Genomic DNA, 230,690 nt, shown 5'->3' with positions numbered 1-230,690 from the left:
TCCTAACAAGTTCCTAGATGATACTAATGCTCCTGGCTTATAGGCCACACTTTTAAGAACCACTGGCATAAGTCAATTTCCAGTGCCTAAAGACATTGAAAGAAAGTAGGCTGCTAATGAGAGAATCTTCATTAAGGTAATCTAAATTCCTATTTTTGATGTGGCGATTAAGGGCAATGAACATAATTCAAGAGAAAAACAACAACAACAAGTGCTTAAAGATCAGGTGAGTAAGGGCCTCATTCCATTGCAAGGGCAAGAAGTCCTTATTCCAATCCAAAACTATTTTATATTCTATGGACTGAGGACCACAGCACTATTTCCCATCCTCCCATCATCCAAATGATTTTTTTTATTCCAATAATCATGTTCTATCTTCCCCATTGTATGTTGGGATAGTTAAAATTTAGTTACATTTTTCTATGAATCACAGGCAAGTTGATCCAAAAGTTCATATAGAAAAATAAACACACAAGAATGGCCAGGAAAACATTGAAAAGGGAGATATTAAGACAGAACTAGTCCCATCAAGTATTTAAACATTATACCATGAAACTTCCATAAGCAAAATACTGCAGCACTGGAGCATTGGAGAGTCAAATCAATGGGACAGAATAGAAAGTCCAGAGAAAAGACCTAACTACATAAAAATTGTAGTGTATGATAAAAGTAGTATATCTCAAATTACTTTGACAAAGTTAGTGTTTTCATAACTGGTGTTGGGAAAACTAGATTGCCATTTGGGATGGATAAAAATTAGATACATTCTTAATACTACACACAAAGATAAAATTGAAAAGGATCTCAGAAATAAATGAAAAATATAAAAGTATACAAGTACTTGGGCGCCTGGGTGGCTCAGTTGGTTAAGCGACTGCCTTCAGCTCAGGTCGTGATCCTGGAGTCCCGGGATCGAGTCTTACATCGGACTCCCTGCTCAGCAGGGAGTCTGCTTCTCCCTCTGACCCTCTTCCCTCTCGTGCTCACTTTCTCTCATTTTCTCTCTCTTAAATAAATAAATAAAATCTTAAAAAAATGTATACAAGTACTGAAAGAAAACACGTGTTACACTATATCTTGGGTGTTGGGAAAGCCTTCCTAACTATGATTAAAAGCATTGCTATAATGAAAGACAAATATGATAATTTCGATTTAAAACATTTTTAGCATTTTTTCATGGAAAAAATATGATGAGCAACGTAAAAAACAAGTGACAAGCAGGAAGAAAATATTTGCAATATATATCAGATAATAAAGGGCTAAAAGCCTTAAATTGTATAAAGGACTTTTAAAAGTTGAAAAATAGAGAAACCAAAATGTTATAGATACAAACATATGTAAATATATTAAACTTCACTCAAAATAAGAGAAATGCAAACTAAAAGTATACTGAGATGTTATTTCTTACTCCTCAGCTTGACAAAAATACCAATGCCTGTTAATACACTCTATTGGTGAGGCTATGGAAAAACAAGTCCTCTCATGCATTGCTGGGTAGAATGCAAAAGAGCATAACTCCTTGTCAATTTTTGCCATTCTAACTGGTGTAAGGTAGTATCTCAGTGTGGTTTTGATTTGAATTTCCCTGACGGCTAATGAGATTGACAAGACAAGAAACAACAAATGTTGGACAGGTTGTGGAGAAAAGGGAACCCTCTTACACTGTTGGTGGGAATGCAAGTTGGTACAGCCACTTTGGAAAACAGTGTGGAGGTGCCTCAAAAAGTTAAAAATAGAGCTACCCTATGACCTAGCAATTGCACTCCTGGGTATTTACCCCAAAGACACAGATGTAGTGAAAAGAAGTGCCATATGCACCCTAAAGTTCATAGCAGCCATGTCCACAATAGGTAAACTGTGGAAGGAGCCAAGATGCCCTTCAACAGATGAATGGATAAAGAAGATGTGGTCCATATATACAATGGAATATGACTCAGCCATCAGAAAGGATGAATACCCAACATTTGCATCAACATGGATGGGACTGGAGGAGATTATGCTAAGTGAAATAAGTCAAACAGAGAAAGTCAATTATCATATGGTTTCACTTATTTGTGGAACATAAGGAATAGCATGGAAGACATTAGGAGAAGGAAGGGAAAAATTAAGGGGGGGAATCAGAGGGACAGATGAACCATGACACTATGGACTCTGAGAAACAAACTGAGGGTTTTAGAGGGGAGGGGGGTAGGGGGATGTTTGAGCCTGGTGATGGGTATTAAGGAGGGCATGTATTGCATGGAGCACTGGGTGTTATATGCAAACAATGAATCATGGAACCCTACAACAAAAACTAATGATGTACTGTATGGTGACTAACATAACACAATAAAAAAAATTATATAAAAAATAGCATAACTCCCATGGAGTAGATTTTGGCAATAGCTAATAAAACTACGTATGTACTTACCCTTCAATTAAGCAATTTCATTTTATAAATATACCTTGACCATACCACTTCAAAAATATGAAGATGTATATGCATAAGGTTATTTATGGCAGCATTGCTTATTATTGTAAAATACTGGAAACTATGTAAATGCCAAAGAATAAGAGTTTGGTTGAATAAACTATAGCACAGATACACATGTAGCTCTAAAAAGGAATATGGAAGATAGCTATGAACTTATATGGATTTCCAAAATACATTAAGTGAAAAAGCAACGTGCAAGAGAACACATAGAGTATGCTGTCTTTTATGAAAGAAGAATATATATATATATATATATAAGAAACATAGAAAGAATGAACTAGAAAACAATGAATTTGGTTACCTATAAGGGGTGTAGGAGATTAGGATAGGGAGGATACTGATAGAGGTGACAGTTCTTGGAGTATAACTTTTTGTATAGTTTTGACTTTTGGAAACATGTTGAAGTTCTACATATTCAAACAATAAATTTTTTAATTGGTAAAATATGTTCAAAAGGTACAAACTTTCAGCTCTAAGATAAATAAGTCACAGGAATGAAATGTGCAGTATGGTGACTATAGTTAACAATATTGTACTGCATATTCAAAAGTTAAGAGAGTAGATCTTTAAAGTTCTCATCACAATAAATAAACATTTGTATCTATATGTGATGATAGATGGTGAATAAACTTATTCTGATAATCATTTTGCTACATATATGTGTATATATATATATTTGCTATAATATGCCATATATATGTATAGATATTTGCTACATATATATGCCATATGTTTGTCTTTTACTTTGCCCATGATATTTTTCCATGAAAAAATGTTTAAGATGTTTAAAAAAATCTCTTGCAGAATTCTCATGCTTCTTGTCACATATTTATTATGTAGCCGACTGAGTTTCTCTTCTTCTTATCTTTCCTGTCATGAAGCTCAGAACTAAATTCAATGTTTAATTAAATTAACCATTAGCCCTGGCTGGTGGCATGTTTTTCATTTGCATGGGTTTGCATTTCAACTTTAATAGCCTTATTGCATACATGTGTGTTACTATAAATGAACTTGAATCTCTTTTAGAAGAAAATAAAATTAAATTAGTAATAGTGTCTGGCACAGAAACACAATATATAACTGTTAAGTAAAAAAAAAAAAGCATCTATTAACAAAGAAAATGTGTTTTTTCAGAATCTGAATAATTGGAGGTCAAATACAGTGGCTTACTTTAAAATAATGAAAAAAGAGAAAACTCTAAAATACCTATGTTCAGAAAATATAGCAAATGAGAGAAATGTGAGTCTTGAAGCAGCAAGAGAGAAAGGCATGGCCTGGGTTCTAACCTGTACTTAGGCAGGGAAGTGGGGCACAGGGATAAAGGAAGGAAAGATATAGAAAGAGAGGCCTCTATAGGCTTAAGTAGAGCAGGTTCTAATCCTAGAACAAGCTAAAGTAAAAGGACATAAATTCTACCTTCAAAAATAGGTCCCCAATATTTTCAGTCTATCTCTCCAAGTAAATAGGACACTGGGGAATCATGGGAGAAACAAATTGTGGTCTGCTTCTTCTACTACTTACCGTACCCTCCAGGGCAACTTAAGAAGATTAAATCAGCTTTAACCTGGTAGGCCTGAATTATTTCAGGGCCCCACAGGCCAAAAAACATATTCCTTCCTTATCTTGGTAGCTAATGCTTAAAAGGAAAATGCAAAAAGAAGTAATACTTCAGTGAGAATAAGCTGCTTAAAGTATAATGATGTATACATGGTTATCAGATATTTTACTAAGGGGTTGGAGGGATGGAAGGCATGAAAGAGGCAAAAGCAGAAGAAAGATGCAAAAGAGGTGGCCAGTGGGAAAGCAGTTATTGCAGACTTCCCAAAGTTGCCCTAGGGTCTAACCTGTTTACCTTTAAGAAATTTAGAAAAATAGAAGAGGTACAGAGATTTTGATTGCCAGCTCCAAATGCATTTCTGAACCTCTTACAAAATTGTTTCTATATGTGTATGCATAGCTGCTACAACCTAACACTACAAATGCATGACTTTTGTTGGGGGGGGGGGACAGAATTCATGTTATTCTACTTGATACCAAGCTTAAAATATTTTTTCCAATACCCAGAGACTAAGGTTTTAATTTGTTGTACTGTAGAAAAGGTTGTTATCTCAACTAACTTGCAGACAAATGTATTCTCCTGGTAAGTCCTAAAAGTATTTTAAGTTTTCATCTTCATTTTCTTAAATTACCTTGCCTTATAGGAACATGAGAAGAATAATACTAAAGTGGGTAATATTACAGTTCAGGAAATATCAAGGCAAATGCATAAACAAATATCTTGAAGCACTTTTTTTTCCAACTGGCTCCTAAACAATATTTAACAGCTTTTAATAAAATCTGCAAATAGTTGTATGTGTTTATAAAAGCAGACAGTTTTACATCTATAAATGATCAAGCAAGATCAACTGTAAAATGTTAGAAAGTTGCAGCCTTTTTATTTAGTACCCAGAGAATGCCAGCAATTTAACATGATATCGTGATAAATGTTGCTCACAGAGTTTTAACAAGAACAAAAATAATTTCTATGTCATCTTTGGCATGTTGTAAATTCAAAATGATAGCCATTTCTTTAGCAGCACTGTGAGGGAAAGAAACAATGTAAAATGCACTACTGGATTTGATCTTATATGAAAAAAGTACAATGAAAACCATAATGTCAAAAGAAATAGTGCTTTAAAGAAAACATTTATAAAATAAATGATAGTATAAATTCCATAATGTAGTCAGAGAAAGAAATACAGTTATCTGAACAATTGGGACCTTTTTTTTTTTAATTGCAACTTTTGAGTTTTAAAGTACACACAATTTCTATTTAACACCACTTCTGCCTTGAGAGGTGTAATAAAATGCAAGTAAATATATTTTCTATATCAGGAAATAAGTTTAGGAATCCCAAAGTATATAGGAAGTGTTGGCAAGGCATTTTTAATTGTAACTATAGCCCCAAACTTTGTTCTCTCTGCATAAATCTTATGTAACTCACAACTACCAACAGTACTGTTTTTTTTTTTTAAATCAAATACAGAAAAACCATATTCTCTCCTTTTTTTTGTACTGTGGATTTTAATGCAAGATAAATTCTCATTTCCAAACCATGCTGGCATTTGGATATTTAACTAAGGTTTCTTCTATAACTTTTAAATGGATGGGTTTTTTTGCTAGAATGCCTTTGTGATGTTAAAAAAAAATTTATTATATTAAAAAACAAACTTACATTTTTTGCTATTAGTGGTATCTATTTTCTGAGTGAATTTGAAAAGAGAACTCAAATGTGATCCGAGTAATATTAGTTTGATAGGAAAGAAAAAAGCAAATAAATCCAATTGGTCACATTATGACAATTTATTAATAAACTAATGCACTTAGTACGTTCTCTAGAACTGTTCTACATAAAATTAGATGTTTAATAAATACCCTTTGAAGAGTAAATTAGTTCACATAATTAGACAAATAGTACAAAAGCTAAACAGTCATCCAAGGAAGCTCTATTGTCCAAGGTTTAGAAATGTGAATATAGAACAAATCCTAACTTGCCAATCACATATATATTTATTTCTAAGCATTTAGCTAAGATTTCTTGCTGGTCAATAAAAAAGGTACATAATTTGTGGAATATATATAAACAAACTTGAATTTATATATTCTAAAAATACTTTCCCTTTGTATTTTTCTTCATATTTCAAAGAAACTTATCCTTACAATTTAGGACAACTTAGGACTACCTTCAAGAGTTAGCAACCAAACTGAATTTTAGGTGATCAAGCATTATCATTTTATTCAAATGATATGACGGACTTCACTATATTGTAAGGATAAAACCAGGAACAGTGCATCCATGAGTATAATTTATTTGTGAGTAATCACTATCAATACCACTGCACTCTTGCATAGGAAGGCAGATAGCACACTACTGAATTGTTCTGTTAATTTCAGCAATCGTTTATATTGAGATACACATCAAAAATACCTAAATAAGCTTTGAAATGTAAGAAAATGTTCTAAAGGATTTTAATTGCAGTTGACTTAATATGGCTTGCATTCTTGTTGAGAAGATCAAGGATCTCTGTGTCCTGAAATGTAGACAAAGGATCTGCAGACTTGGACTCCACTGATAGTTTATACTCAACATTTCTATGCTCTTATTTATCAATACAATAGGAATAGAGGCTGGGGGAGCTGGAGACTCCTTATGTTATAGGCTATGAACTATGAGAAACAAGAATACAGATAGATATGTACTTAACAACTGTCTCTCCCTCTACACCATTCTATCATATAAGTTCATTGTGATTAAAAAGCTTGGAAGTTTCTTGGAAGAGAAAAAGTATAATGAGAAGTAGAAAGGATGAAGCAGGGCACAAAAGAAACAGTTTATGAGATAATCTGATCCTGGGGCATACCGTGTAAATTCCTTGCCCAGAAATATCTTCCCTGATAATAACTGATAAACAATTTATTCTCATCCGGTTAGATTGCCTAAAAATCCAGCAACTAGAAATTCATTAGATTAATGGCCATCTTCCTTGAAAAATGCCAATTATTTATTAGCCACTGACAAAAAAAGAGAATTAATTTATAAATGAGATCACTCTCCTTTCACCCTTTTAGCTGAATATAGCTGCTCTGTGAGAATGGAAGTTCTGATTTGGGGAAGGGAAAGGGTGTGAGGTGCTTTTGGGGCAGAGAATCCTTCTGGAGTAAGCTTTAATCATGATGGAGTCCTCTGTGAGGTACGCAAGTAGGATAGCATGTGGGGACTGGAAAGCCAGGGAAGGAGAATATACAGAATGCCACAGACATACTTTGCCTAGTTTAAATCCTAAGCTTTCTAGTTGATCTTAAGGCCAAGTTAAGCAGTTCTTTTCCTTTTTCATATATGAAGGGCCTCATGCTGTCAGGAAAATACTATTCAATCAGTATGAGTAACTTTCTATGGACAGTACTATCTTAACATGATGTTTCAATGAGGAGACATTGTAAACACCGAGCATCTGTTCTTAAGTTTGTGGGTTGCTTATACATAAGAAATCCCTTTGGGTTAACCAGAGGTTCTATCAAAATGTTTTACTATATGTAATTATCAATGACAATAAATTAAAAAAATAAAGTTTAGGCATTTCTGGGTCTAACAAAATAGGCTCAAATTTGATTTTCATGAAATAACTGAAACCATTCTCCCCCACAAAATCACCACCACTAAATCTTAATTATCTTACCAATGGTTTCCTGAGTTTATTCATGATAATATGTGCTTTAGGATAATAAATTGTTAGTCTATCTGGGCAAACCTGGTGTTTTCCCTTTGAGGAAAAAAATATAATATCCTCTTCCTTCCAGAACAATAAAAACTCAAATTGTGCTATCATTAAATACTAGCAAGAACCATCAACTAGAAAGAAAAACAATGCAAATTAATTGTTCATGAATCCATTAAAAACAACAATATCCTAAAATTTTATAGAAAGGATTTGTTTCAGTGGTTAAGCATTTTAGAAGCCCCACCAAAAAAGCTCCCATTCACATCTGCCTTTTTTGCTCTAGCAAAAAAGCTAGCTCTAGACATCACTACCTGGATTCCTTCTACAAAATGAGGGTATATAGTTTGAAGACTTCCCTTACAGTAGGGTTGTCCCAATTACTGTTTTTAACCTACTTTGTTTGAACTTTCCAGCAGAAATGTTTTACACAATTATTGGGAAAATCCACTAGCATATCTGTGTCCTTTATAATTTGTCAGTCCTCATTGAGCAATGAAGAATCATGTTGTTCATTGCTTAATTCTGTGTTCCTTTCATGAAAGGACTGTATGATAGTACCCTTCTGAGTAACCTCACTGAAAAATTAAGATCAGCTACTTTTAAAAACTATTGATTATGGAAAGATTGAAAGTTATTTTGTGATAATTTTTCACTTTCCAATTTCACTTACCCTAATGCTATTACTAGAAAGCATACATGGAAATATTATCTCTGTTCTGAGAAGTTCAACACCAAAATCATACCTCTTAGTTTGTTATATTAATTCCAATAAGAAGAAGGCATGACAGCACAAACAAGATGACAAGAGGAAAGTAAGTCAAAATATATGGACACAAATTGTTACATGCAAGTACTTCCAGTAATAAAGCAAAATGAGGAAAGAAAAGGCCAAATTGGGAAATAAAAATCCACAAGATAGGATACCAGTCTATTTCTAAGTAATGTTTTCCATGTGGCATTAGATGTTTTTTTAATGTCTTTCAATTATTGCAAAAAGACATCTCAAATTAAGGGTATATACTTTTATACATCGCACCCAATAAACAGATTTTTGTACATGGAATATATATCACTTACATTATAAAGAGAATATGTATAGTTTCCTTTATTGAATACCGAAGTTACAAGTCTTCTAGCCTAAACTGTATACTTCAGTGCTCAGTAATCAACTTTCTCTCTGAATTAAACAAAATAAAATACACAGCAAACAGTACATTTAGCACTTACAAGTAGTTCATTTATATTCACTAAACAAAACTGTAATATCCTCCAGTTTACATTCATGAGTTTCTTTCTGTCAGTAGTAGTAGTAATAATAGTAATAGTAGTAGTAGTAGCAGTAATGGTATTTTCTTTTTTTTTTTTAAAGATTTTATTTATTTATTTGAGAGAGAGAGTGAGAGAGAGAAAGAGCACAAGAGGGGGGAGCGGGAGAGGGAGAAGCAGACTCCCCGCCGAGCCGGGAGCCCGAAGCGGGACTCGATCCTGGGACTCCAGGATCATGACCTGAGCCAAAGGCAGTCGCTTAACCAACTGAGCCACCCAGGCGCCCAGTAATGGTATTTTCTTCAACAACATGAAAAGATTCTTTAAAATTCCATCATTTAGAGAAAACAATATATATTACCCAGTGGTTCTGAATCATAATTTTAATAAGACCAAATTTGTCAGACTTTTTTTATAAATACGATTAAAAATGTGTTCAGATTTTGTGTAAACCATTAATATTGCTTCCTTTTCAAAATGTCAGGTTATCTCTTTGTAGCATTATCTAAAGGTTTACTGAAATGCATTATACTGTATCATGTGTGCTAAGTCCACTACAATAAAATTTAAACTATATTACCATAGGATTCAAGGTAAATTAATATGTTACACTGTAATCCAATTTTGGAAGCCCAAAAAACAACAGTGTAGTTCATTATAAAAGGGACAGCTAATGATTAAATCCAATTGATTAACTTGAAACTCAGCTTACATATCATGAAGGTAGTAGCAACACATGTACTTTATTTTCAAAGGCTTAACTATAACCTATTTAGTAGATTACAACACCAGTATAAAGCCTTTGGCTAAAAAATTTCTCAATTGTACTACAATTCCATTAGATGTAAAATTTACAGAGGACTTATTGAAACCTTTAATTCTTTTTTTTTTTATTTCTAGATGAGGACATTTATGGGTAGTATACAGGTCTGTCTGCACACATAATTTGTGATATAATTCTTCTGTAAAAACTTTGGCACCAGCTATATCAGGAGTTCACATATTAGCACAAATGAATGTAGTCCTTTGGTTGTACACAATAACAAGCTTCTATGATACAGTTTTTTGTTTTTCTTTTTAAAAAAGCCTATTCTTCAGGATCTGATGTTAAAAAGTAATTTACATTGCTTGGCAGTATACTATTATATTTGTATCCTGATGATTGGTAATGATTCCCCAAATCATTATTTTATGAGACCAGAAAAACTATTAAAGTAAATTTTTTGAAAGGAATTTTACAAGTGAGTGTGCAGAAAAATTGTTAGGACCTTGTAGACACCAATTATATACTTGAACACTTGGACACTACTGCAAAACAACATTGTATGAGTACTGTGGACCTGTGTTTTTTAAATCTCATCTCCCTAAAAAAAGGCGTTTAAATAGAATATTCAAGTAATGTAGCAGAAGATGATGCCTTTGATATAAGATTAGGCAAAAAGCCACACATTTAATTTTTTCTTCATCCAGTATGGCTGAGGTGAACACTAGAAATCTTACAGGCCAGTTGATGTTCGTTTTTTCATGCTGCGTCGCTGAGCTAAGTTTGAAGCAGCAACAGGCTCAAGGACTGGTTGAAAGGTCTTGTGAGTCAGGGCAGAATATGTGGTGACCACTGCTCCCTAAAATAATGAGAAATAAGACAAATTGAATAACAATCTTTGGAGGTAAAAAAATTCCATATTATATCATGAGAGATTTAACTAGAATACAACCTTATTTCTGAGGCAAGTAACTGCATACACTTGATCTATGCACTGATGTTCCCTTCATGAATTAATACCTGCTTATTTGTATATTTTTTTTTATTTCAATGACTATGCTTCTTCACATTTTAAAACATTAAAATGTATTCTTTTTATCAGCCTTTCATCACTCATGTAATTTGTTTTAAACATTTTAAGAATTTTATTTTTAATAGAAGTTGTATACATTTAAGACATGGAATATATTGTGATGTACATATATACAGTACAGTGATTACTATAGTCAAGCTAATATATCTTCTCTCACATAGTTATCATTTTTTGTGATGAAAGCATGTGAAATCTACTCTTATCAAATTTCCAATATTTAATACAGTATTATCAACTATAGTCATCATGCTGCACATTAGATACCTAGACTTATTCATCCTACATAACTACAACTTTGTACTTTGACCAATATATCCCCATTTTCCTCTCTTCCCTGCCCCTGGTAACCACCTTTCTACTCTCTGCTTTTAAATATTTGAGTTTTTAAAAATTCCACATATAAAAGAAATCATGTATTTTTTTCTTTATGTGTCTGGCTTATTTCATTTAGCATGTCTTCCAGGTTCATTCATGGTGTTGAAATGGCAGGATCTCCTTTTTTAAAGCTGAATAATATTCCATTGTATATATGTATACCACTATTCATTTATCCTCAAAGAGATCTCTGTGCTCCTGTGTTCAGCGCAGCATTATTCATAATAGCCAAGACAATGAAACAACCTAAGTATGCATCAACAGATAAATGCATAAAATGCTAAAATCTTAAATCTAGGTTCAGTGTCTATAAATATGGGAATTTGCACCAATGGTTATTAATTTAGGAACTAATATCAACTTTTTCTTTCCATATGAAACTTGTATTTAGTACACTTCTAGTCCTGGTGTCTCAAGAGCAAGTCAAATACAATCAAAGAATTCTTATTTATCATCCGAATGGCAACAGGTAGAGAAGATTAACAAGAATCCATGGTTGTTATTTAAAAAACAAAAACAAAAACAAAAAAATCTATAAATACACTTTAAAAAATAAAGGTATTTAAGGTAATTATATGTGTTGTCAGTGAATGGCATGCAGGCTTTATTAAGCATTTAGGAGATGCATAAAAGTATGTTTGTTTTACCTTAATGACATGTGATGTATCATTTCTATTTGGCTGATCATTCAGCAACTGGTCTCTGTGGGTTATCCATGAGTGTTTTAATACTTGTTCTGTAGTGTATCGCTGATGTGGGTCCATATGTAGCATATGGGAGAGCAAATCCTAAAGTAAAATGAAAAAAATATATGTATACACTTATATGAAACTATTTAGCAGCAAAGGTTTTAATAAAATATATTATTTCACATTTTCTCAAAATATAAAAGCATCAGTAGCTTTGTGATCTGTTTTGTTTGACGTATACGCAGGGAAAACCATACCTATACTCTGCAGAGTTAACTGTCAGAATCTTCAAACAGATTTTTTGATATATGGTAAACCCTTATTTGTCATTTCTAAATCAGAGGATACCAAATCTGTGGAACTGGACTGTTAGTGAGGGAGGAAGAAAATGTAAAGTAGCAGGGGCTATCTTGGAATGTGCTAAATAGTCAAGGAGAAAAGAGGTATTGATCTTTGCTGGTAAGCTGGGCCCTAAAGTATAAGGGTATGTGTAAAATCATACAACATAGAAGGGAAGGTCCCATGTTGTTAATACACTCAATAGGTGATGGTTTAAGTATAAAATACTAAAGAAAGCAAGACATAAATCCAAGATTGGCAGCTGACTGCCAGCATTCTAGTGGTCAGAGTATCATAAGTTTCTCACAGACTAACTGTGAATATGCTTACTTTATCTCTATTACAATAACAAGTTGTAAATATAACATAACCTGATTATAAAACACAATTTTAAATATAAACTATCTCTACCAAGCATCTTTTAGAAGAAGGAAAAGTAAACTCTCCTTAACAAGCATCATCTATAAAAAGTCATCATTTGTGAACATTTCATCAATAGTATAAGTAGTGAAACTAAAGATTCTAAGTAGTAACATCAGAATTTGAAAAATAATGAAAGTATGTAGGAGAATAAAACAATAAAAAATCTATTGGAGAAAGGACAAATATGCAAAAATGAATGGGGAAGTAATTTAGAAAATAACATTGAATTACTTCAATAAAACAGACCTAACTGATATTCATAAAAAAATGATAAAAGTTCAATAGTCCAAGGACTTCTGCCTCTAGCCAAAATAGAATACCAGAGGCTGGATTCACCCACCTGTTTGAAACAACACTCCCCACCACACATACATACACACACACACACACACCAACCATAAAATACAGGAAACAACAGTTTTTCAGAGATAAGATATTAGGCAATAAAGGCAAGTGATCGCTAAGAGATGGGAAACAAATCAAGCAAGACCTATGATTGCCCAAACTTACCACCTTGAGTGTTTTCAGGCTGTTGTGTAGGTAAGGGAAACCCAGGCAGTGCCTGGCAGGTTCCTTGAGTGGATGAGACAGAACTGAGAGTCAGGGAAGACCAAGGCAGACAGAGTTAGCAGGACTGACTACTAGAGTGGTGAGAGGAGCAGAGAAAATACTACAGAGACCTGTAGAGGGTCTTCCTCAATTATTCAGCAGATTACTGATAAACCAATATCTGTGGGAAAAACTATTTGAAAGGGTTAGAGGGAAATCAGAACTCATGGGGGTAGACAATATTGCTTGTTCTCACAAGTCAGACTGGAAAATCTCATAATTCATGGAGTATTTGGTAGAGTACTTGGGAGTAACTTGCCTGAGTAGTGTGTAGCCCTAAACACTGCTCTGGTCTTGCCTAAGAAATATTAAAAGGGAGACCCCAAATTATTAAATTGTTTCACATAACTTAATTGTGCCCCAGAATAAAGCTCAAGAATATGTGTAAGAATACAAAAGTGTCCAGCATACACTAAGGAAAAATTTACTATATCTGGCTTCTTATCAAAAATTGTCAAGCATACAAAAGAGAAGAAAAATAACATATGAGAAGAAACCAATCAATCAAAATTGGCCCGTAATTGATACATATGTTAGAATTAGCAGACAAGGACATTAAAACAGTTATTATAACTCCATTCTATATATTAAAAATAGAGACACAGAAGATATAAGAAGTCACAAATCAAATTTCTAGAGATAAAAACTAAAATGTGAGACAAAAAATTTAAAATGAATGAAAATTTGATATGGCAGGTAAAAAGATTGGTAAAGACACAGCAATAGATTCTATCAAAAAGGAACACAGCATAAAAAAAAGAACAGAGCATCAGTGACCTGTGAGACAACTTCAAGCAGCATAATACACAAATGCAATTGGTGTCCCAAAAGGAAAGAAAGGAAGAAGAAATATATGAGAGAATAATGTTTCCAAAATTTCCAAATTTTACAGAAACCATAAACCTACAGATCTAAAAAGCTCAATGAAGTCCAAGTGCAAGAAAAATAAAGAAAATTATATCAAGGACATCGAACCAAATTTCTCAAAATCCAAGGCGGAGAAAACTTTAAAAGCAAATAGAGATTTAAAAAAAAAAAAAAAAAAGACATGTTACATATAGTGAAAAAAATATCAGAATGATAGAAGATTTCTTGTGAGAAAAAAAAATCAAATAACAAGACAATAGAACTCCTGAACAACCAACGGGTCAAAGAAAAAAACAAATGGTAAGTTAAAATAAACCAAAACAGAAATAAAACCTGCCAAAACTTATGGGATGGAGCAAAAACAGGTTTAAGAAGGAAAGTTTATAGCAATGAATGCCTACATTAAGAAAAAAAGAAAGATCTCAAAAAAGAAATAGGGAAACAAGAAAACTCTCAAATAACTCAACCTTATACTTCAAGGAACTAGAAAAAAAGAAAAAGCTCTAGAACAAGAGGAGGGACATAATAAAGATCAAAGCAGAAATAAATGAAATAAAGAGCAAAAAAACAATACAAAAGAGAGAACTCAGAGCTGGCTTTTTGAAAAGATAAATAAAATTGACAAACCTTTAGGCAGACTAAGAAAAAAAAGAAGACTCAAATTAAATGCAAAATGAAAGAGGAGATATTACAAATGATGCCACAGAAATAAAAAGGACCATGAGACTACTATGAAAATTTATATCAACAAACTGGATGACCTAAAAGAAATACATAAATTCCTAGATATACATATCCTACCAAAAGTGAATCATGAAGAAAATCTGAATAGACCAATAGTATGTTAGGAGACTAAAGCAGTAATCAAGAATCTCCCAACACAGAAAATCCCAAACAGATGGTTTCACTGGTGAGTATACCAAACATTAAAGAAAATAAATGCCTACCCTTCTAAAACTCTTCTAAAAATTGAAGAGGAGGAAACATTCCCAAACTCATTTTATGAGGCCAGCATTACCCAATATTAAACCCATATAAAGATACTACAAGAAAATACAGGCTATCATTGATGACTATACATGCCAAAATTCTCAACAAAATAGTAGCTAACCAAATTCAACAGCACATTAAAAAGAACACACAGCATGATCAAGTGGGATTTATCCCTGTTTTGTAAGGGTAGTTCAATATTCTCAAATCAATCAACATGATACACCACATTAATAAAGAAAGGTTAAGAACCACACGATCACTTCAATAGATGCAGAAAAAGCATTTGACAAAGTGCAACATCCATTCATGATAAAAGCCCTCAACAAAGTAGGGTTAGACAGACCATACCAAACCCAATAAAGGTCATATATGAAAAATGCACAGCTAATATCATCCTCAATGGGGAAAAACTGAAAGTTGTTACACTACAGTCAGGACAAGACAGGGATGTCCACTCTCACCACTGTTATTTAACATGTGACTGAAGTCCTAGCCACAGGAATCAGAAAAAAAAAAAAAAGAAAGGAAAGAAAGAAAGAAAGAAAAGAAAGAAAGAAAGAAAGAAAGAAAGAAAGAAAGAAAGAAAGAAAGAAAGAAAGAAATACAAAGCATCCAAATCTGCAGAGAAGTCAAACTTTCATTAATTGCTGATGAAATGATACTGTATATAGAAAACCTAAAAGACTCCACCAAAAAATTGCTAGAACTGATACATCAACTCAGTAAAGTCACAGGATACAAATTCAATATGCAGAAATCTGTTGCATTTCTATACACAAGTAATGAAGCAACAGAAGTAGAAATCAAGGAATCAATCCCATTTACAATTGTACCAAAAGCCATAAGATACCTAGGAATAAACCTAACCAAAGAAGTGAAAGACCTGTACTCTAAAAACTATGAAACATTGATGAAAGGAATTGAAGATGACACAAAGAAATGGAAAACATTCCTTGCTTGTGGATTGGAACAACAAATATTGTTAAAAAGTCCATACTACCTAAAGTAATCTACACGTCCAATACAATCCCTATCAAAATACCACCAGCATTTTTCACAGAGCTAGAACACACAATCAATCCTAAAATTTGTGTGTAACCACAAAAGACATTGAATAGCCAACACAACATTGAAAAAGTCAAGCAAAGCTGGAGGCATAACAATTGTAGACTTGAAGCTCTATTACAAAGCTGCAGTGATCAAGACAGTATGGTACTAGCACAAAAACAGACACATAGATCAATGGAACAGAGTAGAAAACCCAGAAATGAACCCACAACTATGTGGAAAAAAAGACGTTCTCTTCAACAAATGGTGTTGGGAAAACTGGACAGCAACATGCAAAAGAAGGAAACTGGAACACTTTCTTATACCATACACAAAAATAAATTCAAAATGGATGAAAGACCTAAATGTGAGGCAGGAAACCATCAAAATCCTAGAGGGGAGCACAGGCAGTAACCTCTTTGACATCAGCCATTGCAACTTCTTACTAGATATGTCTCCTGAGGCAAGGGAAACAAAAACAAAAATAAATTATTGGGACTTCATCAAAATAAAAAGCTTCTGCACAGTGAAGTAAATGATCAACAAAACTAAAAGGCATCCCATGGGGTGGAAGAAGATATTTGCAAATGACATGTCTGGTAAAGGGTAGTATCCAAAATATAAAAAGCACTTATAAAACTCAACGGCCAAGAAACAATCCAATTAAAACAATGGGAAAAAGATGCCAATAGACATTTTTTTCCAAAGAAGACATCCAGATGACAACACACATGAAAAGATGCTCAACATCACTGACTATCAGGGAAATGCAAATAAAAACTACAATGAGATATCACCTCACACCAGTCAGAATGGCTAAAATCACAACACAAGAAACAACAGATATTAGTGAGGATGTGGAGAAAGGGTAGTTCTCTTACACTATTGAGAATGTAATATAATATTAAGTCTGGAATTGTGGTGCCTAGAGTCTTGCTTTTTTTTTCTTTATCAAGTTTGCTTTGGCTATTCAGGGTCTTTTGTGGTTCCACACAAATTTTAGGATTGTGTGTTCTAGCTCTGTGAAAAATGCTGTTGGTATTTTGATAGGGAATATGTTCAATGTGTAGATTGCTTTGAGTAGTATGGACATTTTAATAATATTTGTTCTTTTAATCCACAAGCAAGGAATGTTTTCCATTTCTTTGTGTCATCTTCAATTTCTTTCATCAGTGTTTCATAGTTTTCAGAGTACAGGTCTTTCACTTCTTTGGTTAGGTTTATTCCCAGGTATCTTACAGCTTTTGGTGCAGTTGTAAATGGAATCAATTCCTTGATTTCTACTTCTGTTGCTTCATTATTCATATATAGAAATGCAACAGCTTCCTGTCTATTGATTTTTGTACCCTGTGACTATACTGAATTTGTCAGTTCTAGCAATTTTTTGGTGGAGTCTTTTGGGTTTTCTATATAGAGTACCATGTCATCTGCAGGTAGTGAAAATCTGATTTTTTCCTAGCTAATTTGGATGCTTTTTCTTTCTTTGTGTTGTCTGCTTGCTGTGGCTAGGAGTTCCAGCAGTATATTAAATAAAAGTGGTGAGAGTGGCATCCCTGTCTTGTTCATAACCACAGAGGAAAAGCACTCAGTCTTTCCCCATTGAGGATGATATTATCTGTGGGGCTTTTTTTACATACGGCCTTTATGATGTTGAGGTATGTTCCCGCTAACTCTTCTTTGTTGAGGGTTTTAATCATGAATGGATGTTCTACTTTGTCAAATGTTTTTTCTGCATCTGCTGAAAGGATCATATGTCTCTTATCCTTTCTTTTATTAATGTGGTATCTCATGTTGATTGATTTGTGAATATTGAACCATCCTTGCAACCCAGGAAAAAAATCCCATTTGATCATGAGGAGTACTATTGGATTTGATTTGTTAGTATTTTGTTTAGAATTTTTGCATACATTTTCATCAGGAATATTGGCCTATGGTTCTCTTTTTTGGTGGAGTGTTTATTTGGTTTTGGTATGAGGGTAATTCTGGCCTCATAGAATGCATTTGTAAGTTTTCAGTCCATTTCTAATTTTTTGAATAGTTTGAGAAGAAAAGGTATTATCTCTTCTTTAAATTTTTGGTAGAATTCACGTGTGAATTCCCCTTGTCCTGAACTTTTGTTGGGAGATTTTTGATTACTGACTGAATTTCTTTGCTGGTTATCAGTCTCTTTAAGGTTTCTATTTCTTCCTGTTTCAATTTTGGCAGTTTATATGTTTCCAGGAATTTATCCATTTCTTCCAGGTTGTCCAATTTTTCGGCATACAATTTTTCATACTATTCTCTTAAATTGTTTGTATTTCTGTGGTGTTGGTTGTTATTACTCCTCTCTTATTTGTGATTTTATTCATTTGGGTCCTTTCTCTTCTTTTTGATAAGTCTGGCTAGGGTTTTTTTTTCAATTTCATTAATTTTTTCAAACAACCAGCTCCTGGTTTCATTAATCTGTTCTACTTTTTTTTTTTTTTTTTTTAGTTTCTATGTGATTTATTTCTGCTCTAATTTTTATTATTTCCCATCTTCTTCTGGCTTAAGACGTTTTTGTTGTTCTTTTTCTAACTCCTTTAGGTGTAAGGTTAGGATGTTTATTTTGGATTTTTCTTACTTTTTGATATAGGCCTGTATTGCTCTATACTTCCTGCTTATGACCACTGTTGCTACATCCCACAGGCTTTCAACTGTTGTGTTTTCATTTTCATTTGTTTCTATTTATTTTTTATTTCTTCTTTGATTTCCTGGTTCACCCATTCATTGATTAGTAGCATGTTATTTAACCTCCATGTGTTTGTGGTCTTTCCATATTTTTTTCTTGTGGTTGACTCCAAGTTTATCATTGTAGTCTGAAAATATGCATGGTATGATCTAAAACTTTTTGTATTTTTTTGAGGCCTGACTTGTGACCCAATATGTAATATATTCTGGAAAATGTCCCATGCAGAGTTGAAGAGAATGTGTACTCTGCTGCTTTAAGATGAAATGTTTTCAATATACCTGTTAAGTCCATTAGGTCCAGTGTGTCATTCAAAGCCATTGTTTCAATGTTGATTTTCTGCTTAGATGATATATCCATTACTTTAAGTGGAGTGTTAAAGTCCCCTACTATTATTGTATTATTATCAATATGTTCCTTTATTTTTGTTACCAAGTGTTTTATATATATGAATGTTCCCAAGTTGGGGGCAAAAACATTTACACTTGTTAGATCTTCTTATTAGACAGTCACTTTTATATTGATATAGTGCCTTTCTTCATCTCTTGTTAGGGTCTTTGGTTTAAATTCTGGTTGGTCTGATATAAGTATTGCTACTCCAGCTTTCTTTTGATGTCCATTTGCAATGATAAATGTTTCTCTATCCCCCCACTTTCAATCTGCAGGTGTCTTTCAGTCTAAAATGAGTCTTGTAGGCAACATGTCGATTGGTCTTTTTTTTTTTTTTTTAATCCATTCTTATACCCCATGTCTTTTGGTTGGAGCATTTAATCCACTTACACTCAGAGTAATTATTGATAGATATGTATGTAGTGCCATTTTATCACTTGTTTTGTCATTGTTTCTGGAGATTTTCTCTGTTCCTGTCTAGTCTTTTTCACTTTTGGTCTTTCCCTTCCACTCAGAGTCCCCTTTAGTATCTCTTGCAGGGCTGGCTTAGTAGTCATGAACTCCTTTCATTTGTTTGTCTGAGAAACTTTATCTCTCCTTCTACTCTGAATGATAGTCTTGCTGAATAGAGTATTCTTGCCTTCAAATTTCTACCATTTAGCATGTTGAATATATCTTGCTTGCCAAATTTATGTTGAGAGAGCTGCACCTAACCTGCAGTGTCTTCCTTTGTAAGTTAGGGACTTCTGTCTTCTGCCTGTAGGATTTTTTCTTTGTTGCTATATTTTGCAAATTTAACCATGATATGTCTTGGTGTTGGCCTGCTTTTGTTGATTTTGATAGGATTTCTCTGTGTCTCCTATATTTAGATATCTATTTCTTTCCCCAGATTAGGGAAGTTTTTGGTTATTATTAATTAAATAAATTTTCTGTCCCCTTTTCTCTCTCTTCTTCTTCTGGGACTCCTATGAGTGTTATTATGTTTGATGGAGTCACTGTGTTCCCTAAATCTATTCTCATGTTCCACAATTCTTTGTTCTCTCTTTTGTTCAGCTTCATTATTTTCTATTACTTTATCTTCTGTATCACTTTTTTTCCCTCTGCCTCTTCCTTCCTTGTGTTCATTGCATCCGGTCTGTTTCAGATATTTATTGCATTTTCCATTTCTGTTTTTTTATCTCTTTTATCTCTGTGGTAAGTGTCTCCCTGAAGTCTTACATTCTTTTCTCAAACCCAGCAAGTATCCCTATGATTGTGGCTTTAAATTCTCCATTAGGCATATTGCTTATATCTGTTTCACTTAGATATCTGGCTGTGACCTTATCTTGTTTCATTTGAGATGAATTCCTCTGTCTCGGCATTTTGTCTAAGTCTCTGTCTTCTCTGTGTTAGAAGAGCCTGTTTTGTGTCCTGCTCCTGAGTAGCTTTATACAGAAGAGGTCATATAGTGTCCAGGGTCTGGTGCTTCAGGGAATGTCTCTTTTATGCATTGCAGGCACTCGGCTGCTGTGTTCTGGGTGCTTTATCCTTCAGGCCAGTCATCTGAAGAGTCTCTCCTTGTGTGCAGTGGGCAGTGTTTGGTCCTTGGGCAGAGTTGAACTTTACTTAATACAAACATATATAGAAGAAATTTTATTCTAATATCTTCTTTTACTGCATCCCACAGGTTTTGGAATATTGTTTCTTTTTCTTTTGTTTGCAGAAATATTATATTTCATGTTTTATTTCTTAATTGGTCCACTGCTTGTACAATAGTGTGTTGTTTAATATTTACATACTAAATATTTAATAATTACATTGTAGATTTTCTAGCTTGGTTTTATTGTTGATTTTCAGTCTTGTACCATTGTGGTTGGAATATACTTGGTATGATTTCAGTCATCTTAAATTTGTAATATTTGTTATGTCTCTTTTTATGTGATTTAACCAGGGTATTTTTCTGTACTTGAAGAAAATGAATATTCTACTTTTCTTGGATGGAATGTTTTATATGTATCTTTTAGAACCATGTATTGTTAACTATGTGTCAAGTAAAAAATGTTCCTGTTGAAAAAAAAAATAACTGAGGGTACTCGTTTAAAACAAAGTATATCAAAGTGGAAATGGGTTGGGGGATGGGTGAAATAGGTGAAGGGGATTAAAAGTACACTTATCATGATGAGCACTGAGTAATGAGGTATAGCACTGTTGAGAGTTTTCCCCCAAGGTCAGGAACACAGCAGGGATGTCCACTATCACCACTGCTATTAAACATAGTGTTAGAAGTCCTAGCCACAGCAATCAGACAACAAAAAGAAATTAAAGGCATCCAAATCGGCAAAGAAGAAGTCAAACTCTCACTCTTAGCAGATGATATGATATTTTTTGTGGAAAACCCAAAAGAATTCACCCCAAAACTGCTAGAACTCATACAGGAATTCAGTAAAGTGGCAGGATATAAAATCAATGCACAGAAATCAGTGGCATTCCTATACTCCAACAACAAGACAGAAGAAAGAGAAATTAAGGAGTCAATCCCATTTACAATTGCACCCAAAATCATAAGATCCCTAGGAATAAATTTAACCAAAGAGGCACAGAATCTGTACTCAGAAAACTATAAAATACTCATGAAAGAAATTGAGGAAGACACAAAGAAATGGAAAAACGTTCCATGCTCATGGATTGGAAGAACAAATATTGTGAAGATGTCAATGCTACCTAGAGCAATCTACAAACTTAATGCAATCCCTATCAAAATACCATCCACTTTTTTCACAGAAATGGAACAAATAATCCTAAAATTTGTATGGAACCAGAAAAGACCCCAAATAGCCAGAGGAATGTTGAAAAAGAAAAGGAAAGCTGGTGGCATCACAATTTCGGACTTCCAGCTCTATTACAAAGCTGTCATCATCAAGACAGTATGGTACTGGCACAAAAACAGACACATAGATCAATGGAACAGAATAGAGAGCCCCAGAAATGGACCCTCAACTCTATGGCCAACTAATCTTCGACAAAGCAGGAAAGAATGCCCAGTGGAAAAAACACAGTCTCTTCAACAAATGGTGCTGGGAAAATTCGAAAGCCACATGCAGAAGAATGAAACTGGACAATTTCCTGACACCACAAACAAAAATAGATTCAAAATGGATGAAAGACCTAAATGTGAGACAGGAGTCCATCAAAATCCTTGAGGAGAACACAGGCAGTAACCTCTTCGACCTCAACTGCAGCAACTTCTTCCTAGAAACATCACCAAAGGCAAGGGAAGCAAGGGCAAAAATGAACTACTGGGACTTCATCAAGATAAAAAGTTTTTGCACAGCAAAAGAAACAGTCAACAAAACCAAAAGACAATCGACAGAATGGGAGAAGATATTTGCAAATGGCATATCAGATAAAGGGCTAGTATCCAAAATCTATAAAAACTTATCAAACTCAACACCCAAAGAACAAAGAATCCAATCAAGAAATGGGCAGAAGACATGAACAGACATTTTTTTTTTACAAAGAAGACATCCAAATGGCCAACAGACACATGAAAAAGTGCTCAACATCACTCGGCATCAGGGAAATCCAAATCAAAACCTCAGTGAGATACCACCTCACACCAGTCAGAATGGCTAAAATTAACAAGTCAGGAAATGACAGATGTTGGTGAGGATGCAGAGAAAGGGGAACCCTCCTACACTGTTGGTGGGAATGCAAGCTGGTGCAGCCACTCTGGAAAACAGTATGGAGCTCCCTCAAAAAGTTGAAAATAGAGCTACTATACGACCCAGCAATTGCACTACTGGTTATTTACCCCAAAGATTCAAATGCAGTGATCCGAAGGGGTACATGCACCCTGATGTTTATAGCAGCAATGTCCACAATAGCCAAACTATGGAAAGAGCCAAGATGTCCATCGACAGATGAATGGATAAAGAAGATGTGATATATATGTATATATATATATATATATACATATATATAATGGAATATTATGCAGCCATCCAAAGGAATGAAATCTTGCCATTTGCAATGACGTGGATGGAACTGGAGGGTATTATGCTGAGCGAAATAAGTCAATCAGAGAAAGATATGTATCATATGATCTCACTGATATGAGGAATTCTTAATCTCAGTAAACAAACTGAGGGTTGCTGGAGTGGTGGGGGGTGGGAGGCATGGGGTAGCTGGGTGATAGACATTGGGGAGGGTATGTGCTATGGTGAGCGCTGTGAATTGTGTAAGACTGTTGAATCACAGACCTGTACCTCTGAAACAAATAATACATTATATGTTAAAAAAAAGAAGATAGTAGGAAGGGAAAATTGAAGGGGGGGAAGGCAGAGGGGGAGACGAACCATGAGAGACTATGGACTCTGAGAAACAAACTGAGGGTTCTAGAGGGGAGGGGGGTGGGGGGATGGGTTAGCATGGTGATGGGTATTAAAGAGGGCACGTACTGAATGGAGCACTGGGTGTTATATGCAAACAATGAATCATGGAACACTACATCAAAAACTAATGATGTAATGTATGGTGATTAACATAACATAATAAAAAAAATAAAGAAACATGCTTGGCAAAAAAATAAATAAATAAAATAAAATAAAAGCTATGGTACTAGAAGTTCTAAAAGGATTTCATTATAATATTTTAAGTATTAAACTGTTCTGTAGTATAGATTATGTAAATATTAAGTTTCAGTATACTTAATTTTCATATTATATAAAAGAACTGGGTGAACAAGAACACCTTTGCTGTTATGATTAAAGGTTTAGAGACCTCTCTCTTTCATTCTACTCACATAAGGCAAACTAATAAAGCCTTTTTTCTCCAGAAAGTTTTCTCTATCTTATAGTAGAATGAAAAGAATACTGGACTGAAAATCAACTCCAGCTGTGCCATTTATTGGTGTATGACCATGGACAAGATAAATTTTACACACCTTGGTTTATCTAACTACACAATGATGGACCAGGTCCCTTCCAGCTCCAGAAATCTATGACTTCGAAATACGTAAACAAAGACTCTTCTATTAAAAGAATGTTCAAGCCAAAATGAAAAATAAATATTTATGTAAAACCTGGCCACTTATTGCAAATTTAGTCATTCACAATAGGACAGTATCTATCTTTATATATGGACAGAAAAATCTTAGTGTGCAAATTAACAATGGAAGGTATATCTGAAGAAAAGATTAGTTTATGAAAAAGTATTCAATTAAGTATTATGCTAAGTGTGTTAGAAAATGTAAAAATGAGTATGACATTTAAACACTGAGGAGGAAGAATAAAAATGCACACAAATACATGACAAAGGAGAATGTGTTAAGTGCTCTAATAAAGTACATACAACATAGTAATGGGAACACAGTAGAGGACATGTAGAATTTGCTTTTTTTACAGGAGATGAGGGAAGAGGTCATAAATAATTGTCCCATAAGAACTTCTACTAGTCAACTCTTTGTTGGTTAAAGGTCTATGTACTTGAAAAAAGTAACACTTTGTTTACTTAAAATATTATAAAATTTAGATAGAACAGTCTAATTAATCAGGTATTATTGTGTTTACATGGAGTGACACCATGAGATTTTCATTACTCTTGCCTCTTCTACTTTTGCTTAGTTTACAAGATACTTTTTGTCTTCCCTGTTTTCCAAAAGGGAAGCAGTAAAATGCCAATGTTCTTGAAGCCTGCAGTTTGGAGGTGAGGAGTTAGCTGAAACTGTTGTAGCAATAAAACACATAAAACTATCACCTCTCACACCTACCACACTTTAACTGAATGAACAAAGTTTATGAACTCTGCATGAACAGGAGGCAAACAATCATCTTCTATATGCTTCTGGTGTTGGCATTCACCAATAGCAAGAAGAACATTTAAAAATTGTAATGAACTGCAATTAAGTAAAGCAACTGTCAAGAGATGATTGTAAGCCAAACCATGAGAGACTCTTGACTCTAGGAAAACAAAACAAAACAAAACAAAACTGAGTGTTGTGGAAAGGTAGGTGGGTGGAGGGTTGGGGTAACTGGGTGATGGACATTAAGGAGGGCACATGATGTGATGAGCACTGGGTGTTATATGCAACTAATGGATCATTGAACAGTACGCCAAAAACTAGTGATGTACTATATGTTGGCTAATTAAATTTAAATAAAAAAAAAAGAAAAGAGATGATAGCAAATGCCACAATTCTCACAACTAAGGGGTGCTAGTTTAAGGAGTTATGGGCAACTGAAGAATAGTTTACCTTTATTACTAATTTAAAACAATCAAAAAAATCAAACTGTTAAAATGTACAGGAGATAGGTTTTTTTTTTTTTTTAGAAGGTTCATGTAAGTTCCTTTGCTCAGCATTTGCCACCGTTTTCAGAAAAATTTCAAAGATAGAACTAAAGTCACTTGATCCATAAAAAGGGAATACATGAAAGACCTTGTGAAATATTTCAACAATATCCCCCAATATCTTTTCCTATGTTAATTACTCCAGAATATCACACTAAAAGAGGAGGTGAGAATAAAACTAAACTTTAATATGTATTATTATTTCTTTATTTTTTAGCAGGGGGAGCAGCAGAGGGAGAAGCAGGCTCAATCCCAGGACCCTGGAAGCATGACCTGAGCCAAAGGCAGACGCTTAACCAACTGAGCCACCCAGGTGTCCTGTATTATTATTTCTTAAGCACTAGACAGACTCAAACATAAAACACATGGAACATGGAAAACTGAAATCTAAGCATAATTGTCATATGAATCTCTATTTCAGCATTACATTCACTGTTGCTAGTTATTTTTTTAAAAAGAAATGCAAGAGGATCATATGTATAGCTTTAAACACTGGACTTACTCCTTGGGAAAATGCATTTTCTGACAAACAAACTGGCTGACTAGAACATACATGTATTTATTGAATAATACTAGTAGTTTCAATCACTTTACATGGAGAAATACAACAAATTATAAATAAAACAAACTGCAAAGAAATGGAATTTTGGAGAATTTAGTCCCCAAATTTTATAGATGAGAAAACTGAGGCAGCTAGTTAGTAGTTCACAAACTAATAGTCAGTACTCCTGGCTTCCAATCGGGTGTTTTTTTACTATACCACACAGTACATTTGTCTCATAGCCAAGATCCAAACATAATTCCTTATGTGTTTTTCTAATGTTTAAAAGGTAGTTACAATCAAATCCCTGATTTATTTACTCTATAATAATTAGGATATGAGACTTACTCCACAATATACTCTACAGATAAGCTAGTATTCTTGAGACAGTTATGTTTTATAATTAGCAGCTATTAAGTATAAGCAATTCCTTTTGTCTTAAATTGTTTTCTACTTCAAATTGCAGCTTAAAAGCTTCAGGACCCTATAAACCACATGCTGACAGCCTTTGGATTTTTGTTTTAAAACTCAAAATTTTTAAATTATATATGTTAAAAGAGTTCATAGTCAAGGTTTGATCAATTTTTTTCCCCTAAATTAAATCAGGCTGGTTACACTGAAACTGTACAGCCTACTATGGCAGCCACTAGCCATATGTGGCTATTAAGCCTTTTAAAATGTGGGTAGTCCAACTTGTGTTGAGCATAGTATAGTGTATAAACTAATTGAATCACTATGCTGTATACCTGAAACTAATGTAACATTGTGTGTCAACTATACACAAATAAAAAATTAATGAAAAAGAAAAATAATTTTTGAAAAATGTGGGTAGTCCAAATTTATATGGGCTCTAAGTATAAACTACACAGCAGGTTCTGAAGACTTAGTATAAAAAAAAGAATGTAAAATATCTTATTAATTTTTATACCGTTTAGATATTGAAATGCTATATTGTGGATATACCAGGTTAAATAAAAGATATTCTTAAAATTAATTTCACCTGTTTCTTTTTTGTTTTTTAATGTGGCCACTAGAAATTTTTAAATTACATATGTGGCTTACATTATATTTCTATTGGACAGCTCTAAGTTTTCAATAATAAATATCTAGGTGGTACTGATAAAAAGTTTGTATATTCTCAAAGAATAAGTTAGCATAAAACTGCATAATCACTAGTCAATGTCTGTGCTAAAGAAGAAATGATGTGTAAAAATACACTAAATACAGAAATCAGCTCTAGTTGGCTTTAAATTTGTGTTTTCCCCCAGTAGATTTACATTTTTAGTTTTGGTTAATACTGAAAATAGTTTATATTCCTTGAACACATATGAACTGATATGAGAGAAATATCGCCTAGAAGCACGGTAGAAAAAAAAGTCAGGCTTCATCTTCTTCAAACCACATATAAATGTGAGTTGACTTAAAAACAAATACTGACATATAACACCATCAGATACTCTGCAAATACAGACTAGGCTACAACTTAAAGGTTTTAGCAATTTAAAGTGAATGCAACAAAAGATATTTATAATTTATACCTTTGCTCCATCTGAAATATTGTCCCAGTTTCCACCACTCAATGAGAACTTGCCATTGCCTATACGTAGCAGTATCTCTTCAGGAGTATCATTGGGGCCATTAGCAAATGGAGTGTAGCTATTAATAAAATAGATTTTAATAGACATTAGGGCCTAACATACAAATTAAATCTAATTAAAAGTGAAGAGGATAAGACAACATGCAAATATTTACTACAGCAAATTAAGAGTATCATCTAATATTTTCCTTCATTCTTCATATCAAATTTTATATTTCAATGAACTTAATTCTAATGAATTAATTGAGAGGCTTGCCTACATCGATATTTTTTTCCTTTGATCAGTTAATCAATGTAAAATAAAATAAAGGTGGCATTTTATGTAAAGCTATAGGCTTAAAATTGGACCAGAATAAAACATGCAAATTTTGTATTCTCCCAGGCATAAGTTAGCAAACCAAATATACCTACTATGAAGAAATCGTCAATTTTATATATTTAGAATGTATTTATTGATTAGTTCAAATTTATTCATTAGCATTTTATCAGTATTATCCACGGGAACAGGTTAACAATATTTTAATTAATGTCTATAAACAATGGTTTAAATATCAAAAAACCTCTATAGTTGAAGACAAATAGATTGTACAAAGTTAAAGTAGTTTAAAAATTAATTATGGAATAACAAAAGTGATCAGTTTTGTAACATTCTAACAGGTGGAACTGAAAATGGTATTCAAATTTGGGAATAGAAAGGCTTATGGTTAAGAAGTATGAGGAAGATATCTTAATATGCTAATGCTTAATTCTCTTACGTAACAATTAAGTAGAGATAACTACTCTTCGCTTTAGTACTTCCTGTGGTCTATAACTAAATATTTTGTATAAGTACATAGCATATCTATAAATATTTGGAATACACTGATATATGTAATTACCACCAAGTCAATAAATAATTCAGTCACAATATTCATAACATATTTACAACACTCCTGTTATGTCAAGAATATTTAAATTATACTAAATGCCTTCTTTAAAAAGTCACACCTAAGTATATTATATAATTACATTATAATTCTTCAAATTCCATTCTATGCCTTTTTCTACAGCCATATTTATTCTTAAATAACATTATTATTAAGAGTAAAACAGCACTTATATTATTTGTAAATTACCAATAGTAAAATAATCCAATTATTCCTTTTTTTTAGTATTTATCTTTTTCAGAGAAGGCTGCTGTGTATGTTTCTGTAGTTTAGTATTCTGTTGCTATTTATATTTTTCATAAAGCTCAGTCTTACTTAATCTCTACCACCAGGAAAGCCAGAATTCAAGTATTTTAAAAATTTAAATCAGTATCAACAAGCTCAATGGGCAAACACCCATTGAAAGAAGTAATTATTTTATGTTCAAGTAAACATTTTCAAACCTTAATGGACTGAAAGTAAAATACCAAAATAAAAATATGTGCTTTATTTTTAAAAGTTTTAGTTCTAGTTGAAAATTCTTTTAATTTATATATCTGAATAATGCCTCATCAAATACCTTACTTCATGTTTTCACATTTTATAAATAAACAATAGATGATATTTTAAAATGTTCATATCATTTTACTTAAGGCTATTTTCATCTATCCATTTCTTTACAGATAGAGATATATAGATGAAATTCAAATTATGATGTGTATTATTATTTCTTACCCAGCCAGCATCGTGTAAAAAAGGACACCCAGGCTCCAAATATCACAAGCAGCATCATAGCCCTGTTGCATAAGAACCTGAGAAAGAAATACATATTATCTGGTATTACTCAGTATAAATTTGGTTTTATTATCCAAAAGACAGTTGTATTTCCAATAATCTCACAAATGTTCACAATGTAAAAGCTTAGATCATTTAAATCTTTTCAATAATAGATTCATGTAATGTCAAAGGCAAAGTCTTTTGCAATTAGCAAGCATTAAGTAAATGGCTATTAATAAGGTGATTGAGTAACATTGGTCATTAAAAAAAAAAACTTTGAAGATATGATCCCTGACCCTAATGAGTTTTCACTCCTCCTCTTAGAAAAACCAGACACAGACAACAAAATTTAAGATTAATATTGTATAGAGAGCCTAATATGAACTATACACAATACTGTCTTTTCATCCTGACACTGACTCTATGAGGTAGATATTACTCTTTCTATTTTGAAGATGAGAACACTAAGGCAAATATACTATAAATTGCCCAACATCACAAAACTAGTAAGTAGTACAGTTGGTATTCTTACTCTAGAGATTGTGCTTTTAATATCTATGATAATTGCCTCCTTTCCATGCAAAAGATGGTAAGATAATATATGCTCTCATGAAAGCAAGATGGATTTATATTTTACATCAAAGCCTTATATGTTTTGGGAAGAGAGGTATATTTCTGGATCACAAAAACACATTTGATACATTCCGAATGGTTTCATTAATTTTTCATGCAATAGTTCAGCTAGTTGTTCTGTGTCTTAGAGCTAGTGATTATATCAAATAATATGTTTATTATATATTCATGTGAGTTTTCTCTATGAAATTAATAAATTTTGTTGAAAAATAGAGATGACATGGATTGCAAGAACAAATACTATAAAAATCTCTATAGTACCCAAAGCAATCTACACACTTAATGCAATCACTTAATGCAATCAAAACACCACCAGCATTTTTCAGAGTTAGAACAAACAATCCTAAAATTTGTATGGAACCACAAAAGACCCCAAACAGCCAAAGCAATCTTGAAAAAGAAAAGCAAAGCTGGAGGCATCACAATTCCAGACTTCAACTTATATTACAAAACTGGAATGATCAAGACAACATGGTAGTGGCACAAAAATAGACACATAGTTCAGTAGAACAGAATAGAAAACCCAGAAATGAACCCACAAATCTATGGTCAATTAATCGTTGACAAAGCAGGAAAGAATATCCAATGAAAAAAAGAGTCTTTAACAAATGGTGTTGGGACAACAGGACAGCAACATGCAAGAGAATGAAACTGGACCACTTTCTAACACCATACAAAAAAATACACAAAATGGATTACAGACCAAAAAATGGATTAAAGACCTAAATTAAGACAGGAAACCATAAATATCCTAAAAGACAACTGAGGCAGTAAACTCTTTGACACTGGCCATAAGAATATCTCTCTAGATGAGATCAGGCACGTTCAGGGTGGTATGACCTAACCTTACACCTAAAGGGGAAGGAGAAAGAACAGCAAATAAAGACTAAATCCGGCAGAAGAAGAGAAATAATGAGGAGCAGAAATCAATGAAATAGAAAACAAAAGAAGAGTAAAAAAAAAATTAAAAAAAGTTTTTCTTACTTTACAATTTTGAGATGTAGTTTCTTCTAACAAACTGACCAAAATACACTCAGGATACAGTGTATTGCTCTGTTCTGTTCACCTGCCTGTTTATATTCCTTATTTTTTCTCTCTTTTTTGTATTTAAATTTTCATTTTACAGTTACATTCCATCCTTTCATTGTATTTAATTTATTTTTGTACATATGTAAGTTTTTCTTTCTGTACATTTTGGGATCTACTTTTCCAGCAAAAGGACCCAAATACACACAGGATCCAGTGTATTGCTCTAGTCTGTTCATCTGTCTGATTATATCCTCTTTAAAAAAAATATATTTTTTTCAGTTTCAGGTCTCTTCTGACTTGTTTAGTATATATTTCTCTGGGGTTGTTATTGCCATTTTAGCACTTTGTTCTCTTGTCCATCTATTCTTCTCCAGATAGAATCACAAGAAGGAAAAACTCACCTCAAAAAAGAGAACAAAAGGCAGGCAGTACTGACTGTCAGGGACCTAATCAGTACAGACATAAGTAAGATGTCAGAACTAGAGTTTGGAATACTGATTATAAAGATACAAGCTGAGCTTGAAAAAAGCATAGAAGACACTAGAGAATCATTTTCTGGAGAAATAAAAGAACTAAAATCTAATCAAGTCAAAATAAAACAGGCTATTAATGAGATGCCATAAAAAATGGAGGCTCTGGGGCGCCTGGGTGGCTCAGTCATTAAGCAACTGCCTTCAGCTCAGGTCATGATCCCAAGGTCCTGGGGTCAAGCCCCGCATCGGGTTTCCTGCTCTGCGGGAAGCCTGCTTCTCCCTCTCCCACTCACCCTGTTTGTGTTCCCTCTCTCGCTGTGTCTCTCTCTGTAAAATAAATAAATAAAATCTTTTAAAAATGGAGGCTCTAACTGCTACGATAAATGAGGCAGAAGAGAGAATTAGTGATATAGAAGACAAAATGATACAGAATAAAGAAGATGAGAAAAAAAAAGATAACTACTGGATCATGAGGGGAGAATCTGAGACATAACTGACACCAGAAAGTGAAACAATATTAGAATAATTGGGATCCCAGAAGAAGGGGAAATAGAGAGGGGCAAGAGGTATATTGGAGCAAACTATAGCAGAGAAATTCCTTAATCTGGGGAAGGAAATAGGCATCCAAATCCAGGAGGCACAGAAAACCCCCCTCAAAGTCACCCCAACTTACAATAGTGAAACATGCATATCTCAGAGACAAAGAGAAAATCCTGAAAGCAGCTCGGGACAAGAGGTCCATAACCTAAGAAATATTAGACAGGCAGCAGACCTATCCACAGAGACCTAGCAGTCCAGAAAAGGCTGGCATGACATATTCAGTGTACTAAATCAGAAGAACATGCAGCCAAGAATACTTTATCTAGCAAGGTTATCATTCAGAATGGAAGGAGAGATGCAGAGCTTCCAGGATAGAGAGAAACTAAAAGAATATGTGATCACTAAACCAGCCATGCAAGAAATATTAAGGGGGATCCTGTAAGTGAAGAGAGAGCCCAAGAATAACATAGACCAGAAAGGAACAGAGACAGTCTATAGAAACAGGGGCTTTACAGGCAATACAGTGGCAATAAATTCATATCTTTCAATAATTACTCTGAATGTAAATGGACTAAATGCTCCAATCAGAAGATATAGGATATCAAAATGGATGAAAAAATGAGACCCATCAATATTCTGCTTCAAAAAGACTCATTTTACACTGAAAGACAGCTCCAGATTGAAAGTGAGGGGGTGGAGAACTATTTATCATGCTAATGGACATCAAAAGAAAGCTGGAGTGGCCATCCTTCTATCAGACAAACTAGATTTTAAACAAAAGACTGTAACAAGACATGAAGAAGGACACTATATCATAACAAAGGGTCTATTAAACAAGAAGACTGAACCATTGTAAATATTTATGCCCCTAAATTGGGAGAAGCCAAATATATAAACCAATTAATAAGAAAATCATTGATAATAATACAATAATAGAGGGGACTTTAACACCCCACTCACAGTAATGGACAGCTCATCTAAGCAGAAGATCAACAAGAAAACAAGGGCTTTGAATGACACAGAGGACCAGATGGACTTAACAGATATATACAGAGCATTCCATCCTAAAGTAAAAGACTACACATTCTTCTCAAGTGCACATGGAACATTCTCCAGAAGAGATCACATAGTGGGTCACAAATAAGGTTTCCATGGATACCAAAAGTTTGGGATTATTCCCTGCATATTTTAGGACAATGCTTTGAACCTGGAACCCAATCACAAGAGGAAAGATGGAAAGAACTCAAATACATGGAGGCTAAAGAGCATCCTACTAAAGAATGAATGGGTCAACCAGGAAATTAAGGAAGAATTTAAAAAATTCATGGAAACAAATGAAAATGAAAACACAACTGCTCAAAATCTTTGGGATGCAGCAAAGGCAGTCCTAAGTGGAAAGTATATAGCAATACAAGCCTTTCTCAAGAAACAAGAAAGGTCTCAAATACACAACCTAACCTTACACCTAAAGGGGAAGGAGAAAGAACAGCAAATAAAGACTAAATCCAGCAGAAGAAGAGAAATAATAAGGAGGAGCAGAAATCAATGAAATAGAAAACAAAAGAAGAGTAGAACAGATCAACAAAACTAGGAGCTGGTTGTTTGAAACAATTAATAAGATTGATAAACCCCTGGCTAGACTTATCAGGAAGAAAAGAGAAAGGATCCAAGTAAATAAAATCATGAATGAAAGAGGAAGATCACAAACAACACCAAAGAAATACAAGCAATTATAAGAACATATTATGAGCAACTATATGCCAACAAATTAGACAATCTGGAAGAAATGTATGCATTCCTAGAAACAGATAAACTACTAGAGACATAAACTACCAAAACTGAAACAGGAAGAAATAGAAAACCCAAACGGACCAACAACCAGGAAAGAAATTGAAGAAGTCATCAAAAATTTCCTGACAAACAAGAGTCCAAGGCCAGATGGCTTCCCAGGGGAATCCTACCAAACATTTGAAGAATTCATACGTATTCTTCTGAAGCTGTTTCAAAAAATAGAAATGGAACGAAACTTCCAAACTCTTTCTATGAGGCCAGCATTACATTGATCCCCAAACCAAAGACTCCACCAAAAAGATTTACAGACCAATATCCATGATGAACATGGATGCCAAAATTCTCATCAAAATACTAGCCAATAGGATCCAACAGAACATTAAAAGGATTATTCACCACGCCTACATGGGATTTATTTCTGGGTTCCAAGGGTGATTCAACATCCACAAATCAAGTAATTTGATACATCATATTAACAAAAGAAAGGACAAGAAACATATGATCCTCTCAATAGATGCAGAGAAAGCATTTGACAAAATACAGCATTCCTGGGGCGCCTGGGTGGCTCAGTTGGTTAAGCGACTGCCTTCGGCTCAGGTCATGATCCTGGAGTCCCGGGATCGAGTCCCGCATTGGGCTCCCTGCTCAGCAGGGAGTCTGCTTCTCCCTCTGACCCTCATGATCTCTCTATCTCATTCTCTCTCTCAAATAAATAAATAAAATCTTTAAAAAAAAAATACAGCATTCTTTCTTGATTAAAACTCTCCACAGTGTAGGGATAGAGGGAACATACCTCAGTGTCATAAAAGCCATCTACGAAAAGCCCACAGCGAATATCATTCTCAATGGGGAAAAACTGCGAGCTTTTCCCCTAAGGAGGAACACAACAGGGATGTCCTCTATCACCACTGTTGTTCAACGTAGTACTAGAAGTCCTAGCCTCAGCAATCAGAGAACAAAAAGAAAGAAAAGACATCCTAATCAGCAAATAAGAAGTCAAACTCACACGTTGCAGATGACATGAAACTCTATGTGAAAAACCCAAATGACTCTACTGCAAAATTGCTAGAACTCATACAGGAATTCAGCAATGTGGCAGGATATAAAATCAATGCACAGAAATCAGTTGCATTATATCTACTAACAATGACACAGAAGAAAGAGAAATTAAGGAGTCAATCCCATTTACAATTGCACCAAAGGCCATATACTTAGGAATAAACCTAACAAATGAGGCAAAGGATCTGTACTCAGAAAATTATAGAATGCTCATGAAAACATTGAGGAAGACACAAAGAAATAGAAAAAATGTCCCATGCTCATGGACTGGAAGAACAAATATTGTTAAATTGTCCATGCTACCTAAAACAATCCATTCAATGCAATCCCTATCAAAACACCATCAACTTTTTTCACAGAGCTGGAACAAACATTCCTAAAATTTGTATGGAACCAGAAAACACTGTGAATAGCCAAAGGAATGTTGAAAAAGAAAACCAGAACTGATGGCATCACAATCCTGGACTTAAAGCTATATTACAAAGTTGTAATCATCAAGAAAGTATGGTATTGGCACAAAAACAGACACATAGATCAATGGAACAGAAGGAGAACCGAGAAATGGATCCTCAATTCTATGGTAAACTAATCTTTGACATAGCCGGAAAGAATATCCAGTGGAAAAAATACAGTCTCTTCAACAAAGGGCATTGGGAAAATTAAAGAGCCACATGCAGAAGAAGGAAACTGGACAAATTCCTTATACCATACACAAAAATAGACTCAAAATGGATGAAAGACCTAAATGTGAGTCAGGAATCCATTAAAATCCTAGAGGATAACACAGGCAGCAACCTCTGTGACCTTGGCCGCAGCAACTTCCTTCAAGACACATATGCAAAGACAGAAATGAACTACTGGGACTTCATCAAGATAAAAAGCTTTTGCACAGCAAAGGAAACATTTGAGAAAACCAAAAGACAACAAACAATGGGAGAATATATTTGTAAATGACATATCAGATAATGGGCTACTATCCAAAATCTTTAAATAACTTATCAAACTCAACACCCAAATAACAAATAATGGAATCAAGAATTAGGCAGAAAACTTGAACAGACATTTCTCCCAAGAAAACATACAAATGCCAATAGACACATGAAAAAATGCTCCCCATCACTCGGCATTAGGAAATACAAATCAAAACCACAAGCAATACCACATCACACAAGTCACAATGGCTAAAATTAACAAGTCAGGAAATGATAGATGTTGGCGAGGATGCAGAGAAAGGGGAAGCCTCTTACACTGTTGTTGGGAATGCAAACTGGTACAGCCACTCTGGAAAACAGTATGGAGGTTTTTCAAAAAGTTGAAAATAGAGCTACCCTACAACCTAGCAATTATATTACTGGGTATTTACCCCAAAGATAAAAATGTAGTGATCTGAAGGGGCACCTGTACCCCAATGTTTATAGCAGCAATGTTCACAATAGTCAAACAATGGAAAGAGCCCAGATGTCTATCGACAGATGAATGGATAAAGAAGATGTAGGATTTTTGGGGCAAAGACGGCAGAAAAGTAGGAGATCCTATCTCAATCAGTCCCCTGAATTCAGCTGGATATCTACCAGACCAATCTGAACACCCACAAAATCAGACTGAGATGTAAGAAGATATATCTGGATCTCTACAAACAGAATATCATTGGTGGATGGTTTCAAGGTATGAAGTGGGGAGCCGTGATTCTGGAGGCAAATATCGGAAGATAAATGGAATGGGGAGGGAGGCTCCGAGATCCTGTGCCACTGGAGTGCAAAAGCCTCCCATGCTGGAGACCGGGCAAAGACTTGCAGACTGGTAGTGGTGGGGAAAGGACTTTAGGGCAGTCCCCCGGATTGAAACCTGGGCTCCGAGGGCACAGGTGTGAACTGGGGCAGCTGGTGGTTTTAGAAACACAAAGAGCAGAGACAAGCCTGGACCTGGAGGTGAGGGCTGGGAGTGCTGCTGTGGAGCACACAACCCAGGTCACCGCAGTTTTAGCAGCACAGACAGAAATGAAGACTGTGGCCTGGACAGCTCACTGAAGAACAGCCTGTGATCTCTCTGTTCTGAGGCAGAGGTTTGGAAACGATCAGTTCTGCTCTAAGTGTTGGAAGAGACATGGAAATCTGCCAGGGAAAGCAACCAGAGAACAAAAGCCCCCCCAAAACCGGTTTTCACTGAGCCCATACCCCCCACGCACAAACAGGGAGCAGGGCAACTCGGCCCAAACACAGTTGCCTGAGTAACAGCGCAGCAGGCTCCTCCCCCAGAAGACAGGCCAGAAGAACAAGAGGCGGGCAACCCTAAGGTACCAATAAAACAGGTGCATCTTGCTTGGGTTCTGGTCAATAATTTGGAATCTGTACATCCCCTCAACCACCCCTCAACAGAATGACGAAGAGGAGGAACCCCCAAAATAGGAAAGACTCAGAGATCGTGACCTCTGATGCAGAACTGATGGATATGGATATAAGCTAGATGTCGGAAATGGACTTCAGGGTCACAGTTATGAAGACAATAGCTAGGATGGAGAAAACGATTAATGGTAACATAGATTCTCTAAGGGCAGAAAAGAGAGCTGATCTGGCAGAACTTAAAAATACCATCAGTGAGATCCTATCTAATCTAGATACTCTAACAGCTAGGGTAAACAAGGGAGAAGAATGAATTAGTGATCTAGAAGACAAAGAGAGAAAAGAAGGAACAGGAGGAGGCCTGGAACAAACAGCTTAATATCCATGAAAACAGAATTAGAGAAATAAGTGACCGCTATGGAACATTCCAATGTCAGAATCAATGGGATCCCTGAGGGGATGGAGAGAGAGAGAGGACGTGAAGATATATTTGAGCAAATCATAGCTGAGAACTTCCCTAATCTGGGGAATGAAACGAGCATTCTTGTCCTAGAGGCAGAGAGGACCCCTCGCAAGATCAAGGAGAATAGACCAGTGCCCCAGCAAGTAATAGTAAAACTCACAAAACTTAGAACCAATGAAACCATCGTAAGGGAACTTGGGGGAAGAGATTCCTTATGTACAGAGGGAGGAACATCAGAATAACATCAGACCTGTCCACAGAGACCTGGCAAGCCAGAAAGGCCTGGCAAGACATATTCAGGGTACTAAATGAGAAGAACATGCAGCCAAGAATACTTTATCTGGCAAGGCTGTCATTTTGAATGGATGGAGAGATACAGAGCTTCCAGGACTGGCAGAAACTGAAAGAATATGTGACCACTAAGTCAGCCCCGCAAGAAATATTAAGGGAGGTTCTATAACAGGAGAAAGACCCCAAGAGTGATATAGAACAGAAATTTACAATCTATAGAAACAAGGATCTCACAGGCAACATGATGACAATAAAATCATATCTTTCAATAATCACTCTCAACATGAATGGCCTAAATGCTCCCATGAAATGGCACAGTGTTGCAGACTGGATAAAAAGACAGGACCCATCCATATGCTGTCTACAAGAGACTCATTTGGAACGTAAAGATACATCCAGACTGAAACTGAACGGATGGAGATCCATCTTTCATGGCAACGGACCTCAAAAGAAACCCGGGGTAGCAATTCTCATATCAGACAAATTAGATTTTAAGCTAAAGACTGTAGTTAAAGACACAGAAGGACACTATATCATTCTTAAAGGGTCTATCCCACAAGAAGATCTAACAATTTTAAATATCTATGCCCCCAACATGGGAGCAGCCATTTACATAAGCCAACTGTTAACCAAAATAAAGAGACATATTGATAATAATATGTTAATTGTAGGAGACCTAAACACTCCACTCTCAGCAACAGACAGATCATCTAAGCAGAAAATCAACAAAGAAACAAGAGCTTTGAATGACACACTGGACCAGATAGACCTCAAATATATATACAGAACATTCCACCCTAAAAAAACAGAATACTCATTCTTCTTGAGCGCACATGGAACTTTCTCCAGAATACACCACATACTGGGTCACAAATCAGGTCTCCACCGATACCAAAAGATTGAGATTATTCCCTGCATATTCTCAGACCATAATGCTTTAAACTGGAACTCAATCATAAGAAAAAATTTGGAAGAAATTCAAACACTTGAAAAGTAAAGACCACTCTGCTTAAGAATGTTTGGGTCAACCAGGAAATCAAAGAAGAACTTAAACAATTCGTGGAAAACAATAAGAACAAAAACACATAGGTCCAAAACCTATGGGCTACTGCAAAGGCTGTCCTAAGGGGGAAATACACAGCCATCCAAGCCTCACTCAAAAAAGTAGAAAATCCCAAATTCACCAACTAACTCTACACCTTAAAGAACTGGAGACGAAACAACAAATGATGGCAAAGCCATGCATTAGAAGAGAAATAATTAAGATTAGAGCAGAGATCAATGAATTAGAATCCAGAAATAGAGGAGAGCAGATCAGTGAAACTAGAAGCTGGTTCTTTGAAAGAATTAATAAGATTGATAAACCACTGGCCAGACTTATCCAAAAGAAAATAGAAAGGACCCAAATTAATAAAATTATGAACGAAAGGGGAGCGATCACAACTAACACCAAGGAAATAGAAACAACTATTAGAAATTATTACCAACAACTATATGATAATAAAGTAAGCAACTTGGAAGAAATGGATGTCTTCTGGGGAAACCTATAAACTACCAAGACTGAAACAGGAAGAAATTGACAACCTGAATAGACCAATAACCAGTAACGAGATTGAAGCAGTGATCAAAAACCTTCCAAAAAACAAGAGTCCAGGGCCTGATGGATTCCCTGGGGAATTCTACCAAACATTCAAAGAAGAAATAATACCTATTCTCCTGAAACTGTTTCAAAAAATAGAAACAGAAGGAAAGCTTCCAGACTCATTCTATTAGGCCAGCATTACCTTGATCCCCAAACCAGGCAAAGACCCCATCAAAAAGGAGAATTTCAGACTGATATCCCTGATGAATATGGATTCCAAAATCCTCAACAAAATCCTAGCTAACAGGATCCAACAATACATTTTTTTAAAAGATTTTTTATTTATTTATTTGACAGAGAGAGACAAAGCGAGAGACGGAACACAAGCAGGGGGAGTGGGAGAGGGAGAAGCAGGCTTCCTGCGGAGCAGGGAGCCTGATGCGAGGCTCGATCCCAGGACCCTGGGATCATGACCTGAGCCGAATGCAGATGCTTAAGGATACAAAATCAATGCACAGAAATCAGTTGCTTTCTTACACACTAACAATGCAAGTATACAAAGAGAAATTAGAGAATCGATTCCATTTATAATAGTACCACAATCCATAAGATACCTCGGAATAAACCTAACCAAAGAGGTAAAGGATCTATACTCTAGGAACTATAGAACACTCATGAAAGAAATTGAAGAAGACACAAAAAGATGGAAAAGCATTCCATGCTCATGGATCAGAAAATAAACATTGTTAAAATGTCTATGCTGCCCAGAGCAATCTATACCTTCAATGCCATACTGATCAAAATTCCAATGACATTTTTCAAAGGGCTGGAACAAAGAATCCTAAAATTTGTATGGAATCAGAAGAGACCCTGAATTGCCAAGGAAATGTTGAAAAAGAAAAACAAAGCTGGGGACATCACGTTGCCCAATGTCAAGCTATATTACAAAGCTGTGATCACCAAGACAGCATGGTACTGGCACAAAAACAGACATATAGACCAAAGGAACAGAATAGAGAACCCAGATATGGACCCTCAACTCTATGGTTAAATAATCTTCGACAACACAGGAAAAAATATGCAATGGAAAAAAGTCTTGTCAATAAATGGTGCTGGGAAAATTGGACAGCCACATACAGAAGAATGAAACTCGACCATTCTCTTACACTATACACAAAGATAAACTCAAAATGGATGAAACACCTCAATGTGAGACAGGAATCCATCAAAATCCTAGAGGAAAACATAGGCAGTAACCTCTTCAACATCGGCCACAGGAACTTCTTTCAAGAGACATCTCCAAAGGCAAGGGAATCAAAAGTGAAAATGAAGTTTTGGGATTTCATCAAGATAAAATCTTCTGCACAGCAAAGGAAACAGTCAACAAAACAAAGAGGCAGCCCACGGAATGGGAGAAGATATTTGCAAATGACACTACAGACAAAGGGCTGATATCCAATATCTATAAAGCACTTCTCCAACTCAACACCCAAAAAACAATCAAGTCAAAAAATGGGCAGAAGACATGAACAGACACTACTCCAGAGAAGACATACAAATGGCTACCAGACAAATGAAAAAATGTTCATCATCATTCGGCATTAATGCGGTAAATTCAAATCAAAACTACATTGAGATACCACCTTACACCAGTTAGAGTGGCAAAAATTGACAAGGCAGGAAACAACAAATTTTGGCAAGGATGTGGAGAAAGAGGAACCCTTTTACATGGTTGGTGGGAATGCAAGTTGGTACAGCCACTTTGGAAAACAGTGTGGAGGTGCCTCAAAAAGTTAAAAATAGAGCTACCCTATGACCCAGCAATTGCACTATTGGGTATTTACCCCAACGATACAGATGTAGTGAAAAGAAGGGCAATATGCATCCCAATGTTCATAGCAGCCATGTCCACAATAGCCATACTGGAAGGAGCTGAGATGCCCTTCAACAGAGGAACGGATAAAGAAGATGTGGTTCATATATACAATGGAATATTACTCAGTCATCGCAAAGATGAATACCCAACTTTTCATCAGCATGGATGAGACTGGAGGAGATTATGCTACGTGAAATAAGTCAAACAGAGAAAGTCAATTATCATATGGTTTCACTTATTTGTGGAACATAAGGAATAGCATGGAGGACATTAGGAGAAGGAAGGGTAAAATGAAGGGGGGGTAATTGGAGGGGGAGACGAACCATGGCAGACTATGGACTCCAAGAAACAAACTGAGGGTTTTAGAGGGGAGGGCTGTGGGGGGATGGGTTGGCCCGGTGATGGTATTAAGGAGGGCACATATTGTATGGAGTACTGTGTGTTCTACAGAAACAATGAATCCTGGAACACTACATCAAAAACTAATGAAGTACTGTATGGTGACCAACATAACATAATAATTTAAAAAAATTAAAAATAAAAATAAATAAAAATTAAAAACAATGACTAAAGTAAAAAAAAAATAATAAAGTAACTCAGGGAAGTAGAAAGTGGAATGTTGATGTAATAAGATTGGCCATGCTTAAGGAAAAAAAAAAAGAAGTAGCATATATATATACAATGGATTACTACTCAACCATCAAAAAATGCACTGATGTGGATAGAACTAGAGACTATTATGCTAATCAAAATACATCAGTCAGAGAAAGATGAATATTATGTGATTTCACACATATGTGAAATTTAAGAAGCAAAAGGTGCAAAGGAGAAAAAAGGAGACAGAGAGGCAAAGCAAGCAATAGCCCCTTAAGTATAGAGAATAAACTGATGGTTACCAGAGGGAAGGTGGGTGGCAGGATGGGTTAAATAGGTGATGGGGATTAAGGAGTGCACTTGTGATGAGCATTGGGTGGTATATGGAAGTGTTGAATCACTATATTGTACACCTGAAATTAATATTACACTGTATGTTAACTAACTGGAATTTAAATAAAAACTTAAAAATATAAAAAAAATAAATAAACCCACTGCTAAAGCTTTTAGACCTAAAAACAAAATATAAATATTATTAGTGCATTAACACTGTGAATTGCATAACCAGCAGCATGGACATTTATAAAAGGCTAAAAATATTAATGTTTGGCTTTGACAATTACCAGACATAAATAACGAGTATCTATCTCACATAAAATTCAAGATATAAATTTTTCCTAGTCAAAGAGTACTTATAAGAACAATCAAGTGCACGTATTGAATGGAGCAGTGGGTGTTATATGCAAACAATGAATCATGGAACACTACACCAAAAGCTAATGATGTGGGGTGCCTGGGTGGCTCAGTCGTTAAGTGTCTGCCTTCAGCTCAGGTCATGATCCCAGGGTCCTGGGATCGATCCCTGCATCGGGCTCCCTGCTCCTCGGGAAGCCTGCTTCTCGCGCTCCCCCTGCTTGTGTTCCCTCTCTTGCTGTGTCTTTCTCTGTCAAATAAATAAATAAAATCTTGAAAAAAAAATACTAATGTAATGTATGGTGATTAAAATAACATAATAAAATAAAATTTAAAAAAAAAGAACAATCAAGTGCAAACTTGAAAAGCTAATATCAAAATACCTATATAACTAGCTTATGTAAGTAATAGTAGGGACCACAAAGGCTCTAATGAATAACGAGTTATTGCTAAACAACTCACATCAGACAACTTCCATCCAATTTATTGTAGGTTCCTTTAAGTCAGGCTCATTTTTAGACTTCAGTACACATTAAACATTAGTAGAAAAATATCATGTGTTTACTTCTATAAAGAATAAGATATTTCTGGAGATATATTAATTTTTGCAACACAGTTATAGTAGAAAAGGACATCAATGAAGTAAAGCTTAGAAGGTTGATTGATACATATCAAAAAATGAACAAATATTTCTTCCTTATTAATAAGCCAAAATTGTACTAATTAGAATATCTCTTAGCAAATAAGGAGTCTATTTACTATGATGAGATAGTGAATTTATACTCCCATAAATGCTATTATTTATTCAAATATTTGCATGGATACTTGAATCTTTCTGATTCTAGTTTAAAAGATAATGTATTTCATATACTTTATTCCTAATTTTTGAAAAGGTCTGAAATTTAGAAACAAATCTTACCTAAAATCTCTGTATTTCATTCATAAAAATTATAAATATTAATTTATTGCTAGCAGAGGCTTCAGCACTTGATCATAAAACCTTTCAAAGTATTTTGAAAATACAAATACTACCCAAAGATAGCTGAAGTACTAATTACGGAGAAGTGGTCTCCAGGTGCCCACTTGAAAACCTTCACTACTACAGGGGAAGGGGTTAAGATGGTGGAGTATGAAGGGGACCCTATGCTTGCCTCATCTCTCGAAAACAGATAGATAAATATCAAATCATTCTGAACACCCAGGAAATCAATGGGAGGACAGACAGAACAAACTGCACAACTACAGGGAGAAAAGAGGCCACATCAAGGAAGGTAGGAGGTGCAGAGACATGATGTGGGGGAAAAAAAAATCACAGGTGTTGCAGAATGGAGGGAGCTCTGTTGACAGCAAGGGGAGAGAGAGAAAGATTGAGGAGTGCACAGGGGATTGCACAAGAAAATCATTTCCCCCAAACCACTGACTGGGAAAACAAGAGGGACTAGGGAAAACAAGAGGGGTCTTAGGTTGCATGAGGAGAAACAGTTCCCACTCTTGGGAGTGCATTTAGGAGAGGGGGGCACTGCCTCTCAGAGGACAAGAGTTGGCAGGTGCCATTGCACTGCCTCACTCATTAGCATAAGAGAAGAGACACCTGATGAGGGAAGTTAACCTGGACACCAGCTTCTTGCTGTTCTTTACTATAAACTCCAATCCTCTGTACACTCATGCGACTGCCCTTCAGGGACAATCCAGCACCAGCCACAGTGTGATGAGACCCTTCCCCAGAGGATCAGTTGGGTCCAGGCCATGCTGGTTTCCTAAAATTTGGAGTTTTGAAACCTAGCTGGCATGCCTGAGATAAAACACAGGATCACTGCGCCACCAGGTGGGCAAACAGCTCAGATACAGACAGAGTGAAGGCAAAAGTCTGAGGGATGCCTAGGACACACAAGGAGAGACTGTTCATTCTTCTGTGAGGGTGAACTGAACAGCTATGGGTGCGAACGTCCCTCTCTGGGGACAAGAGAGCAGACCAACGTCATTTCTCCCCTTGCCCATCAGCACAGATGGAATTCAGTGAGCAGCATAGCAACCACAGTGAAGACTTGAGCTGCTTACACCAAGCCCTGTCCCCCTGTGCTCTGCAGGTGCTTTTTCACTAGGGTAAGAGTGCCTGAGAGTCACATCAGCAGTGGGCTCCTCCCCCAAAAGACCAGTACAACCCCCTCTCCCCTGCACACACCAAATCAACTGACCATAAAATACTGCAAACCTTCAGCTCTAGTGGAAATAGGACTTGGCCTCTTTTAACATGCAGACAACTACTTAAAACTCAACACACACTGGACAAGGTCCAAACACTCTCCACTGCATGCAAGAAAAACTGTGCAAGGGACTGACCTGAGGAAAAGAGCAGCCAAAACACAACAGCAGAGTGCACACAGCATACACCAGAAACAATTCCCGAAGAACCAGATCCTGGACAGTATACGAATTCATCCCAAAAGAAAGAACAAGAAGTCAAGGATAGGGATCTCATCAAAACAGATATAAGTAATATGCCTGAACCAGAATTTAAAACAACAATCAGAAGGATACTAGCTTGGCTAGAGAAAAACACCAGGAGTCCCTCACCACAGAGATAAAAGACCTAAAACCTAGTCTAGCCAAATTAAAAAATGGTATAATGGAGATGTGAAACTGACTGGATGTAATGCCCACAAGTAGGGAACAAGCAGAAGAACAAATAAGTGATAAAGAAGATAAAATTGTGGAAAATAATGAAGCTGAAAAGAAGAGGGAAAGAAAAATACTGGATCATTAATGTACACTTAGGGAACTCAGCAACTATATGAAGCATAATAACATTCATATCATAGGGGGCCCAGAAGAAGAGAGTGAAAAATGAGCAGAAGGTTTATTTGAGGAAATTAGAGCTGAAAACTTCCCTAATCTTGGGAAGGAAACAGATATCCCAATCCAGAAGGCACAGAGAACTGCTATCAAAATCAATAAAACAAACTAACACTAAGATATATTATAGTTAAGGGGCGCCTGGGTGGCTCAGTTGGTTGGGCGACTGCTTTCGGCTCAGGTCATGATCCTGGAGTCCCTGGATCGAGTCTCGCATCGGGCTCCCTGCTCAGCAGGGAGCCTGCTTCTCTCTCTGACCCTCCCCCCTCTCATGTGCTCTCTCTCTCTCATTCTCTCTGTCTCAAATAAATAAATAAAATCTTAAAAAAAAAAAGATATAGTTAAATTTGCAAAACACAGTGATAAAGGTAAAATCCTAAAAGGAACAAGACAAAAAAGAAGTCCCTAACTTATAAGGGAAGACAAATAAGGTTAGCAGTAGATCTCTCCACAGAAACATGACAGGCCAGGAGGGAGTAGCATGATAGATTCAACATGTTGAATGGGAAAAAATATACATGCAGCCAAGAATACTTTATCCAGCAAGGCTGCCATTCAGAATAGAAGGAAATATAAGTTTCCCAGATAAAAACTAAAGGAGTTCATGACACTAAACCAGCCCTGCAGGAAATATTAAAGGGGACTCTTTGAGTGGGAAAGTAAGACCAAAAGCACCAAGGACTAGAAAGGAACACAGAAAATCTCCAGAAACACTGACTTTACAGGTAATACAATGGCACTAAATTCCTATCAATAATCACTCTCGATGTAAATGAACTAAATTCTCCAATCACAAGTTATAGGGTATCAGATTGGATAAAAAAACAAGACCCATCTATAAGCTGCCTAAAAGAGACTCATTTTAGACCTAAGGACACCTGCAGATTGAAAGTGAGGGGATGGAGAACCATTTATCATGGTAACAGATGTCAAAAGAAAGTGAAAATAGCCATACTTCTATCAGACAAACTAGATTTTAAACCAAAGCCTGCTACAAGAGATGAAGAAGGGCACTATATCATAATAAAGGGGTCTATCCAACAAGAAGATCTAACAATTGTAAATATTTATGCCCCCAAATTCAGAGGACTGAAATACATAAATCAAATAATAACAAACAAAAAGGAACTCATTGATAATAACACAATAATAGTAGGGGACTTCAACACCTCACTTATATCAATGGACAGATCATCTAAGCAGAAAATCAACAGGGAAACAATGACTTTGAATGACATGCTAGACCAGATGGACATATAACGAATATATTTAGAACATTTCATCCTAAAGCAGCAGAACACACATTCTTTTTGGGTGCATAGGAAACAGTCTCCAGAAAAGATCACATATTGGGTCACGAATCAAGCCTCAACAAACAGAAAAAGATTAAGATCTAACCATGCATATTTTCTGACCACAACACAATGGAACTAGAAGTCAACACAGGAAAAAATTTGGAAAGACCACAAGTACTTGGAGGTTAAGGAACATCTTACTGGAGAATGAATAGGTTAACCAGCAAATTAATGAATATGTAAAAAAAATACATGGAAGCAAATGAAAATAGGACAGTCCAACACATTTGGGATGCAGCAAAAGCAGTCAAAACAGGGAAATGTACAGTAATACAAACCTACCTCAAGTAGCAAGAAAAATCTCAAATATACAACCTAGCCTTACACCTAAAGGAGGTAGAAAAGGAACAGAAAGTGAAACCTAAAGTCAGTAGAAGAAGGGAAATAATAAAGATTAGAGCAGAAATAAACGATAGAGAAACAAACAAAAAACAGAACATATCAATGAGGCTAGGAACTGTTTTTTTGATAGAATTAATCAAATTGATGAATCCCTAGCCAGTCTTATCAAAAAGAAAAGAGAAAGTACCCAAATAAAATCACAAATGAGAGAGGAGAGATCACAACCAACACCACAAAAATACAAACAATTTTAAGAGACTATTATAAAACTGGGCAATCTGGAAAAAATGGATAAATTCCTAGAAACATACAAACCACCAAAACTGAAACAGGGAGAAATACAAAATTTGAACAGGCCAATAACCAGGAAAGAAATTGAATCACTAATCAAAAATCTATCAAAAAACAAAAGTTCAGGGCCAGATGGCTTCCCAGGGGAATTCTACCAGTTAGTTATTTAAAGAAGAGTTAATACCTATTCTTCTGAAACTGTTCCAAATATAGAAATAGAAGGAAAGTTTCCAAATTCATTCAATGAGGCCAGCATTACCTTGATTTCAAAACCAGACAAAGACACTACCAAAAAGGAGCAGGATAATATCCCTGATGAACACGGTTGCAAAAATTCTCAACAAAATACAAATCAAATTCAACAGTACATTAAAAGAATCATTCAACACCATCAAGTGGGAATTATTCCTGGGCGGGAAGGGTGGTTCCATATTTGCAAATCAATCAAAATGATACACCACATTAACAAAAGAAAGGATAAGAAACATATAATCCACTCAGTAGATGCAGAAAAAACATTTGACAAAGTACAGCATACATTCTTGATAAAAACCTCAATGATGTAGTGATAGAGGGAACATATATCAACATAATAAAGGCCATATATGAAAAACCCACAAGTAATATCATCCTCAATGGAGAAAAACAGAGAGCTTTTCCTCTATGGTCAGGAACAAGACAGGGATGTTCACGCTTACTTTATTACTTAACACAGGACTAGAAGTACTACCTTCAGGAATCAGGCAAAAAAAGAAATAAAATGTACCCAATTTGTCAAGGAAGAAGTCAAATTTTCACTACTTGCAGATGACATGATACTCTCTGTAAAAAACCTGAAAGACTTGGGCGCCTGGGTGGCTCAGTTGGTTAAGCGACTGCCTTCGGCTCAGGTCATGATCCTGGAGTCCCGGGATCGAGTCCCGCATCAGGCTCCCTGCTCTGCAGGGAGTCTGCTCCTCCCTCTGACCCTCCCCCATCTCATGTGCTCTCTGTCTCTCTCATTCTCTCTGTCTCAAATAAATAAATAAAATCTTTAAAAAAAAAACAAACAAACCTGAAAGACTCTACCAAAAAAATACTAAAACTGATATAAGAATTCTGTAGAGTTGCAGGACACAAAATCAATGAACAGAAATCTGTTGCATTTCTATACACAAGTAATGAAGCAGGAGAAAGAGAAATCAAGGAATCTATCCCATTTAAAACTGCACCAAAAACCATAAGATACCTAGGAATAAACCTAATCAAGGAGGTAAAAGATCTGTACTCTGAAAACTATAGAACACTTATGAAAGAAACTGAAGTGGACACAAAGAAATGGAAACACATTCTATGCTCATGGATTGGAAGAACGAATATTGTTAAAATATCTATACTACCAGCAATCTACACATTCAATGCAATCCCTATCAAAATACCACCAGCATTTTTCACAGAGTTAAAACAAACAATTCTAAAATTTGTATGAAACCACAAAAAACACTGAATAGCCAAAGCAATCTTGAAGAAGAAAAGCAGATCTGGAGGCATCACACTTCCATACTTCAAGCAATATTACACTCAAATCAGTATGTGCTAGCACAGAAACATACACATAGATCAGTGGAACAGAACAGAAAACCAAGAAGTGGACCCACCAATATACTGTCAACTAATTTTCAATAAAGCAGGAAAGAACATCCAATGGAAAAAAGTCTCTTCAACAAATGGTGTTGGGATATCTGGACAGCAACATGCAAAAGAAGGAAACTGGACCACTTTCTTACACCATACACAAAAATAAATTCAAAATGGATGAAAGACCTAAATGTGAGGCAGGAAACCATCAAAATCATAGAGGAGAATACAGACAGCAACCTTTTTGATATCAGCTGTAGCAACTTCTTAAAAGGCATGTCACAGGAAGCAAGGAATCAAAAGCAAAAATGAACTATTGAGATTTCATCACCACAAAATGCTTCTGCACAGTAAAGGAAACAATCAAAACTAAAAGGCAGGGAGGAGCAAGATGGCGGAGGAGTAGGAGACCTAAATTTCGTCTAGAAATTCAGCTAGATAGGGATCAAACCATTCTGAACACCTACACCTATGAACTCAACAGGAGATCGAAGAAAAGAATAGCAGCAACTCTCTGAACAGAAAAGTGATCACTTTCTGGAAGGTAGGACGTGCGGAGAAATGAATCCAAGGCAATATTCAGGAAGATAGACGGCGGGGGGAGGGAGCCTCCGTCAGGCAGCTACTGGCAAGTGATAGAGCAGCAGAGCACAAAATTGGAAATTTTAGAAGTCGGCTCTACTGAGGGAAGACACTCCAGTGGCTAAGCCGGGGGTGGAACACTTGCTGGGACAGTGTGGTCTCAGGACCCTCGGGGTCACAGAAAGACCAGGGGTGCCTGAGTGCGGCAGAGCTCCCAGGTATCAGAGCAGGGAAGGTGGCTACAGAGATGGAGCCAAGGAGTGGGCTCTGAGCTCGGGGTTGCCATAAACCGGGATCCGCGGCACAGTCAGGCCACTGCTCTTCCAGCACAGACCCAACAAGTCAGATCAGGGGAGACTCCCCTTCCTCCCCCCAGGAGGAGCAGCAGAGGAGCGCACCGCAGGAATCTGCTGGGTTTGGAGACTCCAAATGGGGTCATGTGCTAGAGATAGAAATGCTCGGTCACAGGCTGGATGAGCTTGGAGTGTGGCCAGAGACCGGGGAGACAGGAGTGATTGACTGCTTTTCTCTGGGGGCTCGCTGAGGAGTGGGGCCCCCAAGTTCTCGGCTCCTCCGGGGTGGAGATTGGGAGGCCGGCTGCCATTTTCACTCTCATGCTCCAAAGCTGTACCGAAAGCTTGCAGAGAACAAAAGCTCCCAAGAGCAAACCAAAGCAGATTACTTAGCCTGGAATGGGCAAGGGCGGGGCAATTCTGCCTCTGGCAAAGACTTTTGAGAACCATTGCAACAGGCCCCTCCCCCAGAAGACCAGAAAGAACAGGCAGCCAAGACCAAGTTTACCTATCAATGAGAACTGCAGAACTCGAGCACTAGGGGAATACTGCACATAGAATTCATGGCTTTTTTCCCATAATTCTTCAGGCTTTCAAAGTTAAATTTTTTAATTTTCTTTTTTTTCTTTTTCTTTCTTTTTTTATTTTTCTTTTTCCCTTTTTCAACGAACATCTTATCAATACCTTTTTTAAAAAATCTTTTTTATTTTTCATTTTAAGAGTCATAATCTATCTCTTCATAGTAGTTAACCTTATTTTTGGTATATATATATAAGTTGTTCTCTCTTTAAAATTTTGGGATACAGTTTTTTTTTTTTTAAAGATTTTATTTATTTATTTGACAGAGAGAGAGACAGCGAGAGAGGGAACACAAGCAGGGGGAGTGGGAGAGAGGGAGAAGCAGGCTCCCCACAGAGCAGGGAGCCTGATGTGGGACTCGATCCCAGGACCCTGGGATCATGACCTGAGCTGAAGGCAGTCGCTCAACCAACTGAGCCACCCAGGTGCCCGGGATACAGTTTCTTCTAACAGACCAAAATATACCCTAAATCGTTAGTGTATGGCTTTGTCCTAATCTCCTGCCTGATCACATTCTCTCCTTTTTTTTTTTTTTAAATCGTCTTCTTTCTTTTTTCAACCAACTTCTTATCAATTCCTTCTATAAAAATTTTATAATTTTCATCTTTACAGTCATATTCCATCCCTTCATCATATTTACCCTTATTTTTGTACATATATAAGCTTTTCTTTCTTTAAAATTTTGGGAGGCACTTTCTTCTAACAGACCAAAATATGCCCAAAATCTAGTGTGTGGCACTGATCTATGCACCAGACTGATCATATTTGATTATATTCTCTTTTTGTCTCTTTGTTTGCTTGTTTTTTATCTTTTTCTCTTTCTTTATTTCCCTTTCTTTTCCCCTGGTTTCAGGTCTCTTCTGATTTGTTTAGCGTATATTTTTCTGGGGTTGTTATCCTGTGAACATTTTGTTCTCTCATTCCTCTGTTCTCCTCTGGACAAAATGACAAGATGGAAAAAATCACCTCAAAAAAAAAAAAAGAACAAGTGGCAGTACCGACTGCCTGGGACCTAATCAATAGAGACATTAGTAAGATGTTGGAACTAGAGTTCAGAATGACGATTATAAAGACACTAGCTGAGCTTGAAAAAAGCATGGAAGATATTAGAGAAACCTTTTCTGCAGAAATAAAAGAACTAAAATCTAACCAAGTCAAAATCAAAAAGGCTATTAATGAGGTGCAATCCAAAATGGAGGCTCTAACTGCTAGGATAAATGAGGCAGAAGAGAGAATTAGTGATATAGAAAACCAAATGATGGAAAATAAAGAAGCTGAGAAAAAGAGAGATAAACAACTACTGGATCACAAGGGCAGAATTCCAGAGATAAGTGATACTATAAGATGAAACAATATTAGAATAATTGGGATCCCAGAGGAAGAAGAAAGAGAGAGAGGCGCAGAAGGTATATTGGAGCAAATTATAGCAGAGAACTTCCCTACTTTGGGGAAGGAAACAGGCATCAAAATCCAGGAGGCACAGAGAACCCCCCTCAAAATCAATAAAAATGGGTCAACACCCCAACACCTAATAGTAAAACTTACGAGTCTCAGAGACAAAGAGAAAATCCTGAAAGCAGCTTGGGAGCAGAGATCTGTAACCTACAATGGTAGAAACATTAGATTGGCAACAGTCCTATCCACAGAGACCTGGCAGGGCAGAAAGGACTGGCAGGATATATTCAGAGCACTAAATGAAAAAGATGTGCAGCCAAGAATACTGTATCCACCTAGGCTGTCATTGAAAATAGGAGAGATATAAAGCTTCCAGGACAAACAAAAACTAAAGGAATTTGCAAACACGAAACCAGCCTTACAAGAAATATTGAAAGGGGTCCTCTAAGCAAAGAGAGAGCCTAAAAGTAACATAGACCAGAAAGGAACACAGACAATATACAATAACATTCACCTTACAGGAAATACAATGGCACTAAATTCATATCTTTCAATAGTTACCCTGAATGTAAATGGGCTAAATGCCCCAATCAAAAGACACAGGCTATCAGATTGGATAAAAAAACAAGACCCATCGATATGCTGTCTGCAAGAGACTCATTTTAGACCCCAAAGCACTCCCAGACTGAAAGTGAGGGGGTGGAAAACCATTTACCATGCTAATGGACACCAAAAGAAAGCTGGGGTGGCAATCCTTGTATCAGACAAATTAGATTTTAAACGAAAGACTATAATAAGAGATGAGGAAGGACACTATATCCTACTTAAAGGGTCTATCCAACAAGAAGATCTAACAATTGTAAATATCTATGCCCCTAACATGGGAGCAGCCAATTATACAAGCCAATTAATAACAAAAGCAAAGAAACACATCGACAACAATACAATAATAGTGGTGGACTTTAATACCCCCCTCACTGAAATGGACAGATCATCTAAGCAAAAGATCAACAAGGAAATAAAGACTTTCAATGACACACTGGGCCAAATGGACTTCACAGGTATATTCAGAACATTCCATCCCAAAACAACAGAATACACATTCTTCTCTAGTGCCCATGGAACATTCTCCAGAAGAGATCACATTCTAGGTCACAAATCAGGTCTCAACTGGTACCAAAAGATTGGGATCATTCCCTGCATATTTTCAGACCACAATGCTTTGAAACTAGAACTCAATCACAAGAGGAAAGTCAGAAAGAACTCAAATACAAGGAAGCTAAAGAGCATCCTACTAAAGAATGAATGGGTCAACCAGGAAATTAAAGAAGAATTTAAAAAGTTCATGGAAACAAATGAAAATGAAAACACAACTGGTCAAAATCTTTGGGATGCAGCAAAGGCAGTCCTAAGAGGAAAGTATATAGCAATACAAACCTTTCTCAAGAAACAAGAAAGGTCTCAAATACACAACCTAACCCTACACCTAAAGGAGCTGGAGAAAGAACAGCAAATAAAGTCTACACCCAGCAGGAGAAGAGAAATCATACAGATCAGAGCACAAATCAATGAAACAGAAACCAAAAGAACAGTAGAACAGATCAATGAAACTAGGAGCTGGTTCTCTGAAAGAATTAACAAGATTGATAAACCCTTGGCCAGACTTATCAAAAAGAAAAGAGAAAGGACCTAAAAAAATAAAATCATGAATGAAAGAGGAGAGATCACAACCAAACCAAAGAAATACAAACAATTATAAGAACATATTATGAGCAACTCTATGCCAGCAAATTAGATAATCTGGAAGAAATGGATGCATTCTTAGAGATGTATAAACTACCAAAACTGAACCAGGAAGAAATAGAAACCTGAACAGATGTATAACCACTAAGGAAATTGAAGCACTAATCAAAAATCTCCCAACAAACAAGAGCCCAGGGCCAGAGGGCTTCCCAGGGAAATTCTACCAAATATTTAAAGAAGAATTAATACCTATTCTTCTGAAACTGTTCCAAAAATATAGAAATGGGAGGAAAACTTCCAAACTCATTTTATGAGGCCACCATTACCTTGATCCCAAAACCAGACAAAGACCCCAACAAAAAGGAGAATTATAGACCAATATCCTTGATGAACATGGATGCAAAAATTCTCACCAAAATACTAGCCAATAGGATTCAACAGTACCTTAAAAGGATTATTCACCATGACCAAGTGGGATTTATCCCTGGGCTGCAAGGTTGGTTCAACATCCGCAAATCAAACAATGTTATACAATACATTAATAAAAGAAAGGACAAGAAACATATGATCCTCTCAATAGATGCAGGAAAAGCATTTGACAAAGTACAGCATCCTTTCTTGATCAAAACTCTTCAGAGTATAGGGATAGAGGGTACATACCTCAATATCATAAAAGCCATCTATGAAAAACCCACAGCAAGTATCATTCTCAATGGGGAAAAACTGAGAGCTTTCCCCCTAAGGTCAGGAATGTGGCAGGGATGTCCACTATCACCACTGCTATTCAACATAGTACTAGAAGTCCTAGCCACAGCAATCAGACAACAAAAAGAAATAAAAGGAATCTGAATCAGCAATGAAGAAGTCAAACTCTCACTCTTTGCAGATGATATGATACTGTATGTGGGAAACCCAAAAGACTTCACCCTAAAACTGCTAGAACTCATACAGGAATTCAGTAAAGTGGCAGGATATAAAATCAATGCACAGAAATCAGTGGCATTCCTATACTCCAACAACAAGACAGAAGAAAGAGAAATTAAGGAGGGGGAAATGAACCTTGAGAGACTATGGATTCTGAGAAACAAACTGAGGGTTCTAGAGGGGAGGGGGGTGGGGGGATGGGTTAGCATGGTGATGGGTATTAAGGATGGCACGTACTGAATGGAGCACTGTGTGTTATACGGAAACAATGAATCATGGAACACTACATCAAAAACTAATGATGTAATGTATGGTGATTAACATAACATAAAAAAATGTGTAACTAAAAAAAAAACACTAAAAGGCAACCTATAGAATGGGACAAGATAGTTGAAAGTGACATATCAGATAAAGGATTCGTATCCAAAATATATAAAGAACTTATAAAAGTGAATATCCAAAAAACTACCCAGTAAGAAATGGGCAGAAAACATGAACAGAGATTTCTCCAAAGAAGCCATAGAAATGGCTAACAGATACATTAAAAATGTTCAATATCACTCATTATCAGGGAAATACAAATCAAAAGTACAATGAGATACTACTTCACACCTATTAGAATGGCTACAATTAACCACACAGGAAACATCAGATATTGGCAAGGATGTGGAGAAAGGGGAACTCTCTTACACTGTTGAGAATGTAAAATGTTTCAGTCCCCTGGAAAACAGTATGTAGGTTCCTCAAAAAGTTAAAAATAAAACTATCTTATGACCCAGGAATTGCAGTACTAGGTATTTATGCAAATACAAAAATACTGATTTGAAGGGACACATGCAGCCTAGTATTTATAACAGCATTACCAACAATAGCCAAATTATGGAAAGAGCCTAAATGTCTACCAACTGATGAGTGGATAAAGAAGATGTTATGTGTACACACACACACACACACACACAGGAATATTACTCAGCCATCAAAAAGAGTGAAATTTTGCCATTTGCATCTATGTGGATAGAAGTCAAGTGTATTATGCTAAGTGAAATAAGTAAGTCAGAGAAAGACAAATATATGATTTCACTCATATGTGGAATTTAAGAATGAAAACCAATGAACATACGGGATAAGAAAAAAAAGGGATGTAAAGTATAAAAGACTCTTAACTATATATAACAATCTGAGGGTTGCTGGTGGGGAGGTAGGCAGGGGGATGGGCTAAATGGGTGATAGGTATTAAGGAGGGCACTTGTTGTGATGCGCACTGGGTGTTACATGTAAGTGATGAATCACTAAATTATATTCCTGAAACTAATATTAAGCTATATGTTAACTAAAATTTAAATGAAAACTTAAAATAAAATAAAATACCTTCACTGTTACAATGATGAGAATGTCTTACTCTAATGGAAGTCTGTTAAGATAAAAAGCATCAATGAGCTGTATTTTACTCTGTGGATCTGCACTCATTTAAAAATATTTACCTAACCATTAACCTAAAAATATTTACCTTATCATTAATCTAAATACAGACATACTGTGTATTTTTCCTTTCAACGTCTGTTTTTGAGATGTTCATTTGGGACACATTTATCCCTAACCTTTTTCCAGTGAGATGTTTCCATCATACCAGGTCTACAAGATCAAGTCAATATTAAGAATTCATCCATTAAAATGGTTATTCTATACTCTTCTATGTGTCTATTGCATAAATATGTTAGAATATTTACAATGACTATATATCCTTTATTTGATGAAAAGCCCAAATCTCAACTATTCTGTCCTCCTATCCTTATAAAACCATTAAAATATTCTAGAAAGGCTAATTTTTTAATGTCTAAGTTATATCTCTTAAAACTAGGGGCAGTGCAATGACCTCTTCTTGGATCATGTATGTGTTCTAATTTTTATTTTGGGAAATATAGTTTCTATATATTGTAATGTGATAAAAATTTGTACATTCATTATTCTATGTATTTAATTAAAATATAGATTAAATTACATTCTCCAGATAGGTACATAATTTTTATACAGCAAACCTCTTATCATAAAAACCCTGTAAAGCAGGTATTATGGTTCTTCAACATTAACATCTTAAAGGAAGGCAAAAAATTTTAATATGGGAATTTTTTTTATTAATACGTTATTTTTCTATTTTGTATATTTCTATTTTCATTATTAGATATACTACTTTTCATACCTGAAACTAATAACACTGCATGCTAATTTTACCTCAATAAAAATATTTTTCTAGGGGCGCCTGGGTGGCTCAGTCGTTAAGCGTCTGCCTTCAGCTCGGGTCATGATCCCAGGGTCCTGGGATCGAGCCCCGTGTTGGGCTCCCTGCTCTGCGGGAAGCCTGCTTCTCCCTCTCCTGCTTCTCCCTCTCCCACTCCCCCTGCTTGTGTTCCCTCTCTCACTGTGTCTCTCTCTGTCAAATAAATAAATTTAAAAAATCTTAAAAAAAAATTTTTTTCTAATATATACTTATTAAAATACAGATTTGTTGATATTTAAATATGAATGTCTCGCTATATCTGATGTGAATTATTATACTGACAGGGATAGTATTTGATATAAAAAAATCAGAAAACATGCACATGAGGTAGGAATTTATCCTCAAATTATTTTACTCTTCTTCTCTGTCTTGGACAATTCAATTTTTCAAACCTGAAGATTTTTATGTATCTTGCTTTGTGCTGAACATATGATAATTCATATGGGTTAGCATTATTCATAAGATATAAGAATAATTTCTAACTTACAAACAAAGAAATTATATGGCCAGTGCAACCCCTGATTCATTTTTTAAAATTTATTTTAGAGAGAGAGAGGAGAGGGAGAGGCAGAGGGAGAGGGAGAGAGTCTTAGGCAGACTCCATGCTGAGCTGGAGCCTGACTCAGGGCTCAATGCCATGACCCTGAAGTTACCACCCCAGCTGAAACCAAGTGTTGGATGCTCAACTGACTGTGCCAACCAGGCGCCCCCCAATTCATTTTTGATCAACCATACTTTCACTGCTGTGGAAGTTGCTACTGTCAAAGCTCCCATCCCCAGTATCAGAACTGACTGTTGGAGTTTGATAAATGTGAAACCTATACCGCTTAACCTCCCCAGACTCACCTTTCCTGACTCTTCCCTCTAAGATCTACATATGAATGTTATTTGCCAAGAAAAGTCCCCCTGCTTATAAAAATCCCTGTGAAGCTGTTTTCTCCAAGAATTAGATCTTAAAGACAATCAGGGGTGGCACTGCCCTTATATGTTATGTATAATGTTAAACAATATAAATTACCTCTTGTTCAGCACAAACTGAAATACCTGAAAATCTATCCTGGCTTTATTACTAAGTGAATGCTGGGTCTTGAAAAACTTATTTAAAGTACTTTGAGCCTCAATTTCTTCACTTAGAATATTTAATATGTTGAAGATGGGGTTATCTCTATTCTCGCTCCTAGCTCCAAAAGTGTATGATTCTGATGGTAGTACATAACCCAACAGAAAAGATTAGTCTGATGATTATACATTCAGGCTGTTTTCAGATGCTAGTTACTAGTCTGACTATTTATGTTAGAGGTTATCAGAATTCACTAATTTAAAGAGCTTTATAGTTGGGAAAGGATAAGATAACTCAGCTTTTACCTATCAACTGCAACATATACATGACATCATATATATTCAACTAAAGGAAAAGAACAAAAGGCCAATACTAAAGTTTTAAAGAATACCTCAGGTGCTACAAAGTTTGCAGTGTAGCATGGAGTCAAGAGAAGTCCATTTTCCCCTCGAAGTTGTTTTGCAAACCCAAAATCACAAATTCTAATGGAGTCTGCATTGGCTGATTCATCCATATATAAAATATTACTAGGCTTAAGATCACGATGAACAACCTTGAACATAAAAGAAAAAAAATTACATTTCTATAGTGAACTAAACATCTATGAAATAAAACACTTTACTATCAACTATTTCCAGGAGAAGGAACTTTCTAAATCATAAAATTTTGAAAATGACACTTTCTCCAACCTTGATAGCCTTGACAGCCTGAAGTATACAGAAGAAATGATCTCTGTCCAATAAATGTTCCAGCTTCTATTCAAGCCATAAGTTTTGTTAATCATTTCCAATCTCAAAATATCAAAATTCAAGTCTCAGTTCCACTTCTGGAAATAATGGACTAAGACCCTACTTAACACTCTCTTCTCCACAGTAAACAGCTCTAAAACTTGAACATAATTAAAATATCAACTACCTGAAGGTACTGGAGAATGAACAGAAGCAGACAGACTCTGAGGGAAGTATACACTTTGTCGAAGGAGGAAATATAGGGAGCTATAAGCAAGGTTCCCATATCTGTGGTTTTTAGCTTAGGGTTAAGTGCAGTTCCTGTCACACAGTGATGGTGAAAACACATGTGGAAAAGCCCACAGACTTTCTGGCTGGGAGGAACAGAAAAGAGATGCTAGGAAACTGAATACTCAGGAGGAATTCTGTAAGGAAAAGAGCCAAAACTGACCCCTGAATCAAAAGTGTGTAAGAGGCTCAATGTAATTCATACAAAGATAAAAGATACAGAGACCAGAGCTGCTGCCCAAAATGCAGAGTTTTCAGTGCCAAGAAAATTATCCACCAAAACAAAACAATAATAATCATTGAATAAAAAACTAACAATACAAAAAATCTACTTAATATTCAAATGTGCAGTATATAATCCAAAATTATCTGATATACAAGGAACCAAGAAAATGGAACACAGTTTCAAGAAAAGAGAAAATCTATCAATTCCAACTCCAAGATGAACCACATTGGACCTAACAGACAAGATTTTAAAGTGGCTATTATTACATGTGACATGATGAAGGTATTAACTAATTCCATGGTGGTAATCACATTGCAGCACATAAATGTATCAAATCAACATGTTGTACAACTTAAATGTACATAATGTTATATGCCAATTATATCTCAATAAAAATGTATTTATTCAAAATTCACAAAACAAAGATAAAAGAAATATTAAAAATAAAGTGGCTATTATAACTATATCAATGAAGTAAAACAAAAACATGTTTTCAATGCATGAAATTCTCAGAAGAAAAACAGAAACAATGAGAACCAAATGAAATGCTAGAAATGGAAAATATTCTGAAATTCTCTATGTGATGATTTTCCTACTAATATTATCCACTTCATTTATTCTAGTCCTATTTTTAATCAGCATTTTACTACACTAAAAGTTTTTCAAAGACAAGGACCAAGTCTTACTCATGCTTGAATCTGCATCACCTTTTACAATGCCTGGCATGTAGAAATGCTCAATATATATCTATTATTGATTTATTTAATTGATGTAAGAATCTGAAGGTTTCTAAAATAATAAAAAATAGTTATTTTACTTTTCTCAAAAACCCTGATCACCCTTTATTTTAGAGAGTGTTGATGAAGACTATCAAGGAATTAAATTATAACAGAATTATTCCTTTAGCACTATACAGTGTATATTTCAAAATATTTAAAATATACTCTCTTAAAACACACACTAAGTACTGGCTTATTTTTCTGAATTATAAGAAGGGTCCCTATAGAACTTTCACTATGTCAATTCTGAATTGTTCATTTTTAAATTTTTTATACTTAAGTGAGTACATATGTACTATTACAATTGATTCAAACTTAAAATTTTAAATTATTTGTGACTTTGTTTACTTGTATAGCTGTATATAATAAAAATTGACCTTTTTCATAACTCAATTCATTTGCTTTCTAATCTTTTTTTTTTTAAAGATTTTATTTATTTATTTGAGAGAGAGAGAATGAGAGAGAGCACATGAGAGGGGGGAGGGCCGGAGGGAGAAGCAGACTCCCTGCCGAGCAGGGAGCCCGATGCGGGACTCAATCCAGGGACTCCAGGATCATGACCTGAGCCGAAGGCAGTCGCTTAACCAACTGAGCCACCCAGGCGCCCTCATTTGCTTTCTTTATGAAGACATAGGAAGCAAAATAACAGACCTGTTCCTCCACCATAAATTTTAATACATTAGTATTTCAAATGCTTAGAATCCAAATTTGTTACTGTATTTGTAGGAAGGGTTGGCAACGGTCAAGATATATAGTCCTCTGGACATTTTTCCAAAGAAGACGTACAGATGGCCAACAGCCACATGTAAAGATGCTCAGTATCACTCATCATCAGGAAAATGCAAATCAGCACAATGAGGTATCACCTTACAACTATCAGAATGGTTAGAATCAAAAAGACAAGAAATAACAAGTATTATCAAGGATGTGGAAAAAAGGAACCCTAGAACACTGTTGATGGGAATGTAAACTGATAATAGCCATTGTGGAAAACAGTATAGAGGTTCCTCAAAAAATTAAAAATAGAAATACCACATTATCTAATAATTTCACTACTGGGTATTTGCCCAAAGAAAACAAAAACACTATTGAAAAAGATATAGGCACCCCTATGTTTATTGCAGCAGTATTTACAATAGCCAAGATATGGAAGTAACCTAAGTGTCCATCCATAGATGAATGGATAAAAAAGATAGGGTGTGTGTGGGTGTGTGTGTGTGTGTGTGTGTGTGTGTGTGTAATGGGATATTAGCACAGCCATAAAAAAATGAGATCTTGCCATTTTCAACATGGATGGACCTAGAGGGTATTATGCTAAGTGAAATAAGTCAGACTGGGAAAGAGAAATACCATATAATTTTACTTTCAAGTGAAATCTGAAAAACAAATGAATAACAAATAAACAAAAAGCAGAATCAGACCTAAAAATACAGAGACAAAATGATGGTTTCCAGAGGAGAGTGGGTGGAGGTATGGGCAAAATGGGTGAAGGGGAGTGGGAGACACAGGCTTCCAGGTATGGAATGAGTAAGTTATGGGAATAAAAAGTATGGCATAGGGAATATAGTCACTGGTAATGTAATAGCATTGTATGGTGACAGATGGTGGCTACATCTGTTGTAGTGAGTACAGCATAATGTATACAATTGTTGAATCACTATGCTGTACACTTGAAACTAATGTAACATTGTGTGTCAACTATACCCCCTGAAAAAGATATACAGTCCTTTTACTGCCAGAACTTTATATGTTAGATACAGCATAATTTGAAAAATACTTACAACATGTCCTTGTCTGACTTTTAAGTTTGATTAGGTTTAATAATTTCAAAGTCAAGGTTAGATATATTTATATAATTCAAACCATTTTAAAACTAATATGCTCTTAAATCAGGGCAACAGGCAGAGTGAAGAGAATTAAAGTATTACCCAATTTCCTAAATCTCTAACTTTCACTACATTATGAATTTTATTAGGATATTCTCTATAGAAATATATGTTACAGGAAAATTCATTTTGAGTGGCATCTCCTAGATATAATTTTATGAAGATATATAAGTCCCAAAATTGAAGGGGAGAATATAACTACAACTTACTCCTTGACAATGAAGATAGTCAACTGTCTTAGTTATTACAATCAGTACATCACTAGCTTCCCGTTCTGAGAAACATTTTTTTTTGAGAATACGGTCAAGTAGTTCTCCTCCTTTCATCAAATCCGTAACAAGGTAAACATATCTACCATCATCATAAACCTAAAAAAAAAAATTTTTTTAATATTATTATTTATAATTATAATTCTGAAATTTTGAAATTATATTTACTTTCCTTTTCTAGTGAACCTCTATTGTTAAAAAAGGACATTAACCCCTTGCTGTTAATATAGTACAGGCTACAGAGAAGATTAAAATGGCTAAACAACCTCCTATACAGTCTTGAGACCATGTTAAACATATAATTGCATTAACTTTTGAAGTTGTACATTATACTTCATCAAATTATATAAATGGAACAATAGAACTCTGTGTCTCTCAAATAGCATCTATCTCATTTTTGGCTATATTATAGCCACTTCTCTTGCCTACTAATAATAAGCTTCCTTCTGGCAGTAAATACATTATTTTTAAATATAGTCCTCACAGTCCATTATCTGATATGGTGTCTTAAATATTTCATTGAATTCAAATACTATATTAAGGAGAATAAATAAGAAAAATATGTGTACCCTTTCAGGGCATGTGAGATGTTTGTATACACAGATGTGCATGTGTGTGTGTGTGTGTGTGTGTGTATGTATGTATGTATATACACACATATATATATAACAAAATACTGCTTAAAGATTACAAATCAAAATGCATAATACTATTTCACTCAAGGAACAATCCATAATGCTATAGCCATTTGCTATATAATCAAAAAAGTAAAATATTTTAGAATTTGGCAGATTCCAAATCTCCTATATCTTCTATATTTATAGTACTACAGGATAATAAATGGTGCTGGTTATAATGTTGATTAGTGACCAGTCAGAATATATTCAAGCCATCAGGACACTGTCATTTACCAACCATCATAGTTCCTTTTTGATGTTGTATAAGGGTAGGAGTACAGAATCACAGGGGAAAAAAAAACTGAAGTGGCAAATTTAAGATTTTTGAGATTTTGTGGCTTAAAAGTAGAATATACCATAAACATGAAAAGTTTCAAAAAGAAAATAAAGTGTCAAGTCATAACTTCATTAGCTTAGCTGATACACAGATTTTGAATACCTACATCCTTTAAAGTAATAACGTTGGGGTGTTGTCCATAGCGCATCAAAATTTCAATTTCTTCTGAGGGGTCTCTCTTACTTTTGTCAATGATCTAAGAAATAAGTCAAGAAAAATTTCAGAGAAAACTAAATTATTTTCTTTGTCTAAAAATGAATGAAATATTTTCCATTTGGTTATATTTTAAGCAAACACTTAAGAGTGATGCTTGTTTCACATTATTTTAACATTTAAAAATTTCCTATAACTGAAACTTAACAATAAAAAAAACAGAACACTTTTCTTTAACATTATATTCCACTTAACTGAAACTATATCAACTGATAATGTGATCCAAATGTAACAGTAATTGTCACAATTGCACAATCTTACCATACTATATTAAAATAAAACTATTTAAAACAAGACATTCATGAAATATACCATTCCTCCAAAATAAAGTCTTAGAAAGAAATTCAAATGAAAATATTTTCTTAAGACTTTTCGCCCATCTATGATGAGTACTGGGTATTATATGTAAGTGATGAATCACTAAATTCTACACCTGAAACTAATTTTACCATGTATGTTAACTAACTATAATTTAAAAACTTGAAAAAAAAACTTCCCTTATCATCTTATCTTTGCTATCTCCACTTGCTCCACTGAAAAATGTCTGTAAGTTACCCTGTAATTTAACTTACATATATATATACATATACATATATATATATAAATATACATATATATATATATATATAAATAAATAAAACAAACAAGTTAGGCTCAGAGATAATACCTTCACTGCAAATTCCATGTTGGTAGCTGTATGAATGCATCGCTTGCAAACAGAATAGGAGCCAACACCAATATCCTCTTTTAATTCATATACTTCAGCAAATTGTGTAGCATTTCCATTTATCTGTTTTTTTAAAGTAAAATATTAAAGAGAATGAAATATTTTCACAAATTTTATCTTTTCTTCTAAATATTCATTAATATGAAATCTTTTTAAAAATTCATTATAGAGAAGTTTTATCAGTATTTATAAATGGTTTAAGGAGATTCTTTGTTAATCCTAAATTTTAGGTTTCCTAGATCCCCAAAGCCAATACAATAAACCAACTAGTTTATACACTGCCATTACATTTTTCTTGTCAGAAAAGATTACATAAATATAATTAAAGGTTACTACTATCTGTATTTTTCCAAAACATATGGAGACATCTTTAAGTCATATTATACACAGAGATAAATTAAGAAGTTAAAAATCACTTAAAATGTTTAATGTCTTGAGGAACCCTTACACTGTTTTCCAGAGTGGCTGTACCAGCTTGCATTCCCACCAACAGTGTTAAGAGGGTTCCCCTTTCTCCACAACCTGCCAACACTTGTTGCTTCCTGTCTTGTTAATTTTGGCCATTCTAACTGGTGTAAGATGGTATCTCATTGTGGTTTCGATTTGTACTTCCCTGATGGTTAGTGATTTTGGACATTTTTTTGGGATGAGCACTGGGTGTTATACGCAACTAATGAATCGTTGAACACTACAACAAAAACTTAAGATGTACTATATGCTGGCTAACTGAACATAATAAAAATAAATAAATCACTTAAAATTATTGTAAATCCATTAGCAAAAACTGAAAGAAATAGTTACCCCTACACTGAATAATCTGATTAAGTGGAATTTACCTGAACAATTGGTAACACGTTTGCACTTGTAACAGGAGTGATTTTATATTCTTCTGCAATAGAAGTTGCAACAAAGCTGAATCCTTTGAAGAGTTGATGAGCATTAGCACTAGCTGGCAAACCAGGAGAATCTAATGTCCAAATAATTATATTTAATTAGAACTACACAGAATTCTATGATATGAAATGTTAGCATTTCTTTAAATATAAAAGAAACCATTAAATGTTTCCATCAGACACTGTATGTTTTTGATTTACTGCATATTATCTGTCTCCCCATTTAGCTACTATGCAAGCCCCATGGATTGTAATTTTTGCCTGTTCTGTTCACTGCTGCATCTTCAGTGCTTAATACCTTCAATATTTGTTGGTATTCAATATTTGTTGAATGAATGTATGAAACAGATGCTACTCTATGTAGACCTCATTAAATTATAAACTTTAAGAGTCAGTGATATATCTTGTCTTACCTCCTACTCCTTACCCTATAATTCATTAGCATGTCAAAGGACTTTTAAAACAAGAATGAAAAAATTTTACCCTTTGCTTTAACCCTTGCTTCCCTGATAAATATTTCCTATTTAAATCCTCTGTCTGAAAGATGCCCATGCAATGTCGTATATAAGATCCACACTTTCATATAAGCCAAACAAACCCTCTGCAAACTTAAAATTCATTTAGTTTTTATCTAAGAAGCTAGTTTATTTTTAACAATCTAATCGAATGAAAGCCCTGATATTACATATAAACATGCATTACCTTTAGGTGTTTTTGCAGTAAATTCAGGATCAAAACAAAAAGTATCATCCGGTTTTCCAGAAGCAGGTTTGAAAGGAGGTTGAACTTCTCTTCTATATAATTTCTAGAAGAAAAAACAGGATAACACAAAATCATATTAACACTTTAAAATTACTATATTTTCTAAGGGAAAGCAGAATATAATATTAATAGTCCTTAATAGAAGACTCACGATTTAATAAATAAAATTTTAACAGGCTTCGTATACCTGTTAACCAAATTCTAAAAATTTGAGAGATAATCACAGTCAAATGAGACCAGGAAACACAACAGTGATGCCAAAAGTTGCATACACAAAGAATGATGTTCAATTTTGGATATCAAAAACTGACTTTAATTCTCACTTGTAAAATAACCATGTAGAATATATCACAATGTGACCATACAGAAGTAACCAATAACATTCAAGAATTTCAAAACTAATAGATTATCTTCAAGAAGTATATATTTCACCTAAAATATTTTGTTGTTACATAAAAATATGTCTTAAATACACTGTTTAGAGCTATTATTATTTTTTTTTAAAGATTTTATTTATTCATGAGAGATAGAGAAAGAGAGGCAGAGGCAGAGGGAGAAGCAGGCTCCCCGCGGAGCAGGGAGCCCGATGCGGGACTCGATCCCAGGACCCTGGGATCATGACCTGAGCTGAAGGCAGACGCTTAACCGACTGAGCCACCCAGGCGTCCCTGTTTAGAGCTATTATTAAATAATTTAAAAATATAATCTTGTCTAACAATTTAACTTCCTAAAATTTTGTTTTTGAAAGACCTTTAAAACATCTTAAAATATATGAAAATTACCCTCTTTTAAAAATCTGCTTTTTTAGGGTGCCTGGGTGGCTCAGTCGTTAAGCGTCTGCCTTCGGCTCAGGTCATGATCCCAGGGTCCTGGGATCGAGTCCCACATCGGGCTCCCTGCTCGGCAGGAGGCCTGCTTCTCCCTCTCCCACTCCCCCTGCTTGTGTTCCTGCTCTCGCTCTCTCTCTCTCTGTCAAATAAATAAATAAAATCTTAAAAAAAAAAAAAAATCTGCTTTTTTAAAAGGTCACAGTCCTATAGTGGAGGAAAATTAATAATTACTTTGATTTTCATTTATTTAAATATGTAAACAATATATTCTTTTATTTAAATTAATAGCAATGAACATAAACTGTTTAGATATAAGAATGATGTAAAAAAGGAATTGTGGTTGTCTAGTTAAGAAGAAAGGAAGAGTAGACAAGCATTAGGAAAAAAAATGACAAGGGGATATAAGGACACCAAGAAAGGGATGCACACACATACGACACAGGACAGACTCCCATGTAGCATGCCGAGTGGCCTTTCAGGGTATTAATACTAATGGCTTATGTTGTGCAGTTGTACAATTATAAAAAATCATTTTTTCCAACTTTTAATTTAAACTCCAGCTAGATAACATACAATGCAATATTGGTTTTAGGTGTAGAATTTAGTGATTCAAAACTTACATATGACACCTGATCTTCATCATAACAAGTGCTCTCCTTAATCCCATCACCTGTTTAACCCATTCCCCACCTACCCACCTCCCCTCCAGCAATCTTCAGTTTGTTCTCTAAAGTTAAGTGTCTGTTTCTTGGTTTGCTTCTCTTTTTTTCCCCATGTTCATTTGTGTTGTTTCTTAAATTCCACATATGAGTGATATCATATGATAATTGTCTTTCTCTGACTTTTTTCACTTAGCATAATACACTCTAGTTCCATCGATGTCATTGCAAATGCCAGGATTTCATTCTTTTTGATGGCTGAGTAATATTCTATTATACACACACACACACACACACACACACACACACACCATTCATCAGTCGATGGACATTTGGGCTGTTTCTATAATGGCTATTGTTGATAATGCTGCTTATAAACATTGGGGTGCATGTATACCTTTGAATTAGTATTTTTGTATCCTTTGGGTAAATACCTAACAGGGCAATTGCTGGGTCATTCGGTAGTTCTATTTTTAACTTTTTGATGAACCTCCATCCTGTTTTCAGGGTAGCTACACCAGTTTGCATTCCTACCAACCGTGTAAGATGATTCCTTTTTCTCTGCATCCTTGCCAACACCTGTTGTCTCCTGTGTTGTTAATTTTAGCCATTCTACCTGATGTAAAGTGATATCTCATTGTAGTTTTGATTTGTATTTCCCTGATGATGAGTGATGTTGAGCATCTTTTCCTGTATCTGCTGGTCATCTGTATATCTTTGGAAAAATGTCTATTCATGTCTTCTGCCCAGTTTTTAATTGGATTATTCATTTTTTGGGTGTTGAATTTTATAAGTTCTTTATATATTTTGGATACTAACCCTTTATCAGATATGTCATCTGCAAATATCTTCTCCCATTCCTTAGGTTGCCTTTTAGTTTTGCTGATTGTTTCCTTTGCTGTACTGAAGCTTTCTACCTGTTAAGTGTGGTTATTCTCTCCTATTCTCAGTTGGGGAATGTGAAGGAGGGAGAAAAATGTACATAGATCCACAGATCTTAATTTGCCTTATCATTCACCCCCTTATCCATTTCCCTCCCTCCTGCACATTCCCCAACTGAGAATAGGGGAGAATAGTAACTACACTTAATAGGTAAAACATATGAGTAACAAAAATTTACTAAATATCATCCACACATCTACTGGTTCAAGGTAATTGTCATGACATCTATATCTCTAAATAAAAATCTCATACCAAAAAAAAAAAAACTAAGTTTTATCAACAAAGTCCAAATATAACAATTTTATTCTTCAGTGTTAGTTCATATTAAAGTCACTCAGTAACAAAGTTTCTACTGAACTTACATTCCAGTCAACATTTGCAAAAAAAAGATGTCTTTTGATTTCCTCAACTCCTTCTGAACCTATAAAAAAAGAAATAATTTTTTACTGGTATAATTTTTTTAAGCTTTCTACCTGGCTTCTCTGCTATTATCTGTACAAGAGTATATACATTTCATAGATTCCTTGCAGTGAAAATTTTATGATTTATCTGATATTTTACTGTGTTTTTTGAATTAATATGATAAAATATATCTGATGTTCACATTGAAGCACATAAAGTATCATGAAATACTGAAATGCCTTCCAAGTTAAATCAAAATAGTATTTAACATATAATTAAAATTGAAGCATATTTTCTTTCCTTCACAATAAAACTTATGACCGTGTATCTCAATGCCAAATTAAAAAGTGCAACAGAATAAAGTGACATTGAAATTTTAACACAAGTCCACAAATAAAATGATAGGATCACATCTGGATCCAGGGAAAGGTTACCAGTACGTGGACAAATAATGAGAGACTATGGATATATTTACCTTGAAGATTTCTGGAAGGGACAGAATAATTACCTTCAAATATCTAAAAGGATTACCTATATAAGGGATAATTCTGTGAATTATTTTAGAAGAGGTACTCCACACGATATACATAATGATATGTATTAAACAGAAGTTCTGAATAACTAGACCACTCCATTCTTAAATTATGGACACAACAGAGTTTACTGGATCTATGTACATACAAAATGCAAACTTCTAGGTATAAATATATAGCAACAGTAAATGAACTAAGCCAGAAAACAAAGTTACAATTATCCTCCCAAAGCATGCACTGTATTGTTATAAAAGCTAAGACAACAAAGAATACCCAATCTATTTGCTGGATTCCTTTTGAATAACATCCTTAGGAGACTTTGTGCCTCAGCACTAAGAAACTGAGGCATCCCAAGTTTTGCTCTGAAAAATAAGATTTTAGAAAATTTCACTTAAATCTAGCCATACTTTAAGTTGACAAATCTTAAAAAGAATTTAAAAGAATGCTTTAACAATGACAAATAATGTCCCTTTTATGGTAGGAGAAGAAAACAAGACAGTGTGAAAAAAATGTTCTTTTGTGTCAGTTGAAAACAAGATTCTCAAAACTGAAAGCAAGGAATTTTTCCCAAAAGAAAAAAAATAATGTTCACACTTACTTTAATATCATATTCATGGTCTCATTTCTGTCTTTACCTTGAAATGGCAGAGTACCAGTAAGCATTTCAAACTAAAACAAAAAGTAATACATTAATTTAGCAGAACTTAGAATATACAATAAAATTCTTTAGGAAAAATATTGAGACAAGTAATACATGACCATCAAATCACATAGAATCTACATGATAGGTCAAAATAGGACCAGAAAACTAAGTCAATTAAGGAACTATACTTCTGGTACCCCACTACATATAGCCCAACTGATAGGTGACCGTAGGAAATGAAACAACCAATTTTTTTCAGTATTGTCTAATCTGCTTACTTTCCCAAACCAAAGCAATTTGAAAATAGACACACAGCATTTTCTTTTAAAACAAAAATACGCTTTTAAAGCAAACATTGAACAATGAATGGAAAATAAAAATAAGCACTGAACCATTTCAAATTCATACATGCTTTGTACAACTAACTGGAATTTAAATAAAACTTAAAAAAAGAATTTCTACAAAAGGCTGATAAGCTCATGAAAAGATGTTCAACATTACTAGTCATTAGTGAAATAAAAAGAAAAAAAGATTTAACTATTCTTATTCTCCTCACTGCCCCCCCCAAAAGCAATCAAAACAGAACAAGAAGCTACACACATACAACAATATCTTAAAAAAGATTTTTTGAGACAGTTGTACATGGCATAAAAAACAGTTTCCCTAAGAGATTTAACTGTAATGTAGATAATTAGAACATTAAATAATGGTATAAAAAAGACTAGATCTAAAAATTAACATCATTATAGTTCACTGAAGAGAAAACTTTGTATCTCTAATATTTAAATCTTTTTTCATTATTTTTTATTATTATGTTCAGTAAGTTAACATATATCTCTAATATTTAAATCTTGAACTTGGATTCAATAATGGCTTTCGCTTCAGTCCTCTGCTCATTTATTTGAATTCACAACCTTAGCTTATCCATTCCATTCTTTCCTATACACTGATGACTTTCAAATCTGTTCAAGCCTCAATCTCTCTCAAGTCCCAGTTCTCCCTCCCAAATCTATAGTAATGTTTCTCAACTGGAAACTGAATAAGTAGGGGTAGGAGCCACAGAAAGGGAAATAAGAAAAAAGAAAGTATAGTATATAGGGATCATTGTTCTCAAGTTCCAGTCCCCTGACTCCAAACCTAAAGTTATGGTTCTCCACTGGGGACTGGAGGAGTAGAGATGGTAATGGGAATGACAAAAAGAAGGGGGATATTATATTGGAATCACACCTCCCCCCTAAATTAAACTGTATACTGGCTGACTGAGCATTGTTTTTTTTCAAAGTCTCCAGATGATTCTGACCTTCTCTCCACTTCCTTCTCCTATTTTATTACCACCAAGGGGTTAACCACAAACCCACAGTAACCTATGCAACATGTTATAAATAAATTATTTCTCCATTCCAAAACCAGCTCCCCTTCCCAACTATCTCTTTTCTACTGAACTTCCATTCTTTCAATTCCCTAAAGTTCATAAATTTTAAAGTTATCTTTATCTTTGACCCTTTCCTTCTCCTTCATATGTGACGTTAAATCAGGTATTAAGATCAGCCACTTCTTCCTTCCTTCCTAATATACATTTTTTTCTCTAAGTACCATTTTGTTAAAGAATCTACAAAAGTTTCCTACTACTCAGAGAACTGCATGCATACATTTATATGCTTATAGCCTCATTTCCTCCACCTTCACCCTCATTCTCCACTACTATTCTAATATTCTAATTGGTTCTCCAGTTCTTTGCTAATATGATCACAATACTATCCTTCCTGAGACTTGGAACTATTTAAATTTTATCCATGCTTCAGGATTTAAGTTCTACCTTCTCCACTTTTCCTAAATCAACTTATATGATTTCTTGCCTGAATTTCTAAGGTATACTGTCAGGCCGTTTATTTAGCTGTTCCAATTGTTTCCCCAACCAGATTGTATGCCTTCTTAGGTGATGAAAAATGTCAAATATCGTACTTCAAGTTTACTCCTACCCCATTACCCTCCCCAAATGCCAGGTTTATAATAGGCACTAATACATTAATGTGTCATATAGTATGTCATTCAGTAGTAAATAGGCAAAATGGATTATCAGCAAGATGGATTATACAAGCAAATTGATTCAATAGCTATTCATTTATCACTCTACTTAATACTGCAAATTCTATTCTTAATTTATACCAGATTAGTCAGTTTGTATGCCCACTATGCTAGGTACCATGGGAGATGAAAAGTAGTATGAAACATGATTGCTCTTCTCAAGAAGTTTACAGTCTTTCTAGGGACATGCATGAAACAATTTGACAATAAGACAGTTTATGGTGAAGTGCTAAAGTCTGGGATACCTAATTAATAAAACATATGACAGTTAAACATAGTATTCTGAAATCTAAAATCTGGAAAGTCTTTTTCTAAGTTTTAAATTTGAATAGCTTATAAAAGAACGCTGCCATTTACCTTTTCATCTAGGAACTTTAAAAGAAATCAGAATACCAAAACCTTAATTCTTACTGTGTAACAGCTAGCCAGTCACAAGTTTTTTAGTAATCATGAATTATCAAAACTCTGTTCTCACCTGATACATTCCAAAATTTAAATTAAAATTCTAAATAATATTAATTTTATATTGGTATAATTAAAAAATTAACACTACTTACCATAAGTACACCATATGACCACCAATCAGCACTCTGGGAATGGCCTCTCCTATTTACTACTTCAGGAGCCATATACTCCACTGTACCACAAAATGAGTAAGCCTTCTTTTCTTGATCTACTGATTCCTTGCTGAGTCCAAAATCTATAATAACAATATGTTACAAAAATATATCTGAAGATATTCAGAAAATAGAAAATACCAAAAGAAATAAAATTATGTGTTAGACCTTAAAACAATTCATGGATGGCCTAAAATTACTCTTAAGAAACCTCTCCTACGAGACAATGGACTTCAACCTGTATTTCATAATGATACTCTTTAAGAGCATTTAAAGATTGCTCAGTAAATTTAATCATCAAAATACACGTTTTCATGTCTATACTAGAATATCATTCAGCAACTTTGAGAGGTCAACAATTAAATCAAAGCTGTCATAGAGATCTAAGTTTTAAAACAGACTAAGACAAAAAGGAGGGAGTAACTTACACTTTTTAAAACACTAAAAAAGCAGAGTGTGCTTTGGTTTTGGTGAACTTCCATTTTTGTTTAAGGCTTTCAAGAGCTGAAGGTACTAATATATAAAAATCAATCTTATTCCTATGTACTAGCAATGAAAAATTGGAAGCTGAAATTTAAAAAGTACCATTTATAATACCACCAAAAAAACCGCAAATGAAATCCACAGGTAAAAATATACAAAGTGTATGAAAGACCTGTATGCTGAGAACTAAAAACACTGATGAAAGAAATCAAAGTAGATCTAAATAAATGGAGAGACACATTGTATGCATGGTTTGGAAGATTCAGTGTTGTTAAAGATATCAATTCTCCTAAAAACTGATCTACAGAGTCAGTGAAACTTCAATAATAATCCCAGCAAGATTTCTTTTGTAAAAATCAAAAAGCTAAAGTTAAAATTTATATAAAAAGACTATACAAAATACAATAGCCTAAATAATTTTGAAGAAATAAAAACTTTGAAGGACTTACATTACCTCACTTTAATACTTACCATAAAGCTACAGTAATCAAGAAAGTGTGGCATTGGAGAAAGGCTAGACATATATATGTCATATATAGGACAATATATATTGATATACATATTGATATATATCAATGCAAAAGGACAGTGTCCAAGAATAGACTAACACATATAGTTCTACTATAATGCTTGTTTTGAAAATGCAAATTCGTTCCACTGTGATTGATACATCAGGAAACAATTTGATCACAACACAAATTTCAAATGGGGTTGGCTTATGTGTGGTTTATGTGTAATTTTGTCTATAAGAAAACACTAGATGAGACACTATAAAACTGTACCTAGCTGAAGCAAGCCAGGTAGAAATAGATACATGCACATACCCCAAACATCTGCCAGCTATTTCAGCTCACCATGTGTATTATGAGCCACTCCTGTCCACCTGTAGTGTTACTCCCAATTCCAGATAATCTATTTTCTACTACTTCACAATAACTAACAAACTGTAACCTTTCTGACAACAATTCTACAAGCAAATTTCAGTATTTTTTTCAAACTAAGGTTCCTACTTATTGTAGTATTTATACATTCTTAAACATTTAGAATGTGTAAAACAATGCTGTCATTTTTATCAACTTCCTATCTTTCTTTTGTGTGTCTGGTTATGTATTTGAGTGTTAAGTCCCTAACCCCATGTTCCCCATTAAGCCCTGTGCTTTTTATTATGTAATTATTCATAGTGGAGTGATTTTTTTTTTAAGATCATATGTGCTGCATTAGAACTGGCTATATATTGTTAATTGATTTCTGATAAAGGTGTAAAAGCAATTCCACGAAGAAAGTTAAGTTCTTTTCAACAAATGGTGCCAGAACAATGGGATATTAATATACAAAAACATCCTCATAACATAAAGAAACATTAACTAAAAATGAACCTTAGAACTAAATGTAAAACCTAGAACTGTAAAATTGTCAAAAGAATAAAAGGAGAAAATCTTTTTGATCTTGAATTAGGCAAGGATTTCTGAGATACAACATCAAAAGTAAAATTCATAAAAGAAAAAAGTTGATAACTGGACTTTGTCAAAATCAAAACTCTTCAAAAGATACTGTTCAGAGAAGAAAAAAAAGAAGCTACAGACTGGAGAAAATATTTGCAGACTGCATATCTGATAAAGCTCTTGTATTCAGAATATATTTTAAAAACTCAAAATAACCCCTTGAAATTCAATAATAAAACAAACAATCCACATTTTTTAAATGGCTAAAAGATGTGAACAGATACTTCTCCAAAGAAATAAATACACGAAAAGATGCTCACTGCCAGTTATTAGGGGAATTCAAATTAAAATCCTAATGAATACTACTACATGCCTATTAGTAGAGCTAAAATAAAAATACTGACAATACCAAGTAATGACAAGGATGCAGAGCAACTAGAGCTCTCATATGTTGCTGATGGGTATGCAAAATGGTGCAACCACTTGGATAACAGTTTGGAGGTTTCTCACTGAGTTAAAAATACACTTACCATAAGACCAAGCAATCCCTCTCCTTCAGTATTTACTCAAGTGAAATAAAAATTTATGTTCACATAAAACCTGCACATGAATATTTACAGTGGCTTTATTCATCACTGCCAAAAACTGGAAACAAGCCAAATACCCCTTAATTGGGGATTAGACAAACCATGGCATCATCATAAAATGGAATACTATTCAGCAATAAAAAAATAAATTGATACACACAATATAGATTAATCTCAAATGCACTGTATTAAGTAAATAAAGCCAGACTCAAAAGGCTATTTGCTGTATGCCTCTGTTTTACATTAAATCATGGAAAAGACAAAACCTTAGGGACAGAAATTAGATTGATACTTGTCAAGGGTAAAAAGGAGGATTAACTTACGGGGAAATTGTGGAGGGTGATAGAATTGTTTTATATATTTATGTTGGTGGTGGGAATAAAACTAAACGTATTTGTCAAAGTTTGTAGAACTATAGATGAAAAAGTGATTTTTAAAAATTAAACCTTATATTTTGAGACAACTGCAAATTCACATGCAGTTATGTGAAATACTACAAGAGATCCTATTTGCCCTTTACCCAGTTTCCCCCATGGTAACATCTTACAAAACTATATTACAATATCACAACCACAATATTGACAAGGATATTGTCAAGATAAAGAATAATTCCATCACCACAAAGATCCGAAGAATGAGTTTTACTCTAATGTAAATTATACCTTAATTCTATAAATGAAAATAAAGCTCTAAGTCCTATATTGCTCTCTTAAAATAAAATACCAATATTAATAATTAATTTTAGGGTGTCTCAAAATTAATTTTCTTTTTTTTTTTAAAAGATTTATTTATTTATTTATTTGACAGCGAGAGACACAGCGAGAGAGGGAATGCAAGCAGGGGGAGTGGGAGAGGGAGAAGCAGGCTTCCTGCAGAGCAAGGAGCCCGATGCGGGCCTCGATCCCAGGACCCTGGGATCATGACCTGAGCCGAAGGCAGATGCTTAACAACTGAGCCACCAAGGCGCCCCTCAAAATTAATTTTCTAACCATGCTCAATATTTTCATTTAAAAATCACTTACCCTTGTATAATAACTCAAATGCATTATGATTTTTACCATAATTTTAAAATATCTTTTCAATGGACTACTACTTTATTTCTCTACATTTTGAGACTTTTAAACTCCTCCACATTCCATTTCAAAGATTAAATGTAATAAAAGCTAGTCTTCGAGGTCAGTTCAGCCAAATAAAAGAACATACCTTGTAGAGAAGAACACTGGCTTCTTTGGCCATTCCAGAGAGGAGGAGAAAGGGAAGAGAATTTTCTTATCCTCCATTACCTTTCAGAGATTTATACCACTCCATAGAGGTCCTCTGCTGTACTTTCTCTGACAAAACTGACATTTAACACTAGAATTTGCTCAGCAATCAATTGACAAAATATTTTACAATAAGAATTAGCTACAAGATTAAATAAGATATAAGTTAATCAGTGATTTTTCCAAGCCACTAATTTGAAAACAAAATACAGAAATCAGCTATATAAAGGCTTTTTTGGGGGGGGGAGAGGGGAAGTATATCTTTGTAACCTTAAATGACTCTAAGACTTCAAATTTTAAAAGCATGCCTAGAAAACAATGATTTCATGACTACTATGAGTAAAAGTAATCCCAGTGACTAATTTGCAGATAGCCATAAAAATTATTAAAATTATTTTTATGTATACATTCTCTCTTAAATATCCAGCTCAAGTACTGTGTGATATAAATTTCTGACACTGTATATTTTTTCTCCCTTCTCTTTATAGAAATTACCCTGTATTATGTCCCTCCAAAAACATAATATAGCAACCACAGATAGTTGAAATTGTGTTCAACTTATAGTTTTTAATGGGATATTATGAGTAAACATTATTTTCTGAACCAGGCAAGTCATATTACATATTTAGATTTTATATAGACTATGAGGTGGGGTGTTACAGAAAAAAAAATAAGACACAAAAACAATATAAATAATATATTGGCATTTATGCAGATATTTTGGGGTATTCATTCTCATTCTGTTGATCTTCTGCTATACAATCATACTCTCAGTATGAGGTCAATTAGGCTAAAACCATAGTCATACCAAGGAACATTTATATAGTCCACTGTCATTCTAGAGTAACCTGTTAAACATTAGGTCTATTCTTTTTATCTAGAGGATTTTTATTTTTTTTTTATTTTTTTTTTAAAGATTTTATTTATTTATTTGAGAGAGAATGATATAGAGAGCATGAGAGGGGGAAGGGTCAGAGGGAGAAGCAGACTCCCTGCTGAGCAGGGGCCCGATGCGGGACTCGATCCCGGGACTCCAGGATCATGACCTGAGCCGAAGGCAGTCGCTTAACCAACTGAGCCACCCAGGCGCCCATATCTAGAGGATTTTTAAAGTGGACAGATAAAAAGAAAGATATTGCCCCTCTCTTATGATTAAGGAAAACCTCCTAATTCTTCCCTAAGCCTAAGAAGAAGTAATCTTGGGAAAGACCCTGCCTAGATGAGACATTCCTAAATCACTATAGCCCACTGGTTTCAATGACAAACAGCTATCAATCTGGTACTTTTGACTGTAGTATTCAAAATGGAAGGAAGAAGATAGGAAGGACAAGAGGAAAAGAGGGAGAGGAGAAGGGAGGAAAAGACACACAAAAGGAAGAAAAAGAAAAGAAAGAAAAAGAAAGTAAGAAAGGATAAAAAGAAAATAAGTTAAAGGAAATAATGAAAAAAATAAAAGTAAAGTATAAGAATATTTGGTGTGAATGGTCACACTTTAACCAACCTTATTGGAATAGTGTTAGGTTAAATCCATATGTTTATTACTCATTACACAACTTTGAATTGGGCTATAATTATAAAACAGTGTAAATTATCTAATATTTATTATTGTATAATTTTTAAAAGAAATATTAACACCATTTTAAGGAAAATAGATTGAATTGTTAAACATATTTATATCACCTTTTCTTCCTGTTATAAGCCTCTGTCCTTTGCTTATAAGTTTACGTTTTTTCTAACTAATCCTTCCTCCTCAGCCAGTTTAAGTCCAAAAGCTATAAAAGCAGAATTTACATTACAAGACTAAATATAAAACAATTTGACATCATTATTCACCCAAATAACCTTAATGTAGAAAAGCGATATAGGTCAAATTTATTCTATTTTTTTCCCACCTCCCTTCCTCAACTCCTGACAAAACAGGTATAGTTTATTTTTAAAAATGAAAAGAATTAAATTCTAATTAGCTTTGCAACTAAAACTTGATTGATATAAAATAAAAATTATATAATGCATAAAATCTTAAAACGCTACTGTTCTCTCTTCCTATTATTTTTCTTTCCTTTTCCTTTTTCAATCCCTTTAAATCTACGTTGCTTCTTTTATATATGAAAAAGAGAATCAGGCTATGAAACAAAAAGATTTACTAAACTTTATTTGAACTTTGTCACATCTGCCTGAGCCTTCAAGTTAACAGTTTTATACTTTATTTTTACATTGAAGCGGTATACTTAGGAATTTAAAGCAACTTACCTTTAAAGTGTACTGGTCCAAAATTCTCTGTAAAGACCACATCTTCATTTTAACATTCTGATAATTAAATAAAGATTTTACTATCTATTTATAATATAAGTAACCTTTTGAGATTGGCTCACTCAGCATAATGCCCTTGAGTCCATCCAAGCTGTTGCATATATCAAGAGTTCTTTCCTTTTTACTGCTGGGTAGTATTCCATTGTATGGTTGTATCAGTTTGTTTATCCATTCATTCTTTGAAGGACATTTGGGACATTTCCAGTCTTGGGCTATTATAAATAGAGCTGTTATGAAAATTCATGTATAGGTTTTTATGTGGACATAAGTTTTTGTTTCTCTAGGACAAATGCCCAGGATGAGTACTGTATGGTTCTATTTATATCATATTCTCAATATAACAAAACTAGAGATGTAGAATAGATTAGTTGCCAGGAGTTAGGGGAGGGATGTGGAGGGCATGATTGTAAATAGGCAGCACAAGAGAGTTCTTTTGTAGTTGTAAAACAGTTTTGCATATTAATTGTGGTGGTGGTATTCAAATCTATACATGTGATAAAAAGTCACAGAATTACACACAAACAAAGAAATAAATGCACGCAAAAACTAGTGAAATCCAAATAAAGTATATGGTCCAATGAGTTGTACTATACAAATCAATTTCTGGGGTTTGATAACACACTGCAGTTTTATAAGATGTCACCATTGGCGGAAGCTGGGTGATGGTTAGACAGGACCTCTCAGTACTATTTTTGCAACTTATTGTGAGTCTATAATTATTTAAAAATAAAAGCTTTTAAAATTGGTATAATAACGACATTTTACACTTAAGAATCCTGTGAGGATTAGCACCCTGTGTTATAGTAAACCCTCAATATTCAAAATAAAGACAAATAAAACATTTTCACAAATAAAGAAAAAAATGAATCTCTGATTCTGAAACACTTGGTTTAAAAGTTTATAATTCATTATATTTCAAATATGATAACTACTTATGATAAATCTTTCAGTCTAGACTAAATCTAAGATGATGTGTTTTTATCTAGAAAGCTAAATGTCATTTGTTAATTAGGACAGTAACTCCATTGTATAATTTTTTGGTATTACAATTAGAACATATTGAGAGCTATCTTATCTACCTTTTAAATAAATTTTAGTTCACTAAAGAGATGAATAAAACACAAGTCAAGGAAAAAAGAAAACAGGCTTAGACAAATATATATTAAAATATAGAAAAATATAAAATGGGTTTAGGATAAAATAAGAAAATTTGCATACCTGTTAACTTGATATGTCCTATTTCATCAAGCAGAATGCTGTAAATCAAAATTCACACTCAACAAGATGGAATAAAATATTTTTATACAAAACATTTACATAAAAATCATCATAAACTTTAAAATAATATTTGATATACTGGAAAATATTTAAATGATTGATTTCAAATCAATGGGGAAATAAAATCAATGGGTATCTTATAAAGATTACTTTTTTTAACTAAGTTTCATATAATTACATAATTCATATATAATTTCATGTAATTTTTAAATAAAATAAATAAAAGACTTAATGGAGAAAAAAGTAGTTATAGAAATACTGATAACAGGGATTCATAAGAAGAATATAGCTTTACTTTTCTGGCTTCAGGTCTCTATAGACAATTCCTAATTGGTGCAGATGATCCAAAGCAAGGGCCAGTTCTGCAAGGTAGAATTTCACATCTTCCTCTGTAAACAGAACCTAGAATACAATAATTTACCATTTGATCCTTTTTCCAATATTGAATTTTTAAAATTTACTTCATTAAAAACCAATAAACAGACAAATCTAGATAAGTAAAAAAAATAAAAAATAAAAGAAGTAGATAAACTACTTTTTAAGAATCCTTCTCTTCAATATTAACTGTTTTAATGTAAATCTTCCTAAAGCATATTATAGAATTTACATATCTTCTACACTGAAGAGTCAAATTAGCTTATGTGGAAAAAAGCTTTGTAAATTATGAAATGCTATGTGTGTAACCATGAGGTATAATTATGATAGGTTTAGGTCTATATTCATTCATAAGTGAGTGTTAAATTTACACACAAAATTAGGCACTACTCAACCATTAGATGTATTTTTTTCATTGGATGTAATTTTTAAGATTTATCAAAGGCTTTTGATTGGCAAAACAAATAATTTGTCTAGAAATTGGTTATTTTCACTACAGAAATCTCTGAATTATTAGGAAAGTTCAAAATTTGAATGAAACATCATTAAATCTTATTAGTGACTTGTGCATTTAGAATTATGGCCATTGAATTACATAATACAGACTCTGGTTACTAGTAAAACTGCTGAGAATGAGCAGTTAAAGATAAATTTTGAAACTCTACCTACTTTTTATTAAAATGATCTATAGAAAAACAAAGATTGTGCATTATCTAACTTTCAGGGAGTTCATTTGAATATTATAATGGTAAAGTTATAAAAACATAATTTTCACTTGATACTTTTTTATTAAGAATAAACATATTTGATATTTTATTAAGAATAAAAATATTTGTTACTTATTTAACTTCTCAGGAAGGCTAATCAAAATTTTAATTTAAACCTAACACATAAGGAAATCCTAAACAAAAATCTTTCTAACTTTAAAGAAGCTTTGTCCAGGTTACAGTTTTATGGCAAGCATATTATTTTGTCATGAAGCTGCCTCTGAAAAGCCTCATGATAGACACAAATAAGAAACTTACTAAGTAGCAATTATGTGCCAGTAACTTTACATTCATCATGTTATTACAACCTTTCAAACAACACTATGAGGTATATATTATCACCACCTTACATCTGGAGAAAGAGACTCAGAATCAGAATAGCTAGAATAACATAGCTAATAAGTAGGCCCACAATTTGAACTCAGGAATACTTATCTCTAAGAACTACCTCTTCCCAGAAGCCACTTCCACCATATGTTATGTTTCAACTAATGCTTTCCTATTTACTAATCATCCTATCACCAATGAACCCATGAAAGAAAATCATCTAAACCCTAGCACCTTGAGTTAAGCACTGCTAGTCTTTTGTTGTCGGCTCTTCAAATCATTTGTGCATGTGTGTTTTAACATATTTAAGATCACAGTATATATACTATTTAGTGGCTTCCTTTTTACCCATTTAATATTATAACATAAGCAGTCTCCCACATTTTTAAAATTTATAGTTTTCAATAGTTGCATAATATCAACATACTAATTTACCATAATTTACCTAAATGTTCATTTGGATTATTTCCAGTTTTTCATTATTTAAATAACTCTGTAATATGCATATATATTTTTTTATTTATTTCCCCAAAAAGAATTCCTAAGAAATAAAACAGGAAATACTGGGTCTGTGAAAATAAATAGTCCATGATTTTGACATATAGAATAAAATTATTTTCCAAAAAGTTTACAATAATTTCTACTCCCATCAGCAATTTATGAAAGCATTTGTCTTACCACATCCACAATAGCACTGAATATTACTCTTCAAAAATATTTTTTAATTTGATACACAAAAATGCCACCAATTGTTTTAATTTAAATTTTGATTCCTAGGCTAAACATTTTTCCATGTCCTTTAGGCCTTTCTATTTTGTAAGTAAATTATTGGTAATGTTTTTGCCTATTTTCCATTATTTACTTACTGTTTTTTTCAATCGGTATAAGCCCTTTAAATATTAAAAATGTCAGCTCTCCATCACATTACTTGTAAATATTTTCACCATTCTGTGCTTGTTTTTGACATTCAGGAATTCTTAATTTTATGTAGTCAAATTTATCTATCATTTCTGTATGATTTTCCTTCATTATTTTAATGATTAAGGAGAAACCTCCACTAAGTGGTCAACTGCAAATTTGGCTGCCATTTTCTTTTAGGACAATTGTTTTTCCAGATTTAACTCTTAAGTGAAATTTATCTTTGTATGGTAGAGATGAAAATTTAAAATGATATTCTTCTGAAATATCTAACTGATTTATCATATACTATTTATTGAACAATCAGTCTCTTTGCCATTAACTTGTGATTCTCCTTTATCATAATAACATATGGTAAATCATATACACCTGAGTATTTGGGGGCTTTATAGTATGTGTTTAATCTTGTGTTGATATTCTGATGTTCTGCTTATAGCAGCAGTTTTACAAAGTTTTAAACAAGAGGAAGGGCAAGAAAAGTGTGTTTTCAAAATGTCTTAGTTTTTTTTTTTTTTCATTTGTTTACTTTTCTAGATAAGCTGGTAAAATTATTCTGTCACTTTCAAACAGACAGAAATTCCTATTGGGACTTTGCTTGAAAAAATTTTTAAACCTATAAATTAATTCTGGAAAAACTGGCAGCTTTATAATTATCACCATTCATCCAAATATATTTTCTTAATATTAGCAAAGTAAAACATGGCTTAAGAGTTTTGTGTGTTTGTGTGTTGGGGGGGAGGTGTTTGGGGGAGAGAAATTTGGGGAGGTACTGTTCCCTTTGAAATATATATGACATATAATATTCTTTAACACATACAAAAATATACGTTTTAAAGTCTTTTACTAAGGCATGAAGAACATGACCTCATTTTGGATGACATAACAGGTTTTTTGTATGTATATACAAGTGAAATATAACCAAAAACAACTTCTTATTAATAAGTTGTCTATAGAAGTAACAAATCATTTGCTAAAAGCCTGTTCAATGAATATACTAATTTATTGTCTTTGGCAAATGCATTTAAAATGCTTGCTCTTACCTAATATTCCAGACTTAGGAATCAAAACTTACTGACTGCATCTCTGTGCTAGTATGGGTTTAGATAGTCCCACATCGAGAATGAAGGTCTGAAGAGTTTAAAAGAAAATTAGAAATGACTACGAGTAAAAATTTCTCAAACACATTCTTGAAAATTCTACACTGTAACACAAGAAATCATGAATTCTGGGGCCCTGTTTCACTGCTGCCATTCTGTGTCTTGACACAAGCTTTTAACAAGGTCCTTTACAACCCTCCTTGGAAGTGGGTCCTAGACAGACCCTACCATAAACTGAATTCTGTTCTATAATAAATAATATACCAAGATCACAGTCTATGTTCATGCATGGCATGTTCTACACTGGACATAGACAGATACAAGCCAGAGACCTTAGCCACTTAAGCACTGGCTAGCATACAGTTCCTTTTTCACAGCAAGTTCCAGAGCTCTGGCAATCAATAATAGCTCTCCCACACTCAACATCTTAATTCTGGAAGTGAGATGTTGAAACACTATCACCCAATTAAAATGCTATTCCCAGACTGCCACTTTAAGACAAAATGAAGTAGACAAGGACAGGATATATTTCCTGCCTGAAACAACTAAAACACAGTACAAAATCTATGAAATGACACTTTTCAAAACATTAGCCATCAGTCAACAAAGGACAATGAATACTGAAAAATGGGAAACAAACAAGGTAAGCCCTACAGCTGTCCTACCTTACTATCTAGAAAGAGTTTCCAAGCAGCTGTGTAAGGAGAGTCAAGTCAGGCAGAGCCTGTAAGACTCCCTGAGTTAATGAGAGGCCGGGGAGACAAGAAGGATAGAATTCACAAGATAGCATATAGAAAGGAGAACTTCAGAGAGAGATAGAGAGAGACAGAGAGAGCGCTATAGAGTTATGTAGAGGTCTCCCTCAAGCATTTACCAGAAAAATGCTTAGGACACAGGAGTAAGGAAATTATCCTGAGCTAGAAAACAATCAATGAAAGGATTAGAAGACTGTTCAATGGAACTTACACAGGGCCAGGAATACTTCCTGTTACCTCCAACCACAGCAGAAAACCTCATATTTCACAGGGTATTGGACAGAGTAATCCAAAGTGTTTTGCTTCAGAGTGGTGCAAAATTAGTCCCTGATTAAATGCTGTTCTGGTCCAGTTTAACAACCTGAAAAAATCAAACTAGTTTTATATTCCAAAACAAATCTCAATATTTTTAAGAATATAAAAATATGATCACCTAACAAGATAAATTTCAGAAAGTCTGCCATCCAATAAAAAATTACCAATCATGGATCTGAGGAAACTACTTGAGCCCAGGTAAGCCTAAGGGATTAAAAACAAGAATTCACAGAATTCACAAAGTAACAGGATAGGTCCTATTCTCAAAAGTGAGAGTGAAAAACTTCATAATTAACAGGATACTGGTTTAGAGTACTAAGAAGGGTGATGTTTCAGTATTGGGAAAAATTAATTCTAGACTAAATTCTGCTCTGGTCCCACATAACAAAACTTAAAAGCAAGACTCAAAAGGTTAACTGTAGGGGTGCCTGGGTGGCTCAGTCCGTTAAGTGTCTGCCTTCAGCTCAGGTCATGATCCCAGGACCCTGGGGTCAAGCCCCACATCGGGCTCCCTGCTCAGTGGGGAGCCTGCTTCTCCCTCTCCCTCTGCCTGCCACTCCCCCTTCCTTGTGCTCTCTCACTCTCTCTCTATCAAATAAATAAATAAAATCTTAAAAAAAAAACCAATAGTATCCAGAATACAAGAAAAATAAATTCATAAGGCCTATCATCCAATAAAAAATTACCATGCAATTTTACTGCCATTGAAGCATGAAAGCAGACATAGACAATACTTAAACCAAAGGATGTTGCTGTGTTCCAATAAAACTGTATTTACAGAAATAAGCAACTGGCCATATTTGGCCTGAGACCACAGATTCCGATTCCTGAGTTACAAATTTATACTATAAACACTAAAATAACTATTAAAGTAACACAAAAAAGTGTTATAGATAAAAAACAGTTAAATTAAAAATAAGGCAATAAAGGTGGGGGGTCCAAATAGTGCCACAGGAAGATCCTGAACTCACCTCCTCCCATGGACACACATAATCTATGGCTACATATGGAAAAGTTCCCTCTGAAAGAGACCTGAAGGGTGCCTGGGTGGCTCAGTCAGTTAAGCATCTGCTTTCAGTGTCCTGGGATCGAGCCCCACGTTGGGCTCCCTGCTCCCTGCTCAACAGGGGGTCTTCTTCTCCCTCTGCCCCTCCCCCTGCTCATGTTCTCCCTCTCACTCTGTGTACTCTCTCTCAACTAAATAAATAAAATCTTAAAAAAAAATAAAGAGACCTGAAAACTAGCTAAACAGATTCTTCACAAGAAATGGTAAAAGGCCCACACATTTAGAGGCTACAGAGGTGGACTGAGGAACATAGGCCAGGGGACACACCTTTGTGCCCTCCATCAGCCTTGCTACAGCTCATTGGTACCTCACAGAAAGGAACTTGTATGCTCATATGAAGCTCTAATTTTTGCAACTATAGCCCAAGGGACCCCCTCTAGATTGCCTGGTCTGGAGTCTAGTAGGGTTTACAACTGCAGTCCAAAGGGATGTATATATTGGCATGCTTTAAAACTCCTGCCAGAGGACCTGGCTTTCAATCAGCCTGAAACTAGGTGCTGACTGAGATCTTTCCATTTGGAACACTGACAGGTCTTGGCACATCATCAAAACTGGGACCTATAAAGAATAAATCAGGCTGCTTTGACAATAATGGTTTTGTTTTAAAGGTTTTATTTATTTATTTTGAGAAAGATAAAGACAAAGAGAGAGAGAAGGAGACAGAAAGAAAGAGAGAGAGAGAGGTGAGAGGCAGAGAGAGAGGGAGAGAATCTCAAGCAGACTCCATGCTGAGTGCAGAGCTGGACATGGGGCTTGACCTCACAACTGTAAGATCATGACCTGAGCCAAACTCAAGAGTTGGACACCTTACTGACTGAGCCACCCAGGTGCCCTGACAATCATGAAGGTTTAAGAGACAACCATGAGCTCAGGTATGGATGAAAGATAAGATTCATCTCTTACACAAGACCACTCTTTCAAGACTGGGAGAAGTATATGTTTCACCTAATGTATATAAAAACACAGAAAGTCAAGCAAAATGAGGAAATAGAGGAATATGTTCCAAATGAAATAACAAGATAAAACCTCAGGAAAAAAACCCTCAATTTAACATAGATAAGTAATTTACCCAATAAAGAGTTCAAAGTAATAGTTATAAAGATGCTCAACAAACTACAAAGAAAAATGGAAACACAGTGAAAACTTCAACAAAGAGATAGAAAATAGACAAAAGTACCAAACAAAGATCATAGAGCTGAAGAATAAAATAACTAAATTGAAAAATATACTAGAGGGTTTCAACAGCAGACTAGATGGAGCATAAGAAAGACTCAGTCATTTAGAAGACAGGGCAGTTGAATTCACCCAAAAAGAGCAGAAAAAGAAAAAATAATTTAAAAAAGTGAAGACAGCTTTTGTGTCCTATGGACAACATAAAGCAGAATAACATTCACATTATAGGGGTCCTAGGAGAGAGAGAGAGGAGAGAGAGAAAATGGCAGAAAACTTATTTGAAGAAACAATAGCTGAAAACTTCTCTAACCTGGAGAAGGAAACAACATCTAGATAAAGGAAGCCCACAGAGTTCCAAATAAGAAAAACCCAAAAAGATCCACACAAAGACACATAAGTAAAATTTCAGAAGTTAAAAATAAAGAGGTAATCTTAAAAGTATCAAGAGAAAAACAACTTATTACACACAAGGGAACCCCATAGGACTATCAACATTATTTTTCAACAGAAACTTTGCAGGCCAGAAGAGAGTGGCACAATATATTCAAAGGGCTGAAAGGGGGGAAAAAAAAAAAAAAGAACTGTACAAGAGTACTCTACCAGGTAAGATTAGCATTCAGAATTGAAAGAAAAATAAAGAGTATTCCAGATTAGAAAAAGCAAAAGAGTTCATCACCACTAAACTGGCCTTATAAGAAATGTTAAGGGACTTCTTAAGTAGAAAAAAAGGGTGTTAATTATTAACAAGAAAACATGTGGAAGTATAAATCTCACTAGTCAAGGTAAATACAGGAGTCCTCCCCATTATTGGCAAGAGATATGTTCCAACACACTCCTGAAACTGAAGATAGTACCAAACCTTATACATACTATGTTTATTCAGAACATACATATCTATAATAAAGTTTAACTTAATTTTAGCATAGTAAGAGATTAGCAACAATAACTTATAATGAAAAAGAACAATTATAACATTATACTGTAATAAAAGTTACATGAATGCAGTCTCTGTCTCTCTCAAAATAATTACTATACTGTGCTCACCCTTCTTCTTGTGATGATTTGAGATGATAAAATGCCTAAGTGATGAGATGAAGTAAAGGAAATAACATAGGCATTATGCCATAGCACTAGCCTACTGATCTTCTGAGGATATGTCTTAAGTAGGATAATCTGCCTCTGGACCATGGGTTCCCATTGGTAAATGAAACCAAACAAAGAAAAACTGTGGACAATGAGGGACTATTGTATATAATAAAGGTGGGTTAATTGTTTACAACAGTAGTGTGAAGAATAAAAGACACAAGTAGTAAAAATAAAGATAAATACAATAATCGGTTAAGGGATACACAAAATAAAAAGATATAAAATGTTACATCAAAAACAAAATGTGGCAGAGGGAGTAAAAAAATGCATAAAATATATATGTATAGAGAGAGGGAGAAAAAGAGGGGGAGAGAGAGGAAGAAAGAGAAAGAGAGGGAGAAAGAGGAGAGAAGGAAAATGAGGGAGAGAGAGGGAGAAAAAGGGAGAGACAGAGGCTGTTATATGTGAGCCCCATGGTAACCAAAAAGCAAAAACCTATAGTAGATAAAAAAGATAGTAATAAAGGAATCTAAGTGTTACACTAAAGAAAGTCATCAAACCACAAAGGAAGAGTGCAGAAGAAAGAAAAAGAAACTATAAAACAGCTAGAGAATGATTAGCAAAATGGCAGAAGTACCATACCTATCAATAATTATTTAAATATAAATGGACTTATTTTTTAAATCAAAGGACACAGGTGGCTGAATAAATATAAAACAAGACCCATCTATATGCTGTCTACAAAAGACTCACTTTAAACATAAGGACACACAGACTAAAAGTGAAGGCATGGACAAGTAACAAAATGGTAATAAATGCATAGCTACCAATAATTACTTTGAATGTAAATGAACTAAATGCTCAAATTAAAAGGCATAGGATGACAGGGGGAATAAAAAAACAACAGCTATCTAAATACTCCCTACAAGAGACTCATTTCAAATTTAAAGACACCAACAGATTGAAAATGAGAGGATAGAGAAACACTTACCATGCAAATGGATGTCAAAAGAAAGCTGGGATAGCAAGATATATATTAAACAAAAAAGACTTTAAAACAGAATATAACAACAAAGACACTATATAATAATAAAGGGGACAATCCACCAAGAAGATGTAACAGTTTTAAATATTTATGCACCGAAATGGGAGCACCCAAATACATAAAACAGTTAAAAACAAATTAAAAGTAATACAACAACAGCAGGGGACTTTAACACCCCACTGACATTGATTGACAAATCATCCAAACAAAACCAACCAGGAAACTGGCTTTGAATGACACACTGATTCAGATGGATATAACAAATATATTCAAAACATTCCAAACTAAAACAGCAGATTACACATTCTTTTCAAGTACACATGGAATATTCTCCAGAATAGATCACATATTAGGCCACAAAACAAGTCTCAACAAATTCAAAAAGGTCGAAGTCATACCATACATCATTTCTGACTACAACACTATGAAACTAGAAATCAACCACAAGAAAAAATCTGGAAAGAGCATGAAAACATGGAGGTTAAATAATATGCAACTAAATAATGAATGGAACAACCAAGACATTCAAGAAGATTCAAAAATTACATGGAAACAAATGAAAATGAAAACAATGATCCAAAATCTTTGGGATGCAGCAAAAGCAGGTATAGGAGGGAATGTAATAGCAATACAGGCCTACTGGAAAAAGCATAAACAGAACCACCTTGGGTGACAAAGCTGCAAAACAGGCTGCCTAACCTGCTTAAACAAAGAACCACAATCCTGAGCTATGCTGGTCCTACCCCTCACAGTCAAGTTAGCCACAGTCCCAGGGATGAGGGCTCCTTCCCCAGAAGACCAGCAGAAACACCTGTCCACACCACGTCTCCCAACCAGAGAGTTCTGCAAGGCTTCAGTTCTAGTGGAAGTACCAACAGGACTCATTTATCAAGCTGACCAAAGCACACCTAGTTAAAATTCACCACACTCTGCCCAAGGACGAAACACTGCCCACTGCAGACAAGGAGAGGCTCTCCAAACGACTGGCCTGAAGGACAGAGTGCTAGAACACAGCAACAGAGTACATGTAGCACACACCAGAGACACTCCCTGAAGCACCAGGCCCTGGACACTATATGACCTCTGCTGCAAAAAGCCATTACTCTTAGAAGCAGGACAAATAACAGCTTTTTCTAACACAGAACACAGAGATGTAGAAAAAATTCCAAGATGGAAGAATTCACCCCAATGAAACAACAAGAAAAGGTCAAAGTCAGAGATCTCAGTGAAGCAATTATAAGTAACATGCCTGATGGGGAATTTAAAGCAACAATTCTAAGGATACTCGCTGGATTTGAGAAAAGAATGTAAGACATCAGGGAGGTCCTTGCTGCAGAGATAAAAGAGTAAAAAAACAGTCAGAAATGAAAAATGCAATAACTGAAATTTGAAACAGACTGGATATGCAATGAAAACAAGCATGAAAGAAGCAGAGGAACATTTTAGTGATACGGAAGATAAAATAATGGAAAACTAACAAACTGAACAAAAGAGAGAAAGAAGAATTATGGAACATGAGTAGAGACTTAGGGAACTCACTGACTCCATCAAATGTAATTACTTTATATCATAGGGGTCCCAAGAGAAGAAAAGAAAAAGAAAAGGGGACAGAAAATTTATTTCATAAAATAATAGCTGAAAACATCATTAATCTGTGGAAAGAAACAGATATCCAGATACAGGAGGCACAAAATCAACAAAAGCAGGCCAATATCAAGACATATTGTAATTATATTTCCAAAATATAGTGATAAAAAAAATCATAAGAGCAGCAAGACAAAAACAGTCCTCAACTCACAAGGAAAGACCCCTAAGGCTAACTGCAGATCTCTCAACAGAAACATAGCAAGCCAGAAGGGAGAGACATGATTATATTCAAAGTTGTGAGTAGGGGAAAAACCTGAAGCCAAGAAAACTCTATCCATTCAGGCTATCACTAAGAATAGAGGGAGAGATAAAGAGTGTCCTACACAAAAACTAAAGGACACTGTGACCACTAAATCAGCCCTGTAAGAAGTATTAAAGGGGGCTCTTTGAATAGAAAGGAAAGAAAAGGTGACAAAGACTCTTCGGAACAGAGAAAATCTCCAGAAACAATGAGAAAACAAGTGATAAAATGGCACTAAATACATATCTATTGGTAATTACTATGAATGTAAATGGATTAACACTCTAATCAAAAAGCATAGGGTGTCAGGGAAGGAGGAAAAGATGGCGGAGGAGTAGGGGACCCTATTCCAACCAGTCCCCTGAATTGAGCTGGATATCTACCGGACCACTCTGAACAATGATGACATCAGCCTGAGATGTAAGAAGATATATCAGGATCTCTACAAACAATATCGAAGGTGGTTGGTTTCGAGGTATGAAGCTGGGAGCCATGATTCCGCAGGCAGGTATCAGAAGATAAACGGAAGGGGGAGGAACCTTGGAATCCAGCACCATTGGTACACGAAAGCCTCCTGTGCTGGGGACGGGGCACAGACTCACAGACCGGTAGCGGTGGGGAAAGGATTTTAGGGCAGTCCCCCAGACTGAAACCTGGCACAGCAGGGCCGTGCATGCGAACTGGGGGCAGATGCTGGTTTTAAAAGCACATAGGGTGGAGCCACGCCTGGATCTGGAAGCTAGGATTGGGAGTGCTGCTGAGGGGTGCACAACACAGGAGATACTGCAGTTTTTAGCAGCACAGACAGAAACGGAGATAGTATGGTCTAGAGAACTCAAAGAAGAACAGACTGTGATCTCTCTCCTCTGAAGCAGAGGGTTTGAAACGATCTCTTCTGCTCTGACTCTTGGAAGACATGCAGAAAGCCACCAGGGAAAGCCTCCAGAGAACAAAAGTTCCCCAAAAACCGTTTTTCACTGAGCACATCCCCCCCAACACGGGGCAGGGCAACTCTGCCCAAACAGAGTTGCCTGGGTAACAGCACAGCAGGTCCCACCCCCAGAAGACAGGCTGGGAGAACAAGAGGCCAACAACACTAAGGTCCCTAAAAAACATGTGCATCTTGTTTGGGTTCTGGTCAATAATTTGGACTCTGTACATTCCCTCACCCATCCCTCAACAGAATGACTAAGAGGAAGAACCCCAGAAATAGGAAAGACTCAAAGACAGTGACATCTGCCACAGATTTACATATGGATACAGATATAAGCAAGATGTTGGAAATGGACTTCAGGGTAAGAGTTATGAAGATGATAGCTAGAATGGAGAAATCGATTAATGGCAACAGAGTATCTAAGGGCAGAAATGAGAGCTGAACTGGAAGAAATTAAAAATGCTATCAATGATCCAATCTAATCTAGATACTCTAACAGCTAGGGTAAATGAGGCAGAAGAAAAAATTACCGATCTAGAAGACAAATTAATAGAAGGGAAGGAAAAAGAGGAGGCCTGAGAGAAACAGCTTAAAATCCATGAAAACAGAATTAGAGAAATAAGTGAGGCCATGAAACATTCCAATGTCATAATTGTCTGGTTCCCTGAGGGGGTGGAGAGAGAGAGAGGACTAGAAGATATATTTGAGCAAATCGAAGCTGAGAACTTCCCTAATCTGGGGAATGAAACAAACATTCACGTCCTAGAGGCAGAGAGGACCCCTCCCATCATGGAAAACAGCCCAACACCCTGGCATGTAATAGGAAAACTCTCAAATCTTAGAACCAAGAAAACAGTCTTAAAGGCAGTTAGGGGGAAGAGATTCCTTACGTACAGAGGGAGGAACATCAGAATAACGTCAGATGTATCCACAGAGACCTGGAAAGCAAGAAAGGGCTGGCAAGAATATTCAGGGTAATAAATCAGAAGAACATGCAGCCAAGAATACTTTATCTAGCAAGGCTGTCATTTAGAATGGATGGAGAGATGCAATGCTTCCAGTCTGGCAGAAACTGAAAGAATATGTGACCACTAAGCCGGCCCTGCAAGAAATATTAAGGGGGGTTCTATAAAAGGAGAAAGACCCCAAGAGTGATATAGAACAGAAATTTACAGGGACAATCTATAAAAACAAGAATCTCACAGGCAACATGATGACAATAAATTCATATCTTTCAATAATCACTCACAATGTGAACTGCCAAAAGGTTCCCATGAAATGGCACAGTGTTGCAGATTGGGTAAAAAGTAAGGACCCATTCATATGCTGTCTAGAAGAGACTCATTTTGAACCTAAAGATACATCCAGACTGAAAGTACAGGGATGGAGATCCATCTTCCATGCCAACGGACCTCAAAACAAAGTTGGGGTAGCAATTCTCATATCAGACAAATTAGATTTTAAGATAAAGACTGCAGTTAGAGACAGAGAAGGACACTATATCATTCTTAAAAGGTCTATCCAACAAGAAGATCTAACAATTTTAAGTATCTATGCCCCCAACATGGGAGCAGCCAACTATATAAGCCAACTGTTAACCAAAATAAAGAGACATATTGATAATATGTCAATATTATCAATATATTGATAATAGTATTTTAATAGTATTTTAATAGTATTTTAATTGTAGGAGACCCCAATACTCCACTCTCAGCATTAGACAGATCATCTAAGCAGAAAATCAATAAAGAAACAAGAGCTTTGAATGATACACTGGACCAGATGGAACTCATAGATATATACACAACATTCCACCCTAAAATAAAAGAATACTCATTCTTCTCCAGTGCACGTGGAACTTACTCCAGAATAGACCACACACTGGGTCACAAATCAGGTCTCAACTGATACCAAAAGTCTGAAATTATTTCCTGCATCTTCTCAGACCATAATGCTTTAAAACTGCAACTCAATCACAAGAAAAAATTTGGAAGAAATTCAAACACTTGTAAGCTAAAGACCACTCTGCTCAAGAATGTTTGGGTCAACCAGGAAATCAAAGAAGAACTTAAACAATTCATGGAAACCAATGAAAATGAAAACATATCGGTCCAAAACCTATGGCATACTGCAAAGTCAGTCCTAATGTAGAAATATATAGCCATCCAAGTTTCACTCAAAAGAATTGAAAAATCCCGAATTCACCAACTAACTTTACACCTTAAAGAACTGGAGAAAAAACAACAAATGATGCCTAAGGCATGTATTAGGAGAGAAATAATTAAGATTAGAGCAGAGATCAATGAATTAGAAACCAGAAACACAGTAGATCACATCAACAAAACCAGAAGCTGGTTCTCTGAAACAATTAACAAGATCAATAAACCACTGGCCAGACTTATCCAACAGAAAACAGAAAGGACCCAAATTAATAAAATTATGAATGAAATGGGAGAGTTCACCACTAACACCAAGGAAATAGAAATAATTACTAGAAATTATTATCAACAACTATATGCCAATAAATTAAGCAATGTGGAAGAAATGGATACCTACCTGGAAACCTATAAACTCCCAAGACGGAAACAGGAAGAAACTGACAACTTGAATAGGCCAATAACCAGTAACGAGATTGAAGCAAAAATCTCCCATAAAAAAAGAGTCCAGGGCCTGATGGATTCCCAGGGGACTTCTACCAAACATTCAAAGAAGAATAATAACTAGTGTCCTGAAGCTGTTTCAAAAAATAGAAACAGAAGGAAAGCTTCCAGACTCATTCTATGAGGCGAGCATTACCTTATTCCCCAAACCAGGGAAAGACCCCATCAAAAAGGAGAACTTTAGACTGATATCCCTGATGAATATGGATTCCAAAATCCTCAACAAAATCCTAGCTAATAGGATCCAACAATACATTAAAATGATCATCACCACGACCAAATGGGATTTATCCCCGGGATGCAAGGGTGGTTCAACACTCGCAAGTCAATCAATATGAGAGAGCACATTAATAAGAGGAGAGAGAAGAACCATACGGTCCTCTCAATTGATGCAGAAAAAGCATTTGACAAACTACAGCATCCTTTCCTGATTAAAACTCTTCAGAGTATAGGGATAGAGGGAACATTCCTCCAGCTCATAAAATCCATCTATGAAAAACCCACAGCAAATATCATCCTCAATGGGGAAAAGCTGAGAGCCTTTCCCTTAAGATCACGTCCAAGATGCCCACTCTCACCACTGTTGTTCAACATCGTACTAGAAGTCCTAGCAATAGTAATCAGACAACAAAAAGAAATAAAATGTATTCAAAATGGCAAAGAAGAAGTTAAACTCTCTCTCTTCGCAGATGATGTGATAATTTATGTGGAAAACCCAAAAGACTCCAACCCCCAAATTACTAGAACTCATACAGAAATTCAGTAATGTGGCAAGATAAAAATCAATGCACAGATATCAGTTGCTTTCTTACACACTAACAATGCAACTGTAGAAGGAGAAATTAGGGATATGATTCCATTTACAATACCACCAAAACTATAAGATACCTCAGAATAAACCTAACCAAAGACGTAAAGGATGTATACTCTAGGAACTACAGAACACTCATGAAAGAAATTGAAGAAGACACAAAAAGATGGAAAAACATTCCATGCTAATAGATTGGAAGAATAAACATTGTCAAAATGTCTATGCTGCCCAAAGCAATCTATACCTTCAATGACATCCCAATCAAAATTCCAATGACATTTTTCAAAGTGTTGGAACAAAGAATCCTAAAATTTGTATGGAATCAGTAAAGACCCTGAATCACCAAGGAAATGTTGAAAAAGAAAAACAAACCTGGGGCATCATGTTGCCTGAATTTTAGCTATATTACAAAGCCGTGACCACCAACACAGCAAGGCACTGGCACAAGAGCAGACACATACATCAATGGAACAGAATAGAGAGCCCAGATATGGACCCTCAACTCTATGGTCAAATTTTCGACAACACAGGAAAAAATATGCAATGGAAAAAAGACAATCTCTTCAATAAATGGTGCTGGGAAAACTGGATAGCTATATACAGAAGAATGAAACTTGACGATTCTCTTACACCATACACAAAGATAAACTCAAAATGGATGAAAGACCTCAATGTGAGACAGGAATCCATCAAAATCCTAGAGGAGAATATAGGCAGTAACCTCTTTGACATAGCCCACAGCAACTTCTTTCAAGATACATTTCCAGGGGCTAGTGAAAAAAACAAAAATGAACTTTTGGGACTTCATCAAGATAAAAAGCTTCTGCACAGCAAGGGAAACAGTCAACAAAACAAAGAGGCAACCCACAGAATGGGAGAAGATATTTGCAAGTGACACTACAGACAAAGCACTGATTTCCAAGATCTATAAAGAACTTCTGAAACTCAACACCCAAAAAACAAAAAATCAAGTAAAAAACTGGGCAGAAGACATGAACAGACACTTCTCAAAAGAAGACATACAAATAGCTACCAGACACATGAAAAAATGTTCATCATCATTAGCCATCAGGGAAATTCAAATCAAAACCACATTGAGATACCACCTTACACCAGTTAGAATGGCAAAAATTGACAAGCCAAAAGACAACAAATATTGGAGAGGTTGTGGAAAAAGGGGAACCCTCTTACACTGTTGGTGGGAATGCAAGTTGGTACAGCCACTTTGGAAAACAGTGTGGAGGTGCCTCAAAAAATTAAAAATAGAGTTACCCTATGACCCAGCAATTGCACTACTGGGTATTTACCCCAAAGACACAGATGTAGTGAAAAGAAGGGCTATATACACCCCAATGTTCCTAGCAGCAATGTCCAAAATAGCCAAACTGTGGCATGAGCCGAGATGCCCTTCAACAGAAGAATGGATAAAGATGTGGTCCACATATACAATGGAGTATGACTCAGCCATCAGAAAGGATGAATACCCAACTTTTTACATCAACATGGATGGGACTGGAGGAGATTATGCTAAGTGAAATAAGTCAAGCAGAGAAAGTCAATTATCATATGGTTTCACTTATTTGTGGAACATAGGGAATAGCACGGAGGACATTAGGAGAAGGAAGGGAAAAATGAAGGGGGGGAAATCGGAGGGGGAGACGAACCATGAGAGACTATGGATTCCAAGAAAGAAACTGAGGGTTTTAGAGGGGAGGGGGGGTGGGTGGATGGGTTAGCCCAGTGATGGGTATTAAGGAGGGCATGTACTGCATGGAGCACAGTGTTATATGAAAACAGTGAATCCTGGATCACTACATCAAAAACTAATGATGTAATGTATGGGGATTAACATAAGAATAAAAAAAAAGAAAGAAAGAAATAACAACAACAACAAAAAACTAATGATGTTTTGTATGGTGACTAACATAACATAATAAAACTAAATTAAATTAGAAATATACTCATTCAAAGGAATACATACATCCTGATGTTTATAGAAGGATTATCTACAATAACCCAGTCATGGAGATAGTCCAAGTGTCCATTGACTGATAAATACATAAAGACGATGTGGTATGTGTATATATATATATATATATATATGAAGGAAATACCTCAGCCATAAAACAAAATGAAATTTTGCTATTTCTAATGAGGTGGATAGAGGTAGAGAGTATTATGCTAAGCAAAATAAGTCAGAGAAAGGCAAATACCATGTGATTTCATACATGTATGGATATAAAAAACAAAACCAACAAAGGGAAAAAAAAAGAGAGAGGCAATCCAAGAAACAAACTCTTTTTTTTTTTTTTAAGATTTTATTTATTTGACAGAGACATAGTGAGAGAGGGAACACAAGCAGGGGGTGTGGGAGAGGGAGAAGCAGGTTTCCTGCAGAGCAGGGAGCCTGATGGGGGGCTCGATCCCAGGACCCTGGGACCATGACCTGAGCCGAAGGCAGATGCTTAATGACTGAGCCACCCAGGTGCCCACAAGAAACAAACTCTTAACTCTAGAGAACAAACTGATGGTTACCAGAGAGGAGGTAGCTGGGGGGGATGGGTTAAATAGTTGATGGGAATTAAGGAGGGCACTTAGCTTGAGGAGTTTGGGGTGTTATATGCAAATTTTGAATCACTATATTGTACACCTTAATCTAATATTACATTGTATATTAACTAACTGGAATTTCAAAAACAGCTTATCAAAAAGAATTGATACAACTCAACCCAACAAATAATCCAATTAAAAATAGGCAGAATACATGAACAGACATTTCTCCAGAAAAGACATACAGATGGCCAATAGACAGATAGACACATGAAAATGTGTTCAAAATCACTCATCAGGGAAATGCAAATCAAAACAATGAGATATCAGATCACTCCTGTCAGATTGGCTAAAATCAAAAACAAGAAACAAGTGTTGTTTAAGATGTGGATTAAAAGGAACCCTCATGTACTATTGGTAGGAATGTGAATTGGTGGATCCACTTTGAAAACAGTATGGAGGCTCCTCAAAAAGTTAAAAATAGATATATCCTATGATCCAGTAATCGCAACACTGGTTATTTACACAAAAAACAAAAACAAACAAAATAAAAACCACTAATTCATAGGGATACTGCACCCCTATGTAGCATTATTTACAATAGTCAAATTATTGAAGCAGCCCTAGTGTCCATCAGTAGATGAGTGGATAAAGAAGATATGGTATATATTTGTACAATGGAATATTATTCAGTCATAAGAAAGAATGAAATCCTGCTATTTGCAATGACAGGATAAACCATATTGACACACTTTTATTTTTTTTAAAGATTTTATTTATTTATTTGACAGAGAGAGGAAGAGAGAAAGAGAGAGAGAGAGAGCACAGTAGCAGGGGGAGCAGGAGAGGGAGAAGCAGGCTCCCCACTGAGGAGGGAGCCTGATGCAGAGCTCGATCCCAGGAGACCTGGGATCATGACCTGAGCCAAAGCCAGTTGCTTCAATGACTGAGCCACCCAGGTGCCCCAAATTGACACCCTTTAGCTTGACTCACCAGGAAATAAAGAAAAATGGCTCAAATAAGTAAAATCAGAAATGAAGGAGTGAGGGGAGTTCCAAAATGGCGGAGTAGTATTAGTAGGGGAATGCTGAACTTGCCTCATCCTTTGAATACAACTAGATCAACCTTCAACTATTTTGAACAATTAAGAAGAGGATCTGAGGAGTACAGAAACAATCTGCACAGCTAGAGTGAGAAAATTTGGCAGAGATGAGGTTCGGAGACCTGAATTGGGGGATTGGGAAGCTGTGTGGCTGGGAAGGGGAGGAAGTGCAGTTCCTGGAGCAAAGTCAGGAGCAGGGAGAAAGTTGCAAAGATTGCAGTGGTTTGTAACCACACAAAAAGCTGTGGTGAGTGGATCCCTGGGTTGCTCAGGGAGAGATTGCTCCCCTTCCAGAAGGGCATTTGGAGGAGCATATTTGTCCACTCCAGAGAAAAAGGGACAGCTGTGGAGCTCTTGAGTGGAGATCAGTAGCGGGTTTAGAAGGGTGTGCAGAGGGCAGAAAGCCTCTTAATTTTACGTTGTGAGCACACAGACTCAAAACTCTGTGTGCACGCCAAACAGCTGCTTTTCTGGGACTAACTGATGAGAGCACAGAGACTTGAGCAGAATGTAGATAACCTTGCAGCTTTTTGCTGTTTGCCACAATAGATTCAAGCCTCTGCAATGGCTTCTATGTGACAAAGAGGAGTAGGGGACTGAGTCAAGTGCAGACGGCTGATAACCTGGCTCAAGTTTATCACTGAGCATTACAATAAACTCAAGCCTCTGCGCATGCAGAGACAGCCAGTGCAAAGGCTTTTCAGGGACAGGATAGTGCTGGGCACGCCCTGAGCCTCCCAGCCAGGGGACGGGATTGGGCACTCATATCACCAGGCCATTAAAAACGGAGTTTTGAATCCCAGCCACCGGCCAGAGATAAAATATAGGAGCTCTATGGCTCTGGGTGTGCCAACACACACAGGTTAGGGCAGGGAACTGAGGAGGTACCAGCTCACAGGAGATTGTTGGCTTTTCTAAGAGGGCCTCCTGAGCAGCAGCTGCCAGGAGTTCCACTCCCCAGGGACAAGAGGGAGAGGTGATGCCATATTCTACCTCCTATACCATCCTTTTCTCCTCTCACCCACCAGCAGAGTCAGACTCCTCAGAGAAACACAGACACTCTAGTGGAGGCTGGAGTCCCCTACAATAAACCCCACCCCCCTGACCTGTCAGGAGCATCATTAGGAGGGCAAGTCAGCTTGTGTGCCAGCATAGCAGGCCTCTCCCTCAGAAGACCAACACAAACCCCTACATCTACCAAGTCTACTGATTAAAGAAAGCTCCAAAACATCAGCTTCTGGCATAATTTCACAAACAATTCAAAGCATACCTACTTAAAGGACCAAACACTCCCTACTACAAGCAAGGAGGAACTCTGTAGAGGAAAGACCAGTGGGGAAGAGCAGCCAAAACACAACAGTAGAGTGTACACAGCATACACCAGAATCACTTCCTGAAGATATTCTTATTGTTCTTTATATTATTATTTCTGTCACTGCTGCTTTTCTTTTTCTTTTCTGTTTCCTTTTTTCCCTTCTCTTTCTTTCCTATCTTTTGTGTACAAAATGACTAGGAGGAGAAGTGCAAAGCGAAAGAAAGAACCAGAGGTAATACTCTCTGCCAAAGATTTAATCAATATGGATGTAAGTAAGATGTCAGAAATAGAAATCAAAACAATTATTATAAAGATACTAGCTGGGCTTGGAAAAAGCATAAAAGACACTAGAGAATCCCTTATTGTAGAAATAAAAGAACTAAAATCTAATCAGGCTGAAATTAAAAATGCTATTCTGAGATGCAGTCAAAAATGGAGGTTCTAACTGATAGGGTAAATGAAGCAAAAGAGAGAGTCAGTGATATAGAAGACAAAATGAAGAAAGTAAGTAAAAAGAGAAAAACAATGACTTAATTATGAGAGGCAACTTTGAGAAATCAGTGATACCATAAAGCACAATAATATCTGAAAAATAGGGGTCCCAGAAAATGAGGAAAGACAGAAAAGCACAGAAGGTTTACTTGAACAAATTACAGCTGAGAACTTCCCTAATCTGGGGAAGGAAACAAGCATTCAAGATCAGGGGGCACAGAAAACCCCCATCAAAATCAATAAAAATAGGGAAACATATAATCCCTGACATATAATAGTGAAGCTTTCAAATTCAGAGATAAAGAGAAAATCCTGAATGAAGCCAGAGACAGGAGGTCCTTAACCTAAAAGCGTAGACACATAAGGCTGGAAGCAGACCTGTCCACAGAGACCTGGCAGGCCAGAAAGACTGGCATGATATATTCAAGGTGCTAAGTGAGAAAAATATGCAGGCAAGATACTTTATCCAGGAAGGCTGTCATTCAGAATGGATGGAGAGATAAGGAGTTTCCAGGACAAACAAAAACTAAAAGAATTTGTGATCACTAAACAAGCACTTCAAAAAATATTAAAGGGGATCCTGTAAGTGAAGAGAGAACCCAAAAGTAACAAAGACTAGAAAGGAACAGAGACAATCTACAGAAACAGTGACTTTACAGGTAATACAATGGCACTAAATTCACATCTTTCAATAATTACTCTGAATATAAATGGGATAAATGCTCCAATCAAAAGACACAAGGTATTAGATTGGATAAAAAAGGAAGACCCATTGATATGCTGTCTACAAGAGACTCATTTTAGACCGAAAAACACCTCCAGATCGAAAGTGAGGGGGTGGACAACCATTTCTCATACTGATGGACATCAAAAGAAAGCTGGGGTAGCAATCCTTCTATCAGACAAATTAGATTTTAAACCAAAGACTGTAATGAGAGATGAAGAGGGATACTATATAATAATTAAAGGTTTAATCCAACAAGAAGCTCTAACAATTCTAAATATTTATGCCCCTAACTTATGAACAGCCAATTAAATAAACCAATTAATAACAAAATTGAAGAAACACATTGATAATAGTACAATAATAGTAGGGGACTTTAACACCCCACTCACAACAACACAGATCATCTAAGCAGAAGACCAATAAGGAAACAAGGGCTTTAAATAACACACTGGACCAGATGGACGTCACAAATATATTCAGAGCATTTTGTCCTAAAGAAACAGAATACATATTCTTCTCAAGTGCACATGGAACATTCTCCAGAATAGATCACATACTTGGTCACAAATCAGTACTCAACCAGTACCAAAAGTTTGGGATTATTCCCTGCATATTTTCAGACCACAATGCTTTAAAACTTGAACTCAATCACAAGAGAAAATTTGGAAGGAACACAAATACATGGAGGTTAAAAGCATCAACTTAACAATGAATGAGTCAACAGGAAATTAAAGAAGAATTTTAAAAATTCATGGGAGTAAATGAAAATGAAAACACAAGAGTTCAGGACCTTTGGGATGCAGAGAAGGTGGTCCTAAGAGGGAAGTATAGAGCAATACAGGCCTTTCTCAAGAAACGAGAAAGATCTCAAATACACAAGCTACTGTCATATATAAAGGAAATGGAAAAAGCACAGCAAACAAAGCCTAAACCAAGCCAGAGAAGATAAATAAGAAAGATTAGGGCAGAAATCAATGAGATTTGGTTGATCATTTGATTCATCAACGAGAAAAGTAGAACAGATCAATGAAACTAGGAGCTAGTTATTTGAAATAATTAATAAGATTGATAAACTCCTAGCCAGATTTATCAAAAATAAAGTTTGGGTTTATTTATTCACATTCACATTCAACATTCACAAGTCAATCAATGTGATACATCACATTAATAAAAGAAAGGACAGGAGCTATATAATCCTCTCAATTGATGCAGAAATAGCATTTGATGAAATACAGCATCCTTTTTTGATTAAAACTCTCCACAATGTAGGAATAGAGGGAACATACCTCAATATCATAAAAGCCATCTACAAAAAGCCCACAATAAATATCATTCTCAACAGGGAAAAACTGATACCTTTCCCCTAAGGGCAGGAACATGACAATGATGTCCACTCTCACCACTGTTGTTCAGTGTAGTACTAGAAGTCCTATCCTCAGCAATCAGACAAAAAAAAGAAATAAAATCATCCACAGTGGCAAAGAGGAAGTCAAAACGTCACTCTTCGCAGATGACATGATACTCTATGTGGAACACTCAAGAGTCAACATAAAAATTGCTAGATCTCATACACGAATTCAGAAAAGTGGTAGGACATAAAATCAATGCACAGAAATTAGTTGCATTTCTATACACTAACAATAAATAGAAATTAAGGAATCGATCCTATTTACAATCGCACCAAACACCATAAGATACCTAGGAATAAAGCTAACCAAAGAAGTAAAGAATCCATACTCTGAAATTATAGAACACTTGTGAAAGAAATTTAGGAAAACACAAAGAAATGGAAAAATATTCCATGCTCATGGGTTGGAAGAATAAATATTTTTAAAATGTCTATGCTACCCAGAGCAATCTACACATTCAATGCAATCCGTATCAAAATACCATTGACAAACTGGGTGATAGGCATTAAAGAGGGCATGTGATGTGATAAGCACTGGGTGTTAAATGCAACTGATGAATTATTCAACATTACATCTGAAAATAATGATGTACTGTATGTTGGCTAATTGAATTTAAATAAAAATATACCAACTACATTTTTCACAGAGCTGGAAAAACAATGCTAAAATCTGTATGGAACCACAAAACACCCCAAATAGCCAAAGGAATGTTGAAAAAGAAAACCAAAGCTGGTGGCATCACAGTGCCAGACATCAAGCTATATATTACAAAGCTGTAATCATCAAGACAGTATGGCACTGGCACAAAAACAGACACATAGATCAATGGAACAGAATAGAGAGCCCAGAAATGGACCCTCAACTCTATGGATAACTAAACTTTGAAAAAGCAGGAAAGAATATGCAATGGAAAAAAAACAGTCTCTTCAACAAATGGTGTTGGGAAAATTGGACAGCCACATGCAGAAGAATGAAACTGGACCATTATCTTACACCATACACAAAAATAAACTCAAAATGGATGAAAGACCTAAATTTGAGACAGGAATCCATCAAGATTCTAGAGGAGAACATAGGCAGCAACCTCTTCGACCTCGGCCACAGCAACTTCTTGCTAGACACATCTCCAAAGGCAAGGGAAACAAAAAGCAAAAATGAAATATTGGGACTTCATCAAGATAAAAAGCTTCTGCGCAGCAAAGGAAACAGCCAACAAAACTAAAAGGTAATCCACGGAATGGAAGAAGATATTTGAAATATCTCACCAGGTAATGGGCTAGTATCTGACATGTAAAAGAGCTTATCAAACTCAACACCCCCAAAAAAAAGAATCCTGTCAAGAAACGGGCAGAAGACTTGGACATTTCTCCAAAGAAGACATACAAATGGCCAACAGACACATGAAAAAAAGCTCCACATCAATTGGCTTCAGGGGAATACAAATCAAAACCACAATGAGACACCACCTCACACTGGTCAGAATGTCTAAAATTAACAAGTCAGGAAATGACAGATGTTGGCGAGGATGTGGAGAAAGGGGAAACCCCTTACACTGTTGGTGGGAATGCAGCTAGTACCGCCACTCTGGTAAACAGTATGGAGGCTCCTCAAATAGTTAAAAATAGAGCTAGCATATAACCCAGCAAATGCACTACTAGGTACTTACCCAAAGGATACAAATGTAGTGATCCGAAGGGGCACATGCACCCCAATGTTTACAGCAGCAATGTCCACAATAGCCAACTATGGAAAGAGCCCAGATGTCTCTCAACAGATGAATGGATAAAGAAGATGTATATATATACACACACACACACACACACACACACACACCTATATATATTCCATTATATATATATATCATTAAAAATGAATTCAAGCCATCAAAAAATGAATTCTCGCCATTTGCAACATGGATGGAAGTAGAGGGTATCATGCTAAGCAAAATAAATCAATCAGAGAAACACAATTTTCATATGATTTCACTCATATGTGGAATTTATGAAATAAAACAGAGGATCATACTGGAAGGGAGGGAAAAGTAAAATAAGATGAAATCAGAGAGGGAGATAAAGCATTAAGAGACTCAACTCTAGGAAACAAACTGAGGGTTGCTAGAGGGCATGTGGGTGGGGGGACAGGGTAACTGAGTGATGGGCATTAAGGAGGGCATGTGATATAATGAGCACTGGGTGTTACAGGCAACTGATGAATTACTGAACTCTACCTCTGAAACTAATGATACACTACATGTTAATTAATTGAATTTAAATATAATAAAATTTTAAAAATGCAAGAACAGAAACAAAACAAAACAAAAACAAAAAAAGGAAATGAAGGAGGTATTACAACTGTTAACAAAGAAATATGGAACATTATAAGAGGCTGCTATGAATAATTATAAGCCAGAAGATTGGACTACCTAGAAGGAATTGTAAATTCCTGGAATCCTATCATAATCCAAGCCTGGATCAAGAAGAAAGAGAAAATCTGAACTAACCAATTGGTAGAAATAAAATTGTATCTTTTATAAAAAAAAAAAAAAATTTCGACAAACAAAAGCCAGACACCTTCACAGGTGAATTCTACCAACCTTTTATTTTTTTATTTTTTTATTTTATTTATTTATTTTTTAAGATTTTTATTTATTTGCGAGAGAGAGAATGAGAGACAGAGAGCATGAGAGGGAGGAGGGTCAGCGGGAGAAGCAGACTCCCTGCTGAGCAGGGAGCCTGATGTGGGACTCAATCCCGGGACTCCAGGATCATGACCTGAGCCGAAGGCAGTCGCTTAACCAACTGAGCCACCCAGGCGCCCTCTACCAACCTTTTAAAGAAGAGATAATATGTATCCTAGAACTATTTCAAAAAATTAAAGTGGAGGCAAAGTTTCCAAAATCATTTCATGATGTCAGCATTATCCTGGTAACAAAACCATACAAGGACACTAAAAAAAATCAAAGGAAGAAAAATAAAAACATAGATATTCCTGATAAACACAGATACAAAAATTCTCAACAAAATATTAGCAAACAAATTCAAAAATACATTAAAATTATTGTGTATCATGATCAAGTGGGATTTATTACAGGAATATAACAATGATTCCACTTCCACAAATCAAACAACATGATACACCACATTAACAGCATAAAAGATAAAAATTATATGGTCATGTCACTAGATGCACAAAATGCATCTGACAAAATTCAACATCCATTTAGGTAAAACCTCTCAAAAACACTGGTGTAGGGGCGCCTTGGTGGCTCAGTCATTAAGCGTCTGCCTTCAGCTCAGGTCATGATCCCAGGGTCCTGGGATCCAGCCCCGCATCGGGCTCCCTGCTTGGCAGGAAGCCTGCTTCTCCCTCTCCTACTCCCCCTGCTTGTGTTCCCTCTCTCGCTGTGTCTCTCTCTGTCAAATAAATAAATAAAATCTTAATAAAAAAAGTTGGTGTATAGGGAACATACCTCAACATAATAAGTCCACAGCTAACATCATACTCAACAGTGAAAAGCTTTCTAAGATCAGGAACAAGATAAGGATGTCCACTATCTCCACTTTTATTCCACGTATGTATTAGAAATCCTAGCCAGAGCAATTAGGCTTGAAAAGGAAATAAAACAGCATCCAAATTGGAAAGAAGTAAAACTGTCATTACTTGCATACACTATCATTTTGTATATAGAAAACACAGAAGACTCCATTAAAAAAAAGTGTTAGAACTAATCAACAAAGTCAGTAACCTTGCAAGGTATAAAATCAAAATGGAAAAATCTGCTGCATTTTTATAAACTAATAATGAACTATCAGAAAAATAAATTAAGAAAACTATCCATTTACATTATATACACAACTAATGAATCGTTGAACACTACATCAAAAACTAATGATGTATTATATGTTGGCTAACTGAACATAATAAAAACTTTAGAATAAAAAAAGAATAAAATATCTAGATATAAACTTAACCAAAGAAGTGAAAAATCTGTACATTCAAAACTATAAAACACTGATGAAAAAAACTGAAGAAGACATAAATAAATGGAAAGATATTCCAAACTTATGGATTGGAAGAATTAATATTGTTAAAATGTCCATATTACCAAAAAATGTACAAATTCAATGTAATCCCTACCAAAATTCCAATGGCATTATTAAAAAAAATAGAATGAACAATTCAAAAATCTGTTTGGAATCATAAAAGACTGCAAATAGCCAAAGCAGTCTTGAAAAGGAAAAAATAAAAGTTGTAGTTATCAAGCTCCCTGATTTGAAACTATATTTCAAAGCTATAGTAATCAAAACAGTACAGTATTGGCATAAAAACAGACATACACCTCCAGAGAACAGAATAAAGAGCCCAGAAATTAACCCACGCATATATGGTCAATTATTTTATGACAAAGCAGATAAGTAAATACAAGGGGGGAAAGATAGTCTCTTTAATAAATGAAGTTGGGAAAACTGGACAGCCACATGAAAAGAATCACACTAGACTATTATCCTATACCATACACAAAAATTAACTCAAAATGGATTAAAGAGTTAAATATAGGACCTGAGACCATAAAACTCCTGGAAGAAAACTTAGGAAGTAAACTCCTTGACATCAATCTTGATTTTTTTTTTTCTTAACTGACTCCAAAAGCAAAGGTAACAATAACAAAAATAAACAAGTGGGACTACATCAAACTAAAAAGTCTCGGGGCACCTGGGTGGCTCAGTCATTAAGTGTCTGCCTTCAGCTCAGGTCATGGTCCCAGGGTCCTTGGACCGAGCCCTGCATCGGACTCCTGCTCAGCTGGAAGCCTGCTTCTCCCTCTCCCACTCCCCCCGCTTATGTTCCCTCTCTCACTGTGTGTCTCTCTCTGTCAAATAAATACATAAAATCTTAAAAAAAAAAGTCTCTGCACAGCAAAGAAAAACATCAATGCAATGAAAAGGCAATGTATGAAATGGAAGGAAACATTTGCAAGTCACAGATGTGATAAGGTGTTACTATCCAAAATATATAAAGAACTCCTGCAACTCATCACCAAAAACAACCAAACAATTCAATTTAAAAAACAAATAAAAAAAAAAGAGCAGAGGATCTGAATAGACATATTTTCAAAGGAGATATCACTAATCATCAGGGAAATACAAATCAAACCCATGAAGAGTTATCACCTCATACCTGTTAGAAAGGCTATCATCAAAAAGACAAGAAACAATAAGTGTTGAGGAGGATGTGGAGAAAATGGAACACCTGTGCACTGTTGTTAGCGATGTAAATTGGTACAGCTAGTATGCAAAACAGTATATGAAGTTTCCTCAAAAAATTAAAAATAGAACTACCATATGATTTAGCAATTCCAGGACTAAATATTTATCCAAGGGAAACAAAAACACTAATTTGAAAAGATATGTCTACCCCTATGTTCACTGCAGCATTATTTACAATAGCCATATATGGAAATAATGTAAGTGTCCACTGATGTATGAATGGATAAAGAAAATATAGCATATATATACAATGGAATATTATTTAGCCATATAAAAGAAGGAAATCTTGCCATTTGTAACAAAATGAGTGGCCCCTGAATGTGTTATGCCAAGTGAAATAAGTCAGAGAATGACAAACACCATATTATCTCACTTATATGTGTAATCTAAAAAATAAAACAAATAAATAAAATAAAAGTCATGGATATAGAGAACAGAGTGGTGGCTGCCTGTGGGAGGATGGTTGATAGGTGGGGGAAATAAAAAATAAAAAAAGAGAAGATACAAAATACCAACATCAGGAATGATACAAATATCACTAATGATTCTACTGCTATAAAAAGATAGTAAAGGACTATTATGAACAATTTCATGTCAATGAATTTGATAAATTTACTAAAATGGCTAAATTCCTTAAAAGACACAAAATACCAAAGCTCACTCAAAAAATAAAAAAGATAAACTGAATACCTCTAAGTCTCTTAAATAAATTGAATTTGTAGTTAAAATGCCTTTCTATTAAAAAAAACTTCAGGCCCAGATAGCTTCACTGGTGAATTCTACCAACCATTTAATGACAATTTTACAATGAATTCTTTTAGAAAATTGAACAGGAGAAAACACTACCCAACTCATTCTATAAAACCAGAATTGCTATGGCATTAAAACTAGACATAAAAAATACAAGAAATCTATAATCAAATATCTCTCATAAAAATAAATGTAAAAATTCTGAAAAAACATTTAGGAAATATCATCCACCAATATGCAAAAAACATAATACACCATGTCTACATGGGGGATTCATCCATAGGCAAGACTGCTTCAACATTTGACAATCAATCAATTTAATTTACCTATTAAAAGATTAAAGAAGAAAAAACATAGTATCTCAATAATTGCACTGAAAGAATATTACAAAATCTAATGTACAGACCTGATAAAAATTCAACAAACTAGTAACAGAAGAGAACTTTCACAACCAGATAAAGAACATGTAAAAAGACCTATACTGAACTTTGTAATTCATGCTAAAATGATGTTTTTCCCCTGTGATAAGGCAAGAATGTCTGCTCTTACCAATTCTATAGAACACTGAAATGGAGGGTCAAGCCAGTGCAACAAAGACAAATAAAAGAAATAAGTGATGTCTATAAAGGAAAAAAAAGTAAAAACTCCTTGTTTGTAGGTTATAAATAGAAAATTCTATGGAATCTACCAAAAAAAATAAAAAAGCCATTAGGTGTAATAAGTAAGTTCAGTTAAATTCTGGGATACAAGTTCAATACGCAAAAAAAAAAAAACTGTATTTCCATCCAACCTGAAAATGAAATTAATAAGAAAGCAATTCCATTTACATCATTTTAAAAAAGGAAATACTCAGAGATAAATCCGATAAAAAATGTGGAAGACTGATACACTGAAAATGACAAGACATTGCTGAGAGAAATTAAAGGAGACTCAAAAACTGGAGAAAAAATCATATTCATGAAATGAAGATTCAATATTGTGAAAATGTCGATTATCTGCAAATTGACCTATAGATTCAATGAAATCCCAATCAAAATCCCAGCAAGCTTTTTTGTAGAAAGTGAAAGGCTGCTTTAAAAATTGATATGGAAATACAAAGGACCCAGAAGAGGCAAAAGAACTTTGAAAAAGAAGAGCAAAGGGGCGCCTGGGTGGTTCAGTCGTTAAGTCTCTGCCTTCAGCTCAGGTCATGATACCAGGGTCCTGGGATGGAGCCCCGCATTGGGCTCCCTGCTCAGCGGGAAGCAGCCTTCTCGCTCTCCCACTCCCCCTGCTTGTGTTCCCTCTCTCTGTCAAATAAATAAATAAATAAAATATTTAAAAAAAAAAAGAAAAAGAAGAGCAAAGCTCAAGGATTTGTACTACCTTACTTTAAGACATATAGTATAGTAATTAAGGGTATAGTAATTAAGAAATCAAGTAGTGAAATAAAGATAAACAGATCATTGAACAAAATAAAATGTCCAAAAATAGACCTTCACATATATGGTCAATAGATTTCCAACAAAAATGCAAGGTGATTCAGTGAAGAAAGCATAGACTTTTTTAATCACAATGCTAGAACACTGGGATATGTATATGCAAAAAAAAAAGGAAAAAAGAAAAGAAAAGGACTTTAACACATACCTCTCACCATACACTAAAATAAACTCAAAATGGATTATATACTTAAATGTAAAACCTAAAATTACAAAATGTCTAGAAAATATAGAATATCTATGTGACCTGAGATTAGGCAAATATTCTTTAAATAGGACACCAAATTCATAAAAGAAAAAATTATAAGTTGGAATTCATCAAAATTAAGAACTTCTGCTTTTGAAAGACACTATTAAAGAGAATGAAAAGGCAAACCACAGACCAGGAGAAAGTATCTGCAAACAACATATATGATAAAGGACTTACCATCCAAAATATATACTCTCAAAACTCAGAAAACATACAATTTAATAAAAAATGAGCCAAAAATTTAAACAGACATTTTATCAAAGAAGATAAATAGATGCCAAATAAGTACATGAGGAGATGCTCAACATCATTAGTCATTAGGATTATGCAATTCAAAACCACAATAAGGTGCTACTACACACTTAGGTCCAAAATCAAAACAAGACTACTGACCATATTAAGGGCTGGAAAGGATGTGGAGCAACTGAAACTCTCATACACTGCTGGTGGGAATATAAAAATTATAATCCTACCTTAGAAAACAATTTGATAGGGTCTTTAAAATAAGTTAAAACATATACCTATCAAATAGTCCAGTCATTATACTCCTAAGTATTTAATGATGAAAAATGAAAACATAACCATGAAAATGAAAACATATGTCCATACAGTTATTTGTGCATGAATGTTTGTAGCAACTTTATTAGTAATATCCAAAAACTGCAAATAACCCAAATATCCATCAGTAAGTTAATGCATAAACAAATGGTGGTGTATCCATACAGTGGAATACTATTCAGCAATAAAAGTGAATGAACCACTGATACAAACAACACCATGGCTAAGTCTCAAAATAATTATTCTGAGTTAAATAAGCCAGACAAAAAAGAATAGATACTATAAGATTCCATTTATATAAAGTCCTAGAAAATGTAAACCAAACAATGACAGAAAGCAGATTCAGTAGGGGCAGGGTGGAGGGGAGGCACAAGGGGCACAAGAAAATGGTTGGGGATGACACATAAGCTTATTATCTTGATTGTGATGATGGTTTCACAGGTATATACAAATGTCAAATTTTATCAAAGTATGTACTCTAATATGTGTAATCCGTTGTATGTCAGTTATACCTTCATAAAGTTGTTGTAGAATAAATTAAACCCTACTCCCAGAGGCATTTTGGTAGCTTGAGTAGCCAAAATCCTAGGCTTGCCCCTATCTACTTCATCCAGTTATTTATATTGATCTTGTGCCTAAAGGAATAATGAGTAGCACACTGAGGAGATCTAAATGACAGGCAGACAGAAAATGCCATTAACTGGCACATCAACTAAATACTATGCAATGAAATAAACAGAAGAATTATTTAAAATTTCTATAGAAAAAAATTAATCAGCAGAACACAAATGATTTTTCTTAGTTTTGTTTCAATAAAATATAGTAAAAATTTACAGATACCTACCTCTTTGGATAATCTTGTGAAGACATCTCCTCCCCTGAGAAAATCCAGTATTAAATAGAGCTTCCCTTCAGTCTGAAAGGCTAATTATAAATTAAAATGTTGTAACAGAACATTAACAGAATCTTAAAGGCTTAACGACCTTAGTATAATTTTTAATTAATATATATGTTTAGTTTTATCATTAAACACTATAAAGGAATTAAGCATTTATTCACATGGTCCAATGGATAACATTATCTCAAAATTGAACTTAGTGCTGAAATAGCTATAAATCCCTTCCTAGAACATAATCAACTTTACATGTGGTTTTACACAGAAACTTCTACTGCCATCGTTGTCCTGATTTATGGTGCATCATGCTCTACTCCAAACTGCTTGAACTCCACCTCCCTACCTACTGAAAATCTACTAATTCTTTCAAGCTCAACAAAAATGCCACCTCCTCCATCAAGCTTTCCTCTATTAAGGATTTCTCTCTTTTCACATTTCATAGCATCCTTACCCTCTTCTCCAAAAGAATTACTTGCTACTACTTTTGAGATCTCATTGTTCCTTATTTATGTCTCTCTTATGGCACTTACTCCATTTTTATTTGTACAATTAATTTGTTTACATGTCTGCGTTCCAATAGATTAGAAGCTTTTTGAGTCAGAGATTGTTTCACCTCTAAAGCCTACTTCATTCAATAGAGCGTTTTGCACACAATTGGTATTTACTGATTAATGTAATGTACTCCTGGTGATTCAAGGAAGTGGGACTTTAGATATTACTATTTTCCATTTAGGATAACAAGGAGTGAAAGAATAATGGGTGTGAATTTTTTGAGGATTTTTTAAAATAATTTAGTATATACTTTAATGCATTATTTTTCAAAATTTCCTAAGAATAAAATCAATATCTGCTACTTTTTTAAATCTTGAAAACTTAGTGATATCATAGAATATATCAGTGATTTAATGATGTATATATCTTTGAATTCTCCAGGAAAGCCAAACTGCACAATCTCATGTATCCATAAATTATCAACGGAGCCATGATTCAAACTCAGCACTGTGTGACTCCAAACTCATGTTCTTTCCATTATATTTACTGCTTCTTACTGGTATTCCTCTTCCCCCAAATAAAAGAAAGAATAACTCAAATGGACTAATATAACTACATGGTCCTCTTCAATAGAGCTAGGAAATAAATTAATAAGCTCATTATGAACATGTAAGAGGAACACATCCAAACATCAGATGTTTTGAATAAATTATCACAGTTTATAGCCTCAGATCATTAAAGGTACAGCCTAGCGGAGTAAAGAAATACTACCAGACAAGTAATCAGAAGACACTATCTTATTACCTTAGACAAATTAACCAACAGATAAAGAAAATACAATTCAAAATTGGATATTGATTCTTATTCTTATTTCGGATAAATATATTTTACATAGTTGAATGTATTAAATAATTTTGAAGTATTTATTTCCCGTTATGTTATTGTTTGAAGGGAAATCTTAATTCTCTAATTCCATAAATTAAAACAAACAAACATGACATACCATAGTGTAATTTGACAATAAATGGATGATTTACTTCCACCAATATATCCCTTTCCATCTTTGTCCGAACTCTGTCTCGAACTAAAAATTATAGAAAGGTAGAATATATTACTCTTCCATATAAAATTTCAGTAGAGATCCATCAATAATTCACCAAACAAAAATATGAAAATATAAGTGTATAAGTGCTTAAATTTGCAATCTATATATTTCTAGACAGTAATTACCATATTCTCAGAAAGCCAACAAATTCAGTTTAGATCTAGATGGATTAAAGTGACATTAAGTAGGTATTTGGATAATATGTATTTATTATGTATTGGTCTCCAATTTTCAAATGAGTTCAATGATTAAAACTGAGCACAGTGTTACTGCTATCAAAGCCTAGAAGATGGTGTAAGTATATCCAGGTGGTTGTGCTTTTTCAATATGCAAAATCAACAAAGATGAAACAGAAAAAAAAATAAGAATCTTAAAAGAATATAGCTTACTAAAATAAGTTCACTTTATATTAAATAAAATGTGTCACTTTTTATACAATTAAATTTTTACCAGGGTACAGTCTAACTAAATTAGAGCATATGCCAATATCAAACCTAGAAATATCACTTACAGGCTAGAAAACTTACTAATGTTTAAAGGAAACTGAGTCTACTCAACTTATACAAGCAATACACAGCATATTTCTTAAAACAAGCTTTATCAAATTCTATCTTAATAAGCTTTGTAATTTTCTACCTTTTAAAGAAGCCTTTTTTAACACCTTCATTGCATAGAGCTGCCCGGCATCAGGACCAGTCTTCTTTCGAACAAGAAAAACCTAACAGAGGATTTTTTTTTAAGTGAAATTCATATTTCAAGACATTCTTGCTATACACATTAGCACACATATATGCCCATGCATTTCCTCTAATTTTATAAAGATATACTTTTCTCTATAAATTATACTCTTAGTTAACTTTTCCTCATTTTCATTCATTTAGTAAATCACACTATCATACATACTACTGTAGGAAAGAAAAATTTTAAAATAGATGACATGGTCATGACTTCAAGAAGTTTGTGATGTATGAAATAAGCAACATAATGAAAGGCAATTTGATCTAAGGGAACTACTTTTAAGAACCACGCACCTTTTTCTTGCCTTACTAAAGACCAAAGAATTGTGATGACTGCTAATTTGATACCTTCATTTCTACTTCCTTATTTGTCCATTTTAGAAGGTACCAGGCATTTTATTTTCTAGTAAGAAATCAGAGGCAATTATACCTGTCTGCCAGGTTGAACAGTCAAGATGATAAAGTATCACAGTAAACAAATTAAACTCTTTAAGATTACTGAGAAAACTTGAGTAATACTACCTCATATTTTCAAACTAAGATTATGACTCATTAAAAGTGGTTTTTAAAAAGCTTCAGTTATGAAAATAAATATGAATAGATTAAACTTTTATAGGAGTTATTTATTAGTAAAGGGCTGTTTCATTTTTAAAAATTAGTAAAATTTGCTCACTGCTGTGAAATAAATGCTACAGAAACTAAAACAACAACAACAACAACACAGTAGAACAGATCAATGAAACCAGGAGCTGCTTCCTTGAAAAATTAATAAAATTGATAAACCTCTAGCCAGACTTATCTAAAAGAGAAGAGAAAGGACCCAAGTAAAAAAAAAAAAATCACAAATGACAGAGGAGAAATAACAACCAACACCACAGAAATATAAACAATTATAACAGAATATTATGAAAAACTTTGCCAACAAATTGGACAATCTGGAAGAAATGGATAAGTTCCTAGAAACATATAAGTTACAAAAACTAAAACAAGAAGTAGAAAACTTGAACAGAGCAATTACCAACAATGAAATGGAATCAGTAATTAAAAAACTCCCAACAATCCAAAGTCCAGAACCAGATGGCTTCACAGGTGAATTCTAATAAATATTTAAAGAAGAGTTAATACGTATGCTTCTCAAACTATTCCAAAAAATACAAAAGGAAGGAAAACTTCCAAATTCATTCTGTAAGGCCAGCATTACCCTGATCCCAAAACCAGATAAAGACACCACAAAAAGAGAACTACAGGCCAATATCACAGAAACACAGATGCAAAAATTCTCACTAGAATACTAGCAAACGGAATCCACAACAGACTAAAAAAAAAAAAAAAATCAGGAGCGCTTGGCTTGCTCAGTTGGTAGACCATGTGACCCTTGATTTCGGGGTTGTAAGTTTAAGCCCCACATTGGGTGCAGAGATTACTTAAAAACGAAATCTTAAAAAAATTTTTTTCACCAGAACCAAGTGGGATTTATTCCTGGGTGGCAAGGGTGGTTCAATATTCATAAATGAATCAATATGATATATAACATTAATAAAAGAAAGGTTAAAAACAATATGATCATTTCAAGATGCAGAAAAAGCATTTGACAAAGAACAGTATCCATTCATAATAAAAACCCCCAACAAGGTAGGATTAAAAGGAACATACCTCAAAATCATAAAGGTCATATATGAAAAACCCACAGCTATTACCATCCTCAATGGGGAAAAACTGAGAGCTTTCATCTACTGCCAGGAACAAGACAGGAATCCACTCTCACCACTGTTATTTAATTTAGGACTGGGAGTCCTGGCCACAACAATCAAACAACACAAAGAAATAAAAAGGCATCCAAATCAGCAAAAAATTCAAACTTTCATTATTTTCAGATGACATGAGCCCAAAAGCTCCACCAAAAAACTGCTAGAAAAACAAGTTCAGTAGAGTCGTAGGATACAAAATCAAAATATAGAAAACTGTTGCATATCTACACACCAATAATGAAGAGGCAGAAAGAGAAATCAAGGAATCAATCCCATTTACAATTGCACTAAAAACCATAAGATACCTAGGAATAAACCTAACCAAAGAGGTAAAGATCTCTTACTCTGAAAACTATGAAACATTGATGAAAGAAATTAAAGAGGACACAATGAAATGGAAAAACATTTTATTCTCATGGATTGGAAGAACAAATATTGTTAAAATGTCTATATTACCCAAAGCAATCTACACATTTAATGCAGTCTTTATCAAAATACCACCAGCATTTTTCACAAAGTTAGAACAAATAGTCCTAAAATTTGTATGGAACTACAATAGACCCTGAATAGCCAAAGGAATCTTGAAAAAGGAAACCAAAGCTGGAGGCATCACAATTCTGGACTTTGTCAAGTTACATTAGAAAGCTGTAGCGATCAAGACTGTATGGTACTGGGATAAAAACAGACACATAGATCAATGGAACAGAATAGAAAATCCAGAAATGAACCAACAACTCTATGATCAATTAAGCTTCCACAAATCAGGAAGGAATATCCAATGGAAAAAAAAGACAATCTCTTCAACAAATGGTATTGGGAAAATTGGACAGTAGCATGCATAAGAATGAAACTGGACTACTTTCTCACACCATACACAAAAATAAATTCAAAATGGATGAAAGACCTAAATATGAGACAGGAAACCATCAAAATCCTAGAGGAGAACATGGGCAGTAACCTCTTTGACATTATCCATAGCAACTTCTTACTAGATATGTCTCATGAGGCAAGGGAAACAAAAGCAAAAATAAACTGTTGAGACTTCATCAAAATAAAAAGTTTCTGCATAGTGAAGGAAACAACAAAACTAAAAGGCAACCAATAAAATGGAGAAGATATTTGTAAGGGATAGTATCCAAAGTATATAACCAACTTATAAAAATCAACACCCAAAAAAGAAATAATCCAGTTAAGAAACGGGCAGAAGACATGAATAAACATTTTTCCAAAAAACACATCTAGATGGCCAACAGATACATGAAAAAATGCTCAACATCACTCATCATCAGGGAAAGACAAATCAATACTACAATGAGACATCCCCTCACACCAGTCAGATTGGCTAAAATTAACAACACAGGAAACAGATGTTGTCAAGGATTTGGAGAAAGAGGAACCCTCTTACACTGTTGGTGGGAATGCAAACTGGAGCAGCCAATCTGAAAAAGAGTATGGATGTTCATCAAAAAGTTAAAAATAGAACCTCCAGTTAAAAGTTAAAAATAGAATGATCCAGCAATTGCACTACTAGGTATTTACCTAAAGGATAAAAAAGTACTGATTTGAAGTGATACATGTGCCCCAATATTTACAGCAGCACTATCAACAATAGCCAAATTAAGGAAAGAGCCCAAATGTCCATCAATTGATGAATGGATAAAGAAGAGGTGGTATGTACATACAGTGGATTATTACTCAGCCATAAAACCAAATGAAATCTGGCCATTTGCAACGACGTGGATGGAGCTAGGGAGTATTATGCTAAGCGAAATAAGTTAGTCAGAGTAAGAAAAAAAACATATGACTTCACTCATAAGTGGAATTTAAGACATAAAACAAATGGAAATAGAGGGGAAAAAAGAAAGAAAAACCAAGAAACAGACTCTTAAACAATAGAGACCAAAGTGCTGATTACCAGAGGGGAGGTGGACAGGGGAATAGGTTAAATAGGTGACAGGGATTAAGGAGGGCGTTTGTTGTGCTGAGCACTGGGTGTTGTATATAAGTTTGAATCAGTAAATTCTACACCTGAAACTGATATCACACTGTATGTTAACTAACAGGAATTTAAATAAAAACTTGAGGTAAAAAGACCCAAAAGGAACAAAAAACAGAATGACCAATTAAATTTCCACTAAAAAAGTATCTAGAACACCAAGTCCCCTCTTTACCTCACTCCATGGATGGCACCCTTGTTTATTCGTTATTCTCACCCCTAAAGAAGTTTGAGGTTCTTCTCTGGAGAGGTCTCTGAAATACAGGATGCCAAAACAAACCCTAACCCTAACCTTAGCCCTGTGCCTATACCTAACTCTATCCCTTACCAATAACTACTAAACTCTACCTCTAAACTAGTTCTAACCTTAAACCTAACCTCTGGAGAGGTATCTGAACTGCAGGAAAGGAGGGACATAGCCTCATTCTAACCATAACCCTAGCTCTAAATCTAATCCTAACTGAAACCCTAACCCCTAACTGCTAACCACTAAACCCCAACCCTAACTCTAATCCTAAACAGATCACTCTGGAGAGGTCTCTGAACTGCAGGATAATAGGCACATTCCCTCACCCTAGGCCTAACTCTAACCCTAGCCCTTACATTAGTCTTAAACTGAACCATAATCCTTGATCTGAGGAAAAAGAAAATTTGGTTCATAGATACAATGGAATATTACTCAGCCATAAAAAAATGAAATCTTGCAATTTGCAAAGACGTGGATCAAGGTAGAGAGTATTATTCTAAGTGAAAACCTAACACAGGCGCCTGGGTGGCTCAGTTGGTTAAGCGACTGCCTTCGGCTCAGGTCATGATCCTGGAGTCCCGGGATCGAGTCCCGCATCGGGCTCCCTGCTCAGCAGGGAGTCTGCTTCTCCCTCTGACTCTCCTCCCTCTCATGCTCTCTGTCTCTCATTCTCTCTGTCTCAAATAAATAAATAAAATCTTTAAAAAAAAAAAGAAAGAAAACCTAACACTAACCCAAACACTAACCCTAACCCCTAACCCCAACCATGCCCTAACCTTAACCCTAAAGTTACCTCTCTGGAGAGGTCATTGAACTGCAGGATAATAGGTGCAGAACTTCACCCTGGCCCTAATCCTAACCCTCATTCTGGCCCTAAACCAAACCCTAATCCTAGATGTGAAAAAAAAGATTTGACACACACACACACACACACACACACACACACACACATGCACCATGGAATATTATGCAGCCATTAAAAAGAATGAAGTCTTGCCATTTGCAAGGACATGGAAGAAGCTAGAGAGTAGTATTCTTAGTAAAATTAGTCTGTCAGAGAAAGACAAATAGCATATGACTTCACTCAGAGATGGAACTTAAGAAACAACATAAACAAGCAAATGGAAAAAAAAGAGAGGCAAACCAAGAAACAGACTCTTAAATATAGAGAACAAACTGATGGTTACCAGAGGGGAGGTGGGTGGGGGGATGGGTAAAATAGGTGATGGGGATTAAGGAGTGCACTTGTAATGAGCACCAGGTATTGTAAGGGAGTGTTGAATTACTACATTGTACACCAGAATCTAATATTACACTATATTTTAACTAACTGGAACCAAAATAAAAACTTTAAAAAAAGAAAAAAATCAGATTAATTGAATTGCCACAACACACACACACACACACACACACACACAAAGCTTCAGCTAAACAAATGGCATTAACCCTAAGCACCAGACTCATAAGTTTCAGATACCCAGTTTCCTTTTTCCTAATCAATATCATGTGACCAATATAACAACAATAAAAGGAGTGAAGTCATTTCATGAATGATGACTCCACCACAAGGAGGAGAACTATTTTTATCAGACTCATAAAGGAAAGCAGTTCTCAATCCTTTTGGTCTCAGGAATTTTTTACAATCTTAAAAATTAGTGAATACTCCAGAGAGTTTTTGGAGTTTTTTGTGGGTAATATCTATTGATATTTACCATATTAGAAATTAAAACAGAGAGGGGCCTGGGTGGCTCAGTTGGTTAAGCATCTGCCTTTGGCTCAGGTCATGATCCCGGGTTCCTGGGATGGAGCCCCACATCAGGCTCCCTGCTCAGCAGGGAGTCTGCTTCTCCCTCTCCCTCTGCCTCTCTCCCCAGCTTGTACTTTCTCTCTCAATAAATAAATAAAATCTTTTAAAAAGAAGAAATTAAAACAGAGAAAAACATCTATGTATTGATTCATTAAAAATAATAAACTTGCTACATGCGAACATAAATATTTTTCTAAAGATAACTATATTTTCCAAAGCAAAAAAAAAAATGTGAAAAGTGACATTAATAAACATTTTTGCAAATCTCTAATACCTGACTTAACAGAAAAGAGTTGGATTCTTGTATCTGCTTCTACATTCAATCTGTTGCAATTAAGTTGTTTCGCTTGAAGTAGAGAAAGAAAATCAGGCCTCACACAGATATGTATACAGAAAAGGGAGGACTATTTTAATAGCTTTTTCATATAATTGTGCTTATTCTTCTTTGATATGACAGAAGAACTTAAAAAGTGGCAGTTTCTTAAAGGTTGGTTACAATAGAGAATCTGAAACCATATAAATTAACTGTCCATATTCTGTTACATAATAATCCATTGGTCTACCTTACACTTTGAATGGATTTTGTACTATCTGATTTGATATCATGTGTTGGTAATCTCAAAAATATTGCTTCACTGAGTTATGCAAATCTTCCAAATGTTGAACAGCAGTGATCTCATCGGAAAAGTTTTTTGAGTATTAAGATGTCAAGCTCACAGTGTCAAATAAAAATTTTCCAAAGCTAATTTTTTGCTTCAAAGCTCAAATTTTATCACTGACAAAAATATTGTCAGTTGTTTCCCATGAAATAACAGGATCCCTTCCATTCATTTTTGAGGAAACATCTACCAAATACCCAAGTTTAAGTAACCATAGTTTGTCAGTCATTCTTTTTTTTAAAGATTTTACTTATTTGAGAGAGAGAGAGAGGAAGAGCATAAAGGGAGAGTGAGAGAGAGAGAAGCAGTATCCCCACTGAGCAGAGAGCCTATCGTGGGACTCAGTCCCAGGACCCTGAGATCATGACCTGAGCCGAAGGCAGACTCTTAACCAACTGAGCCACCCAGGCTCCCTGTCAATCATTCTTTCAAGTAAAATGGTGTTCTATGGAAAAAGTGGCTAGTTCAGCTTACAATTCAAAAAATCACACAAGTGCTTTGTTTTGATGGTATGCAGCTTCTGGTATACAGCTAAAGTTCTTTATATGTACTTCTCATTTCATCACACAACATTAAAAAGAAGTGTACTCAAGGGTTGGGATTTGAGAAATTTAATAATTGTTAACACCTCATCAAGGACAATTTGAAGTAAAACTTGCATTTTTTTAAACTGCCAAGTATGTAGCAATGAGTACAATGACTACTGACATAATTTGTAGTCACTGCTTTGGTTGTGCCAAGGTGTCAGAAGTTTTACAAATAGTATCTTAGTATTATTCTAAAATAGTTTTGACCTTGAGGACCCCATGAAAGTGTCTTATGGATGCCCAAGAGTAGAGAGACCACACATTGAGAACTACTGTTCTAAAACATAGCCCTTAGTAGGGATGAAAAGAATGGAATATAGAGGGCAAAAAGAAGCAAAGAAGAGAGAAAAAAAATGGTCCAGACTTTCAGGAAGACACTTGCACAAAGCAATCACTTTTTCCCTAGCTCTTCTAATACTCACTAGTATCCTAATATGGCATCTAATAGAAGCCATCATTTATAGTCTAGAGAAATAATTGTTTGTTCATCACCTGATTTGTTCTTTTCAGATCTTAGATGGACTGAACTAGCATAAGAAAATATCCTCTCTGCTCTCTTCCCATGATCAACTACAGAAGAAGTTGCATGGCTTCAAACTACTGTATCTAAAAACATATCTATCCTGTTCAAAGAGGTTTCTTTTCAGTCACACTAATCCAATTCTTGGAAACAGTTCAGAAAAGAAATGAGTGAGTGAGTTACTCCAATATACCTCTTTTGGTCGCATGGACTTCTATATTTTCCATTAATAAGTACTCCATAAGTATTTGTTCACGTGAACTTAAAGATCACACAGCTTTAACATTGATTGAAGAGAAAAAACTGTAAGAAATTTTAAGATGTAAACATTTATAAAACTATCTCTTGAAAATGACTCAAGAGGACAAGGGTTTAGTATTTTCAAAAATTCATTTTTAGGGGCAGCTGGGTGGCTCATTCAGTTGAGCATCTGACTCTTGGGTTTCAGCTCAGGTCATGATCTCATGGGTGGTGAGATCGAGCTCTGGGTCTGGCTCTGCAGTCAGCAGGGAGTCTGCTTGAAATTCTCTCCCTCTTCCCCTCCCTCCACTTGTGTGCATGCACGTGCATGTGCTCTCTCTCTCTCAAATAAATAAATCTTTTAAAAATTTCATTTTTAAGTCCTATACTGTATTATCACATAAGTAAAAAAATTATAATCCATGAATGTTAAAAGGTATGTGTTGGGGCGCCTGGGTGGCTCAGTTGGTTAAGCGACTGCCTTCGGCTCAGGTCATGATCCTGGAGTCCCGGGATCGAGGCCCGCATCAGTCTCCCTGCTCGGCAGGGGGTCTGCTTCTCCCTCTGACCCTCCCCCCTCTCATGTGCTCTCTCTCTCATTCTCTCTGTCTCAAATAAATAAATAAAATTAAAAAAAAAGATTTAAAAAAAAAAAAAAAAAGGTATGTGTTGTATAAATATTACTTGGCATGTGAAATACAAGGAAAGCTAGTCTGACAATTTCAGACATATTTTCATGTGTTTTATTTGATGTGTTTTAAAATAATTAATGTAAGCTGTTTGGTATACTACATTTCAATCCATACATTAATGATCATTAATAGCATTATACTTGGTGTGTTCAGTACAGAATTTTATATGCTTATTTCATGAGATAATGCAAGCTTCTTTGAAATACAACTTTAAAATGATTTTAATAGTGTTTTCCCCTATTAAATATGCTATAAAATATCTAATTGCAAGGCTTTATATAGGCCATAATTCTATTTATTTCATTTTAACAATGGAACTTTTGCAGACAACTAAATAAGGCCGCAGCCCAAAGTTTCTTGGAATTTCTCCTACACTTTGATTTGCAGCTTTGGCCAAATTCCTGCATAGGTTCAGCATATAACAAGTCACATCTACCCAATGTCCATGCAAATGTTGTAGTACTGACAAGCATGTAGGTTCACATCCTAGGAAAAAAAAAAAAAAGCCACCTCCTTAATATTTCTTTGGTTGATGAATTGCATGAAGATCATTACTTTGTATTTTAGTATTACAAATTTTAAAAAGTCTTCTTTGATATCCTTGTTAAACTGAAGTTCCTGCACAAAGCTGAGTATTTCCTGAATTTAAGGACTACATTGACAACTTGTCCACATGTTGCTATATTTAATGTGAAGATGTTATTGAAGACATTACATTATGTTATATTGTATTCTATGAATCCCCATGAGAAAAAAAAAATTTTCTGGTCTGTTAGATCTGTTTACAACCTTAAAGATACTGTCATAATTATGCAATTAAAAGTATCAACTTTTTTATAATGGCTGCCAGAAATTTTAAGTCTTCATTTTGTTCCCACTTCTAGGAGACTCATAGGCTTTTATGTCATTTGTAAACAACAAGATTATATCACTGGCTTCATCTAATCTTTCCTGCTGTAATCATCTCAACTTATTTTTAACTTTATTTTATTTCGTATTCATCTATGAAAACCTTAAATCATTTCTGGAGCAAAGCTGGATATAAATAAATATACATATGAATAGATATATACATCAAATGAAAAAGCAATGATTTTAATGGCTTGAAATGTTTGCCTGGTGAAATTTTAAAGTTGATATTTAAGCATTTATACATTTGGGATATAAAAGAACTGCATCTCTTCCTCTAAAATTAACATCATAAAAATACAGTGTAAAATAATTAAGAGAATAATGTACTTTAAGAAATTTAAAAAAAACATATAGGTATGCAGAATGCACATGCCTACTCTACAGGTCAGTTCTATAAGCACACCCCACACACACAATCTTTTAAAGTTTTATTCTCCCCAGTACAAGTATTCAGGTCCTATCTCCTTGTCTTCATATACCTCTGTACTAATTTACTATCAAACCATAATCTACCACAGTTTGTCTTTGTTGTGACCTGAAAACATTTCTCTGTATTTAATATGTTACATTCTATACCACACAGATATCAGATTACTTTAAGACAATGTCAATTTTATATTCACTAATACTGCTTTTATAAATGTGCACATACTGGGTGTTAAATAAATATCTTTCTTTTAAAATGATTCAGATCATAATAATCACCATTCAGTTACCCCACTTTTCCCTTTTGAAACTAAATATCAGACACCCTCAAATTAGTAGCTTCACTTTATCTTTCTCCCCTTACATTGTTGTTGTTGTTGTTGTTGTTGTTTTCTTAAGGGCTGTTAATTACTGTGTGTGTACAGTAACTTTCATGTCTTGGATGTTATTAGCTGTACAAACGTCAAGAACCAGACCTACACACTTCTGAGAATCTTATGGCAGTAAGCACTTAATAAACAGTTTCAGTGATTTCAGAGTTAATCTTTCTCAATTTTGCTCTCTCCCTTGAAATACATTCTGACATTTGTGATAGAGCTAAGGAATATAGATAAAATCACTAGGAAAGAGCAAGCTGTGATCATGCCAGCATATGAATAGAGAAAAAAGGAAGACTTTAAAAAAAAATCAAACTACTTTGATTTAGGCAGTTAATAAATAGCATGCTATATTTTGTCCTAAAACATGAGTGAGCCCATGGTACTGGAAAACACTGATTATTATACATAAGTATAAAGAAATGGGACTAAAAGTACAACAGAAATAAAAAGAGTAAAATTAGAGAGTTACCTTTGTGTGTATCCTTTGACAAATTTAGAAATGGCATATTTTCCAAATTTCTATCTATATGTATATTATTTTGGCTAAATGTTCAGAAGAGAAAAAAATGTGGAATAAAGCATTTATTACCTTTCCAAAGGATCCCTGACCAAGAACCTTGAGCAACTCAAACTGTGCAGGATCGGCCTTCTCATATCCTTCCTTAACATGATGAGTAATAGGGATTTCTTTAACAACATCTTCATCCTGTAAAAAGAAATCCAAACAACACTCAAATCCAGTTGCAACATCTAATGATTAGCTCAATTTAGAACCAGAAATCACACCAGAAATTAACTGACTATCGAACTCTTTCACCTTAACACAGGGTTTTATGGGCTACTAGTATATTCACTTCCCTATTTTCTAACACATAGAGATACACCACCACCCCTGTTATATAATTGCATGTAAATATAAGCACATAAAATCTATGCTTCAGGATTCCCTTCCAACTAGGTAGTGACAAAAGAAAAACATCAACAACTAACAGTTTTAAGGCCCTCATTGGAGGGGTGCCTGACCGGCTCAGTCTGTTGAGCATGCAATTCTTAATGTTTGTAGAGCATGTGATTTGATCTCAGGGTCATGAGTTCAAGGCCCACATTGGGTGTAGAGCCTACTTAAAAAAACAAAACAAAAGACCCTCCCTGGAGTATGAATTATGAGGTGGCTGCAGAGAAAGTCAAGAGACAGATAAAACCTTGTAAATTATAGGGCATGGCAAAATATGTGAGCTTCAAAAGTTCTCTGAAATGGAATTTCAGTAGCCTTTTAAGTAGTGATATATAAATGTTTAAATGTCCAACTAGCTACATCATTGAAAAGAAAAACTGGCTATAGGAAAACAAAATCTGCAAAGCCCAAACACATGTTTCCAGGCCATGACCCTATTTTTATTGAAACTTTGCATATAAATTATATGCCAGATTTCCTACAACCTGGGTCAGGCAGAAAAGAAGCCACCCAGGGAGTGTTCCTGCTTTTTGATGTAGGACTCTATTCAGCTGTGAAGATTATACTCAAGTGAGGTGTAATTCTAGTCCCTAGAGAAGCACAGTAGCTAGGATGAAAAAAATCTCAAATGTATTACATATCACAAAATAACAAGAGCTGGGATATAGTATCTAACATTCTAACTATAGAGGAAATAACTGAGGCCCACAGAGTTTAAGTTCACATGACCAGTTAATCACAATGTCTAGAAGTCTTGGTAGCTTTCCAGAACACCATATTAAATTCTGGTCTGGATGGCAAAAAATATTCTCAATCAATTCATGCATTAATTGATTGATTAATAAATAGTGACTATGGCCCAAGTGGGCGTGAGCAGAATCCCAAGTAAACTAGACTTCATGGCAGCTAAAATAACTTCCATGTTACACAAATAGTCAAACATTCACTCTCTCATGAGGGTAGGCAAAGGAATTTTAGCTTTAGGTATCTGTAATCACTAATCAGCCAGAAATGACGAATCAGCTCTAAAAGTATGTCCATGGATGTTTGTTTTACATTAAAATAGTATTTCAGCAGACTCCTAAGTAGATATGAGAGTGACTTTCCCAAAAAAAGTCAAAAACTTTTTTTAATGGAAATACATATGCTTTGTAGCTACCATTCTGCGATTAAAGTACAGCATATCTGTATGCACCTTTGCAATAGAATATGTGTATAACAAAAGCAATATCACTGTATACTCTTAATATTATGGTTAACTGAGTTTTCACCACATACTATGAATATACTACTGGTCTTCAGAGCATATAATAAAAACACGTATTGGAATTTTTCTCCACCTGAAAGAACACTAGTAGAAGAGTCAGTAGACTAAGTTTTGCTCCTAGCTCTGCCATACATAAGATAAGCAACCTTGGCTAAATCACAAACTATTCTTCTTCACTGTTCTCACATGACAAACAGGTTATATCAGATGGGTCTTTAAGGTTCTCCACAAGTCTGTGATTCTATGTTGAACACAGTACAGCATTTTTACGTTTAAGTACTTTAGTTTCTGCCATTTAAGATCATCATTATAAACATGGGTCATGATGACATTAGGTTTTTAAAAATGTTCAGAGCTAGGAAACAACTGTACTCTATTCTAGCTACTATCACCAAGGAAACAACTATACTCTAGTTAGTTTCACCAAACCTAAGAATGTCTTCCAAATGAAAGTGTCTGCCCAATGCCTCTTCTCTTAATTAAAATCCACAGATGCCCATCTTTCAAAAATATAACATACCTTTCAATTTTTGGCAGCATTACCATAAAAAGTTTCCAACATGAAAATACTACTAGATTAGAAAAGACCACTTTTCCCAGTGGATTGCCCCCATAAAATATTGTTACACTGTGTCCTAATAACTCATTAACTTGTCTTTCTCTCCCACTAGACTGTGAGCTTCCTGAATGCAGGTATTATCACATTCATTTCTGCATTCCTAAGGCTTACCACAATACTTGTTTGATTTTATGGGAGCAGACAGCCATAGAAATTGACGCAATTTCATAAAAAGGGAATGAAGGAAAACTTGTTTTAATTTATATATATATATATATACATATATATATGTATATATATATATATATACATATAAATTATGGGTTACTGGTATATTCACTATATATATGTGTATATATATATACACATATATATAGTATATATTATGGTATAATAATACCATACAATACCATACAATAATATTTGTTTTTATTTATTTGGTATTTATTATGGTATAATAATAATTTGGTATTCATTATGGTATAATAATACCATATAATACCATACAATACTTGTTTTAATTTATGTATATATAAATTATTAAATATATATAAATATGTATATATAAATTATGGGCTACTGGTATATTCACTATAATATATAGTATTTATTATTTTTTAGTATAGTTGACATACAATTTACATTACTTTCAGGTGTACAAGGTAGTGATTCAACCATCCTATATGATATCCTATGCTCATCACAAGTGTAGCTACTATCTGTCACCATACAACGCTATTACGATACCAGTGACTATATTCCCTAATGCTGTAGCTCTTATTCCCATGACTTATTCATTCTGTAACTGGAAGCCTGTATCTACCAATTCACTTCATCCATTTTGCCCATCTTCCAGTTTCCCTTCCCTCTGGCAACCATCAGCTTATTCTCAATTGTAAAAAGAAAGATTTTAAAGATAAATTAACTAGTAAAAAAAAAAAACCCTCAAAATTATTTTTAAATGCCTTGAAAAAAAGGAGAAAAATACTTATCCAGAATGATTTTTTTCTAATATATAAAGGAAATAGGGAAACAGGAATTCATTCTGGATAATGGAATTGTGTCAGTTTTGAACAGAACTGACTTTATTTCCAAATTTAATGAAATAAGCATTTTTTTTTTCCTTAGAGTGTGAGGAATATAAACATTTTTCCAGATTATTCATGGTCAGTATTTTTATTACACTGTGTTGTATTCAACATAAATGAAGGACATAATGACTCCAGAATCTGTACTTTTAAAAAATGCTGATATTAACTTACTGATTGGTCATCTGTCTTCTCTATTAAAAACATATGGTCCTAAGCAAACAACTACTATGCATTACATTACTAAATTATGGCCAGTTTGCCTTTAAGTAAACAGTAGTTTACAATGCCCTAGCTGCAAATAAAAATCACTAGTAAAATAAATATTTATTTAATATATATGTTTGAGTCCCACCCTCAAAGATTATGGTTCAGTAGAACTAGGGTGAGACCTAGCATTTTTTAAAACCTCCCCAGATGATTCTGATACATGCTCAGGATTGAACAGTACTATTTAGGTGCTTCTAAGATACAGTTATATAGGTATATAAATATAGATATCTACACAAATACACACACACACATACACACAGCTACTTATTACAGAAATGTTTTATAATTTGCATGTGCTCTTTTTTTTTTTTACTGCCAAATTATCTGATACTCTCTGTGTCATCATTTCCAATATTGGTCTTTCTTATTTCATCTTCTCCCCAGCCCATTCTTGTCTATTGCCTAACATTTCTCAGCTTCTCCAAGGCTATACTTATTGATGTTTACTATTAAAACATTTTTTTTTGTCAACTGCAGCCCTCCTTCCTTCCTCTACTTCACTTTCTTCTGGTTCTGCAACATTCCAAAGCTTTAGACTGGCAGCATTCTAGCCTGAAATAAGATAGTAATGTACCTATCAGCAATCCATTTGTTTTCTCCTAAGAGTGAATCATCTTCAAAAAATTTTCTCTATCCTGGTATAATAAAGTTGTGATATATTACATAATCTTCCCATATATACTGCCTTTTATCTTTAATTATTCACTCATTCAGAAAAATCAACAGCATTCATGGAGCACATGCTATGTATTAGGCACTGTGCTACCCACTGGGGACACAGAGATAAAATTTGGACTTGAGGATAACAAATTTTGTCAGATATATCACTTCCCTTAATGAAACAAAAAGGTACACAATATGTTAATGGGCTGAACTGTTTCCCCTCAAAATTCATGTGCAACCCCCAGTACCTCAGAATGTAACTATTCGGAAACAGGGCCTTAAAAAAGGTAATTCAGGTAAAATAAGGTCATTAGGATGGACCCTTATCAAATATGACTGCTGTTCTTACAAGAAGAGGAGATTAAGACATAGATACACACAGAAGAAAAAGCATGTGAAAGCACAGGGAGAAGACAACCATCTACAAGCCAAGGAAAGAGGCCTCAGAAGAAACCAACTTTGCCAACATCTTGATCTTGAAATGCTAGCCTCCAGAATTGTGAGAAAATAAATTTGTTGTTTAAGTTACTTAGTCTGTGGTACCTAGCTATGGCAGCCCTAGCAAACTTATACATAGTACCTGATCATAGTTGATCTCTGTAAAGAAAGTTGCTACTGTGAAATTAAAATCTAATAACTTTGAAATAGGAACCACTGTTCTTTTCAACACCATATGACAAATCTGAGACAAGGATGATTGTGAGTTAGTGGGTTTTTTTGGAATATCATCGTAATTGTTGATAAATATAAAAATTATGAAGGCTCAATCACAACTAAAATAGTATGCTCTGACCTCTACACTCTGTGATCATCTTTTTAATTCAGGGGCCCAACAAGGCTATAACACAGGGAAAATATACTGATAGAGTTCAAAACAAACTGCCAAATACACTAATGCTTCAATCTTTTGATTAACTGATTTGAAATCACCTGTTAATGAGAAAGAGAAGCTGAAGACAATCCATTAGGAAATCATACTATATAATGCTATTATGACTACTTCCTAGGACTATGGTACTGAACATAGATACCTCCAGAAAACAGGTCAAAACAAAATAAGAGGGATGGACCTAGAGAGTATAATGCTAAGTGAAGTAAGTCAGAGGAAGACAAATATCATATGATTTCGCTGATATGTAGAATTTAAGAAACAAAAGAAATGAGCAAAGGAGAAAAAAGAGAGAGAGAGAGAGAGAGAGATGGAAGGAGGGGAGAGAGAGAAGCCAAGAAACAGACTCTTAATTATTCAGAATAAACTGGTTATAGGAGGGAAGGTGGTGGGGCATAAGTGAAATAGATAACAGGGATAAAAGAGTACACTTGTCATGATGAGCACTGGGTGATGTATGGAATTGTTGAATCACTATATTATATACTTGAAACTAATATAACACTGTATGTTAACTATACTGGAATTAAAATAAAAATGAAAATAAAGAAGAGAAATTTTAAAGCATAATTGTTTCAGTTTTATGTAATAATGCAATATCCATCTGTTCAAACATTTGCTATATTTCTGGGCAGATAGGCCAGTTTGATAACCCAGAAATTCCAAGAGGATTTAGTTGTGGATTTGTTAAAATATACATGAAAAGATCTGGGAAACAGCTTGATGTACTCTTCTCATGCAGTGAATAATCTAGGGTCATTGAAAATCAAGCTAAGTATCAGTCTACTTTGAAAGAGTGTTAATAGTAATAATAATGTAGATGTCAAGACACAACTAGGGTGAACAAAACACCTCAAATAATGTACATATTGGAAAGTAATTACAGAATATTTAGGTTAGGAAAATAGTATCAATTTGTCCTGACTGAAAACCAAACAAGGGTGGCAAGCTAGTTCCCACGTGGCTTGGATTATTCTATTTACTAGGATCAGCTCTTTAGTTCCCTCATCTATAAAATGGCAATAAAGGGCGCCTGGGTGGCTCAGTTGGTTAAGCGACCGCCTTCGGCTCAGGTCATGATCCTGGAGTCCCAGGATCGAGTCCCGCATCGGGCTCTCTGCTTGGCGGGGAGTCTGCTTCTCCCTCTGACCACCCGCCCCCCCCGTCATGTGCTCTCGCTCTCTCATTCTCTCTGTCTCAAATAAATAAATAAAATCTTTAAAAAAAAATAAAAAAATAAAATAAATAAAATGGCAATAAAACCGACCCTATCTATTTCAGATCTGGGTGACAGAGTCAACTGAGAATTTTGAAAACCACAAAATGTCTATAAAAATTGAAGTTATTGAATTATTTATACTATTTATCTTTGCATCCCTTGTGGTATAGCATAACTACACCTTCTATTGGTTAGGCATCAATATTTAGACGAACAATAACTGTTTATCAAAGAGTTTTGCATATCTATAGGACAAGGGTTTGAATTTTTTCTTTTGCAGAAATTTTCCCTTTATCACATTATCACTATTTTTATACTGCATTATATTTTTTCAAGTTTTTCTTTAAATTCTAGTTAGTTAGCATATATTGTAATATTGGTTTCAGGATTAGAATTTAATGATTCTTCACTTACATATAATACCCAGTGCTCATCACAAGTGCCCTCCTCAATACCCATCACCCATTTAGCCCATTGCCCTGCCCACCTCCCTCCATCAACCTTCAGTTTGTTCTCTATAGTTAAGAGTCTCTTATGATTTGCCTCCATTTTTTTCTTCCACTTCTATATTCACCTGTTTTGTTTCTTAAATTCCACAGATGAGTGAAATCATATGGTATTTATCTTTCTGTTTTCACTTAGCATAATACACTCTACCACCATCAATGTCATTGCAAATGTCAAGCTTCATTCATTTTATAGCTGAGTAATCTTCATTGTATATATATACAACATCTTTATTCATTAATCAGTTGATGGGCACACAGGTTCTTTCCACAATTTGCCTATTGTTGATAATGCTGCTGTAAACATCGGGGTACATGTGCCCTGCAGAATCAGCATTTTCGTATCTTTTGCATAAATACCTAATAGTGTGATTGCTGGGTCATAGGACAGTTATATTTTTAAATTTTTGAGGAACCTTGTACTGTTTTCCAGAGTGGCTGCACCAGGTTGCATTCCCACCAACAGTATAAGAGGGTTGCGCTTTCTCCACATTCTCATCAACATTTGTTTTTTTCCTGTGTTGTTAATTTTAGCCATTCTGACAGGTGTGAGGTGGTATCTCATTGTAGTTTTGATTTGTCTTTCCCTGATGATGAGTGATGTTGAGCAACTTTTCATCTGTCTATTAGACATCTGTATGTCTTTGGAAAAAAGTCTATTCATGTATGTCTTCTGCCCATTTCTTAACTGCATTATTTGCTTTTTGGATGTTGAGTGTGATAATTTCTTTTTTTTTTTAAGATTTTATTTATTTATTTGACAGAGAGAGAGAGAGACAGAGAGAGAGGGAACACAAGGAGGGGGAGTGGGAGAGGGAGAAGCAGGCTTCCTGCCGAGCAGGGAGCCCGATGCGGGGCTCAATCCCAGGACCCCGGGATCATGACCTGAGCCGAAGGCAGTTGCTCAACCAACTGAGCCACCCAGGTGCCCCAGAGTGTGATAATTTCTTTATAGATTTTGGATAATAACCCTTTATCAGATATGTCATTTGCAAATATCTTCCCCCATTCTGTAGGCTGCCTTTTAGTTTCCTTCACTGTGCAGAAGTTTTATCTTGATGAAGTCCCAATAGTTCATTTTTACTTTTCTTTCCCTTTCCTCAAGAGAAATGTCCAGTAAGAAGCTGATATAGCTAATGTCAAAGAGGTTACTGCCTGTGTTCTTCTTCAGGATTTTTGTGGTATCCTGTCTCACATTAAGGTCTTTCATCTTTCATAAATTTTGAATTTATTTTTTGTATGGTGTAAGAAAGTGGTATAGTTTCATTCTTCTGAATGTGGCTGTCCAATTTTCCCAACACAATTTGTTGAAGAGACTGTCTTTTTCCCATTGGATATTCTTTCCTGCTTTGTTGAAGATTAATTGACCATATAGTTGTGGGTGCATTTCTGGGTTTTCTGTTCTGTTCCATTGATCTATGTGTCTTTATTTGTCCCAGTACCAGACAGTCTTGATGATGACAGCTTTGTAATATAGCTTGAAGTCAGGCATTGTGATGCCCCAGCTTTGGTTTTCTTTTTCAACATTCCTCTGGCTATTCAGGGGCTTTTCCTGTTCCATACAAATTTCAAGATTGTTTGTTTCAGCTCTGTGAAAAATCCTGGTGGTATTTTGATAGGGATTGTATTAAATGTGTAGATTGCTTTGGGTAGTATAGACATTTTAACAATGTTTGTTCTTCCAATGAATGAGCATGGAATGTCTTTCCATTTCTTTGTGTCATCTTCAATTTTTTTCATTAGAGTTTTATGGTTTTCAGAGTACCTTTCTTTTACCTCTTTGGTTAGGTTTATTCTTTGGTATCTTATGGTTTTTGGTGCAATTGTAAATGAGATCAATTCCTTGATTTCTCTTTCTGCTTCTTCATTATTGGTGTATAGAAATGCAAATGTACTTGATTTTCTATCCTGTGACTTTGATGAATTCATATATCAGTTCTAACAATTTTTTGATGGAGTCTTGGGGGTTTTCTACATAAAGTATTGTCATCTGCAAAGAGTGGCAGTTTGACTTTTCCTTGCTGATTTGAATGCCTTTTATTCCTTTTTGTTGTCTGATTGCTGAGGCTAGGACTTCCAGTACTATGTTAAATAACAATGGTGAGAGTGGACATCCTAGTGTTGTTCCTGACCGTAGTGGAAATGCTCTCAGTTTTTCACCACTGACAATGATATTACCTGTGTGTCTTTAATATATGACCTTTAGGACGTTGAGGTATATTACCTATTCCCCTAATTCATTGAAGTTTTTTATCAAGAATGAATGCTATATTTTATCAAATGTTTTTTTCTGTATCTATTGAGAGGATCATATGGTTCTTGTCCTTTCTTTTATTAATGTGGTGTATCACATTGATTGATTTGTGAATACTGAACCACCTTGCAGCCAGATATAGATACCACTTGATTGCAGCAAATAATTCTTTTAATGTACTGTTAGATTCAATTTGTGAGTATCTTGTTCAGAATTTTTTTTTTAAGATTTTTTATTTATTTATTTGAGAGAGAGAGAATGAGGGAGAGAGCACATGTGAGGGGGGAGGGTCAGAGGGAGAAGCAGACTCCCTGCCGAGCAGGGAGCCCGATGCGGGACTCGATCCAGGGACTCCGGGATCATGACCTGAGCCGAAGGCAGTCGCTTAACCAACTGAGCCACCCAGGCGCCCTCTTGTTCAGAATTTTTGCATCCATGTACATCAGGGATATTGTCCTATAAATCCCTTTAGTGGGATCTTTGCCTAGTTTTGGAATCAAGGTAATGCTGGCCTCAAAGAAAGAGTTTGGGAGTTTCCTGCAGGGCTGGTTTAGTGGTCATGAACTCCTTTAGTTTTTTATCTGGGAAACTGTTTATATTTCCTTCTTTTCTGAATGGCAGCCTTGCTGGATAAAGTATTGTCGGCTGCATATGTATTTTTTTCCCATTCAGCATGTTGAATCTATCATGCTACTCTCTCCTGGCCTGTCATGTTTCTGTGGAGAGATCTGCTGCTAACCTTATTTGTCTTCCCTTGTACGTTAGGGACGTCTTTTTTGTCTAGTTCCTTTTAGGATTTTACCTTTATCGCTGTATTTTGCAAATTTAACTATGATATATCTTAGTGTTAGTTTGTTTTGTTGATTTTGATGGGAGTTCTCTGTGCCTCTGGATTGGGATATCTGTTTCCTTCCCAAGAACGGAAGTTTTCAGCTCTAATTTCCTCAAATAAACCTTCCGCCCATTTTTCACTCTTCTTCTTCTGGGCCTCCTATGATATGAATGTTATTATGCTTCATATAGTTGCTGAGTTCCCTAAGTGTACATTAGTGATCCAATATTTTTCTTTCCCTCTTCTTTTCAGCTTCATTATTTTCCACAATTTTATCTTCATCACTTATTTGTTCTTCTGCTTGTTCCCTACTTGTGGGCATTACATCCAGTCAGTTTCACATCTCCATTATACCATTTTTTGTTTGTTTGTTTGTTTTTTGGCTAGACTAGGTTTTAGGTCTTTTATCTCTGTGGTGAGGGACTCCTGGTGTTTTTCTCTAGCCAAGCTAGTATCCTTCTGACTGTTGTTTTAAATTCTGGTTCAGGCATATTACTTATATCTGTTTTGATGAGATCCCTATCCTTGACTTCTTGTTCTTTCTTTTTGGATGAATTCCTCCATTTTGACATTTTGTGTAGCTCTCTGTCTTCTCTGTGTTAGGAAAGTCTGTTATGTTTCCTGCTCCTGAGAGTAATGGCTATATTAAGAAGAGGTCGTATACTGTCCAGGACCTGGTTCTTCCGGAATTGTTTCTGGTGTATGCTGTGTGCACTCTGCTGTTGTGTTTTGGCTGCTCTTTTCCTCAGGTCATTCCCCTGCAGAGTTTCTCCTTGTCTGCAGTGGGGAGTGCTTGGACCTTGTCCACTGTGTAGCAAGTTTAAAATAGGTGTGTTTTAGTCTACTTGTTAAAAGAGGCTAGATCCTATTTCTCCTAGAGCTACAGCTTTGCAGCTCTCTGTGGTCAGTAGACTTGGTGCAATGGGGCAGTGTGTGCTGGTCATCTGGGGGAGGGGCCTGCTGATGCTGAGTCACAGGGACACTTGCCCCACTGTAACCAAAAAAAAAAAAAAAAGCACCTGGTGTAAGTGGGCAAGGTTCCACCCTGGGCATTGTGCTGCTCACTAAAGTCCATCCTTGCTGATGGGCAGGGGTAAAAATTTTATCAGCCGACTCTCATCCCTGAAGAGGGGATTTCATGCCCACAGCTATTCAGGAAGCCCTCTCAGAAGAGCAAACAATCTCCCCTAGTTTGTCCCAGGCATCCTTCAGATCCCTATCTTTACCATCTGTGTCTGAGCCTTCTGCACACCAGGTGGCACAAAGCTCCTGTGTTTTATCTCAGGCATGCCAGCTGGGTTTCAAAACTTCAAATTTTAGGGACATGGCACTGCATGGACCCATGCTGATTCTCTGGAGGATCGTCTCACTGAACTGTGGCTGGTGTGGGTTTTTTCCAGAAGGTCAGTCACAGGAACATGTAGGGGCTTAGAGTTTATGGTGAAGCACAGAAAAAAGCCAGCATCCAGGTTAGCTGCCCTCAGTAGGTGTCTCTGTTCCTATACTAATGAACAGACCAGCTCAATGGTGCCCATGGACTCCTCTGTCCCTGGAGAGGCAGTGACACCTCTCCTAAATGCATTCAAAGAATGGGAACTGTCCCTCCTAGTGTGACTTAGAGAATCCTCAGACCACACTGTCCACTACTGGGCCTCTCCTCTCCTTCTCCACAGGAGCACCTCTATGCCCACCAGGCTCCACACTGGTGATGGCATAGACTTATAAAACTTCAGACTTAGAGCTCCACTGCTTGTAAAAATTTGCAATAATCAGCCCCTCTTGTTTTCCCCATCAATTGTTTCAGGTGAGTGTTTTCTTAAGCAACGCCCTGCATTTGTGTTCTTTCTCTCTCTCTCTCTCTCTCTCTCTCTCTCTCTCTCTCTCTCTCTCTTTCCCCTCTCCCTGATCAGGGCCCCTTCCTTCTGTAGCACCATGATTCTTTTCTCCCCCAAATCACATCTCCACATTTCATACCCTCCACAATGTGGCCTCTTTTCTCTTTCTAGTTGTGCAGATTATCTTCTCAGTCCTCAGATCGATTTCCTGGATGCTCAGAATGATTTGATATTTATCTAGCTGTGTTCAGGGATGAGGCAAGCATAGGGCTCCCCTACTACTCTGCCACCTTAACTTCCAAGGGTTCAAATTTTTTTAAAAATGCTAAATGAATAAAAAGCAGAAGTAAGGACCAACTTTGCAAGGGAAGAAAAATATTGAAGCACAGCAAGGATAAATGTCCAGAATGGAAAGAGAAGTAAAGGAAGGAAAAATCCACCCTATGAGAAGCAGGCACCCCAACTTAAGGGACTTCCTACATATAGCTACACATGAGTTTAAGTAAAACGCACTTGTAATAGAATATTTCTTAAAGGATTATTAAGACAGACATATGTCAAGAGTGGTTTCTAGGGCTCCTGGGTGGCTCAGTTGGTTAAGTAACTGCCTTCGGCTCAGGTCATGATCCTGGAGTCCCGGGATCAAGTCCCGCATCGGGCTCCCTGCTCGGCAGGGAGTCTGCTTCTCCCTCTGACCCTCCTCCCTCTCATGCTCTCTGTCTCTCATTCTCTCTGTCTCAAATAAATAAATAAAATCTTAAAAAAAAAAAGAGTGGTTTCTAAAATTAGATATGGAGGGCTTCAAAATATCAGTAAATCAGTTTTTTACGTACATTTTCAGTTAAATGTAACCTTTATATTTCTGGGTAATAAAAACATATATCAGTTTAGAGACTAAACATGCTACTGATGTTGTACTAATGTAGTGAACAAAAATCTAATAGTTCAATGATTCTTCTTTTGAAATTCCTAAAACATCGGTAGCATTAAAAATATGCATTTTATTTGAGGTAGTAATAGCCATTCCATACAAACTTTAAAAGTAAATATGAATGGATTATAAATACCAATATAAGACACCTCTACTTATTTTGACAACATAAAATAATCAATTCATGTCAGTAATCTACTAAAGAAGAATCATAACATCTTTTTTTTCTAATCTGGACATTGTTGGGAGAAATAGGGGACTAGGTGGTGAAATATGATATCATATATCTCTTATCACTGACCTGTTACTTAATGATTACCAAATATGAACACTGTCTTGAGAAATGGAAAAAATCATTATTACTAATCTGGATATATTAAAATTATACTAACTATAATTTAGCTTTGTTAATCATAAGCTAGATGTATCTATCTACTTATATCTATATCTATATCAAGAGTGTGGGAAACAGTTTACTTCATTTTGCCTGTTTTAACTGAAGAAAAGTGATCAGATGACCATGAAATTTCAAAGCTACGATAAGTGATATGAAATGGATTAGCTGTCTAAATCAGTCAATAACAAAACAGCATCAGGCAAAATAGGCAATTCCTAAGTTCAAATTTAAAGAATACTGCTTAAAGAATCTATGCATCACAGAGCAATCTCTACAACTCTCCACTATCTAAAATAAATAAATAAATAAAAACAGCCGACCACAAAAAAACACAGCTCCCAGCATCACACTGGAATAGGCAAACACAGCCCCCAAAACCCTATATATGAAAACATTAAAGAAAGAGATAAATTTATACAGTTAGTGTTTATCATCACTCATATAATTTAACTGACACCAATGAGTACCTAAACCATCACACAGCAAATGTACTTTAAGTTCAGATAACTCAGGCTATAAACTAAATCAAATTCTGGGGCACCTGGGTGGCTTAGTTGGTTAAGCGTCTGCCTTTGGCTCAGGTCATGATCCCAGGGTCCTGGGATCCAGCCCCTCATTGGGCTCCCTGCTCAGCAGGGAGCCTGCTTTTCCCTCTCCCTCTACCTGCTGTTCCCTGTGCTTGTGTGCACTCTCTCTCTCACTCTCGCTGTCTCAAATAAATAAAAATCTTTAAAAAAAACCTAAATCAAATCCTTACAAGTGATTCTAGGTCCCTTATTCTCCAAAACTTCAGATTTCCCTTTCTACCCACTGAAGGTGACTGACCAATTTAGATGACATTAGCATCAATCATTATATATTTTTACTGTCTTTCCATAAAAAGTATATTTCCTGATTCTTTTTTTTAAAATTGGGAAGGTAAATATTTGACAATAACCCTATATATATACATCTATGTGTTTATGTTGGCTACACATGTACATATGTGCACATGCACACACATACATTTTTTTCTGCCTCCTATGGTGTGGGGCATAGTATTTCCCTGTTAATTTATTAATTCTCAAATATACCCTTCCCCACTGCCTTTTGTATTTTCCTACACTTCATCTTTTATAAACTAGTAACATAAATACTATGCCTCTTAGTACATGTGATCTGTAGAGAAAGCTTTAGATGATTTTATTGTTTTTTAATTTTTTTTTAAAGATTTTATTTATTCATTTGACAGAGAGAGACACAGTGAGAGAGGGAACACAAGTAGGGGGAGTGGGAGAAGGAGAAGCAGGCTTCCCGCTGAGCAGAGAGCCCGATGTGGGGCTCGATCCCAGGACCCTGGGATCATGGCCTGAGCTGAAGGCAGACGCTTAACAACTGAGCCACTCAGGCGCCCCGAGAAAGCTTTAGATGATTTTAATAGAAGCTTACACTTAATTATACTCAAAATTAACATGGTATTTATATTAAGTAAATTACAAAAGAAATAATGATAACATTTTATCTGCTAATCAGAACTAAGATTATTGTGACATCATCACAACCTGCAGAGATAGTGAATTTTTACATATATTTCAAAGAAGAATCTTGGACAAACCCAATTTAAATATCTCTGCTGGCTCTATCTGAAAAAGTCCTCTTATAACACAGTTTCAAGGGGAAAAAGATATCAAGGTTGATTTTATCTGTAACTAAATAAGAGAAGGATGATGCCTTTCTAATTTTCCACTTCTTTGAGTCTACACAATACACAGATGACTTAACATGAGGAGCACTATGTCATAAGTCTCACTTTTGCTACTCGTTACTTTGATGATCTAGTATAAATCAGAACATCTGCAGGTCTCAACAGACTTAACTAAACAATGGGATTATTACAAAATATTGTCTCTAATACTCTTTCTAGCTTTAACAATCCATAATCCCACCCCCAAAAAACTATTGAAATGATAATCATAAAATAACAAAATAAATGTGGGTGAACATCTTAGGCAGACCCTTCTTAAAATCTTAAGAACACTCTTCTGTAAAACAAGATCTTGTACAACAAGGATCAAGTACATAGTCCTGACACAGAATGGCCCAATAGGTAAATGGTCTTTTTTTTTTATTTTATTGTGTTATGTTAGTCACCATACAATACATCATTAGTTTTTGATGTAGTGATCCACGATTCATTGTTTTCCTATAACACCCAATGCTCCAAGCAGTACGTGCCCTCCTTAATACCCATCACTGGGCGAACACATCCCCCCACCCCCCTCCCCTCTAAAATCCTCAGTTTGTTTCTCAGAGTCCAGTCTCTCATGGTTCATCTCTCCCTCCAATTTCCCCCCCTTCATTTTTCCCTTCCTTCTAATGTCCTCCATGCTATTCCTTATCTTACACAGATAAGTGAAACCATATGATGATTGACTTTCTCTGCCTGACTTATTTCACCTTAGCATAATCTCCTCCAGTCCCATCCATGTTGATGTAAAAGTTGGGTATTCATCCTTTCTGATGGCTGAGTAATATTCCATTCTATATATGGACCACATCTTCTTTATCTATTCAACTCTTGAAGGACATCTCGGCTCTTTCCACAGTTTGGCTATAACAGATACTGCTGCTATGAACATTGGGGTGCATATGGCCCTTCTTTTCACTACATCTGTGTCTTTGGGGTAAATACCCAGGAGTGCAATTGCTGGGTCATAGAGTAACTCTATTTTTAATTTTTTGAGACACCTCCAAACAGTTTTCCAAAGTGGCTGCAACAACCTGCATTCCCACCAAAAGTGTAAGAGGGTTCCCGTATCTCCACAACCTCTCCAACATTTGTTGTTTCTTGCCTTGTAAATTTTTGCCATTCAAACTGGTGTACGGCAATATCTCAATGTGGTTTTGATGTGAACTTCCCTGTTGGCTAATGATGATGAACATTTTTTCATGTATCTGTTAGCCATTTGTATGTCTTTTTCAGGAAAGTGTCTTTTCTTCTGCCCATTTTATGACTGGGTTATTTGTTTTTTGAGTGTTGAGTTTGAGTAGTTCTTTATAGACCTTGGATATCAGCCCTTTATCTGTAGTGTCATTTGCAAATATCTTCTCCCATTCTGTGGGTTGCCTCTTTGTTTTGTTGACTGTTTCCTTTGCTGTGCGGAAGCTTTTTATCTTGATGAAGTCCCAAAAGTCCATTTTGGCTTTTGTTTCACTAGCCTTTGGAGATGTATCTTCAAAAAAGTTGCTGTGGGCTATGTCAGAGAGGTTACTGCCTATGTTCTCCTCTAGGATTTTGATGGATTCCTGTCTCACATTGAGGTCTTTCATCCATTTTGAGTTTATCTTTGTGTATGGTGTTAGAGAATGGTTGCGTTTCATTCTCCTGTATATAGCTGTCCAATTTTCCCAGCATCATTTATTGAAGAGACTTTTTTCCATTGCATATTTTTTCCTGCTTTGTCAAAAGATTATTTGACCATAGAGTTGAGGGTCCATATCTGGGTTCTCTATTCTGTTCCATTGGTCTATATGTCTGTTTTTGTGCTGGTACCATGCTGTCATGGTGATCACTGCTTTGTAATATAGCTTGAAATTGGGCAACGTGATGCCCCCAGCACGTTTTTCTTTTTCAACATTTCCTTGGCGATACAGGGTCTTCTCTGATTCCATACAAATTTTAGGATTGCTTGTTCCAGCACTTTGAAAAATGTCATTGGAATTTTGATCAGTATGGCATTGAAGGTATAGAATGCTCTGGGCAGCATAGACATTTTAACAATGTTTATTTTCTGATCCATTAGCATGGAATGTTTTTCCATCTTTTTGTGTCCCCTTCAATTTCTTTCATGAGTGTACAGATCCTTTACTTCTTTGGTTAGGTTTATTCTGAGGTATCTTATTTGCTGATATTGTAAATGGAATCATTTCTCTAATTTCTCTTTTTACTGTTGTGTTGTTAGTGTATAAGAAAGCAACTGATTTCTGTGCATTGATTTTGTGTCCTGCCACATTACTGAATTGCTGTATGAGTTCTAGTAATTTGAGGATGGAGTCTTTTGGGTTTTCCAAATAAAGTATCATGTCATCTGCAAAAAGAGAGTTTGATTTCTTCTTTGCTAATTTGAATACTTTTTATTTCTTTTTGTTGTCTGATTGTTGTTGCTAGGACTTCTTGTACTATGTTGAACAATAGTGGCAAGAGTGGGCATCCTTGACATACTCCTGATCTTAAGGGAAAGTCTCTCAGCTTTTCCCCATTGAGGATGATATTCGCTGTGGGTTTTTCATAGATGGATTTTATGAACTTGAGGAATGTTCCCTCTATCCCTATACTCTGAAGAGTTTTAATCAGGAAAAGATGCTGTATTTTGTCAAATGTTATTTCTGCATCAATTGAGAGGACCATATGGTTCTTCTCTCTCCTCTTATTAATGTGTTCTATCACATTGATTGATTTATGAATGTTGAACCACCCTTGCATCCCAGAGATAAATCCCACATGGTCGTGGTGGATGATCCTTTTAATGTATTGTTGGATCCTATTAGCTAGGATTTTGTTGAGGATTTTGGAATCCATATTCATCAGGGATATTGGTCTGAAATTCTCCTTTTTGATGGGGTCTTTGCCTGGTTTAGGGATTAAGGTAATGCTGGCCTCACAGAATGAGTATGGAAGCTTTCCTTCCGTTTCTATTTTTTGAAACAGCTTCAGGAGAATAGGTATTATTTCTTCTTTGAATGTTTGGCAGAATTCCCCAGGGAATCCATCAGGCACTGGAATCTTGTTTTTTGGGAAGTTTTTGATCACTACTTCAATCTCATTACTGATTATTGGCCTGTTCAGGTTGTCAATTTCTTCCTGTTTCAGTCCTGGGAGTTTATATGTTTCCTGGAAGGCATCCATTTCATCCAGATTGCTCAGATTATTGCCATGTAGTTGTTGATAATAATTTCTAGTAATTGTTTCTATTTCCTTGGTGTTAGTCATGATCTCTTCCCTTTCATTCATAAAATTATTAATTTGGGTCCTTTCACTTTTCTTTTGGATCAGTCTGGCCAGTAGTTTATCGTTCTTATTAATTCTTTGAAAGAACCAGCTTCTAGTTTCATTTGATCTGATCTACTGTTTCCGGTTTCTAATTCGTTGATCTCTGCTCTAATCTTAATTATTTCTCTTCTAATGAATGACTTAGGCAACGTTTGTTGCTTTTTCTCTAGTTCTCTAAGGTGTAGAGTTAGATGGTGAATTCAGGATTTTTCTAATATTTGAGTGAGGCTTGCATGGCTATGTATTTCCCCATTAGGCCCGACTTTGCAGTATCCCATAGGTTTTGGACCAATGTGTTTTTGTTCTCATTGGTTTCCATGAATTGTTTAAGTTCTTTGATTTCCTGCTTGACCCAAACATTCTTGAGCAGAGTGGTCTTTAGCTTCCAAGTGTGTGAATTTCTTCCAAATTGTTTCTTCTAATTGAGTTCCAGTTTTAAGGCATTATGGTCTGAGAATATGCAGGGAATAATCTCAATCTTTTGGTATTGGTGGAGACCTGATTTGTGACCCAGTATTTGGTCTATTCTGGAGAAAGTTCTGTGTGCACTCAAGAAGAATGAGTATTCTGTTGTTTTAGGGTGGAATGTTCTGTATATATCTATGAGTTCCATCTGGTCCAGTGTGTCATTCAATACTCTTGTTTCTTTGTTGATTTTCTGCTTAGATAATCCATCTTTTGCTGAGAGTGGAGTATTGAGGTCTCCTACAATTAACGTATTGTTATCAACATGACTATTTTGGTTAACAGTTGGCTTATGTAGTTGGCTATTCCCATGTTTGGGGCATAGATATTTACAATTGTTATATCTTCTTGTTGGATAGACCCTTTAAGAATGATATAGTGTCCTTCTGTGTCTCTAACTACAGTCTCTACCTTAAAATCTAATTTGTCTGATATGAGAATTGCTACTCTAGCTTTCTTTTGAGGTACATTGGCATGGAAGATGGATCTCCATCCCCTCACTTTCAGTCTGGATGTATCTTTAAGTTCAAAGTGAGTCTCTTGTAGACAGCATATGGATGGGTCCTGTCTTTTTATCCAATCTGCAACCCTGTGCCATTTAATGGGAGCATTTAGGCCATTCACGTTGGAAGTGATTATTGAAAGATATGAATTAATTTTCATCATGTTGCCTGTGAAGACCTTGTTTTTATAGATTGTCCCTGTAAATTTCTTTTCTATATCACTCTTGGGGTCTTTCTCCTGTTATAGAACCCCCCTTAATATTTCTTGCAGGGCCAGCTTTGTGGTCACATATTCTTTCAGTTTCTGCCAGTCTTGGAAGCTCTGCATCTCTTCATCCATTCTAAATGACAGCCTTGCCGGATAAAGTATTTTTGGCTGCATGTTCTTCTCGTTTAGTACCCTGAATATGTCTTGCCAGCCCTTTCTGGCTTTCCAGGTCTCTGTGGATAGGTCTGACATTATTCTGATGTTCCTCCCTCTGTATGTAAGGAATCTCTTCCCCCTAACTGCCCTTAAGATGGTTTCCTTGGTTCTAAGATTTGCGAGTTTTACTATCACATGCCAGGGTGTTGGCCTGTTTTCCTTGATCTTGGGAGGGGTCCTCTCTGCCTCTAGGACACAAATGTTTGTTTCATTCCCCAGATTAGGGAAGTTCTCAACTATGATTTGCTCAAATATATCTTCTAGTCCTCTCTCTCTCCACCCCCTGAGGCATTCCAATAATTCTGACATTGGAACATTTCATGGTGTCACTTATTTCTCTGATTCTATTTTCATGGATTCTGTGTTTTTCCCTGGCCTCCTCTTTTCCCTTTTTGTCTATTATTTGGTCTTCTAGATTACTAATCCATTCTTCCACCTCGTTTACCCTAGGTGTAAGATTATCTAGATTAGATTGGATCTCATTGATAGCATTTTTAAGTTCTGCCAATTCAGCTTTCATTTCTGCCCTTAGAGACTCTATTTTGCCATTAATTGATTTCTCCATTCTAGCTACTGTCTTCACAACTGCTAGCCTGAATTCCATCTCTGACATCTTGATTATATCTGAATTAATTTGTGAATCTGTGGCATAAGTCATAGTTTCTGAGTCATTCCTATTTTGGGGGTTCCTCCTCCTAGTCATACTGTTGAGGGGTGGTTGAGGGAATGTATAGAGTCCAAATTATTGACCACAACCCAAGCAAGATACACCTGTTTTCTAGGGACCTTAGGGTTGTCGGCCTCTTGTTTTCCTAGCCGGTCTTCTGGGGGAGGGTCCTGCTGAGCTGTTACTCAGGCAACCCTGTATGGTCAGAGTTGCCCTGCCCCCTTTGGTGGGGGATGGGCTCAGTGAAAACCTGTTTTGGGGGGCTTTTGTTCTCTGTCAGCCTTCCCTGGCGGCTTCCACATCTCTTCCGAGAGTCAGAGCAGAAGAGATCATTTCCAACCCTCTGCCTCAGAGCAGAGAGATCGCAGTCTGTTCTTCAGTGAGCTCTCCAGGCCACACTATCTCCATTTCTGTGTGTGCTGCTATAAACTGCAGCGTCCTGGGTTGTGCACCCCTCAGCAGCATTCCCAGTCCTCGCCTCCAGGTCAGGGCATGTCTCTGCCCTTTGTGCTTCTAAAACCGCCAGCTCCCCCCAGTTCGCATGTGGGGTCCTGCTACTCCAGGTTTCCACCTGGCGGGCTGCCCTAAAGTCCTTTCCCCATTGCTACCGGTCTGCGAGCCTGTGCCCTGTCCCCAGTGCAGGTGGCTATTGCTCACGGGCGGTGTAGGATCCCAATGGCTCGGCTCCGTCCCCCTGGATTTATCCTCTGATATATGCCTGCAGAATCATGGCTCCCTGCTTCGTACCTGGAATCCAGCCGCCTACAATATTCTGTTTGTAGAGATCCAGATCTATCTTCTTACATCTCAGGCTGATTTCCTGGGTGTTCAGAGTGGTCTGGTAGATATCCAGCTCAATTCCTGGGACCGGTTGGAATAGAGTCCCCTACTCTTCCACCATCTTTTCCTCTCCATCGCTAAATGGTCTTTAAAACTAATTAGAAGGACACCTGGGTGGCTCAGTTGTTTAGGCATCTGCCTTCAGCTCAGGTCATGATCCCAGAGTCCTGGGATTGAGTCCTGCATCGGGCTCCCTACTCAGTGGGGAGCCTGCTTCTCCTCTCCCTAGGCTGCTACCCCTGCTTGTGTGTGTGTTCTCTCTCTCTCTGTCAAATAAATAAATAAATAATCTTAAAAAATAAAACTAGTTAGAAAATTCTGATATAATTTAGATGTAGTACTTTTTCAAAGCCAGGAAATGTATTTTAAATGACCTCAGGTTAAATATTTCTACATTAGATCTCTTTTCTACCCCAAAGTTGAAGGTAATTTTATTTAGTTTAATTCAGAGGATTCTGTATTTAAGTAACCCAGTTACTCATATAGTAGCAAGTAAAAATTTCATTCATTATTACACTTAAGATGGGTGAATTTCATGGCATATAAATTATACCTCAATAAAGTTGTTTAAAAAAATTTCCATGTAAAAATTTCTGACAAAAACTGTCCTGTATTTTAAATTATTGTTTTAATAATTGAATTTGCTTATAATCAACTTACCTGAATAAATTTCTTTAACAGATGATTTTTCTCCTTTCCCATTATTCTCTTTCATTTTAAAAATGTAGCATAATGGGTTAATGAAATTACTTACTTGGCAAGAATCTGCTTCTCCCTCTTCCATTGGCTCATCAACCATTTGAAGACCATTTACCTGAAAAATATTGTTCAAAAACTGAAGTTTAGGATTACTGGAACAAGAGTAAGAACTAAGAATAATATAACCCCGGCATTTCCCATCATGATCTAACAAGATCCACACTTACTGAAACACAAATTGTCAAAGGACATATAGAAGGTACTTAGAAAAGGAACATTCTTAATATGGTTTTCAGATTGTTCTCAAGAATCCTTAACTTTCAGAGCTGAATGTTTCATCTCAAATTATTTAGAGCTTTGCTATGATTTATTAACATACATTAAACATATGACCTTTGTGCTTTCAGTAATATTGTCCCCAGCCAAACACCAAAGGAAAAAGAAAGCATTCAATTAAAAATGGGCAGAACTATATGAGGACTCTGAAAATTAAATAATAGCAAGCAGATAAGGGCGGGAGAACAAAATTCAAAGAATAACCAGCATTATGGTGAGTTTCCTGGGTTTATTTCAAACCTTTATCTCTTGACTTTGACCCAAGAAGATACTGAGTCATGGAATTCCACAGTGGGTATGAATAATATTTGCAAAAAAAACCTCACTTTCTGGAGAAAGGAACAGGAAAATATGCACTTTTGAGCTAGTGAACATAAGAATTACAAGCTTTTTTCCCACTTTTTTTTTTCTTTTTTGATTCCCAGTCCTGCTCCAAGGCAAGCCCCAATCAAGAGAAACCTATCTGATCAGAGAGACCAGGAAAAGAGGCTCATATGATTAAAAAATAAAAGTGTGTGTAAGGGGAGGTATTTCCTGTTATTTTTTTTCATGCTCTCCTTCACTTCATCCCAAGGGCAGCCCTAATAGTACAAACCTGTGTGACATCATGAAAAACTAAAATTTTGAGAGAAACTAAGTCTGGTCAGAGGAATCAGGATAAAGGGCCCATGGGAATTGGAGAATCCATAGAAGATATCGTGGAAAAGATAGAATGGGAAAAGGAAGTCCCCTAATTCTGTGTACAAACAGACACAATTCCTGGTCTCAACAACAAACTGCATGTGTGTGGAATAGAATCTAAGAAGCCTAACAACGGGCTTGAAAACAGCAACACCAACCACTGATATGGTCTAAAACTAACTACTGAGTTAGTACATGCAGAGTTCTGACCCAAACAATCTGAAGACATAATTAATGTTGGAACCGTCACACAGAGAGGGTGAGATAGAACTTGAACCTAATCAGGCGGATTGTATGCTGAAACAGTCAAAATTAATAGGTGTCAATTCCAGGATAACTCTGATGTTGAAACATCCGACAAGGATTATGCAGCTATTATAACTATGTGCTTTGGTTAAAAATAAACACACTTGAAAAAAAAATAAACACACTTGAATGGAATGATAAAAAGTTATCAGCAGAAAATATAAACTATAAAAAATGTAAATAATTTTGGACAAAAATAATAATATATGATTTAAAAAAATACTGGGTTAGCTAAGAAAATGGAGATGGTGGAGGAAATAGTAAACTTGAAGATACAGCAACAGAAATTAACCAGTATGAAGAAGAAAATGAAAAATGGTTAAAAGCAAATGAACAGAGCCTCAGAGACATATGGAATGTGAGAAAATCTAAATTCCATATAATTAACATCCCAGAAAAAAAGAGATACAGAAAGAATTATTTAAATAAATAATGGCAAATCCATCCATATAAATTTGGAAAAGAGAAAAATCTATTGAGACAGAAAATGAACTAGTTGTTGCTTAGGGGTATGGGATAAGGAAATGGGGGTAACAGATAAAGGGTAAAATGTTTATGATGTGATAAAGTTCTAAAACTGTGGTGATAGCTGTGCATATCTGTAAATATTCTAATATTCTGTGTGTAGAAGCATTTTAGTTTTTTGAGATAACTGACATACAATATTACATTATTTTCAGGTGTACAACACAATGAATTCACATTTGCATACACTGCAAGATGGCCACCAAAATAAGTCTAGTTACCATCTACCACCTTACATATTTAATACAATGTTATTGACTATATACATCATATACACATGACTTATTCGTTTTATAACTGGAAGTTGGCACTTCTTAATTTCCTACAACAATGACACCTCCCCAGTGTCCTACCCTTCTGGCAACCACCAATCTGTTCTCTGTATTATGAATCTGGGTTTTGTTTTCTTTTTATTGCACATGTACATAAGATCATGCTGTATTTGTCTTTCTATGTCTGACTTATTTCATTTAGCATAATACCTTGAAGGTAAATCCATGTAGTTGCAAATGATAGGATTTCATTCATTTTTTATGGATGAGTAATATTCTCGTGTGTGTGTGTGTACATACATAAATACATGACTTCTTGTTTATTCATTCATCATCAATTGACACTTAGGTTGTTTCCATCTCTTGGCTATTTAAATAATGCTGCAGTAAACAAAGAAGTGGAAATATCTCTTTGAATTAATGTTTTCATTTTTTTCAATGTTACCCAGTAGTGCAATTGCTGGATCCTACCTACAGTAGCTCTATTTTTAATTTTTTGAGAAACCTCAATACTATTTTCCATAGATGCTGCACCCACATATATTGCCACCAAAAACCATATGAACATCCATTTTCAGTTGCATCAAAATGAATAAAACAAAGTTTTATTTTTTGTTTTTTCCACATTCTCCCCAGCACTGGGTATCTTTTTGATAATAGCCATTTCCACAGGTGTTAGGTAATATCTCTATAGTTTTGTTTTGCATTTTCCTGATAAATTAGTGACATTGAGAATATTTTCATATACCTTTTGGCCATTAGTATGTCTTCTTTGTTAAAATGTCTATTGAGATCCTCGACCCATTGTTTTAAATTTTTTAAGATTTTATTTTTTAAGTAATCTTCTAAACCCAACATGGGGCTTGAACTTAAAACCCTAAAATTAGGAGTCGCATGCTCTATTGACCAAGCAGCCAGGCATGCCTCTCTGCCAATTTTTTTTAAACTTTTGCTTTGGTTTGCTTTGGTTTGGTTTTTTTGTAATTGAGTTGTAGGAGTTCTTTCTATATTCTGGATATTAACCCCTTACCAGTTATATGATTTGCAAATATGTTTTCCTTTCAGTAGGTTTTTTTTTTTTTCATTTTTTGTTGGTTTTCCTTTGCTGTGCAGAAGCTTTGTAGTTTGAAGTAGTCCCATCTGTTTATTTTTGCTTTTGCTTCCCTTGCCTTTGGAGTCACATCCAAAAAACATATTGCTAAAACTGACTGATCAAAGATCACCATCTAAGTTTTCTTCTAGGATTTTTATGTGTCTGGTCTTATAGCTAAATTTCTATTACATTTTGAGTTAATTCTGTATATAGTGTAGGAGAGTGTTCCACTTTCATTCTTAGGATGTAGCTGTTAAGTTTTTCCAACACTATTTATTAAAGAGACTGCATTTTCCCCATTGTATATTATTGCCACCTTTGTCATAAATAAATTGACTACTGGTGTTTTCACTTCTGGACTCATTATTCTATTCCATTGATCAATGTGTTTGTTTTTATGCCAATACCATACTGTTTTGATTAGTTTTGCAATACAGTTTAAAATGAGGGTGCATGGGGGCACTTGACTGGCTCAGTTGGTTAAGCATCTGCCTTCTGCTCAGGTCATGATCTCCAGGTCCTGGGATCAAGCCCTGCATTGGACTTTCTGCTCAGCAGTGAGTCTGCTTCTTTCTCTCTCTCCCTCTGCCCCTCCCCACCACTCATTCTCTCTCTCTCATTTTTAAAAATTAAATAAACAAATAATAAATAAATAAATAAAATCAGGGTGCAGGATACCTCCAGCTTCGTTCTTTCTCAAGACTGTTTTGGCTATTCAGGGTTTTGTGGTTCTATACAAATCCTAGAATTATTTAAAATGTTCTAGTTCTCTAAAAAATTTCAGTGTAATTTTAATAGGGACTACATTGAATCTGTAGTTTATTTGAGGTAGTTTGGACAGTTTAATAACACTAATTCTTCCAATCCATGAGCACAGAATATCTTTCCATTTATTTGTTTCTTCTTCAATTTATTTCATCAATACTTGCTATTTTTCAGTGTACAGATCTTCACCTCCTTGGTTATATTTATTCCTGTTTTATTCATTTTGATGCAACTGAAAATGAATTTGTTTCCTTGATTTCTTTCTTATTAGCTCCGATAGTTTTGTGGTGGGGTCTTTAGGGTTTTCTATATATAGCATCATGTCATCTGCAAATAGTGTTTCACTTCTTTCTTACCACTATGAATGCTTTTATTTCTTTTATGCACCTACTTGCTGTGGTTAGAATTTCCAATACTATGTTGAATAAAAGTTAATATAATAGGCATCTTTGTCTTATTCCTGATCTTAAGGGAAAAGCTTTCAACTCTTCACTGTTAAATATTAGCTGTGAATTGGTCATATATGGCCTTTATCATATAGAGGTACATTCCCTCTATACCCACGTTGTTCAGAATTATCATAGATGAATGTTTAATTTTGTCAAATCCTTTTCTGCATCTACTGAGAGGATATGATTTTTATCTTTCATTATGTTAATGCAGATTATCATGTTGATTTATTTGTAGATGTTGAATCATCCATGCATCCTTGGAATCAATTCCACATGGTCATGATGGATAATCCTTTATTTAAAAGATTTTATTTATTTGAGAGAGAAAGAGAGCATGAGCAAAGGGAGGGGCAGAGGGACCAGCAGACTCCCCAAGTGGGGAGTCCAACATGGTGTTTGACCCCAACCAACTGAGCCACCCAGGCGTCTCAAAAATTATTTATTTAATTTATTTATTTATTTATTTATTTTAAAGAGAGAGAGAGGCAGATGAAGAGAGAGTCTTGCAGACTCTGCACTGAGCATGGAGCTGGACGCAGGGCTCAGTCATGACCTGAGCAGAAACCAGGCATCAGACGCTCAATTGACTGTGCCACCCAGGCACCCCATATAATCCTTTTAATGTATTGTTGAATTCATTTTCTAATATTTGGCTGAGGTTTTTCGCATCTCATTTCATTAGGGATATTGGCCTATAATTTTTTTTTTTTTAAGTCTATGTGTCTGGTGTTGGTTTCAGGTTAAAGCTGGTCTTATTATAATTCTTCATAATAATCTCTTATGACCCTTTGTATTTCTATGTTATCACTTGTAGCTTTTCTTTCATTTCTGATTTTACTTATTTGAGCCCTCTTGGTTTTTTGTTGGCAAGTCTAAAGTTTTAATTTATTTTATCCCTTCAAAGAATCAGCTCTTAATTTAATTGATCTTCACTACTGTCTTTTTAGTCTCTATTTCACTTATTTCCTCTATTATTTCCTTCCTTCTACTAACTTTGGGATTTTTTTCCAGTTTAGGTGTAAAGTTAAATTGTTTACTTGAGATTTCTCTTGTTTCTTGGGGTAGGCCTTTATTGCTATGACCTTCCTTCTTAGTACTTTGCTGCATCTGACAAGTTTTGGTATGTAGTATTTCTGTTTTCACTTATCTCTAGATCTATTTTTTTTAATTTCTCCTTTGATTTTTTCTATGACCCTGTAGTTGTCCAGTAACATGTTGTTTACTCACCCTGCATTTGTAGTTTTTCCAGTTTTCTTCTTGTAATTAATTTTTAGATTCATATCACTGTGGTCAGAAAGATGCTTCATATTATTCTTCTTGAATTTATTGAGACTTGTTTTGTAGCCTAATATGAAATCTATCTGGGAGAATGTTCTATGTGCACTTCAGAAGAATGTGTATTCTGCTGCTTTTGGATGGAATGTTCTGTATATATCTATTAAGTCCATCTAGTCTAATGATCATTGAAGATGAATGTTTTCTTTCTGAAACAAGGTTCATATATGTCTGGATATAATCTATCCATTGATGTAACTGGTATGTTAAAATCCCTATTATTGTATTGCTGTCAATTTCTTCATTTAATAATTTCTCCCTGTTAATATTTGCTTTTACATATTTTGGTGCTCCTACCTTGGGTGAAATATATAAGTATTAGATCTTCTTGACCCCTTTATCATCATATAGAGTCTCTCTTTGTTGTTCACTATAGTCTTTGTTTCAAAGTCTCTTTTGTCTGATATGAGTATAGCTATACCACCTTTCTTTTCATTTCCATGAAAAAATATTTTCCTATCTTTTCACTTTGTCTGTGTGTCCTTACTTCTGAAGTAAATCTCTCATGGGAAGTATATAGACATGTCTTTCTGATTTGTTTTGGTTTTGTTTTTTTAACACATTCAGCCACTCTATTTCTTTTGATTGGAGGAGTTAGTCCATTTACATTTAAAGTAATTATTGATAGGTACGTACTTATTGCCATTTCATTCTGTTCCAAGATTTGTTTGTTTTTGTAGTTCCCCTATGTTCCTTTCTTCTTTTTCTCTTTATTTCCTTGTGGTTTGATGACTTTCTTTAGTGTTAATATGTAGATTCCTTTTCCACTTTCTTTAGTGTATTTATTATAAAATTTTGCATTGCAGTTATCAGGAGGTTCACATATATGAGTCTATGTAAAAAAAAGTCTATTTTAAGTTGATAGCAACTTATATTTGAACACATTCCATAACTCTACATTTTTACTCCCCACCCTACATTTTGTTTTTTATTTACACAAAATGAGCAACCCTTTTAGAATTTCTAAAAAAAACAGTTTTATTCAAGCTCAAGTTAGGACAATCTTCTTCACAAAGAAGAGAGTGCTTCAGTAGGGGAACATTTAGTGTAGGGTATATGCATTTTTTTACATAAACAAATTATTACACAAAGAACATTGCAGAAAGTTGTAGACCTTAAGCTTCTAGTATATGCTGGGCTGTATGACTTTAATCTTATGGGAACCAGGGAAGTTTCTTACTTTCTCTTTTGTGTTCAGAATGTTCCTTTTCGGTTATTTTCTTTAATGCAGGAGATGTATGATGTGTGATTGGGCCAGAAATAGAACCCATGCTTTGAGGTTTTGCCAAATCATTTTGACCTTGGTAAATATTGAAGTATAGCTTCCCTGGGAGCCTAGGACCAGGCTTCACAAACATTAAAAGGTGAAAACTTCCTTTATCAGATTTTGCATTGTGATTATCATGAGGTTCACACATATGATCCTATGTATATAACAGTCTATTAAGTTGATGGCAACTTACATTTGAACACATTCCATAACTACATTTTTACTCCCCACATTTTATGGTTTTGATGTCACATTTTACATCTTTTTATTTTATAAATCCCATAACTAATGATTGTAGTTTTAGTTAATTTTACTACTTTATTTCCTTTTAATCTTAATAGAAGTTTATAAGTGACTTAACCATTTCCTTAACTCTATATTTATCTTTTCCAATGAGATTTTTACTTTTGTATGTTTTCTTGTTATTAACTACTGGATTTCTTTTCAGAGTAAAGAAGCCCCTTTGATATTTCTTGTAAGGCTGATTTAGTAGTGAGGAACTCCTTTAGCTTTTGCTTGTCTGGAACACTCTTTATCTTCCCTTCAAAGCTGCAATGATAATCTTCCTGGGTAGAGTATTCTTACCTGGATTTTTTTTTTTTCCTTTCAGCACTTTGAATATGTCACTTTGAAACTCCCTTCTGCTTTCAAGGAAGTTGAGCTGAGAAATCTGCTGATAGCCTTATGAGATTTCCTTTGTATGTAACAAGTTGTTTTTCTTTTGCTCCTTTTAAGATTTCATATCTAGGGGTGCCTGGGTGGCTCAGATGGTTAAGCATCTGCCTTCGGCTCAGGTCATGATCCCAGTGTCCTGGGACCGAGCCTCACATTGGGCTCCTGGCTCAGTGGGGAGTCTGCTTCTCCCTCTCCCTCTGCCTCTCCCACTGCTCATGGGCTCTCTCTCTGTGTCTCGAATAAATAAAATCTTAAAAAAAAAAGATTTCATATCTAACTTTTGACATTTTAATTATAATGTGTCTTGGTGTGGCTCTCTTTGGTTTTTCCTACTTGGAATTTTCTGGGATTCCTGGACCTGGATGTCTGTTTCCTTCCCTACATTAGGGGAATGTTTAGCCATTATTTCTACACATAAGTTTTCTGCCCCTTTTTCTAACTCTCTTCTCCTTCTGGGACCCCTATAATGTGAATGTTATTCTGACTGATGTTCTGGCAGAGGTCTCTTAAGCTATCTTCATATTTATTCTTATTGTGTTTTCTTCTTCCTGATCCATCCAGGTGAGTTCCATTGCTTCACCTTCCAGCTTACTGATCTGTCCTATTTTATCTAGTCTGCTATTGAACCACTCTCATGTATTCTTCAGTGCAGTTAATGTAGTCTTCATCTCTGTGACTTCTGTTTGGTACTTTGTTTTCTATATCTTTGCTGAAGTTCTGTGTTCATCCATTCTTCTCCCAAAACCAGTGAGCATCTTTGTGAACATTAATTTGAATTCTTTATCACAAAGGTTCCTTATCTCCATAATATTAGGTCTTTTTCTGAGGTTTTGTCCCTTACTTTCATTTGGAACATATTTCTCTGTATCCTCATTTTACTTTTCTATGTATTTCTATGTATTAGGTGTAACAGCCACCTCGCTCAGCCTTGAAGAAGTGGCCTTGAGCAGGTGATGATCCTTCTTGTTCAAACTTGCCCTAGCTCTTAGTTGTCTCTTGCACCTTTATGGCCATCTAAACCACCTGATTTATTCTTGATATGCCCCCATTGCTGAGAGTATGTCAAGACCTGTCAATAATCCAAGTGGATGAACTTCAATTAGCTCAAAGCAAGATGCTCAGGCAGCAGTTTTTAATGTATGTAAATATATACAGTTCTGTGGGGCCATAACCATAATCCCTGTTGGCTTCTGGACCAGGAGATTTGGAGGCGTCCCCTGGATGACAGTTGCAAAACTCAGGGCTCCAGATGAGTGTATAAGCTCTTTTCTGGGAAGTCTTGTCAAGTTGTAGCAAAGCCAAAGGGGTGTGCAAGATGGCGCCTTCCTGCTTACATTCCCTGGGGATGCCCCTTAGCCTCTAGATATGTGGGTAACCAGAAACCTTTTCCTTAGGCTGAAGCTCCAGGACAGGTAAATGGGCTTTTATACAGGAAGACTGGGGTTGTGTTTCATTCTGCTCTATGTGTAGTGCCCTGGGGCCTGCCAAGTGCTGTCTTTCCAATTGTTACAATTCCATGGAGCTCTTAAATTCCAGTCCTCTTGGCCACCAGGGCCAAGCAGTCAAGTGGTGATCCCTGTGTGGATTTCATGCTCCTAGTGGCTTTAGCAAGGCAGCTGGAGAGTGTAGTGGGTGGGACACACTTGCAGGCTTCAGAAGGCAAATGTGGGAAACATGTCTGCAGGCACTTATGGGCTTCAACCATTCAGAGAGAGCCTTTGTGCACATACACACAGGCTTCAGGCTGGGAACTGGAGTATGCTGTGATAACTCACACTCACCAGTCCAGGCAGGGTGTGGGTAAATTTCATGACCACCTGTGCTTGCAGATTTTAGCAAGGGAGCAGGAGAACTCCATGATCATTCATACTTGCCCACCCCAGGAAGGAAACTGGGTAGTACTGCAACAATCCATGCTTCCTCCAGTTTCAGCAGGTGTCATAACTGCTCACCCCTGCCTGGCCCAGCAAGGTGGTGGACGGGTGCTGCATTTGAACCAGTCTACCTGTGCTAGCAGGCTATTGGAGAGCACAACAGTGGCATCCACCAGCATCTTTCTCTCTAGGGAACATCTGGACTGTCTCCTTTTCCAGAAGATGCCCCCAAATACACAAATGAATCTCTCTCACATATAATCTAGGCAGTTTTGGAATGGCTCTTTTTTTCTCTGGGTCTTGAGGCAAGCAGGACCAACCACCAGCACTAAAAGAAAGGAATCTCAATGTCCTACAGCACTTTGGTACCCCCAAACATCAGTCCCATTGGTTTTCAAAGCCAGATATTCTGGGCACTCATCCTTCCAGTGCAGATACCAGGGGACAGAGTGCATAATGTAAGGCACCAACCCCTTGCTCCTCAGGGAGAAGCACCGGTCTGGTGAGATTCTTCCCTACTGTGTGTTGCTGTGCTGGGGGTTGAGGTTTTTTGTAAGACCAGGTCTCTGATTCTCCTATCTGTCTTGATCCTTTTATTTTTTGTTGTGGAGGGGATTCCATCAAGTTCTCAAATCTTTTGCAGAGAGAAATGATCCGTACCTATTTGTAAATATGGTGTGTCTGTGAGAGGAGGAGAATTTAGGACCTTCCCACACCACCAACCTGGACCCTGCTCTGTACATATTAAATGGGAGAATTGTATGGTATGTGAATTGTGTTTCACTAAAGCTGTTTTTCTTTTAATGGTTAAGAATTTCCCAAATTGGGTGAATTATATAAATTTACAATTTAAAGAAGCTTAGTTGAACCTCAAAATGGTAAAATTAAAGAAAACCACCCCAAGGCATATATTAATTAATCTACTTTAAAACAAAAGAGAAAAGGGGGGAAGTCTGGAGAACAATGAGAGAAAACAAACATATAAACATCAAATTGAATAACTGCAGATTTCTTATAAGAAATCATGGAAGTCAGAAAACAGGAATATATTACCTGAGATATTTGGAAACTTATGTTAATACAAAAATACAGACATGATTGTATATAGAAGCTTTGCCTGTAATTGTCAAAAACTGGAATCATTCAGATGTCCTCCAATTGGTAAATGGAGAAAGAATACTCATCAATAAAAAGGAAGAGCTACTGATACTTTCAACAACATGGTTAAATCTTAAATGCATTGAATCCAGACCCAAAAAGCTAAATGTTTTACAACTACATGTATATGACACACTGAAAAATGCAAAACCATAGGGAAAGAATTTGTATCACTATTTTCCAGGGGCAAGAAATAGAGGAAGGGGAATACTAATTAGCAATGAAAAGGAATGATCTATTTGATACATTTAACAACATGAATGAATCTCAAATACATTACTGAAAAAAAAAACTGAAAAGGCTACATACTGTATGATTCCATTGATGTAGCATTATAGCAAAGGTAAAATTATAAGGTATGGAGCAGGACTTAGCAGTTGTCAGAGGTTAGGCTACTGGTGGGGTGAATTAAAAAGAGGAAGCAATGGGAATTTTGGAGGGTGATGGACTATTCAATAGCTTGATTTTGGTTGTGGTTACACAGCTCTATGAATCTGTCTAAACTCAGAAACATACATGAAAATGAGTCAAATTTACTGTATATAAATTTTAAAATAAGCTTATTAAGAAGTAAATGACCAAAAAAGAAAAATCCACAAGTCAATGACACCCTACCCCGCAAAAAAGTAAATGACCCAGCATTATTTATTTGATTAGCATCTTTCTTTTTTTTCCCTCTCTTTTTTAACCAGGTAAAACTGGTATATAACATTATATTAGATTCAGGTATACACCAAATATATTTGATACCTGCATACACTACAAAAATGAACACCAAAGTAAGTTTAGCTCCCATCTATCACCACATAATTGACTTTCTTCATACTTTTTGCCTACACCCCAAATCCCCTCCCCTTCGATAATCTACAATCTTTTCTCTGTATCTATGCGTTCTGATTCACTCATTTGTTTTATAGATCCCACTTACAAGTGAAATCATGTGATTTGTCTTTGACTTACTTTACTTAGTATAATACCGTCAATGTCTATCCATGTTGTCACAAATTACAAGATTTCCTTCTTTTTTATGGCTCAGCAGTATTCCACAGTGATATATATAGATAGATACATCTCACATCTTCTTTATCCATTCATCCATAGATGACACTTAGAGATATAATCCATCTTGAGATATATGATTCTGTATCTTGGCCATTACAAATAACACCGCAATGGACATAGGGGATAGGGGTGCATGTATCTTTCTGAATTAGTGTTTTGTTTTCTTTGAATAAATACCCAGAAGTGGAATAGTGGGATAATATGGTAGTTTTATTTTTAATCTGAGGAAACGCCATACTGTTTTCCATAGTGACTATCCCAATTTACATTCCCACCAAGAATATGAGATTATCTTATCAACATCATCTCTCCAACACATATTACATCTTCTCTTTTTGATAATAGTATTCTGACAGGTATGAGATATCTCATTGAGGTTCTGATTTGCATTTCCCTGATGTTTAGTAATGTCAAGCATCTTTTCATGTGCCTCTTGGCCTTCTGTATGCATTCTTTGCTAATTTATTCAGATCCTCTGCCCACTTTTTAATCAAATTGTTTTCTTTTTTGTTATTGAGTTGTATGAATTCTTTTATATATTTTGGATATTAGCCCCTTACTGGATATATGATTTACAAATATTTTCTCCATTCAGAACGTTGCCTTTTTTGTTGATGTTTTCCTTCACTGTGCAGAAGGTTTTTAGTTTGATGTAGTCTCATTTGTTTTTACTTTCATTGTCACTGCCTTTGGAGCCAGACACAAATATCTCCAAGAGCAATGTCATGGAGCTTACCACCTCTTTTCTCCTAGGAGTTTCGTGATTTCTGGTCATACATTGAAGACTTTAATCCATCTTGAGTTAGTTTTTGTGTATGGCGGAAGACAGTCGTCTTCCTTCATTCTTTTACATATAGCTATCCGGTTTTCCCAAAACCATTTATTAAAGAGACTGTCCTTGCACCATTGTATATTCTTGGCTCCTTTATCATAAATTAATTGACCATATACGTGTGGGTCTATTTAATGGCTCTCTATTCTGTTTCCACTGATCTATACATCTGTTTTTATGGTAATACCACACTGATTTGATTACTAGTTTTATAATATAGTTTAAAATGTCACAAATTAATTGACCATATATGTATGGGTCTATTTAATGGCTCTCTATTCTGTTCCATTGATCTGTATGTCTATTTTTATGGTAATACCACACTGATTTAATTACTATAGTTTTATAATACAGTTTAAAGTCAAAGAATGAGATTCCTCCAGGTTTGTTCTTTCTCAAGATTGCTTTGACTATTCAAGGTCTTTTGTGGTTCCATACAAATTTTAATACTATTTGTTCTAGTTCTGTGACACCACCATTGAAATTTTGATAAGGATTGCACTGAATCTATAGGTTTCTTTGGGTAGTATGGACATTTAACAATATTAATTCTTCCAATCCATAAGCTCAAAATACATTCCCATTTTTTTGTGCTTTCAATTTCTTTCATCAATGTCTTATAGTTTGCAATGTACAGGTCTTTCTCCTCCTTGGATAAATTTATTCCTAGGTATTTTATTCTCTTTATTGCCACTGTAAATAGGATTGTTTTCTTAATTTCTCTTTCTGGCAGATTGTTATTCGTGTATAGAAACACAACCAATTTCTGCATATTGTTTTTCTATCCTGCAATTTTACTGAATTTATTAGTTCCAAGTTTTTCTATAGATAGCATCATGCCATCTGCAAATAGTGAGTTTTACTTCTTCATTTCAATTTGTATTCCTTTTATTTTTTTCTTGCCTAACAGCCATGTCCAAATCTCCCAATATTATGTTGAATAAAAGTGACAAGAGTGTGTATCCTTGTCTTGTTCCTGATCTTAGTGGAAAAGATTTCAGGTCTTCATCACTGAGTATGATGCTTGCTGTGGGTTTTGACACCACATACAGCCTTTATTATATTGAGGTACATCCCCTCTATATCCACATTGTTGAGAGTTTTTGTCATACATAAATGTTGAATTTTTTAAAATGTTTTTTTCTGTATCTATTGAGAGAATCATATTATTTTTATCTTTCATTTTGTTAATGTGGTGTATCATGCTGATTGATTTGCAGATGTTCAACCATCCCTGCATCCCTGGAACCAATTCCATTTGATCATGATGTATGATGCTTTCAATGCATTTTTGAATTCAATTTGGTAATATTTTGTTGAGGATTTTTGCATCTATGTTCATCAGGGATATTAACTTGTAATTTTCTTTTTCTTTTCTTTTTTTTTTTTTTTTCCATGTCCTTGTCTGGTTTGGGTATCAGAGTAATGCCTGCCTGGTAAAATGAGTTTGGAAGCTTTCCTTCCTCTTCAATTTTTTGGAAGAGTTTGAGAAGGATAGGTTTTAACATAGGTTTCATTCATAAGTTTTTTTTTTTTTTTAAGATTTTATTTATTTGAGAGAGAGGGAATGAGAGAGAGCAAGCACATGAGAGGGGGTAGGGTCAGAGGGAGAAGCAGACTCCCCGTCGAGCAGGGAGCCCGATGTGGGACTCGATCCCGGGACTCCAGGATCATGACCTGAGCCGAAGGCAGTCGCTTAACCAACTGAGCCACCCAGGAGCCCTCATTCATAAGTTTTATGAAGGTTGCAATCATCTTTGAATGTTTGGTAGCGTTGACAGTGAAGCTCTCTAGTTCTAGACTTGTTTTTTGGGAGGTTTTTGATTATTGATTCAATCTCCTTATTAGTAATAAGTCTGTACAGATTTCCTACTTCTTCATGATCCAGTTTTAGAAGATTGTATGCTTACAAGGACTTGTCCATTTCTTCCCTTTCTAGTATGTTGCTGTATAATTATTCATATTAGTCTCTTATGATCTTTTTTATTTTTGTGGTGTCAGCTGTAACATCTCTTTCATTTCTGATTTTACTTATTTGAGCCTTCTCTTTTTTCTTGGTGAGTCTACCTAGTGGTTTGTCAATTTTGTTTATCCTTTCAAAGAAGCAGGTCTTAGTTTCACTGTTCTTTTCTATTGTTCTTTTGTCTGTATTCATTCCCCTTCTAATCTTTATTATTTAATTCCTTCTATTAACTTCTGGCTTTTTTTGCTCTTTTTCTATTTCCTTTAGATGAAAATTAAATTATTTACTTGAGATTTTTCTTTTACCATAAGGTAGGCCTGTATCACTATGAACTTCTGTTTTAGAAATGCTTTTGCTGTCTCCCATAGATTTTAGTAAGTTGTATTTCCATTTTCATTTGTTCAATTTCCCCCCTTTAATTTCTTCAGGAACCCATTGGTTGTTCAGTAGCATAATGTTTAATGTCCACATATTTGTGATTTTTCCCATTTTCTTGTAATTGAGTTCTAGTTTCATACCACTCTGGTCATAAAAAATGCTTAATATTATTTCAGTCTTCTTAAATATATTGCAACTTGTTTCATGGCCTAAAACATAATCTAGCCTGAAGAACATCCCATATGTACTTGAGAAGAAAGTGTATTCTACTGCTTTTGGATGATATGTTCCATATGTGTCTATTAAATCCATCCAGTTTAATGTCTTTTTTTTTTTTTTAGATTTTATTTATTTATTTGACAGAGAGAGACACAGCAAGAGCAGGAACACAAGCAGGGGGAGTGGGAGAGGGAGAAGCAGGCCCCCCGCCGAGCAGGGAGCCCGATGCGGGGCTCGATCCCAGGACCCTGGGATCATGACCTGAGCCGAAGGCAGACGCTTAACAACTGAGCCACCCAGGCGCCCCCGGTTTAATGTCTTTTAAGGCCATTGTTTCCTTACTGAGTTTTCTGTCTAGATCATCTATCCTTTGTAGTGGGATATTAAAGTCCCCTACTATTACTGTGTGCTGTGATTCTCCCTTTAGGTTTGTCAGTATCTCCTTTTAGGTTTATCAGTATCTACTCAATTTAGGTGCATAAATCTTTACAAATGTTACATCCTCTTGTTGGACTGACCCCTTTATCATTATGTAATGCCCTTCTTTGACTTTTATTACAGTATTTGTCTCATCTTTTTTGTCTGATATGAATATAGTTACACCAGCTTTCTTTTCATTTCTTTTTCCATCCCTTCACTTTAAGACTGTGTATGTCCTTAGAACTTAAATGAATATCCTGTAGGCAATATAGAGATGAATCCTGTATTTTAAGCTACTCATCAATTCTATCCTTTGATTGGATATGTAGTCTGTTTACATTTGAAGAAATTATTGATAGGAATTTACTTATGTCATTTTGTTGTTTTCAGGCTGTTTTTGTAGTTCCTCTGTTTCTTCTCTTGCTCTCTTCCCTTGTGGTTTTGATGAATTTCTTTAGTGTTACACTTAGATTCCTTTATCACTATCTTTTGTGTATCTAATATAAGTGCTTTCTTTGTGGTTACCATGAGGTTCACACGTAATGGTCTTTATATACAGAAGTCAATTTTAAGTTAGTAGCACTTAAATCTGAACACACTGTAAAAACTCTACATTTTTATCTCCATGTTTTATGTTTTCACATCATATTTTATATCTTTATTATGGGTATCCCTTAACTAATTATTGTATAGTTACTTTTACTACTTTTGTCTTTTAACCATCATACTAGCTTTGTAAGTGGTTAATCCACTACCTTACTATATATTTGCCTTTACCAAGGAGATTTTTTAGATTTTTTTTTTAGTTTCCTTTAACATTTCTTGTAAGACCAGTTCATTGGTGATGATCTCCTTGAGCTGTTTTTTTTCTGGAAAACTTTTTATCTCTCATTCAATTCCGAATGATAGCCTTGCCACATAGAGTATTCTTGATTGGAAGTTCTTTCCTTTTAGCGCTTTGAATATATCATGCCACTTCCTTCAGGCCTGTTGAGTTCTGCCCAAAAATCAGCCCACAGTCTTATGGAGGTTCCCTTGCACCTAACTTTTCTCCTGCTGCTTTTAAGATACTTTTTTTTTTTTTAACTTTGACATTTAATTATATTGTATCTCTGCAGATCTCTTTGGGTTCATTTTATTTGAAACTCTCTGGGCTTCCTGGACCTGGATATCCGATTCCTTTCTCAGGCTAGGAAAATTTTCAGCCTCTATTTCTTCAAGTAAATTTTCTGCTGCTTTCTCTCTCTCCTTCTTCTGAAATCCCTATAATGTAAATATTATTCCACTTCTTGTCCCATGAGTCTTTAAACTATCTGGACTTTTTGTTGTTGTTGTTGTTGCTCTATTTGGGTTACTTCTACTGCCCTATCTTCCAAGTCAATGATTTATTCTTCTATTTTTTCCAGTCTGCTATTGAAACCCTCTCATGTATTTTTCAGTGCAGTCATTGTATTCTTCAGTTCTGTGACTTCTGTTTGGTACTTTCTTATGTTTTCTATCTCTTTATTGAATTTCTCACTATGTTCATCCATTCTTCTTTCAAGTTCAGTGAGTATCTTCATGACCATCAATTTGAATACTTCATCAGGAAGATTACTTATTTCCATTTCATTAAGGTCTTTTTCTGAGGTTTTGTGTTGTTCTTTTGTTTGGAACACATTCTGCTTCCTCATTTTGCTTGACTTTGTGTTTATGCATTAAGCAAAACAGCTACTTCTCCCAGTCTTGAAGGAGTCTTTGTGTTCAAGATGAACGGTGTCATTCAATCTTGCCCTAGCTCTTGACTATCTTTAAAACTTTGTGATTATCTAAGTAGCCTGATTTACCTTAATGGGTCCCACTTGTTGAGGGTGTACTAAAACCTGACAGTTTCTGAAAGGGAGTGATCTCATTCAACACCTAGGTTCAGGCTGATTGAAAACCAGTTCCTCAGGCAGCAGCATTTAAAGTATGCAAATATATACAGTCAGATCACACTCATAGACCCTACCTACCCACCTCCAGACTAGGAGATCTGGATTTATCCTTGGGTAAATGTTGCAAGAATTGGGACTTCAGAGAAGTGTATAAGTTCCTTTCTGGGAGGTACCAGTGAGCTGTGGCAAGGCCAAGGGAGGGCACACAGATGCGTGTCCCCTTACCTGCATTCCTTCAAAGTGCCTCTGTATCTTTTAGATTTGTGGATAACCTGAAGCCTGTCCCTCAGGTTGACGTGTCAGGACAATGAAATGGGCCTTTTTCATGTGCAGACTGGAAGTATGTTTCAGTCTGCCCCCTGGGTGTGGTATCCTACCCAGAACCATCTTTCTGATTCTTATCATGCTGCAGAATCCAGGAGTGCAACCTCCTCTGGCCACCAGAGTCAGGGAATCAAGAGTATCCCCTGTGTGGACTACACTTACCCACCAGCTTTAGCAAGGTTACAGGAGAGTGTTGGGATCAGGGTATGCCCATGTCTTTCATGAGGCCAGGAAAGAGTGCTGGGAACAGGGCATGCCCATAGCTTTAGTAATGCTGGAAAAGAGACCCTAGTGGTGGGGCATGTCCATGGTTTTAGGAAGTCCTGAGAGGAGCACTGAGAGGGTAGGAAGACCTGAGAGGAGCACTGGGAGAGTGGAGTAAAGCCATGACTATGGCTTTACTGAAGCCAGGAAAGAGTGTTGGGGGCAGGGCATGCCTACGGTTTTAGTGATGCTGTAAAATACCATGGGGGTGCAGCACCCCATGGATTTAGCAAGGCAAGAAAAGAGAACTAGCAGTGGGGGATGCACACAGTTTAGCAATGCTGGAGAACACTTGTCCTTAGCTTTAGCAAGGTTGTATCCACATACCGCCTATGCTAAGTAATGGAAGAATGCAAAAAATGGTGCTCTCCAGCATTTCTATCCTGGAGGAAAATCCCAACTAATCCCTGCCCCTCCAGCAGACTTTCTAAGATTAGCAACTGAATCACCTTCACATATAATCCACTCATCCCTCAAACTGCTTTGTGCTGGCTCCCAGGATAAATGAGTCCATCAGCAAACCCCTTTAAAGGAGTATCTCAGATCCCCACAGACCCCCCTGGTCTCCTGGGTGTAAGTGCCATTGGTTCCCAAAGCCAGATGTTCTGGGGACTTTGTCTCTCTAGTGCATGTCCCAAGGGTTGGGATGCCCAATGTGAGGCACAAACCCTTCGCTCAAAAGGGAGAGACTCTGGGCTTCTGAGACCCCTCACTATTGTTTGTTGCTGTACCAGGGATGGAGTCTTTGGCCAGACGCCATCTCTACCTCTCCTATTTGTCTCAATGTGGCACTTTTATCTCTCATTGTAGAGGAAGCTGTTCAGCTGGTTTTCAGTTCTTTTTCAGCGGGAATCATGCCATGTGTAATTATAGATTTAGTGTGTCCATGGGAGGAGGTGAGTTCACGATCTTCTTATGTTGCCATCTTAAACTGGACATAGCATCTTTCTTTTTTGAAGGGTTGTATTGTTTTATTCTTAAAGATTTTATTTATTTATTAGAGAAAGAGAGAGAGCACTAGCGGGGGGGGTGGCAGCAGAGAGACAGGAACAAACAGACCCCCTGCTGAGTGGGGAACCTGACATGGGGCTTGATCCCAGGACCCTGAGACCATGACCTGAGCCAAAGTCAGACGCTTAACCGACTGAGCCACCTAGGAGCCCTGGACATAGCATCTTTCTTCTAAAACAACCCATGAGTAACAAATAGTCACCAATGATGTCTATTTTGCTAATAGTCCTCATCTTACTTGATGTTGCAGTTGACAACTCTTTCCTATTTAAGTCTATGGATTCTGTGGTATCACACTTTCATTATTTTTGTTCTTTTTCAGTATCGATGAAACATTGTAGATCCCTAGGAAATGGACTTGGGTCACCTTCTCATCACACTCTACATTCTTTCCCCAGACAGCTAATTTACTGACATGATTCACATTTACTCAGAGACTATTCTCCTGAACTCCTGATCCATATATCCAACTACCTACTTGACATTTCCACTTGCTTATCTCACATCTCTCAAAAATAACGAATACAAAAAAGGAATTGGTGATACCCCCACATAAACACACATAAAAATTGGCATTATTTCAGGGTTCCCAATTTCAATAAATAGTACCACCATCTACTATCTTACCTCAAAGGCACATATAATACAATGGAGGATAAAAAAAAGAAAAAAAAAAACTGTGACTGATTCATCAGTAACATACAGGAAGAGGCACATTAAGCAAAAACAGTTCACAAAACAATATTAAGATAGAGTCCTAAATTAAAAAAAAACAGAGTCCTGATAACTGAAATTTTACTACAAAATGACTCTCAGGATTATCCATAGAAAAGGTAATACTGCTCTCCTCTGTTACCTTAGTTACTAGTTACTTCCTTATCAGACTATCTTATAACAAATTTACGATGAATTTATAGGTCTGAAAGAACTAGAAATAAAATTAATCCAAATGAGTCCAAGAGATCACTGCATACTAAAAATCATTTCAGTCTACAGAAATCTTTAACAACAGAACATTCCATTACTCTCACCTCATCTACCTTCAATAAGGTACCAGGTTTTCAATATAAGAATACTCATTCCTATACAGAACCTCAACATTCACTAATATTTACTAAAATTTAAGTCATTTCAACCTGTATGAAAACAAAAATATTTTCAGAATTCTCTGGGATAATAAACCTTTATTTGAAAAATAAAATTTGTTATTTGAAAAGATAATCAGACATGTTGTTTCCACCAATTAAGGGCCAAATAGGGATGAAACCATTTTCTATAGAAGATTCTGGAAAGCTTAACAAAGTTAGGTAAAAACTTATTCAGATACTCCAAAACTCAAGTAAACAGACTCTCATATCAGAACTTAGTAAACAATTCTTTAAAACTATTTTCATTTTCGGGGCACCTGGGTGGCTCAGTTGGTTAAGCGACTGCCTTCGGCTCAGGTCATGATCCTGGAGTCCCGGGATCGAGTCCCGCATCGGGCTCCCTGCTCGGCAGGGAGTCTGCTTCTCCCTCTGACCCTCCTCCCTCTCATGCTCTCTGTATCTCATTCTCTCTGTCTCAAATAAATAAATAAAATCTTTAAAAAAAAAAAAACTATTTTCATTTTCTCAGAAAATAGTTAAACAGATCACTTTAAAAGATTCTGAAGAAAAAAAGTTTCTGGGAAAATAGTAATACTAAACTGAGCTGCAGTACTCACCTGATCTCAAAAGATCACATAGGTCATCTCAAAACAATCATTTCTTATAACTAACGACACAAACATCTCATCATGGAAAACTGAACTAAGAAAAAAAAAAAAATTTTTCCCTTCAGAACCTTAGAATTGGAGGTGGTGTGGGAAAATGAACATATCAGTACTATAATTTTGTAAAAGAGTTATTATGCAGCCATAGTAATTCTATTAAACATATACCTGTTTCACAGAGTTAAATTCCAGACTAAACAGAGCTCATGGCTTGGTGTTTAAAGATATACTGAAGAAGGAAATGGAGAGATAAACAAGTAAGGAAGAACAAGTTACAAGGTGAAAAGAAATATGGGTGAACAAAAGTTAACAATGCAGCTTTGTTGCTATGAAAGAAGTTATCAAAATAAAAATGCAATGTGCCAAGAACATATCCTAGGATTTGCTTTTTCAAAATAATTCCACCACAGGTGAAAAGGTGGAAAAATTTGAACCTTTGAGCACTGTTGATGGCAATGTAAAATGGTACATCTGCCATGAAAAACAGTATAGCAGTTCCTAAAAAAAATTAAAAATGAAATGACTGTAATATTAAGCAACCCCACTTCCGGGTATATACCCAAAAGAACTGAAAGCAGGATCTCAAAGAGTTATTTCTATACCATGTTCAACACAATATTATTCATAAAAACCAAACGGTGTAAGCAACCCAAGTGTCTACCAAAAGATGAATGAATAAACAACTAGGTACATATATACAATGGAGTGTTATTCACCCTTACAAAGGAAGGGTGAACTCACTTCCTTACAAAGGAAGTAAGTTCTGACACATGCTACAACATGGATGAATCTTAAAAATGTTATGCTAAGTGAAATTAGCCAGTCACAAAAAGACCAATACAGTATGCTTCCATTTATATGAGATATCTAGAGCAGTCAAATTCACAGAGACAGAAATGAGAATGGTGGTTGCTTGGGGCTGGGAAGAGGGTACAAGAGGGAGTAATTATTTAATGATCAAAGAGTTTTCAGTTTTGCAAGATGAGGATTTCTGAAGATCAATGGTACAATATGAATGTACTTAATTCTACTGAACTATACACTTAAAACTGGCTAAGATGGTAAATTTTCTCTTGTGTAACAATTTTTAAATACTATAAAAATAATAATAAAATAGGGGTGACTGGGTGGCTCAGTTGGTTAAGCATCCAAATCTGGATTTCAGCTCAGGTCATGATCTCAGGGTCCTGGGATCGAGCCCCATGTCATGCTCTGTGCTCAGCTGGGAATCTGCTTGAGGATTCTCTCTCTCCCTCTCCCTCTGCCCCACCCCCTGCTCATGTGCATGTGCGTGTGCTTTCTCTAAAATAAATAAATAAGTACTTAGAAAATAATAACAAAATAATAATTCCACAATGACAGATAAATTTCTTGCATATCTATTTAGACTTGAAGCATTTTGAGAGCAGATACCATGCTTTATTCATGAGAGAGGCATAGTAGTAGTATCCAAAAAACAGCAAAGTTTTAATGTCAAGCAAATCTAGATTCCTATTGTAAAACTCTACTTTTACTGCCTTGAGAAAATGTCTTAAACTTTCTAAGTCTCAATTTCTTCATCTGTAAAATAAGCAATTTAGGGTTGTTATAAGGATTAATATAATGTTCTTAAAGCAGCTGGCAGTGTCTGACATGTGCTCAATAAATGCCTGATGTGTGATGTTTTCCTACCAAAAAGAAAATACAAAAAAGTATATGAAACATTTTAATTAATAATTCACCAAAGATGAATGATGCTAACTATAAACAATAAAACATTTCTGAATCAAAACTTACTACTATATCATGATATGCTACTTAGTTTCAACATGTCATACAATTGTGGGAAGATTACTTTTAAAATAATGATGGAATCATTTTTGGTCAACTTGAATCTTCCAAACCATAAAGGTACATACATACTCATGAATATACATCTTGCTTTAAGAATCACAATTGGAGAGAAGTGAAAAGTATCTTTGTATATTTTTACTATAACACACTTTATCAATTCCACTAAGTATTTAGTTGGGCATTTCCAAGAATAAAGATCTTTTTGTTTTCAATTCTACATGAAGGGTTTCATTTACATACTGAGATTTAAACTACAAAATGTTTTCAAAACTGTATTAAAAGTTATGGCATAAAAGAAATTATGGCCATTTCTCCAGTAGACTATCTTTTTAATCTTTTAGACTGAATTTTATACTCAACATACTACTTATGGAAATTTTGATAGCACATACAATATTCATTTAAAATGATTTGCTGGATCTATTCTGGTTTTCTAATTATACAATATTCCTGTCATTTTTATCCCAATAGTTTAGTCCTTTGAAACACCCACCTAACCACTGTCACTGCTTCAGGGCAATTTTAAGAAAGGACAATTTTATTTCAAATCAACCTGAAAGAGTTGTCTGTTAAAGAGTCTCAGGTTGGGCAAGAGTGTACAAACTCCAAGCTATTATCCTTCTAAGTCAGGGATTTAAAAACAATTAGAGGTTCTAGTATAAAAACCATAAGCTGATAAAGCATAAAACAGAGCAAATCTAAATGTGAATGGTATTTGAAGTGTTTCCCACTTTGGGTTACCTGTGCTTTCAAATGTCAACTTATCAAGACTCAATGTTACACCATCCCTTTTTCATTCCACCTTACCAGACACAGACTTCTATCCATAAATACTATCTTCTTATTATCTGTTCCACCCCTCCATCAGACTGTAAACTCCCTGAGGAAATGGACCATGGATTATAACTATTCATAACCTTAGTATATAGCATATTATCTAAAACATAGCAAACCAAAGAAAAAGCTGGGGGCATCACAGTGCCTGACTTCAAGCTATATTACAAAGCTGTGATCACCAAGACAGCATGGTACTGACACAAAAACAGACACACAGATCAATGGAACAGAATAGAAACCCCAGAAATGGGCCCTTAACTCTATGGTCAACCAATCTTTGACAAAGCAGGAAAAAATATCCAATGGAAAAAGTCTCTTCAATAAATGATGCTGGGAAAATTGGACAGCAACATGCAGAAGAATGAAACTGGACCATTCTCTTACACCATACACAAAGATAAACTCTAAATGGAAGAAAGACCTCAATGGGAGACAGGAATCCATCAAAATCCTAGAGGAGAACATAGGCAGTAACCACTTTGACATCAGCCACAGCAATGTCTTTCAAGACATGTCTCTAAATGCAAGGGAAACAAAAGCGAAAATGGACTTTTGGACTTCATCAAGATAAAAAGATTCTTCACAGCAAAGGAAACAGTCAACAAAACTAAGAGGCAACCCATGGAATGGGAGAAAATTTTTGCAAATGACATTTCAGGTAAAGGGCTGGTGCCCAAAATCTATAAAGTACTTCTCAAACTCAACACTCAAAAAAACAAATAACCCAGTCAAAAAATGGGCAGAAGACATGGACACTTCTCCAAAGAAGACTTACGAATGGCTACCAGACACATGAAAAAATGTTCAACATCATTAGTCATTAGGGAAATACAAATCAAAACCACATTGAGATACCACCTTAGACCAGTTAGAATGACAAAAATTAACAAGGCAGGAAATAACAAATGTTTGAGAGGATGTGGAGAAAGGGGAACCCTCTTACACTGCTGGTGGGAATGCAAGTTGGTGCAGCCATTTTGGAAAACAGTATGGAGGTTACTCAAAAAGTAAAAAATAGAGCTACCCTAAGACCCAGCAACTGCACTACTGGGTATTTACCCCAAAGACACAGATGTAGTGAAAAGAAGGGGCACATGCACCCCAATGTTCATAACAGCAATGTCCACAATAGCCAAACTGTGAAAGGAGCCAAGATGCCCTTCAACAGACATGGATAAAGAAGATGTGGTTCATATATACAATGGAATATTACTCAGCCATCAGAAAGGATGAATACCCAACTTTTGCCTCAACATGGATGGCACTGGAGGAGATTATGCTAAGTGAAATAAGTCAAGCAGAGAAACACAATTATCATATGGTTTCACTTATATGTGCAACATAAGGAATAGCATGGGGAACATTAGGAGAAGGAAGGGAGAAATGAAGGGGGACAGGGAAATCAGAGGGGGAAATGAACCATGAGAGACTATGGACTCTGAGAAACAAACTGAGGGTTTCAGAGGGGGAGAGAGGTGGGCGGATGGGTTAGCCAGGTGATGGGTATTAAGAAGGGCACGTATTGCAAGGAGCACTGTGTGTTATAAGCAAACAATGAATTATGGAACACTATATCAAAAACTAATGAAGTACTGTATGGTGACTAACCTAATAAAAAAATAATTAATAAATAAATAAAACATAGTAGATCATGGAAAAATATTTCTGGAATGGAATGACTGAATTTCTATTCTAAATGAACTCAATGTAAAAATAACTTCAATGACAAATAACTGTGATACATTTACCTTAGATTTTATTTTCTTACTTGAGATATTTAAAATAAACTTTAAAATTTAATCATAAAGTATTTTTGGTAAGTCATTTTGCTTATCACTTCTAACTCTTAATTTTAAATTCTAAGAGCCAACAGAAATTCAGCTCTTTCAAAATCATTTTTAAAATAGATAGCTTGGGGGCACCTGGGTGGCTCAGCGAGTTAAACGTCTGCCTTAGGCTCAGATCATGGGCCTATGGTCCTGGGACTGAACCCCCTGTTGAGCTCCTTGCTCATCAGGGAGTCTGCTTCTCCCTCTCCCTCTGCATTTTATGTTCTCTCACTGTCAAATAAGTAAATAAAATGTTTAAAACAAGAATACATAAGTTGGATCATTCACATGATTTTTTAAGTATCTTATAAATTGTTGATATTTCATATCTTGCATGGAAATTATTTCAAAGAGGTTTTTTTTTTCAGTTGGATTTTTTTTTTTAAAGATTTTATTTATTTATTTGAGACAGAGAGAATGAGATACAGAGAGCATGAGAGGGAGGAGGGTCAGAGGGAGAAGCAGACTCCCTGCCGAGCAGGGAGCCCGATGCGGGACTCGATCCCGGGACTCCAGGATCATGACCTGAGCCGAAGGCAGTCGCTTAACCAACTGAGCCACCCAGGCGCCCCTTTCAGCTGGATTCTTAACCGAAAATTTTGTCATCAAGATTAGTAGAAATTTAACTTCACAAACCACATGCTTTTTAAAAAAAAATAATTCCAATAGAGTTAACATACACTGTTGTATTAGTTTCAGGTGTAGTGATTAAACAATTCCATACATCACCCACTGCTCATTGCAACAAATGCATTCCATAATACCCATCACCTCTTTTACCCATTGCCCCACCCACTCCCCTCTGGGAACCATCAGTTTGTTCTCTACCATTAAATCTGTTCCTTCATTTGTCTTCTTTTTCTTTTCTCATTTTTTTGTTTCTTAAATTGCACATGAGTGAAATCATATGTTTGTCTTGCTCTGACTGACTTATTTCACTCACCATTATATTCTCTAGCTCCATCCATGTCCTGGCAAATGGCAAGATTTCATTAATTTCTATGGCTGAATAATATTCCATTGTAAACATATACCAATTTTTCTTCATCCATTCATCTATGGAGGGACACATGAACTGCTTCCATAATTTGGCTATTGTAAATAATGCTCCTGTAAACATAGAGAAGCATGTATCCCTTTGAAATAATGTTTTTGTAATACCTGGGTAAATACCCAAGAGTGAGATTGCTGGATCATAGGGCAGTTCTATTTTTAACTTTCTGAAGAACCTCCATACTGTTTTCCACAGTAGCTGCCCATTTGCATTCCCACCAAGAGTACAAGAAGGTTTCTTTTTCTCCACATCCTTACCGACACTTATTTCTTGTGTTTCTAATTTTAGCCACTCTGACGAGTATGAGGAGTTATCTCATTGTAGTTTTGATTAGCATTTCCCTGATAATGAGTGATGTTAAGCATCTTTTCATGAGTCTGTGGGCCATCTGTATATCTTCTTTGTAAAAATGTCTGTTCATAACTTCTGCCCATTTTTAAGTGGATTATTTGTTTTTTGGGTGTTCAGTTTTATAAGTTCTTTATACATTTCAGAAACTAATGCTTTCACAGATATGTCATTTGCAAATACCTTCTCCCATTCCACTGGTTACCTTTTAGTTTTCTTCATTGTTTCCTTTACTGTGCAGAAGCTTTTCATTTTGATGTAGTCCCAATAGTTTATTTTCACTTTTATTCCCCTTGTCCCAGGGGCATATCTACTAAGAATTTACTATGACCACTGTCAGACACATAACTGCCTGAGTTCCTGAGTTCTCTTCTAGATTTTTATGGTTTCAGGTCTCACACGTCTTTAATCCACTTTGAATTTATTTTTGTGTACAGTGCAAAAGAGTAGTCCACTTTCATTCTTTTGTATGTAGCTGACCAGTTTACCAACACCACTTTTGAAAGGACTGTCCTTTTTCCATTGGATATTCTTTCCTGTCTTGTCGAAGATTAATTGCCCATAGAATCCTGGGTTTGTTTCTGTGTTTTCTATTCTCTTCCATTGATCTATGTGTCTAGTTTTGTGCCAGTACCATACTGCCTTGATCACTACAGCTTTGTAATATAACTCAAAGCCTAGAATTGTGATACATCCTGCTTTGCTTGATTTTATCAAAACAGCTTTGGCTATTTAGGGTCTTTTGTCATTCCATACAAAATTTAGGATTGTTTGTTCTAGCGCTGTGAAAAATGTTGTTGGTATTTTGGGGGTTTTTTTAAAGATTTTATTTAGGAACAGAACATATTAGAGAGGAAGGAAAGATGGTGGAGGAGTAGGGGACTTATTTCAACTGGTCCCCGGAATTGAGCTGGATATCTACCAGACCACTCTGAGCACCCACCAAACCAGCCTGAGATGTAAGAAGATCTGGATCTCTACAAACAGAATAATGGAGATGGTTGGTTTCAAGGTACGAAGCAGGAAGCCGTGAGTCTGCGGGCAGATATCGGAGGATAAATGGCAGCGAGAGGGAGCCTGGCCATGGGGATCCTACACCGCCGGTGAGCGACAGCCTCGCTCGCTGGGGACGGGGCTGAGACTCGCAGAGCACTAGTGGCGGGGAAAGGACTTTACGGCAGCCCCCAGGGCAAAAACCCAAAGCGGCGGGGTCATGCATGTGAACTTGAGAGAGGCTGGCAGTTTTAGAAGCACAAAGGGAAGAGACATGCCCCAACCTGGAGGCAAGACTGAGAGCGCTGCAGAGAGGCGCACAACCCAGGACGCTGCAGTTTATAGCAGCATGGACAGAAATGGAGACAGTGTGGCCTGGAGAGCTCAATGAAGAACAGACTGCGATCTCTCTGCTCTGAGGCAGAAGATTGGAAACAGTCTCTTCTCTCACTCGCAGAAGAGATGCAGAAAGCCGACAGAGAACAAAAGCCCCAAAAACTGATTCCCACTAAACCCATCCCCTGCCACAGGGGGGCAGGACAACTCCACCCAAACAGGGTTGCCTGAGTAACAACGCGGCAAGAACCTCCCCCAGAAGGCAGTCGGGGAAAACAAGAGGCCAGCAACCCTAAGGTCCCTAGAAAACAGGTGCATCTTGCTTGGGTTTTGGTCAATAACTTGGACTTCATACATTCCCTCAACAACCCATCAAGAAAATGACTAGGAGGAGGAACCCCCAAAATAGAAAAGAATCAGAGATTATGCTGTATGCTGCAGATTTACAAATAGATGCAGATAGGGCGCCTGGGTGGCTCAGTTGGTTAAGCGACTGCCTTCAGCTCAGGTCATGATCCTGGAGTCCCTGGATCAAGTCCCACGTCAGGCTCCCTGCTTGGCAGGGAGCCTGCTTCTGCCTCTGACCCTCCCCCCTCTCATGTGCTCTCTCTCTCTCATTCTCTCTGTCTCAAATAAATAAATTTTAAAAATCTTTAAAAAAAAAAAAAAAAAAACAAATAGATGCAGATAAAACCAAGATGTTGGAGATGGAATTCAGCCTAGCAATGGTGAAGACAATAGCCAGAATGGAGAAATCACTTAATGGCAACAAAGAGTCTCTAACGGCATGAATGAAATGAAAGCTGAATTGGCAGAACTTAAAAATACTATGAATGAGATCCAATCCAATCTACATAATCTAACAGCTGGGTAAGTGAGGCAGAAGAACAAATAAGCGATCTGGAAGACAATATAATAGATAAAAAGGGAAAAGAGGAGGCCAGGGAAAAACAACACAGAATCCATGAAAATAGAAGCAGAGAAATAAGTGACACCATGAAGCGTCCCAATGTCAGAATAATTGGAATCCCGGAGGGAGTAGAGAAAGAGAGAGGACTAGAAGATGTATTGGAGCAAATCCTAGCTGAGAACTTCCCTAATCTGGGGAATGAAACAAACATTTGCATCCTGGAGGCAGAGAGGACCCCTCCCAAGATCAAGGAAAACAGGCCAACACCCCGGCAGGTAATAGTAAAACTTGCAAATCTTACAACCAAGGAAACCATCTTAAGGGCAGTTAGGGGGAAGAGATTTCTTACGTACAGAGGGAGGAACATCAGAATAACGTCAGACCTATCCACAGAGCCCTGGAAAGCCAGAAAGGCCTGGCAACACATATTCAGGGTACTAAATGAGAAGAACATGCAGTCAAGAATACTTTATCTGGCAAGGCTGTCACTTAGAATGGATGGAGAGATGCAGAGCTTCCAAGACTGGCAGAAACTGAAAGAATATGTGACCACTAAGCTGGCCCTGCAAGAAATATTAAGGGGGTTTTATAAAAGGAGAAAGACCCCAAGAGTGATATAAAACAGAAATTTACAGGGATAATCTATAAAAACAAGGTCTTCACAGGCAACATGATGACAATAAATTCATATCTTTCAATAATCACTCTCAACGTGAATGGCCTAAACGCTCCCATAAAACGGTACAGGGCTGCAGACTGGATAAAAAGACAGGACCCATCCATATGCTGCCTACAAGAGATTCATTTTGAACCTAAAGATACATCCAGACTGAAAGTGAAAGAATGGAGTTCCACCTTCCATGTCAGCGGACCTCAAAAGAAAGCTGGGGTAGCAATTCCCATATCAGAAAAATTAGATTTTAAACTAAAGTCTGTAATTAGAGACAAAGAAGGACAGTATATCATTCTTAAAGAGTCTATCCAACAAGAAGATCTAAAAATTTTAAATATCTATGCCACCAACATGGGAGCAGCCATCTACATAAGCCAACTGTTAACCAAAATAAAGTGTCATATTGATAACAATACATTAATTGTAGGAGACCTCAATTTCCACTCTCAGCAATAGACAGATCATCTAAGCAGAAAAATCAACAAGAAAACAAGAGCTTTGAATGACACACTAGACCAGATGGACGTCATAGATATATACAAAACATTCCACCCTAAAACAACAGAATACACATTCTTCTCAAGCACACATGGAACTTTCTCCAGAACAGACCACATACTGGGTCACAAATCAGGTCTCAACTGATACCAAAAGATCGAGATTATTCCCTGCATATTCTCAGACCACAATGCTTTAAGGCTGGAACTCAATCCCAAGAAAAAATTTGGCAGAAATTCAAACACTTGGAAGCTAAAGACCACTCTGCTCAAGAATGTTTGGGTCAACCAGGAAATCAAAGAAGAACTTAAACAATTCATGAAAATCAATGAGAATGAAAACCCATTGATCCAAAACCTATGGGATACTGCAAAGGCGGTCCTAAGGGGGAAATACATAGCCAACCAAGCCTCACTCAAAAAAAAATAGAAAAATCCCGAATTCACCAACTAACTCTACACCTTAAAGAACTTGAGAAAAAGCAACAAACGTTACCTAAGCCTTGCACTAGAAGAAAAATAATTAAAATTAGAGCAGAGATCAATGAATTAGAAACCAGAAACACAGTAGATCAGATCAAATGAAACTAGAAGCTGGTTCTTTAAAAGAATTAATAAGATTGATAAACCACTGGCCAGACTGATCCAACAGAAAAGAGAAAGGACCCAAATTAATAAAATTATGAATGAAAGGGGAGAGATCACAACTAACACCAAGGAAATAGAAACAATTATTAGAAATTATTATCAACAACTATATGCCAATAAACTGAGCAATCTGGATGAAATGGAGGCCTTCCTGGAAACCTATAAGCTGCCAAGACTGAAACAGGAAGAAATTGACAACCTGAATAGGCCAATAACCAGTAACGAGAGTGAAGTAGTGATCAAAAACCTCTCAAAGAACAAGAGTCCAGGGCCTGATGGATTCCCTGGGGAATTCTACCAAACATTCAAAGAGGAAATAATACCTATTCTCCTGAAGCTGTTTCAAAAAATAGAAACAGAAGGAAAACTTCCAAACTCATTCTATGAGGCCAGCATTACCTTAATCCCCAATCCAGGCAAAGACCCCATCAAAAAGGAGAATTTCTGACCGATATCCCTGATGAATATGGATTCCAAAATACTCAACAAAATCCTAGCTAATAGGATCCAACAATACATTAAAACGAACACCCAGCACGACCAAGTGGGATTTATCCCCGGGATGCAAGGGTGGTTCAACATTTGCAAATCAATCAATGTGATAGAACACATTAATAAGAGAAGGGAGAAGAATCATATGGTCCTCTCAACTGATGCAGAAAAGGATTTGACAAAATATAACATCCTTTCATGATTAAAACTCTTCAGAGTATAGGAATAGAGGGAACATTCCTCAAGTTCATAAAATCCATCTATGAAAAACCCACAGCGAATATCATCGTCAACGGGGAAAAGCTGAGAGCCTTTCCCTTAAGATCAGGAACACATCAAATGATGTGTTCACTCTCACCACTATTGTTCAACATAGTACTAGAAGTCCTAGCAACAGCAATCAGACAGCAAAAAGAAATAAAATGTATTCAAATTGGCAAAGAAGAAGTCAAACTCTCTCTTTTCGCAGATGACATGATACTTTATGTGGAAAACTCAAAAGACTCCACCCCCAAATTACTAGAACTCATACAGCAATTCAGGAATGTGGCAGGATACAAAATCAATGAACAAAAATCAGTTGCTTTCTTATACACTAACAACACAACTGTAGAAAGAAAAATTAGAGAAACGATTCCATTTACAATAGCACCAAAAACCGTAAGATACCTCAGAATAAACCTAACCAAAGACGTAAAGGATGTATACTCTAGGAACTACAAAACACTCATGAAAGAAATTGAAGGAGACACAAAAAGATGGAAAAACAATCCATGCTCATGGATCAGAAGAATAAACATTGTTAAAATGTCTATGCTACCCAGAGCAATCTATACCTTCAATGCCATCCCGATCAAATTCCAATGACATTTTTCAAAGTGCTGGACCAAACAATCCTAAAATTTGTATGGAATCAGAAAAGACCCCAAATCGCCAAGGAAATGTTGAAAAAGAAAAACAAAACTGGGGGCATCACGTTGCCTGATTTCAAGCTATATTACAAAGCAGTGATCACCAAGACAGCATGGTACTGGCAGAAAAACAGACATATAAACCAAAGGAACAGAATAGAGAACCCAGATATTGACCCTCAAATCTATGGTCAAATAATCTTCGACAAAGCAGGAAAAAATATGCAATGGAAAAAAGACAGTCTCTTCAATAAATGGTGCTGGGAAAATTGGACAGCCACATGCAGAAGAATGAAATTCGACCATTCTCTAACACCATACACAAAGATAAACTCAAAATGGATGAAAGACCCCAATGTGAGACAGGAATCCATCAAAATCCTAGAGGAGAACATAGGCAGTAACCTCTTTGACAGAGCCCACAGCAACTTCTTCCAAGATACATCTCCAAAAGCTAGCGAAACAAAAGCAAAAATGAACTTTTGGGACTTCATCAAGATAAAAAGCTTCTGCACAGCAAGGGAAACAGTCAACAAAACAAAGAGGCAACCCACAGAATGGGAAAAGATATTTGCAAATGACACTACAGATAAAGGGCTGGTATCCAAGATCTATAAAGAACTTCTCAAACTCAACACCCAAAAAACAAATAATCAAGTCAAAAAATGGGCAGAAGATATGAAAAGACACTTCTCTGAAGAAGACATACAAATGGCTAACAGACACATGAAAAAACGTTCATCATCATTAGCCATCAGGGACATTCAAATTAAAACCACATTGAGATACCACCTTACACCAGTTAGAATGGCAAAAATTTACAAGGCAAGAAACAACAAATGATGGAGAGGGTGTGGAGAAAGGGGAACCCTCTTACACTGTTAGAGGGAATGCAAGTTGGTACAGCCACTTTGGAAAACAGTGTGGAGGTTCCTCAAAAAATTAAAAATAGAGCTACCCTATGACACAGCAATTGCACTCCTGGGTATTTACCCCAAAGTCACAGATGTAGTGAAAAGATGGGCCATGTGCCAATGTTCCTAGCAGCAATGTCTGCAATAGCCAAACTGTGGAAAGAGCAAGATGCCCTTTAACAGATGAATGGATAAAGAAGATGTGGTCCGTATATACAATGGAATATGGCTCAGCCATCAGAAAGGATGAATACTCAACTTTTACATCAACATGGATGGGACTGGAGGATATTATGCTAAGTGAAATAAGTCAAGCAGAGAACGTCAATTATCATATGGTTTCCCTTATTTGTGGAACATAAGGAATAGCATGGAGGACATTAGGAGAAGGAAGGGAAAAATGAAGGGGGGCAGAAATCGGAGGGAGAGATGAACCATGAGAGACTATGGACTCTCAGAAACAAACAGGGTTTTGGAGGGGAGGGGGGAGGGGGGATTGCTTAGCCTGGTGATAGCTATTAAGGAGGGCACGTACTGGGCGCCTGGGTGGCTCAGTGGGTTAAGCGACTGCCTTCGGCTCAGGTCATGATCCTGGAGTTCCCGGATTGAGTCCCGCATCGGGCTCCCTGCTCGGCAGGGAGTCTGCTTCTCCCTCTGACCCTCCTCCCTCTCATGCTCTCTGTCTCTCATTCTGTCTCAAATAAATAAATAAAATCTTTAAAAAAAAAAAAAAAAAGGAGGGCACGTACTTCATGGAGCACCGGGTGTTATACAAAAACAATGGATCGTGGATCACCACATCAAAAACTAATGATGCATTGTATGGTGACTAACATAACATAATAAAATTAAAAAGAAGAAGAAGAAAAGAAGTATGGTATGTCTTTAATCTTTTAGAATTTATTGAGGCTCTTCTGTGGCCTAATATGTGGTCTATTTTGGAGAATGTCCTATGTGTACTTGAAATGAATGTGTTTTCTGTTTTAGTTTGGAATGCTCTGAATGTATCTCTTAAATCCATCTGAACCTGTGTATCATTCAAAGCTGCTCTTTCCTTGTTGATTTTGTTTGGATGATCTGTCCATCAACATAAGTGGGGTGTTACATCCCCTACTATTATTGTATTACTGTTAATTGTTCCTTTATTTTGTTATTAACTGTTTTATGCATTTGGGTGCTATTTCAGGTGCATAGATATTTAAATTGTTATATCTTCTTTTGGGATTGTCCCCTTTATTATTATATAGTCTTTGACTCTTTTTACAGACTTTGTTTTAAAGTCTATTGTGTCTGATCTATATATTGGTACTCCAGTTTTCATTTAACATCCATTGCATGGTAGATGTTTCCCCATCCCCTCAATTTCAATCTGCAGGTGTGCTTAGGTCTGAAATGAGTGTCTTATAGGCAGCATCTGGATGGGTCTTGGTTTTTTTTTTTTTTTTTTTTTTTTAATTCACTTTGACACATTATGTCTTTTGATTGGGACATTTGGTACACTTACATTCAAACTAATTACTTTTTTTTCTTTACTGTCAATTTTAGAGTTATTTTTTTTTATGTTGTTAGCCAGCATATAGTACATTATTAGTTTTTGATGACGTTGATGTTCAACGATTCATTAGTTGCATTTAACACTCAGTACTCATCACAACATGTGCCCTCCTTAATACCCATCACCTGGTTACCCCACCCCCCCCACCCCCTCCCTTCTGTAACCATCAGTTTGTTTCCTGGAGTCCAGAGTCTCTCATGGTTTATGTCTCCCTCTCTGATTTCATCCCATTCACTTTTCCCTCCCTTCCCCTGTAGTCCTCCATGCTATTCCGTAGTTCCACATATAAGTGAAACCAATTGTTCTTCTCTGCTTGACTTATTTCACTTAGCATAATCCTCTCCAGTTCCATCCATGTCCATGCAGATGGTGGGTATTCATCCTTCCTGATTCCCGAGTAATATTCCATTGTATATATGAACCACATCTTCTTTATCCATTCATCTGTTAAAGGGCATCTCGTCTCCTTCCACAGTTTGGCTACCGTGGACATCGCTGCTAGGAACATTGGGGTGCATGTGCCCCTTCTTTTCACTACATCTGTGTCTTTGGGGTAAATACCCAGTAGTGCAATTGCTGGGTCATAGGGTAGCTTTATTTTCAACTTTTTGAGGAACCTCCATACTGTTTTCCAGAGTGGCTGCACCAGCATGCATTCCCACCAGCAGTGTAAGAGGGTTCCCCTATCTCCACATCCTCTCCAACATTTGTTGTTTCCTGTCTTGTTAATTGTTGCCATTCTAACTGGTCTAAGGTGGTATCTCAATGTGGTTTTGATTTGTATTTCCCTAATGGCTAATGATGTTGAACATTTTTTCATGTGTCTGGTAGCCATTTGTAGGTCTATTTGGAGAAGTGTCTGTTCATGTCTTCTGCCCATTTCTTGATTAGATTCTTTGTTTTTTGGGTGTTGAGTTTGAGAAGTGCTTTATAGATCTTGGATACCAGCCCTTTTTCTGAAATGTCATTTGCAAAAATATTCTCCCATTGCATGGGTTGCCTCTGTTTTGTTGACTGTTTCCTTTGCTGTGCAAAAGCTTTTTATCTTGATGAAGTCCCAAAAGTTCATTTTTTCTTTTGTTTCCCTTGCATTTAGAGACATGTCTTGAAAGAAGCCACTGTGGCCAATGTCAAAGAGGTTACTGTCTATGTTCTCCTCTAGGATTTTGATGATTCCTGTCTCACATTGAGGTCTTTCATCCATTTTGAGTTTATCTTTGTGTATGGTGTAAGAGAATGGTCCAGTTTCATTCTTCTGCATGTGTTTGTCCAGTTTTCCCAGCACCAATTTATTGAAGAGACTGCCTTTTTTCCATTGGGTGTTCTTTTGTGCTTTGTTAAAGATTAGTTGACCATAGAGTTAAGGGTCCATTTCTGGGGTCTCTATTCTGTTCCATTGATCTATGTGTCTGTTTTTGTGCTAATACCATACTGCCTTGACTACAGCTTTGTAATAGAGCTTGAAGTCAGGCATTGTGATACCCCCAGCTTTGGTTTTCTTTTTCAATATTCCCCTGGTGATTTGGGGTCTTTCAAATTGGCAAAGAAGAAGTCAAACTCTCTCTCTTTGCAGGTGACATTATACTTTATGTGGAAAACCCAAAAGGCTCTACCCAGTAGTTATTAGAATTCATACAGCAATTCAGCAACATGGCAGGATACAAAACCAATGCAGAGAAATCAGTTCCATGTCTATACACTAACAATGTAACTGAAGAAAGAGAAATTAAGGAATCAATTCCATTTACAATAGCTCCAAAAACCGTAAGATACCTAGGAATAAACCTAACCAAAGAGATAAAGGATCTATACTCAAACTAATTATTGATACATATGTATTTATTGCCATTTTGTTACTTGTTGCGTGGTTGTTTTGTAGCCTTTTTTCTGATCCTTTCTTCTTTCATAGTTTGTTGGTTTTCTTTAGTGATATATGTGGGTCCTTCCTCTTTATTTTTGCATATCTGTTACTGTTTTTTTGGTTTGTGGTTACCATTCAGTTTATATATAACATCTTCTACATACAGCAATCTATATTAAGCTGATGGTCAATTAATGTTGAACTCATTCTTTACTCCTCTCTCCCCCTCATTTCAGATATTTGCTATCATATTTTACATCCTTTTATGAATGTCTTGATTGATTTTTACTGAAATACTTGTTTTGACTGTTTTTGTGTTTTTTATTTTCTATACTCTTACTGATGGTATTTCCTTTCCACTCAAAGACTCCCCTTTAATATTTCTTGTAGGGCTGGCTTAGTGGTCATAAATTCCTTTAGTTTTTGTTTGTCTGAGAATCTCTTTATCTCTCCTTGTGTTCTGAATGATACCCTTGCTAGATAAGACTAGTATTCTTGGCTACAGATTCTTACTTTTCATCACTTTGAATATATCATGCCACTCCCTTCTAGCCTGCAAAGTTGCTTCTGAAAAATTTGCTGATAGCCCTATGGTGTTTCTTTTGTATGTAACTGTCTTTTTTCTCTTTCAACCTTTAAAATTCTTTAATTATCTCTATTTTTACCATTTTAGGTCCCATGTGTCTTGGTGTGGACCTCTTGTCACACTGTATTTTTTTTTTAACCTATATATTCAACATACTTTTACTCCAATGTCCCTTGTACTCTTTTTAATTTGAAAAAAGGCCAACAAAATGGATTATTTTTTATGCTGTTTTGAAATCTAGAATTTTATTGGCTGAAACATGAAAAACACGTCCCTGAAGGCAGGAAGAATTATTTTTTAGATGCTGTTAATCTTAAAAAGAACCTAATACGTAAGAATATTTAGCTCACTTTTTGGAACCTGCATAATTCAGCCAAAACCTTTCAATATTTTACTTTTGCCATACTAAGGGCTACAAGGTTTCAAAACAAAGAAAGTCAAATACACTGCTCCTTAAAAAATGTAGAATCTAAGAATGTAAAAACTGAAATGATGATGACACTTTGTTTCTCCCAAATTAAAAAGAGATAGTGACCCTAAAGTTATAAAATTTATTCAATTGGGATGAGTCCCCAAAACAATGGCCTAATTCAAGATCACTCTCTTCAGAGATGCTGTTATTTCTAGAAAAATAGCCATGCCATGGCCCTCTTAATAATCTTTCTGTAACACAGAACCTGGTAGTTTAAATAAAAATGCTGAAGTTAGCCTCACATTATCTAGCCAAACCTATGTTTCACAGGGACTATTAATATGTATCTGTTAAAACTGTCACATATGCTATTATTTATCCTGCTATTCTGAACAATCTCAATGCAAACAGTGAGAAAAGGCCTAATTTTAAGATTTTACTACTATCACTACAATAGCAATTTATGTATTCTGCCATATTTGAGCACACACATCAGCAAGTTGGAGGTGGAATATACAAAATCAAGTATCACTGAACTGAGACCTATTACTAGCAACTTGAAGGGTGACTTGCTAACCGAGAAAACCAACCTCTAGAAACATCATTTCAACACCAGTGCAGCAAGTTCAAAGAACTAAGAAACCCAAATTCAAAGACAATCCATTAGTAAAAGTAAGTTTCCTTTCCCATATAGCGAAAATGATTGTAGAAGAACACTAAATTAAAGTAAGAGGGACATATGCCCAAACATAATCATCCTCTCCAACTGTCACAGTCAAATGCCAGGAGTAAGAGGAGGTACTTAAAACAAGAATAAAACACAAACTAAACTGTCATACATACTGTGACTCCATTCTTGACAGCTGATTTAAATAGAAGGAAATCTATTAATATTTTTTAAACTATCAATATTTTTTTAAGAAGCAAAGAGTGGAAAGGAACTATCAGTTAATCTGCAAGTAATAATACCACAGGAGTATAGAATTAAAACATTAATGTCCAGAAAGATGAAATTTAAGAAAAGCTTTTAATAAGCCTAAATTTATTGGTCTTTTTGACATAATATACTGTCCTTTCAGATATTTCCTTGTGACTATGCAAGAATGGATGCACAGTTAATTGGTTTTCACTTATCAAGGCAGAAGCCTAGAGCATTAACCAAATGATCCGTATCTAGTAACTAACATAACACCTTACACTTAAAAAGGCATTTAAAATAATCTGCTAAATAAACGCATGCAAAATATTTAGAACCAATTAAAGGCAATCTCATTATCATCATGTTTTAAGTTCTGCAAATGATAAATTATTATGAGTTGAACTAAGCATATCAATATTATATACACATTAGAAGGTATTTGTGGAACATTTGAGTTTTTAAAACTTTGGTTCAGTGACAGAGAAACAGCTTCCCTGGTTACTACACAGGCAGGAATTTGTTTACCCTGATTGGTTGAAATCAGAGCTAAATGACATTAATAGTTTCTAATAGCTCCAAAGGATTCCCAATGCCAAGACACTGGCCATCTGGCCAATCACATATGAGCTACACCACAAGCTTTGGAAAGTCTACTTTCAAAGGACACGTACATATATATGTACAGATGAATGCATGCATATACATGACATGTACATAACATGGCATTCTTTGGTAGTAATTCTTCTCATTGTAGTAACCTCTTAGAGATATGAGGTCCATGTAATTTCATTAAAATACTACCTTGGTCAATGTAAAATAAGTTTAAAACGTCCATTGATTTATTTATCAGGACAAAAAAGTACTTTGTTTAGGACACCTAAATTTTAGAGTCATTTTGTTAAAACAACAAAACTTTATTATTCTTCTCAAACATTGTGTACAAAGCACAACTGTTTAGCCTCTCAAAATAATCAGAAATACATTACTTTCCATCTTATATATGAGGAAACTGAAGACCTTTATTTGTTTCTATACTTCTCTCAGATATCAGTTAAGCATATTTGTGTGCATCTATTTCTGGGTTCCCTCTTTTGTTCCATTGATCTATGCATCTATACTTCCATCAATATCACACTGTCTTAATTACTTGCAGTAATATAGTAAACCTTAAAATCCCATATAGAGGGATTCCTTGCATTTAAGTCTTCGTTTTAAAAATTGTTTTAGATATTCTAGGTCCTGTATAATTTTGAGTAGATATGGCTATTAAATCAAATCTGATTTACTGATCTGATATGGTTATCAACAATTTGTCTATATCCTCTCCTTATGTTTAATATTGTCCTTATGGTGGGGAAAGACAACAATGTATAGAGGAAAGAGCACGAAATTATTAAAATGATCTAGATTCAAATTCCAAATATGCCTCCCACTAATCTGTACATCTTTTTCTCATAAAAAGACACACCTTTTTCTTACCAAGTTATGTTGAAGAGTGAATAAAACTGAAGAGATAATACATGCTCAATAAATGTCATATTTTTCTCCCTTAAGTTTAGAAACATTTAAGAAGGAATGGATTCTAATGTCTTTACAGGTAAAAAAAAAAAAAATCGCATTAGGTGTTAGAATTACTATATTCCCTCTTAAAAGTCTGTCTCCAACCACTATATAGGAGAGGCAGATAAATCCTATAGTAAGAATAACTATCCAAGGACTTTGAAATTTTTGTTAGAATATTTGCTAGGGTATTTTATTGAAAATAGAGTCAATATCTCCTTATTTAGCTGATAATAAGGGACACAAATCATTTAACTGCTATGTCAAGGCTAAGCAATATCAAAATCAGCTAGGACACTTATATTTTGTTTTTACTCTATGGGAAAGCATGTTCCTCAAAACTACACAGCAGGAGCCTACAAGACAGCTCAAATACTCCCAATACCCCCGCCATATCTTAAAACAACAACAAAATGAAACATGCAGAAAAACCTTACAATTCACAGAAAATTAATTTTAGAGCTAACTGCTAGCTTTTAACTGATATGTTTATTGTTGTTGTTGTTGGATAATGAGAACTATATGACTATTTCTCTTTTCACTTTGGCCTAGAGCTGTGGTTCTTTATCCTTGGCTGTACACCATAATCATCTGAGGAATGATGCTTAGGCCCCCACCAGATCAGTAAAGTATCAATCTCTCTGAGGCACTAGCATGGACAATGGTTTTAAAACTCAAAATCCATTCCAACATTAGTGGTTAGTTAAGGTGGAAGAAAAATGAAAATGGAAGGTTCACCTCACAAAATATAAAGTATAACATAGCAACAAAATACAAATGTTAAAAGTACGTCATACAAAACACATCAAAAGTTTAAAAAAAAATTAAATTCTCAGGCACAGGTACTGTAAAATGTGGATGGGCACCCCTCCAATGATCTCTCGGAAACACACAGCTGTAGTACTCATGCGGAATGTTTTCTGTATCTTGCAAAACTATTTTCTTACACGTGATGCCCATGGACCCCACCATCGCCATCCCCACCCTGCATCTGCAGCTGCATCTGCGCCTGCATCCTCGTGATCATTTCCTGCATGCAGCGAAGCTCTGTTTCCTTCTCCAACAGGATCTGGTCTTTATTCATGTCCTCGTTTTCCACCTTTCTGCCGCCTCTTTTGAGCCTCTTGGAATGGAAGTTTTCATAGTGAAGGTCCTGGGTCACCTCCTGGAGATACTGCATGTGGGTGAGGAGCATCGTCTGCAGCTTCAGAAAGTCGTGCTATGGGATCTCCACCTCCACAACGCCCCATGCGCAGAGGCGGCCTCTGACCTTCTTGCCCTTGGCTTCAATCAACTGATTGGATCCAACCACAGAGAACGGGATACTGGCCTTGAGAAGTCTAGTCTGCTCTTTAAAGTGCTCATCTTCATCTGATTCTGCATCAGGTAAGTGATAGATTTTGATGCTATGTTCTTCAGTTTCATCCAGTATCAGTCAGTATGTATAATTAACATCGAATTTCTTTGATTTGGCTGGCCTAATTGTTGAGCACTCTTGATTTCATTTCTAGAACATTCGGATGTAGCCAGCATGTGCCTGAGTGCTAGTGATGTGGACCCAGTGATACGGAAAGATGAGCTGGCGTCTGCAGGGCATTTACCTACCAGGTCACCAAGATGGAGATCCTCCCTTGCTTCGCTTTGTTTTGAGCACAACACTTAAAACCAGTTTTGTTTCTATAATTCAATACTGTTAATTCATCTGCACATTTACTTTTTTACCAAGTAAAACAACAGAATTATTATCTAATATGTGTATACTAAAATAGCTCTTTTTAAAAAACAGGCAATTAGCAAATTTTAAGAAGTCTTTGGATTCTGATGCTAGGTCATTTTTTAAGCTGCTCTGCCAAGAACCTGCCACAAGCCACGTTTTGTAGTGTTCCCCTGATACTAGTTACCCTCTACTATGGACAGCGAGCATCCATGAGCTCCAGTTTTCATATTACAGCAGTGATTCTTACCCATGCAGAGAGAGCCAGTAAACGATTTTTACTCAACTAATATGAAAAGTTACTTTTTTAAGGAAAATTAATAAATGATATATTTAGAAACCAGCCTTTTTACATTTTTATATGGCACTCTAATGTGCTTTCTGTAACTACAGGTTTATAAGACCTGCCTGAGCAGTGAGAATCAGGGTCCTTTGGGGGGTAGCCCTCTGAACCCAGACCTGTCCTGGGCCCTGAGGCTAATGGCCCCATGATGCCTGAATGCCGACCAGGTTTTCCTGATTTGGCTTTCCTTTAACTGGTTCTCTAAAATTTTTAATAGTTTTCTGAAAGGAGGCAAATAGCAGCAGTCATTTTTTTATGTGCAGATTGTTACCCATTTTCAGCCACCATCACGTCCTTCGTTATGTGTACTACAAACCTCCCCATATGTCGGGTGAGACTGAAAGACATTTCAAATCTGCACCGTGGTCTGACTGGTAGACCACCAGTCAGATCAGTCTTCTGTGCTCTGTGGCCTTGGCCCTTTCCTTCCTTCCAAGGGGTGCTGAGAGGCTCCAGGGCTTGCTTTTTTCAACATTTCTACTGACATTGGGAAAGTGGTCCCCAGAGAGTGATAGGTGAAAGGACACCTGGAGGGAGCAGGTGTTGGCTCCATGTTTTCATTTTGCTCTAACAAGAGGGGCAGAGATGCAGAAAACACTTCCCCTGAGGATGGGAAGAGTTTTTGCTTGGGCCAGACAAAATAAAGTGACGTGGTCAAAACACATTAGTCACAGAGGCGGGCTACAGACAGTAATCAGGTGTTCTCAAGAACTTTGTCTTCCCACTGTTGCATAATGGTGACTAGTCACAAGCCTTAGTTTCAGGCACAGTTGTACAGAGTTCTTACCAAGAGAAAGTGTTAAGTGACTTTAGCACCTCCGTGCAAGGCCAGCTATCTGGGTTATTTTGGCATTAAGTACACTAGTAAAAGCTGTTTAAAAGGTGGAGCTGGGGGCACATGTACGTGTGGTGGCTGCAGGCCCCCCGTATGTTTGGGTAGAACTACGAGGGCCAGCCGCCACCTGGAAAGGGTTATGCAGGGTGGGTGGACCTACATTGTCTCACTTCTACATCTCCCTCTGTTTGCTGCCCAAATCTAAATAAATACTTTCACTTAGAGATAACTGCTTTTACTAAGAGATGATCTTTACCTATAGAAATGTATTTTGAAAACTTATTTTACACAGCAATTTTGTATCCGTTGAAACTAACCTTTTATCAATAAAGCACTACTGTTTGGCCATTTAAAAATAAAAAATAAATAAATAAATAAAAATAAAAATAAAAATAAAAAAATAAATAAATAAAACTCAAAATCCTAGAGGAGAACCTCTTCAACATCGGCCACAGCAACTTCTTTCATGATACATCTCCAAAGGCAAGAGAAACAAAAGAAAAAAATGAACTTTTGGGACTTCATCAAGATAAAAAGCTTTTGCCAGGCAGAGGAAACAGTAAACAAAACAAAGAGGCAACCCACGGAATGGGAGATTTTTGCAAATGACATTTCAGAAAAAGGGCTGGTATCCAAGATCTATAAAGCACTTCTCAAACTCAACACCCAAAAAACAAAGAATCAAGTGAAAAAATGGGCAGGAGACATGAACAGACATTTCTCCAAAGAAGACCTACAAATGGCTACCAGACACATGAAAAAATGTTCAACATCATTAGCCATTAGGGAAATATAAATCAAAACCACATTGAGATACCGCCTTAGACCAGTTAGAATGGCAACAATTAACAAGACAGGAAACAACAAATGTTGGAGAGGATGTGGAGATAGGGGAACCCTCTTACACTGCTGGTGGGAATGCATGCTGGTGCAGCCACTCTGGAAAACAGTATGGAGGTTCCTCAAAAAGTTGAAAATAGAGCTACCCTATGACCCAGCAATTGCACTACTGGGTATTTACCCCAAAGACACAGATGTAGTGAAAAGAAGGGGCACATGCACCCCAATGTTCCTAGCAGCGATGTCCACGGTAGCCAAACTGTGGAAGGAGACGAGATGCCCTTTAACAGATGAATGGATAGGGGCGCCTGGGTGGCTCAGTCATTGAGCGTCTGCCTTCGGCTCAGGTCATGATCCCAGGGTCCTGGGATCGAGCCCTGCATCGGGCTCCCTGCTTGGCAGGAGGCCTGCTTCTCCCTCTCCCACTCCCCCGCTTGTGTTCCTGCTCTTGCTAACTCTCTCTCTGTCAAATAAGTAAATAAAATCTTAAAAAAAAAAAACAAACAGATGAATGGATAAAGAAGATGTGGTTCATATATACAATGGAATATTACTCAGCCATCAGGAAGGATGAATATGCACCATCTGCATGGACATGGATGGAACTAGAGGGGATTATGCTAAGTGAAATAAGTCAAGCAGAGAAAGACAATTATCATATGGTTTCACTCATATGTGGAAAATAAGCAATAGCATGGAGGACATTAGGGAAGGAAGGGAAAACTGAAGGAGGTGGAAATCAGAGGGGGAGATGAACCATGAGAGACTATGGACTCTGGGAAACAATCTGAGGGTTTTGGTGGGGGGAAAGCCTGGTGATGGGTATTAAGGAGGGCACATGTTGTAAGAGCACTGGGTGTTATCTGCAAATAATGAATCATTGAACGCTACATCAAAAAAAGAAAAGAAAAGGGGTGCCTGTGTGGCTCAGTCGTTAAGCGTCTGCCTTCGGCTCAGGTCATGATCTCAGGGTCCTGGAATCGAGCCCCACATTGGGCCCCCTGCTCGGCGGGAAGCCTGCTTCTCCCTCTCCCTCACCTGTATTCCCTCTCTCGCTGTGTCTCTCTCTGTCAAATAAATAAATAAAATCTTTAAAAAAAAAAAGAAAAGAAAAGAAAAGAAAAATTTCTGTTGTTCAAGAAAAAAAAAACCTCCCTGGTATATACGACAGTCAGAGTTGAGAACCCCAAGGAACTTCAAGGACAAATTTGCAATTCAACTATATTTTAAATGTATAGTAGACCCTTAGAGCCTGCTTACCTGTGTTCTATTTCACTCTCCAACCTTTCTCCATCCTTTCCATACATCTCCTACTTTGTTTTTCCTTATCCTGAATATCAAAATAGTTTTGTTATTGGATTGTATTTCCTATAAACCATCTCAAAGATTTTGTGAAATGAAGCAAGGTATAAGTAAAATTCTCGCTCTCTCACTCATGTACACACACACACACACACACACACAGCAGGACCTACTGCAAATGTATAGATACAGGTTGAAATCTAGGAGCAAAATCAGTTACATAGAATGCCTCCAGGACAATTCAGAAAACATTTCTTTTATCTACAAAAACCCAATTAAGCTTAGCTCTAAGTCTCTCCACCTTCCAACTCCTTTCTTACTTCTCACCTAAAAACAAACCAGAAGAAAACAAAGTACACAAAAAAAGAAAACTACCAGCAAGAATAGTAAATAATCTTTCAAAATAACATATACATGTAAACATTATATAAGAAATTCTGACAAAGTACTAAAAGACTTACCTCAATATTCCAAGTGCTTACCAGATCTTCAGAACTGCTGCTAAAGACAATGACAGCATCCACTAATAAATTTTCAAGAAGGGAAAAAATCTTGTATTTGTTCCTCAACATTAGAGATCAAGGAGACTATAAAGAGGGGTGGTACTGAAACAACAATATGGTCCACAATAGCAACAGCACCAAGTCAGGCCTCATTATGGAATGGTAAGATAATGATTAGCTCTCTTGATGAAATAATCAAGGTAGGGAAATACAAAGATCCTTTCCTGAAGGAACTAACTGGAATATTTCCAGACCAGACTAGTTGAAAAGAAAATAACTTTGGAGGAAACTGGGAAGGCACCTGTGGTAGAGAGAGCAGGACCCTATTGGCCCCTCCCTCTTCCTATTCCAAATAAACCTGGTGAAAGCCCATAAGAAATACAGATGTCCCTATTCTCTTTTCTACATTCCAGAAAGTAGCACTGACCACTATTTTCAGAACGGCCCTCTGCACCCAGGGGCTGCTGACTATTTAAGACGAACATTGATGAAGCAAGAATTTACAGGTCCAAGGATCATTTTAAAAGCATGAAAAGTAAAAAAAAAAAAAAAAAAAAAAGCGTGAAAAGTTTGTTTTTTTTCTTTAGCTAAGTAATACATTTGCCTGTAGTAGTAAAAATTTTAAGCACACTAAGAAATCATCAGAGTGGTTTTCTCTTGTTCAAGACAATATGAGAGAGTAGAAAGTTCATTTAGCTTTCTATCTCCCTATGCTGCAAAGATCTACTTAGCTTGGTATTAGTTCAGTGGCTAACACAAATACTTATATGGGCTGGCATGCATTAAATATCTGTTAAATTAAGTCCTATCAAAACACTCCTCGTATCTGTTTTTCCCTCTTACTTCTTCCCTCTTCTATCAGTTGCCAAATTCTAATTAGTTTATCTCTGTGAGTTCTATCCCATCAGCCCCTTCTTTTCTTCCCGTTTTGCCCTAGTTCAAAAATCTCACTACTACTTCCACTAATACAATAGCCTCTTAGCTGGTACTCCCCACCTTCAGTCTCTCCCCCACTCTAACCCCTCCTACACACGGTCATCAGTTATTTTTCAAAGCATAGATCTGGTCATATTAATCATGGCCTTGACAACCTTTAGTAGCTCCCCTTTACAAATTAACATTGAACCCTTAAACTGGCTTTAAAAGTCCCATACAATTGGGGCCTAGCCTACCTTTAATACATCCCCTACCTCACCTCACACCATGTCTTCACTCTCACATCACAGACTTATATCCTAGCAATATTAGATTCTCCCTTCCTCTAAGACTGCCTCCATGTGTTTGCTTATATTGTCCCCATCCACCAGAAATATGTTCCCTTCATCTCTGTCTGTGAAAATATTATCCAATCTCTATTGCCCTGTGCAAATTCCACATCTTTAACAAGGCATTACCAGATCTACCCCTAAACCACTACCACAACCACCTCATTGTTGATGGTCTTTTGATTCATATAATCAGTTTCCACACATGTCTATCTTGCCTACCTAAATGTAAACCCATGGGAGTGGGCTGAGACTCAGGGTGGTATATCTTTAGACATTTCACATTACAGTACTATGTACTGCACTGCCTTGTACCCTATAAACACTTGATGAACTGAACAAATTCCTACCATTGCAAAAGTTCAGAAAGGGAAAAAAAAAAAGTAAAAAGTAAATATCAATGAAACACCTCAATAGCCAGTTACAGCAAATGGTGCTCCTAACTTCATATTTTATCCCTGAATCATAGTGCTCCTAACTTCATATTTTATCCCTGAATCATCCTATCTGTGATTGCAAATATGATTACTATACTTCAATGAAATGCTCAGATATAGGAAGGAAGTCTTAAGAAAAACTGCACATAATAGGGAAAGCTGGGGGCTATGACCACAGCTATCTAAATCCCAAGATTTTAATATAGGTGACAATAATTCAGAGTTTAAGGGCAGGGAAAGGGGAATAATGATGACTATGGGAAAAGAGAAGGAACTACTGTGTACTAGAGATCTACTATATGCAAAGCACCTCTTATTTATTCTGTTATCTTTAGGATTTTTTTAACAAAAACAGTCATGGTTAAATTTGATGAGGTTACACCCTTTTCAGTTAAATTGTATTCACTATCTATAAAACATCTCCCAGCATTTTGTAATGAAACAGACTATTTTGTCCAAGAAATTAAACTAGACACATTCCTGTTGCTATCCTACACACCCTCTTCTGAACAATAAACCCAAAGCATCAAAAGGCTAATTATTGGGGCACCTGGGTGGCTCAGTCATTAAGTGTCTGCCTTCGGCTCAGGTCATGATCCCAGGGTCCCAGGATTGAGCCCCGCATCGGGCTTCCTGCTCCGCGGGAAGCCTGCTTCTCCCTCTCCCACCCCCCCTGCTTGTGTTCCCTCTCTCGCTGTGTCTCTGTCAGATAAATAAATAAAATCTTTTTAAAAAGGCTAATTATTTATGCATAATACTGCTACAAAAACTAAAAACAAAATTTGCTTGTAGAGCTGAAATAATATTGAATTTATTTTCCCCTTCCATAAAACAATTTCATTGTGAAAGACATATGCCCTCATTTTTGTACTGATAGATACAGTTTCATTTTGTTTTGTTTTCAAAGCACCTTGATAACTGTATTAAGCCCAGTAATGAATGAATTTGTTTACATAACAATGCTTGAGGATTTTTTCCCCCATTTACAGATGAAGAAACTAAGTCTCAGAGAAGTTAGGTAACTTGCATTGGGTCACATATCTAGTATGACTTGGAGGTGAGTTTGGAATCCAGATTAATAAACCTCCAAATCCCATGTTCTTTCCTCTATTACTACAGGGTCTCATTAAATTAAAACTAGCACTTTTTCCCAATCTGCCATATATTTGCCATTCTGGTTAAATATTTCAAGTCTGTGCCTTTAATCCCAAACTGTTTTTTACCAGTGAACTTTATTACTTTCAAAATTAACTTATTTAAACAAAGGCAGTGTTTAAGCTAAAGAAGTAATATAAAAGTACCAATTACAGAAATGAAGATGGCGGCATAGTAGGAGGACCCTTGGTTTGTCTCCTCCCTAGAACACAACTAGATGACTATCAAGTCATTCAAAATACCCAAGAAAAACAACCTGAAGACTGACAGAACTCTACAAGGGAGAGAAGAAGCCACATCAAAGAAGAAGATAGGAAGTGAGAAGACATGGTTTGTGAGAGAAATGGATTGCTGGTGCTGAGGAGGGGAGGGGACCATGGTACCAGAGAAAGATGAGAGAGAGAGAGAGAGGAGCATACAGGGGAACTCATAAGGATAACACTTCCCCGAAGCCACTGGCTGGAAAAATGAGACGAGCTGATTTTCATGAGTTTTTGCCACCAGCAGGGCTTGAAGACTGGAGTTTTAAAGGTCAGCAGGCTAGTCTGGGATAAAGCCCTGAGGATGCTGTGCTCCTCCTGGAGAGAGGCAGGCAAACAACTCCAGGGGCAGACAGAGTAGAAAGAGTGATCTGAGGAACTGCTTGGGTAACACATCGGGAAGATTATTGGCTCTTCTAGGAGCTCCTCCATGAGAAACAGCATTCACAGACATGCCTCTCCATTTTCCTCCCCCAACCCTCAGCATAAACACAGAGCCACCTGCCAAGGGCAGCTCGGCCCCCACACTAGCCACCTAGCATGCTTACTCTGGATCCCACACCCCTGCGCTCTGGCACAAATGACCTTCCAAGTCAAGCCTCCCTCAATCCCAGCACACTGAAACACTCTGAGGACTGACACAGGCCACTGACAACATCTCCCCACCTAGAGCCTAGAGTTCTGAAAGTCCCCATGGTTGGCTGGGATAGAACCTGGAGGGTGCTGCACTGTTCCTGGAGAGAAGGCCGTAAAACAGCCCCAAAACAGACAGCATGCAGATAGCGATCTGGAAGGGTACATGGGACACACAGCAGGGAGACTATTTGCTTCTCCTGGGGTGATTCCCTGAAAGCAGCAAGCACAGAGACCCCACTCCAGGGACAAAGGAGCTGGCTGACACCATTTACCACCCCCACTCCTCAGCATAGAAATAGGACCACCTTCCGCACCACAGAGCCAATACTGGCGGCCTAATTTGTTTACATCAGGTTCCACACCCCTGTACTCTGCTGGTATGGACCTTTTAGGTCAAGTTTGCCTCTGTCTCAGTGCAGTGGGCCTCTTCCCCAGAAGACCAGCACCACCTCTCCCAATCAGAGAGCTCTGCAAGTCTTCAGTTCTAGAGGAAGTAGCATCAGGACTCATTTATCAAGCCGACCAGAACACACCTAGTTAAAATTCACCACACTCTGCCCAAGGATCAAACACTGCCCACTGCAGGCAAGGAGAGCCTCTGCAGACAGGCCTGAAAGAGAGCAGCCAAAACACAACAGCAGAGCACATATAGCACACACCAGAGACACTCCCTGAAGCGCCAGACCCAGGACACTATATGAACTCTTATGCATAAAGCCATTACTATCAGGATCAGGAAACATAAACAGGCTTTTCTAACACAGAGAAGAAGACAGAGACTTAGACAAAAGGACAAAATGGTGAAATGTATCCCAAATGAAAGAACATGGTCATGGCAAAAGATCTAAGCAAAACAGATATAAGTAACATGCCTGATGGAGATTTTAAAGCAACAATCATAAGGATACTTGCTGGGCTTGAGAAAAGGATGATAGACTTCAGGGAGGTCCTTCTGCAGAGATAAAAGAGTCAAAAAACAGTCAGAAATGAAAAATGCAATAACTGAGATCTGAAACAGACTGGATGCAGAGAACACAAAGATAGAAGAAGCAAAGGAAAGAATAAGTGATATAGAAAAGAAAATAACGAAGCTGAACAAAAGAGAGAAAGAATTATGGAATGTGAAAATAGGGAACTCAGTGACTCCATGGAACATAATTACATTCATATTATAGGAGTCCCGGAATAAGAAGAGAAAAAAAAAGGGACAGGAAATTTATTTCAGGAAATAATGGCTGAAAATTTCCCTAATGTGGGGAAGGAAACAGATATCCAGATCCAGGAGGCACAGAGAACTCCCATCAAAATCAACAAAAACAGGGCACCTGGGTGGCTCAGTTGGTTGAGCGACTGCCTTCGGCTCGGGTCATGATCCTGGAGTCCCTGGATGGAGTCCCACATCAGGCTCCCTGCTTGGCAGGGAGTCTGCTTCGCCCTCTGACCCTCCCCCCTCTCATGTGCTCTCTCTCTCTCTCATTCTCTCTCTCCCAAATAAATAAATAAAATCTTTAAAAAAAAATCAACAAAAACAGGCCAACACCAAGACATATTGTAATTAAATTTGCAAAATATAATGATAAAGACAAAATCCTAAAAGCAGCAAAACAAAAGCAGTGTCTAAATCACAAAGGAAGACCCATTAATCTAGTTAAAGATCTCTCAAAAGAAATTTGGGAAGCCAGAAGGGAGTGGCATGGGGCGCCTGGGTGGCTCAGTCGGTTGAGCGACTGCCTTCGGCTCAGGTCATGATCCCAGGGTCCTGGGATCGAGTCCCACATCGGGCTCCCTGCTCTGCGGGGAGCCTGCTTCTCCCTCTCCCACTCCCCCTGCTTGTGTTCCCTCTCTCACTGTGTCTCTCTCTGTCAAATAAATAAATAAAATCTTTAAAAAAAAAAAAAAGAAGGGAGTGGCATGATATATTCAAAGTGCTGAACGAAAAATCTGCAGCCAAGAATACTCTATCCAGCAAGGCTATCATTCACAATAGAAGGAGAAATAAAGGGTTTCCCAGACAAACAAAAACGAAAGGAGTTCGTAACCAGTAAATCAGAGTTCATAACCACTAAACCAGCCCTGCAAGAAATATTAAAGGGGATTCTTTGTGTGGAAAAGAAAGACCAAAAGTGACAAAGACAAGAAAGGAAGAGAGAAAATCTCCAGAAACAATGACAAAACAAATACTAAAATGACACTAAACACATAACTATCAGTAATTACTCTGAATGCAAATGAACTAAATGTTCCAATCAAAAGACATAGGATGTCAGAATAGATTAAAAAAACAAGACACATCTATATGCTGCCCACGAGAGACTCATTATAGACCTAAGGATACCTGCAGACTGAAAGTGAGAGGATAGAAAAAAATTTATCATGCAAATGGATGTCAAAAGAAAGCTGGAGTAACAATACTTATATCTGACAAACTAGATTTTAAGCCAAAAACTATAACCAAAGATGAAGAAAGGCACTATATCATAATAAAGGGGACTATCAAATAAGAAGATCTAACAATTAAAAAATATTTATGTCCCCAACATGGGAGTAACCCAAATATATAAAATAATTAATAGCAAACTTAAAGGAACTCATTAATAATAATAATGTAATAGTAGAAGACTTTAACATTCCACTTACATCAATGAACAGATCATCGAAGCAGAAAATCAACAGGGAAACAATGGCTTTGAAAGACACAGTGGACCAGATAGACTTAACTGATATATACAGAACATTCCACCCTAAACAGCAGAATACACATTCTCTTCAAGTGCACATGGGACATTCTACAGACTAGATCATATATTATGTCACAAAACAGGCCTCAAAAAATACAAAATGGCCGAGATAATACCATGCATGTTTTCTTACCACAATACTATAATCCTGGAAGTCAATCACAAGAAAAAATTTGGAAAGACGACAAATACATGAAGGTAAAAAATATGCTACTAAAGAATGAATGGGTGAACCAGGAAACCAAAGAACAAAAAAATACATGGAAACAAATGAAAAAGAAACATAATGATCCAAAACCTTTGGGATGCAACAAAAACAGTCATAAGAGGGAAATATATAGCAATAGAGGCTTATGTCAAAAAGGAAGAAAAATCTCAAGTAGGCAACCTAACCTTACATATAAAGGAGCTAGAAAAAGAAAAATGAATGAAGCCCAAGCCAGCAATAGAAGGGAAATAAAGATTAGAGCAGAAATAAATGATATAGAAACTAAGAAAACAATAAAACAGATCAAGGAAATCAGGAGCTGGTTCTTTTATAAAATTAATAAAATTTATAAACTTCTAGTCAGACTTATCAAAAAGAACAGAGAAAGGAACCAAATAAATAAAATCACAAATGACAGAAGAGAAATAAGAAGAAAGACCACAGAAATACAAACAATTATAAGAGAATATTATGAAAAATTATATGCCAAAATTGGACAACCTGGAAGAAATGGTTAAATTCCTAGAAACATATAAACTACAAAAACTGAAACAGGAAGAAATAGAAAACTTGAGGAGACCAATAATCGGCAAAAAATTCTATTAGTAATCAAAAATCTCCCAACAAACAAAATTCCAGGACCAGAAGGCTTCACAGGGGTATTCTATCAAACATTTAAAGACTTAATACCTATTCTTCTCAAGCTATCCCAAAAAACAGAAATGGAAGGAAAACTTCCAAACTCATTCTATGAGGCTTGCATTACCCTGATTCCTAAACCAAAGACTCAACTAAAAAAAGAGAACTTCAGGCCAATATCCTTGATGAAAATGGTTGTAAAAAAATTCTCAATAAAATACTAGCAAATTGAATCAAATAGTACATTAAAAGAATGATTCATCACAGTCAAGTGGGATTTATTCCTGGGCTGCAAGGGTCATTCAATAATCAGAAATTAATCAATAATCAATAACAATAACACCACATTAATAAAAGAAAGGATAAGAACCATATGATCCTTTCAATAGATACAGAAAAGGCATTTGACAAAGTACAACATACATTCATGATAAAAATCCTCAAAAAAGTAGGGATAGAGGGAACATACCTCAACATAATAAAAGTCATATATGAGAAACTGAGAGCTTTTCCTCTATGATCAGGAACAAGACAGGGATGTCTACTCTTACCACTGTTATTTAACATGTTACCAGAAGTCCTATCCATAGCAATCAGGCAACAAAAAGAAATAAAAAAACATCCAAATCAGCAAAGAACTCAAACTTCCACTACTTGCAGATGACACGATACTCTATAGAGAAAACCTGAAAGACTCCAACAAAAAAAAAAAACTGCTAGAATGGATACAGGACTTCAGTAAAGTCACAGGATAAAAAATCAACATACAGCAAATTGTTACATTTCTATACACCAATAATGAAGCACTAGAAAGAGAAACCAAGAAATTGATCCCATTCACAATTGCACCAAAAACCATAAGATGGCTAGAAATAAACCTAACCAAAGAAGTAAAAGACCTGTACTCTGAAAACTATGAAACACTGGTGAAAGAAATTGAAGAGGACACAAAGAAATGGAATAACATTCCATGCCCAGGGACTGGAATAACAAACGTTGTTAAAATGTCTATACTACGCAAAGCAATCTACACATTTAATGCAATCTTTATCAAAATACCAACAACATTTTTCAGAGCTAGAATAAACAATTCTAAAATTTTTATGGAACCCCAAAAGACCCCGAATAGCCAAAGCAATCTTGAAAAAGGAAAGCAAAGCTGGAGGCATCACAATTCCAGACTTCAAGTCATATTACAAAGCTGTAGTGATCAAGACAGTATTGTACTGGCACAAAAATAGACACATAGATCAATGGAACAGAATAGAAAACCCAGAATTGAACCCACAACTATACAGTCATCTGATCTTTGACAAAGCAGGAAAGAATATCCAATGGGAAAAAGACAGTCTCTTCAACAAATGGGGTTTGAAAAACTGGGCAACAACATGCAGAAGGATGAAACTGTACCACTTTCTTCCACCATACGCAAAAATAAATTCAAAATGGATTAAAGACCTAATTGTGAGACAGGCAATCACTAAAATCCTAGAGGAGAACACAGGCAGTAACCTCTTTGACATCAGCTGTAGCAACTTCTTCTTAGATAAGTCTCCTGAGGCAAGGGAAACAAAAGAAAAAAAAAAAAAAACTACTGGGATGTCATCAAAACAAAAAGCTTCTGCACAGTGAAGGAAATAAGCAACAAAACTAAAAGGCAACCTAGCGAATGGGAGAAGATATTTGTAAATGGCATATCTGATAAAGGGTTAGTATCCAAGATATATAATAACTTATAAACCTCAATACCCAAAAACCAAATGCAATATGAAAAGATGCTCAATATCACTGATCATCAGGGAAATACAAATCAAAACTACAATGAGATATGACCTCATACCATTCAGAATAGCTAAAATTAACACAGGAAACAACAGATGTTGGTAAGGATGCAGAGAAAGGGGAACCCCCTCATACTGTTGGTGGGAATGCAAACTGGTGCAGCCACTCTGGAAAACAGTATGGAGGTTTCTCAAAAAGTTAAAAATAGAACTACCCTATGATCCAACAATTACACTACTAGGTATTTACCCAAAGCATATAAAAACACTAATTCAAAGAGATACATGAACCCAAATGTTTATAGCAGCATTATCTACAATAGCCAAGTTATGGAAACAGCCCAAGTATCCATCGAATGATGAATGGATAAAGAAGATGTGGGGGGCACCTGGGTGGCTCAGTCGTTGAGCGTCTGCCTTCAGCTCAGGTCATGATCTCAGGGTCCTGGGATTGAGCCCCACATCGGGCTCCTTGCTTAGCGGGAAGCCTGCTTCTCCCTCTCCCACTCCCCCTGCTGGTGTTCCCTCTCTCTCTATCTCTCTGTCAAATAAATAAATAAAATCTTTAAAAAAAAAAAAAAAAAAGATGTGGTGCGTGTGTGTGTGTGTGTGTATGTGTGTATATATATATATGAATATTTCTCAGCTATAAAATATTATAAAATATAAAATTTTATAAAAATATTTCTCAGCTATAAAAAGAATTTGGAAGGACATGGATGGAGCTAGAGAGTATTATGCTAAGTGAAATAAGTCAGTCAGAGAAAGACAAATACCATATGATTTCACTCATATGCGGAATTTAAGAAACAAAACAAACAAATATGGGGGTAAAAAAGAGAGGAAAACCAAGAAACAGAATCTTAACTATAGAGAACAAACTGATGGTTAACCAAGGGGAAGTGAGTGGAGCAATGGGTTAAATAGGTGATGGGTATTAAGGAAGGCACTTGTTATGAGCACAGGGTATTGTATGTAAATGTTGAACTACTAAATTCTAAACCTGAAACTAATATTACACTGTATGTTAAGTAATTGGAATTTAAATAAGAACCTGGGAGAAAAATTAATAAATAAAAGTACCAATTACAGCATAATATGATATGATATAATATGCAATTTGAAAACTATAATCAATTCCTCCTTCAGGAAGCAAGCACTCTCTCACCAAAAAACAACCAACCAACCAACTAAATGCATACTGTAATGTACATAGCACTAACTCATGAAAAGTTCACTTTACTACATCCGGCTGTTCTTTATAACCCTTACCCAGGAATGCCCATTACCCAATCACACCTCAAGTAACACCTCTTCCCTCATCTTGACAAAATCCGGTCAAGAGCTAAAATTGTGTCTTCCTGTGGGGTGATGCTCTTTGAAGTCCCTATTCCTAGTATACCTAATTGAGACAGTCCCTGCAAGAGCTTTCACAACCAAAGCTTCTTGCTTATCCTATTTCCCTTCTCCCAAGAACCTTCTTCCCAGTAGCCAAAAGAACCCATATTTCCCCTCTTAAGGCCAATTTTCCACCTCTCACTGGGACGAAGCTAGTTCTTATTTAGAACCTCCAACAATTTTCCCACAGGACAATTTTACAAACAGTGGTTAGGCTCTTCATCATTATAACTCCCTATTGCGTGCCCTGGTCTAAAAATGTAACTGTTAATAACTGTTTCCTGTGAAAAAGCATGTTCAGCGTCTCAAACAACCAATCCTCACACTTCTGAATAATTCAGAGGTTAACAACTGCCCATGAAACAAGACAAGTAAAAGATACTGAAAAAGACTCCACAGTATATAATAGAGCACATAATCTTTAATTTTACCAGGATTCAACACACACAAAAACTGACAGAAGTTACTTTCTTTGACATTAAAGTTAACACATTCTCACTCACATTTTCTTTAAGGATTCCAACACATTTTCAAAAAATATATTCTAGGGCGCCTGGGTGGCTCAGTTGGTTAAGCGACTGCCTTCGGCTCAGGTCATGATCCTGGAGTCCCGGGATCGAGTCCCGCATCGGGCTCCCTGCTCGGCAGGGAGTCTGCTTCTCCCTCTGACCCTCCTCCCTCTCATGCTCTCTGTCTCTCATTCTCTCTGTCTCAAATAAATAAATAAAATCTTTAAAAAAATATATATATATATATATTCTACAATGAAAGTACCTAAGGTCCTAAAAACTATCATGATTGGGCCTGCAAAGCTCATGCTGAAGGGTTAACATTTCTAAAGCCAACATCAACAAACATGTAATTAAAAGTCAGTTGGAGAAAGACAAATATCATATGATTTCACTCATATGTGTAATTTAAGAAACAAAACAGATGAATATAGGGGAAGGGAAGGAAAAATAAGATGAAATCAGACAGGGAGATAAACCATAAGAGACTCTTTTTTTTTTTTTTTTTTAAAGATTTATTTATTCATTTGAGAGAGCGAGAATGAGAGAGAGTACATGAGAGGGGGTAGGGTCAGAGGGAGAAGCAGGCTCCTCGCTGAGCAGGGAGCCCGATGCGGGACTCGATCCCGGGACTCCAGGATCATGACCTGAGCCGAAGGCAGTCGCTCAACCAACTGAGCCACCCAGGCGCCCCAACCATAAGAGACTCTTAACTATAGGAAACAAACTGAGGGTTGCTGGAGGGGAGGTGGGTGGGGGGATAGGGTAACTGGGTGATGGGCATTAAAATGGAACGCACTTGATGTAATGCCCAGTGGGTGTTATATGCAACTGATGAATCACTAAATTCTACCTCTGAAGTTAATAATATATACTATATGTTAATTAAGTTGAATTGAAATTTAAAAATTTTAAAAAAAAGAAACTCTGGGAGGGGGCGCCTGGGTGGCTCAGGCGATTGAGTGTCCACCTTTTGGTTTTGGCTCAAGTCATGATCTCAGGGTCATGAGATTGAGTTCCATGTCGGGCTCTGCGCTCAGCGGGAAATCTACTTGAGATTCTCTCCCTTTGCCCCATCCTAGCTTGTGCCCAAGCTCACTCTCTCTCTCAAATAAATAAATAAATCTTAAAAAAAAAATTAAAAAATAAAGTCTGCGAGGTAAAATTGTTTCCTTATCAAAAGAATACTGTTATAAACAAACAACAAAACCCTATTTTACATGCTAAACAGGTCTGTTCAGATGTAGCAGTTTTCACCTAGAATATTTTTAACTAAGTCACTTGAAGCATTAAACCTAATCAATCATAACTATTTTAGACAAAGGAGGCAGAAATACTATCTTTGCCACATTACCTTCACCTTTTGTTTTACTTTACAAGATTTAGCAATTTTCACTTGAGTATTTTTCCAAATTGATGAGTTAGAGAGACCCATTGTTAAATCTCTAAAACATACTGCAAACAATAAAAACACCATATGTGGTAATTATGATTCAAAACATTTCTCCATTCTAATTTAACAAAAATAATAAAATAGTAGGCATGCAAAAGGCTCTCCATCTCCCACCCCATCCTTATAGACAAACATTTAATTGTTTTTATATACCAGATACCTGAGACTATAAGTCAACTGATTACATACGTGAATAAAATAAAATTCCTCTCCCTTTGAATGGTCTTGCTAGAAAATTCTTGCAAGTATGAAACATCCTTATATTCCAAGAAGAAATGTACCTTTCTTCACTTATCCTGTTCTTAAGAGATGTAGAATATTAAAATGCATTTTGGAACTGCTTAGTTTACTAGTAAAATATTTACTATAGGGGAGAGGGTTCAACTTTAGACTCCTTCTGAATTTATTTCTATTACATTTCTTGTTAAATGTTATCCTGGCACGGAATTTTAACCACAATTTAGTTGGAAATGTGAAAAAGAAAAAAGAATGATTTAAACAGAGAACAGTCCAAAGTGTATTTTTAAGGATGGAGCAAGTACTTGAAGACAATTTAGCATCCTAAGATGTGGAGGATTGTGATTGCCAGTCCTACCTCAAAATATCCTACTGTGAGTCAATTTGGCATTCAAGACTTTTTATGAGGTCTACTGTGGCCTCTACTGGAGTATTAAGCTGCTAATCCATTAAGTTATTAGAAAAGGATCTGACTTTCTATCCCCAAAGGCTCATTTTTAGAGTTTAAATGCTGCCCGCTTCTAACAACAACAATAGCAACAACACTAAAAACAGAATACCTGTGCACATCTAAGTTTTCACTGCACAGCTGACCTAAGTCCAACCAGAACAGTTTCAGAGGAGCGGGAAGAGAGGAGAACCAAAATATTCTGGTTGAACCTCAAACTCTTCCAAAGATTCATCTTACAAGGGCTAGGGTTTACTTTGTGTTTTCTTTTACTGACCGACGGGCGGGGACAGCAATTGGGGAAAGAAGGACAGGAGGAAGAGGGTGGTAGAAATGAGGGGACCACAGAACATCGCCTTAACGTCAACAAAGAAACCTGGGCACAAATTAATCTCCACTTGGGTTGTTACAAAACCCACAGCATGCCATGGAGAAACTAGAAAGCTAAGTAAGGAGCACACATCCCTATGAGCAAATGTCCCCAGAGTTATTCTGTCACCTAGGTGTGTGTTTTGGTTTGGTTTTTGTGTGTGTGTGTGTGTTTTGTTTGTTTTGTTGTTGTTTTGCGCTGGGTTCCTAAAGCACCCGGGTTCAACAGCCTGCTGGAATCAGCAGCTGTCCGTGAAAGTGGTCCCAGAGAGCAAACCTGGCGCAACAGAGAAAGAGGAATGTGCTGAGCCAGGCGCGGCACCTGGCGCGTTCCCCAGTCCCACTCCAGGTCGCAAAGTGAAGAAACTTAGTCACAACTCCAGCGTGGCCCGGGAGGCAGAAGCTCCTTCTGAGATCGAGCCCGGGCCGCGGCTGCTCGGACTCCTCAACGACTTAGCCCGCCGTCTCCCGAGCGAAAGCACAGTTGGGGTACTGCGTGCTTCGCCGTCCCGCAGCCTCAAGGGTGCTTGCCTGGGCACCCCGCTCCCTAGCCCCACGACCTTCTCTCTCGGGCTTCCAGCCAGGGTCCTGAGGGAAGGAGGGGGGGTGGCTCCAGCCCTTGGCCACCACACTAACCTCGCCGCTGCTCGCGCCGCCTCCGAAAACCTCCATTTCTTGGTTCCAGAGCTCGTCCTGAGGAGAAAACGGTAGCATCGCCCCTTCAGGAGCACTTGAGCAGGAGCTGCCAACCACTGGCGCAGCCGCGCATCCCGTCGTTTGAGCTTGCCGGCCGCCGCCACCACCACCAGAACCCCCTAGTTATGAAGCCCCTCCTTCAGCGACCGCTGCCCTAGCTGCAGGGTGCCCTCAGAGGCTGTGAGCGGAGGATCGCCGCCGCGGGCAGCCGCTCCCCATAGACAGGAAAACTCTGTGCTGCCTCACGGAGAGCTCTACTCGGCTTGTGCTCACCACTGCCGCCACCGCGACTGTAGTTCGGCGTTGACTCTGTCCCCCACCCCGTTTCCTAGGGCCCCCTCCCAGTACCCAGCTCCGTCAATATGGCGGCAGCGGCGGCGTTACCTGTGCAGCGCCGGGAACAACCCCCCCCGCCCCCCGCCCCGGGCGGCAGCACAGTAGCGTCACCCGAACGTCAGTGGAGATTCCCCAGCCTAGGGTGAAAAGGGGGTGGGAACAAAGAGCGGGGGTGAATACCGAAGACCGCGTGGTTGGGGGTGGGTAAGAGAGGAGGAGGACTCGCTGGGCGAGGAGGCGGGAGAAGAGTAGTAAAGCCACTGGAGCGCCGCAGTAAACCTACCCACTACATGGAGCATGCGCGTCGCTGTTCACACATGCTCAGCAGGCCCTCCCAAGTCTACGAAGCCGACTTGCAGGCGGGAGGATTCCCAAAATGAATGTGGGAAGCATTGGAGGAGCATTGGAGGAGTCAGTGTCAGGGGAGGACTCCAGGAATATCTGCTTGCAGGGCTCACAGAAGGCGGTGTCCTATACACCGAATCACACCGATTTTTTTATAGTGACGAATAGTGGAGCGGGGATTTTATACATTGGGCTTCTAGAAACTGGAGGCAGGAAGAAAATGCATTTAAAATAAACTAGTATACCTGCACTCCCTAACTCTTCCACCCCCTGTCCCTCTCAGCATTTCCATAGTATTGATGACATGCAGTGTTTCTAGTGTTCAGACACACATGCACACAAATATGTCACTTATTGAACTCTACTTGTGGCATTGAAGGCAGAATGTACGAAGCTAATTTCACCCCTACCCCGCTCTGAAGGTATTAGACCTGTAGTGAAATAATCATTTTTCTATCTTCTTCCAATGGAACGTTTACTGCTTTGCTACTCTGAGCCACACACTGTACTAGGAGCTAGCGATATAACTAAGATAAATAAAGTGCAGTCTCATACACGGGGGATGATCAAGATCTTTACTGAAACACTTCAGAACCCATGGTAAAAAAGTGATTCCACCTTTGACACTTCAAGGAGACTTAAAATAGCAAAGGTAACAGCGACAAGGCGGCTCAGTACCTTGGAGAGGTTTCTAATGGTCAATGTAAAACGCAAGCACCCTTTCCCCACTGCTACACCTAGGGCTGCTGTGTTGTGCTCGAGGAAAACACTGAACTATGCCCTCCATTTATTTCACCATCTGGCGTCCAGCACTATGTAAGTAAAAAGCAGACCACAGAGGTTGGCACTGAATAGCAAACAAGGATCACTAAAGGCGCGCTCCCACCCACACTGCTTAAAATCCCAGGGAAAAGAGTGAGCTTTACAAATATGATTCTGTAAAAGTGAAAACTTTCAAAGTAGTGGGTGCATGGAGCTATAAACAGTGAAAATGTGCATGTGCACACACTTGCCTAAATTCCTGTTTGGCTGAACTGGCAGTGTTCTTAAATAAGGCCCACCATTTTGAGCACTGGATCTCATCCTTTCTTGCCACTCAAAGGCTTTGTTCTGCAATTCTCCATCACCAACCCCTTAGCATCATATATTTTTGTCCCTCTACTGGACCTTTCCCATCAGCAAAAATGTATTGTTGTTACTGACCTTAACTTGCTGAACTACTCACTAACAATTGATGCAGTTTATGACTCCTTTATTTTTTTTTTTTTATGACTCCCTCCTTATTTAAACATTTTCTTCACTTGGCCTCCAGAACAAAACTGTTCATTTTCCTCCTACATCACTGGCCATTTCTTCTCAGTGCCCTTTGCTGGACAATCCCTCATTTTCCCAGTATCTAGAAGTAGAAACTTCAGGGTTCCATTCTCCACCTATCTTTCCCAACAGCCTAGGTATTTCCATAACCCATCCATTTCCATGGCTTAAAATATCATCTCTATGCTGAGAACTCTCAAATTTTATCTCTAACCACAAACTCTTGAAGTCAAGACTTGTACATGCAACTATTTTACTTAGATCTAATAGGTATCTCAAACTTAATCTATTCAAAACTGAATTCTTGATTCAACCTCAACCAATGTGCTCCTTGCCTGGACTTCTCCAGGCAATTAATGACCTCCACCATCCACCTAGTTTGCTGCTCAAATGTCACTTCAGAGTGCTTCTATGACTGTCCTTTCTACAACGCAATCCCCATAACTCTCTAACCACCCCCTGCCTTTTCTTCATAACAACAATCAACATAGGGTCTATATTTGTTTATTTTTTCCTATGAGCACCAAATATACTGCCTGGAACATAATGGAGCTCAGCAAATATTTACTGAACAAATTAGTGTGTCCTTTGCTATTATTGTTTTGTGCATTTGATAAATACATCACATCAACGATATCAAGAAGCTTCCTCACTATGAATGTATTTCTTTTTTTTCTTTTTCCAAATTTTTATTTAAATTCCAGTTAGTTAACATAAAGTGTAATATTAGTTTCAGGTGTAGAATTTAGTGATTCAACACTTACATACAACACCCAGTGCTCATCACAGCCAGTGCCCTGCTTAATACCCATCTCCTATTTAACCCATCCCCTCTTTCAGGAACCCTCCATTTGTTCTCTATAGTTAAGAGTCTCTTCTTGGTTTGCCTCTTCCCCCCTCCATGTTCATTTGTTTTTTAAATTCCACATATGAGTGAAATCATATGGTATTTGTTTTTCTCTGACTGACTTTTTTCACTTAGCATAATACTCTCTAGCTTCATCCATGTTGTGGCAAATGGCAAGATTTCATTCTTTTTATGACTAAGTAATATTCCACTATGAATGTATTGGGTTTCTGTGTTAAATTTAGCCTTCATATATGTTCATTCATTCAACATTCCTCTTAGCTTATAAACATACATACATCTCTCTCATTTAAAAAAATCAAAACCCTTTCCTCAACTCAAGGATTTTAATAAATTCCTGTTTCTCAGTTCTTTCAGTTAACATGTCCCATTATGTCTACCTCAAATATTTTTTTATTTTTTTAAAGATTTATATTTATTTATTTGAGAGAGACAGAATGAGAGAGAGAGAGCACATGAGAGGGGGGAGGGTCAGAGGGAGAAGCAGACTCCCTGCCGAGCAGGGAGCCTGATGCGGGACTCAATCCAGGGACTCCAGGGTCATGACCTGAGCCAAAGGCAGTCGCTTAACCAACTGAGCCACTCAGGTGCCCTCAAATATTTTTTTTAAATATCTGCTCCATCCTCCATTGTCATTGCCTCAGTTCACCTCATAGAATATGTCCTTGAACTAGTGATACTAATGATTCCTCTTATCTTGTCTTTCTGACTCTAAATTTATACTCTTTCTCCAATCCATCCTCTTCACTGGCAGCCCAGGAATCAAAATTCCTCAATGATACTCCATCATCTCTAGTAAAATATCCACACTTGTTATCTCTGAATGCAAATGTTCTCACCAACTGGCCTCTGACTATCTTTCCAGCTTCATCTACCATCTCAAATTCCAGTCAGATCTATGCACATCTTATTATATCTTCCCTATCTTAGTCTTCTAAACAACTTACTTTTAATAGCAGTCAATACTAACAACTACTATTTACTGAGAGCCCACTATGCTCCAAGCATATGCTCTTCATGAATTCATTTAGCCCTTATAACAATTTGTAAAAATTTGTATTATTTGTATTTTACAGATGAGGAAACTGAGCCTGGAAAAGATTCAGTGATTTTACCAAGAACTCACAGACATTAAATGGAAATTCTAGAATTAAAACTACATCTGTCTGATGCCAAACCTTCTACCCCACTCTGTTGCTCTGTGAAACCCCTCTGATATTACCTTCCCCTCTCCATACCCTCCTTACATTCATCCCTGGGGAAAATTAGTTACCCATTCCTCTTTACTTCCATAAAACCTTTTCCATATCCTTATTTCAACACTTCTTTAATTTTCTTTACTAACAAACTTTGAGAATTTGATGTTAGTGAATTAACCTATTAAGCTCTGTACTCACAGGATATGTCTGGTGCTCAATACATCGGACGGACAAACAATATTTTTCTACTCTAGCCAGACACTGTGTTAAAGCTGTGGGCTAATATAAAAATGTATGACAGTACTTAACTCTGCAGAGTTTAATGCTTATTTGCTCTATTTTGATTTCTTATACCAAAGACATATTGTCTGATTTTAAGTTACTAGTAACCAGGACCTATTATATACAATTTCGACTAGCTCAGAGGTCCTTAGCTTCTTGGTGAAAAACATGATGACTTTATTTAGCACAAAGGCAGGTATTAAGGAAGACTCAAGCTTCAGTCTTCTGCAAAGTATACATAGCAGAGATTTTTGCTTTCTCTTTAGTCTTCAGGAAATCTTCAGCCTGAAATTTTCTGTATGCCTATGTATCTCTAGATTTCCAATTATTGGAGCATAACATTAGAAGTTTACACAATATTTAGTAATATTTCGGTGACTCTGGAACTGGGGTGTACTATATCTAGTTTCTAAATAATATACTGTTCATCACAAAAAGGTAATGAGATAGGCTCCAGCATTAGATCATGTGTTCTGAGTATTTTCAGGACTAAGGAAAAGGTATACTTAAACATTCAAAGTGACTTATTTACCCTGTGATAAATGACACACATTGGATTACCAGGGTCAAAGGTGAAAATAAGTGGTCATGTAATTTAACTGAATAAAGTTAACTGACCCATATAGAGATAAATTTTTCTTGGCCCCAATAAAGTGGTGTAAAATATAAACTAAGGGGCTTTGATCAACAGATCACAGACGACCCAAGATTCTACACTATGGTTCTGATTTCTAAACTGTAGTATTTACAATTAATACATATTTGGTCTATAATTATAGAAAGAGCCACTTAGTCACTCAGTATTCTATGCTTATTTCCCCAAAGTTTGTAACCCAAATAGCTGGAAAATGGTGAGCCAACATAGAACATAAAAGCATTATTAGGAAAATATTCAAACATTTCATTTTGAAGGTATTCAGACATAAATTATAAAAGTAGATTCATGTACACAAACAGGGAAGTTTTAAGTGTTTAATAAATACTTATAATCTTTAGATAATTCCTTGGGAGTGCCAGAGAACTTTCATTCTCTAAAAATAATGAATAACTTTAGGCCTTCTACAAATCAATTTCAAAAGGGGAGCAATTCACACTTACTTATCAAATGTAAGCTCATTACTGCTTTTTGTTGAAATTAATGAAATTAAACAATAAATAAATGATAAATATTATCATAGTTTAATAGTTGTTCTTCTTTGGACAGTAACTAAAGTTTATCGTACATAAAAGGTGAAAGCCCTTAATAATACTAGAGATTAGGAAGAGTAGTAACCTCATTTGTAGTCTAACTCTTAAGATATTTATGAAAGATACTTACATTTCATGAGTTAGCTTCAACTCATTAAATTGTAATAATGGTATGTGCTACAAAGGCATTCCACTGTATCACATATAAGGAAAATATCAAGCAGTAAAATTTATTTTCTTTTTATTTCTACATCTCTTCAAAGCATGTCAACATATTAGGTTATAATGCTATTTTCTGAGGAAAAAACAGTTGATCTTACTAGTAGGTTTACCAAAATGATGGAATGACAGGAAACGAATTCCAAGGATGATGTAAATAAATATAATAACCAGTAATAGTTGACAAAATGGATACATTTTTATAAGCCAAAGGAATATACCACATGTAAAGGCAATCTGGCTGCCCATGTCCTTCACAGCATTGTTCACAAAGGTTGAGTTAGCCGATTTGACAAGTAACTTGGTGTCTCTTCCTTAACTCACAATTTTCCATTGGGTCCCTAACAAATCCTGGAACCTTGTTGAGGAGAGTTCCTTCTGAGATAAGGTGACCATTCACTGATTAAGAATATGGGAGTAGTTTTGCTACCCTATACAAACATCAAACATACTCATAAATCTGTAAAGCAATTAAAATATATAAATGTGTGCAACTACCAATTTAATTAGTTTCAGAACGTCTTTGCATATAATTCACAAAGCTGTTTTCACCTACAATAACATGTAATTAGAGTTCTCATGACTGAAGTAATGATAAAAGGTTTCCCTGGTTCCATCCATACCTGCTTACTAGGTTTTCCAAATATTTAAGGTTTCTAAATAAAATTTACATTAAACTGAACTAGATAATTTTAGGCTTACTGTCATGGTCTTATTAACAGCATACTCTTAAGTCACTGCTAAGTATGTCTCAGAATTTTCTGCAGGGCTTTCTCAAAACACAGATTGCTGAACCCCACTGTTTCTAATTCAATAAATTGAGGTTGGAAACTGAGTGTTTGCATTTCTACCAAGTTCCTAGGGATTCTTCTGATGCTGGTTTGGGGACTGCACTTTGAGAACAACTGCTTTTTAAGTTATAATTAGCCAAAGCAAGAGATAGATATTTTAGAGTAATTTTGTTCAAAAAGCCTAAATAATTCATTTTAATTTCAGATCTTTTGAACTCATATGACATATGAATAGAGACTTGGAAAGTAAATTTAAATTTAAATATAAATTTTCAAAGGAAAACCTATAGAAGGTTCAAACCCTATTGAGGCATTTCAAGACCATATAAAAACAGTTGGCATGTTAATAACTTATTCTTAGTGTACAGAGTTGAATATAATAAAAAGTGACTTTTGTCTGATGCCCTGTTTTAGGTATTCAAGTAGGAAAATGGGCAAATTTGGAGGTGACTACAGAAGAAAAGGATCAAGACAACTTCAGGTAGACGTGGTGTTAATACCCTGGATAGCTCCCTGGAATAGTTGTTGCTTTGAGTCTAAGCCTGATCTCACCTAAGTAAGCCTCTTTTCTACTTAGAGTCCCACTCCTTGTTAGAATTCTGAATGTTCAAGAAGGCCACAAATTTATATAAAGTTGAGTCCCTAGGAACTAGGGGGTGGAGGATTATTTATATTTCCTAAGTAATATTTGGACCCCCTGTCAGATGAAAAGGATATATATTTTCATCTGATTTGGAGTAACAGAGACATCCATAATCCCAAGGAGGCCTATGTCAGGGTCTAGACATATGTAGATAAAACAAGACATTTCAAGGGGTGCCTGGGTGGCTCAGCCGTTAAGCGTCTGCCTTCAGCTCAGGTCATGATCCCAGGGTCCTGGGATCGAGCCCCGCATCGGGCTCCCTGCTCCGTGGGAAGCCTGCTTCTCCCTCTCCCACTCCCCCTGCTTGTGTTCCCTCTCTCGCTGTGTCTCTCTCTGTCAAATAAATAAAAAATCTTAAAAAAAAAAAAGGCATTTCAAACTAAGAATTGGCTTTCATCCTGAAACTGAAAATCATTTTCATTATTTCCTTTCTGTATTTAGTGAGTGAGAGTTCATTTAGCTCCTAAATTATTTATTGAACTGACCTAAAGTCTAGTCTCAACAGGTGTTCAAAGTGAACGTAATACAAAATAGTCTTACAACTTCTTAATATGTTCCTAGAAAATACATCTTATATAAGCATTGAAAGTTCTTAAAGGCAACACAGCTTCTACCTAACTTCTCTGCTTTTTACAACTTTTAGTATATTTAAATGGAAATTTAATTAAAGCAAGATTAAAACCTATTTTAAACAAAAAATTGTACATGCTTAATGTGTACAATATGATGATTTGGTATACATATACACGTAAAGGATTACTATAGTCAAGCTGATTAACATATCATTTCCTCATAGTTACCATTTTTTTGTGTGTGATGAGAGCACCTGAAATCTATTCTCTTAGCAAATTTCCAGTATTAAATATAGTATTATTAAAAATAGCCATCATGATGTAGATAATCTCTAGACTTATTCATCCTACGTAACTGCAACTTTGTATTCTTCACTCAATATCTCCCCATTTCCTTTGCCTCCTTGCCCCTGGTAACTACTATTCTACTTTCTGCTTCTTTGTATTAGACTTTTTTAGATTCTACATGTAAATAAGAATACCCAGTATTTTTCTTTTTGTGTCTGGTTTATTTCACTTAGCACAATTTCCTCCATGTTCATCCATGTCATTACAGATAGGGGGATTTCCTTCTTTTTCATAATTAGATAATATTTCAAATATCACATTTTCTTTATCCATTCACTGATTGACAGACTGTTTCTATATTTTGGCTATCATGAATAATGCTTCAGTGAATATGGGAGTGCAGATATCTCTTCAAAGTACTGAATTCATTACTTTTGGGTATATCTCCTGAGGAGAAATTGCTGGATCATATGGTAAGTTCTATTTTTAGAACTCTACCCTTACTTGGAGGTCAATCAATGGTATTTCTTGTCTTATGAATTTTAATCCATTTGAAGAAAATAAGTTCAAATTTTACTTAAGTGGATAGTATTCAAACTGACTCTAATATGATACCATAAAAACCCTTTGTTATTTATCATATGACCTTTAAATTAGAAAAATATATTAAAAACACAAATACTGTAAATTAAATCAGGGGAGATTTTGCAGCCTTTTAAAAATAATAAAATATTGGGGTGCCTGGGTGGCTCAGTTGGTTAAGCGACTGCCTTCGGCTCAGGTCATGATCCTGGAGTCCCGGGATCGAGTCCTGCATCGGGATCCCTGCTCGGCAGGGAGTCTGCTTCTCCCTCTGACCCTCCTCCCTCTCATGCTCTCTGTCTCTCATTCTCTCTCTCTCAAATAAATAAAATCTTTAAAAAAAATTATTTAAACATAATAAAATATTAACATTGGAATACACCTTAGACCTAGAATAGATAATTGGGCCTATATAAAAGGAGATGTGATACCAAAGGAAACTCATATATGTCCTCTCCTTCAATATCCTTTAAGCAAATTGATTACTTAAGAAGATATTAACCAAAGTTCCACTTCAACCTAGGATGTAGAAAAGATGGAAAGAGCATCACTTTTACCCTAACAACAACAAAAAAGGCAAATAAGCAACAAAATCATAACATTTCTTGAACCCATAAGAGTTGATGTCAAAGGACAACAGAATAGCCCCAAATCCAAAGACAAGACTTCCAAGGACAGACAGAATGCAAATTGGTTCACCTATAGCAGAACACTAGGGTACTAGACATAGGGTGCAATAAAACAGTAAGGAGAATTGAGTTAAATATTTCAGTGAATTGCCTAAAGCCAAGTGTGGAATAGCATGACATCATAGAATTTCTTGGAGTTGCAGAGAAAAGGGAAGTTGGCATCCACTCTCAGGCTATTCTCCACAGACTTACATCTGGTGATCATGAAAAGGATGGATGGCAGGGCAAAATATCAGATAAAGCCTCCCTGAACATTGCAGGCCTGCAAGAGGAGGACAGCTATTGTTGCAGGAAAAGCAAAAATATTGCACAAATGTTACTGAGTGGTGGTGGGGGGGGGGGCGGGTAGCACACATGGTTACCTCTTAGGAAACTTGTGAACACCCACTGCATCTAAGGAAGGGTAAAAAGAAAAAAAAAATTCTATTTCTTAAGAGAAGGAAAGAAAATTGTCCTGGACACAGATAATTAGAGACTTCTTACCAATGGGAATGGGCAAAAAAATTCCCTCAAAGGCTCACAAAGATATAAGGTAAAATTTGGCTGCTATGTAGAGGAGAGGCAGTATCACTGAGAAAACACTCTGGAAAACCAGGGACTCAAGCCTGCCTAAGACTGAGGCTGAACTGGGACAATAAAGAAACATCCTTGTCACACTACCATGCTAGCATGTACTAAATGAAAAGCAACAGCAAATTAATTGATTATGAATCTTATTATAAAATGAAAAACTATAGAGGCGCCTGGATGCTCTTGAATTCGGCTCAGGTCACAATCTCAGGATCATGGGATCCAGCCCCCGTGTCCAATGCAGAGTCTGCTTCAGCTTCTCTCTCTCTCCCTCTCCCCTTTTCCCCTCCCCCTGTCATGCTCTCTCTCTCTCTCTCGATAAATAAAACCTTTAAAAAATAAAATAAAATGAAAAACTGTAAAACTTCTAAAAGTAAACAGGAAAAATCTTTGACTTAGCATCACAAGTCTTAGGTGAAGAGTTCTTAAATATGAAACCAAAGCCATTATCCGTGCAACAATGAGTTGATAAATTAGATCTCATCAAAATTAAAATATTTTGTTCTGCAAAGATCCTATCAAGAGTAAGAAAATATAAGCTGAAATCGGGAAAAATATTTGGAAATCACACATATGACAAAAGCCTTGTACCCAGAACATATAAAGAATTCTGTAACCTCAACAGAAAAAAAGGACGCAATTAATGATGAATACAGCTTTGTAATACAGCTTGAAGTCCAGAACTGTGATGCCTCCAGCTTTGCTTTTCTTTTTCAAGGCTGCTTTGGAAATTCAGGGTCTTTTGTTTTTCTATATAAATTTAAGGATTTTTGTTCTAGTTCTCTGAAAAATGTTGTTGGTATTTCAATAGGGATTGCATTACATGTATAGATTGCTTTGGGTAATACAGACATTTTAACAATATTTGTTCTTCCAATCCATGAGCATAGAATATATTTCCAGTTCTTTGTGTCATCTTGGATTTTTTCATCAGTCTTTTATTGTTTTTAGAGTACAGACCTTTTATCTCTTTGGTTAAGTTTATGGATGGATCCAGAGAATATAATGGTAAGTGAAATAAATATAAATTGATGAAGACAGTAAAAAGACCAATGGTTATTGGGGATTAATGGATAAGGAAGGATGAATAGGTTGAGCACAGAGGCATTTTAGGGCAGTGAAACTATTCTGTAGTGATGCTATAATGGTAGATATAGGGAATTATAGATTTGTCAAAACCTACGGAATGTATAATATCAAGAGTAAACCTAAATGTAAACTGTGGGCTTTAGTGATAATGATGTTTAAGTGTACATCCATCAATTGTAACAAATGTACCACTCTGGTATGGAATGTTGATAGTTGAGGAGGCTGTGCATATACACAAGCAAGAGGCATATGGGAAACCTCTGTATAATCTATTTTGCTATGCACTTAAGATTATTCTTTAGTCTATTTAAAAAATAAAATATTTAACATTGTCATGGTATGAAGTTTCTGTTCCCCTAAATTAGACTGCTTATGTTAGAAAAGAAGAAATGTCTCCAGTCAATAACCTAAACTTTAACCTTAAGAAAGTAGTAAAAGGAGAGCAAATTGAATTCAAAACAAAGAGAAGAAAAGAAATAATAAAAAATAAGACTGTAAATCAAAGAAATTGGAGACAGAAAACAATAATCAATAAAAACCCCAAATTGGCACTTCTTGAAAAGATGAATTGAACTAATAAACCATTATCTGTACCAATCAAGAAAAAAGAGAGAAGGCTGCCAACCTGTGGAATTAGCCCAAGTGTCCATTGATAGATGAATGGATAATGAAGAAATAATGAAGAATACACATATATAAAATAGAATATTATTCAGTCATAAAAAAGAATGAAATTGTGTCATTTGAAACAACTTGGAGAAAGCTAGAGAGTAAAATGCTAAGCAAAATAAGTCAGAGAAAGATAAATACCATATGATGTCAATTACATATAGAATTTAAGTAACACAAAAAAAATGAGCAAATGAAAAAAGAGACAGAGTCAAACCAAGAAATGGATTCTTAACTATAGAGAACAAACTAATGGTTACCAGAGAGGAGGTGGGTGGAGGGGATGGGTGAAATAGGTGATGGAGATTAAGAAGTACACTTGTCATGACGAGCATTGGGTGATGTATGAAATTGTTGAATCACTATATCGTTCACCTGAAACTAATATAACACTGTATGTTAACTATACTGGAATTTAAATAAAATAAAAATTATAATAATGAAAAGGAGAGATAGAAGGCATAAATTACAGATACCCAGAAATGAAATAAAGCACATCACTACAAATCCTGCAGATATGAAAAGTATAATAAAGCATATTAAATATAAATTTTATGCCCATAAATCCAAAAACTTAGATAAAATGTGTGAATTTCTTGAAAGAAACAAACGACAAAAGCTTTACTCAAGAATAAATAGTTATTCAATAGAATATTATTCAGCCATAAAAAAATGAACTACTATAACATACAACATGCATGAGCCTTGAAAACATGCTAAGTGAAAAAAGCCAGACACAAAAGACCACATATTATATGATTCCATTTATATAAGTTGTCCACAATAGGCAAATCCATAAAGACAGAACCCAGATTAGTAGTTTCCAGGGTATCAGGGGAGAGGGAAATAAGGAGGGACTATTAATGGCTACTGGGGTTTTGGAGGGGTGATAAAAATATTTGGGAATTATATGGTGGTGATGGTGATACAATATCATAAATATACTAAATTCTACCTTTAAAATATATTTAAATTAAAATTTAAAAAAAATTAATTTATTTATTTGACAGAGAGAAACACGGTGAGAGAGGGAACACAAGCAGGAGGAGTGAGAGAAGGAGAAGCAGGCTTCCCGCTGAGGAAAAAGCCAGATGCAGGGCTCGATCCCAGAACCCTGGGATCATGACCTGAGCTGAAGGCAGACACTTAACGACTGAACCACCCAGGTGCCCCTAAATTCTACACTTTAAATGATGAATTTTATAGTACATGATTATATCTCAATAAAAAATAATAGTATGACTATCCCAGTAAAGTAATTGAATTCATAGTATAAAACTTCCAACAAAGAAAATTCAGGCCCAGATAGTTTGACAGGTAAATTACAACAAATACAGAATTAAGAAATATTACCATGAAGATGCAGCTTGGGAAAGAAACAGATCATGGCCACTGTGTTGGGGAGGGAGCTCTGGTCCAGAGAAAGGTGAGAAACAGACTAGCACACAAAGAAGTGCACAGGGAAAATTAATCCCCATAGCAATTGGATTGCAAAATGAGAGAGACTGAATTTCATAAGTTCTTGCAACCAGCCAGGTGTAAAGCCTGGAGTTTTAAAGGTCAACATGCTTGGCTATGAGAGAGCCAGGACATTATTGGGGCTGCTCTTGGAGAGAAGGCAGGAAAGCAACCCATGGACATGCAGCATAGAAAAATGATCTGAAGAGTGCCTGTGGCACATAGCGAGGAGGTTATTCACTCATCTCAGAGTGCATCCCAGATAAAAGACAGTCACAGAGAGACAGCTATGGGAACAAAGGAATTAGGTGGTGCCATTTCCCTTGCCTTCCCCTCAGCATAAACAAAGGGCCATCTGAGGGAACCAGCAGAGCACCAACACTCACTACCTAACTTGCTTACACCAAGACCCCACCCCTGCACTCCTGTGGAATTTTCCTTCACAGTTAGGTTTACCTCAGTCCCAGCTCAGCAGGCCCCTTTCCCGAGAAGACCATCCCAAACCCCTGCTCACACCACATCACCCAACATGGGAGTTTTCAGAGACTCAATTCCAGTGGCAATGGCAACTGGTCTCATCTCACAAACAGACCAGAGCACACCTAGATAAAATGTGCCAAATTCAGGCTAGGGACTAAACACTGCCCACAACAGGCAAGGAGAGCCTCTGAAGACAACTGGCCTGAAGGATAAAGAGGCTAGAACAAAACAACAGAGCATACTCATCACACATTGGAGACATTACTGGAAGCGCCAGGCCCTGTGGAATAGAGGACACTACATGGTAGGGCACTACAGGACCTCTTCTACATAAGGCTATTACCCTAGAACAGGAGATGTAGCTGACTTCCCTAACATGTGGAAACGGGAAAAGAGACTTAGATAACATGAGAAACAGAGAAATTTATCCCAAATAAAAGAACAGGACAAGGCCATAGTCAGAGATCTACACAAAACAGCTAAAAGTAACATGCCTGATAGAATATTTAGGGGACTAATCATAAGGATACTCAATAGACTAGAGAAAAGAGTGGAAGGTATGAATGAGACACCTAACAGAGATATAAGGAATAACATAGAGATAAAGGGCCCAATAAGTGAAATAAGAAACACACTTGATGGCATGAACAGCAGGCTGGAAGAAACAGTGGAATAAATAAATGACCAAAAACACACAGTAATAGAAAGTAATCAAGCTGAATAAAAGAGAGAAAAAGGAATTATGCAAAATGAGAATAGAAATAAGGAACTCAGTGACTCTATCAAATGTAATAACATTCATATTACAGGAGTCCCAGAAGAAAAAGAAAGAAGAGAGGGTCAGAAAATTTATTTGAAAATATAAGAAGTGAAAAATTCCCTAATCTTGGGAAGGAAACAGATATCTAGATCAATGAGGCACAGAGAACTGCCAACAAAATCAACAAAAGCATATCCACATCAAGACATATTGTAATTAAATTGGCAAAATACAGTGACAAAGAAAAAAATTAAAAGAAGCAAGACAAATGAACGTAGTACCATCAAGGGAAAACCCATAAAAGCTAACAGAGCATTTTTCAGCCAAAACATTCCAAGCCAGAAGGGAGGGCATGATATATTGAATGTGCTGACCTGGAAAAATATGAAGCAAAGAATACTGTATCCAGCAAGGCTATCATTCAGAATAGAAGGAGAGATAAAGAGTTCCACAGACAAACAAAACCTAAAGGAGTTTATAACCACTAACTCAGCCCTACAAGAAATGTTAAAGGGGAATCTTTGAGTGGAAAAGAGGGACCAAAAGTCACAGTAAAAAAGTAGGAAACAAAAGCAATAAAAATAAATATTTCTGTAAAAAATAAGTGAAGGAACTCAAAAAATAAAAGGATGTGAAACATGACAACATATATATCTTAAATGTGGGGAGGAGAGGAGTAAAGAATAGATTGAAACTTAAACAACCATGAACTTAATATAGACCGCTATATGCAGAAGATGTTACATACAAACATAATGGTAACCATATATCAAAAATGACTAGTAAGTATGCAAACACTAAAGAGAAAGAAATACAAATATATCACTAAAGAAAATCAGGAAACCATGAAAGATAGAAGGAAAATAAAGGATCAGAAGAAATCACCACAAACAACCACAAAATGAACAATGAAATGACAACAAATGCATATCTATCATTAATTACTTAGAATGAAAATGGACTAAATGCTCCAATCAAAAGATATAGGGTGACAGAATGGATAAAAAACAAGGCCCATCTATACACTGCCTATAAGAGACACATTTTAGACCTAAAGACACCTGCAGATTGAAAGAGGGGTGATGGAGAAACATATATCATGCAAATGGCTGTCAAAAGAAAGAGTAGCAATACTTATATTGGACAAAATAGACTTTAAAACAAAGACTGTAACAACAGACAAAGAATAACACTCTATAATAATAAAGGGTACAACCCAACAAGAAGATACAATAGTTGTAAATATTTGTGCACACAACATGGGAACACCCAAATACATAAAACAGTTTATAACAAACATAAAGTAACATTAATAATACAATAATAGTAGGGGACAGTCACACCACACATCAATAGACAGATGACAATTTCCCTAATCTGGGGAAGAAAACAGATATCAAAATCCAAGAGGCACAGAGATCTCCCATCAAATTCAACAAAAGCTGGCCCACACCAAGACATATTGTAGTCAAATTCACAAAATACACTGACAAGGAAAGAATTCTGGAAGTGGCAAGGTAAAAAAGACCTTAACCTAGAAGGGAAGGCAAATCAGGTTCATAGCAGATCTGTCCACAGAAACATGGCAGGCCAGAAGAGAGTGGCATGATATATTAACATGCTGAATGGGAAAAATATGCAACCGAGAATACTTTATCCAGCAAGGCTGTCATTCTGAGTCGAAGGAGAGATAAAAGAGTTTCCCAGAAAAACAAAAACTGAAAGAGTTCATGATCACTAAATCAGCCCTGCAAGAAATATTCAAGGGGACTATCTGAGTGGGAAAGAAAGACCAAAAGCAAACAGACTAGACAGGAAGACAGAAAATCTCCAGAAACAATGACTTTACAGGTAATACAATGGCACTAAATTCATATCCATCAGTAATTGCTCTGAAAGTAAATGGACTAAGTGCTCCAATCAAAAGATGTAGGGTATCAGAATGGATAAAAAACAAGACCCATCTATAGGTGCCTACAAGAAACTCATTTTAGATCTAAAGACACCTGTGGATTGAAACTGAGGGAATGGAGAAATATTTATCATGCTAATGGACATTAAAGAAAGCTGGAGTAGCCAAACTTATATCAGACAAACTAGATTTTAAACCAAAGACTACAACAAGAGATGAAGAAGGACACTATGTCATAATAAAGGGGTTTATCCAAAAGAAGATTTAATAATTGTACATATTTATGTCCCTAACTTAGGAGCACCCAAATACATAAATCAAATAATAACTAACATAAAGAAACTCACTGAAAACAATACAATAATATGATGGGACTTTAACACCCCACTTACAGCAATGGGCAGAATATCTAAGCAGGAAATCAACAAGGAAACAATGGCTTTGAATGACACATTGGACCAGATGGACTTAACAGATATATTCAGAACATTTTAACTAAAGCAGCAGAATACACATTCTTTAGGAGTGCACATGGAATATTCTCCAGAATAGATCACAACCTGGGTCACAGATGAGCTGTCAATAAGTACGGAAGTATCATGCATCTTTTCATACCACAATACTATGAAGCTTGAAGTCAGCCACAAGAAAAAAATTGGAAAGACCACAAATACATGGAGGTTAAAGAACATCCTACTAATGAATAAATGAGTTAACCCGGAAATTAAAGAAGAAATAAAGAAATACATGGAAGCAAATGAAAATGAAAACACGACAGTGCAAAACCTTTCAGATGTGGTAAAGGTAGTCCAAGAAGGAAGTATATTGCAATCCCAGCCTACATCAAGAAACAAGAAAAAACTCAAAATACAACTGAACCTTACACCTAGAGGAGCTAGAAAAAATAAAAACAAATAAAGCCTAAAGCCAGAACAAGAATGTAATTAATAAAGATTAGAGCAGAAATAAATGATAAAGAAACAAAAAAACCCAGAAGAACATATCGATGGAACTGAGAGCTGGTACTTTGAAAGAATAAATAAAATTGATAAAACCTTAGCCTATGAAAAAGAAAAGAGAAAGGACCCAAGTAAATAAAATCATGAGTGAAAGAGGAGAGATCTCAACCAACACCACAGAAATACAATCATAAGAGAATATCATGAAAAAATTATATGCCAACAAACTGGGCAATCTGGAAGAAAAAAAAGGGAATTATTAGGACCTTATCATGATAAAATGCTTCTACACAGTGGAGCACCCGGGTAAGTCAGTCAGCTGGGCATCTGACTCTTGATTTTGTCTCAGGTCATGATCTCAGCGTCCTGAGATTGAACCCCACATTGGGCTCCACACTGTGCAGGGAGCCTGCTTGGGATTCTCTCTCACTCTCCCTCTGCCCCTCCCTTAGCCCTCTCTCTGTCTCTCTGTCTGTCACTCTCTTTCTCTGTCTCAAAAAAAAAAAAAAAAAAGGATTCTTCACAGTGAAGGAAAAATTCAACAGAACTAAAAGGCAACCTATGGACTGGGAGAAGATATTTGCAAATGACAGCAGATAAAGGGTTACTATCCAAAATCTATAAAGAATTCATGAAACTCAACACCCTAAAAAGAAACAATCCAGTTAAGAAATGGGCAGCAAACAGTAATAGACATTGTTCCAAAGAAGATATCCAGATGGCTAACAGACACATGAAAAGATACTCAACATCACTCATCATCAGAGAAATACAAATCTAAACCAACATGAGCTACCACCTCACACCTGTCAGAATGGCTAAAATTAACAACACAGGAAACAACAGATATTGGCGAGGATGTGGAGATAAGGGAACCTTCTTGCACTAGTGGTGGGAATGCAAACTTGTGCAGATACCGATGAAAACAGTATGGAGGTTCCTCAAAAAGTTAAAAATAGAACTACTATAGGACCCCACAATTGCTCTACTAGGTATTTACCCAAAGGATACAAAAATACAGATTTGAAAGCAGACAAGCACTCTGATGTTTTAGCAGCATTATCTACAATAGCCAAAATATGAAAACAGCCCAAATGTCCATTGAGTGATTACTGGATAAAGAAGATATGGTATATATATACAATAGAATATTAGCCAGCCAAAAAATAAATCTTTCCATTTGCAGTAATGTGGATGGAGTTAGAGTGTATGCTAAACAAAATAAGCCAGTCAGAGAAAGACAAATACCATATGATTTCTGTCATATGTGGAACCTAAGAAAATAAACATATGAATGTATGGGAAGGGAAAAAAAGAGAGAGGGGGAAGCACACCATAAGAGACTTAATGATAGAGAACAATCTGAGGGTTGATGAAGGGAGGTGGGGAGGATGGGATAAATGGGTGATGAGAATAAAGAAGGACACTTGTTATGATGAGCAGTGGATGTTATATGTAAGTGATGAATCACTAAATTCTACTTCTGAAACCAATAGTACACTATATGTTAACTAACTTGAATTTAAATAAAAACTTGAAAAAAAAGAAAAAAAGAACAATAGAACAGATCAATATAACCAGAAGCTCACTCATTGAAAAATTCTGTAAAACTGATAAACCTTTAGCCAGACTTATCCAGACACATCAAGAAATTACTCAGAGCCATCAAAAGGAATGAAATGTTGCCATTTGCAATGACGTGGATAGAACTAGAGTGTATTATGCTAAGCAAAATAAGTGAGTCAGAGAAAGACAAATACCATATGATTTTACTCATATGTGGAATTTAAGAAACAAAACAGATAAATAGGGGAAAGGAAGGAAAAATAAGATAAAAGCAGAGAGAGAGGCAAACCATGAGACTCTTAACTATAGGGAACAAACTGAGGGTTGCTGGAAGGGAAGTCATTGGGTGAAGGGCATTAAGAAGGGCACTTGATGAAATGAGCACTGGGTGTTATATGCAACTAATGAATCACTAAACTCTACCCTGAAACTAATAATACAGTCTATGTTAACTAACTTGAAGTTAAATCTTAAAAATGAGAATAAAGAAGAAAGACAAAATCCTCAAATAAAATCTCAGTTGAGAGAAGAGAGATAATAACCAACACTACAGAAATGCAGACAATTATAAGAATATTATGAAGAAGTATACGGCAATGAATTAGATAATCTAGAAGAAATGGATAAATTCCTAGAAAAATATGAAATAGCAAAATGGAAACAGGAAGAAATGGAAAATTTGAACAGACTGATAACTAGCAAAGACAATGAATCAGTATTCAGGGTGCCTGGGTAGCTCAGTTAGTTAAGCACCTGACTCAATTTCAGCTCAGGTCATGATCTCAGATTTGTGGGATTGAGCCCACATTGGGCTCCAAGCTCAGTACAGAGTCTGCTAGAAATTCTCTTCCTCTCCCTTTCCCACTGCCCCTCCTCCCCTCTCTCTCTTTCTCTCTCTCAAATAAATAAATAAATAAATAAATATTAAGGGAAAAAGAGAAAAAAAAAGAAAACAAATCAGTAATCAAAAAATTTCCAACAAGCTAAAGTCTAGGATCAGATGGCTTCAAACACAAATACTACCAAAAATTTAAAAAAAATTTAATGCCCATTCTCAAAGTATTCCAAAAAGTAGAAAAGGAAGGAAAACTTCCAAATTCATTCAATGAAGGCAGCATTACCCTGATATCAAAAGCAGATAAAGACACTATAAAAAAGAGAACTACAGACCAATATCCCTGATGAATATGGATGCAAAAATCCTCAACAAAATACTTGCAAAGAGATTCCAACAAAAAATTAAAGAAAGCATTCACCATGATCAACTGGGATTTATTTCTGCATTGCAAGGACAGTTCAGTATTTGCAAATCAAACAACATGATTTATCACATCCATAAGAGAAAGGATAAGAACAATATGATTATTTCAATGTGATGCAGAAAAGGCATATGATGAAATAAAACACCCATTCATGCTAAAAACCCTCAACATAATGTTTAAAGAGAATGTACCTCAACATAATGAAAGCCATATATGAAAAACCCACAGCAATAATCATCCTCAATGTGGAAAAACTCAGAGTTTTTCCTCTAAGGTCAGGAACAAGACAAGGATATCCACCCTGCTCAATTTGTTTCAACATAGTATTGGCAGTCTTAACCATAGCAATCAGGCAAGAAAGAAAATGAAAACACCCAAATTGATAAGGAAGAAGTAAAACTGTTACTCTTTGCAGATGATATGTTACTATATTAGAAACCTGTAAAGACTCCACCAAAAAACTACTAGAACTGATAAATTAAATCAATAAAGTCACAGGATATAAAATTAGTATACAGAAATCTTGTTGCTGGCTTTAGCCAGACTTACCCAGACACATCAAGAAATTACTCAGAGCCATCAAAAGGAATGAAATGTTGCCATTTGCATTGACGTGGATAGAACTAGAGTGTATTATGCTAAGCAAAATAAGTGAGTCAGAGAAAGACAAATACCATATGATTTTACTCAGAAATCTGTTGCATTTCTGTACACTAATAATGAAGGAGCAGAAATTAAGAAAACAATCCCATTTACAACTGCACCAAAAATAATAAGATTCCTAGGAATAAGCCTAACCAAAGAGCTAAAAGATCTGTATGCTGAAAACTATAAAACACTAATGAAAGAAATTGAAGACAACACAAGGAAATGGAAAGATATTCCATGCTCATGGATTAGAAGAACAAATATCATTAAAATGTCTATACTACCCAAAGCATTCTACACATTTAAATCAATTCCTATCATAACACCAACAGTATATCACAGAACTAGAAGAAACAATCCTAAAATTTGTATATAACCACATAAGACCCTGAATAGCCATAGCACTCTCGACAAAGAAAGGCAAAGCTGGAGGCATCACAATTCCAGACTTCAAGTTATATTACAAAACTGTAGTAATCAAAACAGTATGGCAGTGGCACAAAAATAGGCACATAGATCAATGGAACAGAATACAAAACCCAGATATATACCCACAACTATATGATCAATTAGTCTTTGACAAAGCAGGAAACAATATCCAATGGAAAAAAAAGACAATCTTCAACAAATGGTTTGGGAAAAGTGGACAGCAACATGTAAGAGAAAAAAACTACCACTTTCTTCCACCATACACAAAAATAAATTCAAAACGGATTAAAGACCTAAATGTAAGACCTGAAACCATAAAAACCCAGAAAAGAACACAGCCAGTAATGTCTTTGAATTTGGACATAGCAACTTCTTTCTAAATATATCACCTAAAATAAGGGAAACTAAAGTAAAAATAAACTATTGGGACTACATCAAAGTAAAAAGTTTATGCACAGCAAAGGAAACAATCAACAAAACTAAAAGGCAACCTATGGAATGGGAGAAGATATTTCCTCATGATATATTTGATTAAGGACTAGTATACAAAATATATAAAGTATAAAACTTAACAGCCGAGGCGGAGCAAGATGGCAGAGGAGTAGGAGACCTGGATTTCGTCTCCTCTCAGGAATTCAGCTGGATAGGGATCAAACCATTCTGAATACCTACAAACTCAACAGGAGATCGAAGAAAAGAAGAGCAACAACTCTCTCATCAGAAAAGCGACTACTTTCTGGAAGGTAGGACGTGCAGAGAAGTGAATCCGAGGCATTTTCGGGAGGATAGATGGCGGGGGAGGGGCCTCCATCGGCCGCTTCTGGCAAGTGATAGAACCACGGAGCACAAAATCGGAACTTTTAAAAGTCTGCTCTGCTGAGGGACGTCACTCTGGTGGCTAAGCGGGGGGTGGAACCCTCCGGGACAGTGTGGTCTCAGGACCCTCGGGGTCACAGAAAGACCGGGGGTGCCTGAGTGTGGCAGAGCTCCCAGGTAACGGAGCAGGGAAGCCGGCTGCAGAGGCGGAGCCCAGGCGCGGGCTCTCAGCTCGGGGTTGCCATAAACCGTGATCCACGGCACAGTCGGGCCACTGCTCCTCCAGCAGGGACCCAACAAGCGGCAGATCTGGGGAGACTCACCTTCCTCCCTTGGGAGGAGTGGCACGGGAACGAAATGCAGGGATCTGCTGGGTTTGGCGACTCCACCCAGGGTCGGGTGCCAGAGATAGAAACGCGCAGTCACAGGCCGGGTGAGCACGGAGTGCGGCCGGAGACCAGGGAGATGGGAGTGACTGACGGCTTTTCTCTGGGGGCTCACTGAGGAGCGGGGCCCCGAGTTCTCGGCTACTCCAGGGCAGAGATTGGGAGGCAGCCAATTTCACTCTCCGCCTCCAAAGCTGTACGGAAAGCTCACAGGGAACAAAAGCTCTGGAGAGCAACCCGAGCAGATTACTTAGCCTGGACAGGGCAAGGGCGGGGCACTTCCACCTCCGGCAAAGACATTTGGGAACCACGGCAACAGGCCCCTCCCCCAGAAGATCAGCGAGAATAACCAGCCAAGACCAAGTTTACCAATCAATGAGAATGGCAGAACTCCAGCGCTAGGGGAATACTACACATGAATTCATGGCTTTTTTACCATGATTCTTTAGTCTTTCGAAGTAAAGCTTTTTTTTTTAACTGTCTTATTTTATTTTTTTGAATTTTTCTTTTTCCCTTTTTCAACCAACATCTTATCAATCCCTTTTTTAAAAAACATTTTTATTTTTCATTTTTAGAGTCATATTATATCCCTTCATAGTAGTTACCCATATTTTTGGCATATTTATATAAGTTCTTCTCTCTTTAAAATTTTGAGATAGTTTCTTCTAACAGATCAAAATATACCCTAAATCTCTAGTATATGGTTCTTTCTACTCCCCTGCCTAATCGCATTCACTCCCTTTTCTTTTCTTTTTTCTTTTTTTAAATCCTCTTCTTTCTTTTTTCAAACAACTTCTTATCAATTCCTTTTATAAAATTTTTTATAATTTTCATCTTTACAGTCATATTCCATCCCTTCATCATATCAACCCTTATTTTTGTACATATATAAGTTTTTCTTTCTTTAAAATTTTGAGAGGCACTTTCTTCTAACAGACCAAAATACACCCAAAATCTAGTGTGTGGCACTGATCTATATACCAGCCTGAGCATATTTGATCACATTCTGGTTTTTTTTGTTGTTGTTGTTTTGTTTTGTTTGTTTTTGTTTGTTTTTATCTTTATCTTTTTCTTTTTTTTCTTTTTCTTTTTTCTCTCTTTCCCTTTCTTTTCCCACTGCTTCAGGTCTTTTCTGATTTGTTTAGAGTATATTTTCTGGGGACGTTGTTACTCTGCTAGCATTTTGTTCTCTCATTAATCTATTCTCCTCTGCACAAAATGACAAGACGGAAAAAATCACCTCAACAAAAAGAACAAGAGGTAGTACCGACTGCCAGGGACCTACTCAATACGGACATTAGTACGATGTCAGATCTAGGGTTCAGAATCATCACTTTAAAGATACTAGCTGGGCTTGAAAAAAATATGGAAGTTATTAGAGAAACCCTTTCGGGAGAAGTCAAAGAACTAAAATCTAACCAAGTAGAAATCAAAAAGGCTATTAATGAGGTGCAATCAAAAATGGGCGCGCTAACTGCTAGGATAAATGAGGCAGAAGAGAGAATCAGTAATATAGAAGACCAAATGATGGAAAATAAAGAAGCTGAGAAAAAGAGAGATAAACAACTACTGGATCACGAGGGCAGAATTCGAGAGATAAGCGATACCATAAGACGAAACAACATTAGAATAATTGGGATCCCAGAAGAAGAAGAAAGAGAGAGAGGGGCAGAAGGTATAATGGAGCAAATTATAGCAGAGAACTTCCCTAATTTGGGGAAGGAAACAGGCAT

General features: G+C 36.2%; 1 protein-coding gene and 1 pseudogene across 1 annotated transcript; both read right to left on the bottom strand.

The window, feature by feature from the left end:
- Positions 1 to 9,836: 9,836 nt before the first annotated feature.
- RPS6KA6 (ribosomal protein S6 kinase A6) lies at positions 9,837 to 206,655 on the bottom strand. Its single transcript, XM_021690974.1, has 22 exons — positions 206,578 to 206,655; positions 146,875 to 146,934; positions 125,114 to 125,230; positions 114,210 to 114,291; positions 113,472 to 113,552; positions 111,926 to 112,005; positions 80,262 to 80,368; positions 79,907 to 79,944; positions 72,545 to 72,687; positions 69,858 to 69,928; positions 69,533 to 69,621; positions 68,687 to 68,745; positions 65,834 to 65,936; positions 65,075 to 65,205; positions 64,179 to 64,301; positions 63,405 to 63,494; positions 62,225 to 62,383; positions 58,500 to 58,661; positions 29,395 to 29,471; positions 27,696 to 27,813; positions 11,876 to 12,016; positions 9,837 to 10,619 (listed from the first exon to the last, which is right to left on the bottom strand). The coding sequence occupies exons 1-22, from the start codon at positions 206,653 to 206,655 to the stop codon at positions 10,494 to 10,496; spliced, it is 2,235 nt and encodes a 744-aa protein (XP_021546649.1). The 3' UTR covers positions 9,837 to 10,493.
- LOC110581277 lies at positions 187,815 to 191,065 on the bottom strand (annotated as a pseudogene).
- Positions 206,656 to 230,690: the final 24,035 nt, after the last annotated feature.

Source organism: Neomonachus schauinslandi, chromosome X (assembly GCF_002201575.2).
Source record: "Neomonachus schauinslandi chromosome X, ASM220157v2, whole genome shotgun sequence".
Lineage (NCBI taxonomy): Eukaryota > Metazoa > Chordata > Mammalia > Carnivora > Phocidae > Neomonachus > Neomonachus schauinslandi.
Note: the sequence above shows the minus strand (reverse complement) of the source record. Positions and strands in the feature narration are given on the sequence as shown.

Excerpts from the sequence above, each read along its gene's own strand:
- RPS6KA6 (XM_021690974.1), bottom strand. The coding sequence starts at position 206,655 with ATGCTACCGTTTTCTCCTCAGGACGAGCTCTGGAACCAAGAAATGGAG. Across the intron at positions 80,369-111,925 it reads TCACAAGATTATCCAAAGAG|GTTCTGTTTACAGAGGAAGA; the intron begins GTAGGTATCTGT and ends ATTGTATTCTAG. Across the intron at positions 63,495-64,178 it reads ACATGGAATTTGCAGTGAAG|ATCATTGACAAAAGTAAGAG; the intron begins GTATTATCTCTG and ends CTTATTTCTTAG.